At 36.9% G+C, this 214,037-nt stretch overlaps 1 protein-coding gene, 2 long non-coding RNA genes and 1 pseudogene across 29 annotated transcripts; 1 reads left to right on the forward strand and 3 right to left on the reverse strand.

Annotated features, from left to right (window-relative positions):
- Positions 1-3,928: 3,928 nt before the first annotated feature.
- LOC106967968 (uncharacterized) lies at positions 3,929-41,214 on the reverse strand. 3 transcript variants are annotated; one of them, XR_008300178.1, is made up of 7 exons: positions 38,361-41,214; positions 37,501-37,682; positions 27,551-32,916; positions 24,462-24,670; positions 23,190-23,762; positions 21,427-21,488; positions 3,929-4,553 (listed from the first exon to the last, which is right to left on the reverse strand). It is a non-coding gene; the product is annotated as an uncharacterized LOC106967968 (long non-coding RNA). The 3 variants fall into 3 exon arrangements; XR_008300177.1 differs by lacking the exon at positions 38,361-41,214 and having other exon boundaries at positions 37,501-38,354; XR_008300176.1 differs by lacking the exons at positions 37,501-37,682; positions 38,361-41,214 and having other exon boundaries at positions 27,551-33,691.
- A 4,299-nt stretch (positions 41,215-45,513) lies between these two features.
- Positions 45,514-146,466, reverse strand: C2CD5 (C2 calcium dependent domain containing 5). Of its 25 annotated transcripts, none has more exons than XM_027035716.2 (30): positions 146,265-146,466; positions 145,991-146,110; positions 131,233-131,319; positions 123,390-123,561; positions 120,706-120,801; positions 118,215-118,370; positions 116,975-117,173; positions 110,095-110,246; positions 106,772-106,963; positions 104,752-104,837; positions 104,107-104,139; positions 98,642-98,750; positions 95,820-95,885; positions 85,907-86,021; positions 82,737-82,832; positions 79,730-79,921; positions 74,444-74,630; positions 71,361-71,525; positions 68,176-68,316; positions 66,062-66,125; positions 65,221-65,282; positions 64,871-64,969; positions 64,267-64,356; positions 63,488-63,575; positions 62,440-62,526; positions 53,506-53,556; positions 52,532-52,603; positions 51,036-51,226; positions 47,599-47,745; positions 45,514-46,848 (listed from the first exon to the last, which is right to left on the reverse strand). In XM_027035716.2, the coding sequence occupies exons 2-30, from the start codon at positions 146,078-146,080 to the stop codon at positions 46,717-46,719; spliced, it is 3,417 nt and encodes a 1,138-aa protein (XP_026891517.1). In that variant the 5' UTR covers positions 146,081-146,110; positions 146,265-146,466; the 3' UTR covers positions 45,514-46,716. The 25 variants fall into 25 exon arrangements, with proteins under 25 accessions (XP_026891517.1, XP_026891516.2, XP_026891519.2 ...); XM_027035715.2 differs by having other exon boundaries at positions 52,532-52,633; XM_027035718.2 differs by lacking the exon at positions 53,506-53,556 and having other exon boundaries at positions 52,532-52,633.
- LOC113593094 (leucine-rich repeat-containing protein 34-like) lies at positions 118,377-120,453 on the reverse strand (annotated as a pseudogene).
- On the forward strand, positions 145,654-195,507 carry LOC106967969 (uncharacterized). Its single transcript, XR_003412998.2, has 3 exons — positions 145,654-146,373; positions 161,056-161,153; positions 191,777-195,507. It is a non-coding gene; the product is annotated as an uncharacterized LOC106967969 (long non-coding RNA).
- The last annotated feature ends 18,530 nt before the right edge of the window (positions 195,508-214,037 follow it).

Consider the following 214,037-nt stretch of genomic DNA (forward strand, 5'->3'; position numbering starts at 1 on the left):
TAAATGTGAGAGACTCTGCTGAGGCTCTCTTAAAGGAGTAGAGGAGGAGCAGAGGGGAAAGAAATACTTGAGATATATACCACAATTGGGAAAATAAAGATGTAAGTGTAAGAAATGCTACTCAGGTCCCGAAACAAAGGCTGAGGAAAACACGTCTTGAGGAGCACATGGCAGAAACATCCATCTACCTTACACTCCCAGAGGCAACCCCTTGAGATTCAACAAGGAGAACTTCAGTTAAGGAACCTGCTGCGGCTGGGGCACTGGGTGGCTCAGTCGGTTGAGCAACCGACTTCTGCTCAGGTCATGATCTCACGGTTTGTGAGTTTGAGCCCCGAGTTGGGCTCTGTGCTGACAGCTCAGAGCCTGGAGCCTGCTTCGGATTCTGTGTCTCCCTCTCTCTCTGCCCCTCCCCTGCTCATGCTCTGTCTCTCTCTGTGTCAAAGGTGAATAAACATTAAAAAAGGTTTTTTTAATAAAAAAATAAATTTAAAATAAAGGAATCTGCTGAGGCTGATTCCCTAGTTGGAAAATAAGTGGAGATTATGTGAAAATCTTCCAGTGGAAGCAGATTTCACATGCCCTTCCATATAGCAAGAGGAAGTTGAAGTGGCTTCTGTAACATGAACTGAACTTGTGGGCTCACAAAAGTATGGTAACTGTTGCCAGAGTGCCCATGCTCAAAGGGTAAATGGAACTGAAGAGGTTTTGAATATTCTTGTTGAGGCAAAAATAGAGATCCACAAAAAACCTGGTAACTTGTGGTAATCCATAGGTGGAATTTTTCCCCCATCATGTGCAAACACACGGTACCCATAATTACCTCCAGTGAACTGACATTCAAAGATCATGGATCCAAACAACTCACTTGGAGGGACAGACATTCTGATGAACCTGAAACCAAAGTTTCCTCTTTTCAGTCTATCTCCTTCACTCACAGTTCCCATCTTTGGAGTTTACCAAGCACTAGGTTCTGGGACCATCATTTTGTTTGGGATAGGTCTTCTCTCCGAGCTTGGGAATATTGTGTGTGTGTGTGTGTGTGTGTGTGTGTGTGTGTGTGGTGTGTGTGTGTGTGTGTGTGTGGTGTGGTGTGGTAGGTGTGGGGAGCTGAAACTGTGATCGTGTTGCATAGCCTGTTATTTAAAGATGAAGCATGTTTAAATTAAATTTCTGAGATTCTGAAAGAACCACACCCATATCCATTAAAGACAGTACCCACTGAAGCTTTTCTAGCAGTGATTAAAATCACCTCCAAGCCTTTAAAAATATCCAGTTCCATAGTCCAATGATTATCAGAGTGTGGTCCCCAGACCATGACCAGAACCATCAGCATCACCTGGGAACCTTTTAGAAATGCAAACTGGGGGTAGGGTCCAGCAATCTATGTTTTACTAAACCTTTGCAGGGATTCTAAGGCACAGTAAAGTTTGAGGACCACTGGTCTAGTTTATCCCAAGCAAATGAAATCAGAAACTCAGGAGGAGTCTGGACATCAGATTCAGAATCACTGTATTAAAGAATCCCTGGGGCGCCTGGGTGGCTCAATCGGTTAAGCAGCTGACTTCAGCTCAGGTCAAGATCTCACGTTTTATGTGTTCAAGCCCCGCATCGGGCTCTGTGCTGATAGCTCAGAGCCTGGAGCCTGCTTTGGATTCTGTGTCTCCCTTCCCTCTGCCTCTCTCCACTCATGCTCTCTCAAAAATAAATAAATGTTAAAAAAAATTCATGAATCCCTGAATCTGGGACACCTGGGTGGTTCAGTTGGTTGAGTGTCCCACTCTTGATTGCAGTTCAGGTCATGATCCCAAGTTTGTGAGATTGAGCCCCATGTCCGACTCTGCATTGAGCACTAAGCCTGCTTGAGATTCTCTCTCTCCATTTGCCTCTCCTTACTCATGTTCTCTCTCTTTAAAAAAAAAAAAAAGTAAAAAAACACATTTTTGTAAATTTCAAATTAAAAAAAAAAAAAAAAGAATCCCTGAATCTGTCTAGGCAGTGAACTGAGAGTCATCTGCCTGAGACTGAGCAGAAAAGATATTGGGAAATTAGAATTGGGGTTGGGGGAGAAGTAATTTAAGACATTTGTATTATAATTTCTTTGGAGTTTTGAAGATCAAGTAAATTTTATTATGACTTTTTTTATTATTTAAAACTCACAAGAACAAAATCTGATTTCAGATTTTAAATCCTGTGGACTTCAGCTAATTTGTAATAATTAGAAGAACTTGAGATTAAAGTTGTGAGACACACACGGAAGTAGAGAGAACAGTGTAACTCACCTGTGTATTTCTCAGATTAAACAATTATCAACATTTTCCCATATTTGTTTCAACTACTCTTTTTCTTCCTTCTTTTTTTGCTTTTTTGTTTTTGGTTGTTTTCTTTTTTTTCTTTTTTGTTTTTGCTTTGTTTTGTTCTGGGGGGAATGGGGCTACAGCATTTTTGAGAAAATCCCTGGTATTGTTTTATTTAGAATCATAGGTACTTTCCATAAATTTTACTAAAAAATAGGGCCATTTTCTTACATAACCACAATTCTATTTTCTTTTGTAACAAAATTAATAATTTTTCAGTATCATCTAACATCTTGTTTGTAATAATATTTCTTCAAACATCTTAAAAATATCTTTTGCAGGGGCGCCTAGGTAGCTCAGTCGGTTAAGCGTCCAGCTTCAGCTCAGGTCATGATCTCACAGTTCATGGATCTGAGCCTCGTGTCAGGCTCTGTGCTGACAGCTCAGAACCTGGAGCCTGCTTGGGATTTTGTGTCTCCCTCTCTCTCTCTGTCCATCCCCGCTTGTGCTCTGTCTCTGTCTCTCTCTCAAAAATAAATATTAATATATATGTATAATATATATGTATATATTATATATATATAATATATATGTATATATTATATATATATATATATATATATATATATATATATATATATATATATATCAAATTCATTTGAAACAGGAACCACACAAGGACCACACGTGGTATTTGAATTACATTTTTTAACATTTTTGACTGTTAATTTTTAACCTTTTTGACTCTCCCTTTTATATTCATGTCATTGACTTGTGGCTGAAATAAGATGGTTCTTCTGTAGAATGTCTTCATTCCGGGTTTGTCTAATTGTTTCCTCTTTGTGCTATTTAACTGTTTCCCTTCCTCTCTCCTCCCACTAAACTAGAAATTAAACGTTAGAAACTTAGATTCAGGTTCAAGTTTTTTGTGCGACTAGTTCACATGTTCTCTGTACTTCATAAAGTCTGGTTGTTTGGCTGTGTTGATTTTAAGACTAACAAGTGCATTCAAACAATGGCTATCTGATCCTTCTGTTATAATCATCAACTTTTCTCTTCAAGATTTTGACATCCATTAATGGTTACTGTTTTAATCGATTACTGCTTTGAACGTCACAAAATGGTGCATTTATAATGCTACTGCCCTACCTATAGTTGCATTTGAAATTCTATAAAACCAACTTACTTTCATCAACTATGCCCCCTTAGTTAACTTGAAATAGTATACAAAACAAGACGAATAAATGTTTAGCTCTTTCTCTCTTTGATAACATTTATCCAAAATTTGAGAAAACAAATTTAAGGCACACATCCTTCACTCAGCAGTTATGCTTCTAGAAATGTTTCCTGTATATAAACTTAGACAAGTGTGGAAAGAAATATGTACAAAGATTTTTACTGTAGGATTTTTTTGTAATATAAAAAATAAATTTATGAAAATAGCCAACATATTTCTCAATAAGATATTGCTTAAATAAATTACAATATATTTGTACATAAGAATACAATGCAGCTATTAAAAAGTGTGCTTCTCTTAAGAAACTAAGAAAAGGAACTTCCTGAATTTAATTTACTATCTATTGCAAAGCCACAGCAGTCATCTGATTTCATAAAGGCACTTCACATAGACATCATCTACTATCCCATTTATTCTTTAAAATAGTATTAAAAGCCCTGGACAACATAAGAAAAAGAAATAAGAGATGTAAGAATTGGAAAGGAAAAGACAAAATAACCAATATTGGTGCAGAGAATGAGGGAGTTCAGCAAGTTTGCTCAGTACAAGATCAACATGTAAAAATCAACAACCTCTAAAGCAGCAGCAACCAACTAGAAAATATGCCAGGAAATAGAATACCTTGAACAATAGCGATAAAACTACAAAATGTCTAGCAAATAATCTAACATATAATATATAGAATTTCACGAAATACTGAGTAAAGGAAAGGGCTGTGAATGAAAAACAAGAAAACAAAGGTACTGGTAAATATCAGTGAAATCTGAAGTCAACATTTGGATGATGACATAGGTTTGGACTAGGCTCACCATACTGCTCACTGAAACTTCAGTTTCAGCCACAGATTCTAGCTGCTGCCCTATGTTCTGGAACAATGAATAGGGAAGGACAATAAATTTCAGGTGACAAGGGCTCTTCATATATCTGCTCCCAGCTGGCTGAAGAAGGCTTTGTGTTCAAAATCTTGGCTCATCTCATGGAATGCCCATCTGCATATCTGCCATGTGATGGATTTTGTGCTACAAGAGGCAAGTTTCACGAGTCATTAATTATACCAGATGGTGATGAAAGACTTAATAGACAACATAAATCTTCTGGAGAAACAAACATCAACAAATCACTTCAGGAAATAGCATCCATCCATATATTATTATGGACAACACTAGTTTTGCCACAGTGGGTATCAGACATCGAAGTTGGCTGGATAGTCATAAATTAAGTTATCCAGAAATCCAGATAGGAAATTCTTATTTTTACAAAATATAAAATCTCAGAAGATTACTTCTAGCAGGAGAAACATATATTATGCCTCGATATTCAAACAGAAATATAACTCAGTGTGATACAGTCATTGTGCAGCTTGCTTGAAACCCTGTGAAAACAGAAAATTGATTAGGAACATACTTGTTACAGGAGCAGGGACCTATTATCTGTGACAGGCTTGTTCTTTTGAATAGGAAATGGTGCTAATGTACAGTAATGAGGTCAAAGTTCTATGGTCAATCCCCTGTGGGACAATTTTTTCTTTTTTGTTTTCAGGTTACATTGTATAATTTGCCCTTAAATAGGACAGAAAGGGTGTGGGAGGAGTAGGAATGGATAAATCTATCTCTATTACTGAAAAGACACTCAAATGACTTATTCTGCAGGTGGCAGATCAGAACCATCTTTAAAATGGAAGACAGCTGGAGCTCTGTTGGTTAACGGTCTGACTTAGGCCCAGGTCATGATCTTAAGGTTTGTGGGTTCAAGCCCCACATTGGGCTCCATGCTGACAGCTCAGAGCCTGGAGCCTGCTTTGGATTCTGTGTCTCCCTCTCTTCCTGCCCCTTCCCCACTTGCACTCTCAAACTCTCTCTCTCTCTCTGTCTCTCAAAAATAAATAAACGTTAAAAACTTACTTAAGATTGATTTTAAAAAGAAGTAAATAAAACAAAATGAAAGACAGACATTCATTATGAACACAAATGATACTTGTCACTCCTATCAGTGGTGGAAAATGTTAAATATTATTTCAAGCAATGTAACCTGTTGTTTTACACTTGATATGAGATATAGTACTTTAATACCATATGGGATCTAGTAACAACTCAATTCACACTATTTTCCACAGAAAATTGTGTCTTCTTTTGAATTTTCCTAGTTCAGCATTAAACATTAAAAGAACTCACAATAGTAGCTCATGGAGAAGAAATATATTCTGATGATCTTGCTAGCTTTCCCTGGATATTACAAAACATCATACTGCTAGCTCTTTTCCATAACAGACATTAGTACAATATTTTTAACACTTGACTTTCCCATTATGAGTAAAAGAAATAGCTATTAAAAACTTAATAATAGTAATGGTATACTTACTATTACTATTAGTATATAAACACTAGTATATTAAAAGTAATAGTATTTATTATGTTTAGCAATGGTTCATTAATTGAGACTGCTTGAAAATCTTTGTCAGTTTGTCAGAATTGCCACTAATCAAATTTGTCATATGGATATGTTTAAATAAGAAAATTAACACTGAACCTTATAAAACTGAAACTTTGATACTTGAATTTTAATCATAAATTTTGAGAAAAATAAAGTTACTTTAGAAAAAAATGAATACTTTCTTTAGTCTAAACATCTAGCCCCTGGATATTTATTAGCTGTAGATAGAGAAAATGAAGCATAAGACAGAAGAAAATAAGGAATTACTGCTAACTTCTGGGATAAGCAAGGAAGGTTCTTCCCAGGGGACTCTATGTATCAGGCAGGATAGGCTAATTGCTACAGAAACCCAAGATCTCAGTGGCTTCAGCCACTAAAGGTTGGTTTCCTGCACAGTTCTGCAGGGGCTCTGGATATCACTGCAAATCTTATTAGTCATGTCAAGACTCCCAACCATTCCTTACCAGGGCCATTCTCAGAGTCACACTTGCTGTGGGAAACCTTGAAAAATGAGATAATGTCTTCTCCATGACAAAGCACAGTCTTGCTTCTGCTTCCTATCAACATGGTGAATTCCCCAAACTCAGTGTTACTTTTCCGTAATGTAGCCCACCACACGTGAAGACATCTCTCACGTGTCCTGTGTTGCATGAACGGAACTTGGGAAGCAAGAATAGATACAAGCCAATATGAAAAAATGGCTACTAGTTTTGCAGGGAATAGAAAGTACTTTGTCTCTGACTCAGAAGTTTTGGGTCTTCTGCCAGGATCCAAGGAACGGTAATAAGTTTACTTGCTATCTTGCAAGTAGAGTAAAATCCTAACACTTCACAATTCTTGACAGGTGGAGATTGGGGCTCTGTCTCATGCAGTCATTCAAGGGACCCAGGCATATTCCATCCAGTGGCTGTTCCAGCCAGAGTCCTTACCTAGATCTAGCTGACGGGTGAGGGAAAGACCAACATGGACTGCAGGAAGTTTAGGGTACTGGCTTAAAAGTGGCCTATGTAATTTCCATCCACATTCCATTGACTAAAACGCAGTCATATGACCTCACCTTACTACTGGGAAGGCTGAGATATAATTTAAATGTAATTTAACTGTGTGCCCATGAGGAAAAAAAGAAACAGGGCTTGGGAAGGATATAGCAATGTCTCTGCCACAGACCATAACACTGGTGTGATAATGGAAAATATGAAATTATTTTCTCAATGGCAGCTAGTGCCTGCACAAAATAAAATTAACAAACACATCTAGAGTAATGTTTTGTTGTGGAGGAATCAGCATTTCTGCAATACCATGAGATGAGGGCAAGAGTAAGAAGGAAGGTGTAGCATTCTCTATTTTTCTAGAAAATAAAGGAGGCCTACTTATCTTGATCTGAGGCCCTTATCCTATAAAGACTTGAAGCAAAAGTGGAATTAAACTTGCCAATTAAAGGTAACATAGGCTCTCTTATTTTTTAAAAGCCTATTTTAGTTTACCTTCATTTATTTCAGGTAATTGCTCAGTCATTTATTGTCTCCCCTATCAGAGAGTATCTGAGTATAGAGGTGAAGAGAAAAGGATTCTCAGGTCTAGAGCTCTAGGCGAGGTCCAGCATTGTGCTCCTGGCCCTCCCTGAACTCTGTGAGGCCATTTCTCATCCTGCTTGGACACTGGGCATCTTCCTGGTATCTGCTGCTGAAACTCACAGAAGGGAACTTGTAGTCTTTTCTCTATCCTGATCAGATCCTTGTGCTGGTCCCTCAGTGATTTGAACTTGGCCTTGGTAGAATAGAAGAGGAACTGACTCCCTCTACTCTGGTGAGAGCATCCCTCAACCATTCCAATCTGTCACCTGGATGCACCTTGTTGGTTGTTCTTTTTCTTTGACAGGACCTGAAATCCCAGCCTGTGCCCAGGGAAATGAGGAGAAAGTCCACGTGCTCCCATTTACCTGAACCTTATCTGATTTTGTTTTAATGTTCCACCCTAGAACTTGACCTGGAATGGGGAAGAAGTCACAGATCTGAACACGTCCCCTTCCTTCTTCCTTTCCACTTACTTCTTTTCCTGGAGATCTCCCATTCTTCCCCATGTCAACTGCAGCCTTCCCACATCACAGCTTGTATTCTCCCTCTTCCTGTGCTCCCTAGTACAATTTTAAGTTTAGACTTCAAGGAGTTTGGAAATAAAGGAATCCTCTTCTCTCTCAACAAATGTTTCCTCCCAAGAGCCTGCTTTTACAAGAGCTCTAAATGCATCCATGCAATAAATAGTGTGTTCTCTGAAGCCCTGAAACCCACTGGTTCACTAGGTGGAAAGTCCCAGAACATTATAATTTAGAGGAAAGGAAAATATATCACTTCACTGTTGCAAATGTATACCTGATACATTCTCACTCTTTAAGGAAAACTGCTAAAAATATTGATAATGTTTCCTTCCCACACATACCTCCAGCATAACTTGTAATGAATATTACATTGTGGTATTTGGGGATGTCATAGCTTTCCATTCTAGGACAATGCTAATATCTTGGATGACTTTCAAATCCAATATTACACAATCAAGTTCCAGTAATTACTTCTCTGGTCCTTTTTCTCATATGAGTGTTGAGTAGTATCCATTGTCTTAGAGCCACACTGGGACCTTCAATGTGGTTATTTTATGTTTAAAAAAAAAAAGAAGAAAGCCTTTGTCTTATTAGAGTTTTAGTTTGTTTGGGGCCCCTGGGTGGCTCAGTCAGTTGAGCATCTGACACTTTTTTCAACTCAGGTCATGGTCTCACAGTTAATGGGTTCAAGCCCTTTGTCAGGCTCTGTGCTGACAGCATGGAGCCTACTTAATATTCTCTCTCCCTCTCTCTCTGTGCCTCCCCTGCTCTCTATCTCACTCTCTCAAAATAAATAAACAAAACTTAAAAAAATTAAATAAAAAAGAATTTTAAATTGTTTATGTCAGTATTACAATTAAAAGGGCAAGTTTTCTTGATTACCATTACAATTTTTCAATGAGATTTCTGAAACAAGCCTGCTCTTTGTGTTAAAAGTCTGTCTTTTAAGGTCAGAAAAACTAAGAACTGTCTTAAGTAGACAATTAGGAAATGTAATCATAGAGGTTTGCTATTCTAAACATTCTTCGTGAAGAAATTGTTCTTTGTCAGAGTCGGTAGGGTGGTGACACTGGGTACATCACTGCATTGAAGTGTTTCCCTAGATTCAGGTCCCTGTCTTAGGGGAACATGGAATAGGGCACTGGCATTTGGGCAACCTTGGGTCCAAACCCAGGTGTGGAGAGAAAGGAAGAGATGAGGAGTCTTTTAAACTAGTAGTTATACTCAAGTCATGATCCTTGGGTCATGGGATCGAGCCCTGTGTTGGGTTCTGAGCTGAGTGTGGAGCCTGCTTGGGATTCTCTCTCCCTTTTCCACCTTTTCTCACACTCTCCCTCTTAGAAAAACAACAACAACAAACCACCACCACCACCACCACCACCACCACCACCACACACACACAAACAGAAAAAAACACTAGTAGTTACAGATTCAAAAGCACATCCTGGCTACACCTCTGTCAGATGGACATTAGTTTAGCCACAAACTATGAGGAATATTTTGTACTTACATATCATGAAAACATTTTCTGACAATTACCTAATATCAATGTTCTGATACTTCAGTTTGTCTTTTTAAAAATAGAATAAGCTGCCTTGTGTGTAGTAAGTTTCTTTTCACAGGAACTATTCAAACACAGGCGGTTGAGGTTTATAATTGAAATATGAAAATAGATTCCTTGATAATTTACATTTGACAAGATCTGTGGTCCTGTGGAAACTCAGTCCAAAAGACCAAAGAGACAAAATCAGTCCTTTGAATTTGAGGATGAAAAATTATGTCATTCAAAAAACAGCTTTGCTCTTAAGAATGGAAATATATTTGAGGGGAGGAGCCAAGATGGTGGAACAGCATGGAAGTTTTTTGTGTGTCTCACGTCCATGAAATACATCCAGATCAACACTAAACCATCCTGCACACCTAGAAAACTGACTGGAGGATTAACACAATAATCTGCACAACCTGAACCACATATTTCAACAGGTACATGGCACAGAGAGGTAAACTTGGGGAGCAAGAAGCCACAGTGGTCAGGGAGGTGCTTTTGCAGGCAAAGAGAGGACAGAGACGGGGGCGGGGGGAGAGAATACGGGAAAAGCACCCCTCCCCAAAAGCAGCTGGAGAGAAAGTGGAAAATTGGAAACAGCTGCAGGGGCTAAACTAAAAAGGGAGAAAGGAGAAAGGAGAAAGGAGAGGGTTTAAATTGCATTAAGACTGTAAACAAGGGGAGTGCAAAGTCTGCAACTCCACAGCTCGATACCTGGCAGTGCTCTGGTGGGACGGGTGAATCCCCAGGAACAGAGTGGGGTCCGGGAGGTTCTCGGGCCACACTGGGAAAAGCGGTTCCACTGCTGGAAGGACATTTGGTAGAGACTGTTGAAGCCACCTGGTCCCAGCAGACCCCAGAAAATGGCCACATTCACTGGTGCTGGAACAAGGTCATTAAGGGTGAAGCCTGGTGCCAGATGTGTGTTGTGATTTTCTGTAATCCCTGAAATGCTGCTGCTACACTATCTCAGGAACTTTTTCTGGGGTGCGCTGGCACCTGGCTGCAGTCTCGGGGCACTGGCAGCAGCAGGGTCCAGCAAGCATTCCTGGGTGCAGCCGACATTCGGCCATTGCTCATTCGGCCATTGCTCATTCGGCCATTGTTCGGTAAGACCCTCCCACAGAGGGGAAGAACAGGTCAAAGCCGCAGTCCTTCAGAAGTAAGGGGATGGGGAAAACAGCCACATCTGAGACAAAACTTGGGAGAGAGCTACTGCCTGGGGCCTGGTCACGGAGAGTGAAAAAGTGGGGAGTGGATGAAAGCTGAACACAGAGGATGGGTGCATGATTGCTGATCGGGGAGAACAGACTGGGTAGCTGGCTGGCGTCATTTTCACTGCTCCTGCACATGCGTGCACACACCTATGACCACTGCAACACTCCACCCCAGTAGGCTAGCAGCTCCATCTAGTGGAGAATGGAGCCGCTACACTGAGCCCCGCCCAATTGGGGCAACCTTGCTCTTCAAGAACACAAGTCTCACTGTCTGCTTAGTTTATGGACTAGAAAGCGCTTCATAGTCTGACTTCTAGGGGAAAAAAAAGTAATTTCAGTCCTATTTCAATCTGTTAGCGGGTCCATCTATTCAATTTTCTTTCTTTTCTTTTTTTCTTTTTCACTTATTTTCTTTTTCTTGAATACAGAGAGAACATTTCATTTTTATTTTCAGTGTTTATTAAAAATATTTTCCTTTAATTTTTTACTATATTTTTTACTTTTGTGTGAATATTTTCAAAATCTACTTTACTTCCATCATTTTATTTTAGTCTACTTCAGTGTATTCACTTTTTCAAATTTTCAAACTATTTCCTTTTTTTTTCTTTTTTCTTTTTCATTTCTTTTCTTTGTCTTGAATGCAGAAAGAGAAAAACTTCATTTGTACTTTCAACTTCTACTAAAAATATTTCTCTTTAATTTTTTACTATATTCTTTACTTTTGTGTAAAATTTTCAAGTTCTATTTTACTCCCATCATCTCATTTTAGTCTACTTCAGTGTATTCATTTTTTCAAATTCTCAAACGACTTCCTTTCCTCTCCCCCCTGTTTTTCTCTAATCTCTCGAACTACTTTCAACACCCAGTCCAAAACACACCTAGGATCTAGCATCATTTATTCGATTTGTGTGTGTGTGTATGTGTTTAATTTTTAAATTTTAATATATTTTTAATTTTAATTTTTTTTAATTTTAATTTTTCTACCTTCATAATTCCTTTTCTCCCTTCAGAATGACAAAATGAAGGAATTCACCCCAAAAGAAAGAGCAGGTAGAAACGACAGCCAGGGATGTAATCAACACAGATACAAGCAAGATGTCTGAACCAGAATTTAGAATCACGATAATAAGAATACTAGCTGGAGTCGAAAATAGATTAGAATCCCTTTCTGCAGAGATAAAAGAAGTAAGAAACAGTCAGAATGACATAAAAAATGTTATAAATGAGCTGCAATCATGGACGGATGCCACGGCAGCAAGGATGGATGAGGCAGAATAGAGAATCAGCGATATAGAGGACAGACTTATAGAGAATATGAAGCAGAAAAAAAGAGAGACATTAAGACAAAAGAGCACGATTTAAGAATTAAAGAAATCAGTGACTCATTAAAAAGGAACAACATCAGAATCATAGGGGTCCCAGAAGAGGAAGAGAGAGAAATAGGGGTAGAAGTGTTATGTGAGCCAATCATAGCGGAAAACTTTCCTAACCTGGGGAAAGACACAGACATCAAAATCTAGGAAGCACAGAGGACCCCCATTAGATTCAACAAAAACCATCAATAAGGCATATCATAGTCAAACTCACAAAATACTCAGGCAAGGAGAGAATCATGAAAGCAGCAAGGGAAAAAAGTCCCTAACCTACAAGGGAAGACAGATCAGGTTTGCAGCAGACCTATCCACAGAAACTTGGCAGGCCAGAAAGGAGTGGCGGGATATATTCAATGTGCTGAATCAGAAAAATATGCAGCCGAGAATTCTTTATCCAGCAAGGCTGTCATTCAAAATAGAAGAAGAGATAAAAAGTTTCCCAAACAAAATTAAAAGAGTTTGTGACCACTAAACCATCCCTGAAAAATTTTAAGGGGATTCTCTGAGGGGACAAAAGATGAAAAAAAAAAAAAAAGACCAAAAGCAACAAAGACTGGAAAGAACCAGAGAACACCACCAGAAACTCCAACTCTACAAACAACATAATGGCAATAAATTCATATCTTTCAGTACTCACTCTAAACGTCAATGGACTCAATGCTCCAATCAAAAGACATAGGGTGACAGAATGGATAAGAAAACAAGATCCATCTAAATGCTGTTTACAAGAGACCCATTTTAGACCTAAAGATACCTTCAGATTGAAAATAAGGGGATGGAGAACCATCTATCATGCTAATGGTCAACAAAAGAAAGCCAGAGTAGCCATACTTATATCAGAAAATCTAGACTTTAAAATAAAGACTATCCAATGGAGTACTATGTGGCAATGAGAAAGAATGAAATATGGCCCTTTGTAGCAACATGGATGGAACTGGAGAGTGTTATGCTAAGTGAAATAAGCCATACAGAGAAAGACAGATACCATATGTTTTCACTCTTATGTGGATCCTGAGAAACTTAACAGAAACGCATGGGAGAGGGGAAGGAAAAAAAAAAAGAGGTTAGAGTGGAAGAGAGCCAAAGCATAAGAGACTGTTAAAAACCGAGAACAAACTGAGGGTTGATGGGGGGTGGGAGGGAGGGGGGCGGGTGATGGGTATTGAGGAGGGCACCTTTTGGGATGAGCACTGGGTGTTGTATGGCAACCAATTTGACAATAAACTTCATATATTGAAAAAATAAATAAATAAATAAACCAAAAAATAAATAAATAAAATAAAATAAAATAAAGACTGTATCAAGAGATGAAGAAGGACATTATGTCATAATCAAGGGGTCTATCCACCAAGAAGACTTAACAATTGTAAACATTTATGCGCCAAATGTGGTAACACCCAAATATATGTCAATTAATCACAAACATAAAGAAACTCATCGATAGTAATACCATAGTAGTAGGAGACTTCAACACCCCACTCACAACAATGGACAGATCATCTAATCAAAAAATCAACAAGGAAACAATGGCTTTGAATGACACACTGGACCAGATGGACTTAACATATATTCAGAACATTTCATCCTAAAGCAGCAGAATATACATTCTTCTCCAGTGCACATGGAACGTTCTCCAGAATAGACCATATACTAGGACACAAATCAGCCCTAAGTAAGTATAAAAAGATTGAGATCATACTGTGCATATTTTCAGACCACAACACTATGAAACTCGAAACCAACCACAAGAAAAAATTTGGAAAGGGAACAAATACTTGGAGAGTGAAGAACATCCTACTAAAAATGAATGGGCTAACCAAGAAATTAAAGAGGAAATTAAAAAGTATATGGAAGCCATTGAAAATGATAACACCACAACCCAAAACCTCTGGGACGCAGCAAAGGCGGTCATAAGAGGAAAGTATATAGCAATCCAGAACTTCCTAAAGAAGGAAGAAAGATCTGATACACAACCTAATCTTACGCCTCAAGGAGCTGGAAAAAGAACAGCAAATAACCCCAAACCAGCAGAAGATAGGAAATAATAAAGATTAAAGCAGAAATTAATGCTATCAAAACCAAAAAAACAGTAGAACAGATCAATGAAACCAGAAGCTGGTTCTTTGAAAGAATTAACAAAATTGGTAAACCACTGGCTATTTTGATCAAAAAGAAAAAGGAAAGGATCCAAATAAATAAAATCAAGAATGAAAGAGAAGAGATCACAACCAACACAGCAGAAATAAAAACAATAATAAGAGAATATTATGAGCAATTATATGCCAATAAAATGGGAAATCTGGAAGAAATGGACAAATTCCCAGAAACATATACACTACCAAAACTAAAACAGGAAGAAATAGAAAATTTGAACAGACCTATAACCAGTAAGGAAATCAAATTAGTAATACAAAATCTGCCAAAAACCAAGAGTCCAGGGCCAGATGGCTTTCCAGGGGAATTCTACCAAACATTTAAGGAAGAGTTAACACCTATTATCTTGAAGCTGTTCCAAAAAATAGAAATGGAAGGAAAACTTCCAAACTCTTTCTATGAAGTCAACATTACCTCGATTCCAAAACCAGACAGAGACCCCACTAAAAAGGAGAACGATAGACTAATTTCCCTGATGAACATGGATGCAAAAATCCTCAACAAGATATTAGCCAACCAGCTCCAACAATACATTAAAAAAAATATTCACCACAACCAAGTGGGATTCATACCTGAGATGCAGGGCTGGTTCGATATCTGCAAAACAATCAATGTGATTCATCACATCAAGAAAAGAAAGGACAAGAACCATATGATCCTCTCAATAGATGCAGAGAAAGCATTTGACAAAATACAGCATCCTTTCTTGATAAAAACCCTCAAGAAAGTAGGGATAGAAGGAGCATACCTCGAGATCATAAAAGCCATATATGAATGACCCAACGCTAATATCATCCTTAATGGGGAAAAACTGAGAGTTTTCCCCCTAAGGTCAGGAACAAGACAGGGATGTCCACTCTCACCACTGTTATTCAACATAGTATTAGAAGTCTTAGCTTCTGCAATCAGACAACACAAAGATATAAAAGGCATCAAAATCAGCCAGGAGGTAAAATTTTCACTCTTCACAGATGACATGATACTCTATATGGAAAACCCAAAAGATTCCACAAAAAAACTGCTGCTAGATCTGATTCATGAATTCAGCAAAGTTGCAGGATATAAAATCAATGCACAGAAATCAGTTGCATTCCTATACACCAACAACGAAGTGACAGAAAGAGAAATCAAGGAATCAATCCCATTTACAGTTGCACCAAAAACCGAATAAATCTAACCAAAGAGGTAAAAAATCTGTATACTGAAAACTATAGAAAGCTGACGAAAGCCCTTGAAGAAGACACAAAAAAAATGGAAAAAGATTCTGTGCTCCTGGATAGGAAGAACAAATATTGTTATAATGTCAATACTATCCAAAGCAATCTACATATTCCATGCAATCCCTATCAAAAAACACCAGCATTCTTCACAGAGCTATAACAAATAATCTTAAAATTTGTATGGAACCAGAAAAGACCCTGAATAGCCAAAGCAATCTTGAAAAAGAAAGCCAAAGCAGGAGGCATTACAATCCCAGACTTCAAGCTATATTACAAAGCTGTAATCATCAAGACAGTATGGTACTGGCACAAGAACAGACACTCAGATCAATGGAGCAGAATAGAGAACCCAGAAATGGACCCACAAACGTATGGGCAACTAATCTTTGACAAAGCAGTAAAGAATATCCAATGGAATAAAGACAGTCTCTTCAGCAAGTGGTGCTGGGAAAACTGGCAGCGACATGCCAAAAAATGAACCTGGACCACCATTCACAAAATAAAATGGTGAATGAACACCATTCACAAAAACAAACTCAAAATGGATGAAAGACCTGAATGTAACACAGGAAGCCATCAAAATCCTAGAGGAGGAAGCAGGCAAAAAACCTCTTTGATCTTGGCCGCAGCAACTTCTTACTCAACACGTCTCCAGAGGCAAGGGAAACAAAAGCAAAAATGAATTACTGAGACCTCATCAAAATAAAAAGCTTCTTCACAGAGAAGGAAACAATCAGCAAAACTCAAAGGCAACTGACAGAATGGGAGAAAATATTTGCAAACAACATATCAGATAAAGGGTTAGTATCCAAAATCTATAAAGAACTTATCAAACCCAACACCCAAAAATCAAATAATCCAGTGAAGAAATGGGCAAAGGACATGAATAGACACTTCTCCAAAGAAGACATCCAGATGGCCAAACGACACACGAGATAATGCTCAACATCATCAGGGAAATACAAATCAAAACCACAATGAGATACCACCTGACACCTGTCAGAATGGCTAACATTAACAACTCAGGCAACAACAGATGTTGGCGAGGATGCAGAGAAAGAGGATCTCTTTTGCATTCTTTGTGGGAATGCAAGCTGGTGCAGCCACTCTGGAAAATGGCATGGAGGTTCCTCAAAAAACTAAAAATAGAACTACCCCATAACCCAGCAATTGTACTACTAGGCATTTATCTAAGGGATACAGGTGTGCTGTTTCGAAGGGACACATGCACCCCCATGTTTATAGTAGCACTATCAACAATAGCCAAAGTATGGAAAGAACCCAAATGTCCATCGATGCATGAATGGATAAAGAAGAGGTGGCATATATATATGGATGTATATATGGACTAATGGAGTATTAGCTGGCAAACAAAAAGAATGAAATCTTGCCATTTGCAACTATGTGGATGGAACTGGAGTGTAATAAGCTAAGTGAAATTAGTCAGAGAAAGAAAAAAATCATGTGACTTCACTCATATGAAGACTTTAAGAGACAAAACAGATGAACTTAAAGGAGGGAAACAAAAATAACATAAAAACAGGGAGGGGGACAAAACAGAAGAGACTCATAAATATGGAGAATAAACTGAGGGTTATTGGAGGGGTTGTGAGAGCGGGGATGGGCTAAATGGGTAAGGGGTACTAAGGAATCTACTTCTGAAATCATTGTTGCACTATATACTAATTTGGATGTAAATTTAAAAAAATAGAAAATAAAATTAAAAAAAAATGGGAATACATTCAATAATTGGGAAGTGCTTTTATTGATTCACTTACACATTTTTCTACTTTATAACTTCCACAACACAATTATCAAACACCTCGGCTTTCACAAGGAGTATCAGCAAGACGTTACTTTACATGTAGTCAGTAAAAGACCATCAGATTTTTTTCCACATCTGCTGAGCATTCACAGTAATTTCTATTTTAGCAGCTTCCAATGATCTAACATGGAATAGAAGTCACTGCACATTTTTCTTCTGAAAAAATTATAAATATCCAAAATGTTGCTGATTCAGGAGAACTGCAGGTGCCCTCAAACCTTCCTACATTTTTGCATATCCCTCGCCCAACTCCTAGTCCAGACACTGCCCCCCACCCCACTCACTACCTTGATGCCCTGCAGTGAGTAACACCAGTCATTTCTTGTTCTTGTTGCCTTGTGGTCTATAGCAGGCACCCCAGGGGAGAAGCACTTATTTGTTCTATACTTGCCTTTTCTGTCCTTTTCTTGTGACAAAAGAGGAAGAAATATAAAAGAATATTAAAATAAAAAATAGGGGTGCCTGGGTGGCTCAGTTGGTTAAGCATCTGACTTTGGCTCAGGTCATGATCTTGCAGTTCATGGGTTAGGTTCTAGCCCCACATCGGGTTCTGTGCTGACAGCCCAGAGTCTGGAGCCTGCTTTGGATTCTGTGTCTTCCTTGCCCTCTGCCCCTACCCTGCTCATGCTTTGTCTCTGTCTCTCAAAAATAAATAAACATTAAAAAATATATTAAAAAAAACTTTTTAACGTTTATTCATTTCTTGAGAGACAGAGAGAGACAGCACGAGCAGGAGAGGGGCAGAGAGGAAGACACAGAATCGGAAGAAGGCTCCAGCCTCTGAGCTGTCAGCACAGAGCCTGATGCAGGGCTCAAACTCACAAACTGCAAGATCATGACCCAAGCCGAAGTCAGACGCTTAACAAACTGAGCCATCCAGGGACCCAACATTTAAAATTTTTTTTAATAAAAAACAGGAGCAGCTGTGGTTATTCATGTTGGTAAAATGGAGCCATAGAGCTTTGTTGCAATGGCATTATTGCAATGAACTCAGAGAGTTTAAGTTGAAATGATAGTTTTTCTAAAACTAGCTATGTGACTTTGGGGAAAATAATTCATTTTTCTGTGTTTCATGGAGAACATGACACAAAAATTGAGGAGAGTAAAATCCTTCTCTCACAGTATTGTTGTGAAAATTAAGAAGTTAACAGATAGATGTAGGGGCACCTGGGTGGTTCAGTTGGTTTAGTGACCAACTCTTGATCTTGGTTCAGGACATGGTCTCATGGTTTGTGGGATCAAGCCCTGTGTCAGGCTCCACACTGAACATAGAGCCTGCGTGAGATTCTCTCTCCATCTCTTTCTCCCCTCCCCTGCATCAAAGTAAATAAATAAAATTTATCTAAAAAGTTAATAGATACAAAGCATTCAGAGTAGTGTCTATATATAACAAGCATAATATAAATGTCAGCTATTTTTGCTGTCGTTTTTTTCAGGCAGGAAAAAAAGGACAACCAGCATGAAGCTGATGTCCTACCTTCTATTATGATTTCAGTGTATTTCTTGTGATTTGATCTTCAGGAAAACTAGTGACTCACTCAATTCACCTTGAGGTACTCACGTTCCCTTTTCAATGATTGCATTTTCTTAGAGCTACCCATCAGCCAATTGAGGCAATTATTATATGACCCCTTAGCTTTCTTTACATTTACAGTTTGACATCCCTAAAACCCACCTCTTATATTTTCGTAGTAAATGGAGGATTATAAAATTTATACCCTAAGGTTACAGCCCACAAATTTAACTCTAATAACACTGTATAAGCCAGGAACTGTCCAAATTACAGTCAACAAATAATAACCAAGAATGTTAATACTAATAGAATTAGTTTGACAACCCCAAGAAAATATTTAAAAAATATAATTTATATGTCTAAACTCCATGAAGAAATATTCTAAGAAATACTTAAATTTTCATACACTGGGAAGCTAATCCATGTGAAATACGATAATGCCCAATTAGGCAGGATTTTTTAAAACTGGCCATTTAAAGTTCCAAAATTCTTTTCTCTTTAGATAAACCCAGGTGTTCAATTTGGTCAGCATTTCCATTGTTCTAGGAAGAGACCTGAAGGCTCCATATCTCCCAGGTTTTCCACAGGAATGCTAACTGGCAGTGACAAGTAATAGCAGCTGAAAAACAAGTCTCCCAATGGACTGTGAGAGTCTTCAGTTCCTTCTTCCCCTGGCACCTGCACAGAAGAATGGCCCCTTTGCACTAAGTGAGTCTCTAGGTTCTTACATATTTGACTGATGACCTGAGAACAATCCATGATGTCCTACCAATCTGAGCAAACGGGGTACTAAGCAATTACAATGATTGAAGGAGATAAATGTTATGAGAAAGCCATAGAAGCCAAGAGAAGACAAGGGTCCGAGCAAAGCAGAGTGGTAAACAGTGTCCAGAGCTGCTGAGACTAAACATTGCTCAAGATGCTTTTTAATCATCTCTTGGATCTATGGTTTAGGTCATCCACCTTGTAAGCACAGTTTCCGTGGAAAGGTAAAGGTGGAATCAGATTTCCACGGATGGAAGAATGAATAGCAAGTGAGGATGTAAAGAGAGCAAAATAGGGCACCTGGATGGCTCAGTCGGTTAAGCATCCAACTCTTGATTTCGGCTCTGGTCATGATCTCACAGTTTGTGAGATCGATCCCTGCATTGGGCTGTGTGTTGAAAGTGTGGAGCCTGTTTGGGATTCTCTCTCCCTCTCTCCCCCTCACGTTCTCTGTCTCTCTCTCAAAATAAATATTTTTTTAAATAAAATTAAAATTTACATTTTTTAAAAAGAGAGCAAAGTATATTACTTTCTCAAGAAGCTTGTTTGACGAAGGGAGGCCCAGTAGCTAAAGACCGACCTAGGGAAGAGGGGGAACAAGTTTATATGTTAAGAAGAAAAACAAATAGAGAGAAAGCTTGAAAATAAAAGGGATGGGCTAGAATTAGGGAGAGTTTTAGGAAGAAACTAATGGATGAGATTTACAATTCAGCAAAGGGACTGGCCAGAGAAAGAGGAGGGCTCCCCCCATCCTCTGGCAGAGTGGGGAGCAGTAGATAAAGTTTTAAAAAGCTGTTGAGAGGAAGGGGACAGGGAGCCAGTCAGAGACAGGATGAGGTCTACTATGTAATGCTCGTTGTCCAGCTCACATTGTTCCAACACCAGTTTGCAAGAAAATGGGAGATGGCTAGCCTGGTCCAGAGTTGGGATCTTGTCAGGTGGAGTGGCAAGAAAACAGATTTCAAATTTTCCTAGCCAGTCACACAATTGTGTAATTCCTAGAAATCAACGCCTTTTCTGTATGTGTGTAAATGTATACATAGTTAGGAATAGATCTCCTGGCAGTTCTCTTTCTCTGGTAGGTCCCTGACTGATACAGACATTAGTAGCTTATCCAAGGGCACACTGCTGGTAGGTGGTAGAGCCACTCTCCTGACGTGGGCAGTCTGGGCCTTGAACCAATGTTCTTACCCACCTCCCCACTCTGCCTCTCCTGTAATTTCCAGCCATTAGCGGTCTAATTAAATATCCAGGACTTGGCCCTGAGGGGAAAAAACAAAGAGAAAGAAAGACAAATCACACCTGAATGAAGAGGAACACAGTATAAATGAGTTCATTGAGTGTAGGGATATGCAGAATAGGAAGAATAGCATTAGACCCTAGAGGAGAGATTTTGGGTTATGCCAGCAAATGAAAATGAAGAATGTGTATTTGCTTAGAAGAGGAGAAGAGCATTCCGTGTGGAGTGTATGACACATGCAGAAACCCAAAGCAAGTCACGTAGAACATGGCTATGGCAAGCCTCCAAAATGAAAGTTAATGAGCAAAGAACATGAAATCTGTATTACATATCAATTGCTGCATAACAAAGTGAGAGCTGGAATCAAGTGAAAACTCAGTCTCACACACGCCTGGCAATTATGCGGTGTCTTCACATTAGCTTTTTGAGCTTCTCCAAAACATGGTGGCCAGATCCCAAGGCCGAGTATTGAGAGGGAGAAAGAGAGACAGCCAGACAGACGGACAGAACTGACCTTCTTATGATCAAGCCTCAGAAGTCGGGTAATATCTCCTGTACTTCTTTACTCCTTTAATTCTATTTCCAATTTCAAGTGGAAAGCAACGGGGAAAGGCGAGGTGGGGAGAGCATGTGGAACATGAAATATTGCAATGTTGATTTTGGAAAATACAATATCCCACACAATAACTCATGGCAGATTAGTCCCAGTGTGAGCTGATCCATTATCTCTTTTAAATGCTTCCTGATAAAAACTTGGTGGGGGAGGGGGAAGGCTGTATCACTCTCCTGATTGTTTACAGAACCTTCATTCAACATTCTTCAAAAAGCGGCCTAGCTTTTTTTTTTTTTTTAATGCTTTTATTTATTTTTGAGACAGAGAGAGAGCATGAGCAGGGGAGGGGCAGAGAGAGGGGGAGACACAGAATCCAAAGCAGGGTCCAGGCTCTGAACTGGCAGCACAGAGCCCGACGTGGGGCCCGAACTCACGGACCACGAGATCATGACCTGAGCTGAAGTCTGACACTTAACTGACTGAGCCACCCAGGCACCCCATTGGCCTAGCTTTTAAATCAAACCATTTAACTTCACACCTCGACCTCAGAGACCTGTAACACATAAGCACTTTCTGTTGATGTTCTGTGATATCACTAGTGAAGGGGAGAAAGCTCCGAGCTGAGAAAGTGAGCACAGCAGTATGGCCAACACCCAGCTCCTCTGTAGACAGGACTTGGAGCCAGGAGGAAGCAGGTAAGGTAGTTCCCATTTGACCTAGAAAATGACTTCCATTTATTGCAGAAGCATAAACAGAATCTGAACACATATGTTAATTATTTTTCCTATGGAGGGCACATGAGCCTGGGTTTTCCACTCTCATCACCTGGTACCATGATGGCATCATCACCTTCATACAAATGAGGCTTAAAGACACAACAGGCTTTTCAATCCAAGGATGCATGACTTTTTGCTCTGGTCTGAGGCTGTTGTCTTATGATTCACAAGGTTTCCTTAAATGCAGTTTCTTCACCTTACATGAATTGAATCCTGGCTAGCTGCGTCCCTCCATCCTGCATTTGTGTACTTGGTCTTAACCTGGTTTCCGGGACTTTCTGTCTGACTCTCCTAATTGAAGTCACTGACTTTTTCATGTATTTCCTGACAGCAATAAATGAACTTTTCCCATCGATTTTTGGATTAAATTATTTTTTCAATACCCCCAACAAGCTGCATTGATTGAGTCAGGTTTTTTTTTTATTAATTATTTCTACCAACTACTTATGTCCTAATAATCTAGTATCGAGAATATGGGAGTTTTTAGAGAACTGACAGAAAGAAACTGTTAGGAAGTTTCTGGAAACAAGATAGAAATCAAAGGAAATAAGTAAACGTACTGTGAAAACTATAAAACACCACTATTCAAATAATCACATACATATGTGCATGCAAACATATACACACACACACACACACACAAATGTATATATGAAACTTCTCTGTTTTTTGTAAACTTGTAAAAACATTTATTAAATACAATAAAACCTTGGATTGTGAGTAACTTGTTCTGCGAGTGTTCTGCAAGACGAGCAAACATTTCTAATAAATTTTAACTTGATAAATGAGCGATGTCTTAACAATACGAGTAGTAAGTGATGCCGAATGTCACATGATCACCACTGAACCAAAGGTTCTTGAAATTTGCTTTTGATATACAAGTGCTTTGGATTACAAGCATGTTTCTGGAACAATTATGCCCATAAACCAAGGTTTTACTGTACTTACTATGTAAGGGATGCAGTGATTGCAGGCACCTTCTGATAGTTGAAGTAGAGGAAGCCAGGAACACTAGGAGAGAGTAGTAGGAGCTAATTAGATAGGGTGGCAGGGGACAATTCATATAGAATTTTGCAGGATTTTAACTGCATTCTAAATTTAATGAGATGTCAGTGCAGGGTGGTAGAACAAATGGAGAGAGCTTGACTGGAGGAGATCTGTATTCTAGATATTTCTAATACAATTGTACCTGATTTGTTATTATTTAAGTTTTCTCTGTATTTGTTCAGGACTCCCCAGGGTTTTTGAACACTTGTACTTGAGACTAGTTTTGAATATCTTTCCCTAAAAACTACACCAAAGGATGAACTTACTGACAGAAGACTGGTCTGGGGTGACCTGAAAACCCCATCCAGGCATATAATTGGATATATTATGCTTTGGGAACCTTCATATGTGGGGAGCAGGGCATGTAGCAAAAGTTCCCATCTAATCCCCTCGTAGGTATTGCCCACAACTGGTGAGTGGTGTCTTTCATGTCCTCAACCGGGAAACACATCTCTTACCACCTCCATTTCAGGGCTGGCATCCGTACAGAATCAAAAGCAAGAAAGACTTACATTTTAACAGTTGATTCAGCATGTAGATCTCTTACTCATCCTCCATTTTACTTACTTATCATTCTCTAATAATGAATTGTGTCAAATTCTTTGTTAGTCAAATTTTCCTAATTTGTTATTTTTCTATTTTTTAAACTTTGCCTTCATGGTTAAACACACACACACACACACACACACACACACCAAAAAACAGTTGACTAGGAATGAAAGATTGTTCAAAATGCTCATAATATGTATTAGTATACATGTGTTTAAAAATGTGACAGGTAATTAGTTTTCCATAATGTAGGATTCTGGAAAGCTAGTTTACAATGAATAATGTATCTGGAAGAGCACAGCCATTAGTCTGAACCTCTAGGGCTTTTCAGTTTCAAAAGAGAAAATATATTCTGTATATAATTGCATGGCATTTTCAGTGGCTGCAGAAATACCAGTAACTAAGTACCTTTGATTATAATATTAACAAAAATTTGGCAAGGTACTTAGCAATTTTTAGTAAATGCAATACATTCATAACTAGCAGGATGTTATAAGTATTCCTAAACTGGTCTTTAAATATTAAAATGAACATCTTTCTAATCCTTCTTTGACTCTAATCTAGAAGTAGAAATTCAAGTTTTGCTGAGAAGAGAAGATTCCCACACCAGCCTGAAGGATTAACATCATGCTAAATATACGAAGGAGTCTGTAGGGGAAGTTTAAGAGAGCTTCTCTCTGTGTCATATAACCAAAATGGAATGTTTCCTGAGGCATCAAACTGTGATAAATTATCTGTTCCAGAATGCTTAAAAAAAATAAAATTATGCACTGATTTTAGTTAATACTGTACTCCATTGTTCTTCCTCAGTTCTCTGGGGCGTATCTCATAACCTAGGGAAAGAAACAGGCAGGAAGCAATTAATTACAATAGAGTCAGATACTTTCAGTAGTAGAAGAAACAAAGTAGAAACCAATCCTGATTTTCCTATTCTAGTTTCAGTCCTTTGACTGATGTGCAGGAGGTCACTGTATCCAAGATAGGGCTTCCTGAAACATAGTGAGATGTATAGTATGTGTAAGGCCATGGAGATGAATTGGTGTAAGTAGCCATGCTGGGTAGAGCCTATAGATATTTTTAGCTGGGTGGTATGCATATATACAGGTTATCTGGGGTTCATGAAGTTACCTCCCCAGTTTGTAGGCATTGGCTTCTGGTTTATAAAAGAGCAATTCTGTATTTACAAAGTGGCAATTCAGTCACATCTGGAGTTAGGATTCTGAGGACTATGTACAAACAGATCTTATTTAACAACCAAGATTTTTTAACTTCTGCCCATTGGATCACCTGCAGCTAGGCCAGGTACCCCCATGTTGGATAGAGAGTTTCCCATGGCTGCAACAAGAGGCCTGGTCACTGGCCCCTCCAAGTACTTTGTAACCTTGGCAATGAATTCAGAGGCCATCCCTTCTCTACATCCTGGGAACTGAGCTATATAGAGGTTAGGCATACATTTCTTCCTGTGTGTAAATCCTCTCACTTCTTAGCTCCTTTCTCTCTGATGACGGTGCTCTGTGTACTATATACTAACCACCTACAACCAGGGAGAGAGAAAGGGGCCAGCCTAACGTGGCAAAAATCCTCAGGCTTCACATAACACATCTTCTGATCTGTGGTCTGGCACCTCTTATTAATTATCTGAAAGAACAGCTGAGTGGAGGAAGTCTTACTGTTTGCCCTAGAACCTTGAACCCTTGAAGAGTAGGTTGATCAGAGTTTTGGTTTTTGTTTATTTTTTAAATTGTTCAAAATAAGGCTCAAGGAAAAACTGGCTTGCTCAAGAACACGGAGAGTTGACAACAGTCATTTATTCAAGTATTCAAAAATTATTTATTGAGGGGCGCCTGGGTGTCTCAGTTGGTTAAGCGTCCAACTTTGGCTCAGGTCATGATCTGGTGGTTCGTGAGTTCAAGCCCTGCGTCGGGTTCTGGGCTGACAGCTCAGAGCCTGGAGCCTGCTTCAGATTCTGTGTCTCCCTTTCATTCTGCCCCTCTCCAGCTTGTGCTCTGTATCTCTCTCTCTCAAAAATAAATAAACATTAAAGAAAAAGAAATATTCAAAAACTATTCATTGAGTACCCACAACCCTATTTTTGAAACTTTAAGATGTATATTTCTTACACATTTTGAAATTTCTGAAATCAGGGTCGGTCTTAGAGTTGTTGTCTACTAGGCTTTGACTACCATAAGCACCAAAACTTGCACACTGAATGTCACCTTCTGGGAAGAAAATCTCAAAGACAATAATGAAGCGATCTTTCAAGAAATACTGCTTCACTGACACTCTTGATGGCACAGACAATGGTAAGGTGTGGGAAATACGGTATACTGGCAACGTGTCATTGAATATTAATACTGAAAACTTGCACTTCAAGTTGTTTCAAGAATAGCTTAACCAGGGCGCATGGGTGGCTCAGTTGGTTGAGTGACTGACTTCAGCTCAGGTCATGATCTCACAGTTTGTGGGTTCGAGCCCCACGTCGGGCTCTGTGCTGACAGCTCAGAGCCTAGAGCCTGCTTCGGATTCTGTGTCTCCCTCTCTCTCTGCCCCTCCCCACTCATGCTCTGTCTCTCTCTGTCTCAGAAATAAACATTAAAAAAAAAATAATAGCTTAACCGATTTATTTTGCTTATATTCTCATTTTTAGAGTGTGTACACTAATATATATGATAAGTCTATGGTCTTTCTAAGTAAATCTAAAAGAGCTTCTCAGTAAATTAAAACAAAAAGTCTAACATGACAAGACAGCATGTCCCATAGTTTAAATGGCAGCATTTTAAAATTCTGACATACAGGAAGTGATGGTGTATCTTACAATTGATGTCATCTTAGATTCAATGACATATGGTATATTCCTGACTCTCTTCTAGATATGCTGACTGTTCAGCCATAGAGAAAGAAGACAGATAACACCTCCGAAGCTTAAATTCTAAGAGGATAATCAAAAGAAATAAGGAAAATCTCTAGTGAGTGGTAAGTGCTAGGTAGAAAATTAGGATTAGGTAATGTAAAAAGAGGGCCTGGGTGGCTTCTTTAGATGACCAAGTTTCTCACCTTGTGGTGGTGACTTTAGGCTAAAGAAGTAATAATACTAGCTGGGCAGAAGAGTCAGGACCAGAAGAGTTTCCTAAATACCAGCATTCTTGCCAACATACCTGGGCTGGATGATGGCTTAATGATTGTGCCAAAGCCTATTTTAAAATTTCACTCTGGTGGCATTATTCTTATTTCAAAGTAAATGTGGACTTTAGAGCAAACCACTGCATCTGGTCATTTTAAATGGAAATATAACTATCTTAGATAGGTGGTATTTTAATGCAATTAAACACATCCAAGTTTTAATGCAATAAGTGATATTGGGAGAATGAACCTTGAACATCTTTGTGAAATGCAGAGAAAGGATGGAGGGGAGGGAAGAAGAGAGGAAGAGAGGAAAGGAGGAAAGGAAAGGAAGAAAGGGAAAGATGGAAAGGAAAGGAAAGGAAAGGAAAGGAAAGGAAAGGAAAGGAAAGGAAAGGAAAGGAAAGGAAAGGAAAGGAAAGGAAAGGAAAGGAAAGGAAAGGGGAAAGGGAAAGGGAAAGAAAAAAGAAAGAAAGAAAAGAAAGATGAAAGAAAGAGAGGCAGGCAGGCTTCATGTCAACTTTCTTACCCAACAATACTTTTGCCAAAGCTTTAAATAATTAGAGAAAACTAATGTCATAATTGAAGATTACCAGTTTGGAGTTTGGGCAAAGGGATTATTGACTCCATTGGCTTTTTATTCTTTCCAAAATTGATTGTTGTTTAGATAGCAGATATTTAAAACCAGGATGTTTATAAAAGACTCAAATAAAACGTTCTTGGTCAGAGATCTTTTTAAAATATCACATTGAAATTCCAAAAACAAGCCTACAAAAGAAGTGATAAAATTTTCAGACTTTGAAACATTGAGATCAAAGAATAAAATGTTAATAAAAAAGACACACAAGGTAATTCCTAGATAGATTAAAACTCAGATAGCATGACACTAATATGGTAACAAGGTAGTAAAGATACATAAGCACTACAAGAATTAATTGGTTTTTTTAGCTTAAACATCCTTTAGAGAGAGAGAGAGAGAGAGAGAGAGAGAGAGAATGCACATTCATGCAAGCAGGGGAGAGGAACACAGGGGGAGAGAGAGAGAGAGAGACAGAGAGAGAGAGAGAGAGAGAGACAGAGACAGAGAGAAAATCCCAAACAGGCTCCACGCTCAGTGCGGAGTCCCATGCAGGGCTCAATCCCATGACACTTGGATCACGACCTGAGCCAAAATCAAGAGTGAGACACTTTATCTTGGCCTCTAAAAAAATAGTACTTCAATTTTTTTAAAAGAAGAAATTAAAAGTTTTCATTCATTTTACATGTAATGTTTACTTTCCTCTCTTCTGTACCAATCACTGTGCTCATGGCAATAGAACCCTTAACATGCCAAGATTAGCTGAAAAAATATAAAAGCAATTGTAAACAGGTTATTAGTAGTTTGAGACCTAAAATCTGAGGGGTGAAGTTGTACCTGTGTCCATCCCAATGAATATCAAAGAAAATTGGTCTCTAGTTGGGACATTAAGTGGCAGTCCCTTAGGTTCATGCCTCTGCAACATGATGGGAATAAATCTTAAAGGTTTCTCCGGAAAATGCCCAAGGGGACAAATAGCAATCAACCTGCTGAACCCAGCTGCTACCCACCTCCTTCTACCCATTATGAACTGATGCTTTAGCTTCTATTTCCACCATTATAACCACTTTGGTAAATGAGGTGTTTGTGCCAAAGTGTGGAAGAAAGCCTTACAGACCAATAAGCATTTCTAATATCTATGTTGGGAACCAATAACAGCTGAGTATTTTATTTCAAAGTGGAGGATTAGGAAACTGATCAATTTAAATTCTGAGGAGGCCCATCAAACATAACTGAGTGTGGCCAGGCAAAAACAGAAATAATTTCTCCTCAATTTCAGGGGGTGACAAAGAGATAGGGATGATAATCTGCAGATAACCAGTTTCTCTAAGTAGCTGACCAAGCACCACCAAGGCAGACAAGAATAATTTAACTAGATGACTCTTCTATTAAAACATATGTGTGTGTGTGTGTGTGTGTGTGTGTGTGTCTTTGTAGGATATGGAAGAGTTAACTCCATCCTTATGCCAAAACAAATCCATCTTGTTCCCTCAACCTCATCTCTAATAGCTTCTTTGAAAATCTTATCTGTGAGGATAAAATGCGTGGTGTGACTGATAGCAATGCAAAGGGGAAAAAAAATGTTTCTAACCATTATGGGTTCTGGGTCATTATTCATTCTAAACTACAGATGTAATCAATTTGCTAAAATAATCTCATATAAATAATTTCCTGTCAAGAAAACATCACTGCAAAGGATACCAAGTTTTCCAATTAAGCATTTATACTTAAAGTTATTTCAAAAACCATCATAATGAAAGCACTATATTGATATACTAGAGGATAATCTTTAATTATACAATGTCTATTTTTGCTGGGGCAGTATGCTTTTTATGAATTGATCTACTTAAATTCCACAGTTGAGAATTACGTCTGTGAAACATATATAATTCTATTCTATAGCAATGAAAAATAAACCAACCTTATCAACAATTCTAAATCATAATAATAAATAATCAATTACTAAGAAGCTGTACAATTTCACCATACATAATTTGCAAATTCATTATTTTTTTTTTAAGACTGACAAGGATGTTGTGAATTAGGGTGAAGACTATTATTCCAATTTTCAAGTGAGATTATTATGTTAAATGGCTTTCCAAAGCCTAATTGTAATAAGTAGATCTGGCATTTAAGGCCAGTTTTTCTGACCCCTAATCCAGGATTATTTTCACTATTCTATTTTCCTAATGTCTGCAAAATTCATTCATTCATCCAGAGGTTCTAGTTCTCTGCTAGGAACTGTGGTACAATTCTGAGGAAAAAAACAATATCATGAACCTAAAATTCTATAATCAGCTAAATTAAATTGAAAGTGAAGGTGGATTAAAAACAATTTTAGATACAAATTTTTATCGAAAGATAAAAATTGGAATAAAATAACTTCTAAAAAACATATTTGAGATGCAAGGAAAATGAACCTAGAAGAAAGGAATGATATGCAAAAAGTAGTAAGTAGACATCATAAAAGCACATTGGTAATCTCAGTAAATATTTATAATAGTCAAACAACCATAATGTGTACATTTTAAAATGTTAGAATTAAAAATCATAGACAACAACATTAAGTCCCGGCTTATTTGGGAGAAGGACAGAAAGGAGGCTCTAAGTTTAGACTTGTTGGAGAAATAAAAATGTTAACTATATATGGGCGCTAGGCTGAGTAATGGCCCCCAGAGACAGCCATGTCCGAATCTCCAGAGCCTGTGAATATTATTTTATATGACAAAGGGACGTTGCAGCTGGGATTAAGGATCCTGAGACGGGACAACACTGGAATGTTCAGGTGGGTCTTAAACGTAATCATAAGTGTCCACATAAGAAATGTGATGAGAGCAGAGACAGAGTCAGTGTAATGACCAAAGCAAGACGCTAAACATCTGCCTTTGAAGATGGAAGTCTCGGAGGTGGAAAAGAAAAGGAAGAGATCCATGCCCGAGAGCACCTGGAAGAAGCATGACCCTACTGTCACCCAGGATACTGCTATCAGACTTCTGGCCTCTAGAACGGCACAAGAATAAATGTGTGTTGTTTTAAACCCCCTAATTTGTGGTAATTGTTACAACAGCCATAGGAAAGATATACTAAAAATGTGGGCATAATAACTAAGAGAACAGATGTGGAATATACTATTTATTTTCTAAGAATACCTATGCCTCCACTTGTGTTTCTAGGGGTGATTTTTATTAAAATAGTATTCCTGGGCACTCGGGCCACTCCTTCTCACTCTTGTCTGGGAGAGTCAAAATTACTTCTCTGAATGATAGTTTAGGAAAGGCAACTTGTTGGTTTGCAAACCAGCCCCTGTACACTGAGGGCAAGGAGAGACTGAAGAAAGAGCCAGCCTACTCCAGACCGGCAGGTAACAGTCTTAATAAGCAAGGAAACCTGCATAGGAGGCTTGCCATAAGACAAGAAAGTTTCCATACCTGCCCGCCGGACTCTTAGAAGTTCAAATGGAAGATTTAACTGGTTTCAGTCATGTATACTGCCCAGATGGTCTCAACAACCCCTTACTCTCATAAGGCTATGTCCTTGGAACAGCTCCCACTTGGGAATGGTGGGCAGAACATACATTCCAAGGACAGGGAGAGAGTGAGGAGCCTCTAACTGCCCAGATCCAGCTCGTGAGTCAACAGTGGTCATATCCTCTCGATGACCTCCTCCAACATAACTGAATGCTTAGCTCAGCCCCTTCTAATCTTCTTCCTCCCTTGGGATCTGCTTATCAGGAGAGAACATACATTCTGTTCTGCTCAACTTTGTTTGTCCCTGAGGAAGGAGTTCTGTGGTTACTCAGCACTACTAGGGACCAGGTAATTCTGCCTAATTCAGAGACAACAGACTTAGAGTCACATTCTCCAAAACCTTTGTTAGTAATACAGGTGGTATTTGACCTCTGTCTGCCTTACTGTCTTGTCTATCTCTCAGTTGCTTCAGAACACACAAGAGGAAAAAGCAAGATATTACTTATTAGCTTTTTGAAATCTGAATTTTCAAACAGATAACAAAAGAACAAAGTGGGAGGACTTGATAATTCAACAGAAAACACAGAAAGAGACAACAAAAAGAAGCAAAGGAATGGTGGACCACACATAAGAAGACACAATCAGAACAAAAATCCACAGAGCATTTAAATATATATGAGTTGGGGCAAAAAGCATACCAGCCAAAAAGCAACCCAAAGAAAAGTGCTACATCAATGTTCATATTGCTCAAAATATAAATGTGATGTTTACAGGGAATACATTTCGCATGAATACAAGATACACTTACATCGGTAAAAGATGTAAAACACAAAGATGATAAGAAATCATAAAATTACATACACCTGAATTCATAGCCTCAAAAATATAAAAAGTAAAAGTACCAAAAGTATAAAGACAAATTGACAACTGCATAATTACAGGGGAAATGTTAATGCTATGTGTCAGTTGGTTATTGCTCCATAAAAATTACCCCCAAACTCTCTGGCTTAAGATAATTGTCAGTTATTGTTATTCATGAATGTGCTCATCAGCTAATTAATTCAAGTGCAAGATGAGCAGTTAAGATGACTTATCTTTGCTCCATGAAGTTTCTCATCTTCTAGCAGACTGGCCAGGGCTTGTTTGCATGGCATGGTAGAGGTTCCAGAGAGAAAGCAGACACACACAGTACTGGAATCTAGGCTCAGAATAGGTGCATCAATACTTCTACTGTGTTCTGTTGGTCAATGAACGCAGAAGGCCTACCCAAAGTCACCACATGGGGAAATAGATTAGACCTCTTGATGGGAGGAGCTGCAAAGTCACAGTTTCACAGAGGTCATTATGCAGGGCGTTCAATGTAATCAATATACCATGCTCACCTCTTTCAGATATTGATAAATCAAGGGGACAAAAATATTGGTAAGGATGTAGAAGAGTTAGTAATTAATAAGCTTGATTTTATAGATACTTGATGATAGATGATAATAGATGATACAGAGATATACGATCTTGTATGCAACAAATAAACAAATTTTCTTTCCAAGTACATACGAAACAGTTACGCAAATTGAACTGAAAAGCAACAGGGAATTTTCAAGAATTTCCAAAGAATTTGTCACTTAGATCACAATATTTTATTGTAGTGCAACTTAATTAGATAACAACAAAGTGAAAGAAACTCATACATTTGGAGATTAGAAATACACTTTTAAATAATTTATGGACTAATGAAGAAATCACAATGGTAACTATAATATTCAGATTTAAAATAAATAAAAATGCTGTGAAAAAACTTGTGGAATGATAAAAGAACAACTTCAGAGGAGTTTATAACTTTAGATACAGTTATTAGGAACTAAGAAAGACTGACAGTAAACAAGCTTAAGCACTCACCGCAGGAAGTTGATAAAGCCTAAAGAAAGAAGAATGAAAAAAATAAAAATAACTTGATTGCAATCATTTAGAGAATATTCTCCAACCACAAAGTAGTTATGCTAGTTTTCTTGAAGTAAGAAATACTATAACTTATTCCTAAGTATTTCATATATTTTCAAGATACAAATCTTGCACTTTTGGGATGGGGCGCCGTTATACCTAAGCACTTCATAACAACGTACTTAGGTTATTTGAAGATAGACTGTGGTAAATTAAAAGTATATATTGAAAAATTGAGGGGCGCCTCGGTGGCTCAGTTGGCTGAGTGTCTAACTTCGGTTCAGGTCATGATCTCACAGTTTGTGAATTCGAGCCCTGCAATGGGCTCGTTGCTGTTAGCACAGAGCCTGCTTTGAATCATCTGTCTCCATCTCCCTCTGCCCCTCCATTGCTTGCACTCACTCTCTCAAAAATAAATAAACATTAAAAAAGAAAGAAAGTCTAGCACAACTAAAACTTTTTAAAGAAGAGATATCACTTGTATGTCAATAGTGAAAATAAAATGAAATCAGAAAGAACTTGAGGGCATTATGCTAAATGAAATTAAGTCAGACAGAGAAAGACAAATACTGTATGACATTACTTACATGTGGAATTTTAAAAAATCAAACATGCTTCTTAATTTCCATATATGAGTGAAATCATGATATTTGTCTTTCTCTAACTTACTTCACTTAGTATTATACTCTCTAACTCCATCCGTGTTGTTGCAAATAGTATGATTTCATTCTTTTTTTATGGCTGAATAATATTCCATTGTGTGTGTGTGTGTGTGTGTGTGTATGTATATATATATATATATATATATATATATATATATATATATCACATCTTTTATTCATTCATCTATCAATGGACACTTGGGCTGCTTCCATAGTTTCACTATTGTAAATAATGCTGCAATAAACTTAGAGATGTATATATCCTTTCAAATTAGTGTTTTTTTATTCTTTGGGTAAAAATACTTAGTACTGTGATTACTGGATCATAGAGTAGTTCTATTTTTAATTTTTTGAGGAACCTCCATATTGTTTTCCACAGTAATTGCACCAGTTTGCATTCTTGCCAAAAGTGCACAAGGGTCCCTTTTTCTCCACATCCTCTCCAACACTTGTTTCTTGTGTTTTTAAGAAATGAAACAAATGAACAAAGGTGGGGCGGGGGGGAAGGAGAGATAAACCAAAAAACAGACCCTCAACTATAGAGAACTAACAAGTGGTTACGAATGAGAAGATGGGTGGGAAGATGAGTGAAATAGGTGAAGGGGATTAGGAGTACACTTATCTTGATGAGCACTGAGTAATGTATAGAATTGTTGAATCACTGTATTGTACACCTGAAACGAATACAACACTATAATGTTAACTATACTGGAATTTAAGAAATTTTTTTAATTTTAAAAATTTGAACTCCTATAGTAGTGACTATAGGAATCAATACTGTATTATGAACATCAAATTTGCTAATCAAACTATATCTTAATTATTCCCAAAACAAAAAAAAAGAAATTATATTTATGTGAGCTGATGGGGTATTAGCTAACACTACAGTGGTAATCAAATTGTAATATATAAATATATCAAATCACCATGTTGAACACCTTAAACTTATATAATGTTACATGCCAATTATATCAATAAATTAATTAATAAAAATTTTAAAATAAAAAAGCTGAACTCATAAAAACAGAGTAGAATGGTGATTACCAGGGGCTGGGCATTGGGGAAATGTTGCTTAAGAGCACAAACTTGCAAATAGTAAATAAATAAATCCTGGAGATCTTAGTACAGCACACTGATAATAGTCAACAATACTGTACTATAAACTTCAAAGTTACCAGAAGACTGTATCTTAATTGTTCTCATCACAAATAACCTATCTGGAAAATCCAAAATACTTGGAAATTAAACAACATTCTTTTAAATAAACCATTAGTCAAAGAGAAAGCTAAAAGTATTACAAAATATTTTTAATTTAAGGTAAATAAAAAGAAAAACAATGCATCAAAATTTTTGGATCCTATTAGAGAACTGTATAGGGGAAATGTATCAGATTAAATGCTTGTATTAGAAAAGAAGCAAAGCCTCAATGATGTTTTCACCTTAAGAAAGTAGAAAAATAAGGGCAAATTAAACCAAAAGCAAGTATAAAGAAGGAAACATAAGGAGTAGAACCAAATGAAATTGAAAAAAGAGAAAAACCAAGAGAGAAAAATCAATGAAGTTGAAAGCTGGTTCTTTGAAAAGATCAATAAATGAGATGAACTTCTACCTAAACTGATCAAGAAAAAAAGTGAGAAGCCACAAATTCCCAATATCGGGAATGAAAGAGGATACATCACTACAGAACCCACAGGTATTACAATGATAGTAAGGGTGCCTGGGTAACTCAGTCAGTTAAGCATCCAACTCCTGATTTCTGCTCAGGCCATGTCACGGTTCGTGAGATTGAGCCCCCCATCAGGCTCCGCACTGACAGCATGGAGCTTGCTTGGGATTCTCTCTCTCTCCCTCTGTCTCTGCCCCTCCCCAGTGTGTTCTTTCTCTCTCAAAATAAATAAACATTTTAAAAAATGATTTAAGAACGTGAACAAAGTTTTAAGACTCAGCAAGGAGTATGGAGCCTGCTTGGGATTATCTCACTCCCCCTCTCTCTCTGCCCCTCCCCAATTTGTGCCTGCTCTCTCACACACACACACACACACACACTCTCTCTCTCTCTCTCTCTCTCTCTCTCTCTCTCTCTTTCTCTCTTTCTCTAATAAACAAACAAACAGACTTAAAAAGAATTTTTTAAAAGATAGTTAAGAAAATAGTATTAACTTTTTGCCAATAAATTTGACAGTCTAGAAGAAATGGACAAATTCCTTAGACACGAACTACCAAAGGTTGCACAAGAAGAAAAAGAACCTGGATAGCCCCATATCTATTAATAAAACCAATTTATACTTACAGATATTTCAACAAAGAATACTCAAATTTGCCAGTTTTGTGGCAAATTCTATCACGCATTTATGGAAAAACTAGCATCAATTATAGACAAACTCTTCTAGAAAATAGAAAAGGAGGGAACATTTGGTTTAACATTCGAAAATCAGTAAGTGTAATTCACCATATCAACAAACTAAATTCATATGATCATCTCAGTAAATAAAGAATAAGCACTTGACAAAATTCAAAGAAGGTCTTGGAAAAACCCACAAATAACATCATATTTAATAGTGAAAGACTGAATGTCTTCCCCCCTGAGATGTGGAAGAAGGTTAGGATGCCCATTTTTACCAATGTGGGGAACAAACGCAGAAAGAAATGCAGATAAAATTAAGTTTCCTTATAACCTGCAGCCCATAGACAAACATTTAAGACAGGCAGAATAAGACATTCCTCCAGGAGCTCCCAACTGTTTTAATGCTAATGCTTTGCTAGAGGGAAAAACAACCTTAGTCTGACAATGGGTAGGCTTCCAGGATCCTGTGATTCTTCCTTGACCTAAGAAGGTCCTATTGGAAACATCCCCTTAACTTTACTTCCCCCAACTCCCAAGGGCATAATCAATTGCTCTTCACAATCTTCAGGTACCTACATCCTGTACCTGTCCCTGCGCTATAATAAAACCATCTTTTTTGTACCCAAGAGGTCTCAAGAATTCTTTCTTGGCTGGAGGCTCTGAACCCTAACATTTCCACATCACTTACCATTCCACATTATACTTAATATTTAAACCACTCTACATAATACTTAATATTTTAATAAGGTAATTGTTAATAAGGCCAATTAAGTATAGAAAAAAAATGAGTAAAAGTCATTCAGAGTCTCAATGAACAATCATGACAATGAATGTCTACATAAAAACCCCATATAATAACAACAACAAAAAGCTACTAGAATCAATGCACAACATAAAAAATCAATTCTATTTGTATACACTAAAAATAGCCACTGAAAATTAAAATTAAGGCAGTGCACCCTGGTCCCAAAAATCTGTCTCTTGCTTCAACAGTATTTAGATGAAACAAACCCAGGGCTGCCCCTTATACTAGCCTCCTGCCACCTGCCCCCAACCTTCCAGAGGCATCTTCTCTGCCACCCTCTGCCCCTGGGATCAGCCAACACCCTATTCTGAGCTTAGCTCCTTATTACCCATCAAGCATGAGCTCCCAGGTTCTTCAGATATTCCACTGGTGGGGGCCACTGTCAACCACCTGGTCCACATGTACCTAAGGGCCTCCTACAGCTGCTACCATGTGGCTTGAGAGGGTGGGTGCCAGTTGGCTGAGGAGAAGCGGGAGGGCGCTGAACGTCTCTAGAAGATGAAAAACCAGCACAGAAGTGTGGAAGCCTCTTTTCCAGGACGTGCAGAAGCTGTCCCCAGATGAGTAGCATAAAACCATGGAAGCCACGGAAGCAGCCAGGGTTCTGGAGAAGAACCTGAACCTGGCCCTTCTGCATCTGGGAGCCCCAGCTTCTGTCTGCACAGATGCCCATCTCTGTGACTTCCTGCAGAACCACTTCCTACATAAGGAAGTGAAACGCATCAAGAAGATGGCCACCACCTGACTCACCTCCACAGGCTGGACACCTCCAGGCTGGGCTGGGAAGGTATCTCTTCCTCTTGGAAAGCCTCCAGAGCTCTGTAGCCTCAGAGTGCCCCTCTAGCATCCCCCTGGTGCCAGGACTTGTGCCCGAGACTCTCTCCCTTCAGCCACTAGGCAGCATTTTAAGCATCCCAGAGCCTTCTCCCAAGCTGTGAACCAAATGTAAACAAAAAAGCTCTTTACAGCAGAAAAGAAAAGATCATTGCAGCTTCTGGGTGGCTCAGTTGGTTAAGCACCCCACTCTTGGTTTCCGCTCAGGTCATAATCTCACAGTTCATGGGTTTGAGCTCTGCATGGGGCTTTGTGCTGACAGCGGGGAGCCAGCTTGGGATTTCTCTCTCCATCTCTCTGCCCCTTCCTGGCTTTCTCTCTCTCTCTCAGTAAATAAATAAACATTTTTTAAAAAAGAAAATTAAAATTAAAATAGTACCACTTATAATAGAATCAAAAAAACATAAAGTACAGTGTGGAAAATCAAATAACTATGTTCTGGGTAAGGAGATTATAGGGAATGCATCATACTGCTTTCTGGACATGATGAAAACAGCTGACCAGTATCTAGTTAATGTGTATTTGGGGGTTGGGTCATGCCTGTGCTCATGAATTCCTTAGACTATGTGATCTATGGAATATCTTATAGTGTTCTCCACCCAGCTCTCAGCATCGGCTCTTTTGTAGTCTCAGGAACACCTTGGTTTTTTTGCATGTTTTCTATGCTTTCTATACATTCTTACTGGCATGTTGCATAATGTTTTCCCTACATTGTATACCTAATATACAGGAGCTTGAGAGCAGCTTAGGGAGACTTCCCTTAGCTTCCCTCTCACCTCTCTTGACTTGTGGAGTCTTGAGTAATCCTTTCTGCCATCCTCGGTTTTGATGGACAAAGTCAAAAGCCGAACCCACAACTGGTGACCCTGACATGACAGTGATAGGTTCCAGAGGAAGCTCATCAGGTGGCAGAATCGACACGTTCAGGAGAAGAAAGTTCCAGACTTCAGACAGACCTCATCCCAGTAAGAGACAGCAATACCCGCTTGGGATAGCTGCCAACGTGTCTAGTTGAGAGTATTTCTTTTCTCTTCTTTTATCATGGGCCAAAAAAGACAAAGGAACAGCTATTATATTTAAAAACTTTACAGCAGCTTTTAAAGGCAGCTCATTGTACTGTCAAAAAAAGATCAATTAAGTAAATTGTTATGAACAATATGAGACACCTGCCCCTGGTTCCCAGACCATGGTACAGTTGATTTAGATCTATGGGAACAAGTAATAAAAAAAAAAAAAAAAAACCATGAAAAAAGAGAGAAGGTTCCTGCTTCCATCTTAGTGACCTGGAGTTTAGTCTGAACGGCATTATGTCCCTTATGTGTATCTCCAGAGAAGGAAAAAATTAAGAAAGATAGCCTAACACCCACCTCTCCTATGGCACCTCCTACAATTGAGGACAACTTCCCTCCACTGCCTCTTCCTGTCCCTATTCTTCCCAATATAAAGCCAATGCCTATATTGGAGGGACATAAACCATTAGCTATGCAGCAATGTTTACAAGAGGGATATGCTGCTGGGGAGTCTCATAGTTTCCCTGTCATTACCACTGCTGGACATCACCTTAGGCATGAGTCCCTCCTTTTTACTATCTTTAAGGAATTGAAACGAAGTGTTGCTGAGAATGGTATCCAAAGCTCTTTTACGAAGGGGATCATTGAAACAATAAGAAATGGTTGTGAAATGACCCCTTGGGATTGGAAGGCATTAACAAAAACCATACTTCCTCGCACCCTTCACCACCCTGCCCCAGCTGTGTGGACTTTAGAATATCAAGAGGGTTGTTGGGGTGCCTGGGTGGCTTAGTTGGTAAAGCGTCTGACTTTGGCTCAGGTCATGATCTCACAGTTCATGCATTCGAGCCCCGTGTCGGGCTCTGTGCTGACAGCTCAGAGCCTGGAACCTGCTTCAGATTCTGTGTCTCCCTCTCTCTCTGCCCCTCCTCTGCTCATGCTCTGTCTTTCTCTCTCCCAAAAATAAATAAACATTAACAAAAAATTAAAAAAAAAAAAGAAGTTGGGCCACACAGGCAATTCATAATCAACATTTGCAATTTGAGTATTCCGACAGGAGTAGAAATGCTACAAGGCATTCCCAGACCGCAAAAGAGCAGATGCCTGCCAAAAGCAGGGTGGGGAACAGATAAGATATCCCAAAGATAATACTGTCTAAGGAATACATGAGCACAGGCAGGACCCAACCCCTAAATACACATTAATAGATACTGGTCAGCTGTTTTCATCATGTCCAGAAAGCAGTGTAATACGTTCCCTATAATCTCCTTAACCAGGACATAGCTATTTGACTTCCCACAGTACAGTACTTAGATATAAAGCCCCCTCACATGCACAATGTGCAAGATTTGTGTATTGAAAACTACAAAATATTGATGAAATACATTAAACAAAACCTAAATGAAGAGAAATAGTATGTTCATGGATTGAAAGACTCAAGATTAAGTTGTCAATTCTCCCTAAACTATAGGGATCTATAGATTCAGCACGATCCCAATTTTAAAAAGCAGGTTTTTTTCATATAAATATTAACAAGCTATTGAAAATCTACATGGAAAAAACAAAGGAACTAAAATTGTCAAAAATATTTTTTAAGAATGTGAACAGGGGCACCTGGGTGGCTCAGTCGGTTAAGCGTCTGACTTTGGCTCAGGTCATGATCTCACATCTCATGGGACTGAGCGCCTTGTTGGGCTCTGCACTGACAGCGTGGAGCCTGCCTGGGATTCTCTTTCTCTCTCTCTCTCTCTCTCCCCCTCTCCGTCTCTTTGCAGTGCACTCTCTCTCTCTCAAAATAAGCAAACATTTTAAAAAATGATTTAAGAATGTGAACAAAGTTTTAAGACTCACATTCCTTGATTTCCAGACCTACTATGAAATTAGAAGAATCAAGATAGTTTAATATTAGAAAAAGGATAGATATATAGAACACAGGACAGTCCAGAAATAGACCTGTACGTCTATATGTGGTCAACCAATTAATCAATTTTCAACAAAGATGCCAAGTCAATCAAATGTAGAGAAGTTAGTCTTTTCAAAAAATTGTGCTCAAGCAGTTGGATATCCATATGCAAAAAAGGAAAAAAAAGAAAATAAAAGCCTTGACCCATACTCATACCACATACAGAATGTAACTTGAAATGATCATGTACCTAAAGGTAAAGCCAAAACCTGAAATTTCTAGGAAAGCTTTGCAATTTGGGGTTAGGCAAAATTTCTTAGAACACAAGAAAGCACAGCCCCTGCTCTGGCCCCAGTGCCGACCGAGTCGGCCTGGCTCAGCCATGATCAAGGCGATCCTCATCTTCAACAACCATGGGAAGCAGCAGCTCTCCAAGTTCTACCAGCCCTACACTGAAGATACACACAGCAAATCATCAGGGAGACATTCCATTTGGTATCTAAGAGAGATGAAAATGTTTGTAATTTCTTAGAAGTAGGATTGTTAATTGGAAGATCTGAGAACACAGAAAGTACAAACCACAAAAGAAAAAAAAGTGAAGAGTTCATCAAAGTTAAAAAATTTTTCCCCAAAAGACAATGTTTGAAGAATGCAAAATAAGACACAAACTGAAATAAAATGTCTGCAAAATACATATCTTATTTAAAAAACAAACAAACAAACAAACAAACAAACCTCATGGCATGCCTGGGTGGCTCAGTCGGTTAAGCAGCTGACTTTAGCTCAGGTCATGATCTCCCGGTTCCTGAGTTGGAGCCTCACGTCGGGCTCTGTGCTGACAGCTCAGAGCCTGGAGCCTGCTTCAGATTCTGTGTCTCTGTCTCTCTGTCCCTCTTCTGCCCATGCTCTGTCTCTCTCCCTCTCTCAAAACTAAATTTAAAAAAACATTTTTAAAAAATTAAAAAAACAAAAATCCCTCATACGTAGAGTTCACAGGAAACTTCACAACTCCATTGACAGTTGGGTTGAGCACTAGAAAGTGAAACGTGGCAGGTTTCCTTAGATGGAATAGGCGTGGAGGAAATAGAACTACCTGCTAAGGAATCATGCAAACCTTTGCTGTTGTCTCGGCCACTTAGGCGTCATCACTGCAGGAGACCAGCATCTTCTGCTACTCTGGGGAACCCATTCCAACAGCGACATCATGCGGCAGTGAGAAGCAAATGCAACAGTGTAACGAAGTGGTTCCTGTACTCTACCAGCGTTGGTGGGGAAGCTGAACTTAAAAGTTCTGGGGACTGCGCTGAGCCCCTAGAGTTCTTGGACAATTCTAGAAGTGGAGACGACCTCAAAGGTGGGAGATCCTGAATTTATCCTAATTAGTTGCGTGGGTATTCAAAATAATTAATTACAAAAAAGAGATATGACTGTACTTATATCCTGAGTTTGTGAAGCATTTCATATTACCATAAATAGCACTATATTGTAACTTTATGCTTTATATATAGCCATAGTTTAAATTTAGAAGAATTTGTGTTAGTCTTCTATTGCTTGCATAACTATTGCCAACTTAGTGCTTAAATAAGTTTATTATGTTACATTTCCATAGGTCAGAAATCTGATATGGGTCTCACAAGGCTAAAATCAAGCTTTGTTCCTTTCTGGAGGCTCTAAGGGAGAATCCATTTCCTTACCCATTTCAGTTTTTGGCAAAATTCAGTTCCTTGTGGTTATAGAACAGAGAACCCTATGTACTTGCTGTCAGCTGAGGGCCATTCCTGGAGTCTAGAAACCACCCACATTTCTCGGCTTGTAGCTCCCTTCCTTCTTCAAAGTGAGCAATGGCATGTTGAGTCCACCTCTCATAGACTCTCTCTAACCTACTCTTCTACCATCTTCCACTTTTGAGGATTCATGTGATTAGATCCTAGGACCCCTTCAGATAAACCTAGGTAATTTCCCGATCTCAAGGTCTTTAACTTTGATCACATTTGCAAAGTGCCTTTTGTTCTGTAAGGTAATATATTCACAGGTTCTGAAAATTAGGCTGTGGATATCTTGGAGGGAGTGAGAGTATTCTGCCTACCATAGATATATCGTGGTTTTTTTTTTTTTCAAGGATTTTTTATTTTCAAGTAACCACACACAACAAGGGACCCGAACCCACAACCCCGAGGTCAAGACTCACGTGTTCCACCAACTGAACCAGCCAGACACCCCTGGGTTTTTTAATATTTAAAAATCTAATCTTAAAAATGTCTTGACTTTCCTCCGGGGAAAAGGCTAGGTTTTTAGGATAGCATTTATGTAACTATTCCTAACTTTTACTTCAGCCTGGCTCCTCATTCCCCTCCATTCATTCTATATTAGGTTTAAGTTGGGGTCAGTTGGGTTTCAGTATTTCAATAAATCTCCTGAAGCAGTATGCAAAATTTCATGTGTATGCTTATTTTTCTGGGGAAAAGTTCCAAAGTTTAGGTCAGATTCTCAAAGTACTCTGTGAAAGACCTTCCCCTGGGGGCGGGAAGGGGGGACTGCAAAACTGCTTGTAAATAAATGTGTTACTTTCACACAACATACATTTTCATGCTTCCACACTTTTACGCATCCTGTTTCATGAAATTGGGTTGTGTAGTGGAACAGGCATAGGCTTTGGATCTCCCTCAGGTCTCTGACTCAAGCTAAGACTGACTAAGTGTGATGACATTTATCTAGGAAGAAATAATGAAGGGTATCAAGTTTGATGGGGAGCCACAAGATGAGAGCAATTCAGGACTTGTTGTTTGATGAACCTTCAAGATAGCCAAGAACTCAAGGCGAGATCATCTTAACTAAGGGAATCTAAGAAAGAAAAGAGTCATATTGTCCACAATAAAATTAAATGTTTGGATATGACAAAAGGTACCTTGAACTGTGTTGATGCACAACAAAATAAGGGGAAATTTTGTCACATATGTGGCAGATTATCAACAAGAAAAAGCAAACTCTAAAGAAGAGAAATTCAATTTTCATAGAACAGTGCCAACAAAAAATCGTTTTATTCATGAGAGCCAAAAATGTTGTCCATATATAGATGCACCTAGAAATCATTGCACAAAATAAAAGCCATCAAGCATAAGATCTCATTTACACAGAAGGGGTAGTGGACTGACTGCAAAAGAACAGTAGGGAAACCTCCTGGGGTGATGGAAATGTTTGTGTGTGCATGTGTGTGGGGAAAATGTTCTTTTGTGTGACAGGTATGTCCTTTACCTTGGTTACACAACTGAACCCATTTGTCATAGCCCCTTAAACTGTACATTTAGATTTTAATGAATGTAAATTATAACTCATCAGCAGATTAATAGAAATGTGATGGGAAAGTGGGAGAAAGCCAGGCAAAAAGGTAGAAAGTAAAGCCACTCTATTTAAAAATTGTGTTTATGGGGGCGCCTGGGTGGCTTATTCAGTTGAGTGTCTGACTTCGGCTCAGGTCACGATCTCACAGTTGGTGAGTTCGAGCCCAGCATTGGGGTCTATGCTGACAGCTTAGGGCCTGGGGACTGCTTCAGATTCTATGTCTCCCTCTCTCTCTGCCCCTTCCCTGCTCACGCTCTCTCTCTCAAAAATAAATAAACATTAAAAAAATTTTTTTAACAAAAATAAAAAAAATTGTGTTTATGATCCCATTTATACACTAATGAAAAAGTGTATGTGCTTGTGTGAAAAAGCTTGTCAGCAATCCAATGCTTGTATCATTGGCATACAAAGGACAGATCAGGGGATGGAAGCCAGACGGTAATGGATTATGGAAGAGCGGGAGGTGGAGGAAGTGCTCACTGCATGTAGCAAATTGGTTAAGTTGTGTAGTTTACCTCTGGAGCAGCACTTAAGAATGAAAGGGATACATATGAGGCATGCTGTAAACACTGTAGTAAGTCCCAGCACATCTGTTCAAAATGACCATTTTTGAGGGAATCCACACAAAGAAAAGAGCAGCAACTCTTGAGGTACAGTGTAACATTAGTTTTTCTGGAAGGAGACAGCATGGACTGATTATGCTTCAGAGGTGGAGCACAGGAGCAAATGGCCCATGTGAGCAGACAGAGGGTTAAGCCTGAGTAGTTAAGGAAACTCCAGGTTTTCTAGAAATCAGTCAGGCCTGATAATGCCACCCAGTCAGTTTTATGTTTATAATGGAGATAATGCCACACAGTCAGTTTTATTTTAAGAATTAGTAATAATGTATCTCTATGCATAGGACATGGCACAAAATAGATACTCAATTAGTGATATTATTATTCCTCTGCCTAGAAAGGACTCTAAAACATATTAAGCAATCACATAACAGCTGTTGGATGAATGGATGGATGGATAAAACTATGAACAAATAGTCAATTCCAGTGAACTGCACATTTTTGCAGACTGAGTTTAAGTATCATTTCCTTTGGGAAGCTGCCTCCATCTCAAGCTACACACATTTTTCTCACTTAATGGTGTAAGTTTCAGAGCCAGATTGCCTGTGCTTGAATCTTGGCTCTACTATTTATTGTATCTTTGGGCAAATCAAACTCTCTACTCGGCTTCCTCAACCACAAAATGGGGCTTCACTACAGTATCTACGTCTACCTCATAGGGTTTCTGTAAATATTACGAGGGTTAATACAAAAATCTATTTGTGACGCTGCCTGGCACATAGAAAGCATTCAGTAAACATTAGCAATTGCTATAGTACCATATAGCACAGTTTACAAATTATTCACTTGTGTAGCCATGGAAGATAAGCTCCATGATCATAAGAACTTAGGTGTGCTTTGGTGACTGCCTAAAACTGTGCTCTGGGATCTAACAAGCATTCAACAAACAGATGCTGAATGTGAATACCTACCAACCAAAGACCATGAAAATGCCACAGTCCCAGCAGATGCACAACAGATGTTTGCTGACTGAAGGGAAGAATGGAGACCATCGGGTGGGAAGGGGTTTCAGACTACTGGCGGTACTGCACAAGGGAGGCAAGCAGAGACATAGGGGATATTCCAGTTTATAAACTTTTTATTTAAAAAATAAAATTATAAACAAAATACAGAAAAATATTGACACCTGTGATAACAAGGAATTGATTCCTAATTTTTAGGGTAGTTTGTTATCCTGAAAGAGTGAAATCATGAGTTTTATACAGAAATTTTATTGTGCAAAGGAGGAATGTACTTTTTAAGGTTCATTTGCACTAGGTATTTGGCATTGACAGAAAAGGTGTTTCTACGTATACATTCAACACTCTGCAGCATATTTACATTCAAGTTACATCTCCAAATTCTATGCCAAATACAATCTAACTTACCATCAAAAATGCCTAAGATATAATTCTGTTTATTTGGTAGGAGTGCAGTATGATTCTATTAAAAATAATTTTATACTCCTACTAGGTCAATTATATTTTAACTATTTCAACAAAACTCACTGACCTTTTTCTTCCCAGTGGAAGCCAAGCCTCTTCTAGACAAATTGAACACTAACAAAAACACTAACAAAATTTGGCCAGTTATAAATTTATGTAGTTAATTTCTTCCTCCCTCCTTACAAACATTATTAAAACTTTCAGTGGAAGGACACTCGTTCTAATAAATTACATTTTCTTTTACAGCAGTTAGGACACAATATGGATCCAAGTTACAGTAATTTTAACTTTTTAAAAGATGGCTGAAGCACTCTTCCCCTTCAGTTGTTACCAAATTCCAAACTCAGTTATCAAAATAAAATGCATTAAGAAACACACATAGATTTCTCAAAACTTTTCTCCATTTTCCCCCACATTCCTCAAATCAGATTATTTATTCATTAACAATTTATAAATTTCTTGCTTAGTTTCTCTCAATTACACCAGGGTAGTTATTATAATTTCTTGATAATCTCACCATTTTGTGTTTCAAAGTATGATTTTATTAAAGTCAACATAAATTACAGACAGCTTCCATCTCTGCTACAGTTCTCTGAGAAATCTATCTGAACTTAGTGAAGGGTCAAGATTTCATGGGGCGTGGCTTGGCAAACAAAACACCATGGTTTAAAAATTCTCATGCCTCCAAGAGATTAGAGACAAATCAAATCTACTCAAATGTACCAATTCTCTCTTAATGATCTGAAATTAAGTTCACTTTTAAAAGTCCAGTAAGATAATTAAAGACAAAACAATGGAGACAGATGAATTTCATTTAGTTGAACTCTTTCTAATTTACTTCAGGTGGTAACTTCTCCTCCAGTACATGATGGCTGGCAGTTGGCGGTAGGCTGCTGGGTTGATACCACTTCTAACTCGGATTCACGAACAAAAACCACTGCATCACCACTTACATTTATAAGACACTGTGCCTAGACAAACAACAGGACATGTTTAATCACCAACTCAATAATATGCTTCTAATTTTCTGTTATATTAGGGGCAGTGTTGCATAGCTGAAAAGCACAGGCTTTGAAGTCACTAGAGAAAAGACAGACAACCCAATAGAGAAATGAGCAAATGAAAAGAAGGCAACTCACAAGAAAACTGAAAAAAAACAAAAACAAAACAAAACATTAATAAGTTTTTTAAAGGAGCAATACTGATAAATTTATTCTAAAACTGATCCTAAGTAACAGTCTTTTGCTCCCACTAACAGAATTATTTATTAGAGATACATCAACAGGAGCGCCTGGCTAGCTCAGTGGGTAGAGCATGTGACTCTTGATCTAGGGTCAATAGAGCCTACTTTAAAAACAAATAAACAAACAAACTCTGATGTTATTACAGAAATAGATAAAGAGTGTGGCCCCATCGGGATGTACTCTTCACTAGTATGGCAGTTAGAACTGGACAGTTCATAGTCCAAACTAGAGGTGGCTTTCACAGTAACTTAGGAGCAAAACTTCCAGAGATATTTAAGAAGATCTGGGATGTGAAAACAGTATGTGATTTATGTATGACCATGGTTACTAATATAGTTATTAAAACATGTTTTAAACATCTAGAATCCAAAAGCTCTGAAGAGCAATTCCCTTTGGTTGGGAGATGAATGGGAGGATGGGAAGGCCACAGGGGAAATCCTCAGGTTCCCTCACTGGATGTTTCCAGCTACATCTCACCTGGTTTTTATTTGGGTTCTCCATGAAGACACACTGCTTCATTATGTAGGAGACAACAGCATTGCCTCCTAATGCAGCGACATGAGCTCTCACCATTGCAAACACTTCAGCAATGAAAGCATGGAGAAAACCACTGACTCCTCCTTCCTAAATAATAATATGCAAAAAATCAAACTATATATGTGGACATGAATGTATATAAAATGCCAAATAATATATATTAAAACATCTTAAATGATCTTAATATAATAGATGATCATTTTAATTTTCCTCATAACAGGGATCTGTTGCATGAATGAACAAACCTTTACTGCACACATGTCTGTGATGGGGATTAGTACCCTTACGTTACAGATGATGAAACCAAAGCTGTGGCCCTGACTAGCTATGACCACATAGCTAATAAAAAAAAAAATGGCAGAGCAAGAATTCAAATTGTTTCTCCATCTTCAACATCTCCATTAAATTGTTCCTATCATTCACACAAATTGATGGCAAATATACATAATAAAACTTCTCTGCTATCCATATCCCCCATCCTGAAGCATGTTCCAGGCACACTTGCCTTTTTATCAGTTTTTCATAGGTGTCAAGCACTTTTCCTTCCTCGGGGTCATTGTACATGCTGTTCCTGAAGGCTCCTCCCCAGTTTTCCACCAGAATAACTCTTAATTCCTCAGGTCCCTGTTTATACATAACTCTCAGAGAAACCTTCCCTGACTCAGATCTAAATTAAGTTTCCCTGTTATTTCCTCTGATAGCCTTTGTTGTATTTCTTTATATTACTTAACATCACTAGTAATTATACATAAGTTACATGATTATTTGTTTAATGTCCACCATGCTCAGTTCTACCAGACTGTAAATTCCATCAGGTCAGAAACTGTCATCTGTTCTGCTCACAACTATATGCATCTGTTCTGCTCACAACTCAGTATGTGCGCATACTGAGTTTTCCATACATATTTGTCAGGGAATGAAATCCAGTAGTTTGGAGAATGTTTTCAGTGTTCGAAAACAAAACAGAAACCAAAGTCTAGCTGAGAGCTTAAAATGCTGTTCAACCTCAGCTTTCTATGAATTCTACTGGAGGTTATTTACAGTCTAGGAAGAAATTTCAAACTTTAAACTGGAAGTGAATGGCAAAATTTAATGCACTGTTAGAAAAAACATTTGACCAGATCACACCTTTCTAAAAAGCAGTAGTTTTGTAAAGGCAGCTCTCTTTGTAACTGAGAAACTGAGGCATTTCAGCCTACTTCCAATTCATCATAGCTCAGGACATTTTTTCTTTCACTTATATCTGTTTCCTTCCTGCCTTTTAAATCTAAAAATTCTGATGGCACAGTAACAGAGACTACAGGGGGTAATTCTTAAAAGATTATATAATTGTAAGCAAATAACTTATCAAGTAACAAATAAATTTGGGATATTATGCCATACAGTTAATATTACAAATCTCTGTTGAAGAGAAATCCACTGTGAGGCAACATTTTGGGGCGTGGCTCTCAAGCAATAGAGAAAGCACTTAGGAAACAAAATTTTATGGATTAACATAGTGCAATAAGTACGTGCTATTAAAAACAACTGGAAAGTTAATTTACCCATCCATACCAGCTTCTCACACCCAACTTTCTTTGTCAAATTTAAATGGAGCTAAAAGCGTCACCTATTTTAATTCTATATTAAAAGGTTTTTGAGAATATATTAAGATAGCATCTTTTCTATCTCAACACAATGGAATATGATTTCCTAATTTATCATAAAGAAAACATCTACCTAATTAATCTGTCAGAAGTCATGCCCTCATTTACAGAAAAATATCTATGTCTATTCTCTGCCAGACACTGTGCCAGGTGCAGAATGGTGATCATGATAGGGGCGCCTGAGTGGCTCAGTCAGTTAAGCATCCAACTTCGGCTCAGGTCATGATCTCACAGTCTGTGGGTTCGAGTCCCGCATCAGGCTCTGTGCTGACAGCTCAGAGCCTGGAACCTGCTTAGGATTCTGTGTGTCCCTCTCTCTCTGCCCCTCCCCTGCTCTCTTTCTGTCTCTCAAAAATAAACAAACGTTAAAAAAAAAAAATTTTTTTTTTAAATTTATTTTTTTGGGGACAGAGAGAGACAGAGCATGAACGGGGGAGGGGCAGAGAGAGAGGGAGACACAGAATCGGAAACATTCTGTTTCCAGGCTCCAGGCTCCGAGCCATCAGCCCAGAGCCTGACGCGGGGCCCAAACTCACAGACCGCGAGATTGTGACCTGGCTGAAGTCGGACACTTAACCGACTGCGCCACCCAGGCGCCCCAAAAATTTTTGTTTTTAAATAGCAGCCTCCCCATTAAAAAACAAACAAACAAACAAAAAACCCAGCATGAGGGCACGGTGCCTGGGTGGCTCAGTCAATTGAGGGTCCAGCTTAGATCATGATACCAGGGTCATGGGATTGAGCAGAGCACTGGGCTCTGTGCTGAGAGTTCATTGAGCCTGCTTAAGATTCTCTTTCTCCCTCTCTTTCTGCCCCTCTCACTGGCTCAGGCTCTCTCTCTCTCTCTTTCTCTCTCTCTCAAATTAAAAAAAAAAATAGTATAAGGGTTATTATTTCTAAGGAAGTACAGAAACACTGATGATGACACAATGGGAAAAAAAGCATAGTTAAGGCATCTTTATAATCCATAGACTTTAAAAAAAACAAAGTGCTGAAGAGTTTATTAAGTTTCATACCTCAATAATTTAAAATTGTCCCTATTCACAATATTACTTTGCTCTAGTAAGACACAATGTAAATACAATTTTTCCTTGAGTTTAAATTCCTATGTAATGAAAGATATAATAGACTGATTCTTAAATGTGACCACATCAAAACATTATAATTACTGTTACCCACTGTGGGGTAAGAATTTGAATAAATGGCATCCTCATATACTTCTGGAGGGGGCAATAAAATGAGCAGCCACATTCTTTTTCAGGGGGAGAAAAAAAACAGACATAAACTATCCACAGACATCTATCTATAATATAGTCCCCTACAGTTTCTAAATGTAAAACCATGAAAACTGCTATTTACATAATAGCAGGGAAATAACTACTTGAAAAAACTAAACTGTTCTTTCAGGCTATTTTAAATCTCTAATCCAACATGGATCAATTTACTTGTTTTACTTATGATAAGGATCTGGAATCTCTAATAATAAATGAAATTAAACCCAACACAATTCTTGTGCTAATACTCGGTGCTATATGAAATTTGGTAACTCTAATCTAGAATCAATCCAGACAAATTACTGAAAAAAAGAAAAGAAAAAAGAAAAGAAAAGGTACGTGTGTGTGTGCATGTGTCTATACTTTAGCAAAAAATAACAACCTGAAATTCATTTGGTTTTGATACTAATGTCTTCAATCAGAAAATGTACAAAAACAATGTTATAAAATTACCTACCTCACGAAGAGAAGTGGTTTCCCGGATAAAAAACATGTTAATTATCCCAAGATATTTGGTTATTTTTGCTCCAGGAATGAAAGAAAGAGGTGTCATCTTAACAACCCCAACTGTAGAATTTGCACAAGGTGGAGCAGAACGGTTCCGGAAATTTCCTTCACCCATCGGACTTGCTTTTTCAACGGTGACAGCTAAATTTGGAGAAAGAAAAGAAAACCTCAAGATCAGATGTTGGTAACTCAATTATTCCCTAAGGTTTCCAAAAAAAGTGGTGACAACATTCAGCTGTCTGTGAGGGTAAGCCATGTCATGAGAGTAAAGAAATTATCATGCACTGCATGCAATTAAAGAGAGAAAGAAAAACGTGAGAGGAAATGCTGAAATGGAATTCTTTTGGAAGAAAAATGGCATTCCTGCAAAAGAAAATGCTGATGCGGTATAGCTATGACAACACACAATGATCGTTATAAAGTGAAGAAAAAGAAAAAGCAGGAGAGCATTAAAAATTATCTGCTGTAGGAACAAATTATTACAAAGAGAGTGTGAAAGTTGTTATATTTCCCAGTGCAGTTTTTCCATCTGTTTCAGACAACTTCATCACTGTCAACTTGTAGATAAACCTTATGTTAACAAGTTGTAATGAGTTTCTTCTCCAAACCTTTTTGATCAAACTCATAATTTTAAAAACAAATGACCTTGGCTATCTAATAGTTAACTGTTTATAAAATAACAAATAATAATAGCTAGCACTTATCAAGTAACTACTATAAGCCACACATGCATATGTATTATCTAATCCTTACAACCCAGCAACATAGATATTATCCCCATTTTACACATGAGCAAACTGAGGCTCAGAGAAATTACATAACTTGCCCAAGGTCACACAGCTATTAAAATGACACTTCTAGGATCCCAAACCAGATCTGTCTGGTTCCATATCCTGTGATTTTTCCTCTAAAACATCATTCGTTCTCTCTTAATGTACTATAAATTCTTTCACTCAAATATGTTTACCTCAAAGTCTATCAAAACACATGGAGTATAAAGAACACATAAGTAACGATCCTGATTCTAGCAGTGAGATAAGAGTTTACTACTTTCTATCCAGAAATACCTCATTCTTTTAGCCCTCTTTATCACTCTTAGGAAACTAACAGATGCCATATACTACATAGTAGCTAGGGTCCTCAAAGAGTATCTCTTCTATAAGAGAGCTCATAATTTCCTTCCATTAGGAGGATATAATATCTATACACTTCTAAGAATACCTTCACAAAAAGTAAAATTTTTAAAACATAATTCTACAGTTAAAATGAACAAATCTAAAGGCCCTTCAATAACTTTTGCTAAGTGACCATTAGAGTCTGCAGCTTTCACACTCCAATACATGATTGATCGGCAATGTTATTACAGGGTAGAAAGGTCTAGCCTTCACCACTGGGAAATCAGGGATATGCTTCTCAGATCATAATGTGGTAGAAACATCCGCCTACTTGTCTTAATTGATCCGCGCCTTATGGTCTGAGCTTTCAGTTTAATGAGCTCTATCCAGCTGCTGCATCTGTCTGCAAAGGAACTGTAATCAACTGACGTTGCTGAAAACACAGACAGAAAACAAAAGAAAAAACAAAGAAAAAATATGGATGACGTCTCTTACTCGTCATAACACTCCTTCCGATGATGTACTTTAACTGTAACTTAGAAAAAGAATGGTCCTTTTCAAGTCAGATACGAGAGATAGTAAAGAGTCAAGCTTTAGACACTGATTTGTCCAAAACCAAGTTCTTAATTAGCTGGCTGAGCATTTTTGGTGATGTCATAGTTGTGTGGTGGTCTCTTAGGGGCAATGGAAGCAAGGTCTTACCAAAATATCACTGCAAGGACCATATACCGCTTTGACTAATGTTATTTCCCATTCTTTTTCTTTACAAGGTTTTAACTGTCTATATTTTAGGACTTTAATTCCTTATTTTTACCCTAAAACAAAAATAATGAAAATCAAATGCTGAAGAACACATGAAAAAAAAAAAAATCACTGGTTGACTTATCTTTTATTAAAACACATTCTTTCTACCATAAGTAACAGAAAGGCCAAAGGATTATTGTGGTCAATATTCTGTTTTCACGTCTGATTTTGGTAACAAGCTTCTGACAACATTGAGCGGGGAGGCAGATGCGAGTCTAACAAGTTCTCCTTTTTAAATAAAATAGCTTTTACTACTACTAAGCTAAAAAGAATGTCAAAGAGCTAAAATTTTATTTTGAGAAACAGGGAAACTATTAAGATGCTAAAAACTTAAATATTAGGTTAATTAATATTTTTAACGACACATTCTAACTACAATAATGCCACATTTTGGTGTTTATTCCACTGTCCAGTGCATTTCTCCAATGTCTGTATGTTTATGCACCACCACACTAGAATTTCACACCTTTGGTGACTATTTGCTTAATTAGACAAACTCACCTCTCTGTGCAGCTGGTATACCTGAGTTAGAACTTGCACTCTCCAGGTGTTCTAATAAGACAATATGAACAACATTAGCTTGGATGCTAAGTACAAGCCAGTATCTCTTCTTTGCTGTTTGTCAATACCATCTATAAGCCAGATGAATAGGAGGAAATCTTTATGGCTTCATTATAAAAGCAAACCAAATAGAAGAATTCAGGGTTTAAGTGCAGTTTCTACTGATATATGAAAACTAGCTCAGTTAATAAATAGCATGTCAAGGAAGACTGTTACTGTAACACAAGAAGAGTTTCAGAAACATTATAGACATGAGAAAATATAAACATAGTAACAAATGTTAGTAGGATGAAAGCAGGATGAGAAAACTGAGCAGAGAAATTAAAGAAAACCTGAAATGAAACTTGGAAGGGAAATGTTTGGGGAGTGGGAAGAGTCAATAAGATTACAAATTACAGACAAGGCAATGACCTATGTCTCACAGATAAACACAAGCTGCTTACTAGCCATAACTTTCCCCCTCACTACCACAATCCGCTTCATTCAAGGACTTCACTGTCAACAGTTCCCTCTGGTGGCATTAAGACATTGTGGAACCAAAAAGTACTCTCCACAGACATGACTAGGGTCCCAAACTAGAATCACTCCCTTTCCAGGAACCTCACAAAAGGAGCATCCAGAATTTTTCCTAATATTTCATATTTTCCTAATATTTCATTTTCCCTAATATTTCATATTTTTATTATAGCTATTTAAAGTATTGTACAAATTTAAACAGCACTACAAAAACCTCTGAGAATAATTCGAGTCATCCAGTTTTTTTTTAATTATAAATTAAGTAAATACATATTTTTATCTCTGCTTAATGTATTAATCTTTTGGTAATATTCTTAAATTAACGAAGTTAAACCTTATACCAAATAAGGTTTGGACAGGTTCTTGCTAACTGGGTGCATGGAAGTATGCATACTCCCTCTCCCCATTTTTATAAGGCAAGTGACCACCAGTTAATACTGCAAAGTGTAGAGTGGCTGACATTCCTCTTACAATACAGAGCTGTTGAATAAATGGGCTAAGTAGGGTTGACAAAATGACTGTGAGGTACCATGCTGTGGGTGTGCCCCTAACCATCATGCCCTCAAAACCGTAGATCTAGACAGGAAGAGTCCTCCCTGATTCAGGATCCTGAGGAGCTTTGGAAGTCCAGGAGGAGATGGAACCCACAGGAAGGAGACTACAACAGAACAGACACTCAGAGGCCTATCACATCTCCAGGGGCAGCTAGTTCAGCACTGAAACAGACACGGTGCAGAAGGTGGGACAGCAAATGCCCACCCTAAGCCTCCATATCCCAGGTGGCTCCCGGGGCTCTCCTATGTCCTGCGTGGTACAGACTTGTGGGGCAGAGACTTACAGAAAATGTACTTGGCCTTAGGAATTCTGTGAAAGCTTTTAAAATGAGGGAACAGGGGTCAAAGCTTTAAAAAAATGTGAAAATTATTAACATGAAATTATCTTCTATAACTCAGTATTATCTGGGTAATAGGAAACTCCCCAGTGAGTAGCAACTACATGTAATTTAATAACAAATGTCCACCAAAAGAGCATGTAGAAAGTATCTGTTACCAGCTCTAAATATCAATTTAAAAAAAAAAGAACCAAAGGTACACATTGATCTGTAAAATATTTGTTTTTTTAAAGAATAAATAGTATATCTTTGCAAAGACAGATAATAAATCTGATTAAGAGTAGTTGCCTCGTGAAAAGGTAAATGAATGGAGAAGGGGGAGCTAGATTTTGGACTATTTGATTTTTTCATAAGATTTGAATGTTTCACCATGTACATTTATTACTTTTCCCAAAAAATTTTTACAAAGGGTGGAGAAGGGGGGGGGGGAAGAGCAAGGGAAAATGTCTATTCCCTGCCTTCATATATGTATGTATTGAATTAAAATTTAAGAAAAAAAAAGTTTTTAAATTGAAGATATTCTTAAGGGAAAGGTTAAGGGAGATGATTTTTGATCTCACTTCAGGACAGCAGGTTCACCCGACATGCTTGCCAAGATCTTAATTTTTCTCACAGAAAAAAGGCCCAAGATGAGGTGGTCCAGGGAACAGGTGATCAGCACCTCAGACGTTTGCACACCTCAGTTATCTAAGGACCTCAGATTCTCAGTCACTTTGCTCCTCTAATTACAGTTTGGCTTTCAAGGTAATAGGCTTTTCAAAAGAGAAGGTACTACAGATATTAGTTATCTGGCTCACTGGCAAACTAGCAATTCTGGTGAAAAAGAAATAAACACATACGCAATCTCTAAGCCAATACTTAAAAAAAAAAGAGAGAGAGAAAGAGAACATATTTCACATTCAGGAGTAGAAATCTTATTAAAATCTTTTGAGATTTGTTGAGTAGCTAATACCCATTGCCAGCCATTTGTATATTTGTCTACATGTGAAAGTCTCTATTCCACATGTGAAAGAGTTTGAGACAAACACTTCTTATGTTAGGTATCCCCATTCTAGCTGCAGAAAGTCTCAAGGAAGCCACACAGTAGCCCACTTCTCTTACGATTTCCTTTCCCACTGGATACAAAAAAATGATTATTTTGCTTCATTAAAAAGTCACCAGTAAGTGATAACCCTGTTATCCCCCCCAATGAACAATCCTAGAAAGTCAGCAAGACAAATAGAAAATAAAGTTTTATTATTCTCTTAGTACACTACAATTGTATTTAACAAGCCCTATCAGTTTGGGGCGGGAGACTAACCTAGGTTAAAAGCAGTTGAGTGAAAATGAGCATATTGATGACAAACAGAAAATAATGTGGCAAGGACTCTTCCTCCCTCAATTATACATGCTCCAATGCTTCTGAAGTTTGAGACTTCTTCCATTCTCCTAAATAACTTGTCATAACCAAGGACAAAGGTATCAGCTGGCGATGATAAAGCTCTACAATGATCAATAACTCTTCTGACAACTTATTCACATTAGAATCTACAAATCATCTTTGTTTTGAATAATTAAAAAATACTTGAGATAATCTTATCTGGTCATCTTAAGGAAATTACCGAAACTAAAAAAAAGGCCCTGAAACTTATGAAGATTCTCTGGCAGATTAAAAAATATGCAATCTGGAATGCCTGGCTGGCTCAGTCAGTAGAGCAAGCAAGTCTTAATCTCAGGGTTTGTAAATTCAAGCCCCATGATGGGCATGGAGCCCACTTAAAAAAATTCATATGCAGTCTGAAGTCTTTAAAAGTGTCTGCTTTATTTAGCTATTTAAACATTCTTAGTTTTAAGTTATTATGATCAAAATTTCACTTTATGTCTCTTTCAGCATTTCTGTCACTCTATAATACACTGATTAGCTATATCCTATAACTATAAAATCTGGCTTAATGACAAATTATGTGTATAAACATTCAGTAGAAACCTTGTCCATAATGATATTCAAATACTGGTGGATTGATAATGAAATTGCCATATTATAGCTAAAAGATATTTAAAGCACAGAGAAAAATATAAATAGCATCAATTTGGAGAGTCCACTATGGGAAAAACTCGACTACTATCACAATATGTACATTAGATGACAAAGAAAATTAGCTTCTCTATTTGGATCATTAAAGCTTCCACCTTGTACAATTAAAGGAGTGCAACAGCCTAAACAACCTGTCTTCTTTAATGCCCATTTTCTGTTTTCCTGCCTGTTTCCAGGCATTCACTTCTCCCCTCCGCCCCACCCTTTATATCTTCTCTTCTAAATAACCCAGTAACCCAGTTCCATTTTCTTTGCTGTTTACTCCCTCTTCCGCAAACTCTGCATTTCATTGAACTCAAGCTGCCTTGAAGAAGCAAAGGTTCCTTATCCCTACTTCTCCATCAATTCTCTTTCCTTCCTTCTTTCCCATATCTGGGATGAGTTTCTCATATATTTTCCACTCTGCAGTTTCTCTTTTCCTCTCAATCTCCTTCCCCTCAGCATCTCTCTCCTTTCAGGACCTCCCACTGATGGCTGGGCCATCAACAACATGGAGAACTTCAGTGTTTGGTACTGCTGCTACCATTTGGTTGTAGTGACAAAATAGATTTTAAAAAGAAAGAAAAAACAGACATGCAATGAATTGTTAATAAAGATATTTTTAGTTAGTGTAAAGAACTATGTAATAGTTGTAAGAATCTAGAACCATTAGTTGGCAGGATAAAATAAAAGCTAACCTTGTATTTTTTATAGGGTTATATTTCAAATGGCTAGTTTAAAGTAATGTGAGGCAAGTCATTTAATTTAAAAAATTAAACTAGCTTCTAAAATCAAATTTGTCTTAACAAAGAATAACCCTTATAGCCTCAATAAAAATAAACATTAAAAAACTTCAAATGTGAATATCTAATTATGGAGTACAATGTATTGAGGGTATAAACCAACTTGTTTTTTTTTTTATACCGAAATCCAGAATTTGACCTCTGCTCGTCACATTAATCAGCCGCTGCTTAATGCAAAGAGTACTCTCCTGCCAGCCTACAGCTTATGCCACTGAACATGAGGCTATCCTCCCAGCACAAAGCAAAATGAAAGCAGGATCAAGTTAGGTACAAAAGACTTTTCTTCTATACAGTTTCATCTGACAGTACATAAAAAACTAAATTTACCTAACCTTTTAAAAGCCTTAAACTCTCATAATTTTAATGAAAACTATTATCTTATTATAAACCTATAAAGTATTTGAAATATATTTATAGTGGCATATGATTCACATACATTTGTCTGAGATCTTAAGAACCACAGTATGGTACCTAATATATTGAGATTTAGGGCTTTAGACATATATCAAAAATAATTTGCTAACCTTTTATAAAAAGTATATGCATAAAATTTTTGAGATTTTCTACAGTCTGTAAGAAAAATCCTACTGATTTTTTAATTTTTACCCAGATTACTTTCACTCAGATTCCCCATTGTTACTGTATTTGTTCTATCCCTTTATATATAAATTCATTTATATATAAATATATAGACTATATATATATATATACACATATATATGTGTATATATGTGTGTGTGTGTGTGTGTGTATATATATATATAAAATGGTCTCTTAAAGCCATTTCATAGTGTAAAAGTAAATATTTAGAAAACTAAAGTATAGATACTAATGATGAAGAAAAAACATTATGAGAGTGGTATAAAAAATTTGCCATCCTTTTTCTCATAATACAGCCTCATGTGAATATAAGTAATTTATGTTGATGGCACATCATCTATGTTCCTCATAATATTCATCAAAGAATTTTGATGACCTCCACATGATAATTTCCTGGAATAAATTACTCAGGCTCAGTACCTTTTAAAATTTCAAATCAGAAAATCAAGACAACTAGCAAGGTAATCAAACCGGCCATAAATTTGAGACCTACATCAAACTATTTTGTTACCCTGAGAAATAAAACCAAATATAACAAAATATGAAAAGACAAAAATGAACATGGATGGACAATTCAGGCCCAGGCTTACTCTACACAGTGAATTAGATTAGGATACACATAATTGAAGCATATTTTCTTCACATAATATTCACTCATTTTTCAGTAACACAAAAAGGAAAGGTTTATCTACAAGTTAAAAGATGGAAGCATAAATAAATATGCTGTGCATAGTTCTTGAAACTACTCTGTCAACATACAAGAAGTAACGATTTTTAATAAATTGCCCTGTCTGTAATAACATGAAAAATTACATTAAGTAAAACTTAATATTAAACTTAAAATAAAATGAAGCTTAATAAAGTTTTCAGAATTTAAAAAAGGGAAAAAGCTCCATCAGCTTAGCTAACTGACCTTAACAAAAGTATAAAAACCATAAAACTATATATTTACTTATTTATCAATATTAGTAGTCGACTTTTAAGCCTCTTGTGGTTGCATATAAGAAAGTCAAGAAGTTTTTGGGCTTTTCCTAGCACTCTTTATTTATTTATTTATTCCTAGAACTCTTTACCTTTCTCTCTCCTGCCTGTTACTTCTAAATTGCTAAGCTTAACTTTTGCCAGATATTTCTATTCTCTATTTAAAACTTCCCTTCATGTTACAATGCTCAATTACTACATTCATGTATTACACTCTATTATTCCACTCTTCAGACCTTTTCAAAACCCATCCTATCCTCAAATCTTCCAAAATACTTTGTGATAACTTCTTCAAGTATATTTAGTATAACCGATGTCCTCCTGAAAAGACTTGAGGAAGCAAAGACAATAAATAAGCATGCAACAGAAATGACACTTACAAAAGTATTCACAAAAAGGCACTACTAAACTTTTTAGTAGTTAACTGATGATTCTAAAATGTAATATTCAAGGAAAAACACATAGTTTTTGCAGTTAAGTACTTAGTATAAAAGTTTCATATATGTTAGTATTAGATGTGATGCTACTAAACATTATGAAGATGGTGATGATGGCAGCATGATCTGATTCGGTGGTTTTCAAACGTTTTGAAACTCTTTCTTACAACAAAATCAGATACAGAAAATCGGTAAGTAAAAGCATTACTGAATCGAAGCTGCTCTAGTTCAGAGGTAGCGGGTCCAGAGACCTCCCCTCCCCTCACTCCCTGCCCACCTTGCCTCCTAGAAGGCCATGAAGCACCTATGAAGAAACTCCATGGTTTGGAGAAGTTGAATTTAAAGATTATTAATTTAATAGATTTGAAGCTATTCGGAAATTTTTAATTTAACTTAATTCGGAAATTTTTTTTTTTTTTAACGTTTATTTATTTTTGAGACAGAGAGAGACAGAGCATGAATGGGGGAGGGTCAGAGAGAGGGAGACACAGAATCTGAAACAGGCTCCAGGCTCTGAGCTGTCAGCACAGAGCCTGACGCGGGGCTCGAACTCACAGACCGCGAGATCATGGCCTGAGCCGAAGTCGGCCGCTTAACCGACTGAGCCACCCAGGCGCCCCCGGAAATTTTTAATTTAACTTAATTAAACATTAGTCTCTGATTTTGATTAATTAGCTTTTGATTTATGTTTTTAATAACAGGAACATGTTACTTATTGAAGAACCATTTGCTATAGAAACCCAAGGAATGAGAGTTAAAGGCTAGAGAGAATATTAATCCTTTCACATCTTGCAGATGAGGAACTGAGGCTTAGTTCGCTTATTAGAGGTTAACCGGCCTAAGTTCTCACACTTGATCAGTCGCAGAACTGAGAAGAGAACCCAGGTCTGCTACTTTATTACTCCACTTTAGGGCCGCTCTCCACACTCCCTGAAATGAACTGCAATGTTTTAAGTACTGTTCAGATATGACTTATTCTACTCAAATTCTTCTTTCCTCATTCTACAAAGTATCATTTGTACAAAATAGACTCATGACGCCAACAAGCACTAGTTTTAATTACCTTTGAAAACACTTTGAAAGCTACTGCAGAAACTGCAAGTTATCAATATAGATACGAAAAATTTAAAGAATTTAAATCCAATTTTCTTCAGAAATCAGTAACTACTAACAAGGTAAAATTGAGCTAAAGGAACCCCATATCCACAAGTATATATTCCTATAGATTGCCAATTGATCAAATCTTTTTGTTGTGATTACATTTTTGGTTTTGGTTCCCCCTCCACACCCCACCCCACCCATTGCAGGGTAAGGATAAACAAAATGACACCTAAAAGTGATCTGAACTAACCCTGTGGCTAAATACAAGTTTCCTGTACAAATAGGTGTTTTAAAAAAAAATTGTATCTAGTCAGTACAAGGAAGATTCTTCACAGTTCTTTTTGTTCTGGAAGCTATATTTAATTGATAAATCTGAACTCAGATTATCTTTGGATTTGATTTTTCCTCTCTCTTCTTTCAAGGAGTTGAACTATGCTAAAATTCTCTATGGAGTTCTAAAGTAGAATTTTAACTTAAACAAGAAAGAGGACCACAGTTACCATGTTAGAAAGTTCAGAATCTGAAAGGAGCTTATCTTTTCATCTTCAAAATATGAGACAAGATCTATTTATCTACATAGATAAGCAGGCCTAGTGATTTAGTAAAGACTCTATATGCAATGTGAATATAATACTATTCTGCATTATAACTAATTGGTATCAGATGAAATAACTGATAAGTACAAATCATTTAAAAATTTCTCTTGCATTATAAAATGTAAAAATTAGAAAAGCCAATTTTGTTTGAAATAACAAATGCATCACTTCTCAGAATAAAAACCTATGAAAAAACAGAAACTACACTTATTGTATATGTAATGCTATAAAATAAGGTATAGTAATTCTGAAAATTCTTATAATAAAAATTGCCCTGAAATCAGAAGAGAAATAGAAAATACTACCTCCCATTTTTCTCCAAAGATTGTACAGATCTATGTAGATGTATTGCTATTAAGAAAGCATCATTTTGCATTTGAAAATATGGCAGTATCTTTTAAGCACATAGCAACGTTCCTCAATAATAACCAAGACACTCAAAAGACAGCTCATCCCTTTTTTACTTATACTACCCCCACCTAAACCTCTCCACACACCTTCTGAAGAAAATAAGTATTTTATTTTCCATAAAATGTAAACATTTTTGAAAAGATTCAATTGTTGCTGGAAAAAAACATTACCAGATAGTATCAATATATCATGTGTGAGTAGTTACTTAGGGAAATACAGATTTCTGAAGATAAAACTTTAATACATTTGAAGTATAAGAATGGAGTATCACATGAAAAGTTACCTTAATAATTTATGATAAGATTACTTGAGAAATTAAAATATGAGGAATATTACTCTCTCCCCTGTACAAACATGAAGAAACAGACCATGAGGGAATGAAGAATAAATCTTCATCTCAAGAGTAAGTAAGACTGCCTACAATGAAGAAGTAAAAGGAACGAGAAACTAGGATTTGTGTTCGCATTTCCCTCGTTTAACCAACCTTTAGCTGGTGGAAAAGGATGAGAAGGAAGCGAATCTGAACAGAGCTCCAGTGGAAACTGCAGAAGTTCTTCATTATCTGTAGAGGCTTGAGAGGCAAGAAAAACACTAGTTATTTAGTAATGATCTAGTATTAATTTTTTTTAATTAAGAATCTGGGATAATATATATTTCTCCCCAATCCAATTTATTCTTGTTATTTTCTTTTTGGTTTCTCCCACAGAAACTCTTCACCTGCATACTGTTGAGAGATGCTCTCCTCCCTGCTAGGACTGTTGTGAGATTTAGAAAAACTCCTAAGTATAAATCTCTTAGCATATAATAATAAGAACTCAATAACAAATAATAGCTCCACAATTATTATTCTACTTTTTGTACCATACTAGTTCTATGATACTTAAAACAGTTATTTTCTATCTTCTTTGATAAATATCTGAATGCAATCATTTAATACATCTGTTTGACATTAATTCATGCTTTGCATGTAGAATGTAATCACCTTTAAAAATTTTAGACTAACCATGTATATTTCATTTAGCCAGGTAAGCCCTTAAAGTTTAGAAAGCATACTATTTCCCTGTCCTTTTTTTCAGAACACATAGCAGTTTTTAATAATGAGTTTCTTTGGAATATATTAAGGATGGTACTTCCTAAATTTTACTGGATAAAGGACAACTCTGAGAATCTGCTGGATACCAGGGAAGCTTTCTTGAGAATACATGATGTTTACTACATCAGTAAGTTCTCAGATGCCTTGAGGACCTCCCCAAAGACTCCAGGACAGAAATCACAAAATTTCTGCAGAATTAATATACTATAACCTAAGCCTAAAAAACAGCAGCATTCTTTATGGAAATAAATACCAGTGAACCACCTATTCATGTGTGAAAAATACCAAGTCATCACATTCTTCTTATCCACCACGTTATAAAGATAGAAAAAGTGACATATCTCTTCTTCAAGAAAAAAGTCATTTATTTAATCTACCTTTTTCACTGAACTATAATGTACACAAACATGAACTATGCTCCCATCCATCACAGGTTTACCTCTTTGCAATGACTTTTCAACATGTGTTTTTGTGGTCTGTAAAGCCTGATTTTTGTCAAAAGTTATTGCAACTGCTGTGACTGTAACCTAGAATTACAGAAACAACGTGATTAGCAAACTAATCATTGCCACAATAAGTTTCTCACAAACCTTCTTCAGTAGCATGGAACAATTTATACTAACTGGCTAATTTGCTTTTCCTGGTTAAGACTCTCAACCAGAATTGCCAATAACTATTCAGATATTCAGACTACAACTGAGTCTGACATGTGTACCTAAACCTAGATATTCCTGCAAGAGCTCAAGTACCTTCTCTAAAATATGGGGACAGGAGAAATCCCACATAAGTACACATTCTATGCTAGCCATATGATTCTACCTTTGGATTACTAGAGTTCAGAAAAATAAAACATACATGGACTGATTCATTCTAATATGTTTAAAAATATTATAAAGCAAAATCCTTTATACTTATTCACTTATGGCAGGTTTATAATATTAAAACAGATCAGATAAAAGCTAGAATTCTTCTTCAATAATAATTGAAACTTGGGGTGCATGGGTGGTTTAGCCGCTTAAGCGTCCGACTCTTGGTTTCAGCTCAGGTCACAATCTCATGGTTTTGAGTTCGAGCCCTGCATCAGACTCTGTGCTGACTGCACAGAGCCTGCTTGGGATTCTGTCTCCTTCTCTCTGCCCCTCCCCTGCTTGTACTCTCTTTCTTAAACTAAATAATTCAACATTAAAAAAAAATAATAATAATTTGAATCTTAATTACCTGTATTAATTCATCTTCAGGCAGAGATACTGTAAAATTTACATGGCAAAGGCAGCAGGGGATCATAGACCGTAGTTTAAAATACAGGCTCTACACAATAGGAAATATTAGTAATATCATTTCTTTTGATTAAAACATTTTTAAAAACTGATTTTTCACCACACACTGCATTATGGCAAAAGGGACATTTAAAAGAGTAAAACAAAGCTGGTCCACTTGTTTTGTGTATTCTTACATTAAGAATATTATTTTAAATATTTAAGCAGACAATAAGATTTAATCATAATAACCAATAAGTCATAAAAAGTAGTATAGGAAAAAAGGCTTTTTTAAAATTTATGTAGTATATACAATAGATTCATATGAAGCTTAAAACTATGAAACAACTTAAAATATATGTCATCAATAGTGTGGCATATTAAGATGGAGAGGACAACTTTAGCATTTTATCAGATGACAGAGTTAAGATTAAACTACTATGTAAATGAAAATAATTTGGCCCACAACTGTGTAAGATATTCCAGACAACACATACACTTTCCTTTTTTAATTTCATAATTCTTTGGAGTTTTAACTAAAATATAGTTAGTCAAAAGATTCATACCTTGAGCAAATTTTCACAGAGATCATTAAAGTTCTTATTAAGGGCTTGATTAGTCAGGTTAAGGCTGCTTAATCGGATTACTCTTACTGATGTGAACATCTAAATATGGGGAGATATAATAGCATGTCATTTAATATTTTTAACTAAATAGTGTAACAGTTGATAAAACTGCCAAATAATGAGTAATAAATAATGTAGTATGAAAAGGGCTAATCCAAAAAAAAAAAAAAAAAGAAAGGCTAACATTTTAATTGCAATAAGGAGGTCAAAGAAAAAGCATATATTAAGAAGGAACTCGCTAAAATCACATACATTGTATTTGTTTAAAATTGTGAAACGGAAAGGTTTACCTGTATTTCTGATGTCCAATTGTTTATACCAGGCATAATTTCTGTATTACAACTATAAAAGCCTGTTGAAATAAATCATAGTTAAACTATATGATAATGCTTCATCTATTTTTATGTTAAAGAGTAACATTTTTCAATTATCACATGGAATTCTAACTATAAGATCCATTTATTCTTTTTTCTAAAATACTATACCTTCAGTAGACTTTAGACCATCTCAATAAATTATCAGTTTGGTTTCTTTTTTTTTTTAATGTATGACCATAAAAGGATTAAAAATCAGTTCACCTAAATTTTTGTGGTTCTTTCTTTTTAAGATTTTATTTTTAAGTAATTTCTACACCCAGTAGGGGGCTCGAACTTAAAACCAGTATCAAGAGTCATATGCTCCACGTGCCTGGGTGGCTCAGTCGGCTGAGTGTCAGATTCTTGATTTCAGATCAGGTCATGATCCGAGAGTCATAATATCGAGCCTCACGTCAAGCTCTGGGGCTCCACACTGAGCATGTAACCTCCTTAGGAATTTCTCCCTCTCCTTCTCTCTCTCTCTCTGTCTCTCTCCCACTCTTGCTCTCTTTCTCCAAAATGAAAAAAACAATTTTTTTAATAAAAAAAGAGTCACATGCTCTACTGACTGAGCTAGCCAGGTGCCCCCTTAGTTCACCTAAGTTCTAACATAAATATTTTTAAAGTATGTTTTTAGCCTTGGAGAAGCAAAGCACATGATAGGATGTGACACTGATAAAACCTTTAAAATAACGTTGCTACTGTAATAATTATGAACTAAAATACTGATACATAAAACTAGTCTCATCTCAAAAGTAAAGTTTCTTCCACTCACCTGAAGGGGGAGGAACATCAGTAAGCAGAGAATGTACATCTTCCATAGCATCTGTGTCATCAATCTGAAAATAAAGATTAGAACTATTATGTAAGTATACATACATAGTAATTTCAAACTTTAAAAAAAGAAAAAAATCATTGTTTTTATTACTTACTAAATAGAAAATATAAGAATCAAGGAAAAGTGGAGCTATTTTTTCCTAAGTTAAAATACAAAACTTGAAAAAGAAAGTTCTGATATCTGTAAATTTCTCCACAGTAATTATTATAAATACTTCTAAAAAAATATTTCACATTATAAAGTATATTCAATTAAGAAAAAGACAGCCTTCTAATTAAGCCTTTATGAGGCATGTTTCAAAAAGCTTACAAAGATACATAAGCAATTATTATTTCTATTTTTATTAGCTAATAAAGAACAATTTCAAAAAAACAGGATCTTTCGCCTTAAATACAAAACTGCTTTAAAATTGAACTATATAGGGCTAAAAAAAATAAAACTGAATTATATAGGGATAAAATTTAATAAATAAATAAATAAATACATAACATTGACTTACATAGGGATAAATTTAAAGGCACATCTAAAAAAATAACTCCAAACCTCATTTCTCTTATATCACAATATTTCATTGTGAATAATTAATAGTGAAAATATCCAGCTAAACAAAGACTGACATTCATCTGCACGTTGGGAGTCTGACTCTCACACACTTCAACTGTCCCCTCACATTATCCTTGAAACTTCAAGAACCATTTTTAAACTTTACTTTAGAGACCCACTGTCATGGCCATACCTCAACTCACTATTCCCCAAAACATTCCACCCCAGATCCAACTACAGTGTCCTGTCTGTTCCTTCTCTTACTTCATGAATCTGCACCTTGTTCTCAGTTCTGCGCAGATCTAAAGCACTTTTGTTCTCTACTTAGCCAGGATCCAAGACCAGAAAGATCAATAAATGCTCCAGATCAAACTTCAGGTAATGCTAAGAATCACCTGAAGAGTAAGATTCTTGGGCCGTACCTTGAAATTTTCATTTACCAGGTCTGAAGTGGGCCCCCAGAACTTGCATTTCTTCTGAGATCCCAGATGGTGCTGATGCTATAGGTAGTCACAGCACACCTGGAGTGACACTACTCCAAACAGTACCCTGGAACCTTTTACCTCCTTAGCCTGACATATTCTTTCACCAACCTCCATTTTTTTTTTTCATTCTCAGACTGTAGAAAAATATGAGAAACAGGCACACATCCATACAGTTTGAGTTTTCTACAAATTAACACCCTCGCCTTAGTTCAGGCTTGTGCATCTTCCATGGCTGACATCCTGATCACATTCATGGGCATTGTTCTAGATTCTTCAAACTTCCAAACTCATCCCAACACAATCTACCATCAGCTTCCTGCTTTACTAAAATAAAGGCATCTGATTTTTTCTCTCAACTGGCACCTTTCTAGAACATTTCTGTGTATCCTCATTTATTTTCCTTTCCTTCAATATCAAAGGAAGACCATCCTTCAAAGCTAACCATTTACAGAGGAGGGCAGAGAGAACAGATTTGCGAGGGAGGAAGCCCCATATATCTTCTGTGTCACATTTATCCTCCAGGAAAGTTCTGAGTGTATTTTCATAACCAAAGTTCAATTATACCTTCTGAATTCAGTAAGAAAACACTACACTCAGAATTCACAGTACTTATCATATTACATGTAAAAAGGATACAATTATAATAACATGTTATAACACATGAAGCAAGTAGATAATAATTATAGTAAGTGAAAGAACAGCATTTTAATTTCTTATTTAAATTCATTCAAGTTTACAAAAATAGCTCCAATATCTATCATTACTATTTTAAATTTTAGCATCATTTTATTTTAACCCATCCATTAATTTTTCCAGAATCACCTGCATTATTGTATCTGGTGTTGAACAAAAAATACATTACCAAGTTCTGTTACTTTCAAGTCAATGGTCATTTCTGTAATAACATTTTTAAATGGATTTATAGCAGTTGTAATAATACAAAATCACATCAATTTAGGATCTGATTGTAAAAAATGTACACCTCATCTTCCAAAAACCTTAATTAATTTAATGCAGTAATACCTCCAAAACAAAAGCATCTTTTTTCCCATGTGAAAGGTCCAATTCTGTAACTTCATCAGAGCTTTCTGACTGAGATCTTAAAAGTCTTGAGCGCTGTCTAGGTTCCGGGATGGGTGACCCTATAATCTCTTCGGATATCTCCTGAAAGAAATATAATTGCTTTATATCACATAAGACTGTCTTTTTCAGCTCTGGGGTTATTTTGTAAACTGTAGTCTTTTACTTCTTTCTTTTTACTTAAGTATAATAGAAATATAACATTATATTGACTTCAGGTATACAGCATAATGATTTGGTATTTGTACACTTCAGTTTGGTTTTAAATTTTTATATTAATAGATAAATATCTGTGGAGAAAAAAAATCTGTAAAATATATTCACACTCTATATTTAATTATAACTTTTATGACTAATTAACCTTTTAGAGAGTACATGGATATTTCCTTTTATCACTAGTAGCCTTGATACACTAATCCATAACCATACACGACTGTCATGGACATAGCAGGGCAACACTGACATCTAGTGTATAGAGAGGACACCACAACGAGTAGGGAATCGGCAGCCCATCCAGTTCATGTGGTATTTTCTACCCAATATTTAAAAGACTGAACAGTCCAGAAATCATTAAAAATGTAGTTCTCCAGATGAATTCTAACCTTTTATATCTTTTCTTATCCAGTGGTAATTTTTCAAAGTGTCACATAATAAAATGAGGAATATGATAAATGTGTGTATGTGTGTGCAGACATAATACATAATATTATGCAGGGATTTGCTGTACAACTTGTTAAGCTAAACAAACTGGTAGCTACAACAACAATCTTTTTTGAGGTCAGTGTATGGTGCAGTCCTATATGGGTTTGCAAGCTCTCACCTACTGTATAGCCAAAGATCAGAGGTAACCAGAGGTTCTAAATATCTGTTGGCTATAAGCACTATCAAGAGAGTGTGAATATGTGAGCACAAATAGAAAAGGCTTAGCCTATTGCTGGCATAACAGAGCTATGTTTTTTAAAAAACAAGGAATATAAGAAAATTTTTTTCAAAATTACACCTTTAAATGCTCATTGTTAGCACACACCTTACATGACTACCACCACACTTTCATAATAGCTACCTATAGAGTAATTTCACATTCATATCTCTTATTTGTACCCCAAATTAACTTGCCCTGTATAAATTTGACAGGGTTCCTATTATAATGACCACACAATGAGAAAGAGTTGCAGTTCAGAGGTAAAGCAGTTTGCCCAGGTTTGAAAACTAGTTTAAGCGATGAACCTATCTAGATCAGTTCTTTTGCTCTGAGTACAATGTTCTTCTCTTTGTAATGTTTTTAGTAGTTTAAAATTTGGTTATGCCTCTGCTCACTATGTCCTGGACCTAATAAAAGCAACTATCTGGTATTTAATGTATCTTAAATTTGTAATGAGGTTCCACCACGGGTAACTATGGTATTTTGACACCTTTAGTTGACTGAATTTTCTCCATTTTAAGTGGTACTACACCCCTGCAATAGAAAGATTTTTCAATATTGAGGGAAAAAAAAGCGTATTCACTGCAGCAGGAGCTACCTTCGTAAGAGAAGAAACACACTGATTCACATTTTCAGTGTGGGCATACATTGTCTTAGAAACTGAAAAGACAAAATTGTAATATAAGTGAGTAGTGGCCTACTACACCGACTTCGTCAAATTCCGAGAGGTTATGCTGAAAGACTGTAAGGTATTCATTCACTATCTGAAATAGGAGAGACATATTAGAAAATCCATTAAGTAGTCTTTTGTGAAATATGGTCCTTTTCAACACATGAAATCTGTATAAGCTGAAATTTTAAGAATCATAACAGATATATTCCCTCTAAAATGTACTTCTAAAACAGAAGTTCAATAAATATTTATTGAATAGATGAAGTGAGTTAATTCACATTTTCTAAATATGTCTCTGACTTTAAAAGGCTCACATTGTTAAAGAAAGACATGTAAAAAGTAAGTGCAGTAATATGTAACAGGCCCTATCACAGAAGCACATACACAGAAGCACATACAAGTACATACATATAAAGCAAGTCACAGGTAATAAAAAGGAAATAAAATAAATTTTAGTAAAATATTGTACTTAATTCACTATATCCAAAAGATTACATTTTCAACATACTACCAATATACAAAACACTCATGAGATAATTTACATTCTTTTTCATAGTAAGTCTTCAAAATCCAATGTGTATTTTATACTCACAGCACATCTCAATTCAGAATACACACACTAAGTGCTCAACAGCCACATGCGACCAGTGTCTACCACACTTAGCAGTGTAGCTAGTTCTAGGTCATACCTTTAAAATTCTTCCCAGTTTAACAACTTTGCTAGAAAGCTGTAAGTCGGAAGCTAGAATACAGATCACTGTCCCAGACAACCAACCAAAATTTGATAGTGTGTATAAAATCAAATAATAAAAACCATAATAATAATGTTGTTATCTAAATACTTTCCTTTTGCAGAAGTATTTCATTACCAGAGACTCGTAAAGACAAACAGATTCATTCTAACTCAAACACTTCTTTCTTTCAATTCAGACCCTGACTGTAAGGCGTCCTCAGAGAAGGAGGCCCTGTGAAACCTACTGCAAACCTGGTATAAAAGACTGATTACAGAAGTGACTGGTAGGAAAATTCTCAAAAAGAAGCAAAAAGTGAAAAATGGTGTATCTTTCACATTTAAACATTTAAATGAACATTTAAACCATTTATTTAACTGTTCAGCAATATTTATCAAGAGGCTACTAGGAGGAACTGTCTGGACCTCAGGAATACAGCCCCGAGGGGGCCTCATTTTACTAGGAGTAACAAGCAATTAATAGAATCAAAAACCTACTTCTTTGTGTTTATACATACACACACAGAGATAAAAGAAATAAAAAACAGTAAAACACAGAAGGGGGTTAGGGAGTATCAAAAATTGATGGGAGAGTATAATTTTCAAATCAGGCAGTCAGAGTCATCTCCCTAAAAGGAGACATTTGAGCATGAATGCAAAAGGAGGTGAAAAGGACGAGTATTGAGGAGAGCGAAATTCAACAGTGAAAAAAAAAAAAAAAATATGTCCAAAATAAGACAACTCAAAAAATATATTAACTCCTAAACAAGAACTTATTCACAATGTAAATTTATTTTACTTACCGGAGGATTAATTTCATATAATTCTTTATTCTTAGCAATTGTGTCATTTATCTTCTTTTGCATATGAGATATGTGCTGTTCGTAGGAGCCATCATTAGGAGTCTTCCCAGCAATCTGAATACCACCGGGCGTTGGTAAAGCAGCTAAATACACACCTGTGGCCGACTTGTAAAAATAATGGAGAAATAATAAGAAAAAATGTCTAAAGAATAACAGTCCTTAAATTAGGAAAGTTGCCTTTGCCTTACTGGCAAAAAGATCATTAGCATCAATGCATGCATTTGGACATGTTGAAAGAGCACAGAAACATAACTGGCAACAGGAATTGGTTGCTTTTGGTGTGAAACCTGGGTAGGTGGGGACAGCAGTGAAAGAAGGATTTACTTTTCACTGCACTTTAAAATTTTTACTTTATGATTGTACAAAATAAGTTGCATTGAAAAACCAGTTTAGAAAAAAAGATTAAAAATTGTTAAAAATAAATTTTTTTCATAAGTGAGTAAATAATTTACCTTTAAAGTGGCAAAAATAAAAGGGAAACTTTTGTAAAGCAAGTGAAGAAACTGAACTTCAGAAAGGATAGGAAACATACTCAAGATCACACTATCAATAAATTTGGAGAAGAGATATGAATATATTTCTCACTCTAAACCCCAAGAACTTTTCATGATACCACCCTACCTCCATAATTACCAAGAAAGAAAATTTTACTTAATACAGATTTCTTTTAAATATTTAATTGAATGACTATTAATTCCTGACCCTGTAACAATACTACATGCCATCAGTACTAGAAAACTACTAGGGGAAATACAAAACATGATATGTACACACACACACACACACACACACACACACACACCTATGTGCATTTACAGTTAAATATGCTTATATAAGCAAAGCAAAAATATGTAAGTATAAACGTCAAATTGTTAACACTGAAGGAGTGGAATGCAGACAAGAGAAGACATTTCTCTTAAGTCTGGATATTTGTGCATTTTAAACTGTGTGCGTTATCATTATTCTTTTTAATCAATTGCCAATTTTGTGAAAGTCCATCCTAAAAACGGTATGATACTCTATGATGATGTCTGTGCAGTAGATGAGACTGATCCTCAGAAGCTCTCTCTCCTATTTTGCTCATTAGTGTCCATGACTATGTCTATGACCCAGTCTCTGATGTTCATCCTGCCACATGAATGAGACAACAGTTCAGAGTGGTTGCGAACAGACTCTGGAATAAGACAGGCCTGCATTTGAAATCCGGTTCCAGTACATGCAACCATATCACTTTGGACAAGTCTCAATCTATCATAGCATCCATTTTCTCCTCTTATAAAGATAATATTGCATTCCTTCTGGGGTACCACAGTGCCAGAAACCCAGCAGGCATCAGACATCATCAGAGAGTCCATCAGAGATCAACTATCAAGGAAGCTACTCTTGGGACCTTGAGATTTAAATGCACAGGCTAAACCACAACACAAAGATCAAAATCTCAAACAGTTATAATGAGTGTCACCAGTGGTCAAGAAGGAAAAGATTAGCAAGAAAGAAAGATTTCAGGCAAGCACTGAAAAATTACACCAGCACCACAAGCTAGTTTCCTGGGGCACAACTATCAGAAGTTTTTGATACGGTTGGCACAGTGTTTTTAAATCTTTGAATCTAAATCAAGCTTAGTTCCCACAGATACCCACCAATAACTAGTATTGTGTTCAGGCCAAATTATACATTTGTAATTGCTAAGCATGTGAGTTTTTAGACAAATGAATTATAATGAACACTTTTTTCCCAAGTTGATCTAGATCTCAAATATTTTAATATAAATCAGATTACTTTCATTAATCATTATAAATTTCTCTTGTCAAAAATCATGATTACCTGATTAGTTTATCATCATTGCACAATTATCCCCTACATGCAAAAATTTACATATTTGTAAATGTATGAACAGGAAATAAGTTAGCATTTTATCTGCAAGTGCATACTGAGAAAAAAACACAAGTTCTATAAATTTCTTAAAATGTTTATGCATGTCAGAAAGATGGCAGGGTATTCCAATTTGAAAAGTGCCAGTATCACAAACATTCTAGCTAGCAAAGTGTCTAAAGTATAACAGGACTTCTATAAATACTGTTAATCAGTTTCTATCTGGTCAATATATATTTTGCAGGCATCCAGTTCTCTGGGTCTCAGACTACTTATAAAGACAACTCTTACTTTCCCCACAGACAACTTTCTAGTCAGAACACACTTTGTAAGAAGCCTAGGTGAACATAAAGCTGAGATAAAGAGCTTTCCACCACCTCACAATTTATTAGCACTTAAGAAACACATTCTTTATTGCATATTCTACTGCTGACCGCAGGTACACGTTCAGTATGAAACTTTATTCTCTGTCCAGCAGTAAGCAAGCAGTAAGCAGTGTTTCATATGTATTGCTTTATTTTCTCCATACAACTAAAGATTGTGGTCCTCCCCCTCAGAAGTGATTTTGTCCCCTAAAGGACATCTGGTAATGTCTGGAAACATTTCTGGTTGTCACACTGAAGGGAAACTATTAGCAACTAGTGAGTAGAGGCCAGAAAGGCTGCTGAGCACCCTAAAATGAACAAGACAGCCCCCTACAACCAAGAGTCTTCCAGTCCCAAATGTTAACAGTGCAGAGAAGAAGAAACCCTGTTAGCAATGCTAATATTTAGCATAAAAAAATAACATATTTTGCACAAAAAATAATAAAGTCCAGAACAGTGACAACCAACTTAACTAAACAAGCCACACATGATAATTTTTAGAAACTTGACTACTGACATTATGGTCAGAATAGAAAAATACAATAATATAAATAAATTTTACCTCATAATTTTATTAATTTTAAATAATAATTCATAAATAAAGGTGAAAATAATATATTTTAAAACTTATCACAAGATTTTTCACTTCTTATAATGTCCCCAACCCTTAAAGGTCTTAATGCCCATTTCTCTAGATAAGTCTTTTTAAAAGACTTAGAATTGCACAAAACAGATTCTACTACAACTATAGAAATTATGAAACAAAATCAAAACTTTTAAACTTACCGCTAAGCCCATCAACATATTTTCACCCACTGTGATCTGAATTCTCAGTCCAAATAAAGCATTCATTCCTTTCAGTTTTAGTTTATTCATTAGCTGAGTATGTACTTCATATTCCATAAATGGCAACAGATTACTGATAGCTGTGGCATTTGCTTCTGCCTGTGCTTTCTTTTTTAAACGACATAACCTGTTAAGGAAAATAATTTAGTCACTGGAGAGTATTCTTGGTATCATCTTATAAAATGTCCAATTTTTAAAACTTTCTATAAGTGTGCTTAATAAAACATTGACTTGTGTCAAATGGGGTTTATTAAGTTATATCAATAATCTTTTCTGCCACTTTTTTCAATGTGTATGTATGCTTTTGCTTAAAGTCCTATTTTATTTTATTTTATTTAAAAAAAAATTTTTTTTCAACGTTTATTTATTTTTGGGACAGAGAGAGACAGAGCATGAACGGGGGAGGGACAGAGAGAGAGGAAGACACAGAATCGGAAACAGGCTCCAGGCTCTGAGCCATCAGCCCAGAGCCCGACGCGGGGTTTCGAACTCCCGGACCGCGAGATCGTGACCTGGCTGAAGTCAGACGCTTAACCGACTGCGCCACCCAGGCGCCCCTAAAAGTCCTATTTTAATAAAAGATAAATAAAAATCTCAAAATCTCTAGAAATGGAAAAAGTATTGATCAAAATCACTAGAGAATATAATTTAAAATCTTAGGTTTTATAACTCCATGTGATCATACAATGAATGGATAGCAAAGGAAAGAAGTTAATTTACTCATTAAAAGAACACAAAACTTGGGGCCTAGGTGGCTCAGTTGGTTAAGCATCTGACTTGATTTCAGCTCAGGTCATATCTCATGGTTCGTGGGATTGTGCCCCATGTTGTGCTCTTCACTGACAGTGCAGAATCTGCCTGGGATTTTTTCTCTGCTCTTCCCTCACTCATGTTCTCGCTCTCAAAATAAATAAATTAAAAAAAAAAAGAACACAAAACTTACCTGAGTATCTACAATGTGCCAGGCACTATTCTAAGTGGTGAGTACTCATCAACAAACAAAAGAGTCCCTTTTCTCATGGTTATACTCCAGGGGAGGGGGGTGGAAATAAAGAAACAAGATAACCTAGGATTATGTTTAAGAATCAGATGTCTGGGGCACCTGGGTGGTTCAGTCGGTTGAGCGTCCGACTTTGGCTCAGGTCACGATCTCACGGTCCGTGAGTTCGAGCCCCACGTCGGGCTCTGTGCTGACTGCTCAGAGCCTGGAGCCTGTTTCAGATTCTGTGTCTCCCTCTCTCTCTGACCCTCCCCCGTTCATTGTCTGTCTCTCTCTGTCTCAAAAATAAATAAACGTTAAAAAAAAAATTTTTTTTTAAAAGAATCAGTGTCTGGGGTAGCTCCTGGGTAGCTCAGTCCATTAAGCATCCCTCTTGATTTCAGCTCAGATCATGATCTAAAGGGCATGGGATCAAGTCCTGCATAGGGTTCTGTGCTGATAGCACAGAGCCTGCTTGGGATTCTATCTCTGCCCGTCACCCGCTAGCATGCACTCTCTATCTCTGAAAAATAATAAACTTAAAACAAAAAAAATCAGGTTTCTGAAGAAAATGGAGTAGGTGAAGCGAGTGGCAATAACTAGAGAGAAGGCCTCACAAGAGAGATGATACCTGAGCTGGGATCTTAAAGACAAGATGGAACCAAGAGCGTTGGAAAAAGGCAAATATGGAATGGAGCTGGCATATCAGAAGAGCCAAAAAGAGACTACTACACTGAAGTGAAATGAGCAAGGGTGAGAATCATATGGATGAAGGTGCAGGTAAGCAGGGGCATGATCATGTTAGGGGCTTGTGGGTCATGGTAAGGAGTTTGATTTTATTCTACCAGCAATGACAAACTCCAGGTAGGTTTTAAGTAGTAACATGATCCAATTTATGTTTTAGGATATCATTTACATTGCTACACAGAAAATGGAATAAGGATAACAGAATTGATGAGGGGATAGCAGACAAAAAGCAATTTAGGTGACAATGAGAGCTGAGACTAAAAAGGTAGCAGTAAAGATGAAGGAAAAGATCCCCAAACTGGCAAACCAGGCTATTTACACCAGTAGTTATCAAACTTCATCTTGAGAGCTCATTAAAAAACAATTACTAGTCCCCATGCCCAGAGTTTCTGATTCAATAGGTCTGGAGTGAGGCCGAGAATCTGCATTTCTATAAGGTCTCTCAAGCATCATGATGCTATTGGTTGGTCTGGGGACCACATTCTGAAAACTGCTGATGGGCACTATTCCTTCCTACCTAAAACAAACACAAAAAGCTGGATAAATTATATATTTTTACAAATTGTCTTAAAAGCTGGGGTGCCTAGGTAGTTCAGTCAGTTAAGCATCTGACTCTTAGTTTGGGCTCAGGTCATGATCTCATGGTTCATGGGTTCCAGCCCCATGTTGGGCTCCACACTGACAGTGCGGGGCCTGCTTGGGATTCTCTCTCCCTCTCTCTCTGCCCCTCACATTCTTGTGCTCTCTCTCACTCTCTCTCAGAATAAATAAACTTTGAAAAAAAATCTTCTTAAAAGCATCACAGGACCAGGGCAAGGGGTAGTGGGGTGTATAAACATAGGGAAATGGCATGAAGAAGTTCTTTTGTGATGATGGAACACAGTTTGTGTCTTCACTATGGTGGTGGTTACACAAATCTGTTTGTGGGATAAAGTTGCACAGAACTATACATGTACACACAAATACATAAATGAATGCAAATTTAAAAAAGTATAAAAACTGAGTAAGGTCTGTAGTATAGTTAGCAGTATTATACCGATGTTAATTTCCTACTGATACTCTACTATGGCTGTATAAGATGTCACCAATGCGGGAATCTGTCACCAATACAAATGGTATTGTTTGTACCATTTTTGCAACTTCCAGTGAGCCTATCATAGTCTAAGGAAATGAAACACAATAAATAATAAAGAACAGAAATAAGAGAATACAAAAATATTTCAGATATTAAAATTATCAGTTAAAGAATCAGTCATAGGCTGTAACATAATAAATTTGAAAAAGAACAAAATAAAACTTCTAGAAATAAAAATAGATATCAAATATTTAAAGCCCCAATTATTGGACTTACTACAATATTAGAGACAGTTGAAGAGAGAATCAAAGAACTGAAAGATAAGAAAGTATTCAAGATATGGCATAAACAAAAATAGAAAATTTAAGAAAGTAAGTAACATACATAAAAGAAGCAGTGAGAAAGTCTAACATTTTTAATTATAGTATCAAGAAGAGAGATGAAACATGGGACAATATCTAAAAATTTTCTAAAACACATGAAAGAATCTACAGATTCAAGAAGCCCAATATATAGCAATTTGAATAAAAACTTCCATACTTAACATTTCATAGGGAAATTGCAAAAAACCAAAAATACATAGAATAGCTCACACACAGCCTGGGGTTGAATGGCAGCTACCTTCAAAGGAATAAAAGTTAATCTAATAGGTTATTTCTCAATAGTAGTAATGAAAATCTGGAAGGCAATGGAAGGGTATCTTCAATGTGCTGCAAGAAAATAAATGGCAGCCCAAAATATCTTTTAAAGATAAGTAAATATTTTCAGACAAGCAAAACTAGTTCACCAAAATAAATGGCCTAAAGTCTATACCTCAAGCAAAAGAAAAACAATCCCAAATGGAAGGTCTAAGATGTAAGAGGAAATTGAGTAAAAAAAGCAAAAGTAAACGTATTAGAAATACAGGCATGCCTGGGTGGCTCAGTCAGTTAAGTCTCTGGCTCTTGATTTTGGCTCAGGTCATGGTCTTGCCTTACGTGAGACTGAGCCCCACGTCAGGCTCTGTGCTGACAGTGCAGAGCCTGCTTGGGATTCTCTCTCTCTCTCCCTCTCTCACTCAAGATAAATAAATAAACTTAAAAATAAAAACTAAAGGGGCGCCAGGGTGGCTCAGTCAGTTGAGCGACCGACTTCGGCTCAGGTCTTGATCTCTCACAACAAGGTTGAGCGACCGACTTTGGCTCAGGTCTTGATGTCACAGTTCATGGGTTCGAGTCCCATGTCAGGCTCCATGCTTACAGCTCAGAGCCTGGAGCCTGCTTCAGATTCTGTGTTTCCCTCTCTCTCTGCCCCTCCCCCACTCATGCTCTGTCTCTCTGTGTCTCTCAAAAATAAATAAAACGTTAAAAAATTTTAAAAATAAACAAAAAATATACATACATTCAAAAATAAAATTCAACATGACTGTAAAATAGCTTTGATGCAGGGAGGTTAGGAAAGAGGACAGTGTCAAAGAATACCATATTTGGCATAAAAAGTGGACAGAGCAAGGTATCATTCATTAAAATAAAGAAGGCTAACATGAAAGAAGTGGAGAAAGCCAGCAGTTCAATATGGAACAAGTATGAGTTGCCTACAAGACATCAAAATAGGGTGTGAAAGTATATAGGTCTGAGGCTCAGAAGAAAGTTCTGGACTAGAGTTATAAATCTGGGAGTCACAGACATATAGAAAGCACATCTGTAGGAGCTGATGAATTCAACCTGGAAGAGAGCTTTGAGAAGAGAGTCCAGACCCGTGGCCCTTCAAGGATTAAGAAAAGGAGGAAGAATCAACAAGGACACTGAGGATTATACATAAGGTAGGAAAAAGCAGGGGTGGGGGCGGGGCACTGTGAAGTCAAAGGAGTATCAAGGAGAAGATGATCAACTGTGTGACTACTACTATTGCTGAGATGTCAAGTAAGAGGAAGAGAGAAAAGCATTTCAATGGATTTGGTAGCCTGGCAGTTGTCAGTGACCTAGACAGTTATCACTGCTTCCTATATGCCAACCACAATTTAGCATTTCCTACTCCAGTACATTTTAAAAGGAACTGTTAAGAGCTAAATTAAGTAGTAAAAGAAACCATACATAGCATTGTTCTTTAAAAGAAAAAAGATAAATTTCTAAAATGTATTACATATTCAATGTCCTTAAAGCAGAGTCACGTTCCTAGCCTGAAACAAGTTAATTAATAATCTTCATAATAACAGATATTTGTATAGAATTGAAATGTTTAAAATTGCTTTTGCATTTAAATTTATTTCAGTTTTATAAAACGGGTACTCTTCCTCCCAATATTCCATGTGACTAAATACAAGGTCCAGATAGTACTGCCCAGCCTGCCAGGTAGGAAACAGTACAGCAGACATGTGAAATAGATCTATTTGACTCCATACCTCATACTTTCTCAGGGACCCCAAATATTGTTTACACAAATATACCTTGCTTGAATAAGACAACCTTTTCCAATAACTGTTGCATCTGTTGGGAGGTCAACAGTTGTAAAGAGAACATCAGGAACTTTCTGTTTCCTGCAGTTATAGCAGTATGTGAGATGAGCTGGAAATGGCATATTCAGTTCATCATATGGTATGTGGCAAAATCCACAACCTACAGGCAAATTTTCTTCTAGCCTATATGAATACATCAAGATAAAAAATGAAGCATTCTTAAAAATTCTATGCATTTTTTCAAAAGCATATGTTATACATATAGTACTAATGTATAAACTATATAACTTCTACCACTATGAGAGTTATGACAGTCCCACTATGACTATTAAGAATTAAAAATGACCATGAAATCAAAACCATACACTTTCATATGAGAGAAAAGACTTATACAAATAGCCATTGAATTGCATCAATTCATACGTTTGAGAATATCCCACCTGACAAAAACCACTATTATTCCGAAGCTAGTTCATAAAAACAAATGGTTAGATAATAAGGGTGACATTTTCCTACTGTCTGACAAATATAACACAAATATAATCACCAAATATAATCACAAATATAATCGTGGGTTTGAGCCCCTCGTCAGGCTCTGTGTGGACAGCTCAGAGCCTGGAGCCTCCCTCAGATTCAGTGTCTCCCTCTCTCTCTGCCTCTCCCCCACTCGTCTCGGTCTCTCAAAAATAAAATAAACATTAAAATTTTTTTAATTTAAAAAGTCAAAAATAGGCATAATCTAACATTTCTAATTTCCAATGACTTAAGAATTTGTCAGAATTAAACATTTCTGAGAAACCGAAACACCTGTGTTTCACAAACAACATAAGCCACAAGTAAACACACAACCTTCTCAATCAGTAAAATGTTTGCTGTAGTAATGCTTATGAATTCACTTCAGAATGGTATTTTTTTCACTCATCAAATCTGAGGAAATTAGGGAAACAGAAATGGAAGAAGAAAGCTCCATGGAGAACTCCAGACATTCACACAGCCACACCTCTAGAGCTGTGGAAAGATATGGGTTCTCAATTCATTCCAATCTAAAGTGACCTGTTAGAAGCTGAAACTTGGCAAGCGGACACATTAAAAAAGAGAAAGGAAACTTATACTGTATCTACTAGGAGTCAGGCTTCCTGCAGATTCCTTGTATACATTACTGCACTGAATTTCCAAAATAACCTCCTAAATCAAATTACTCCCATACATTAATTATTCTTTTGTTGGGATGGCATTCTGGTATAAGCAACAGGGAAATCAGATGCTAAGTAGAGCTGTGTGATCTTATACAAGTTGTTCAATTGCTCAGAGCCTCCTCTATATAACCAGAATGACAGTATCTACCCAGAAAGGCTTTTTTTTTTTTTGAAGATTAAGCAGGAAAACATAAACACACCCCCCCCTCCCCCCAACACACACAATATAATAAAAAGCAAAGAGCAACAAAAACTAGTTCTTCTTGGCCTGAAACCAACCTGAGATATTAAGTGACTTGTTCGGTCACACAAAATACAAGGCAGAAGACCTCAGATTTTAATGTTGGTTGGTTTGAACCAAAGCCCATGTGTCACAAAGGGGCACAAAAGATTGAACACTGGGGTAATTTTTAACTAAACACCTCACAGAAATTCAAACATAAATGATGCAATATCATAGGCATAAAAACAAAACTATTTAAATTCATGGAAGCATTTAAAATATGAAATATACAGAAGGGATTATCTCAATACTGAGTTTATAGGGAATGTTTTCTTCCTTCTACTCTCCCATACTTTCCAAATTTTCTCTAGTAAGCATAAATAATTTTATAGCAAGAAAAAAGACATTTTCCTCTTTTATAGACAGGGATGGTATCTGTTCCACTAGATTGGCATATAAGAGAATTCACTGTATCCATCCAAGCCACAATACCAAAATAATCAAGCTGCATGGGAAAGGCCATTTTTAAATCAGGCTTCTATCTACTCAATAATGAAATCCACTGACGTGAGAGAACTATATTGCAGCACTGGAACAACTCAAAATAGAACACTCTGACTTTTAATATACCTTAAAATGTTCCACCTTCTTTTTCCTATTTATGCTGACTTTTAATGCTCTGTAATATATTACAGTCAAAATACCTTTTTAATACAAACTAAAGAAGAAACCGACTAAGATCTTCTATGTGCCTACCTGAGCTAGAATAACTTTGTTATACAGAGACTTGCAAATTTATACTAAATTTGATCACATATAGATTTTTTTTGCTGTCTTCCTTAATATACAAATACTGGGGGGAGGTGGGATAGGGGGAGGGAAGCAAATATGCATACAGTGAAGGGATAATTAAAATTTATATTATTCAGGTACTCTGGTACCAAACTAATAGTTTTCTGTATATATATATATATATATATATTTGATAATTTCATCTGTTTATGGAAAGTATTTTTGACATTTATGGAAGCTAACAGATTAAGAGATTAATAACCAAATAAACTAAAAAGTAATCTATTTTACCTAATAATTTCACTTTTACTTTCTCTTTCATACACATTAAAGTTATATTTCACTTTTTAGGAAGCTTTTATATATAATTTTGTTACAATACAGTGTTTCAATTGTTCTGTAAATTATGAATTTTCTTTATGCAAATTGTTTCATGACCTTTTTCTGTTTCAGAGGTAGACAAGGGGGAAAGGAAAGGAAGAGAAAAATCAAAGGAAATTACTTCTATACTATAACAAACAAAAAATATACACTTGAAATTCTTTCACTGATAGTTATACATGTAACTTACCAAGATACTAGAAAAATTATAACAATGTGTGTCATATAGTGCAGAACTCAATACTTCTCTGTTGCTATAGGTTACACAAAAAGCAGTGAAGTGCCTGGTCCTCATTTCTATATTAAGCCACTCTCATACAGAAGAACTATCCCAGCTCTAAAGTTACAAAAGTTAACCTCTCCCTTCTTTGCCATCATAGAAAATAAGCCAGGCTGCCATGACAACCTCTGTTCCAAACAGCCCTCCACGGTGCCATCCTGCAGAAATCTAGGGTTCAGTACAGCTGCCGTGCCGGATGCAGATAAAATACAGACCTCTTCACTATAAAAGAAAAAAACATAAAACAGTTAACATCTTCAGGCAATCTAACTTTGAAAAATGTTAAATATCAAAGTGATTACAGGGTGACAATTTAAATTCAAGTTAGACTCCACAAATATTAATGATATCATAAGATTATCTCCTATCCTAGGATAAAAAATAAAAATAATGTTATTAAAATGAAGAAGGTGGGGTGCCTGGGTGGCTCAGTCAGTTAAGCGTCCGACTTCAGCTCAGGTCATGATCTCACCATTTGTGAGTTCAAGCCCCATATCGGGCTCTGTGCTGACAACTCAGAGCCTGGAGCCTGCTTCGGATTCTGCGTCTCCCTCTCTCTCTGTCTCTCCCCTGCTTGTGCTCTCTCTCTCTCTCTCTCTCTCTCAAAAATGAATAACCATTAAAAAAAATTTTTTTTAATAAAGTAAATAAAATGAAAAGGGTAAGAATTCTTTATACTTAAAAAATTGTAAAAGATAAAGCACAATATTAATGACAATAAATTCCTTTAAAATATGGTAAACCTGATAAAGACTGAATATCTCAAAGTAGTAACAAATTATTTTGCGGAATTCAGCAATAAACCATTAAACTGTATTAAAATACTCTTTAAATGCATACTAAACTTCATTAAAATCATTTTAAAAGTGTAACTATGTAATTATTGATATCCCTATAGCTTAAAGTTTATAATCAAAAGGTATCTGAAACAAATAATACCCAAAATATACTAAATGGAGCTTAAACTACATCATTATATGTATGATAAAAACCTCACTTTCAAAAGAATTATTTGGAATTCTTTATTACATATCAACCAATTTTAAATAATCCACAAAATTATTGAATGAGATCATACAAAGCAAAAGAGAAAAGTTGCAGCCTAGGGACAAAATGTTGGAAACAGTATAAGTAGACCAGAAGTCTGAAAGGACATGAAAGAAATGGTCACTTGATCTGTAACTGAGTAGAGAGAGACCAGGCTCAAAATGTTTAAGTGGGCACTGAGAATGTCAAGGAAGAAGGTGGAGCCCCTGATGTGCTGAATTAAGGAGCTCTAAGAGCAGAAGTACATTTCTAAGAGTTTATCCAGTAATAGTACATAGGATGGATCAGAACCAAAAAAATTAGTAAAGATGGGATTTAAACACAAGATTTTTTGAGGTCTGGAGGGAAAAAAGAAGCTTGTATCAGGTGAATTCAAACTTCTACGTAAATCAATTTGACTCATTTCTGTACACTCCCGCATCTACCTGTGACCTATTTCCTGCCGCACTGAATGTACACCTCTGGCCTTCTCTGCATGCTACTCTACTAGCCTTAAACACTCCCTTCATGCCTCCTTTCTTCATTTATATAATTCATACTCATCCCCTGAGATTTAGTTTAAGCTTCAGTTACTTCATTAACCCTTTCTTCCAATCTTACTTCTAAACTCCAACCCTCTGGGCCCCACAGCACCCTGGGATATCTCTGCCATAAAATGTGTTCTACTTGTCATAATTCTCCAGTAAAATGTGAAACCAATAACAAAAACTTTGTCTTTTAAAACCATAACCCTATGACCTGGAAGCATATGACACTAAATCTATGAATGAGCTAAGATTATCTACTAGGGAGTAAGGCAGGATAAGCATAACAAAGTTATTACTTTAACAAGTGTAGAATAGCTACAATGGAGACAGAAAGGTGCAAGAATACCACACATGATCCACAGAGGAAAAGAAAGGGCCCTCAGAAGATGAAACAGCATGGCTCTCCACATATACCAGAGTCTAATCATTTTTCTGTAAAAATAATGACCACCACAAGCACAAGAGAATTACCCATGTAATAGTTGACAGTAAGGATTAACCAAGAATAGGAGGTGGAGGTGCCTGGATGGCTCAGTTGGTTAAGTGTTTGACTCGGTTTTGGCTCAGGTCAAGATCTTGTGGTTGGTGAGATCGAGCCCCACATGGGGCTCTGCACTGACAGTGTGGAGCCTGCTTAGGAATGTCTCTCCTTTTCTCTTTGCCGCTCCCTCTCCTCTCTCTCTTGAAAAATAAACAAATAAACATTAAGAGAAAGAAAAAAAAAGAATAGAAGGTGGGCAGCAAAAGGTCAAACAGTTTCTAGATGATATCTATTATAAACTTTTCAAGGGGTTGAAAGTAGGGTTCATTGATGGCAGTCAGCAAGTCAAATCAGAGCCCAACTAAGAAACTGGGGAAAATCTTGGTTAAGATAAAAGCCAAAACAAACCAGGTATAAATGTGCAAATGAGATAAGTGAAAAATATCAAGTTGTGATCCAAGAGTGAAATTTTATAGTTTCAAATTTTTAAAGGGGAACCATTTTGAGCAATAATGAAGCCTAAAATACAGTTGAAAGCTGAGGGATAGAGGAGGACATGAGAATGAGAAGGTACAAAGTCAGGCTGTTAGAAGGGTGGTAATCATATTCAACTGGAGGAGACAGCAGAGAATTAAGAAAGGCAGAAGAATGTTTTGGAGGTAGGAAAGTCTGAACTGTGGAATGGCATGGACTTTAAAGTAAGAGAGATTGTTCAAATGAAAGGTAGGAGAAAAAGAAATGGAGAACTAGGAGTATGGAAGTCTCTTCCTAACTCGGCAGAGTTAGGAAGGATGATGTGTTGGCAGAAGAAAATTAGGTTGCAGTTAGGTAAAAAGAGTTTACAGACAAACCTTAAAGACACATTAGATCAAGGTTTGCAAATATCCCAGAAGAAAGAGTTAGTGGGGTCACAAACTGGAGTAAAGTAGGCCTAGAATTAAGACTTGCTATGTGCCAGTATCAATTCTCATTTAATTCGTCAGTAACCTTAATTGATAGATGGTTATAATTTCCATTTCAATGTATAAACTGAGGCTCAGAGGAAGAGTTATTTTCTCAAAGTTTCACAGCAATTAAGTGGCAAAAATGGCATATGGACCTCAGTCTGATGTACTCCCAAGTCCATGCTCCTGGATCACTCCATAATTCTTCTTTTCTCTATATTTGCATAAAGCTTTTTAACCTTTTAGATGACAATCCGTAAATTACAGCATCTAGAAAATCAAGTTATTATCATTTACCAGATGCTAGTTGATTCACTGTAGCCCACTACAGCATGACAGCCTAATGCTTTAGCATGTGATTTTATTTCTTGTCTGATTTCTGCCCACCACGCATCTCGAGTTTCTGGTTCATCTGAAAGATAAATTTTATATCAGTTCACTACTCAATAGCACATTGTATATATGAGAAAGAAATGTTGAAAATAAACATATTCTGGAAGGCAAAGACACACTAGTCTATAACAGATTTTAAAACTAACTTCACATGTTTAAAATATTATTTCTCAAAATGCTTATTAACATTTTAATTTAATGCTACTTCTCACAAAATTTAACATTTTTAAACTTGATTGCTAGAAAATAAACCAACTAGTTTTATTTGCTTTATTACTTTAGGGGACATCTATAGGAATATATTTTATTAGATACAACTTCAAATGTAGACCCAGAGTTTCCAGACTCTAATCCTAAAACTGAGGATATTCTATGTCTCACTCACCTTGCTCAGTGAACATTGTGAGTCATATCCATACATTTAATTTAAATTCTGATTTCATTTCCTGGTACCTATTTTTTATAACCCACTATATTCTAGGTTCTTTCCAAGGCAAAGATTTGTCAATGTTAAAAAAGAGAAAGCCATCTGTAGCCATCCTTGGGGGTCCTAAAGCAAAGTAACAAGAAATGAAGGGACCAGCCAATTTAAAATAAAGAGAGCAAATATGTTGAATTTAATACAAGTAATTGGGTTAATGTAAATAAGGACAAATTTCAGGCAGTACACTGTAACTACATGTATGGTTCTGTAAGTAAGAAAATGCCTTAGAATCACAGCATTGCATTTGTTTGTTTTTTTGGTTTTTTTTTTTTTTTTAACACAGAGGAATCCGATATTGTTTGTAATGGAGCATTATAAATGGAGCATCTGGCACACATTCTTCCTAATCACTTGCATTTAGCTGCAAACTACTGGTGAACAGCAGCTGCAAATAATAGTAACATTTTATGTGCAAAGATGTTAAAAATAGAAACAGTCTATAATGGGCATATCCTAATTTGTTTCTTTGTGTGGCCAATTCCATTTGGGAACAATTTGGTATAGAAAAAACTTTAACTCTAAATAGCATGCTAAACTCTCTTTGTAAATTTTCCACATAAAAGGCACTTATTAAAACTGAAAGTCAACCAATCCAAAAACTTCCTTTTTTGAATTTCAGTATATATCCAGTTTTCAAAATATGTTTTTTTTAAATAAGTAGAATAAGTAGAATTATACTCACTAGTAAAATACTGAAGACAGCAAAGTAAAGAAAGGTTAAAAGGCTTGTTATAGCAGACATTTCTATGATGTAATTTTGTTTCCTCCACAGGGAGGAGATCAACAAAAGGGAGAAATGAGATAAATGTCATAACTACAAATGATGCCAGCCAGTTCTTGTATTAAAGTTTTGGATCCAAGACAGAGCTACCCTAAAACTTTCCTTCAGGAAAAAAAAAAAAAAAAAAAAAAGAAAAAAGAAAGAAAAGAGAGAAAGAAAGAAAGAAAGGAAGGAAGAAGGAAGGAAGGAAGGAAGGAAGGAAGGAAGGAAGGAAGGAAGGAGAGAGAAATGAAGACTTTTTAACTGAGGAAAAAGATCCAAGTATGAGATAAAATAAAGAAGAGAAATAGAAAAGACTACAACAATATGGTGTTAGCAATCAATATTGTGAATTAAGAAATGTGTAAGACAATTAGGTGGCCCTATTTTGCACATACACTATTATGTTGAAGAATTTCTTCATATTCCCCCTGTAATGTAGACATTAATAGCACAAATACATTTGCAAATCCTTTTTTTTTTTTTTTTAAGACATACATGTTTCCAGGCCAATTTGGGCATCTATTTAACATCGTTTCCTAATAAGGGCATTTTTATCGTAAGACAAACTTCTGTTCATGTAGTTGCTCAGACTATCAAATTATTTATGATTCTTTGAAAACAGGTATCACAAAAAATAGCAAATATAACTCAGTTTAGAAAATAACTATTTTCCCTGAAAAACATTGTAAAATAAAGATTAATTTTTCTTTAAAAACCCTAGTAGAACCCGCTATTTACTTTTTATATCTTTCTGGAAGTTTAAATATTATTTGCTAAGGCAAATAATTGTATACTATGTTTTTATAAAAACAGATTTTTCTCACATTAGATTTGCCTACATCTGTGCCACAAGTAATACATGGTAGCTTTTCTGTTTTAAAATGAATTTTATAGAAAGTAATCCATAACACTGTTTTTTAAATTAGTAAAAAAAAAAAAAAAAAAAAAAAAAAAAAAAAAAGGAGGAAACTACTTATTTTCAGTTCAGGATATATTTATTTAGAAATGGCCAGCATGTCTAAATGGAAAAGTGTGTAATAATAATCACTATGAAATACATGTAACCACATAGATTACAAAGTTTATTTACATCAAACTTACCTTGGTGTAACACATAAAATAATCAGATAATTAAACCAAACGCTATGAAAGAATAAGTGGCTGATTTAAAAAAAAATCAACACAACAAAGGGCTGACTGCAGCGCAAGTGGAGCATTCATTCATGTTCCTCTGACGAGGTCACAAGCAGCCTTTATTCTGACACATGAGCCACACAACTGCACATGGGGATGCCATTGGTGTATTTAATAAAGTATTTACAAGTTTAATAGAAGCTAAAGAGTTACACAACATGGGAGCTAAGGAAGCAAATGGCATATGTCCACACTCCAAAGAATTTGTTAAATTTTGTTTTTGGCTTAAGCAAAAGCTCAGAGAACAAAGGGTTTTGCAAAGCAGATTCAGCAGACAGGAGCCAGAAACAGTGGATATTTTGGCGCATGCTTGGATCAGGTGACAGTACAGACTGAAAACTATGGCAGCTCACTGAAATGGTTACAGAAAGTAATGGCCCTAGAGTCTAGGTGGAAGCAAGGCAAGCATACAGTAGGGAGCACTTAATCACAAACTAGGAACTGAATCAACAATAATTATCTACAACCATAAGCAAGAAGCCAAAGGATGAATTTTTTGGCTATTAAATTTAGGGGTTATTTAATTAAAATTAAGAATCAATTTATTTAATATTGAAAAAATTAAATTTATCTTCAAAGCCTACATTATATTTATATCAGAGATGAGCCAAAGAATATTCACTTAGTAATTATGACTCAGCCTTACTTATTATATCTGTAAATTCAGAAATATACTATTTAATCCCATAATGGGATTTTTTCAAGCTTAAGTAACTGCTAACTGCATTCTTATAGGAAATAAATTGGTTGAATTTGAATTGTGTTACTCACTCTCCAAAAGTCAAAACTGAGGATCTATCATACTCATATAAAAGGCAAAATAAAGAGTCTGGCTTAAAAATGTATGGCAACTCTACATACCACTCGTGAAACTAGATACAATTTAGTCATTTGAAGCATATACAGCTGAGATGTGAAGGTCACAATTAAAAAACATTTCAGAGATGTCAAGAAAAAAAATCTTCACTTTAAATACCATGCTCCTCCAAATAATCTATAGAACTATTTATAATTATAAAAAGATCTCACTTTAGAGGATATTAAAATTTATGTACTATATAAATTATATTTCATACGATGTTGTATTTGTATTCTATGGGTCAAAACTCTTCATAGATAATATCACAAATCTTTTAATATATCCTTTTATTTATAGGCATGCCCTGTGCTCTAGATCAATACCTCACTGATGCTTCTTTTAGAGGTACTGTCTGCACATTTGGGTTGACATCACAATTAATTTTTCTTTACTGTTACTTTTCTAGAGCATGGACATAGCTTGATATCTTGCCATCTTTTTAACATTTTGTCTTATTTCTGAAGTACAGGTAAAACTGGTAAAGATTCGTAAAATGATAATAATAGCTTATATCTCAGAAAGTAAAGAAGTGAACGACTCAATATAATATGCCTTTATAAAACTCAGTCCCTTTGAGATTTTAGGCAATCACACACTTGCAACTAAGAAAAACTGACTACCTAAAGTGTTCAATTTAATTCTATTTTTACACAGCTCTGGAAGAGAATAATTCTGCCCTTGAGAATCTTTTAATCTGATTGAGAGAAAAGAAAATGGACAATTATTCAATCTAATTTTTAAATAAACGAGAGGAGATAAAGTGTTAGGTGGGCTCAAATAAACATTTTTAATACAACAATAATCTATCTTGTTAATGGAAGCATTAAAAAGCCACATTCTTAAACACCTTAAAGTACTATTCCAACACAAAACAACTCATTGAAGAACACAAATTTCCCTAATGAAATAGAGAGTTCAGGTTCAAGTGTGTATACCACCTCAAACTAGGTGGGGATTCAGTACCAACCGAGGAAGAACAGTCCCATCATACAGTAAGTGATGTGCAAATTCAGAGCAGACATCAAGCTGCAGTAATTTGGGATCTTAGGATGGTAGCTGGGATATAATACATGTTAGATCAAACTGGAGTCTTCACTATTCATAAAATAAGTCAGACACATAACTACTCCTTATCTGTGAGATTTCCCTCTTTATACATGGAGAGAAGATTACATATAACATTTACATACTATATTATAATATTGTAATTAACATCCAGTTATATTAGACATATAAAGAGTAAAATTTCAAAATTAAGGAAATTACATGTCTGACTTTTTCTTACAGATAATAAAGAATGGAGAGTAATTGGTATCCAGTTATATGTAGACAGAAAAATTTGTATTACATTTACATGTTGCATTACATATAAAGAGAAGTTCACACATTATACATGCTATATTTACAAAGCCTTCTTGAACTCTATATATCTACTTCCTAAAACCCTCATTAAAATACTTAAAACCAAAGTCGGCTTAACTACTTTAGGCTTAGTTTTGCACATCTGCTTGTGAGTACCTCTCAGATAGAGTAAAAAATAACTACTGAGATCATCAGTAGAATTCAAGGTTCAAGAAAGCCTATCTCCATTTAACTCCTCCTCCTCCTCCTACACACACACACACACACACACACACACACACACACACGCATGCACGCACAGCAAAACAGTGCAAGAAATAGCCTAGATTGGCTGTGCAAACAGGGTGTCTGCCCGGCTGAACAATCGTGTTCCCAATATCCAACATCATGTTCAAGACATGGTAGGCACACCACGAACATCCATGAATAAAAGATTTTTACTTACAACTGAAAAAAAAATTAGATTATCAGATTGATATATTCTATAAATATTTCCCTACACATTGGTTGACTCACATTTTGAATATGTTTAAAGCATATAAAATGTTTAAAGTAATAATTACACTTCTTTTTCTTGGTTTTGATTATTATCGCCCCCGAAGTAAAGTAAATATTCTAAACAATTACAATTCAGATGAGTAACAAAAAAAGAGTAACATTTTCTAAATTCAGACCACTAATCTAAAGCTTTCCTTAGCACTAGCAAAAGTTCATTTATTATAAGATTGAGAAAATCTTAAGTATAATACGTTCAAAAATCTACAATCTAAAATAATAAAATAGTGGTGCCCGTGTGGCTCAGTCGATTGAGCATCGGACTCTTGATTTCGGCTCAGGTCATGATCTCACGGTTCATGAGTTTGAGTCCGTCATGGGGCTCCACACTGCCAGCGCGGAGCCTGCTTTGGATTCTCTCTCCTTCTCTCTCTGTCCCTCCCCTGCTCGCTCTGTCTCTCTCTCAAAATAAATAAATAAACTTAAAAATCTTTTTTAAATAATAAAACTTCTAAAATATTCTCAAAAACAAAAGTTATCTAGTTTTAAACAAACTGTTTTACTAACTCAGTACTTGAAACATTCACTCTTAAAAATATTGTCTAAGTTTGGAAGCTCTTTCAAACCAGTACTTTTCAAACCACATTATATATCTATTTTGTATTTCCTCTTGTTGCTTCCCGATAAAATATCTAAGCTCACATGCATCCTATATAAAAAAAGAATAACAAATTTTCATCAACTACACTGAGGCTATTGCTAATTAAAAATTATATCTGTACGCTATCCAGAAATACTTTCAGTGGTAAACTCAGAAGAGAGAAAAAAGAGATCATAGGCATTGAGAGACAATGAGCTAAGACTTTTAAAATCTACTCTGAAAATATTTTTTATAACTCAACTTTCAAACAGACTTGGGTTTCCAAAAGATAGGATGCAAACGCTCACTGGGGCTTTAGACTTGTAGCTGTGTAGGATAATCCTAATCTCTCTCTCAGCTCAAAGTTGCCAAGAGACAATTTCACTTGCCACATTTTACTAATGACCAAGTCCTGCTGATTTTACATTTAAAATATTTACAAATTTATGGTTAAGAGTGTAAGCCCTGAAGCCAGAGTAGTTAGGTTCATGCTGTAGCCCAACAACTACCTATTTTACTTTAGGAAAATTATTGTTTCATTTTGCTCATCCACAAAATAGGAAAAATGTCTAGCTCAGAGCTGTGTTTTGAGAACTGAATGACCTACTACCATAAAGCACTTAGAAGAGTGCCGGGCACACAGTAAGTGCTCTATAAACTTTAGCTCTCCTATCACCACCAAATCCTAGGTCACTCATCTGGCCAGAAATACTACAGTCAACTAACTAGCCTCCCTATCTCTAGTCCTGCTGCCTTTAAATCCATTCTCCAGGGGTGCCTGGGTGGCTCAGTCGGTTAAGCGGCCGACTTCAGTTCAGGTCATGATCTCGCGGTCTGTGAGTTCGAGCCCCGCGTCGGGCTCTGTGCTGCCAGCTCAGAGCCTGAAGCCTGTTTCAGATTCTGTGTCTCCCTCTCTCTGACCCTCCCCCGTTCATGCTCTGTCTCTCTCTGTCTCAAAAATAAATAAACGTTAAAAAAAATTTTTTAATAAATCCATTCTCCATGCTATAATCAATGATCTAATACAAACGTAACCATTGGATACCCTGTCTTATTCCTATGCCGGCCCTGTTCCTGGCATGTCACAATACAAGAGTTGCACATGGTGTCTCCTCCTTCCTAGCAGCAAGATTCATCTTGTCTTTCTCAAAGTCTGTTACCAAGCCAGAAAGATAAGAAGGAAGATAAGAAAAGGTAATACTGTAATTTTAAAATAAATTCTCAGATAACTGAAGTTTTTTTTTTCCTTCTTCCTGCTCCATAAAAATATTTTCTATCACTGTAGTTAACACAACCTAGGACAGCAAAGCAGTAGAAAAAAGGACACACACAAAAAAGCTGAACTAACCAAGACATTCTGTATTCAATGTCAAACAATAGTATGAAGTAACTATGTAAATATCAAACAAGTAATGGCTAGGATATTGTTTTGTAACACAGTGCTAAAGTTTCAGAACTACATTAAAAGGATGTAACAACATACCTCCAAATACACTGTATGAAGTATAAATGTTAATCTCTTATACATCCTTCAAACTGAGCTCAAGAATTATATCTCCAAGCTTCCCTGCCACATAGTTAATTTATGCTGTCCTCTTTAGTTCTGTACCTTGTATCACACCACACCACACCACACCATACCACACACCCACACCACACCACACCACACCACACCACACCACACCACACCACACCACACTACACCACACCACACAGTAAACCATTAACATGTTTTTCTAAATCTCCCAGAATATGACCTTTTTGTGAAAACAGGGTTACTGGCATCTTTGCACACCTATCATCTAGCAAACTGGCACAAAATAAACTCTAATAAATGCTTGCATATCATATTTCATGAGATACTATTGTGTGATTAAAAATGTTTTCCTATATCTTTCCACATTTTAATGTTTCTGAAATAAGAATGTCTAATAGTTAATATATTTAACATGGTAGTATTTCCTTCTCTTTCCTCTTGGGAAGCTATCATTAATTGATGATACCTTACATAATAAATGGTGTCAGAGAATCCAGGAAATACAATATTGATGAATAATTTGTCACATTAATAAAAATTATATCAACAATTATTTTTTTTTACTGATGTGGCCAATTATTGATTTTCTACAGTAATATAGGATAATAATGGCTAAATATTCCCTAATTACAGAGAAGAATACATAAATGATTTGAATACATTTATCATATTTTTGTTCAGAATTATATTATTTTTCCTAAACTAATATGAAAATCAGTCTGACTTCTGAATATGTTCCACTACCATAAAGATTCTAATATCTTAGTCAAAAGCACAGAACTATGAGAACATTAAACTGAAAGTGTCATCTTTTATCTTTTTTTCTTTAAGATTTTAAAATAATCTCTGCACCGAACAGGGGCTCAAACTCACAACCCCAAGATCAAGAGTCACATGCTCTACTGACTGAGCCAGGTGTCCCTTATGTTCTTTTAGTATTTCTGTAATTCATATCCATCTTTTTTTCATACACTTACTACCTGACTTTATTTTAAATGATGGCAAGATATACTCTTTCCTCAACCGTGTTTCTCCTTGCCAAATTCCGTAATTCTGCTTACAGGCAACAAAGTATTAGACCTATAAGATTTAACTGCTTTTCTACTTTCCAAGACTGTTCTATCATCTAACACACATCTCACTCTAAACATGTTTGCCCTGACAAATTTTAAGCTCCTTAAATTATTAATGATCACTCTGTTCCCAATGTCCTTTCCCTACATAATTAGGCTTTTTCTCTTCCTATTCACGAATCTGCTTAATTTTTAAAAATATATTATGTTTATTAAATGAATCCAGCAGGGTATTTTTCCCACTAAAAACCAAGTACAACATATTCCATTCAAAATTATTATTTTAATTTTAATCAGTGTGATAATATACTGGCAAAAACTTGGACAGGAAATAGAGGTAATTTCCCTGACGATTTACCAATTGATAATCCACAAAGATTGGACCTTATCAGATTGTTTACTAGACTGAACTTAGGTAAATCTGCATGATTAACATGAGTTACTTCAGAGTCGAACATGTGTTACTTACATCAGAACTTACATCCTGGACTCCTAAGAACAAAAAAGTTTACAATATTGAAAAGATTATGGGATATTATCTAAAATGTGAGCCTCTTAGTGTTTTTGTTTCTCTGTAAATAGATATACTTTCTGACACAAAGAACTGGTAAAATTCTTTAGGCAAAATACCAGCTTCTGATACTGAATCAAAATGGTTCCATTATTTAATTCCACAAGTAACATAAAAATTTAGCTATTTATATTAAGAGAATACGCTTTTATCAAAAAGAAAAATTGGCTTTGACTCTAAACCACATCATCAGCTGTAAGGTTATCTTAGTTTCTCTAAAAGCTACAAACTATATCCACAAGAAAAATTACTTAAAAAGAAAATTATATTCTCACATGGAAGGGGAAGGAAGGGAGCTCATGAAAGCTGTTCATCCCCCCAAAATCTCTTACTTGCCAAATTTTGAAACACTTCTAGAATTATAAAAAAAATGGTAATAGTTGTACTTTCATAGTATTTATGGAATACTAAATATATTCAAACCTAAATAAAGTTTAAACATACTTTAAGTTTATCAAGTCTAGCCATTTAATACTAATATTTAACAATTAATATTTCTTTAATCATAAAGCTAATGTCTATCTCATTTACCTTATATGAAGAAACTATCCAAAATGTAATAAATATAATTTAAATTTAGCATTCTGAAAGCTAATTACCTAACATAAGCCATTTATAATTTATGGTATTTCTATGGTTTTGGTTAATTCATTTTAGTTAACACATTTTTATATTTGCATTTCCATGGGAACTGTAAGAGTTATAACATATGTACTGCAGAATGTGTCTGTATAACTGAATTGATATTAAATCTATTTAATCTAGAACATTTCTAAAAACTTCACTGAGCTGCCATAATTTTTGTCAGCATATGTAGTACTGAATGACCATCAAAATACCTGAATTGAAACTATTCCAGTCTAGCAGTTTGTAAGATCTTGTGTTACCCATAATTCCGACAAAGGCTGAGTTCAAAACAGCAAATTAGTAGATCAGTTTTAGGTGCAGAATAGTAGGAAAAAAACAAAACAAAACAAAAAAACACTACAAACAAGAACACAATTGACAATACCACTCGACAGGAACTGGAAAGACACAGACAGCAGAGTTAATAAGAAGTAGAAATAGAAAGAGAAGAAGGAGCATGCTATCATAATCTAACATTAACTAAAGTCTAATTGTTTGAGATAATGACCTTGATTTTTAAAACCACCCCATTCTTTTCCTTGTTGTATATATCATGTTTGCTTAATATTTAACAAAGGAGAAAATTCTAAAAGAACTCCAAGATAATAATCCATAGTTAGCAGGTGGTAGTGGTTTTAAAATAAGATTTTTTTTCCTTCTACACTCAGTGTAAAATGAAAATTTCCCGTATTCACTAGTCAAAAAATAACTGCAAGATTCATTTGAGAGTGCAAATACAGCACTTTTAACATTAGCACATGCATTTCAATCCATTGTAAGTTTCTCTCAGCAGAGTAACTCCGTGTCATAAAATTAATACATCATCATCATGGTAGATGCTAATCTAGAGTTCTTTTTGTTTCAACATTCAGCGTTTTTCAACAAATTAAATCCTTTTCATAAATAATTATTTATGAAACATTAAGAACATTAAAAAAAGTTCTTAAGAAAATGTCCTTTTTTAATGCATAATACCTACATAAAACAACCCCAAAAATGTGATATTTATATCAAAACAATGTAATATTGAAACCATTAGAATATATAGCTGATTTGTATTTAACTGAAAATAAAACAAAATTAAAATATAGCTTATATATCATGAAAGAGCATTTATATATCTATGCCCATAACCTTTTGGGAAACAGCATATTAGTAACTGAAAATTTTTGAATTTTCATGTGAATTGAAAAAATTTCTGAAAGGGAAGGAAAGGAAGAGAATGCGTAAGCTGATAATTACAATACACAAATTGTATTCTGTAATAAGGAATACTGTTTTCTTCCCTGGGCCTGGATTCTTACATTTCTCACACCACTAGAATAAACTAGCAAGTATGATAAGCCGTAAAAAAGAGTTTGTTGTAAGAAGCAATGTGATTTTAAATATAGCTCTCTACTTAACTTATTTAAATAACCCTTGTTTGTTCTCCCAGACTCTATAGCTTACTCAGAGTACATGGAAGCAACAATAAAATAAAAATGTTTTCAGTAAACAGAAGATACCACCAACAGTTAAATATACTCCTGAAACCATGTTTGGAGCTTATCAGTGGGTGCCAGCTATCAAAATATTTGAGTCAATGGTGCATAGAAACACAGGTAACAAGCCTTGGGTCACACAGTTAATGTCAGGTATATTAACTCAGTATTTCCTTGCACTTTCCAAATAATTCAAGTTCCCAAACACAAAGATACGGAACTTGCAGTGTCTTCAATGTCTCAGTACATTAAACTGGCATCATTCATATATAGAATGCCTTTAATTACTGCAGAATATACAATACTACGTTAAGAAAAGACCTCAAACTGGCCAGAAAAAATAAGGAACATCGGAAAAAAATAAACCAGAGAAGAAAAAGAGAAGACTAATGCTTAAAGTATGTATTTGTTCAGCTTCAGAGTTAAATAATCCTAGCTACTATTGCTCTCCTAAAATCTCATTCAGGGTCTGGAAAAAATTCCATTCTGTTTCTCTATAACTATTAACTCAAATGACATCAAACCACTTTTACTTTTTTTTTTAATTAAAAAAAAAAAAACTGCATTAACTTTTTCTTTTTTAATTTAAAAGGATGGTAATGCTCTGTATCCTCAAAATCACTATCAGCAATGTTTTACATAAAATAGTTTCAAAGCATTTTATTCCTTTTGTAGCTGTCAGTACAAGCCTCAGGAAGAGGTTATCGGAAGTGACAATTCAAAATTTTCAAAAGCATGTATGCATATGTGCCAAATAAGAATACTAACATAACTTAGGTCTAAGGTATATCATCAAAATAATAAGTGGCTTGAATGAGTTACTGGGAATCCAGTCAATGAGAGATGCAAGAAAACGCTCCAAACAGATAATTTCTACCACACTTTTCATGCTTGTTTTATATTCAGAAAAACCACCAAAGCATTCCTAATCCAAGGGCCTGAAACTGAGACTGGTTTGAGGCCTTTCTTTTATAATCATGGCCCCATGTTTTAAAAGAAGTGGCCTACTCTTCTTATCTGTTTGCTTATATAGAACAAATAGCTACAGAAAAGAGGTCTTTTCTCTACGAGAAAGCAGACAGCACTTTTTTTTTTAAATTCTTAGACAATACACAATGTTTACAATTAAATTTCAAAAGAACACTTGCTTTTAGGAATAAGGAAATTACTAAAATAATCCACAAAGAGTTACTGCTAATGAAAACAATTAACATCTTAAGATAAGGGCTGCAATGGTCAAACTGTAAAAATTTATTATCTGTCTGGGTCAAACAGCAGACTCAGAAGTTAATTTAAGGATTCCCTCAAAGTGTTAACTAGGCCACAAATGAATCAAAATCTGTTTTATATAAAAAAGCAACTAAAATATACTTCTTATTTGATTATTTTTAATTAAGATTACTAGAAATACTTAAAGCAACATGTGCCAGTTTATACTTGCATTTTCATTTCTCTTTTCAGATAGATTTGATTCTTTAAAACTATAAAAATCAATTTTAATAACCACAGTTAAAGCAAATGAAACACTGAAAACAAACTCTTAAAGAACATACCAGGATTGTGGATGCGGTCCAAAAGCTTCACAGAACGTGCACTAACAACACCCCCAACATGCACGAGAAATCCAGGAGGGAATGCCGTCAAGGTAAAAAATGGAAATTCCTAGTAGAAAGAATGGGGGAAAAATATAACTGACCATGTGCAAAGTACAAAAAATGTGCTTGTTAAAAAGCCTGACTCCTTTAGATTATATTCATATTGTGAGATATGAATTCTATCCGTTAACAAAAGGCTACCAGTTATACCTCACTCATGCTTTGTAATTAAAAGTTTCCTTGGATGTTTGGAGTTCCTAATCCATTTTCCCATATATATCATGTTACACAGAATCCAAACACTCTTCTTATCAATTCTCAATGAAGAAAAAAAAAAAAAAAAGGTTCTCAGAGTCCCAGTTTGAGATATGTGAACACACCCTTCCTTTCTCTCAATCTCTTACACTGATGCAAAATCACAGTGAGATGAGGGGATTCCCCTGCCCTTCTACTTCGGGTCTGCTTTGCAGTGGGGCAGACACCTCCTCACATACACACACCCACTTCCAGGCTACTGGTAAAGACTCTGAAGGACTGGTCCAAGAGATCTACAAGAATGTGGGACTGAAGGAGGAGTGAGAGAATGTGCAGTGTGGGTTAAGAGATTCACAGAAAAGTGAAGGACAAATACCAAGTTGAAGTGGGCAGAGAATCACTGTGTGAGATTATTTACTCTATCAACAACGAGCAGCAGGAGAAAACTTAAGTACACAAATGTATATTAAGGAAAAGGGAGAAGTATGCAGATGACAGCAAGGGAGGCAATAAAATTCCACAAGTTCTTCCAAGTTTTATTCTCCCCTTCTCTCTCAGGGATATCTTTCAATCTCATCAATACAGAGGCAAGAGAGAAATGGTAGAGAAAGGAAATTCATTGAAATAGCACCAGGAAGAAAGGGGAGCTCCAGTGGCTCTCCAAATATGGAGGCATCTCATATTACACAAACTGGATGCAAGAAAACGAAAATTAGTATCCAACTCAAATGGCTACAAGATTAACATAGATCACTTAAACAGAAATCACTTACCAGTAGCCTCAGCTATTCAGAACAGAACTTAGAACTGGAAAATAAGCCAACCAGAACTCTCAACAGTCAAAAAACAACTGTTATAGTTCCAAGTACTAAAGGTTATGTATTTGATTCATAAGAGATCCCTATAGATCATATCCATACTATGACATACAGTTATTATAAATAGACAATTATAGGAACGTATTTTAAAACCTATCAGTATCTTCTTTTTCTGGACAACAGCAGATTAAATGCAGCAAATGAAAGCTGGGAGATAAAGAGATACAGAGTACTACTAGAAGCAAGCACATTAAAAGCAGCAAGTACCGACTGAGTGCTTAAAGCATGGAGAATACAAACTCACCAAAGCATAATTCACAAAGCACAGCAACTTGGAGTCATTTAGCACAAAGGCGAACAGTCCTGCACACTTCAGTAACCCATTAAGATATAGTATAAAATACATATATACATATGTGTCTGTATCTATAGACACACATGAATTTAGAAATAAATTCAGACAGAATTTGTAAGGAATCTTTAAATTAACAAGGGTAAGAAAATCCTAGGCTACATTAAAATAAATTAAAAATCAATCTATGGAAATGGATAGGTTTGGCCCACCTGACAGGCAAAAGGAAAACCATGAAAAGACAGGAGAACTTCAATTACATTACTAGAAAATGTTTAGTCAAAATACCTCCTTACTTCCAACTGAACTTTTTAAATGTAAGTTTTAAATGGGAAATATATAAGTAAACTTATGCTAGGAGAAATTTAAGTACTTTAAGTATTTAGGCCTCTAGGATTTTTGTTTTTCAACTTTAAGTACACAGTTTTTAAATTTTCTCAAAATACTGAGGTCAAAGTATAAAAAAAACACTTTGCATTTAATCTTTATACTTAAACATTTTGAATATTCTGGACAAGAGACACTGGAAATAAAATTTTTATAAGCTACATGAAAAGCTGTACTTCCTTCTAAAACTAAGAAATAAGTTTGGTAAATTGACATATTAGAAAACATGTGCATATAAGAATTTAGGTAAGGGGTGCCTGAGGCTGAGTCGGGTAAGCATCCGACTCTTGATTTTGGCTCAGGTCATGATCTCACAGTTCGTGAGTTCAAGCCCCATATTGGGTACAGCCTGCTTGGGATTCTCTCTCTTCCCCTCTCTTTCTGCCTGTCCCTTGCTCATGCCCTCTCTCTCAAAATAAAAATAAAAATAAAAATAATTTTTTAAAAATAACTTCAAAAAAACCATAAAGAATTTAGAGAAGTATAAAAATGAACCTAAATGATTTTTCTACTTGAGATTCTGACTCTTCTCCCAAATTCCAGAAGACAGATAAAGGGGTAAGAGGGAAAGCATCATACTAGAGCTGGTGGTCATAGCAGAAAAAGTAGGGGAACGGCTGCCCAAAGACATGGACACCCACTCTGCCAATTTAAACTCTGTCCTACACGTCCCCAGTTGATCCAATCAGCACACCTACTCGAACACCCAATATTTAACCTGGCGTAAAAAAAATGGCATTGTTATGGAACCAAAATGACATTTTTAGATAACTCTCTCATAAGAACTACAGATGAACCTACAGAGGACTGTTAAATACCTATCATCTCCACCCCCATCACCAGTGACTACTATGGCATACTTACAAAGTGCCAGCCCTCTGCAAAGTATCTTAAAATTATGCTTTATAATCTTTCCCACACCCTAAAGTAAGAGTTAAGAGGGCCTAGACTCTACACGAGCAACAAATCTTATCATATGGCTTCTTGTCATTTTTTATTAAAACAGTGAGGCAAGGAGCTGGTTTTAATCTCTAGTCTATCATAACACCTGATGAATTTATAGGTTTTGTTCCATTGAAAAGAACAGCTTCTGGGGCGCCTGGAAGTGCCTGACTTAACAGTTAAGCATCTGACTTCGGCTCAGGTAATGATCTCATGGTTGGTGAGTTTGAGCCCTACATCAGGCTCTGTGCTGACAGCTCAGAGCCTGGAGCCTGCTTTGGATTCTGTGTCTCCCTCTCTCTCTGCCCCTCCCCTGCTCAGAGACCACAGAAGACATTTTCTCTGAAGAGTCCTAATATTTAAAGTGCCTTCCCTTGTGCTACCTAGGTAAGAATTCATATGTTGATATTTTGACATAAGCCAAGTGCATACAGTATAAATCTATTTAATACTATGTGTCCAAAGACAGTTGGAAAATCTGGAAACACAATAGGAATATTTAATACTATGTGTCCAAAGATAGTTGGAAAATCTGGAAACACAATAGGAATAATTTTTTAACATTTAAATAGGATTTTTCTTAAAATATATTTAAATCATTTATTTTTTATCAAATATATTTTTTATTATCCTGAGATACCTTGGTCAACTTTCTAGATATAAAACCCCATGCCAGGTTCCTACTATGATTTATTGCATAATTTTACTCAACTTTTGCAAAGATCATAATTTATGAAAAGAGTTTGCTTTATACCAATGTTTCCCAAAGTATGTTCCTCACTAGCAGGTATTTTAAGTGGAATATTCTATTGTAAACTATATTTGGAAATACTAGGTTAAACCAAGTCAACTAGGTTTCTTTACTGAAGAAAAATATACATCTCAGCATCTGAAAAGTAACTTCATTTTTCCTAGAGGTGAAAGAAGAGTCATACTGAAAATTAATCTATTTGCTTTACATCAAATAGTTCATAGGTGGAACCTAAATTTAAATAAAACTTTTATCTCTATATCTTATCTCCTAGTAATCTGACACCTATCACCAAGATCTTGTCAAGTTATTTTTTACTGATTTTGTGAAAGAAAAAAGATAACATTTTTATTTTTGATAACTGCTACTTGAATAACTCATTAAATAAAAGATGCTGGACAAAGTTTCTCAAGAAAAAAAAAAAAAGCCATACAATTTATTACGGGTGGCAAAGGGTATTTTAAAAATGAATATAAAAAATGGTATATCATATGTGCAATTTGATCTAGTATTCAAGTTGGCAGAGTTAAGGCATATCTGAACTCATATGGGGAGAATTCTTCATACTTCTGTACAAATCTTTCCCAAAACAAAGACATACATACTAGTGGTAGCCACAGCTTTTCAGGAAAGCTAAAGATCATAATGCTTGTTCTATTTTTTATATACCCAGGATAGAGAGGTAGTTTCCTAAACTCAAGTGACTACTGCAGGGTTAGGTAACATAAATATATTGCCAACTCAGGTTTTACAAAGTTGTAAATGAAAACTAGAGTTTTCCCACATCTTTACCGTTAATTCCATGAAGAGTATCTAATAACGTATGCCTCATGTAGTAATGTGTCCAAAACTTTAAGAATGTTTAAAACCATATTTGAAAACATAAATTTTATCCAAACTAAATCTAAAATAGTTTTAACTGATTAGTATTTTCTTTTCTTTTAAAGCTAGGTGTTTTCAAAAGTTCCTAATATAGATAATGAAGTCACAGGCACAACATACAGGCAAAATCTCACATCAAACATCAAGGCAACCCATATTTTTCTGTTCTTGTGAATTCTAGAACGATAATTACAGGAAATGCTCCTTGTGTAAGGAACTCTGTAGAGAGTGTAATACTGGGAGTGGGGGAGGAGGAAGAGCATTCTAGCCTAAAAAATGAGAAGGGAACACGCACACCTTCACTCTGACCCTCTTCTCCGTGTTTCTAGTCTTTTTCTATATTTGTTTTTAACAAATGGTTTGAATGGTTAAGTGGGCTTTTGCAGGAGAGTAGCTGGTATGCCTGCAAGGTGTGAAAGTAGCTCAAAGGCAATTGCTGCCTGATAGGTACAAAGCAAACAACTGTGTGCAGCTAAAGTCTCATCCTTCTGCTTATTAGCTCAGCTCTCCTCTTCCCTAGCCTTGTCTAAAGGGCAAACAGTGCATACAGGTACTTCCAGCACAGGAAAGAAAGTCTAAAAAAAGTCTAAAAAAGAAGTTGTTATATTGTTTGTAATAATAGGATCTGAAAAAAACTATTCTCAAAAGCTAAACTCTAGAGAAGAAATACCTGTGTTTTATAGAATGCATTCTTTTGTAGGTATCTACTATGTTTTATCTTTTTTTTGTAATGCTAGTATAAAATGGAACATGTAAAAGAAAATTCTATAAATGCTTATAACTTCCAAATCAGACACAATGAAAGCTATGAACTGTGCCTTAAAATAACTGACATAACATATAAGTAATCATGCACTGCATTAAAGAGAAAAAAAATGAGCCTCATAGTGCTGATAAATTTTTAAAAATTGCATTACAGAAAGAAAAAAAGCTGGCAACATTTGTTAAAGCTTAAATAAAACTTAAATGATCAAGATTAAAACTAGAAAAGCTACCAATACAAGAAACAGGCTCTCACACATGTTCAGAAACATACCCGCCTTCTACAGAACCTATGAGGCGATCCTCCCTTAGCAATGAAGTTTATACAAAAAACAAAAAATAAAAAGAGAAAAATCATCCAAAAATTTTAACTATTCATTTTCCCATTTAACATTGTTAACTAAACATTAAACTTATAATAATTAAAGAGATGTATTCACATACCAAATAACCACAATGTTTATGTTAATCTGTAGAAATACGAATCTGTGCATTTTTTACCCCTAAGAGATTGGCCGGCCATAAGAATAATTTTAGCATATAAACATATTAATATATTAAAGAATTATTTTAATATAATACAACTAAAATATTTTTTCTGAGAAAACTCTATTTCCTTTTATATACTATAATTTTAATGCAAAATTAGAAATGACTTCATCATTCAATGGATATTTCCAAATAGACTATTTCTAATAAAAGACTGGAGGACAAAACAAAAAAGTTACAGAACTATTCCAAATTAAAAGTAATTATTCATAAACAAATTACTTTGATACCTTAAATAAATTATGGACTGCAAAATTACATTATAGGTACATGATCAAAACTAGCTTATGGAAATAAGTTAAAAATGCATGGAAGCATACTAAAAAACACATTAACAGTTTAAGAATAAAGAATGTTGAGCAACTCTTACCCTTTGTTCCAGTGCTGACTGAGTCTGTTGTCTTAAAAGAGCTTTAAACGGCCCCCCTTCTTTTCCAGCACTACCACTTCCCATTCCTACAGAACATCGGTACATAAATAACAACCAAAAAACAGCTATAGAAACAAAGTTTCAATTGCATTCATCTTCATAAATATCATGAGTCGAAATCTATTAAAATGATCCAAACTTTAAAGTACTTCATATAGCACGTATTTTACTCGATTTTATTTACAAAGTTTTCTTTAGAAGCAAGATGTCAAAGCCATACTGATCACCATTGGTTCTAGACTCAATTTGTTCTAAACCTTATTTTTTTAATTATGGTAATGTGATGAATTTTTGTATAATAGTCAACTTTGAAAAGTTGAGTCTTCTAATATAAAATAACCAAGATACTACCAATTACAGTGAGCCTTGAACAACATGGATTTGAACTGCATGGGTTCACTTACACGTGGATTTTTTTCCAGTAAATACAGTAGAGTACTGTAAGTGTACTTCCTCTTCCTTATGATTTTCTTAATGACATTCTCTTTCCTCTAGCCTATTTCACTGCAAGAATACAGTATATAATACATATGTACAAAATAAGTGTTAATCGATTATTTATGTTATCAATAAGGCTTCCAGTCAAAAATAAGCTATTAATAGTTACACTTTGGGGAATCAGAAGTTATAAGTTTATGTCAGCTTGTCCAGGGGTGTGTTGTTCAAGGATCAACCGTCCCTCGCTATGCTAACAATTTAAGAATACTAAAAGAATGTTTAAAAGTAAATACAGAGAGGATAAGCACTAATTGTGCTCACTTAAAATATTCCAAAATTCTCTAAAGAGCATGAGTTTTAGGCAATTTTGAAATATAGTTGTATCTATTTTCTGATAACTTCCCATTCCTAAATATATCGTTCATGACAAAACACTATTAACATTCATAATTTTTAATAATCATTTGTAAAAACCAACATAAAAGTATTTTTAAAAAGTAAAAATCACAGACATATAATAGACACATCACAAATGTACATAGTTATGGATGAAAGAATATTTCCCAAGCTCTTAGATGTATTTTTTTAAAGACTTAATTTTTCATTTCTTTCCCTACTTTAATTTTATTCTTTTGATAATACCAATAGACCAATTATGGTCAAAGAATTATAGAAAGTAGGGGACAGGTGAGAAACTAACACTCTACAGACTGGAATTAACAGTTCAATCCCACCTTTTCAAAACTGAAGATACATACAGTCAGATTTACTGCAATGACTTCAAAAAGGAACTAATTTACCTTCACATTTTTAGCTGTTCTTGGATAAGGAAACAAATGTTAGCATGTGTATAGTCCCATTCTGTTCTTTAAAAATAAAAAAGAAACGTATTTTTCTTTTAGTAACCCAAACATGATTTTTAGAGACTATACAATACTAAACATAGAAATGAAACTAAGATCTTTATATGAAGCATACTGAAAGCCATAAAATAAAATGTAATCTTGTAGAGATAAACAAAACATAAGAAAATACAGCAGAATAATTTGAAAATTAATGCAATGGACAGAAAAAAAATGGATAATGAAAGAATACCACCAAAATGAGATTTAAACTGATTCAAACAATAATTTACTAATGTAACCATATGGCTTAGCAACATGATGGTGCAGGTCCAAAGTGAATGGAGTTGGTGTGAAGGGAAAGAAAGTAAAGCATCTAAAACAGAAACTCTAGTAATGAGAACCTAATAATCATTGGAAATATACAGATCTATGTCCTCAGACATATAATTTTTTAGTATATAAAATAATTTCAGCAGAATATTCATAATTATCCATCAAGTAATCCTCAATCACATCCTCACGATCATTCTAATCATTTAACTCTGTCCACCAATAAGAAAAATAAGAAGTATGCCCTGTATAAAACACCCAATACTTCTTTACAATATGAAATAATTAACCATTTTAAAGGTGATTTAAAATAAAGGGATTAAAAAGCTGACATAATGTGATCCTACCAGAAGCAGCCAGGAACAGCTCTTCACTGAAAGAAACACTTTTCCTCAGAACTGGGCTGACAAGGCTAGAGTGATGAGGGGGAAGGCTAGACTCCGAGAGGAGGAGACAGGACTTTTTAAGATGAAGGGAACCACAAGAGAGAGAGGGGGAGCTGGGACACAGGTAAATCCTAGGCCCCTGTGGGTAAGGTGCTGTAGAGGAAAGTAGCAGAGAAAAGATGCAGATTCAGAAGATGATCAGAAAATGCAGGATAAGGAAAGCAATGATGAAGCAAAACATAACAGTAAAAATGAATTTTAAAATGCTTACATAAATTACACTAAGCATAGGAAGTCATTAGCAAGACCATCTACCCAACATAATATAAATAAAAGGCATAGTCTAAAACTTAGCAAAACTTTTACAAACTCCACATTCATTAAAATTTTTTAAATCAGGATTTAAATTAGAATTTTATGCCATTCTAGTCACTTTGAGATGATTTCTCAAAAACACTTAAATTACCTGCCCTTTTTTTTTTTTTGCTTAAGAATGCATAAAGTTAAAATGTGCACTTCATAAATTTTTAAAGCCAGAAACTTGTTGCCTCAAATACAAACATCATTTAAAATGGCAAAGTTCAGTTCTTCAAATGTTACTAAAATATATCACTTATGAGTATTTTAATTGAATACCCATAAAAAAAGCAAATGACCACATTAAACAGTTGCCATCATTAATTAAAAAAATATAGACATTAGCTTCTTTCTATCCAGATTTGAGATATATGTTACTACTTTTCTTTTTCCTCTAAATTTTAAATGCTAAAGTCTGATCATAACACTGCATTTACAAAGACTTTCATACCTAAGGTGCAAATACTCTCTAGATTACAAAAACTACAAATGGTTAAAAGCCTGATTTTTTTTTTAAAGTAAAAAATTAGCTTGAGTCAGCTGTCAAATCAATATCTTAACACTAGTATTCTAAAATTCCATTCCTACTGGTTGAGTACTTGGGGAAAAATATGAAAATAAAACCTGGTAAAATGTCAAAAATTAGAAACTATAGAAATAAATCAATATGAATTTTTTTAAATGATACCTACATGAAAAATAGATGATAGCTTTAACTACAAATAGAAAAACCACTTTCTCAGTCTAAAGCTTTATTAACTTATTCTATTTCTGGCTCCCCAGTTTACATAAATCAATCCTAGTCACCTTATCTCCACTATTTCTCAAGAGACTGATTTTGTATATAGGTAAATTTGAAGGCAGAGAAACATGAAATACATGCTCAATTATAGTTTTAGAAGTTTTAAAACAATCATAATTTTGCCATTTCAGATCTCCTCTGGAATGGCCCTCAGGAATATTCAAGATATTTAGGGACTCATGATAAAGCCAAAAGACTAAAAATTGCTAATGTTCTATAAGTATGCTACTAAAAATAGTGAATAGCATATGATAGCAGCAAAACAAAATAATTTATTTGGAGGCAGCTGATGAATATAGACATATATGAGAATAATAACTATTATACATAAATCTTTAAAAACTAAAGCTTTGGAGCTAGAAAATAAAATGCAATAAAGTTTTCATTGATAATACAATTGCCTAAGAGAAAGCTAGGAGAATCTGATTCAGTTAATTTCTTCATAATCTTTTCGTACTTGGACTTTTTGGTGAATTAAAGAAAAGGAAACAGAAAGACCAAGAAAATATTTTCAAAAATTTATCTGTGGGGGGCACCTGGGTGGCTCAGCCCATTGAGAGTCCGACTCAAACTCAAGTCTTTATCTCATGGTTCCTGAGTTTGAGGCCCACATCTGGCTGGCTGCTGTTGGCGGCAGCAGAGAGCCTGCTTGTTTCAGATCCTCTGTCCCTTCTCTCTCTGCCCCTCCCCCACTAGCACTCTCTCTCAAAAATAAACATTAAAAAAAATTCATTTGTGGTATGGCAAAGAAAAATGAAAACAAGAATACTGAAAAAGTAACAAGGAATACGCAAATAGCCAGCAGTCAAAGCCTGAAAAACGTTTTTAGGAAAACTTATTCTTCAAATACTATCTAAATCTCCTTGTTTTGATAGGCATGAATTTGAAGGCCTGAATCTCATCCTTTATTTAAAAATAAAAAATTTTCACTGAAGTTTGAATGGTTCAGTTTTTACGGCATAAATACGGTTAAGATGCCACAATCCACAGCATCAATTACTATAAAGTATCTCATGATTTTTAGATGTTATTCATATTACGTATATATATAAAAACAAAGCTATTCTTTTCAAATAATTAGGTATTCATATTTATCTTCCTCACATTTTGTGACTACATTTATAAAAGTAGATACTAAATCTACAGGCTTTCTTTTTAATGCCCTTTCTTTATAAGTAGCATTGGTTTTGGAATTGGATTGCTTTTCACTGTTTTCATAAAATCTGGGATCATTTCATAAATCTCTTGCCTAACACACAAAAGGTTATTAACACTGATAAAAACAACACAAGAACTATACAAAATATCTTCATCAATCTGGAGAGAAAACTGTAAGACAAAGGTAGTATTTACAAAAATTGCTAACCACTAACCTTTTAATTTTTGTATTTTACTTTTCTTAACAATACTGTTTTCAAGATTTGAATAACTCTACTTTAAGAAGTAATGTGATAATTTGACTTTTTAAACAATCTTTTATCAGAAAACATTCATAAAAACTCACAGAAATTATTTATCAAAATACAAATAGTAGGGGGAAAAATTATAAACTTCATACATTGAGAAATATGTAAGAGTAAGTAAAGCAAAAATGCTATTTTCTAACCTAGAGAGTAAGAGTAGCAAAACCAAACATTTTAAATAACAAGAAGTTAATAGATATATGTACTCCAATATAACCATTTCAATTGTTCCAAAAATGTTTTCATAATAAAATCTTAGAATTAAGTTCAGTAAAACAGAAAAATGAATTCAAAAATGCTTCTACTGCATGAGGAACTGGATTGCAAGCTACTAGTGTTACTTTCTACGCAAAAGCTTTAGAATGTTATTCCTCACAATATGAGCATGAAATGAAAAACGTCTACATGCAAAAATAAATTCTGAACTTCGTATCTACACTATGATTAAATCAATAAATGCAGATCTTTGAACAAGCTAATTTCTGAACTATATGAAATTTTCATATTTTAATGGTGGTAACTGAAAATGATCAGTAGTCACATTGTCCTTTAACTTAAATGCCAAAAACAGGAGGAAAGCCTTGGATGGAAAGCTAATAAAGAACAGAAACAAATTTGAAAAAAATAAAAGAAAAAGAAAAAGGTGGGTGGAAGCGCCTTACCAGTTTTGGGTGTCAAACTCAAATCTGTGTCAGAAGAAGAGGACTGTCGACTGTAGGACTTGGAAGGTGAAAAGGAATAAGTTTGGTTTTTCAGAGGGGTTGAGGGTCCTGATGAGTGAGTATTGGGATTGGGATCTTCATTGAAGGGAATCCTGCCAGAAGAAGGTGGAGAAATATTAAGCAATCATGTGCCAAAGGACGTGACGGAAGGCAGCATGATCCAAACACCAGGAAAGTATTGGGCAGGGCCAGCAGTCATTTCTTAAGTGTGGAGCTGGGTATGAGGTCAAAGACAACCAATTGCTATTTAACCATTCATCATTCTCCAGAGAAATAATCATCTGCACTGGAACAGTTAATAAGCCAAGTAAAAAAGCAAAGAAGCATGAGATGACAGACTACAGGGGTAAAAAATATTAAAAGGAGAAATAAACAAAAAGAATAAATACATGACTGAAAATACTTTCAAATAAACAATGCTTTTTTTAAGTTACAAAAGAAAAAATGATGCTGCAAATGGTATGTGCAAATATTCACAATTGTTTTTATATTTGCACACACTGATATCTTCAAAAGAAAAATGTTTCCTTATCCTATAGCATCAAGAGTGCCACAGCTAAAAACACAACAGAGAGAAAAATGAATACAGCTACACAGAACCATTGTATTTTACACAGAATAGTTGCTTACCTGTTTTCCAAAGCTCTCTTCCACAGAATAAAACAGACCCTACTATGTAACAGGTTTTATACATAATAAAATAAGCAAATCAGAAGCCTTGCCAGCTATTTCATATAGAATCCAGTAATCAATTTTATTTCTAACCAAATGCAGAAATAATGGCAAATCCTAGAGGACTGCCCTAAAAACTTACAGGATACATACATACAATAGGGTTCTTAGAGGATCTATGGAAGAGACTTTGGAAGCTAGAAGAACACTTTCACTTCCAAGTAGTTAGAACCTCTGCGGTGGCTAAATACTGGATTTCTTCACTGCAGCTGGACTTCAAGTGAGAAAAGGAGGAGAAGGAAAAGACTGATGGTACCTGCCTAACCTAAGCTACCTGCCTACCTGCCTACCTGCCTGCCTGCCTGCCGTTGGCAGCCATGCTGCCTGTGGCCTGCCTTCCCCAGCTCTGGAGTCTGAGCAGTCTCGTACCAGTATAGATGAGAGTGGGAACAGACACAGAGAAGTTCTGAGTAAGTCGTGAGCCAGTAGCAGTGTGAATTGGGCTGTTGTGAGTCGAGCGGCATCCATGGCTTGGAGGATGAACCAGCGGAGACCTGAGGGAATTTGTAGTCAAAGCGGAAGAAAAGAAAACAATACATACAACAGATAGCAAAGTTATGTTAAAATAATTTCAAAGGAGCTTTAGTTAGGGGAGAGGAATTTTTAATCTCCAACATGCAAAAAACAAGTCAAAATTTAAAAAGAATAGCTAAATACTAACTTGACAGGATACAGTTATAGTTTTAAATGATCAGATTGATAATAATAATTAGGACTGTGAATAAGAAAAATAGCAAGCAGAAATAGTGGCATTAAATAAGAAAAAGACTAAGATTTGTATTTTAAGATGTTTAAAATGTTTTCATCACCATAAAGCTTACTTACTACACAGTATTTTAGGGACAAAACACCCATAAAAGTGAAAAGTCAAATATAAAGTTCTTATGTTACTTCTGAAATTGAATGGATGTAATTAATTATATTTTTCCATAAAGAAAATTTAACAGAACTGTTTCTGTAATAGTGGTACTTAAGAATATGAGAAATGACAGCACAAAGAAAAATGAATGAAATGGATATAAGCAAATGTAAACATTCCAGTATTTTAGCACACCAAGTATATTGCTTAAAAAACAGGTTACACTGGGAAAAAAAACAAAGCAAGGGGACATTGCTTTCAAAACACATTAATAAAACAATATAGATAATTTTTATCTAGCTGTCAAACAATATATTATTTAAATTTAAACAGAATTTATTAAACTACATTCTGAATTGAAATTTTGTAAGATATCAACTGACATCCTGCAAGATCATATCTATATGTATGTATAGATATATTTAGCTCACATACACAGATACATATTCACATATAATATTTACATTTTCATGAGGAAATTTTGCTAAAAGGGCACAGTTACGTTGAATGGTAGGAATGGCATATTAAACTAAGAATCCTATACTTCATATTAGCAATTATTTCACTACGTACTGCCTTCACTCATGCATGAGGGAAAAAGAATCAAATGTGAATATACTCTAAAAATATATCCTCATTTTTTAGAATTCAAATTAAAAGCAGATCAAGAGCTCAACTCTTCCTGGCCTTTTCTTTTTTACTGGCCAGTGAACATTCCCAACAATCACAGTCTGTCAAGGTTCAAACATGAGCTATCATTAATGGGCAACAATAGGTCTTTCACATAGTCTATGGACTACTTTCTGAAAACATCACTGATTTTACAATAGAACAATGTTTCTGTTTTTGTTACTAGTTTAAATTAAAAATGTGTTTAATACAACTGATAAAAATCAAACATCTCATTGGTGACCTATGTATATACAAACAACTGAGTGAGGTTTTATTTGCTTTTTCTTTCTCTGTTGAAGTGACTAATGAAGTTAAAAATTCTAAGAATCAGGGATGTACAGAGGAGAAATTACAATTAATATCTCTTAGAAAGTACTTTTTTTGTAAGTAGAGAAGCAGTAAATTGTATTTAAATGCACTTTCTATCATCAAAATACTTCAGCAAGGACATATCAAAGAGATTTACATTATGCATTACACTAACCATCTGAAAGGAAAAAAATAAACCAATGAAGTAGAACACACCATTAATAAAGGTAAAATAAAATGAATAAAATAAAATGAACATTGTAAAAGTTTCAATGTATGACATCTAATTAAAATCCCAAATACCATCTGTATTCTTGGAGTTCTAATTCTTATCAGTCTCCTTGTATGAAAGATTATCTTGCAATAATACCTCAGTGACATTTCTAATAATAAATCCATTCAGACAGGAATATAATCCAAACTACCTTTTATCAAATTCTTATCTAGAATCAGTTATAATTAAACATCTATAATTATTACAATCAGTTGAATCATAAAACAATTTAAACTAGCACCCAAATTGATTCATTATCAAAAATACAAAGAAGGTGGCTAAAATAAAGAAGCCTGAGTAGTAGTTAGTTTTGTTTTTTTTTTAAACAGCATGACTGTGGTAGTAAGATGCCTTTCAGAAAATCTTAATGAAGCAACTTAAATTCTTCATGGTGTGAATATTTGACAATTTAAGGCAGATGGCTACAACAAAATTAGAAAATAAGAACACTTACACAATCCCAGAAGACTTACATTAATGAAACTATTCCTGAATGTAGGCAAAAAGTACTCCATTACTATCAATATATCATCCTAAGACACCAACAGATAATACAGCATTCTTTCCACTAAGTAATTTAGTGGAAAGAGGAAAACTTCAGACATCACAGCTACAAAGCCAGGCCCCTTCAGGCAACTTAGATAAAGCTGGAGGGTGGCAAGAGAAGGAGGGGCCCAGGTCTTTAATTTGGTGTGGAAAATGAAAATAAAACCTGAATCCCTCAAAAAGTTACACCTGCAATTTGACTTTACCTGTGGTAGCAGGCAGTTCATATCTTTCTAAGACATATCTTAAATGGAATATAAAGCAAATTCACTCTTCAGTTTATTTAAAACAATTATTTCACAGGGGCGCCTGGGTGGCTCAGTAGGTTAAACATCCGACTTCGGCTCAGGTCATGATCTCACGGTTCATGAGTCTGAGCCCCACATCAGGCTCTGTGCTGACAGCATGGAGCCTGGACCTTGCTTCAGATTCTGTATCTCCCACTCTCTCTGCCTATCCCCTGCTCACTCGCTTGCTCTGTCTCTTTCTCTGTCAAAAATAAACTTTAAAAATATAAGTGGCTTTCTTTAAACAATTATTTCACTTGTCAAGGGATTTCCCAAAAAAATTAGGCAATAGATAGAATACTATGCTCCCTCTTGTGACTAAAATTTAATCTAAATAACTGAAGGCTACCAGAAGGGAAATAATTAAACAAAAAGAATAAGCCTAAAAGGAAAATCTCATTTTTAAAAATATTGCTTAAAAAACAAGTTGAATCAGGGTGGCTCAGTCAGTTGAGCGTCCGCCTTTGGCTCAGGTCATGATCTCACAGTTCCTGGGTTTGGGCCCCATGTGGGGCTCTGTGCTGACAGCTCAGAGCCTGGAGCCTGCTTCCGATCCTGTGTCTCCCTCTCTCTTTGCCCCTCCCCAGCTCACGTTCTGTCTCTCTCTGTGTCTCAAAAATAAATAAATATTAAAAAAAAATTAAAAATAAATGAAAAGTTGAATCACCATATTGTACACCTGAAACTAATATAACACTGTATGTTAATGATACTGGAACTAAAATTAAATTGAAAAAAAAAAGATTGTAATTGTTTTCTAGTCAACCTCTCTTGACTACTGCTAAACTGGGAAGCATTTAGATTTTTCTGACTACAGAATCCATCCTGACTCCCTGATAATATAGGGCAAGGGTCAGCAAATCATACCTTACAGGTCTGTTCTGTAAATAATCTGCAATCTGTTCTGTAAATAATCAAGTTTTATTGGAACACAACCACACTCACTCATTTGCATACTGTCAATGGCTGTTTTCATGCTACAATAGCAAAGTTGAGTAGTTATTTTAGCAAAGACTAAATTATTTACCTGTACCTTCTGGTCATTTACCAAGAAAAATTTGTGATCCTTAATCTACAAGAATCTCTAAATCAGTGATTCTCAATGGAAGTACTGTTGGCATTTAGGATAGAACAAGTCCAGGTGCGCCAACACTTCAGTTGGTTAGGCATCCGATTCGTGACTTCAGCTCAGGTAATGATCTCACGAGTTCAAGCCCTGCACAGGGCTCTGTGCTGACAGTACAGAGCCTGCTTGGGATTCTGTCTCCCTCCCTCTCTTCCTTCCCCCACGACGCCCCTGCTTGCTCTCTCTCTCTCTAAATAAACTTAAAAAAAAAAAAAAAAAAAAAAAAAAAGAACAAGTCTTCATTGTACAGAGTTGTCCCTTGGTGTGTAGGACAGTCACCATTTCTAGTCCTCAACCATGATCGTCCTCCTCATCCCAATCATTATGACAGAAAAATTTCAATTAAAAAAAATTTCTTTAATGTTTATTTATCTTTGAATGAGAAAGAAACAGAGCATGAGCCTGTAAGGGGCTGAGAGAGAAGGAGACACAGAATCCAAAGCAGGCTCCAGGCTCTGAACTTCAGCACAGAGCATGATGCAGGGCTCAAACTCACCAACTATGAGATCATGACCTGAGCTGAAGTTGGATGCTTAACTGAGCCACCCAGGCGGCCAGAAAACTTTCATTTTAAAAATTCCCAGGGTCACCTGGTGGCTCAGCCGGTTAAGCATCTATCTGACTCTTGGTTTTGGCTCAGGTCATGATCTCAAGTGCAGTGCAGAGCCTGCTTGAGGTTCTCTCTCTCCCTCCCTCTTTGCCCCTCCCCCACTCATGCTGTCTCTGTCTCTCTCAAAATAAATAAATAAATTTAAAAAAGAAACTTTTAGGGGCGTTTGGGCGGCTCAGTCGGTTGAGCGTCTGACTTCGGCTCAGGTCATGGTCTTGCAGTTGAGTTCGAGCCCCACGTCAGGCTCTGTGCTGACAGCTTGGAGCCTGGGGCCTGCTTCTGATTCTGTGTCTCCCTCTCTCTCTGCCCCTTCCCTGCTCATGCTCTGTCTCTGTCTCAAAAATAAACAAACACTAAGAAAAAAATTTTTTTAAAGAAACTTTTAGGGCACCTGGGTGGCTCAGTCAGTTAAGCATCTGACTTTGGTTCAGGTCATGATCTCGTGGTTTACAAGTTCGAGCCCCACATCAGGCTCTATGCTGAGAGCTCAGAGCCTGGAGCCTGGTTCAGATTCTGTGCCTCCCTCTCTCCCTGCCCCTCCTATGCTTGCACGCTGTCTCTTTCTCTCTCAAAAATAAATTTAAAAAACATTTTTAAAAAACTTAAAAAATAATGAATAAAAAATAAAAATTCCTTGTAGATCACCACCATATTGAAAATCTTCTGCCTTAGACACAAATGACAACACATAAGCCAAATCCAGCCAACCAAAGTATTTTGTTGAATCACGCTTAGTTTTTTAAAAATGTATGAGTCTAAATTCCTTTAGATCAAAATCAACAAACTCCTTTTTTTTCTGATAAACAAAGACAGAAACTGTATGGCTAGTGCATGAAATATTTCCTATCCAGCCTTTTACCGAAAAAAAGTGTCACCATGGGCTTTACACAGTCCTCTGTACTCCCTATTTAATTACACTCAATTATTTATATATATATATAAACTATCTGGTCTCTGTAGACATTTACATCTGAGACCCCTACACAAGGCCAGCCTTTCCTGCTATACTTCTTCTTTCTATACTATGTTGCTAATAAGCATAGTAAGATTATCAAGTATAGCACTGGGTTTTAAGCATTTCCCAGAGAGTAAGTAAAAATTCCATAAATACCCATTTTAAGCTTTAAATATACGGTGTCTAAAGATCTGAAATACTCAGTTTAGTTTTACATTACTTAACTTGAATTTCATATTAAGACAGTATAAATAAAATATCAGGAACACCTAAATACTTTTAACCTTCAGATTTTCATGTCACCTTTAATAAAAATCACCAAAGGAAAAAACAATCACCACAGGGAAAAATGTATGTTAAACAAGTCTACTAGAATATTTCAAATCAAATGAAAGCATATAGGTAAAAGATAAAAAGCTCCATAAGAACAATTCATTGATTCATACTTACTCCTTCATTTCTTTGGATGGGGAATTACATGCAGGAAGGAATGCTGCCGGGCTACTTAGTTTATCCAGTGTACATGCTGTTCCTATGGCGCGTACCACTAACCCAGATTCGCCTTCCAGATCAAAACATTGTAAGTACCCAACAACTGCATTTCCTCTCATTTCAAGTACTTTCAAGCCAATCTTCCTCTGCAGTTCACCTACAAAAAAAGGAAGAAAACTCATTCTGCTTCAGATCTTGACATTACATGATACAAGACTGGATATGGTAGCAATAAAAAAAGACTTGGAAAAAAATCACAGATTTTTAGAACTTGAAAATAACCTAAAAGATTATCTGCTCCAGCCTCCTACATTTCAGGGAGGTAAGATATTACTAGTTGCACTTTACAGATGCGGCAAGTTAAGATTCACTCATTCATGCATTCATTTACCAAATAATTTTTGGTTGTGTACTATGTGCCTGGCATTCTTCCTTTCTTCTAAGTGCTAGAAACACAGAGGTGAACAAAAAAGATATATTATTTAATATAGTAACTATAACATTATATATTAGGTATAAATATATTTATACTGATTCATAAATATTGTTTGGTATATTCATTAATATGTAATATTAATGTAATATAAAGGTGTTTATAATTTCTATTTAAAACAAATTTATTATGTGTAAGTATAAAATATTTATATTTATTAAACATAATATTTATACATATTGTCAGATATATATGTAAATTTATATACATGTAAATTTACATATACATACAAATTTTAAATGGTAAACAAGTTCTTCAAAGAAAAATAAAGAAACATAATGGGGTAAGAGTGTCAGGGAAAAATACAGGGAGCTACACCAAGTTGTCAGAGAAGGACTATGAAAAGGCAACAAAAAACTCTAGACAGATTACCTAAACTCTGACTACAAAGAAATACTAGAGGAAGGAAAACTAGAACCCAGTTCCCTACTTCCTTGCTCAGGGTTCTTTCTACCAGGCCACTTTATGAGCACAAATTCCTTTGTCTACCTAGTTAAGAAGGAAATACAAGCTTCTGGTTCAGACTTCCTCTTATAAAATGGCAATGCAGGTATGTTCAGGAAGATGGGGCCAAGGGTAGGGAATCAGTCATTCATAATTCATAGCCCTCACTGTTAACTTTCAGGTAGCATGTCAAAAGGAAGTAAAAATTGTAACAGTGTTAAGTAAATCAGTAAGAAAGTTTGTTTTTGTTTTTTTAAATACCTGACATTAAAGAAATGAGTCTCTGTCTGGCCTCATTTGATGCCCTTGGTGTACGAATTCGATCAATCCATTGATATTCTGGGTCTTCATTGACTACAAGCTCTTCTACAAACCCATGAATTATTACAGCTCTATAGCACTTTGGAATAGATGTTGCTGTTAAAAGAAATTACCTGTTATGGTTCTATTTATCACAAGATTAAATTCAATTTAAAAAAATTTACAACTAAGTTCTTACCTTTTGAATATATAATACAAGAATGCCTTTTACTGTGCTAATTTCAATGTAATTATAATAGTTATACTTCCAATCAGTCTTCTAAGTTCCATATTATTCTTAGAAATAATCATTTTCTTTAATGAGACCTCTCATCTTTCTTACAGCAAACACAGTAGAAACAAATCGTATTTTTATAATTTAGAAAACAGTTATAGACAACCTTAAACAGCATTCAATACAAAGTTTAAAAAACCAAAATTAAAGTCATCTGGTTAATCATTAAAAAAATAGGCAGAAAGTGGATAATGAATACAAAACACTTTATTCAAAGTACTTTGAAAAAGTTCTGTACAACACATATTGCAGCCTCAAAAATCAAACTATTACCTTTCTGACAATCTGAGGAGTCATAAAGCCCTGCAGTTTCCAATAATCCATGGCCATGTGGCCAACTGGTTCGGCAGTCTATACTACATAAACTCATTTAATATATAGAATTTCAAATGTCATTAGATTTAAAATAAGATCTAGTCAGATTCAAAAAGGAGAGAACCCTAAAACCAACAAACAAAAACAACAACAAAAAGGGGGGGGGCGGGGGGAAAACCTGAGAACATCTACACCGAACTAGTCTCTTAAAATGGATATCATCCATGCCTTAAAGCTAACTCAACTACTTAGGAGTTTTCAATCCTATGAATTGAGGCTGGTTGTGACTGCCCACATCTGCCAATGCCAGCCCATACTACGTGGCACTTGAGGGACTGTAACTGTAGATGCCTATTGAATTTTGGATAGCACCACAAGGTTTGGCTAGAGTGCTTTGCTCCTATCTTACATTGTCTTATACTACAGTGAAATAACAATGGATTTTTCTTTTTCTTTTGACAGTTATATATAGTTCATTATAGTCAGTCATATCTTTTTCACATTTGACAAGAGCAACTTGTTCTAATTCATAAAAGAAAAATTTAATAAGCAGTAAAATATTCATCTCTGTGAAAATAATGAAGATATGTGAAAATTATTTTTCAGAGGTTGCCCTACTGGACAAGAGTAAAATTTGCATTAGATGAGTGGCTGCAAGCTTCTCCATAAGTCTGTGTCCAATAATAATGCTTGGCAAGGCCACTGGAGTCTTCAAAATACACATGTCCACCCACCACAAATGGCTCCATATCTCTATTATCTAATTTTAGCCCATTCCACATAAATCTAATTATGTCACACATGTAGCCTCATCAAATTTGTTTCCCCAAATGTAGATATGAGAGTGTGGGATTTTTTTTCATTGATTGTGAAAGTACAAGTCCATCTCCCCTTATGTTGCTGCTGACTACTGACAATCAGCTGACATCAAGGTAGCATATGCTACTATTCAGATACAGAATCACCTGTTTTATAATATCATGCTTACACATAAGCAGTTCAGCAAGGCAGTGATTTTCTTTCAATAGGTGGCCTACATGAACTGTGGACTCTTCCTGTTCACCATACAGTATAGGCAGGTGTAGGCTTATTCCCTTAGTTGTTTGGTTTTCAGGTAGGACTGTAGCAAATGCTAGCACATTTTGCATTTCCAGACCACAGTCACTAGGATATCACTTCTCTAAGGATGAATTAATTTGTAGCATTCCTGAAAAAAAACATTCTACCTGTATTTTCAAACTTGTTTCTAGTCATTCTTAGATATTTCAGAGTTGTATTATTATGTGGTGCTTTAGCAATCAATTCTCCACCTTTGGACCCAATATTTATTAACATAAGATTTAAGTAAACAAGATTAAGTTGTTTCATTAATATATGGATTGTTATTTAAAATTCTGGAAAGAATCCAAAATCTTCACCAGTCACTCTTTCTACTGGCATTAAGCAACTGTTACCAGCAATGTTTAATGTGATTCCTTCCAGAGTCTGGAGTAGAGGCTGGAGTACAAGCTAGAGTAGGGTCAGGAAGAGTGATCTCCTTCCTGCTGCCTCACAAACTCCTCTGACCTCGTAGGCATGATAACCAAGCATACCTCATGCCCCACTGGACTATTCTAACAAAAATTTCTATGAACTCAAAAAAAAAAAAAAAGATTGCATTTACTTTAAAATCAGATAAATAGTCCCCAGAGCTACAATAATTGTTTCTAAGAGATTAACAATTTTTTCTTTGGCATTAAAACCAAAGTATTATAGGTTTTCCATTAGCTTTATGAAATATTTGTTTCCTATATTTAAAAATTAAGTTTCCTGTTAAATGAGAAATAAAATGTGTTTACTTACTGCAAAAGAATTTGACTCCACATGATGACTGCCTAAATCGATTTAAATCATTGAAGAGGTCTACTTTTACAACTACATTGATTTCCCCACGGATACCTAGAATTTCAAAAGGAAATCAAGTTTCTACATTAACAAAATAAAACACAATTAAATAATCCAGCAAATGAATGCCAACTGATGATTTAAAGATAATGTATTAATCAGGGTGCCTGGGTGGCTTAGTCAGTTGGGGTCTGACTTCAGCTCAGTTCACAATCTCCTAGTTCCTGTGTTTGAGTCCCACATTGGGCTCTCTACTGTCAGTACAGAGCCTACTTCAGATCCTCTGTCTCCTTCTCTCTCTGTCTGTCCCCACTTGTTCTCTCTCTTTCAAAATAAATAAATAAACTTAAAAAAAATTTTAAAAATAACATATCAATCATAATAGCAATGCTTTGTTTCCTAATTATGTTCATTGTAAGTAATTTATTACATTTTCTGAAGAACATGTATACACTAAAGAATGAATAGAATTTTCATTTCTATTACAAGTCTCTACTTATTTGAATCAAGTGTAACTGGAAAGGAGCCCCATTTAAAGTGATGACAGCGATGATGATGATGATGACGGTAACAAGTGAGCATGGATAACATTCTAAATGCTTTATAAGTAGTATCTCAAAGTGCTCACACCAACCCAGTAAGGCAATTTCCGTAGTACTATCATCTTCATGTTACAGAGGAAGACATTAAAGTTTAATAAAAGTTAAATAATTTGCATAGTGTCAATAACTAGTTAAGTAGTACAGCCAGGATTAGAAGTCAGATCTTTATGATCCCAGAGTAAGTGGTCTTAACAACTAATGGAAGAATCTGATTTAACACAAAAGAAGTTTAATTCTTTTCAATGAATGTAGTAAGTTAAAATGAGCTAAGAAATTCCAAAAATAAGGGTTTTCAACATGACCTAATAAATAAAAATGACCCAGTCTCTATCTCTTAACATTCACTAAATATTTTTACTGGACTGTCCTGACTTCATGTCAAATTCATACTTATTGAGGAAGGCCTTCTAAGAGTGACTTGCTCATTTACCCACTGAAATAATAATAAGAGATTATGTTCCTAACAAAGGGTCCATAAACATACTAAACCAATTATAAACAGTATTTAATATAAAATATTTAGAAAATTCATTCATTCATACTGCCATGCCTTTAATGCAAGCCCAGATTAATTCCAATTGTTAATACCAATTAATAACCAGATTAATTCCAATTAATACCAATTGTTTTATTGGTAATTTACTATGGGATTGGATTTTATTTCCTAACTACAAAGATAATACCTTTACATAGAAAAAAGCAAAAGAGGAAAAGAAGAAAAATAGGATTACAGTCCAGAAATAAAACTATCCAAGAATAAACATTTTATTATGTATTCTGCCAATTTATCCAATGATATCACATATATGCAATTCTTTTGTTTTTAAACAAATATGGAATCATCCTATAATAATGTTTTATAATCTGAATTCTATAAAATTTTACAATTTCACAAATCCTTTTATTTCCTTATGCCATTGTATTCTTAAAACACGCAGTTCGTTTTGGCTGTATAATTCATGGTCTATATATGCTCTAATTTATTTAAGTAAATCCTCTTTTCCAATACATTTTACCATTGTAAACGTTAATAAATAATAATAGGATCTAAGTATCACAATAAACATACTCTTACATAAATCTCAGCAAACATCTTAATTTTCTTATAAGAAACTACTATCAATGGAATTGCCAGGTCAAAAATGTAAAACAGGCAGAAAGATGCTAGACTGTAGACAGAAACATCTGCCAGCTCTTTACGGGTCCATCTGTCATTCTAAAAGAACGGTATATTTGCAGGCTGGCAGTTCTCAAATGTTTTAATGACAGGACCACTTTTACAATCTTAGAAATTATCGAAGACCTCAAAGAGATTTTGTTTACATGGGTCATGTATCAACATTTACCATGTTATAATTAAAATTAAAATTTAGAATGAAAATTAAAATTAAAGCTGAGAATTTTTTAAAATATTACTATAAACATTTTTATAAAAATAACTATTTTGAAAACCAAAAAAAATTAGTAAAATAGCACTGTTACATTTTTGTAATTTTCTATAATGTCTAGCTTAATAGAATACAGTTAGATTCTCATTTCTGCTCTGCATTCAATGTGTGGTAACACCATACATCATAAAACCTCTAGAAAACTCCACTGTACACTTGTAAGAAAGTGAGAATAAAAATGGCAAATGACATGTAAGTATCATATTAAAACTTCTCATCTCCCTCATAGAACCTGTGCAGGGACCCCTAGGTGTCCCCAGACCACACTTTGAGAACCTGCTTTAGGCAACAAAAAACTTGAAGAATTTTTAAGCAGAAAAGTATCAACATTATCCACTTGAAAATGTTTCAGAAACACAGTACCAATGTTAGATGATTTTTAAATAATGCATTAACTTACTACACTGTATATATTTAGAAGGAATTACTTCAAATTATGTTCAGAAAAATAACAATTCTACCAATAATACTTTATGACTATTAAAAAGAAAACATCTTTTAAAGATATTTTAAAACTACCACGTGTAGCACAAAAGTGTTTAAGGATAAATTTTAAAAACTATGATTTATTTTCTTAAAATATACTCCTTACCATGTATGGTATCATAAATTGGAAACCACCCTGAGATGACTGTTGCAGCTTCACTGTAGAGTAAAGGGTCAATATCAATGTACACTTTACCAATGGCATCATTTGCACTGTATGTGTCATGGTCAAGAACTGTGATCTGTAGAGGTTCATCTTGTAAATCTTCATCGTCCACCTAAAAGTATACCTTAAAATTAAACCTTTTAATTTAAAAATCTTCATTACCATAAATATATACATATGACAAATGTAAAAGATTACTTATTTCTGAAAAAAAAAAAAAGTACACATTGATCTCTAAGCACAAAGGTAAAGGGATTAATCTGCACAAAAGTTGTAACCCCTTCTCCTATAAAAGATGCCAAATTTCTAAAGAAAAAAAAGTACAATTTGCCTCCAGGCACAAACATAAGATGATTAACACCCAAAAGGTTTTAATTTCCTTTTCTACATAGTTATTCAGTGTTTCACTACTCTGCTTATAACGTCAAGCAAAAATGCTTAAGGAATGTCAAAACAGCTTCCATAGATTACCTACAGGAGAGCAAGGATGATAATGAGAACAATGATACCATAAATTCTAAAGACAATTTCGCAGAGTAAAACTGTAGGCAAAACTGGGGCACCTGGCTGGCTCAGTCTGGGGAGCATGCAACTCTCGATCTCAGGGTTGAGTTTGAGTCCCATGCTGGGTGTGAAGATTGCTTAAAAAAAATTAAGAAGGAATTATTGTTGATAGCACTGATGTAATAATGTAACTGGATGATTAGCTTTCAAAAAAGAGGGTCCTTCTCTAAAAATTAAATTTATGAATTTATGAATTATTAAATTTATGAATGATATTGCATAATATTTTGAATATTATTTGTAAGAAAAAACAATTTAAGTTCATGAGTTAAGTAAATGAAATGTTTATTCTCTCTCCTTTTACTTATTATCAATTTCTTACCACATGCCAAGCAAGCACTAGCTATAAAGAGGGACTACAATGGAAAATGCAATGGACTAAATGTTTCTATCCCCTGAAAATCCATATGTTGAAGCCCTAATCCCCAACATGATGTTATTTGGAGATGGGGAGGTAATTAGGTCATAAGGGCAAAGACCTCATGAATGGGATTAGTATCCTTATAAGTAAAGACAGGGAGAGATGATCTCTCCCGGCCATGTGAGGACATAGCAAGAAGACAACGGTCTACAAAGCAGAAAGAGGGACCTCACTAGAACAAAACCATGATGGTCCCTGATCTCAGACTTCCCAGGATCCAGAAATGTGAGAAATAAAATGCTATTGTTTAAGCCAGCCAGTCTATGGTATTCTGTTACCAGCAGCCCAAACTGACTAAGGCAAAGAATGAGGCAAAAAAAGATTTCTCCCTTATGGAAGACATGTTCACTATTTTGGCTGCCCTTCTCTGTATACCATTCCATCCTCTAACTTGCTGGTTCTCCTCATCAAAGGTAGTGGTTAGATTGAACACAATATTATAGATATTAGTAAGACAAGGACAAAATATAAAAGGATTATTATTTCCTATAATTAGAATATTATACTTTTTAAATGCAGCCTATGGATGTTTGTCATTACAGCAGACACACCATACTGTTAAGACAGAGTTTGTGAGCCAAAAAAAAAAAAAAAAAAAAAAAAAGTCTGTGGTTAACTAAAATCCCTGTATCTTCCTTACATATGGTCAAGTGATAGCTCTGCAGTCGTACACTTTGGTTAGTTTTTTAACTTAATTATGAAATATCATGCCTTTCCCCACCCCCATTCAATTTCTTGTTGATTTTAGGCTAACAATCCAACTTCTGAAGATTATTTTAAGTATTAAAGTATAAGAAGGAATTATTGTTGCTATCACTAATGTAATAATGTGGATGATTCACTTTCAAAAAAGAGGGTCCTTCCCTATAAGTCAGACATAATTAAAAATTTATGGATGATATTGCATAATATTTTGAATTTGCCTTGAAATATTCCTCCCACTCCACTGATCACCACCTCTCCTGTATTCCATTTTACTCCAGCTCTTTCTTCCAGCCTAGAATACTGATGTGATCACTGGAACTCCAGCTGCTAAACTGGAGGCTAACGTGACCATGAATATGGAAGCCACAGGCTGTGAATGATGGAAAAGAAAGACAAAAGGGTCCTGGGTTCCAAATGATTGCATGGAGCTTCCAAATACCATTACGCTGCCTGGAGTAATATTTCTTTTACATTAAAGAAAACTAAACATCCATTTGTTCATGATATTTATTTAAGAGTTCAGAACATATAAACTAAGGCCAATTACAACTGACAAAAAAGGTTTAAAAAGCATATAACAAACGTTAACTATAAACACAAAGTTTAAGAACATTTTTCAGGAGCACCTGGGTGGCTGAATCAGTGAGGCGTCTCTTAGCTTCAGCTCAGGTCATGATCTCATAGTTTGTGAGTTTGAGCCCATGCTGAGCTCTGCATTGGCAGTACAGTCTGCTTGAAATTTTCTCTCCCCTCTCTCTCTGTCCCTCCCCCAACTCAGGCTAGCTCTCTCTGTCTCTCTCACACACACAAATAAACATTTTTTAAAAAGGACATTTTTGGGGCACCTGGGTGGCTTAGTGGGTTAAGCTTCCGACTCTTGGTTTCAACTCAGGTCATGATCTTGCAGTTTGTGATTTTGAGCCCCACGTCAGGCTCCGTGCTGAGAGTGCAGAGCCTGCTTGGGAATCTCTCTCTCCCTCTCTCTCTGCCCCTCCCCTGCTCTCTCTCTCTCTCTCTCAGAAGTAAACAAACTTAAAAAAAAAATTTACGAAGGAACATTTTTCACACAATATACACTATTACTAGAAGTACTAGCCAAAATAGTAAACTTGGTAAATTTTAAGGGAAATGGCTAGTAACTTCAGTTACTAAATCTCATTAATATTATAAAAATCCCTTATTTCATAAAAATACAAATATATTATTTTTCAAAGTTATCTCAGCTACTTGAGTATTTTGCAGCTTTAAAAATTACTAGTACTGCATCATCAATAAAATGAAATATTCTTATGTATTAATGCCCCATATCATGAAAATTACTAATACATAATGCCCACCTCTTCCTACCATTCCAATAAAAAATGTAATTCACCAAAAATATTTTTTTTAAGTTTATTTATTTTTGAGAGAAAGAGAAAGAGTGAGCACACAAACAAAAAAGGGGCAGAAAGAGAGGGAGAAAGAGAATCCCAAGAAGACTTCACATCATCAGCACTGAGCCCCACATGGGGCCTGATCCCACAAATCACAAAACCATGACCTGAGCCAAAGTCAAGAGTTGGATGTTCAACAACCTGAGGAACCCAGGTGTCCCAACAAGACTATTTTTTTTTTTAACCATTTCTAAGGTTATGGAAGAAAGAAAAAAAGAAAAAGCCATCAAAATGAAGCTATATGAGCATTTGAATGTTTTGCTAGGATGATGAAAAACACTGTTATTCTAATTCCATCTGAAATCATGTAATCAAGTTTGTCTAACTACTTTCTCTGATTCTTATATTCCACATTTTTACCTTAATACTTAGTTTACAATGACAAAAAAGATTTTATGCATGTGCAAAGTGATGCATTTTCAAAATACATAATGTCAATTTTATTTATTTATTTTTTTTTTACTTTTTTTATTTTTTTTAAATTTTTTTTTAACGTTTATTTATTTTTGAGACAGAGAGAGACAGAGCATGAACGGGGGAGGGTCAGAGAGAGGGAGACACAGAATCCGAAACAGGCTCCAGGCTCCGAGCTGTCAGCACAGAGCCCGACGCGGGGCTTGAACTCACAGACCGTGAGATCATGACCTGAGCCGAAGTCAGCCGCTTAACCGACTGAGCCACCCAGGCGCCCCCATAATGTCAATTTTAAAACAGCAAGGGGAAAAAATGTGTATATATATGTATATGTATGTATATATATGTATATGCATATATACATGTGTATATATATGTATATGTATATGTGTATGTATATGTATATATACATGTACATGTATATACGTATATATATGAAAGAAAACAGAAAGGGAATCAAAATGCTCCATGACAAAAAAATCAGTACAAAAGAACAAAGTTGGATTCACACGTTCTGATTTGAAAATTCACTACAAAGATACAATAATCATAAAAGTATGGTAATAGCACAAGGATATATAAAACAATGGAACAGAATTGAGAGTCCAGAAATTAACTCATATGTCTGTGTCCAACTGACTTTTGACAAAGGTACCAAAACCATTCTATGGGAAAAGAACAGTCTCTTCAACAAATGGTACTGAAACAACTAGATTTCCACATGCAAAAGAATGAAGTTGAACTCTCACTTCACACTATTATAAAATTTAACTCAAAATGAATCAATGACCTAACAGATAAAATAACAGATAACAGATAAAAAAAATAACAGATAAAATAACAGATAAAACAGATAAATAATAACAGATTATTATAATAGATAAAATAATAAAATCTTAGAAAAACACATGGCAGTAAATCTTCAGAACCCCAAATTTGGCAACAGACTCTGATTTGAGACCGAAAGTGTGAGCAACAAAAGAAAAAGATAAATTGTACTGCAAAATTAAAAACATTTGTGCATCAAAGGAAACTACCAAAAAAAATGAAAAGACAACCTACTGAATGCAGGAAAATAATTGCAAATCATAGATCTGATAAGAGTTTAATATTCAGAATATAAAAAACTTTTATGGGGCGCCTGGGTGGCTCAGTTGGTTGAGCGACCAACTTCAGCTCAGGTCATGATCTCACAGTTTGTGGGTTCAAGCCCCGCGTTGGGCTCTGTCCTGACAGCTCACAGCCTTGAGCCTGCTTCAGATTCTGTGTCTCCCTTTCTCTCTACCCCTCCCCCACTCAAGCTCTGTCTCAGAAATAAACATTAAAAAAAATTTTTTTTTTAATTAAAAAAATAAAAAGAACTTCTGCAAGTTAACGACAAAAAGATAAACCATCCAACTTAAAAATGAGTAAAGGAGTAGGGCACCTTCGTGGCCCAGTGGGTTAAGCATCCAACTTTTGTTCAAGTCATGATCTCACAGTTCGTGAGTTCAAGCCTCGCATCGGGGGCTTAAAAATTTTTTTAATATTTATTTATTTTTGAGAGAGAGTGTAAATAGGGCAGGGGCAGAGAGATAGGGAGACTCAGAATCTGAAGCAGGCTGCAGGCCCTGAGCTGTCAGCACAGAGCCCATTACGGGGCTCAAATTCATGAGCGGAAAGATCATGACCTGCGCCAAAGTTGGATGCTTTAGCCAAATGAGCCACTCAGGCAGCCCCCCAAAAATTTTTTTTTAGTTGAGCAAGGAACTTGAACAGTTTTCCAGAGAAGACACACAAATAGCCAATAAACACATGAAGAGAGACTCACCATTACTAGTCATTTCAAAATGCAAGTCAAAACCAATGACCTACAACATCACATCTACATTTTTCATATTAAGCTAGTCACCAACTCCTGTGAAGTCTACCTCCTTAATGTCATCTCTAAATATCTTCTCTGGGGAGTTAAAACATGAGGTGGTAGTTCCAAGTACAAGAAACTCAAATGGTCCTTAATCCTAAGAAATCATGTCACCTCATTCATGAGGAAAATGGATATGAATATTACACTGCAAATGTCACTTCACACCTACTAGGATGGCTATGATTAAAAAAAAAGGGCGGGGGGGCGCCTGGGTGGCTCAGTCAGTTAAGCCTCCGACTTCGGCTCAGGTCATGATCTCACAGTTTGTGAGTTCGAGCCCTGCATCAGGCTCTGTGCCGACAGCTCGGAGCCTGGAGCCTGCTTCGGATTCTATGTGTCCCTCTCGCTGCCCCTCCCCGACTTGCGCTCTATCTCTGTCTCTCAAAAATAAATAAATGTTAAGAAAAAAATAATAACAGAAAAAAACAGGGGCACCTTTTAAGTCAATTAAATATCCAATTCTTAATTTCAGCTCAGGTCATGATCTCACAATTCACGGGATTAAGCCTGCATCAAGCTCTGTGCTAACAGCACAGAACCTGCTTGGGATTCTCTCTCTCCCTCTCTCTGCCCTTTTCCTTCTCATACTCACTCTCTCTCTCTCTCTCTCTCTTTGAAAATACATAAACATTTAAATAAATAAATAAATAAATAAATAGTTGGTCTTTTAAATTAAAAAAAAAAATAACAAAGCTTGACAAAGTTGTGGAAAACCTGGAACTCTCATTCATGCTGTTGGGAATGTAAAATGGTGCAGCCACTAGGGAAAAGTCTGGCAATTCCTCAAAAAGCTAAATATATAATTTATCATATGACCCAGCAATTCCACTTCTGGGCATATAACCAGAAGAACTGAAAACAGGGACTCAAACAGACACTTGTACACTAATGTTTATTGCAGTATTATCCACAGTAGCCAAAAAATGAAAACAATCTGAGTATCCATCAACAGATAAATGGATAAACAGTGACATACACATGCACAGAGGAATATTATTCAGCCATAAAACATAAAGAAATTCTAACACATGACACAACACGGATAGACCTTGAAAACATTATGCTAAGTGAAAGCCAGACACAGACAAATATTGTATGATTCCACTTGTATCTAATATAGGCAAATTCGAAGAGACAGAAAGTAGGTTAGATGTTATCAGAGTCTAGGAGAAGAGGGAATGGGGGTTATTGCTGAATGAATTTTTTTTTTTTTAATTTTTAACGTTTATTTATTTTTGAGATAGAGAGAGACAGACGAGCCAGGGAGGAACAGAGAGAGAGGGAGACACAGAATCGGAAGCTGGCTCCAGGCTCTGAGCTGTCAGCACTGAGCCAATCCGTGAGATCATGACCTAAGGCCAAGTCAGATGCTTAACTGACTGAGCCACCCAGGTGCCCCTGAATGAGTAATTTCTGTTTGGAGTGATGAAAAGTTTTATAATAGTGATGTTTAGACAACACTGTGAAGGTAATTAATGCTATTAAATGATACTTAATAATGGTTAAAATGGCAACATTTTTTATATATACTTTTTATTACAACTTTTAAAAAATTTAATCTGTATACTGTTCTTTTTTTTTAATTTTTTTTTAATATTCATTCTTTTTTTTTTTTTAATTTTTTAATGTTTATTTATTTTTGAGAGAGAGAGAGACAGAGCATGAGCGGGGTAGGAGCAGAGAGAGAGAGGGAGACACAGAATCAGAAGCAGGCTCCAGGCTCTATGCTGTCAGCACAGAGCCTGACGCGGGGCTTGAACTCACAAACTGTGAGATCATGACCTGAGCCAAGGCCGGACGCTCAGCGACTGAGCCACCCAGGTGCCCCTGTATACTGTTCTTAAGTGATTTTTGGTAACTGTTAAAATTACAGTAACAATAATATAATACTTCTGAGGGATTCTATTTTTTAAATGTTTTTATATTCATACACTATATTTTCTTAACATTATTTTTTAAAAACGTAATATTCTTAGCAAAAAAAAAAAAAAAATTTTATGGTGTATGAAAACTACTATACCTGAAATAAAAAGTACTCCTATATTCCTAATATAGGTGACCCTCTCACCTCCAAAAAAATATACTCAAAAATGCTGACATTTAAAAACTTACCTCAAGGAGCTTCAGTCAGGTAAGCGTCAAACTGTATTTCAGCTCAGGTCACGATTTCCCAGTTAGTGGAATCAAGCCCCACATTGGGCTCTGCACTGTCAGCAAAGCCCACTTGGGATTCTCTTTCTCCTTCCCCCATCTCTGCCACTTCTCCGCACACACATAAGCGCACTCTCTCTCAAAATAAATAAACTTAAAAAAAATAAAAATAAAATAATTAAAACTTACCTCAAATTTAAACCATTCTGAGTTCCACTGAGGGTTGAGGGACTTGAGATACACATCTGTTTTAAAGGTGGTATTACCAAATTTTACCTAAAAACAAATAAATGATCAAATATAAATATCAAAAAATGTGAATAAAAGTAAATTTTAACATCAGGCAAGCAATGGGGGGGGGGGGGGGAATGAACCATGAAGGAGGAAAAAAGGCAACTATCCCCTGAAATAAAAGAGAAGAAAGCACAGATAGGTCCAGTAAGTTCATAGGCTATACCTGAAATAAGAAATTACTCACTCTTCGACTAGCTCTACACAGAAATTAAAACCAGACCATTTTGTCAATATGAAGGAAGGAGTCAATATAGCCTTCAGGAATAAAAGTTCAGACAAAAGAGGAGTCTTAATGGCAGAGGACCAGCAAGAATAAAATCAGAAGGTAAAAAAGCCAACTGACCATCCTCTCACCATCTCAGCATGAGAATCCAGAACTATAGCACATTATTGTGAGAACTTAGAAATAGCCTTGTGAGGGTCTGGGTGGCTCAGTCAGTTGAGCGTCCAACTCTTGATTTAAGCTCAGCTCATAATTTCACAATTTGTGGGTTTGAGCCCTGCATCAGCCTCCATGTTTAAAGTGCAGAGCCTGCTTGGGATTCTCTTTCTCCTCTCTCTGCTCCTCCCCTGCTCACTCGCACACACCCTCTCTCAAAATAAACAAACTTAAAACATATATATGTATATGCCTTGTATTTTCCAACTTCCCCGTTTTATTTTTTTAAGCCCTTATAAGTGTGCACACATAATGATCAGCAGCAAACCATGATCATTAAGGGTTTTATCTTCAGGAACAATGTAAGGGATTGGATGGGGAGACTATCTTATTTCACAGCCAGTCTTGGCATACACTACATCACAAAGATCCAAGGGGCACCTCGGTGGCTCAGTCAGTTAAACATCTGACTCGATTTCAGCTCAGGTCATGATCTCACAGTTCATGATGAGATTGAGCCCTGCATCATAAAGCCCACTTGGGATTCTCTCTCCCCTTCTCTATCTAACCTTCCCACACTCGAGCATGCTCTCTCTCTCTCAAAATAAATAAACTTTAAATCACAAAGATCCAAAATAAGAAAGGAATGAAGAATGCAAAAAGCAAACTAAATCCCTGGGGCTTGCTTCAGACAAAGAATGGACATTATGAAATCTGACTGAACCCGAGAAGTCGTCCAGAAGCTTAAAAGCAAAACAGCTAGGGAACTACTATTTCCTAGATGGTCTTGCCTTTCCTAAATTTGATCTCTGCTCTAATTCTATTAGTTTTTACCATTATCTTTCCTAACCTCTAAGTTCACTAAAGCTTATCCCCTTTAAGACAATACCCAGGACATAGTTTTGCATACTGTAGATTCTTAGTAAATGCTAGTTCAAGCAAATAATCTATGAAACCTCCTTTCTTTTTTGCAAGAAATCTCCACTGGTTTTATAATATTTGCTTTTGTTGTTCTATCAGTTCAGGAAATTTTCTAAAAGCAAAAAAAAAAAAAAATTATCTTCTGTATATTTTTTTCTAGGTGTTTTATCATTTAATTTGAATTATTAGGCACAATACCAAGTACTAAATATGTACTTAGGCAGCATAGTTAGAGGGTAGAAAAGGTTTAAGAAATTCAGTAAAAATAAGAACTTTTTGCATGGCAAAGTATATAAAAGGGGCGCCTGGGTAGCTCTGTCAGTTAAGCATCCAACTTCAGCTTGGGTCATGACCTCAAGGCTCCTGAGTTCAAGATCCGAGTTGGGCTCTGTGCTGACAGCTCAGAGCCTGGAGCTGGCTTCAGTTTCTGTGTCTCCCTCTCTCTCTCTGTCCCTCCCCCACTTGCACTCTGTGTGTGTGTCTCTCTCTCTAAAATAAATAAACATTAGAAAAAACTTTTTTAAAAAATATAAGAAAGTCAAAAATAGGGGTGCCTGGCTGGGTCAGTCAGTGGAGCATAGGACTCTTACTATACTTTTGATCTTAACCAAAAGGCCGAGAAGCGATGGGGAGCAAGCAACTCTTGATCGCAGGGCTGTGAGTTCAACCCCTCATTGGGTGTAGAGATTACTTAAAAACAAAATCTTTTTTACATAAAGAAAGTCAAAGATAAACAAAACACTGAGACAAAGTATTTGCTAAATATGTACCAAACAGCTACTTTCCTCAATTTTTAATGAGCTCTTATAAAGCAGTATGAAAAAGATCAACAACCCAACAAAAAAATGGGCAAAGGACATGAACAGACAATTCAAAGAAACAGAAATACAGATGGTTTTTATTTATCTATTTAATATAGATGTTTTTAAAGTACAGTTAACCCTTGAACAACATGGGTTTGAACAGCACGCATCCACTTTATAGGCAGATTTTTTCAGTAAATATACTTGAGAACTTTTTGGAGATTTGTGACAAATTGAAAAAACTCATAAACAAAATGAATAGCAAAAAAACCCCTAGAAATAGCAAATAAACTAAGAAACAGTTATGTCAGGAATGCATAAGATATATGTAAATACTAGTCTATTTTATCACTTACTACCATAAAATACACACTAACTATAAAAAGTTAAAACTGATCAAAACATGCAAAAAAAAAAAAAGACATAAGAGCATACACAATGCCATTTGCAGTTGAGAGAAATGTAAAGATGCAGTGTTAAATCATAACTGCATAAAATGAATTGTAGCACACACTGTGGTACTAGAATAATTTCATATCACTTCCTATTGCCACTGCCATGAGCCCGTGTTTTGAGTATCCACTTAAAACACTGTACCATGCTACCTATCTCCATGTGAGCAGTTCGTCTCTCCAGTAAATTGCATACTGCAGCACAAGTAACCTCTTGCAGTTCTTGAGTATTTTTCATTGTGTTTAGTGTAATACTGTAATCCTTGAATAACATTATGGGACCCATACAAAGTGCCACTAGGTTGCTTGAAGTGCTTCCAGGAATCAAAGAAAAGTCATGACATTAACAAGAAAAAGCTGAATTGCTTGATATGTACTACAGATCGAGTTTTACAGCTACAGTTGCCTGCTGCTTCAAGATAAACGAATCCAGCATAAGGACCACTGTAAATAGAGAAAATTCGTGAAGACACCGCTGCAGCTATGTCAACAGGTGCAAAAACCTTGCACTTTTTGAAAAATACCTTTTTATTTCATATTGAAAATGCAGCTTTTACATGGGTGCAGGATACACTACACTCTAATATGATTCAAGAAAAAAGTGAAGTCATTATATGACAACCTAAAGCAAAAGGAAGATGAAAGATCTAAAGCAGGATAATTTAATGCCAGCAAAGGATAGTATCATGATTTTAGAAAGAGGACTGGCTTACAACACGTCAAGATAACAGGAGAAATAGCTGCCACCGACCAAAACACAGCAGACAAGTTCCCAGATGCCACTGAAAAAAGCACTGAAAAGAAACCTGCCTGAACAGGTTTTTGATGCAGACACAAGCGCCTTATTCTCGTGGGGGGAAAAAATCCCAAAAAGGGTATTTATTAGTAAGGAAGAGAAGCAAGCTCTGGGGTTTGAGGCAGGAAGGGATAGGCTAACTCTACTCTTTTGTGCAAATGCAGTCAAGTTTATGATCAGGACTGCCCTTATCTATAAAGCTGCTAATCCCCAAGCCTTGAAAGGAAAAGACAGACACGAGCTGCCAGTCTTTTGGTTATATAACAAGGTCTGGACAACAAGAATCCTTTTTCTGGATTGATTCCATTGATGCCTGAAGTCAGGAAATACCTTGCTACTAAGGGACTGTCTTTTAAAGTTCTTTTGATATTGGACAATGTCTCTGGTCACCCAGAACCCCATGAGTTCAACACCAAGGGCATCAAAGTGATTTACTTGCCCCCAAATACAACATTTCTATAATCAGCCTCTAGATCAGGGGGTCATAAGGACCTTTAAAGCTCATTACACATGGTGTTCTTTGGAAAGGATTGTCAACACTATGGAAGAGAATTCCACGAGAACATCATGAAAAGTCCGGAAGGATTATACCACTGAAATGTCATCATTATTATAGAAAGAGCCATGAAAGCCATCAAGCCTGAAACAATAAACTCCTGCTGTAAAAAAATGTGTCCAGATGTTGTACGTGACTTCACAGGACTTACAACAGAGCCAATCAAGGGAATCATGGAGGGGAGCCTGGCTAGCTTAGTCGGTAGAACATGTGACTCTTCATCTTAAGGTTTTGAGTTCAAGCCCCACAATGGACATGGAGACTACTTGAAAAAAACGACTTTTTTTAAAAGGGGGGAATCATGGAAAAGACTGTGGATATAGTGGGGTGCCTGGGTGGCTCAGTCAATTGAGTGTTCGGTTCGGCTCAGGTCATGATCACGCAGTCTGTGAGTTCGAGCCCAGTGTCGGGCTCTGTGCTGACAGCTCAGAGCCTGGAGCCTGCTTCAGATTCTGTGTCTCCCTCTCTCTGCTCCTCCCCCACTCATGTTCTAGCGCATGCGCGCTCTGTCAAAAATAAATAAACATTAAAAATTTTTTAAAGTAATAATAAAAAGATTGTGGATATAGCAAAAAGGGTGAAGGGTGAAGAGTTTCAAGGTATGGATCTTAGAGAAATTTAAAAGCTAATGAACACCACACCAGAAGAATTAACAGAAGACAACTTGATGGAGATGAGGGCTTCCAAACCAGTGCCAGATGAGAAAAAAGATGTAAAAGAAGCAGTGCCAGAAAATAAATTGATATTAAACAACCTGGCAGAAGGGATCTGATTATTCAAGACTGCTATTGACTTCTCTTACAACATAGACCTTTCTAGGATACTAGCACCGAAACTAACACAAACAGTGGTACTGTACGGAAATACTTTTCGAAAAATGAAAAACCAAAAATGTTAGAAACTGCAAATTACCATGTGCCTCCCTTTCCTGTCTCCCCTTCCAGCTCTTCCACCTGTTCCATTTCTGCCACCTGAGAGCAAGACCATCCCCTCCTCTTCCTCTACCTCTACATATTCAACATGAAAGCAATGAGGATGAAGACCTGACAACCCACTTCCACTTAATAATCATGCTGTACAATTAATAAGCGTATCTGTTGTGTGAGTGTCTTCATGTGAAATCTAATAACTATACAGTAAGAACCGTATAAGGCATTTCTGTGCCATCATCAGATGCCTAAGTAGTCATTGTGTACTAGACTTGTATAGAAGCGGTTAGCCTATACTTATATTAATACAAAATTAATCACATTATTTTTCTTACTGTTTTATAACTTTGCTTTCAAAGAATTATATACCACGCTGTGCCTCTCTCATTATTGGAAAAACTGTGTATCAGCCTATCATCACGGGGTTTTTTTTTTTTAGCTACATTGCTAATACAGCATTATTACATTTCTAAAACTGCAATACTGTGTATCATAAAAATTTTTCAATAAAAATTTTTTTATAACAATTCATTTGCTAATGTATAAGCAAGGCTCCTGTGAAGCAATCCTATCAATTACACTAGGCTACCATAAAGCAATCATACTGCTGCTTCTTTGTTACCAATGTATAAATCATTATACTTCTAAATGAAGAATTTCTTTTTCACAGTATCTTTCCATTTTTGATGTCTAGTGTTAGTAATATGTGGAACATCTACTATGTTTTGTATCATTTAAGACAATATTGATGTAGTTATAGATGATTCACCTTGTAAACATACAGTGTAAACTTACAGTATCTATAACACAGAACAGTACTATAAATATATTTTCTCTGCCTTATGATTTTTTTATTTATTCTGAGAGACAGAAAGAGAGGGAAAGAGAGCACACACATGGGAGAGGGGCAGAGAGGGAGAGAGAGAATCCCCAAGCAGGCTCTACACTGTCGGCAAGGAACCTGATGTGAGGCTTGGTCTCACGGTTTGTGAGATTTCTTCAGCCAAAATCAAGAGCCGACACAAGTCCACTGCTTAACCCACTGATCCATCCAGGTGCCCCAATGATTTTCTCAGTAACGCTTTCTTTTCTCTAGCTTATCTTAGTGTAAGAATATTGTGTATAATAAATTTCACATACAAAATCTGTGAACCAACTTTATGTTATCAGTAAGCCTTCCAGTCAACAGCAGGCCATTTGTAGTTCATTTTGGGGGGAGTCAAAAGTTACATGTGGATTTTCAACTGTGCTGGGTTGGGAGAGGGATGTCAACTGCCCCTAAGAGGCCCCACCCAGTTCAAGGGTCAACCATACATCAAAAGATGATCAACCACATTCATACTGTAAGAAATGCAAACTAGGCGCGCCCAGGTGGCTCAGTCGGTTAAGAGTCTGACTTTGGCTCAGGTCATGACCTCACAGTTCATGAGTTCGAGCCCCGCATCAGGCTCTGTGCTGACAGCTCAGAGCCTGGAGCCTGCTTCAGATTCTGTGTCTCCCTCTCTCTCTGTCCCATCCCCACTCATGCTCTGTCTCTGTCTGTCTTAAAAATAAATAAAACATTAAAAAAAATTTTTTTAAGAAATGCAAACTAAACCAACATTTTTACTTATCACATTGGCAAAAAATTTGAAAACAGTGTTGATGAGGTGTTCTAATACTTTGTTGGTGGGAATATAAATTAAAACAATCTCTAAGGACTGTAGTTTGACAATGTATCAAAATGTTAAATGCCTTATACCCTTTAACTTTATATAGAAGTGCACAATGACATATACAGGCAGCATCATGGTAGCCTAAGACTGGAAATAACCTAGATATCTACCAATTTGGAACTGGTTAAATGAAGTATGGTAAAGACACACAGTCCAAATGCTAATTAGAAGAATGAAGCAGTTCTCTGCACTGGTACAGAACAATCACCAAAATAGATCTTTCTTCAATGGAACAGCATGTATAGCATTCTTTGGGGGAAAAAATGCCAAAATGTTATAAGTCATGTAATATATGCCTACATACTGCACAGGTTATTTGAGAATGTACAACAAATGGTAACAACGGACCCTAGAAAAAACAGAACAGGTTGGTTAAAAGAAACACAGTATGAGAGGTTGACTCATTTTGTACCTTCTGATTCTGAACCATGCACATAGACTTCCTATTTGTAAAATGTATTATTTTAAAATTCAAAAACATAAAAATTCAAATCATATTATATTTTCAAATATATTCAAATCATATTATATTCAAATCATATTTATTTTGATTAAAATTATAAAATTCTGGATCCACTTCCAGGAATTTATCCTAAAGAAACATTTTCACATGAGTCTCCTTCCTAAAAAAAAAAACAAAAAAAAAACTAAAAAATCTAGTCATTCAATAGGAAAATTGAGTAAATCACATGTATCCCCATTAAAGAATGGAATTGATTTTATGCACTGTCATGTGGAAATGTCAATGACACAATAACTGAAAAACAAGTTATAAAATATATAAAGCATTATTACAGTCGTTTTTTAAAATATGATAAAACTTTTTTTTTTGAAAGGAAGGAGGGGGAGTAAACAAACACATGCCAAAGAATTGACAGCAATCATCTCTGAAGAGAGGACTGACATGGTAGGAAATACAGTACAGCGTACAGCATAGTAAGTACAAAGGAAGGGGTGTTCAAGTTTTACTTCTGAATTATTTCAATCTTTTGTAATGGGAGCTATTCATGTATTACTTCAATAACTTATTTTAAATCACAAACAGTAAAGAATGAAACTTAATGGGGATGGGGAACCCTGAGAAGAACAGAAATTACTGTTCAGTTACAAATTTCATTACATTTTAATATTCAAAATATCAAGGAAATACTTATTGCTTAAATTACCCAGTAACTGCTTAATTTGAAGTAAAATGTGGTTAGGATTATAAAACTATTCAAAACCTTTCAAAAGCCAAATGTACTTAACGGTTTGGATTCAACTGCCAAAACTACCATATCATTCTTTACGTTATGAATTCAGAGCCCCCTTCAGGTTTGTCCCACTATACTGTACTGTTGTGCCTTTCATTGTTTTTTTTGGTCAACTGCCCATTCTAGATACAGTAAAGATCTGATAGCTCCAAACTGCATTAAACAAACATTTTATAAAGAGGAAAAGGCTAAAGTGTGTATTTTTGCCAAATTGTGATGATTCCCCTTCTACTAAAGAATCATAGTTCATTTGGTCTTATTTAATTCAAAGGAGATTTTATTACCTAGCAATTAAATGAATGCCTTACAACTTTATTAAAGAACCTCAGGGATTTTAATGAGATTCCCTAGTAAAGTAAAAGCATTCTCTTTCCCCACTCATTAGCTAAATTACCTTGAGAAAGTTATTTAACCTGTTATTTAAGGCTGTTTCCTCTTCTGAAAGGGGGGTTGTTGTAGTACATGAAAAAAATGCATGTAGAGACCTAGCAAAATGTCTGGTATGTCATTAAACATTAATTTCTTTTCCTCTCTCTGTTCACTCACAGGCTCCTGGGTAAAAACAAAATGACAATATACCTTGCTGAACAGTTTGTAACATGCACAATAATACCAGCATAAACTTCCATTAATACTTCTTTTATACAGAACTTCTACCTCATTTATCCTGGAAATTCCTGCAAGAACAAACACCTTTAAATACTACTTGGTCTTCACTGGCTTCCTAAATTTCTCACATCATATGTAGTAGAAATTCCCTCAACCAATGCAATCCAGACCTGTATTTGATCAGTTAATCAAATAATATGGTTAAATCAAGGAATCATTAAAAATGATACAAACTGTAAACATTTTAAGATAAAACATACAAATAAATATTCATTCCTCTATCTTTGAATGTAAGGCTAAGGCCTCTTATTTGAGTAAGGGTCCACTGTTAAGAGTTCTGCATCATCTTTTTTGCATAAGCCACACCCATAGTGTACCATCTGTGATTTCCAGTTTAGGTTTTTTTTATGATGGTAGAACTTAAAATTGCTTGTAAAAATATATGAACACAGAATCCTAGATTTTTTACAATCTTTTCTTCATCTAATTCAAGAGTAATGTTTAGTGACTGTATCCGTATGTCTTTACATAACATTATCAACTTCATTTTCACACTTATTTCACCAATTTACATAAGGTTTAAATACATTACAATAACAAATAGAGTTGGCATAAAACAGGTTTGGGGAAAAAAAACAAAACTGCCTTTTGGTAAAGTATTATTAGCCAACTGATGGGAGAAGTAGGCACACAGGCACACTGGAGAATAATCTAGCAATGTGGGTATTCAAAAATATGCTTATGGATGGGGCACCTGGGTGGCTCAGTTGGTTAAGCATCTGAATCTTGATTTCAGCCTCAGGTCATAATCCCAGGGTCCTGAGATTGAGCCCCCTCAGGCGGAGCCTGAGCATGGAGCCTGCTTAGGATCTCAGGATTTTCTCCCTCCCTTTCTCTCTCCCTCCCTCTGTGCCTTTCCCCTGCTCATGCTCTGTCCCTAAAATAAAAAAAAGAAAAAAGAATACGCTTATGGAAGGAATGCAGAACACTGGGGACTGTGATGAGTGAATTAATACAAATTTGTTAACAGAGCTTCTACTGTACAAACTTCCACCCCGTAGTTTTCAGACCATTCAATAATCTGCATCTCCCTACCTAGCAAATTTTATTCCCCACAAGAATCCTCCCTTCAATTACATATGCTCTATCCCTCTCCTTTTGCTTTTACCAAGTTTATCCTATTCATCTGAAAAATGTCCTTTTTTCCTCTCTGCCTATAGAAATTTGACCATCCTTCAAGTCCAGCACAAAGACTTCTCATGACCAGCTCAGGCACCATTATCTCCCTCTCTTATGAGCTTATACAGCACTTACAGTCTACATCACACAATTTATCCCTTTATTATACAGTAATCCTTCATTATCCCCTTTTTCCTGCATTAATCTTTCCCTTTCTGCTGGATTTTTCCTGTTACCACACAAATATGTTCTAATATCTTCTAACTTAAGTACTGAAAGCCACATACTCCCCAAATAACACACCATTTCTCCTCTCTTCACAGCTGTATTTCTTTAAATAATTGTCCATTCTTGCCACACCTCTTCCTCACCTCCCTTGTACCCCTTGTTAACCCTCTTTAACTCATTACAATATGGGCTTCCTTCACATTCCTCTTGTTGGCATCAGTAACAACCTCCATATTGTCCAATACAGTGATTTCTCTGTCCTCTTTACTTGACCCCCTCAAGTGCCATTTAAATGGTTGAGGGCTTCCTCTTTCCAGAAACTTCCCCTCTTGCCTTTTCAGACATTACTTTCCTGATTTTTCTCTCCCCCAACTGGCTGATAATTTCCGTTTTCTTCCCCTGGTCCCCCTCCTCTAATAGACATTCAAGTTTTTTCAAGGATCCATTCTTCTCTCTCCCCTCATTCAGAGGTTTAAAAAAAGGGACAGAACCAACTCCTAAGGGAATTTTAGAAATTTCTATGGGTGTTTTTGTGGGGAACAATAGTAATATTTAGGAGGAAGGACCAGAGAAGGTAGGTGTCCTGCAATGTAAGAAATAGTCCCCTACAATGAAGACTTGTCTCATGATTTTCAAATGTCCTACCAGACAGTCACAAAGGATTAAAAACCCATCTCATTCTACAGATAAAAGTACTGTAATGGAGTTTTCATATACATAATTGTCAAGAAATAGAACCAATGTGTAAATTAAGAGAAAATTCTGCTTTTTCCCATGAGTTGACTACTTTGAAAAATCAGATAGCAATGAAGGCCATCTGAGATGTCAAAACTGCACAACTGTCTCACTCTCTATGGAGTCAGATTCATATGATTTTTATACAAAGTGAGGCACTGCCTCTCTTGTATCCTTGCTTTATTTTCTGCATATTCTCGCTATTTAACAGAGTTTATCTTTTCTTTAATGATCTTCTTTATGAATCCCCTCCTCTCACTAAAATGTGAGTTCCATGATTAAAGAATTTTGTCTAATCCACTGCTATATCCCCAGCACATTGTATTATACTCAGTACAGTGATAAGTATATACAAAGGCTTAATAAACATTCATGTTCTCAATCTGATTACTTTGCATCTTCTACTATGTTCATGAACAAGTACTTCCATATTGAAATACAAATTTTAAAAAGTCTCTTATCATACTATACTTAGAGCAATATATTGATTTTTAATTGTAAGGATTGTTTACATCAGCTATAAATATCATGCCAGCGTAGTAAAGAGTGGATTTCAGGGGCGCCTGGGTGGCGCAGACGGTTAAGCGTCCGACTTCAGCCAGGTCACGATCTCGCGGTCTGGGAGTTCGAGCCCCGCGTCGGGCTCTGGGCTGATGGCTCAGAGCCTGGAGCCTGTTTCCGATTCTGTGTCTCCCTCTCTCTCTGCCCCTCCCCCGTTCATGTTCTGTCTCTCTCTGTCCCAAAAATCAATAAACGTTGAAAAAAAATTAAAAAAAAAAAAAGAGTGGATTTCAAAACCCCTGCTATATAAAGTGGGTACTGGGTCTCACGGAATTGAAAAGCACTGGCCTGTATGAGCTCATTTCTAACTCACACCTCTCTTCTAAACACCACACTCACAAATCTAACTTCCTCACTGACAACTCCAATTAAAGTTCTTAAAGACATCTCAAACTTAACACACCTCGATGGAAACTGACTCTTCACCTACTCAACCAATCTCTATCAATCCCATGGAGTCTCAGAAAATTACCCCCAAAATTCCAGAAAACTAAGAGTCATCTTTTAGTTTCCCTTTCCCTGGTCCCCTACTCCAGTTGACCAATAAATCCTCTAGAATCCCTCTTCACGGTGTATCTGGAATCCATCCACTTCTCTCTATTACCAAACCAACATTTTGGCCCCCATCTTCTCTTTTTTGAACTATTATAGAGTCTCATAATTAGCTATTTGCTTCCGAATAGCTTTCTCTTTTCAGTTCATACTCCAGGTAGCAAAAAAGAGTACTCATCTCAACAACCGCTTACTACAGAATTTGGAATAAAATCCATACTCCCAATCACGGCCTCTAAGATCCTGAACGATTGGCTCCTTGACTAACTTTACAACTATATCTTACACCATTTTCTCCTTTACTCACTATATGCCAGTCATACACATCTCCCGTCACTTCCTAATACACTCCCTAAGCAGCTGGCTCCTTCTCATCCAGCAGGTCTTCTGATGGACACTTCCTCAGAGGTCTCCCCCAATTACCCAATCTAAAACAGATGTTCCCTGTTACTCTCTATTGCTTTCATATCACTCATCACAGTTACATATTTAATCATTTCTTTGCTTTTTAATGTCTGTCTCTTCCACCAAAATATAAACTCCATAAAAGCAGGAATGAAGTCTATTTTGTTCACTATTACGTACGCATCAGCTACACCAGTGACTAGCACTGGACCTGGCAAATAGCACTTAATCAGTATTTGCTGGAAGAAGGAATTAATAAGTCACCCTTAAATCCAACCCCTCCCTTACCAGCAAAACCATTGATTCCCAAGGCATTATTTTACCTAGGAAATGTCCCTTAAGTCTTTCTCCTCTAGTTGGTTCCCATAGCCATTCTCAACATGCACGTACTGCCTGGATAATTTTACCACCTTCTTAACTGATCTCCCTGCCTCAACTCTCACCTGTCTAGTTCATCAATAACATTATCATACAAGTCATCCTATAAACAACGTAATACAAACATCACCTTATTTCATTTCTGCTTAAAAAGTTCTCTTTGCGGGGTACCTGGTGGCTCAGTCAGTTAAGCCACCAACTTCAGCTCAGGTCATGATCTCACAGTTCATGAGTTCGAGCCCTGCATCGGGCTCTGTGCCGACAGCTCAGAGCCTGGAGCCTGCTTCGGGTTCTGTGTCTCCCTCTCTCTCCGCCTCTCCCCTACTCACACTCTGTCTCTCTCTCTCTCTCTCTCTAAAATAAATAAACATTTAAAAAAAAGTTCTCTTTGCTTACCCCTGCTTATAAAGGAAAATTATTCAGTACAGAAAACAAGATTTGGCACCAACCTACCTTTCCAGGCTCATCCCCCACAACCTCCACTACTCACATATTCCCTTTTACTCCCAGACACATCCTAAACTAAGATAGTTCCCTGAACATACCATGTATCCCATCCTGTGCCTTTGACGTTCCTTCTGTCTGGTAAAATCCTGAGTATCCTTCAAGGTTCAGCTCAATGTCATTTTCTTAGTAAGACTTCCTAAACCTTCAGAGACAGAATGAAGTTTCCATATTCGACAACACTTATCACCTTGTCCAGAGAGGCAATGTTAGCACAGTGGTTAAGAGAACAGACCACAAGGCTATTTACATGGTTAAGAAATCTTAGGCAAATTATTTACTGTTCCTAGGCGTTACCTTAACTGTAATATGGGATAATAATATAATAGCAGGACTGTTGTAATAAGAATTAAAAAGTGCTTAACAAAAACCTGGCAATAATGAGACTCAACAAATGTTAGCTATTAGTTATTAACCTCAACTATATGGGTCAGTCTCTGAGCTACCTAAAAGCAAAGACTATGCTTTGGTAATCTGTGAATCTCCATTACCTAACAGCTGACCCAAGAACACACACAACATGTTTTCTCAAATGAAAATGAAGTTGGGATTAAGAATAACTATAGCAATGTTTGGGAGGAAAAACTGCAATTATTAAGTCAGAAAACCTTTAGGGAACATCAAGAATATTTTATACTGAGGGGTGCCTGGGTGGCTCTCAGCCGGGTTAAGCATCGACTTTGGCTTAGGTCATGATCCCACGCTGGTTGGTATGAGCCTTGGGTGGGGCTCTGTGCTGACAGCTTGGAGCCTGGAGCCTGCTTCAGATTGTGTCTCCCTCTCTCTCTGCCCCTCCCCCATTCACGCTGGCGCTCTCTCTCTCTCTCAAAAATAAAAAAGTAAACATTAAAAAAAATTTTTTTAAAGAAGAGAATATTTTATATTGATATGAAATCAGGTTGTATATTATCCTGTAGCTATCAACTCTAAGCATTAATAGCCCAAATAATTATTATTCTAATGCTCTGGCTTATCATGTCAACTTTCACTACAATTTTTACTTGGCTTCTTTCAGACTTTGGGTTATTACCTTCCGGGCCCTAGGCCTGTGCTAATTTGCATGAGCTTTAAACTAATCATCTGACTTAAAAAGCAATTTTGCAATTTAAATCCATGGCACTTAATTGTCTTCCTACCTCAAGGCACTAAATTACCCTAAAACAGCTCATCAGACCTACCAGTCTATACAAGAGCAGAAAGCTTTCCAGCTGTGTTTTAACTTAACACTGATGATTCAGAGAATGTTATGCTAAGGTGTGGATCGCCACGCCTTGTAGGTCTCCAAGTGCCCATAACGGACTGTATCTACATTCTTAACGTGATCTCCATCACTTCGGCGTCAGAAGCCACCCTCCTAAACAGAAAAATGTACGTGTGTTTTCGGTGGCTGAGCGGCCACGCCTCGGGATCGCTTCCTGACTGGCAGGTGGCCTGTTATGAGTCCTGACATCAGGGTCACCCCAGCATGCAGAGCAGTAACTGCCTCCCCGCGCGGCGCGCCACAGACGCCTGTGAGCGCTGCACCCATCACATGGGCTGCAATCTCGTCAGTCAGCCCTCAAGGGACGGCTGGACAAGCACCGCACAAAGGACGACAGTCGAAATGAGAATGGGCTGAAGAGCTGGGGGTGAGGTGGATAGGATCCTTCACAGGGCTTGGCACTCCCTGTGCTTTGAGGGGCAGGACCTTGCACCAACCTCCACGAAGGCATCAGTCAGGTCACTAGCTCGGTCCATCACTGGCAAATGGCGCCCAGCCACGATTTTCACCTTCAGCTTCCCAGGCATCTTTCTCGGCTTCGGCCTCTCCTTGGGCTCCTGCAGAAACAAACAAGCGAGTCTGCGCCGAGCTCCAAGCCCGGCGGGGGAGGGGCGGGAGCGCGCGGGGAGCGGCGCGCGCTGCCGGGAGCGCGCGGGGTAACTGACAGTGGAGGGCGCGCTATGGCGCGCCGCGCCGATGGTTGCCACTCACTCTCGGATGAGTAAGGGGGCTGTCCCGCGCGGGCGCTGAAGCCTCATTCCGGAGAGGCAGCCGGAGGAGTGGTCCCGGTGGATTCTTCTACCCCAGTCCCACAGTGCTGGTAAGAGAAGCAAAAGCCAGTCAGCATCCCGTGGAGCCTCTGCCACCCCTACTTGTATTTTCCTCCCCCCAAAATGGCGGCTTTCGGGGCGTGGAGGAAACATCGATCATTCGGCGCTCGGCGCACTTTGTAGGGGAGAATTTAAATTCACGGAGAGCAGATGGAGGGGGCGGGACGGACTTCGAGGAAGCCAGAGGGCAGGGAAATAGGTCGAGCCCTGCATCATCCACCGAGCCGAGGCTGCTTCCCTGAAGGCGACCTGACTGCGTCCTTCAGGGACGAAGCGCTGGTTCGGCTCCGTGACTTTACTGGTCGCCGCCTTCCCAGCTGCAACGACTTATTCTCGAAGGGTATAACGGAAGGGGTAGCGGCGGAGAGTGCTAGAGGAGCGATTGCCATCGGCCTTTACCCGTTAGTGGTTCATAAAGTCTGGCTAGCTGGTTTCTACCTGGACGGCGTGTAGTTTTTGTTTTATACGAAGGAGAGTAAGACATTTCAGGGATATCTCGGGTAGTCAAATAAGTCTTCTTTAGCAACATTTTTTTATTCAGTCATATACACGTGTACTGGGTTGTAGATGTTACTGGTTAGGTCTTGGGGGAAAAAAACAAAACTTTGAAATCCAAAGCCACTGCTTGAAGAAGTCTGCCCTGCATTCTTAGATCAGGTCAGTGTGCTTAATAAGCGCAGACAAGCCTAAAGATAAGACCTACTTTACTGGCAGGAGTTCAGGACCTCCTACCCTGTGAAATTTCTAGTCAACTGCGAGAAACCAACTAGATGAGATTAATTAAACATCTTGAACAATCAACCCAATTACATATATACATAAACATGCAAAAAAGAGGTATAATCTATAGGCTCAGACCATCAGAAAAAAATTAGGGAAATTAAGGCACACTGCACAGGATGTAACCCAAATCACTCCACACCAAATATCAAAAACAGCATTAACGGTACATGCCATATCAAATACCAAAATCACCATTAACAATTCCAGTAGAAAGATTTTACCCCTGGATTCATCAGGAATGGAAAATTCCCAAATGAAGATTTTTTGTTTGTTTGTTTAAGCCAATATAACTTTAGCTTTGAAAACACTGAACAGGTCCGGGGTGCCAGGCTGGCCCTGAGGGTGCAGCGTGTGACTATTGATCTCCAGTTGTGAGCTGGAGCCCCACATTGAATGTGGAGATTACTTAAAAATAAAATCTTAAAGGGGCGCCTGGGTGGCTCAGTAGGTTAACAGACTTCAGGTCACGATCTCGCGGTTTGGGAGTTCAAGCCCCTTGTCGGACTCTGTGCTGACAGCTCAAAGCCTGGAGCCTGCTTTGGATTCTATGTGTCCCTCTCTCTTTCTGCCCCTTCCCCTCTCATGCTTTGTCTCTCTCTCTGTCAAAAATAAATAAACATTAAAAAAATTTTCTAAGGCAGCAAATCCTTCTATAGAGGGAATGTTGTTCACATTAAGTGAGAAGTTGAACTTCCAAAGGGAAAAGAAAAGGCTTCCTCAGAATAAAAATTTTAAATATTAATCACTGACTTTTTGGAGTACAGAAAACTATCCATTCAAACTGTGACTAAAGGCTAGAAAGCCACAGCTTCCAGGTAGATTTCCTTAGATCCTACTGCAGCTTTCTGTGCAATCTAACTACTTTTAAAATGCCCTTACCAAACTCTCATGGTGAGCGACAGACACTATGTGACCAGTTCATTTCGGTATGTTTTGTTTTGGTGGTAGATTTGAAATAGATTTTTTACTGAAATCAAAGTATTACCACGCTACCAATTCATTAAAAAAAAAAACTAAAACCTAAAAAGAAAAAAATTAGAAAACTGAAGTTTTGCAACAATCTTAATGGAAAATAATGTTTTGTATTACAAGATGTTGTAATGTAAAAATATATTTGCAAATTACACAATTAGAGGTTAACAATCTCAGCTTCCTAATTAGTATCCTGTAAGGTACTTGTTCATACCTGTTGCCTCAGGCTTCATTAACAGGAGATTATAATTAAGCTGCTTCCTGAAGACTTTTTTTTAGTAGAATTAAGCCTGACTTCAGTTTGTTTTCTAATAATTGTACTGGTTTGGTTTAATTCATGCTGGGCACAGTGTGGACTTTTCCTGACAAATCTATCATGATCTGGTTCCTGATTAACTTTTGTAGCTTCATACTTTACCGCTCTTTTTGCATCTCAGATCCTACAATAAATAAAGTTAATATGTATTGAGTATTTGCTATGTACCTGCTACTGAATTCAGTGCTAGGGAGCTTTTAAAGCTCCCTAAAATCCTATGCAATAGGAATTATCAGCCTTCATTTTATAGGTAATGAATTTGAAGCTTTGCAATGCTTACTTGGTGACCCAAAGTCATAGAGCTGGTAATGTTGGAGGCAGGATTTATATCCAGGCAATTTGATTCCAAGAACCCCTCTTTAAAGGCTGTGTGTAATTTCGGGGGCACCTGGGTGGCTCAATTGGTTAAGCAACTGACCCTTGATTTTGGCTCAGATCATGATCTCAAGGTTCATGAAACTGAGCCCCAAGTCTGGCTCTGCTCAGGCAAGATAAAAATTGCTTGGGATTCTCTTATCTCCCTTTCTCTGCCCCTCCCACACTCGTGCTCTCTCTCAAAGAAACACTTAATAAAATTTTAAAAAATAGAGGCTTATGTAGTTTCCTATAAACTATGCATTTTTCTCTGTCTAAAATGTCTTGCTCATAGTCATCCTTGCAAACACTTAAGAACTCGTAACTCAATTTAAGTATTACTTCTTTTTTTAAATTTATTTATTTTGAGAAAGAGAGGTGGTGAAACCAGGGTAGGGACAGAGAGAGAGGGAGAGAGAATCCCAAGCAGGCTTCATGACATCAGTGCAGAGCCAAACTGAGGGGCTCCATCTCAGGAACCACGAGATCATGACCTGAGCCAAAATCAAGACAGAGATGCTTAACTGACTGAGCCACCCAGGCACCCCTAAGTGTTACTTCTAACGTCTTCCCTTATCTCCTTCTTGATAAACCTACACTCCCACTTCCACTGCTATGCTGCTACTAAGTCCAATATATCTATTATTACACTGTCTGTATACAGAATTGTTTTTCTGTGTCTCTCCCCTATTAAACTTTTGAGTACCTAGAGGAGAAGGACTGTTTCCTGTACATCTCTCAATTCTCAGTTCCCTCCCTGTGCCTTTCATGTGATCCATAAATGCTTACAGAAGTAAATACTTGTGGAATTAAATGTTCATAATGTATACATTTATTGCTTTGCTCTCTTTTCTGGCTTCCTAAAATGTTCCTTTTAATCCTTCTCCATCCTCTCAAGGTTAAATTTCTCAAGGGTTATCTATATTTGGTGCCTTCTCCTCACTTCACAGACACTCTTAAAACAATTTCTGACTTTAGCTACCACCACTCTACCAAAACAACTTTCACCAAGGCCATCAATAACTTTTGGCTGTAAAATCCAGTGGACAGTTTTCATTTTACAGGACTCAGTAGCATTTGACACTGTTAATCATGTTCTCCTTGAAATGGTCTTCCTCTTCATATTCAGACACCATGCTTCTCTTAACTGTTCTGCCATATATATATTTATAAACGTATATTTCTGCCTTCTCAGCTTCCTTCCTGTCCTTAAGAAATACGAGTTTTCTTTAGGGTTTCAGTTCTTGTCCCTCTTCTAACTATAGTCTCTCCCTAGGTGGTCTCATTCATGCCCATAATTTTGATTTCTTTCTATTGAGCTGAGGATTCTAACACTTTTATCTTTAGCTCACAACTTTCTTCGAGTATCTGGACCCATATATTCAATTGCCTAGTTCCTGTTTCCATGTGGAGTATCCAAGTGACCTTAAAATCCATATCCAAAACCAAACTTATTTTCTTTACCTCTCCTACAACTGTAACAACAGCAATTACAGTAACAACAACAAAACAAAAAGCCTGGTCCTCCTCTACTGTGTTACCCATCTCAGATTGCAAAACACCAGCTACCTAGTCAAGTGCTCAAGCTGAAAGTTTGAGGGTGGGTACAGATGACAACTTGAACTCTCAGGTACTTTTACTTCTCAAGCAGCAAATCAGCTGAGTAAAGGGTAAAACTGAGTTAAATTGTTAGGTAGACTCATCTTCCCATTGGTTCCCTTGTAGCTCATAAAGGAGTGTTTCATGTATGGTGGGCACAGTGGCCACAATAAGTTAAAGTTTCTCTAGATTGGAAGATTACTGAAGTGGGAACACGTTGCTTTGTATCAGTATCGGTGCATTTGGGTATGCCATGTCAACCTGGTGTAATGAAAAGGTTATAGGCCTTGACTTTCTTATTGTGCCAGCATCAGGACAAACCCTCCTACTTGTGCCTGTACTGCAAAGCCTAAAGTTTTCCACTTACGTCTACGTAAGGCCTTTGTGGAAAACTCTAGTCACAATTGATAATAATCTTTGACTCTTCCTCTTCTTTACCCTTGATGCCCAATTAATTTCTCAAATCCATCTACTTTCCACCATTATTTCTCACCTGGAAGACTGGAATCCCCACTTCTACTCTTGCTTTCATCTAATGCATTCACCATAAAGTAGCCCAAGTGATCTTTTAAAATCGTAATCTTTGCATTACTCTGTTTTAGAGGAATTTCTTGCCAAAGATTAGGGGATACTCCCTTATTCTTGTCAGACCCTTTTCTTTATAAGAAAGTAAAAATGTTCAGGGGTGCCTGGGTTGCTCAGTTGGTTGAGCATCAGACTCTTGATTTTGGCTCAGGTCATGATCTCACGGTTCATGGAATCGAGCCCCACCTCAGGCTGTGGATTGACAGTGCCAGAGCCTGCTTGGGATTTGGTCTCTTCCTCTCTCTCTGCCCCTCCCACACGTGTGCTGTCTTTCTCTCTCTCTCAAAATAAGTAAATATTTAAAAAATAAAAGATTAAAAAAAAATTAAAATGTTCAGGGGCACCTGCATGGCTCAGTCGGTTGAGCGTCCATTTCTTGATCTCGGCTCAGGTCACGATCTCATGATTCATGAGGTTGTGAGCATCGGGCTCTGTGCTGACAGCGCAGAGCCTACTTGGTATTCTTGTTCCCTCTCCTTTCTCTGTCCCTCCCTCATTCACTTGCTCTAGGCCACTCCCAAAATAAATAAATAAACATTTTAAAAAATAAATAAAATAAAATGTAAAAAGTAAAAATGTTCTGAAATTCAAGAGAGAGACATCGAAGTGGGTTTTTATTTTTGTCTTGTTGGGTTTTTTAAAGTCAGATTATACCTTCTTCCCCTGGTGTTAATCTATCACCTAGCACTGAATTATTCCATTTCAAATGAATTGTTCAAATAAATTGTTTCATTTCAGTATCTACAAACTGAAGTAGGTCCCAATTCACCTCACTTCCCAGGAACCAAGTTATATGTCTGACCCTTAAAAGTTAACACTATACTTCCTCCTATACATACCATTTTTCCTTTCCCAATTAGATGGCACTAACAGAGTTTTTATGATCCTATAAGCCATTATCTTCACAGAGACACTAACACTTACATTAATTAAATTAATTACATTGATATATAATTCCCTAACCCCTTGAGGTTAACTTCAAATCTTTTCCTATTCTTAGGGGAGGAGCCCAGTAATCTATACAATGTACACTGGAAAGCAAAGCTAGAGATACATATTTACTGAATTTGTCATTCAGCAAGATTCAGCTCCCAGTGTGGAGAAGCATTATTCGGTAGAAGAGTGCTGACAAGTGGAATGGTTGCTAATTACTGCAATTGATGGAAAGAACAAAAGTAAGCTGAGTTTATGGCTTGTGCCCTGCACAGCCTACTGTGATATGATACCTACTCGGTCTGTTCCAGATAGCTACATAAGAAATTTTTAAACCTGCTATAGGTTGTGTTGCTTCCCACAGGAGGGAGTAGTTTTACATGTTACAGGTGCTATACATGCAGACAGCAACTGCAGTTCAGATGAAGTTGAAATTTTAACAATACTTGGCAGAAACCCTATTGGAACAAGATAAGTTATATATCTTTTAATACTAAAGATGTCAAAACTTAAAAAAATAAATCAATAAAGATGTTGGGACTTGAATAATATTCCAAGTTTAAATTCAGCTACATACCCTGGGACCTTACCCACTGTTACTCCCCTTGTGTCTTGGCTACCAAGTAGATAATCTCTATAGTGCCTCCCATTTGGATAAAGAAACTGAACCATCACTTCCCCCAGCTGAGGGAGGTTTGTTTAAACATCCCCTGGTTCATATTACTCTTCATGCTTATTTACTGCTATTCAGATAAAAACCAAAATTTAAAATCTAGACTGTAAGAGTGTAAGATCATGTAATCTTACATGACTTTATTTTTCATGACTCTTCCACTGACCTATGCTGTCTGCATTGATCTCTTTTCAACTGCAAAAAACCCCACCATGTTCCAATTCTTAATTATTGATGCTGTGTGGAAAAAAGAAAAATTGAATGTATTCCTCACATCATAATGGTTGGAACTTCTATCACAAAGAATGAATATCCCTGATACATAAAGAGCTTCTAAAAAAGCTAAAATCCTTTTGGAAAATGGAGGAGAAATATAAACAGATGGTTTATAGATAGTTAAAGGGCCCTACAACATATTAAAGAATTCTCATAATAAGGATGCAAATTTATAACATAAGGAGTTGTTATTTCTTGCATACCAGAAAGGGCATAATCCAAAAGTTTGACAATATACTTTGTTAGAAAGGCTGTGGGGAAATAGATTCTATCATATACTGCTAGTGGGAATGCAAAATTACATAACCTATATGGAAGAGAATTTGGCAAATTTCAGTACAGTTATGTATGGATTTGTGTTTAACCCAATAATGCTACTTTTAGGAATCTACTCCAGGGGCACCTGGGTAACTCAGCTGGTTAAGCATCCAACTCTTGATTTTGGCCCAGGTCCTGATCTGGCAGTACATGAGACTGAGCCTCGTGTCAGGCTCTGGGCTAACGGGGCAGAGCCTGCTTGGGATTTTCTCTCTCCCTCTGTCTTTGTCCCTCCCTCCCCCACTTACTTTCACTCTCTCTCTCAAAATAAATAAATAAACTTAAAAAAAAAGGGGGGGACTCTATCCCAGAGAAACACTAACAAAGCTCAAAAAGTTGAGTGTACAGGCTATTAATGGCAGCATTCTTTGAGATGGCAAAAGACAAAGAACAACACATATGCCCATCATAAAAAGACTGGTTGAATAAAGTATGTTATTTTGCATACTTAAATAATATACAACTGTAAAATAAAAATAATATCTATATACTATTATAGAGTAATCATCAGAATATACCAGCTAAGCTTTAAAAAGAAGAGGGGAGGGGCGCCTGGGTGGCTCAGTCGGTTAAGCGACCGACTTGGGCTCAGGTCATGATCTCGCGGTCCGTGAGTTCGAGCCCCACGTCGGGCTCTGTGCTGCCAGCTCAGAGCCTGGAGCCTGTTTCAGATTCTGTGTCTCCCTCTCTCTCTGCCCCTCCCCTGTTCATGCTCTCTCTCTCTCTCTGTCTCAAAAATAAATAAACGTTAAACAAATGTTAAAAAGAAGAGGGGAGAAAAACAAGTGTCTTTTATCTAAGAAAGGGGAGGAATAATAATACAAAGTAATTGTACTTACATATATTATTTTTATTTCTATTTATTTTTTTAAATGTTTATTTCTTTTTGAGAGAGAGTGTGAGTAGGGAAGGGGCAGAGAGAAAGGGACAGAGGCTCCGAAGCCAGCTCCATGGTCACATCAGAGAGTCTGATGTGGGCTCGAAGCCACAAACCATGAGATCATGACCTGAGCCTAAGTCAGACACTTAACCAACTGAGTCACCCACGTACCCCAGGCTTATATGTCTTCTGCTTTGATACAGTAAGACGTACCCAGCACCAATGAAGTAGTCCTGCCAAAAAAGAAAGAAAAAAGAAAGAAAGAAAGAAAAAAATTGAGCCTGAATCTGATCAAGTCTCTAATTACCAGTTTTACAGAAAATACAGACAAACATGTTAAACAACACCATGGGGATGCAACCCAGAAAATCCAAAACATGGGCAATTCTATAGAACAAAAGACCAAGTTTCTTATACAAATATATTGCAAGGCAAAAAAAGGTGGTGAAAGTTATATATTTTAAAGAATTTAAGACATAATTCAACCAAGTGTTGTCTATGACTCCTGGGTAGATCCTTATGTAAATAAATCAACTGCAGGAACATTTTGGAAACAATTGGAAACATTTCAATTTTCATTAGATGCTTTAATTTTGACTAAATTTTGACTAAATTTTAAATTTTAGTGCTTTAATTTTTACTAAATTTTAATAAATAAATATTTATTGTTTAGTAAATATATAAATAAATATTTATAAATATACATTTCTCAGGCATAATAACAGTCTTATAGAAATTTTAACTCTTTATATTTCAGAGATCCATATAATAATAAAAGCTTTATTTTAAAAGTTCTTCTACCATGGGGCATTGTACTCACTTTACTATCTGGAATACTCATGACATTTGGGTTGAAATCTGAAAGATGAGTAGAAACCCAAATGTTGCTTCCTCATATAAACTTTTCCTGAATTCCCAGACTAGGTCAGCTTCTCCTGTTATGTACCTTAAGTTATCCTTTCTGATACTAAAATAATGGTAACTAGATAATTAATTATGCAAGTAGCTAATGTCTTCTGCCATAATATATAAGCTCCATGAAGTCAGGTACCTTCCATTTCAGCCTCACCATTGCATCTCTGACACATTATGCCCAATAAGCATTTCAGTATATTTTAATTGAAATAACACAATTACATACCCCTGGGGTACCGTTCTGGGTCATTCAATAGAGCCCGCAACTCTCTATCTCAGGATCATGAGTTCAAGCCCCATGTTGGGCATAGAGCCTACTTGAAATATATATGCGTTAAGACATGGGATACCTGGATGGCTCAGTTGGTTAAGCAACCAACTCTTGATTTTGGCTCAGGTCATGATCCCGTGGTCGTGGGATAGAGCCCTGCATCAGGCAGCTCTGAGTATGGAGCCTGCTTGGGATTCTGTTCTCTCTCTCTGTCTCTCCTAGCTCAAACTCTCCCAGTCTCTCTCAAAATAAATAAGTATACATTAACAAAAAAGAAGGTATTTAAAAAATGTATACATAGATGCATATATGTATATACAAATGTAAGAAGAGGCTCTGGTGGATTCCCAAGTCCAATGAAATGCCAAGGACTCATGAGGAGATAACATCCCTGATTCAAATCTTGACTCTGTCATTTACTAACTGTGAGATTTACTCACCGTTCCGGTAAAATAAAGGATTCTAGGGAGAACTAAGATAATGCATTCAACATTCCTAGTACACAGAAGTATCCAACAATTGTTAATTATTGTTTAGTTATTCATTTATTCAGCAACATTTTTCTGTGGCAGGAACTGTTCAGGGAACCAGATATCATGATGAATTAGAAAGGTTATATCCCTGCCCTCAAAGAACACATTTTAGTAGAGGAAAAACTGATAAACAAGTAAATGAATACTATAACTTTGGGCAAGTACATAGACTGTAAAGGATGATAGAAAACAATGATAGGGAGACAGTTTTAAATTGAATGACTTGACAATAACTCTCTGGACAATGATGTCCTGAAAATAGGAAGAGAAGAACAATACCAAGATGTAGGAAGAAAAGGGACAATAAAGAAATTAGCTTCTCCATGATAAACTATTATGTTTATAGACTGATTTATTTTCATTATAGGTTTGCCAGGCTTTTTTTCTTTTTGGTTTATGTAATTGAAGCTGTTGTTCAGAGCACACAAAATAAAATTATATATTTTTTTATATTATAAAGATGGTAAAAATTGTTTTCAACTCTTCTGTATATAATTTTTGTTTATTGTTTGTTATAAAGCGTGTATTCCCCCAGAACAATGCCTCTTATAGTGGACATTCAGAGAATATTTGTTGGATAAATGAACTTGTTGAATGAAGAAAGCACTACCTGTCAGTTGTTGGAGAAATTTAAGATCTCAGGTAAATGGTAGTTCCTCAGTGTTTTAGTTGACCAGCTGTGTGGCCCTTTTAAATATATGCAAACAGCACCCCTTTCAAAGAGCTCTTAGGAACTTTTGACTACAGGGCTCTCCCTTCCCCCACCCTGCTGGATGTTTTGAGGCATTTCCTCTCCTGCTAACCACTAGGCAACTGGGGGATGGGGAGGAGAATTTAGGTGTAAAATTGACCCTGGAACTGGCGAATGGTGATAATTTGCCTCTGGTCAGTAAACATTCCCCCCTCTTTCCTTCCTGTAACACAGTTTTTTTCTTTTCTTTTCTTTTTCCTGTAACACAGTTTTTGCAAACAACAAAGTATTTTTAAAATTCTATTTCTGTGATCATATTTTCCACAGCAGTGTAAAAGCCCTGAGGCATAAATGAACATCACTGTGCCTTGGAGAAAAGCAAGCGAGATGAAGAATGGATAGCTGAGTGCTGTTGTTGTTGTTGTTGTTGTTGTTGTTGTTGTTGTTAAGTAATTGAAGTGACCCTTTATTTGATATTATTTTTCCCATTTCCGGAATAAACCATACATATTCTCACTTGTTACTGCTTTTCCTCTAGAATGCACCTTCTCTCCCTACCTACTCAAATCTCACTGCCTCTTTCAATATCAATATTTACTGTGGGACCCAAGGAATTTAACAAAAATCCCCTAACCCTGGACAAGCAGAGCAAGACTAACTCCATTTTATGCTACACCCACCATCTGATGTATAACCCCCACGTGACCTAAGACACTCCCCCACCCTGGTCAAGCCGCTGAGCACACCCTTACTGGAAACCGGCTCAAATAGGAATGCGGAACCCCTAACTGCCAAAGAATGTAAACCCCACCTTTTGCCTGCCAAACTTGCGCGCCAATTCTGACCAGAGTGATAGGCTAGTTCAAACAGTTACTATAGGGTAAATTGTAATTCAATTGGCCACCTGCGTGTGGACTGACATGACTATGCAACTTTCTGTGTGTGTTACAATCTCATTGGCCACTGGCCCCTATAAAACTGCTATGCCTTTTAACCTAGGGGTCCAAGTCCCTGCTCCGCTGAGTCGGGTATACTTGGGCCCAAGCTGGAGTTTGTAAATAAACCCTCGTGCATTTGCATCGGTATCGGTTCCTTGGTGGTCTCTCGGATTCGAAATTGGGGGCATTACATTGCTAATAACACTTTATATAAGGCATAAAATGTAGACCTTGATCTCCAGAAGGCTGCAATTCAGGTGTGTAGATAAAACATTCATACAAAATAAATGTAACTGTAATAAATGACCATAGTGGGTATTAACTGAATGGTTTGGACAATAAATTATTAAAGGAGTTCGAAAAAATAATTCGGGAATAATTAGAGAAGAAGCCTCATATAGAAGGTAAAATTTGAATGGGACATTTCTAGATAAGTGGAAAGTCGTTTGAGAAAAAAATCAACAGCAAAAATGTTAAAGAATGCTTATGGCATAGTCTAGAAAGTATGATCAGGCTAGTTTGGCTGGAGTTGGGATTTTTTGGAGAAAGATGATAACTTGGGAGAAAGATAGGATATACCTGGAAATATATGTAGCAATCAGAATTGGGAAGGAGGTGATTCAATAGATAAGGCTGAAGATAAAGAACATTCTTGTGTAGTCAAAAGAAGCCATTTAAGGATTTTTTTCTGGTGGAAAGAAGCCTAATTGGAACAATATTTTGCTACAATAAATTACATGAGGATTCAGGACCTCATAAATTGAACTGCTGAAGACTGAAAGCAAGAAAAAAATCCCTGCTGGGAGCACCTGGGTGGCACAGTCAGTTAAGCATCTGATTCAGGTCATGCTCTTGCAGTTTGTGAGTCCAAGCCCCGCATGGCCTCTGCACTGAGGTTGCAGAGCCTGCTTGAGATTCTGTCTTTACTTCTCTCTGACCCTCCCCCACTTGTGCTCTTTCTCTCTCTCTCTCTCAAAATAAATAAACTTAAAAAAAAAAAAAAATCAGTGCTGTACTTCAGTCATTAAATTGGCATGAGGGACGCCTGGGTGGTTCAGTCAGTTGAGCACCCAACTCTTGGTTTTGGCTCAGGTCATGATCTCATGGTTTGAGAGGTGGAGACCCTGTGTCAGGCTCTGGGCTGACAGTGTGGAGCCTGCTTAGGATTCTTTCTGCCTCTCTCTCTGCCCCTGCCCCACTCACATGCACACACACTCTCTTTCTCTCAAAATAAATAAATAAACATATTTGGAAATAAACATATTTCCTCTCCAAATCTCCCATATAGTTGTCTGCTAAATATAATAGAAAAGAGGTGAGAAGGAAATTCTTAAGGAAGAATTGATGAGAATTAGACACTATATATCAGGGAAAGAAAGAAATGAAAAAAAACATACCTCTGTTTCAAAACAGAGTAAAAGAAATGATGGCATGGTGGCATCATTACTAGAAAAAGTGAAGTCTGGAAGTCAAGAAAAATAAGTGTAGTTTTGTCCATGTCGGGTTCTGTGAAGTCTTCCTGAACCATTTTAATCTGCTTTGACCACCCCAAAACTTGGTGATATGACAAGATTCATTATGCTCACAGTTTTGTGAGTTGATTGGATGGTTCTGAGAAGGAAAACTAAAATGTCTTCATTTTTATTTATTTTTTCACTTTTTTTTTTTTTTTTTTTTTTATGTTAGAGAGAGAGCACGTGAGTGGGGGAAAAGGGTAGAGGGAGAGATCCCTCGACCCCCCTGGCCTTAGCTGAAATCAAGCGTCAGATGCTAGACCCACTAAGCCACCCAAGTGCCCCACAACTTCATGTTTAGAAAGGCTCCATCTTTGCTGGTTTTCTGCTGGGCCTCATTTCTTCATGTTCTATATTTCACCTTGCATCTGAATCAACCAAAGAAGCTATGTTCCCAATTTGAGGGGAAGAAAGTTAATGATTCTCCGAATTTCATCTTAGGCCCCCAAACACCTGATAACATCTAAGAAGAACCGGATTCCAAATGTGTTCCAGGACATTAGCTTTGTGGTTTTTTTTTTTTTTTTTTTAACGTTTATTTATTTTTGAGACAGAGAGAGACAGAACATGAACGGGGGAGGGGCAGAGAGAGAGAGAGGGAGACACAGAATCGGAAGCAGGCTCCAGGCTCTGAGCCGTCAGCCCAAAGGCTGACGCGGGGCTCGTACTCACAAACCGCGAGATCGTGACCTGAGATGAAGTCGGATGCTTAACCGACTGAGCCACCCAGGCACCCCCAGGACATTAGCTTTGAACAAACTTCCACCGATGCTGATATCAATATCCCCTACCTGCAATAATTTATGAAGTAACACCGATTGTTCACCTGTCATTTGCTTTGATCAGACCCGACTGTGAATTCCTGAAGGAATACATAACCTGGACCTCTTTCTGATACAAACCCCTAACATCACACAACGAAGAGACTCACTCTCCCTTCCTTTCCAAATCTCCCATAAACTTGTCTGCTATACTCAAACACTTAAGCTATTCAGTAAACTCTTTCACTTGCTCCTGGCTCAAGTTTGATTTCTATTCTTGGCTGGTTCTGCAGGACCCTTTCTGGGTCCTCTGACCCAGGCTGTCTACCTTACTTCTATAGGTTTTGCTGGGCCCACTCATGTGACTGCATATAGGATGGTTACACTGGAATGTGCTCTTATAAATCTGTCAGTTCGGCACTGGCTGTCTGGTCTCAGGCTCTTCTGCATTGCCTGCCATCCTATGGCAGGATAGATTGACTCTAACATGGTAGACTCAAGAAGCATTCCAATTGGGCAAAAACTATCTTCTGCTGAAATGTATTGCCTTTATTGTTTCCAAAGTTTGAAAAGTACACCCATGGTCAGGACCCATCGTCATGAACTAGTCACTTCTTTCCATGTAAAGTGACCTTGATGGCTCAAATGACATCAAACTAAAATGTTTTGTTTTTTATATTTAGGGCCACGAAAGGTGGGCATCCTTTAACTGATGTGTTGCATAAATACAAATATTCTCGTGACACAGAGTAAGCTACAAAGACAAAAACACCCTTTATACTTTTTTCTGTCAACCTTGTCTTAGTTTTTAAAAGTTGTATATTGAGAATCAAATAATCCTACCTTTGGGGCACCCTGAACTTTTAATGACAGTGTATCAAATCCATCTCTTTCCAGATAAAAGATTGTCTAATGTTCCAAGAGCACTTGTTATCCACAACTTTCTCCACTTTTTGGTTTTCTGACTCAGAAATAAAAATAATGGTTTGAGATGTTCCCTGAAGATTAGTAATTTTGTGAAAAACAAGCAGGGATTAGCAGAATGAGGACACCTTAGTCCACTTCCTCAATTATTACAGACTTAGAGTAGCAAACCATGAAGTTTTAATAACTAAGATGTAAGGAAAAAATAGCTGGTAGACAGCATTGGAAAGTTGCCTGGAAAATTTTTGCTTGGGGTCAAATAGAAAAAATAAATTAGAGAACAAAGTTGATCACAGAATATAGTACTTTTATGTGATGTTTCATTATGTAACAATCTAAAATTTAAGTTTAATAGTTATTTTAAAATACTTTTTGTCGTCGAAATCATAATTGACTGAATCAAAGGCTCATTTCAGCTCTCTTCCTACCTTGCCAGGGTACAACCTATCCACACAGAGGAAAATACTGATGGGCCTTCCTTGTCACATGGTGATGGTGACTGGAATCACAGAAATGGTGTCTAGAAGAAAATAGGTAACTCGCTCCTTGAGACTTCTTTTTTAAATTTCTTCCTCTGTTAAGTGGTCACAACACAGTGTTGTTGCTTAAAATATCTGCTTCTCTGAATAATAGAACAAAAACTTAGCAAAAGCTTTGGATTTCTAATCTTCTGAACAATGCACAAACTCCAGAATATGAATAGCTGATTTACCCACTTGGTAAAATCTAGAAATTGCTACTTCAGCTGGGAAAAAGCCTGTCTGGAGCTTTTTGCTCATCATTCATTGAGCTCTTATCAGATTCCTCACTTAGGGAATTCCAAACCCAACTTCCTACTTTTCAACCTTCCAGTCCTATCTCTGGTCATACTTTTTTATTCTGGAAAGAGCAAAACCAGATAGTCTGATATGTGGCATCTATAATTTGACACCACACTAAAAACCGGATTGTTTTACTTTGAAATTTCAGTTTGAGATGAAACTTGTAGATTCACATACAGTTATAAGAAGTAAAAGAAGAGTCTCATGTACCATTTACCTAGTTTCCCCTAATAGTAGCACCCTGTAAAACTCTAGCATAATAACATAACCACCAGCTGATATTGTTAGCTCTCCAAAAGAATGTTTTGTTGTCTTATGGATTAGCTAGCTCATGTGAATTCATTGGCCAGCAGGGTAGCCTGTGCAAGCTAATTGTGTAATCAATTGAAGTTAAGAGTCATGCAGGAAGAATTGGATTAGTTATATTAATCACACTGAATGAAATTAATTATGTAATTGTGAGTTGTTCAAATTCAGTGCCATTAAAGGAGTGGTTCTCTGTGGGAATATAAGGAAAAGTACTGAGAAAAATCTTAGGTGTTTTTGTTTATTTATTTGTTTTCAAAATACACTCCCATTCTGATCAACTTTGATGTGTAGTGCTGGGGCGGGCAGAATTCTAAAATGGCACCAAATTTTTCACCCGTATGTTGTGTATGCTATTCGTAGGACTGTGTATATGATGACTTTTCCTCTTGTGATTATGTTCTTATGTGGCAGAGGTGACCTTGAGATGTGGAGATTATCTAGGTAGGCCTGACCCAAATACATGAACTCTTTAAAAGTAGGGAGTTTTTTCTGGCTGGTTGCAGAAGGCAAAGTCTGGCTGGCCTGGAAGAAAGCAAACATACCATATTGTGAAGTAACAATGGTGGCCATGGGAAAAGACCTAACAGCAGCCTTTAGTTGCTTAGAGCAGGTCCTAGTGACAGCCAGCAAGTAAATGGGACTTTACTCCTACAACTACAAGGAACTGAATTCTGCCAACTGCTCTGGAGAACTTGGAAGTTAATTTTTCCTTAGAGTCTCCAGACAAAAACTTGTCCAGCTAACTCTTTGACTTCAGCCTTGCAATACCAGACTTCTGAACAGTTGGGGAGGTAGAAGATGAGAAACTCAGGTGACCCTGTAAGGACCCCCCACAATTCTGAGAGACCTCTGTTTTTCATAATCAGCATATTAAAATTACATTGTGCGGGGCGCCTGGCTGGCTCAGTCAGTAGAGCATGTGACTCTTAATCTCAAGGTTGTGAGTTCAAGCCCCACATTGGGTCTAGAGCCTACTTAAAATAAAATTAAAAATTTGGGGCGCTTGGGTGGCTCAGGTGGTTGAGTGTCCGACTTCAGCTCAGGTCATGATCTCACAGCTTGTGAGTTCGAGCCTCGCATCAGGCTCTGTGCTGACAGCTCAGAGCCTGGAGCCTGCTTTAGATTCTGTGTCTCCCTCTCTCTCTGCCCATCTTCTGCTTGCACTCTATCTCTCTCTCTCTCTCTCTCTTAAAAATAAACATTAAAAAAATAAAAATTAAAAAAAATTAAATTAAAATTTAAAAAATAAAGAAATAAAATAAAATTACATTGTGAAACTAGAGCACACCAAAGATTTACAACAGAAGGAAAATAATAAATAAAATTTCATGTGGCCCTGACTCATGTTGGAATCATATCCAATAGTAGCAAGCCCAGTACAGTCACATTTAATTCACTATTGTCATGAACAAAAACTTACGGTAGCTGGCACACATGTCATGTCGAAGCATATGTCTCATTATGTAAAAAACTTAGACGTCCCTGTTAAACCTCAAAATTTCTTAATTATTTCACTCTCTCTTGCTTTGCTACTTCATTTCTCTAAGGAAAGCAGATTTCTCCTTGTTGTCAAGGTAACCACTTTACTTTGATGTTCATGGGGCACTTAGGAAAAAGTCCGCTCTGTGCATTGATTTTTTTTATTGTTCTTGCTAGGAAGACCAATTCAGTTGCATTTAAAACATACTAGTCACTCCACGTGATTTATTATAAATACATAATCTTAACCCTTTTTGAGGGTTCATTCATCCAACAAATACCTACTGAGCTGCAGCTCAGCAGTATCTTTAAGTTAGGCTCTGGGGAAGAAGAGGAATAATGTGATCCCTGTTGGAGCAACACACAGCTTTGCAGTAGAGATGGGCTTCAAACAGGGAAATGCAGTGCAGCAAGGCAAGTGCTGTGGGAAAGGTAAGGACAGGGAATTGAGCAAACATTAAGGAGGAGTGGTTAATCCAGTTTGGGGAGATCAAAAAAAAAGGCTTCCCTGAGGAAGTGTTTCCTATCGCTGTGGTAACAAATTGCCATGAACTTAGTGGCTTAAGACAACACACATTTGTACAGCATGGTGACTATACTTAATAATACCATGTTGTAGGGAAGCCTGGGTGGCTCAGTCTGTTGAGTGTCTTACTTCAGTTCAGGTCATGATCTCATGGTTTGTTGTGAGTTTGAGCCCCACGTCAAGCTCTGTGCTGACAGCTCAGAGCCTGGAGCCTGCTTCAGATTCTGTGTCTCCCTCTCTCTCTGCACCTCCCCCTACTCGCACTCTGTCTCTCTCTGAAAATAAAATAAAGATGTTAAAAAAAAAAATACCGTATTGTATATTTGAAAGTTGTTAAGAGAGTTCTCATCACAAGAAAAAAGAAACGTAACAATGTATGGTGATGGATGTTAATTAAACTTATTGTGGAGCCCTGGGTGGCTCTGTCCGTTAAGACTTCTGACTCTTGATTTTGACTCAGGTCATGATTTCGAGATTTGTGAGATCAAGCCTAGCATGGGGTTCTGTGCTGACAGCATGGAGCCTGCTTGGGATTCTCTCTCTCTCTCTCTCTCTCTCTCTCTCTCTCTCTCTCTCTCTCTGCCTTTCCCCACTTACTCTCTCTCTCTCTCAAAATAAATAAACATTAAAAAAAAACTTAAGGTGATCATTTTACAAGACATACAAATATCAAATAATTATGTTGTACACCTGAAACTAACATGTTATATGTCAATTATATATCAATTTAAAAAAAAAACAGCACAAATTTACTTTCTTGCAGTTCTGGACATTAGAAGTCCAAAGTCAAGGAGTCACAGGATTGTATTCTTTCTGGATGCTCTGGGGAAGAATCTGTTCCTTGACCTTTCCTACTTCTGTTTAGCACATATATTCCTTGGCATATATGGATGTCCTTGTGGCAGAATGGGGCATTATTCAGCCTACCACAGGAAGTAACCAGAGAAGAAAACCGAAGAGTCTTCCAGGCAGTGGAAACATGTGGAAAAGCCTAAAAGAGACCTAGATGAAGGGAATTATAGAAACTCATAGTTAAGTGTCTTTGCCTATGAAATGATATATAAATAGAGTAATAGTAGTTACCCCACCTTATCATATAAGATGAGATAATATATGTAAAGTTCTAAAAACAATGTGTTCATTCTGTGCTCACGCATAATGGTAGTCATGGTAATGATAAATAAAGGAAGAAGAAATCTACAAAAGAGGCTAAAATAGTAAGCAGAGACCATTAAGTCTTGTTGAATTAAACTGAGAGGGATCCATTGAAGAATTTTAAACAGAAATGTGGCATGACTACATATGTATTTTAGTTGACTGTCTGCTGAATGGAAAGCAGATTGCAAGAGACAAGACAGAAGTAGTAAGGCTGGGACAAGGGTGAAATGAATGAAGCACTTGCTTTGTAGGCACAATTTAAGAAGGCACTAAAAGACTCAGTACACAAGATAAATGATATTTTATTGCAATATATTTTTTAAGATTTTATTTTTTTAAGTAAAATGTACATCCAAAGTGGGGCTCACACTCACGACCCCAAGATCAAGAGTTGCATGCATGCTTTACTGACTGAACCAGCCAGGTGCCCCAAAGCAATATTTTTTAAAAGTCAAAATTGGGGCGCCTGGGTGGCTCAGTCCGTTAAGTGTCCGACTTCGGCTCAGGTCATGATCTCGCGGTTTGTGAGTTCAAGCCCCGTGTCAGGCTCTGTGCTGATGGCTCAGAGCCTGGAGCCTGTTTCAGATTCTGTGTCTCCCTTTCTCTCTGACCCTCCCTCGTTCATGCTCTGTCTCTCTCTGTCTCAAAAATAAATAAATGTTAAAAAAATTTTTTTTAAATAAAAGTCAAAATTAATGCAAAACAACATGAAATAGCTTATGAAAATTGTAAATAATCCTAGGGTTATTACGGAGATTATTGAAAGGATGTTATAATAATCCAAGTGAGAGATGATGAAAGCCTGAAGCCAAGGAGTAACAGTGGCTGTAAAGACGGATGGATTAAGGATAGCTATGAAGGGAATTGTGGCAGGAAGGGTTGGTCCTTGTATGAGAGTGTACTCAAGGGGAAGCAAAACATTTAGATGGGGGAAATGGTAGAGTGTGTCAGGGAGGAAATTAAGTTCTATTTTGGACATAGTGAGCTTAAGAAGACTCTAATACATTTAACTGGAGATTTCAGTAGGCAATTGGAAAGTGTGAATATAATGAAGCAAAAATTTTCTGCTCCTTCATCTGTTAGCCTCTAAGGTTCTTCATGATTGTCTTCCTGCCAGATCAGTTCTATGGCAAGAAAGAAAAGGTTCTTGAAGGACCTAATTCTTTGGGGTATAGGAGCAACAGGTTAGAAGCTACTTTTTGAAAGGGAGATAACCAGGGAGTGTCAGCCATGTGATAGAGCAATTGATGGATCTTCCCTTTGTCCCCGAACCATTTTCAGGTCATTGCATTTTCACTCTCACTGTTCCTTTATGATTCATGACCTCAACCTCTAACCTTTGTTGATACTATCACTTATTGACAACTTGGTCAATTTCCTCTTTCTCATCAAAGACTTTGACCCCTGGGTGAGCTGTCCATACCCTGTTATCAACATGGAGCTCTTTCATTCTTAAAATCTTACATGCCAACATACCACTCCAAGACTTTGATCTTCCTTCCGATTCTTCCCTTAGTCACTTCTGTTATCAATCAGTTCCTTGAGCTCATTAAGACTTAACTGTCCTTGGGGCGCCTGGGTTGCTCAGTCGACTTTGGCTCAGGTCATGATCTCGCTGTCCGTGAGTTCAAGCCCCGTGTCAGGCTCTGTGCTGACAGTTCAGAGCCTGGAGCCTGTTTCGGATTCTGTGCCTCCCTCTCTCTCACCCTCCCCTGTTCATGCTCTGTCTCTCCCTGTCTCAAAAATAAATAAAATGTTAAAAAAAAAATTAAAAAAAAAAAAGACTTAACTGTCCTTGACCCCCTGGATTAGGTGTCTATCAGCTCCTTTCCACCTTCATTTCTATTTCTATCCAGTTTATACTGCAGTGGTGCATTTTGTACCAGTATCCTCAATGCCCATATTTTGTTTCCTTTTGTTATATCACCCAACAGACTAACTGCAAGGACCATCACATAAAGAGATCCATATTGTATATTACACAAGAGCACCCTACAAAAGGAACAAATAGAAACCAACCCAAGCTCTATTCAAGGTCTTGGGGTAGTCCTTCCCTGAGGGTGCAACTTTTTCTAACCTGCTATGGTCTAGAGCAGAGGTTCACAAACTATGGACACTGCAGACCAAATCTACCTGCTGCTTGTTTTTGTGTGACTCACAAGCTGATAATTACTTTTACATTTTTAACTAGTTAAAAAATTCAAAGTAAGAATATTTTATGACACACAAGAAATTGCATTAAATTCAAATTTTAGTGTCCATAAATAAAGTTTTATTGGAATACAGTCAGGCACATTCATTTACATATTGTCTGTGGCTGATTTCACACTACAAAGGCTGAGTTGAATAGTTATGATAGAGACCATATGGCCCACAAATCCTAAAATATGTACTGTCTCTGTCCAGCAGGTCTGTTGTCTCTGTTATCTGTGTACTAACATGTACTAATACCTGAACTATTAAATATTTGCTAGAGAAGAGCCAACAACCATTGTACAGATTGGTGCATTGGACAATATATTCATGATCCTAAACCCCACCTGGAAAATCAACATTACGTAGATTTCCTTCAAATTTCCCTAGTCAGCTCTCTTTTCTTCAGCCTTTCATTTTTTCACTCCTCTAAGCCTCCAAACATTTCACCCCCTCATCCCAACAGATGCCTCACCTCCTACTTTTAAGTGAAAATAGAAGCCATCAGATTGGTACTCCCTCAGTTTCCTGCTTCTGCACCTACAAATTTGGCTGCAGTTGTCCTCATCCTTTATTTACTACCTCGTGTTTCAGTAGAAGTGGAACTATTTATTTATTTACTTATTAAGTTTATTTATTTTGAGAGAGAGAGAGAACAAGCGAGGGAGAGGGGCAGAGAGAGAGGATCCCAAGCAGGCTCCACACCATCAGCGCAGAACCCAACATGAGGCCCGAACTCACGAACTAGAGACCATGACTGGAACAAAAATCAAGAGTCAGACGCTTAACCGACTGAGCCACCCAGGCACCCCCTTTCCACTCATTTACAGCAAAATCTTCAACCAGTGCTCTGGATACTGTCACCTTCCTCTTCTCCAGTGTCCTATGGCAAATGATTAGTTCTCCTCTCCCTTGAAGCCTAACATTTCCCTGTCTATTGGTTTCTCATCATTAACATTTGACAAGATAATTATCAACGGACATAGCTAACCTCACACTCTCTTCCCTGAAAGAATTTCTTGACTTGGCTTCCGGGGGGTCACATTTCTAATTTGCCTACTTTCTCATGAGCTGGTCCCCTTGTCTCATTTGCTGGTTCCTTCTCATGCCCCCAACTTTTAAACCAGTAGTTCTCAAACTTTTTAGTCCCAGGACCACCTTTACACTACCTTAAAAATTATTGAGAACCTCAAAGAGCTTTTGTTATGTGGCCTGTATCTATCAATATTTACTCTTCTGGAAATGAAAATTGAGACTTTTACAAGAATTATCTATGCCAAAGCATAAGAGACTCTTAAAAACTGAGAACAAACTGAGGGTTGATGGGGGATGGGAGGGTGGGGAGGGTGGGTGATGGGTATTGAGGAGGGCACCTTTTGGGATGAGCACTGGGTGTTGTATGGAAACCAATTTGACAATAAACTTCGTATATTGAAAAAAAAGAATTATCTATTGATTCATTTGAAAATAATAATTATACACCAATTACATGTTAATAGAAATACCATTTTTATGAGAAAGAAAACTGTATTTTCCAAAACAAATTAGTGAGAAGACTGACATTGTTTTTACATTTTTAAAAATCTCTTTAATGTCCAGTTCAGAGGCCTAAGGATGCACAAAGTACAGCCTATTGGCCAAATTCAGCCCACTGCCTATTACTAGAACACAGCCATACATATTCACTTCTTTTTTTTTTTTTTTAATGTTTATTTTATTTTTGAGAGAGACAGCATGAACGGGAGAGGGGCAGAGAGAGAGAGAGAGAGAGAGGGAGACACAGAATCTAAAGCAGGCTCCAGTCTCTGAGCTGTCAACACAGAGCCCGATGCAGGGCTCAAATTCATGAACTGTGAGATCGTGACCTGAGCAGACGTTGGACGCTTAAGCCACCCAGGCTCCCCTTTATTCGTTTACTTCTGTATTGTTTATGAAAGCTTTCTCACTACAGTGGAAGAGTTGCACATTTGTGGCAGAGATTGTGTGGCCTGCAAATCCTAAAATATTAGGTATCAGGACTTTTATAGAAAAAAAAATTGTCCACTCCCGGTCTGGTGAAATAGAGAACAGCTGGATCCTCATTTCTGCTTTTCATTCAACCTAATGTAATAGGTTATTTTCATTGAAGCATATGAAGAAAATCTGACCTCACCAGATATGTGTTTGGAAAAGGAAGGAATATTTTAATAGCCTTTTCAGATAATTCGGGACATTTTCCTTTGATCCCACATCTCAATTCCAAGAAGTGGTTTCTTGAAGATTAGTTGTAAAGTGTAATCTGAAATCTTACCAATGAACTTTTTAAACTTACATTAAAATCTATTCATCTATCTTGCACTTGGAATGGCTCTTTTAGATGCATGATTTGCTAATGTTATAAATTGGTCATTTGGAAAATAATATTTCCCTAGAGTGCCTGGCTGGCTCAGTCAGAAGAGCATGTGATTCCTGGGGCGCCTGGATGGCTCAACCAGTTAAGCCTCTGACTTTGGCTCAGGTCATGATCTTGCAGTTTGTGACTTGGAGCCCCAAGTCGGCTCTGTGCTGACAGCTCAGAGCCTGGAGGCTGCTTTGGATTCTGTGTCTCCCTCTCTCTCTGCCCCTCCCCTGCTCGCACTCTTTCTCTAACGCTCAAAAATAAATAAACATTAAAAAAAAAAATAAGAAGAGCATGTGACTCTTGATCACAGGGTCATGAGTTCAAGAACCATGGTGGGTATTGAGAGTACTTAAAAAAATAAAATCTTAAAAAAAAGAGAAAATATTGTTTCCCTTAATTATGCAGATCTTCCAAATGTTTACACATCTCATTATATGATATCAAAAAATCATATTTGTTATTATTACAACCCACCTCATCGAACAAGTATTGGGAACCTATCAAGCTTGGTAGATATATGTCTTCCAAAAGTCTAAGTTTTGCTCGAATGCTTAAATTTTATCACTGGCAACAAATGCCATCCGTTTATTTTCCTTGAAGTGGCAAGGTCACTTGGTTCATTTTCAAGAAAATGTCTGCTAAAAATCCAAGTCTATATAAAACCATAATCTTTTCTGTTAGTTTTTTTTTTATTTTTTTTTATTTTTTATTATTTTTTTATTTTTTATTTTTTTTATTTTTTCAACGTTCTTATTTATTTTTGGGACAGAGAGAGACAGAGCATGAACAGGGGAGGGGCAGAGAGAGAGGGAGACACAGAATCGGAAACAGGCTCCAGGCTCCGAGCCATCAGCCCAGAGTCCGACGCGGGGCTCGAACTCCCAGACCGCGAGATCGTGACCTGGCTGAAGTCGGAAGCTTAACCGACTGCGCCACCCAGGTGCCCCAGTCAGTTTTTTTTTTAGAAGATTTTATTTTTTAAAGTAATCTCTACACCCAATGTGGGGCTTGAACTCATGACCCTGAGATCAAGAATCACATACTGTACTGACTCAGCCAGCCAGGCGCCTCTGTTAGTCATTTTTTTTTTTCAAGTAAAAATTGTGTTCCATGAAAAATATCAGTTAGTTTGACTTGCAATTCAAACAATGGCACAAGTGTCTTTTCTTAAGACAAGCACAGTTCTTTGGCTTGTACTGAAAGTTCTTTAAAAGGACTTTCCATGTTGATGGACAGAATGTTAAATAAATAGGTACCGAAGCATTGAGAACCAGTGAATAATGTTTACCCTGTCCTCAAGAACATGTTTCAATGAAACTGCACCTTTATTTTAAATACAAGAACAAAGATGAAAAGTACAATGTTTTCTAATAGAGTTTGATGACAGTGTCTTGATTTGTGCTAAAGTGGCTGCAGGTTCACCCGCCATTGTTTTTGTATTTTCAATGCAATTGTTAATATAGTATATAAAAAAAGAAAGACAAATAATGTTTGTGTACTACTACAAAAACAGTTCTGACCTCCAGGCCTCCATGAAAAGATTTCAAAGAACCCCATGGAGCCACAAACCATAATTTAAGAGTAGTTGCTCTGAACACTCAAGTATCACAGGACTTAATCTTTGTATCTCCCATTTTCAGTTTACTGTCAGTTCCTAGAAGATTCTTCACCTCATGGCTCTAAATTATATATTCTTACAACTCCCAAATTTATGTCTCTTGGCTGAATATTTCTCCTATAGACTGGGTATACATAGGTGTGATATTTTGATTTATAAGAAATATATATTGGGTCTTCATCTCATTTCTGGCATAGAGCTCTCAAAACCATTGGAATTTCCTGAGTAGTAAGAGTAACATCTCACAACCACACCTACGTTTATGTTAATGAGGGTACTTTTGAAAACACCTAAGAATGGGGGCTTCGTGTAAGGGGAACCCACCTGGTGATTGGATGGTTGGAATTTTCAGCCCCACCCTCCTGACCTCTGAGGAAGAGAGGCTAGAAGTTGAATTGATAGCCAGTGATTTAATCAATCGTGCCTACAGAATTGAAGCCTTCATAAAAACCCAGAAGGTCAGGGTCAGAGAGACCCCAGGTTTGTGAACTCATGGATATTCGAGGACACTCCTGAAGAGGACACAGAAACTCCATGTCCTCTCCCATATACCTTGTCCTATGCATCTCTTCCATCTGGCTGCTCCTGAGCTATATATCCTTTCATAATAAGCTGGTGATCTAGTAAGTAGATGGTTCTCTAAGTCATGTGAGTCACTCCAGCACGTTAATAGACCCAAGGAGTGGGGCTGTTGGAGTCTCCAACCTATAGTCATTTGGTTAGAAACACAAGTGACAACCTGGACTGGCACTGCCATCTGAAGTAGGGGAAGGGCAGTCTTGTAGGACTGAGTCCTGTGGGATCTGACACAATTATCAGGTAGATAGTGTCAGAAATGAGTTAAATCATAGGTACCCAGCTGGTGTAGAGAATTGTTTGGAAAGAGTCCACACGTCAATATTGGGTGCAGAATCATAATAGGTACTTCAAATCTAATATTCTTAGGGTCCCTGGGTGGCTTAGTCAGTTAAGCAAATCTAATATTCTCAAACAGAATTCTGATCTTACTAGTAAGTCCTCCCCAAATTGCTATTTGCATTCTTCCCCATCTCATTAAATGATCTCATCCGTCTGCTTGCTCAGGCAAGAAATCTTTGAGTTGTCCTTGACTCTCTCTTTCTTTTGTACCTCACGTTTGTCAGCAACTTTGTAGATTCAGAAATCAGATTCTTATCATTTCTCATCATCGGCATAGCTACTACCCAAGTGGTCCAAGCTACTATTATATCTTATCTAGATCATTCCACCACATTTCCTTTTTATTTTTTTATTTTTTTAAATTCTTTATTTTTCAGAGGGAGATAGCAAGACAGAGTGTGAGCAAGGGAGGAACAGAGAGAGACACACAGAATCTGAAGCAGGCTCCAGGCTCTGAGCTGTCAGCACAGAGCCCAACGAGAGGCTCAAACTCACAAACTGCAAGATCATGACCTGAGCCGAAGTTAGACATTTAACCAACTGAGCCCCTTTTCTGCCACCTTTCTTGTTTCTTCCTTTGGCTACCTATGGGTTTTCTGTTTGTTTTTTTCAATGTAGCAGCCACAATAATTTTTTTTGAAAGGTCAGATCATGTTGCTCCTTGGCTCAAAAATTACCATGTTCTGGGGTGCCTGGGTGGCTCAGTTGGTTAAGCATCCAACTTCAGCCTAGGTCATGATCTCGCAGTTCCTGAGTTCCTGCCCCACCTCAGGCTCTGTGCTGGCAGCTCAGAGCCTGGAGCCTGCTTCAGATTCTGTGTTTCCCTCTCTCTCTCTGCCTCTTCCCCACTCATGCTCTGTCTCTCATTCTGTCTCTGTCTCTCAAAAATAAATAGACATAAAAAAATTAAAAACAAAAACAAAAACAACTAAAACTACCATCTTCCTATCTGTATTAGTCATCCTGGGCCACCATAGCAAAATGCCATAAACTGGGTGGTTTAACCAGTAGAACTTTGTTTTCTTGCAGTTCTTATAGTCCAAGATCAGGGTTCCAACCTGGGTGGGGTTCTGGTGAAAGGTCTCTTCTGTGAAGACTGTCTTCTCACTGTATCTTCACCTGTCAGAGAAAAGTTCTCTCTGCCTTTTTTTTTTCTTTTCTTTTTTTAAAGATTTCATTTTTAAGTAATTTCCATCTCCAATATGAGACTCAAACTCACAACCCTTAGATCAAGAGTCACATGCTCCAATGACTGAGCCAGCCAGGCACCCCTCTGGTGTCTTTTCTTATAAGGACGTTAATCCTATTGGATCAGAGCCCTATCCTTGTGAACTCGTTTAACCTCACTTATCTGTATAAAGTCTCTGTCTTCAATACAGTCACATGAGGTGTGAGGTCTTCAAAATATGAATGAGGGGTGGGCAGGGAAGAGAAACAATTCAGTTCATAGAACCATTTCATTCAGAGTAAAAGCCCAAATCTTTACAATGATGCTTTAGTTATGCACTGCTGCATAAAAATCAGCCCCCAAATGTAGTGGCTCAAAACAATATCCATTTATTTGCTCATAATTCCATGCATCACACAAATCTGGGCTGGGCTTAAGTGGGAGATTCTTTTGTAGCTCTTGCTTGGGGTTACTCATGTGTTTGCAGTCATCTGGTAGCCTGACTGGGGCTAGACTATAAGAAGACTTCACTCACTAGCGAGCCTGGGTGGCTCAGTCGGTTGAGCATCCAACTCTTGATTTGGGCTCAGGTTACAATCCCAGAGTTGTGGGATCAAGCCCCACATCAAGCACCACACTGAGCGTGGAGCCTACTTAAGATTCTCTCTTTCTCCTTCTGCCCCTCTCCCCCGCTTGTGCACTCTCTCTTTCTAAAATAAGAGCTCTAAAAAAAAAAAGACCTTGTTACCAATACTATTGAGTTTTAATAATTCATATACAAGTTGTGCCAGGCTATCTCAGTGGGAAGAACATGCAATTCTTGATCTCGGGTCATGGTTCGAGCCCCACATTGGGTGTAGAGATTACTTAAATAAGTAAAACTTAACAAAAAAAAATAATGTGTATATAAGCTTCAAGTATCACAGTTTTATTCCTTTTTAAATTAGCATTTTCTTTTATGTGATAGTAAATTAAGAGAGTTTTGCATTATATGGTTACCTCTAGCGCATGGATTCAGCTATTAGTTTTCTAGGGCTGCCGTATAACAAAGTATCACAAACTGGGTCACTTGAACAACAGGAATTTTTTGTCTCACAGTTCTGGAGGCTAGAAGTCTGAAATCGAAGTATTGGGACGGTGAGATTTTTCTGAGGGCTGTGAGGGAGAATCTATGCCCGTCCCCTAGCTTTTTGATTGCTAGCAATCTTTGGCATTTAGAAACATCACCCAATCTCTTTCCTTATCTTCACATGATATTCTCCTTGTGTGCATGCCTGTGTCCAGATTGACCCTTTTTATAAGGACACTAGTCGTATTAGATTAGGGGTCCACCCCACTTCAATATGACCTCATCTTAACTAATTTTTTTTTAATTTTATCTATTTATTTTGAGAGAGAGAGAAAGACAGAGGGAGAGTGAGAGAGAATTCCAAGCAGGCTCCACACTCAGTGCAGAGTTCCACTGGGGGCTCAGTCTTAACTGTGAGAACATGACCTGAGCCAAAACATAGAGTCAGATGCTCGATTGACCGACTCACCCAGGTGCCTCTCATCTTAGCTAATTAAATCTGCAAAACTCTAATCCCAAATAAGAATACATTCTGAGGTACTGGAGGCTAAGACTTCAATATATATGAATTTTGGAGAGGAATATAACATAATTCAACCTGTAACATGCATATTTAATGAAAAATTTTAAGTACTATATTACCATTGATGATGGAAGTGTAACTTACATGATGTGTTTGCCACTATTTACATTCACCATGGGAGCCATAGTGATAGTAATGACTATCGAAAATCCAGAAGACACTAATCAGTTTAAGAAGCATTGGCATCTATTTCAAAAGTAAGTACTTTTTTTTTAAAGCCTATGCTGACAGACAAAAATTTAACATGAGCAAATGTAGAAAGCCCATTTACTTATCACTATGTGATCCATTAGATCAAATGACTGTTTCAATTAATTTCACTTATTTTTTATTGGATCCTTTTCTGTGCACTTATGAAAAGTGGAACAATAGTTATTAATGTGCTGTATCAAATAGCAGAACAAGAACTTTACAAACAGTTAAATGATGCCTGTTTCGTAAAAAAAGTTTTTATATATTTATTTGAGAGAGAGAGAGTACAATCAGGGGAGAGCCAGAGAGAGAGAGAGAGAGAGAGAGAGAGAGAGAATCCCAAGCAGGGTCCACACTGACAGCATGAAGCCTGATGTGGGGCTTGAACTCATGAACTGTGAGATCATGACCTGAGCGAAACCAAGAATTGGACACTTAACCGACTGAGTCACCCAGATGCCCCAAATGATGCTTGTTTTTATGCCAGTGTTATCAGATGCTTCAAACAGAAAATCCATTCATCTCAATAATGGTTTTTTTTTTCATCTAATTCATGGAATCAAAGTTAAGCTTTTGGAAGGTCATTCTGTCTAAGGTGTAACATCTGAGCATATGACATTGTGAAGACTATTGTAAATTTCATTTACAAATTTCAACATTGAAACCTAATTTTTCAAAAATTATGCAAATACAAATGCTGATGAGTCACAACATCATGGTAAAAACAATGATCCAAGCCCCTCCCCCAGTCATGCTCTGTCTCTCTGTCTCTCTCTCTCTCTTTTTCTCTCTCTGTCAATGTGGGGCTCTCTCTCAAAAGTAAATAAAAATTTAAAAAAATTTTAATAAATAACTAAATAAAGTTTATTTATTTTTAAGTAATTTCTGTACTCAATGTGGGACTCGAGCTCACAACCCCAAGATCAAGAGTTATATGCTCTACCGACTAAGCCAGCCAGGTGCCCCTGTACAGCCATTTTAGATTGTTTGGCAGTTTCTTATAAAGTGAAATACACCTTTAACATATAATTTAACAATCTCACTCCTAGATGTTTACCCAAATGAAATGAAAACTTGTGGCCATACACAGACTTCTATATGAATATTTATAGCTTTATTTTAATCACCCCAAATTGGAAACAACTCAGTGTCTATCAGCTAGTAAATAGAAAATAATTATGGTACATTTAATGGTACATCCATATGATGAAATACGACTTAGCAACAAAAGGAAACATATTTGTGCAATCCCTATCAAAATGACACTAGCATTCTTAACAGAGCTAGAACAATCAATCCTAAAATGTGTATGGAACCAAAAAACACTCTGAATAGCCAAAGCAATTCTGAAAAAGAAAACTGAAGCTGGAGGCATCACCATTCTGGACTTCAAGCTGTATTACAAAGCTGTAATCTTCAAGACAGTATGGTACTGGCACAAAAACAGACATTCAGATCAATGAAAAGAATAGACAACCCAGAAATAGACCCACAAAGCTATGGCCAACTAATCTTTGACAAAACAGGAAAGAATATCCAATGGAAAAAAAGACAGTCTTTTCAGTAAATGGTGTTGGGAAAACTGGACAGCGACATGCAGAACGAACCTGGACCATCTTCTTACACCATACACAAAAATAAACTCAAAATGGATGAAAGACCTAAAGGTAAGACAGGAAGCTATCAAAATCCTAGAGGAGAAAACAGGCAACAACCTATTTGACCTCTGCTACAGCAACTTCTTACCTGACATATCTCCAGAGACAAGGGAAACAAAAGCAAAAATGAACTATTGGGACCTCATAAAAATAAAAAGCTTCTGCACAGCAAAGGAAACAATCAGCAAAACTACAAGGCAACCGATGGAATGGGAGAGGATATTTGCAAACGACATATCAAATAAAGGGTTAGTATCCAAAATCTATAAAGAATTTATCAAGCTCAACACCCAAAACAAATTATCTAGGGAAGAAATGGGCAAAAGACATGAATAGACACTTTTCCGAAGAAGACATCCAGATAGGTAACAGACACATGAAAAAATGTTCAGCATCACTCATCATCAGGGAAATACAAGTCAAAACCACAATGAGATACCACCTCACACCTGTCAGAATAGCAAACTTGAACATTCATGCAGCAACAGATGTTGGCAAGGATGTGGAGAAAGAGGAACCCTTTTACATTTCTGGTGAGCATGCAAACGGGTGCAGCCACTCTGGAAAACAGTATGGAGTTTCCTAAAAAAATTAAAAATAGATCTACCCTATGACCCAGCAATTGCACTACCAGGTATTTACCCAAAGGACAAAAATGCTTATTTGAAGGAGCACATGCACCCCAATATTTATAGCAGCACTATCAACAATAGCCGAAGTATGAAAGGAGCCCAAATGTCCACTGACTGATGAATGGATAAAGAAGATGTGGTATATATATATATACAATGGAATATTACTCAGCAATCAGAAAGAATGAAATCTTGCCATTTGCAACAACACGGATGGAATGAGAACGTATTATGCTAAGTGAAACAAGTCAGTCAGAGAAAGAAAAATATCATATGATTCCATTAGTATGTGGAATTTAAGATCCAAAACAGATGAACACAAGGGTTGGTAAGCAACAATAGTGTACAGAGAGGAAGACGAATGATAAGAGATTCTTAAATACAGAGAACAAACTGAGGGTTGCTGGAGGGTTTTGGGTGGGGGGGATGGGCTAAATGGGTGAGGGGCATTAAGGAGGGCACTTGTTGGGATGAGCACTGGGTATTATATGGAAGTGATGAATCACTAAATTCTATTCCTGAAATCATTATTACATACTATGTTAGTTAACTTGGATTTAAATTAAAAACAATACACATTTTTTAAAAAAGAAAACATATTTGTTTATCCATTCACCCTTTGATGGACATTTGGGCTGGATCCAGCTGAGAACAATTAAAAATAAACTTGCTATAAATATTCAGGATCAAGTCCTTATGTAGGTGTATGTTTTCATTTCCTTGGATAAATACCAAAGAGTGGAATTCTTGGTTTGTGCTATAAGGGTATTTTTAATTTCATTTTTTTTTTAAATGCTGAACTGTTTTCCAAAAGGGTCACTCCAGAAATCTTTGAATCAAGTTCCTTCATATTCTCTCCAACACATGACGTTGTCAGTTTTTTTGTTTTTTTGTTTTTTTCATTTTAACTACTGCAATGGATGGGCAGTAGTATCTTATTTTGGTTTTAATTTACATTTCCCTGATGACTTATGATGTTGAACTTTTTTTTTCATGTTCACTTTTAAAAAACAGACCCTTTCTTTCTTTCTTTCTTTCTTTCTTTCTTTCTTTCTTTCTTTCCTTCTTTCTTTCTTTCTTTCTTTCTAGAAAACTTTTATGTTCACAGCCTTCCCTGGATTCTCTGCATCCTCCCCTGATCTCTTACATACTGATTTTCTAAGGCTTTGTCCTGGGCCTTCTTTTCTCTACAGTCTCTTTTCTCTTCAGTCTTGTCAGATCAAGTCCCTTTACTCTTTGGGCTTCAGATACCATCCAGATGCTAATGATTTTATAGTATTTAATAGTAGTAACAGTGAATAGTTAATAAACAAAATGTCATATTTCTGCTACTACATTATGATACTTTTGAAACAGGAAGAGTGTCTCAGAGTCCTCACATTGCCTAGCAAAGGATAGGTAGACATCCAATTAATGCATAAACTTAAATGCTGTATGCTTCCTTCCTTCAATACATGACTTTGTGTTATATTTAAAAAGAGATACAATTGATCCAAGGAAATAAACAATAGGTATAGACATATATATGTCTCTATATATACATAAAAAGACTTCAGATAGAATGTTCAGTGAAAGATCTAGGAGGTGATAGCTCTTGAACATGGGCTTAAGGGGAAGTGCAATTTGAATAGGCAAAACAGGGGGTGCCTGGGTGGCTCAGTAGGTTGAGCATCCGACTTTGGCTCAGGTCATGATCTTGTGGTTCATGAGTTCGAGCCCCGCATGGGGCTCTGTGCTAACAGCTCGGAGCTCAGAGCTTAGAGCCTGCTTCAGATTCTGTATCTCCCCCTCTCTCTGCCCCTCCCCCACTCATGCTCTGTCTGCCTGTCTCTCTCTCTGTCAAAAATAAATAAACATTAAAAAAATTTTTTTTAAATGAATAGGCAAAACAGATAGAACAGCATATTCCTGGTGTAAGGGGTGCTGTGAGTGTGTTAGGTATTAGGGAACAGTGTCTATGTGATAAATACAATAATACCTCACCTCTGAATTATAGAGATCTTTCACATCCACTTGGTTCAGCTAAATTACAACATGACTTGGTCTGGTTAGCACAGTAAGCTGTACTATCTCCACTTTACAGATGAGTGAGAGTGAAGTAACATGGCAGGTAAAAGGCAGAGCCAGGACTAGAAACCTCTCTTTAGCCGCCTTTCTAAAACTACTTGTCACTCTGGGGCATTTGTAGAAACTGAAGTCCATATACTTCGATTTTTTTTCCAGCTCAAGATAGGTTTACTCTTGAAAACCTTGCATTAAAAATAAAGGCAAGTTGTTGGGGGAATGGGTTAAGTGGGTGACGGTGTGGTAGGGATCCCTCCCTAAAGAAAAAACAACAACAACAACCCAAAGACAACCTGACTATACGCTTATGTGACAACATCCCTCAAGACCTTGTAACATGAGACCACTTAATCAGACTACATGTTTGTGTGGTACCATGTATGGGAGACAAAGTAGTAGAAAATATATAAAAAACTATGCCACGTGGCATTTGGGGCTCAATTCTTTGGGTACGAACCCAACTGAGCAGTGCTGGCATGAATAAAGTGGCTTCCTGGAAAGAAAAGCCTAGGTGTCATGACTCTGTGTGAGAATCCTGCTACAATGGGCATTAAGGAGGGCGCTTTTGGGAATGAGCACTGGGTGCTATATGTAAGTGATGAATCACTAAAATCTACTCCTGAAACCAATACTACATTGTATGTTAACTACCTAGAATTTAAATTAAAAAAAAAGAAAAGAAAAGAAATATTGAGATAGGACCGTGTGTTTCAACAGCAAAAATAAATAAGATAAAAATAAAAATAAAGATTCAAAATTAAAAAAAGGCAAGTTAATCACATAAATGAAATGGGATTATACAGTGCAAAAACACATAATTTGCAGCAATAGCCACTTTTATTCCAAAGATATTTTTCAGATCTTTCATAATTTGTTGATAGGAATGACAATTTCTAACTTAATTATTTTAGGTATCTTTCTAAGCTTCTTATATTCCATTTATACCCAATTGTGACTGCAGGGCTATTTCTTACACTTCCATTGTATTTGACCAGGATAAAGTTTCAAATTAATTTTCTCTATAGCTGCGTGTGAAAGAGATGTAGAGTAATAGCACTGACTCAGCACATAAATAGTAGAACTTAAAGAGGGTAAAAGTGAATTCCACAGTGGTCATCTGTCATGGTTAAGGAATAAGATTTATTTGGGAAATAAAAATGAAGGGTCAGCAAAAGGAGATGTGTAAACTTCAGGCCCCACAAAAACCTACATCCAGCCCTTCCTAGAGATCTTGGAATCTACCTCATTTGCTGAGGGGTGCCTTGGGCTCAGTTGGGTGAGCAGCTGACTCTTGATTTTGGCTCAGGTCATGATCCCAGGGTCATGGGAGCCTGCTTGAGATTCTCTCTCTCTCTCTCTCTCTCTCTCTCTCTCTCTCTCTCTCCCCCTCCCCCTCCCCCCCGCCTCTCTCCCCAACTCATGCTCTCTCTCTCTTAAATAAAAAATAGAGTCATGAAGACAATCTGTAAAATATTAAATATTTCAAACTCCTTAAAACATTAAAATATAAAACATTCAAATATACCAAAGACAAACAGCTTATTCCCAAACATACCATAAAAATATTAATACTATGATTCTGGTTTGCTTCATCATCTTAATATGTATTTCTTAATAGAATTCTGCATTCTTGTCAAGGAAAGACAATTCCTATATGTTATACATTTGTCACAATTTGGTCTACAACTTACTTTTACTGTAAGATATCATTGATATCAAGTCTGTTAGGAAGGGAGGAGAGGGGAAAGTAGAAAAATAGCCCTGCCTACCTTAAATTGGTAGATGCTACCAATATTTACAGAAATATTCTGAAAATTACTGACAGGCTAAGATAATTTAAGTCGTCTTGAAACACATTGTCATTCAACCCCTGCATACAGCCCGGCACATAATAGATTATCAGTGAATAATTATTGTATAAATTAGTGTTTAAGTTATTGTATAAATGCATAATCTTGTTTTACTCTTCTTAAAGGTGTTAGAAATTTGGCAGCAGAATATTTATTTATATAGCCCACCCTGATCTCAAATTCAGCATGTTTGAAGCCGCAATTTTAAATCATTGTTTCCCTAAATGTGTTCCACCATCCCCAAAATGTTCTCCTGTATCCTGTTTTCATTAATTATTGTTGCATAATAAACCACTCCAATAATTAGTGTTTTTTAAAAGCAGTCATTTATTTGTTCATGATTCCGCAGTTTTTTGGAGGGCTCAGTGGCAATGGGTTCTCTGTTCATATAGTGTCAGGTGAAGTCGTTGGTGTATCTGGGAGCTAAGCCAGGCTAAAATATTCCAGACTGCCGTCCTCATACATCTGGGGCCTTGGCATGGAGTGTGGAAGCCAGAATTTCTCACTTGAAGCCCCTGGTCTCTTACTACTCAGTAGTCTAGTCCAAGCTTATTTACGTGGTAGCTGGATCCCTTCAAAGCAGAAGCTTCTGAAGGTTTGTGTTTGGGTGTTCTAGAATGTCCCTTCTAACACATTCTGTAAATCAAAACAAGCCACAATCTAGTTCAAGTTCAGGGAGGGAGCAGGGAGGAGAATTGGATTCTACTTTTGATTGGTGGAGTGACATGCACATGCAAAGTTAGGAGGGATTGTTGGCAGCTGTCTTTAGCTGTCTTCCCACAGTCTATCATCTAGAATTTATCTTCCACTCATATGCAAAATACATTAATCTACCCCGCTCCCCCCAGATTTCATCCCGTTACTTTGCTAGCCCAAAATCCAAGATCTTGTCATCTGTACTAAATCCAGATGAGGATGAGACTGCTCAGGTTCAGTTAACCTTGATCTGGAGATCTGCAAGTTAAAAACACCTGTCTCCCCACCGCCCATCCTGACATGGGTGAGAAAAGGATAGAGCAACTGCAAGAGAAACTCATGTCCTGAAAGCAGGAAACATAAGACCACATAGTAGTCATGGTCCATTTCTGAAACCTGGCCAGCATACGTGGCCATGCTCCAAACTCCAGACATGGGTCCTAGTTCCGTTCTCCGGGAATTTTCTGAATTCACTGTTCTATTGATTCTTGGTTTTGGACTCTTTGGGATCTTTGCTCTGCCTAAGTTATCATTTTTTTGTTTACATAAGTAATTCTCACAGCCTGCTTTCTTCCATTAGAAGTTTAGGGTCTAGAGGCTTCTTTCAAAGTGAACTGTCTTTGTTCCTTGGTGCAAGAAGATGATGCTTTTGCTGGGGCAGTTCTTTTAATGACTTTGGAAGTTTTATATACATCATTCTGGGGTTCACTCTGTGCTTCAAAAGCCATATTGATAGTTGTTTCCAAGACAGCCCTCTCTCTTCTTGGGGCACATTAGGCTACCGTGGGACGATGTCCTTAGGATTCTTAGAAACCTTCCCGTGGAACTCTATGGGTTTGTACGACACTTCCTTAAGTCACTCTGAAGTCTTAACAGAAGTTCTTACAGCTGCACCATTGACTTGATCATGACTGCATTTTACTGGCAGAGCTCTGAATTTTAACTTTGTCCTGAGAATATCTCTTGCCTTGAGACATTTTTGCCTGCTGGGAAGACTGTCATAGACTGTATATGTTCTCTAAATTCCACTTGAAAATTGAACAATCCCTTTTTACCCTCGCCTTTCTCTTGAATACTTTATCATGTGTTTTTGCTAAAAGAGATCGATAGACAATTTTAATGTTCTGTCTGGAAATCTGCATAAACAGATCTATAGGTTCACTGAATACTTTTTCTCTTCCAAGCTACTACAGTTAGCAGACTTGCTAATTGTTCTGCTACTACACCCATACATACATGGTTCCCCTTCCAATCTCCAATAAATTTTATTTTTGCTATTTCCCTTATCTTTATTGATGAGATAAAGGCTGCTTTTCCGGCCTCCCCCAATAGTCTCCTTGTATCTGTCCATTCTCTGTCCACCACCCAGTCCAAAAGCTAATGCTGCATATCTTATGCTTTTTGTTGTAACTGAATTCCATACTCAGTACCAATTTCTCTATGAGTTCTCTATTACTGGCTCCCAAACTATCCCCAAACTTAATGGCTTAACACAATTATTTATAATTTCTCATGATTCTTTGAGTTGGCTAGGCTCAACTGAATAGCAAATCTGTTAACATGGTATTTGTTGACTAGGATTACTCTTATGGCTACATTCAGCTGGGAGCTCAGATGAAGCTGAAACATTCAAGATGACCCCTTGAAGGAAAGGTCCATAACTGTACAGCATAACTGCACAATATAACTTTTGCTATAGTCCATTGGTCAAAACAAGTCACAAGGCAATATGGATGAGAGGAGCAGCGTGTGTTGTAAGAAGAATTGTTGACAGTCATTTTTGGAGTTTAAGGTTCTGCACTCAATTTCAATTATGTGGGCGTTTTTTCTCCACACCAAGCAAATCTCTGACACCAGCTGGGTGTCCTACAGTTTAACTCAACTCAGTTCAATTCTGACCGTATCCACCTGCAGTTAGCATCCAATCCCACAGTATAAGGGCTTTGTCCCACAAAACTACTCCCACCCAGTTCAGATATCAATCACAAGTGCAGGTTGTCACCTGTGCTTCTGACCAGCAATAAATCTGAGGTTCCCATGACCCCCTTTCTCATCTCAGGTTCAATTAATTTGATAAAGTAGCTCACAAAACCCAGGGAAACATGTTTACCAGTTAATTAAGTGGTGTGATGAAAGATACAGATGAAAAGCCAGATGAAGAGATATTATAGTGCAAGGTATGGAAGCATCCTGAACACAGGAGCTTCTGCCTCTGGGGAACTGGGGTATGTGGATGTGAACACCGACCCTGGAAGCACTCTGAACCCCATACTATAGGGATTTTCTGGAGGCTTCCTCATGTACTAACGATCATTTATTAACTCCATTTCCAGCCTCTCTCTGCTGAGGTATGGGGTGTGGGGCTACAAATTCCAAACTTCTAATCATAGCTTGGTCTTTCTGGTTATCAGCCTACCTCTAGGGCCATCCAGGAGTCCACCTAGAGTTGCCCCATTAGAACAAAAGAGTCTCCCAGTGCTCTCATCTCTTAGGAATTTACAAGGGTTTCAGGAGCTCTGTGCCAGGAATGTGACAAAGACCAGATATATACTTTTTATTTTAAATCACAATATCATAAATTATTTCTCAGACCCCCACAGCTCTTTGGCTTTTGTTGATTGTACTGTTCAAGAAGTCACATTAGGCTTGCATACAAAAATACCTTGGATTTATCCATCTCTTAAATTGAATCCAATTATTTATCCAATTATTTTGTTAATCGTTTCTGCAAAATAGCTATTAAATATGTTCTTTTATTTCTATTCTCCTAGGTTCCACTCTAGTTTAGATCATAGATCCCTCTAGTTATGAGCAAAAAATCAAATTGCATGACAAAAATCTATAAACGCTCAGTATATAAAACCTTCTTCTATAACTAAAATAACACAATTTGACATATTTAATGATATTTGTGGTAATTACTGTGCCTAGAGATTGGGAATCATAAAAGGAAAGCAGCCCACACAAATAGCTGTAATTTATCATATACAATAAAAAATAAAATTTTAATATTTTCCTCTTTTGTTGATTCTTCATCTTTCTCAGCAGTAACAATGTTTGTGATTTTTTTGTGTGTGTGATATCTTGTAGCATTTCATCACTATTCATCATACCCACTGCAATGGGTCCTCCATATTACTTCCTGATAGTTGATCTTTTGGGGGTACTATCCCATCTTCAGTCATGGCCAGAGTTTAGCTGTTCTTTGTCCTACCCTTGGGAATCTCTTCTTTCTATCCTTTTCCGTGCCTTTTTTCCTAGGAATCTTGATGTGATACGTTAATGCTCCACAAAAAATTCACTTCATTTCCCTTCTAACTTGGCTTAGACTCTATTTTCCTGTGCTACTGACTTGGGGCTTGGCCATGTGACTTGCTTTAAACCAACAGAATATGATGTAATAGGAAATTACGTGAGCACAGGCTTTTCATGTGCCTGCAAAGTTTATCTTGTTTTCTTGTGCTGTGGTGATTTGACCTGAGTGGCTGCTGTAGAAACGTGGAGCACACCTGAACCCTAACCTGCAACATAGAACTTGGAACCCAGAGTCTAGAAATAAGAATCTTGCCTAGAATAGTAAAGAAGCAAGCAACCTACAGATCCTTAAAAGAAAAATGAATGCTTGTAGTTGTAAATTTCTTTTCTTTCTTTCTTCCTTCCTTTCTTTCTTTCTTTCCTTCCTTCCTTCCTTCCTTCCTTCCTTCTTTCTTTCTTTCTTTCTTTCTTTCTTTCTTTCTTTCTTTCTTTCTTTCTTTCTTTCTTTCTTTCTTTCTTTCTTTCTTTCCTTCTTTCTTAAAGGTAATCTCTACACCTAACATGGTGCTCAAACTCACAACCCCAACATCAGAGTCGCATACTCTTGCAACTGAGCCAGCCAGTCATCCCTATTTATTTATTTTTGAATGCTTGTAGTTTTAAACCACTGAGTTTGGAGTGGTGTATTCTGAAGCATTATTGCAGAAATAGCTGATTAAAACATTTGAGCAGTTACTCTCTTTTCCCTGGTCATAATCCATGAGTCTTGGGACCAAAGAGTTTGAGACTCCAGAACCTTTGTGCCTAGAAGTTGTATATCAGTGGTTTGAGGTGAATACATAACACCAATGCTGCAGGATTGGAGAACTGGAGCACCAGGATAAAGCACCGGAAGGGGGAGATGGCATTTAGTAATGACACTCAGATCTCTGACATGTGGACATCTCAGGGGTAGGGAATATGAAAGGATTGTGGGCTGGGATTAAAGAGAATACCAGTTCTGAGCCTGTTGTATAGTACACTTCCAATATTTCCAATTGAAAATATTCATTAACTGATCTCTCTCCCTTGAGGGCAGACACCATGTCCATCTTAATTATATGTCCCCAGCACATATTGACTACTCAATAAATATTGGTAGAATCTTGAAAATCTTGAAAAATTGAACAGAAAGCCAAGATGTCAAATGTGGCCTAAAATGGGCATACATAGTCCCAGAATACCTTGTAATCCACCCCTTTGTATTTAAAGTCGCTAAGACCTATATCTGTTCAGCAATAGTATTAGGTTTAATTTAATATTAGGTTCGAGCAAAAGATCCACTTAATAAAATGGGAAAAAAACCAAGTCTTCTCCCTTCCTGTCTTTGTATTAATTAGATATAAAAACCTTTAAGTAGAAATAAAAAGTCTAGATAAACACAGACATTACTTAGATGCAAAGGAGGTTTGTTCAAAGTTGAAAAGGTCTGTCACCAAACTAAGAGATGCATATTACAGAAAAACTAGCTATACAAAACTTTTTATTATTATTATTATTTTTTTTATTTTAAGTAGGCTCCACACCCAATGTGGGGCTTGAACCCATGACCCTGAGATCAAGAGTCACATGCTCTATCAAAGCTGAGCCAGCCTGGCACACCTATGAAAATGTTTTTTCAATGATTAGGAAAATTTAAATGTGGAAAGGATATTAGATATTACAGAATTATTGTTAATTTTCTTAAGAGTGATAATGTAGTTATACTGTGGAATGTCCTTATTTCTTCGGAGATACATGCTGAAGTATCTATGGGTGAAGTTTCATGATATCTGTAACTTACATTCAAATTGTTTAAAAATATTGTAGAGGGCAAGATGGAGTCACTTACATCAAGCAGTGACTCATGTCAGGCAACCAAGAGCGTTGCAGCTAAGACCAGATGATGCTGAAACCGGCACAGACTGATGATGCCCAGAACTGATGACCAGCAGAACCTGAAGAGGCCTCGAAAGGCCCAAGGCTGATTAAACTCCTTTAAAAAGGGGTGACTTTTGCAGCAAACTGTCAGACTCTCCAGACACTAACCCTTTCCCATCTGACCACACTGAAAAGGCAACAGGTGCCAAAGCTCTGGCTGACTGGTCTCTGAGCATAGCAGAGATCCTCCACTGCTAGAATATAATAAGCAGTATGCACGGAGAGCTGACCAGACCAGACTGAGGCCTCATCTCTACTATGCATTCATAGATGGACTTTGAGTTGGGTTTCTCAACTTCTCACCTCTTGCTGTATCTTGTTTGTAGTGTGCTTTACTTTGTGTGATATGTATGAAACCAAGTTAAATGTGTAACAAAATGGCATTGAGTTTGGAATCTTGGACCTGCTTTACAATTATGTTAGCCTTGTTTTGTGATTGAATAAAGCTAACACTGTGGAAAGACACAACTCATGTCTGTGCACTCATAATGTGCTTGTGACAAACATATATATAAATAAAATAGAGATTAAGCAAATGTTAATAATTAAAAATTTTTTAATCTACATGGAGGGTGTATAGGTATTGTAGTATTTTTTCACCTTTCCTGTATGTTTGAAAATTTTCAAAATAAAAATGGAAATAAAGGCTGAAAGATGCAGGTTCATCAAATGGGAGAGAAGAGGAGAGGATGTTTTAAAAATGGATAGAAATGAGAGTGTCCTAGGGGTATCTGGGTGGCTCAGTCAGTTAAGCGTCCAACTCTTGATTTCGGCTCAGGTCATGATCTCACAGTTGTGAGACTGAGCCCTGTGTGGGGCTCTGCACTGGGCATGTAGCCTGCTTAAGGTTCTCTCTCTCCCTCTTCCTCTGCCCCTCCCCCCCCCACATGCATGCTCTCTCTCTTAAAAGAAAAAGAAATGAGAATGTTGTAAAGACAGAAATAAATTTTACCTAATTCACAGCTTTGTGGTGAGCTAATTCCCTGTTTGCAATTTATTTATTTGTTGTTGTTTTTGTTTTTTGTATTCCCTGTTTGCAATTTAAAAATACATTTCATCTAACTAAAACATATAAAAATGCTGAAAATACTTATCAAGTTTATACATTAGGAAATGCTCATGGAAACCCACTGTCTGATATATCTGTTCATAAGTTAAAACTTGTAAAAATTGCGGTGCCTGGGTGGTTCAGTCAGTCGAGCATCTGACTTCCGCTCTGGTCATGATCTCATAGTTGGTGAGTTCCAGCAGCTCATGGGGCTCTGTGCTGACAGCTCAAGCCTACTTCAGATTCTGTCTCCCTCTCTCTCTGCCCCTCCCCCACTCACTCTCTGTCTGTCTCAAAAAATAAACGTTAAAAAAATTGTAGAAATTATTTTTTCTTATAAGAGCATGAAGGAGATTGCCAGTTGCTAATTTATTATGTAATACAGTTATATTTGGAAATGTGGCTGCCAGTTAAAGACTGCTTCCCAGCTTATGTTGTAGCTGGATGCCTCCATTGACTAAGTCCTATTGAGCAGAAGTATTATATGCCACATTCAGAACAGAACTTTAAAACGTGGAGTGTGCATTTTTTCAAGTTCTTCCCCTTTTTGTAAGTGAGAACACTGCCTAGGACTCAGCTTCAAGCCAAAGAGACACCTAAGTGCAGGGGTTCTTAATCTCAGGTTCATGAACTTGAATGGGAAAATATTATATCCTTGTCTTCACTAGCTTCTAGCTGAAATTAATATTTTCTTTAATTATGAATGTAAACAGCAAACCACACTGTAGTATTAGCAATACCTATGAATTTTCCACCCCAAAAATATTTTCATATCACATTACAATTTTTTCAGATCTCTCTAAATATCATTTATGCTCAACCGTACTTCAAGGTTATGGTGGTTATTAGATCATTGTTAGATTATGATGCTTAATGAATTAAGTATATTTATTATTATATCAGTATTTAGAAAACTATTTTGATAACTGTAATCTGGTGTAATTTATTCCCTTTATTTTTTTACATGTTTTTATTTATTTATTTTTGAGAGAGTGAGTGTGCAAGTCGGGGAGGGGCAGAGAGAGAGGCAGACAGAGGACCTGAAGCAGGCTCTACGTGGACAGCAGAGAGCCTGATGTGGGGCTCCAACTAACAAACCGTGAGATCATGACCTGAGCCAAAGTTAGACGCTTAACCGACTGAGCCACCCCGGCGCCCTTGTTTCCTTTATTTTTTTTAACTTCTTTTTAAACTTTTTTAAAAAAATTTATTTATTTAGTTTGAGAGACACAGAGACAGCACGGGTGGGAGGGGGCAGACAGAGGGAGAGAGAGAGAGAGAGAGAGAGAGAAAGAGAGAGAGAGAGTACCACGCAGGCTCTGCACTATCAGCGCAGAGGGGCTCCAACCCATGAACCCTGAGATCATGACCTGAGCCAAAACCAAGAGTCAGATGCTTAACCGCCTGAGCCACCCAGACGCTCGAATTTCTTTCCTTTATATCTAAATGTATTTCATTTTATGCATTAAAAAAATGTATTTTATTTATGTATCATTTTGAGAGTTGGTCTGTATGCTTGAATAGAGTGCCAGAGGAGTTTATAGCGCAAAAATGGTTAAGAACTATTGCCCTAACCTGAAACTAATACAATATTGTATACAATTATTTTTCAGTCAAAAAACAAAACAAAAAAAAAAAAGAACTCTTGCCCCAGGCAATGGTGGAGACACAGGATGGAAAGTATAAGATTCGTTTAATGACTGTTTACCCCAGAACCTGCAGGAAACTCGGTTCAGTCACCTCAGGATTGTTACCTAAGAGCACACTAAATAACAACATTTTAAGTCATTGTATGTTGGGGTGTCTTTTAAATAAAAGTTTGCCCTAAATACACAGGCATAGATGTGGCTAGAAAATATAAAATAATACACCTGAAATTTTGATGTTTATGCGGTTAAATGGCATAATAAGGAATTGGAGGAGTTTCAGAAAGACAGTATACTGGGACTAGTGTTTGAAGAGATAATAAGCAGGATAGCCTAGAAATGAAAAAAGTCATGAATCTTGAAAATCAGGATATATACCAAAGTTCAAAATAAAATACTGTAAAATAAAAATAAAATAATCTACACCAAGGCCCATCATAGTGAAAGCAAAACTAGATCATCTTAAAAGAAAAAAAATGCAGTACCCCTGTAACAAAAATATTCTACTGATATTAGAATAATATTCAAGATATATCATTAATTTAAAAAGCAAGGTCAAAATAGCACATAAAACATGCTACCCATTTGTGGAGTGTGTGTGTGTATTATTGTAGTTAACAATCAGCCCACAAATTTCATGGAGGTTAATAAACGACTCTTCTGAACCAGTATAATTTGGCTCCAGGATACCACTGATTGTAACTAAAATAGAATGCAAACCCACAGTGATGGCAAGAGATTTTTTTCCTCCTGACACCAATACATGGTATCTTTCCCAATACAATTTCTCCAACTCTGCATCAACTAAGTGTATTACAATTCAATTCAAGGTAGACACTAATTACCCGGTCCTAATGTCAAACTCCACAGATTTAAGTGATCAGTCTCACAGGAGTGATCACACTTCTTCTTCTTTTTTTTTTTAAGTATTTATTTTTGAAGGAGAGACAGAGCATGAGCGGAATTGGGGCAGAGAGAGAGGGAGACCCAGAATTCGAAATGGGCTCCAGGCTCTGAGGTGTCAGCACAAAGCCCAATGCAGGACTTGAACTCACAAACTGCGAGATCATGACCTGAGCTGAAATCAAACGCTTAACCGACTGAGCCGCCCAGGTGCCCCTAAGGGGGATCTCACTTCAGATGCCAGTCACAAGTATCAGGTCCCAGGTTAGCCACACTTCTAACTTGGCTACAAATACCGGGGTTCCCTCAAGCCCACCCGACTCAGGTTCAACAATTTGCTAGAACAACTTGCAGAACCCAAGAAAATGCTTTACTTGCTATTACAGTTTATTATAAGAGATACAAATGAATAGCCTGATGAAGAAGTACAAGGGTGAGGTCCAGAAGAGTACTGAACCCACGAGCCTGTGGAGCTGGGTGTACCACCCTCGTAACATGTGGATGTATTCACCAACTTGGGAGTTCCCCAAACCTCATCATTTGCAGGGTTTTGTGGAAGTTCCATCTTATGGTTCCTACGTTCAAGCCCTGCTTTGGGCTCTGTGCTGACAGTGAGGAGCCTGCTTAGGATTCTCTCTCTCCCTCTCTCTCTTTTTCTCTCTGTCTCAAAATAAATAAAATAAATAAAAAAGTAAATAAAATGGGGGTGCCTGGGTGGCTCAGTCAGTTGAATGTTCAACTTTGGCTCAGGTCGTGATCTCCCACTTCGTGAATTTTAGCCTCACATCAGGATCTGTGCTGTCAGCACAGAGCCCACTTTGGACCTCTGTGCCCCTTTCTCAGCCCCTCGCCTGCTTGTGCTCTCTCTCTTTCTCAAAAATAAATAAATATTAAAAATAATTTTTAAAAAGTAAAGCATTTGAAAAATCTAAAATATCAACAAAGAATACCTCAGTTTTTTATTTTTTATGTTTTATTTTATTTTATTTTATTTTATTTTATTTTATTTTTTAATGTTTATTTATTTTTCAGAGACAGAGTGTGAGCTGGGGGCAGGGGGGCAGAGAGAGACTGGAACCGAGGATCTGAAGTGGGCTCTGTGCTGACAGCAGACAGCCTGATACAGGGCTTGAACCCATGAACCCTGAGATCATGACCTGAGCTGAATGAAGCTGGCTGCTTAACTGACTGAGTCCCTCAGGCACCCCTTCCGTGTTTTTTGAATGTGAGAAAAATTCTGTTGTAATCAAGCTGTTTTAGAAATAGCAAGAGTATTCAAAGTATTCAAAGTATTTTAGAAGGCTCTATAACCTTGGTAACAAAAGTAAGGAACACTATAAGAAAATAACATCATAGACAAATCTCACTTATGAATGTAGACCCAGAGTCATAAATAAAACTTGAAAAAAATCATGACCAGATAAGGTTTATTCCATGACTATAAGCATGGTCTATCTAACATCAGAAAATCTGTAACAATTTATCATGTTAACATTATTTCATGTTCAAATATTTACACTAAAAGGATTCTCCCACATGTCAAGTCATGTACAAAGGTCTTCACTGCTGCCCTTTTAGTTTAATTTTTTAAAAAATGCAAGTAATCTTTTTTTTTTTTAAAGTAAGCTCTATGCCCACCATGAGCCTCAAACTCATCACCCTGTGATCAAAAGTCCTAAGCTCTATGGACTGAGCCAGCCACCAGGTGCCCTCCCCAAAACTAGAAATAATCTAAATGCTTTTCAATAAGAGAGTAGATAAGCAAACTATATTATTCACTGTATGGATTCCTTTGCAGCAATTGGATTGAATCCATTGCATATATATGCATGTTTAAATCTCAGATAATTTTTAATGAAAAAGCAGTGTGCAGAATACTATGTATAACATTTGTGTAATATTTGTAAGCGTACAAAATAATATTATACAGTATTAATGGATACATACAAGTATGGTAAAATATATAAAAACATGGATAGGAAGAATATACATATATACATATACATATCAATTTCGGGATAGCTGTTCTTCTGGGGAAAGATAAAGGCAAACAAGGCAAGAGGATTTCATCTCTATAATGTTTTATTCCTTAGGAAATATGACTGAATTTGCTAAATCTGGATTATGTGAACATGATTGGTTGTAATGTTGTTCTTGGTACTCTTCTAGTAAGTTCTCATTATTTCATTTTTAAAAAGTTAGAGATGTTTGCTTGATGCGACTAAAATAAAATGTTTGATTATAAAGAGGGCAATAATAGCTCCTACTGAGACCATAAAGCCACAGTTAATTATACAGTAGTTCTAATATTGACGTATGATTTCAGTTTATATGGAAATGTACTGTTTTAGGACTACCCCCTTAGTTTCATTCATTACCATATCAAAAGCGTATGTCTTCAGAGTTTGTATCCTTGGGAACCTTCCTGGTTGCTAGGTAGACCAATAAAAGCCCTAAGATTCACATTCAGTGGTCCATGACGGTTACTAAGCTAAAAAGAACCAAGGAGAGATAGGGGAGGAACTCGTGTGTTCTGACCAAATTAGAGTTTTAGTCTAATGTTCAGCCGAGATCTAAAATACCACATTAAAAAAATTAAAAAATAAAATACCACATTAAGTCCCTTGAAGAGTACAGAGAGATCTAGAACAGTCACTGCTCTCAAATAAGTTCCATTTTAGTTTATTCACTTAAAATGTAACAATAGAGTATGACAACGAATGGTAAATATAATAGGAATTCAGAGGCAGAAAAACATCTCTGTGAAGTAAGATGCTTGGTGAGATTTCAAGGGGAAAATGAGGCCCTGGGTGGGAAATAAAGGGTGAGAACTGTTCAGAGAAGGGAGCAAGGTGGAACCAAGTCAGGGTTTAGGAAGAGGAAGTCAGGGGCCATAGAGCAGAGTGTATGAGATTTGAATACCTCTTGCTTTGTCCACTACAATATATTTCAAATTATTTTCCTTTATTTTTAAAATATAAGCAACACTATTTTATTTTATTTTATACATAGGTAATTTTCCCAGTTAAGTAGAGATATGGTGTAAAAAAATAATTTAGAACTGAATTGCCAGATAATTTCAATGCAGTAGAAGATGAAGGATGGGAAAATCCAAAGTGAGGTAAAAGTTTTGTCTTGCTTGAGGGGAGGATGTTAATGATCAATTAATTCTTTATGTGAAAACAGTATAAATATGTTTCTTACTCTACTTCTTTAAGTTTTTAAAAAATTTTTACTTATTTATTTTTGAGAAGGGGAGGGTAGAGGGGCAGAGAGCAAGGGGATCCCAGGCAGGCTTAGTCAGCATGGAGCTGGACGTGGGGCTCAAACTCATAAACTGTGAGATAACCACCCGAGTCAAAATCAAGAGTCAGCCGCTTAATGGACTGAACCACCCAGGCACCCCAAGACTTTTTAAGTAAGCTCTGCATGCAATGTGGGTTGGATGCCAAGTGCCCCTTACTCTACTTACTTCTGTATTATTTATGTGTCATGAGTTAGAGCTACCAGTCCAGATCAACTTCTTTCTCTACATTAATTTTTTTAATGTTTATGTATTTTTGAGAGAGAGAGAGAGAGAGAGAGAGGGAGAGAGAGCACACATGCATGCACACAAGTTGGGGAGGGGCAGAGGGGGTTGGGCAGAGGATCTGAAGTGAGCTCTGCACTGACAGCAGTGAGCCAGATGTGGGGCCCGAACTCATGAACTGGGAGATCATGACCTGAGCCTAAGTTGATGCTCAACCGACTGAGCCACCCAGGCTCCCCTCTACATTAATTTTACTTTAGGAGACGTGCTGCCTATCCCTACCACTGGCCCTTGAATGAATGAAGCCCGCCTTCTCCACTCCAGAACCATTCTCTAATTCTGCATCTCAGAGAGGAGGATGTAGGATATCCTCAGAGAGGATATTTAGGATGTATTCTCTCACAGAAGTCCCCGAGCGCCTTATACAAATTCATCTACTTCCACCCTGTGGGTAACCAGCTTTACATTTCAGGAGTCACAGTGAGTGACAGATCTGATGGAGCAATGAAAGATATTTGCTCTGCTCTTTAAAGATTTCTGCCTGCCTGACATTTGTATAAAGAATAGGGCCATTCAATGTGGCACCTGCATGGCTCAGTCTGTTAAGTGTCCAACTTGGGCTCGGGTCATGATCTTGAGGTTCTTGGGTTTGAGCCCTGCCTAGGGCTCTGTGCTGACAGCCCAGAGCCTGGAGCCTGCTTCAGATTCTGTGTCTCCCTCTCCTTCTGGCTCTCCCCTGCTCTCGCTCTCTGTGTCTCTCAAAAATAAATAAAACATTAAAAAATATATTAAAAATAAATTAATTAAAAATTAAAAAAAAAGAGAAATATATTCAAAAATAAAACTCAACATGACTTTGTAAGATAACTTTGATGCAGGGAGTTTAGGAAAGAGGACAGTGTCAAAGAATACCATTTTGGCATGAAAAACTGGACAAAACCAGCCTGCTTCCGATTCCCCCTCCATCACTCTCTGCCTGTCCCCTACTCACACACTGTCACTCTCTCAAATATAAATAAACATTAAAAAAAAAAGAGGGGCGCCAGCGTGGCTCAGTCGGTTAAGCGTCCGACTTCGGCTCAGGTCATGATCTCACGGTTCCTGGGTTCTAGCCCCACATCTGGCTCTGTGCTGACCGCTTGCCGTCTTGAGCCTGCTGTGGATTCTGTGTCCCCCCGTCTCTCTGCCCCTCCCCACTCGTGCTCTGTCTCACTGTGTCTCAAAAATAAATAAATGTTAAAAAAAAAAAGCAGAATAGGGCCATTCTAGTGACTTTTCTTGCAAACAATATCAAAACGTATCTCACTCTGCTATATGTAAAATATCCGTAATATCTCCTTGGTCCATAGAAGAGGTCTCAAAACATTTTAGTTCCTTTGTCTTCTCTCTTTAGTTACCACCACTCTTATTATTTGTCCTAGTTCTTTTAAAATTCTTTTTTGATCCAAGAGTCTTTTTCTCGTGGATATTATGTAGCTTATTTTCCATCCAAGTAGATCAATGAGAACAATGAAGTAAAGGAACAGGGTGTTTAAGGGTAAATCCGAGACTAAAGCACACAAGCAAGAAGAGGAGGAGTGTGGTGGGAGGTGGGAAAGAGCTAGTATCTGGGTATCAAGGAGTATTTGGACTTTGTAGTTGTGACAAGTACCAATCGGTGTTACTGTTTAGTATATCGAATGTCAGAATGTCTTGAATCTGATATTTATCATTGTCATTGCATATGGGTTTTTTTTTTTTTTGGTTTTTGTTTTTTTTGTCTTTGATTACTTAGAAAGTTTTCAGGTATCAGAAATTTTTAATACTATTCTGGATAAATCAAGATGCAACCAAAAACCTCTTCATTGGCAAAATATGAAACTTGATTCTTTATTTTTTTTAATATATGAAATTTATTGTCAAATTGGTTTCCATACAACACCCAGTGCTCATCCCAACAGGTGCCCTCCTCAATACCCATCACCCTCCCTCCCCTCCCTCCCTCCCACCCTCCCTCCCCCCCTCCCCTCCCTCCCCCCTCCCCCCCTCCCCCTCCCCCCTCCCCCCCTCCCCCCTCCCCCCTCCCCCCCTCCCCCTCCCCCCTCCCCCCCCTCCCCCCTCCCCCCTCCCCCCCTCCCCCCCTCCCCCCTCCCCCCCTCCCCCCCCCCCTCCCCCCCCTCCCCCCCCCCTCCCCCCTCCCCCCCCCTCCCCCCTCCCTCCCTCCCCCCCCCTCCCCCTCCCCTCCCCCCTCCCCCTCCCCCCCCTCCCCCCTCCCCCCTCCCCCCTCCCTCCCCTCCCCCCCCCCCCATCAGCCCTCAGTTTGTTCTCAGTTTTTTTTTTAATTTTTTTTCAATGTTTATTTATTTTTGGGACAGAGAGAGACAGAGCATGAACGGGGGAGGGGCAGAGAGAGAGGGAGACACAGAATCGGAAACAGGCTCCAGGCTCTGAGCCATCAGCCAAGAGCCTGACGCAGGGCTCGAACACCCGGACCGCGAGATCGTGACCTGGCTGAAGTCGGACGCTTAACCGACTGCGCCACCCAGGCGCCCCTGTTCTCAGTTTTTAAGAGTCTCTTATGCTTTGGCTCTCTCCCATTCTAACCTCATTTTTTTTTCTTCCCCTCCCCCATGGGTTCCTGTTATGAAACTTTATTTTTTAAAGTGAAGAGCTTGGGGAGCCTGGGTGGCTCAGTTGGTTAAGCATCTTGATTTCGGCTCAGGTCATGATCTCACAATTTGTGAAATCGAGCCCCACGTTGGGCCCTGCACTAACAACAAGGAGCCTGGTTGGGATTCTCTCTCTCCTTCTCTCTCTGCCCCTACCCCACTTGCTCTCACTTGCTGTCTCTCAAAATAAATAAGTAAACTTTTTTTTTTAAATGTTTATTTATTTTTGAGAGAGACAGAGACAGACTGTGAGCAGGTTAGGGGCAGAGAGAGAGGGAGACACAGGATCCGAACAGGCTCCAGGCTCCCAGCCGTCAGCACAGAGCCCAATGCGGGGCTTGAACTCACCAGCTGTGAGATCATGACCTGAGCTGAAGTCGGAGGCTCAATCGACTGAGCCACCCAGGCTCCCCTAAATAGGTAAACTTAAAAAAAAAAAAAAAAAAGCTAAAATCTTGCTTGATTGCCTTCAATGTAACTATTGATTTTAATCTTATTATGAAAAATTCCTAATACTCACAAAAGTGAAGACACTGATACACTGAACCCTAATTAATACATGCAGCACCCAAATGTAAAAATGATAATTGTTTTGCCACACTGGTTTCATCTACCCTCTTTTTCTTTCTTTTTGTTGCTAAAGTATTTTGAAGTAAATCCAAGACCTCATGAGACTTCATCTCACCTACTTATAATTCTTCTGATTTTTAATTGAATTATCAAGTAGTTAACAGAAAACAGGATATTACAGGAAGTATCTAGTGAGGTACAAAGTGCAGTAATTAATCTTTTCTCATTTAATCAAAGCGAGCAGCAGGGCTCTAGTAATATCATTATACTTAGAAATGGAAATTAAAAAAAAAAAACAAAAACAAGGAAGCAGTTTTAAGTACTTTTAAGCCCTACTTCTGTTTTCCTTCCTCTTGACCTATTCCTTATTAACAACTGGCCACTGGGTACTCTGGCCTCTCAGTGTAACTAGGATATATGTGAATCATACTTATGTAATCCATCAAGTGATTGGCAGGATCCTAGGACACAGTTCAAATAGAAGTTTTTATTTTTACAGCAAAATCCTGGCCCTTCCCTCTGGGACATCTTTGAAGTCCTTTTTATTTTAACACTTCCATTTATGTTACTATTTATAAGTTTGTATCAGTATCTTAGAATAATTGTTCTTAGTTTCACACGAAAAAAAGATGTGAAGAAATAAAATACCCAATGTTGATGAAGATATAGATGATGAATTTCCAGTGGGAGTATGGGTAAGTTGATGCATGGAAATAAAAACCTGGTTTGGTAATAATAATTGAATACCAAGTTGCAATATTTGGTATTTAAAATTCTGTTAGCCTGTTCATAATTGAACAGGAGAAAAAAAATTCTTAATGTAGGAATGACCTTCCCTCTGCCAAAACTTGGAGTGAAAATGCTGACTGCTTTTTTTTTTTTTTTAATTAAGCTTATTTACTTGGGTTTGGGGGAAAGGCAGAGAGAAAGGGAGAGAGAGAGAAGCCCAAGCAGGCTGTGTGCTGTCACCTCAGAGCCTGATGTGGGACAGGATCCCATGAACCGTGAGATCATGACCTGAGCCAAAATCAAGAGTCAGACACTCAACCAACCTGGCCACCCAGGTGCCCCTGCTTTTTTTTTTTTTTTTTTAAACCATTCCAGCTTCCCATGTTTTTCCTCCAGAAAGATCACTCTGCCAGACTGAAATGAAGGACTTGTGAGATGCAAAATTCAAGATTGGAAAGGGGTGAGGAAAAAAAAAGCAAATTGACTTAGAGTCATTTAAAAAACAAGTGACAAATTGGGGATGGAAAAAGGGAAAGCAGTTGAGAAAAGGGAAAGAGAATATTGATTGTGGTTTGTCAGTAAGGGGCTCCAGAATAATGTGGGTTTACGGAAAATTGAAAGAAGAGAAAAAGAGATGTGGGAAGTGTTGGTGGGTATATGAATAGAAGTTTATTAACAATTTTAGATGAGAGACAAGTTAATTGTTAGAATCCCCTCAAAAATATTTTGGCTGTTGGGGTACCTGAGTGGTTCAGTTGGTTAGGTCTCCGACTTTGGCTCAGGTCATGATCTCATAGATCATGGGTTTAAGCTCCACATCAGGCTCTGTGCTGACAGCTCAGAGCCTGGATCCTGCTTCAGGTTCTGTCTCTGTCTCTCTCAGCCCGTCCCCTGCTCACGCACTCTCTCTCTCAAATATAAATAAACATTAAACAATTTTTTTTAATATTTTGGCTATTTGAACTATACTTCTTTGAGAATGTCTCCATTCATCAACAAATATATTTCTACACTGGCACATCTTATTTGAAAATTCCTTTTTGATGAAAGCATAAGTTTCTACCAAGTGCATATATTCGAGTTAATATACCATTCTTCTATAACTGTGTTCATATTATTTCCATTTTTCTACTACTTAAAAACCACTGTGATGAATATATTTGTACTCATGGCTTCTTTCCTGTTTAAGATATTTCACTAGCATAGATGCACAGAAATAGAATTACAGAATGAAAATTATAAATGTTTTATACTGTCAAATTGGGTTTTTTTGTTTAAATGTATCAACTTATACACACTCCCACTAGATGTTTTTTAAGAACAGTCATCATATATGCCTTCATCAACACTGCATGCTTACTTTCTTCCTTCCTTCCTCCCTTTTTTTTTTTTTATAGTCTTGAGGTCTTTTATTTTTTCTACACTTATGCCATGAATTCATTATGCCATGAATTCATAGGGAATGGGTCTGGCAGCTTAGACTCCTTTCAATCGGCTCTCATGAAGTGTGTTTCTCTGGGTAGAGCAGGCTGGTGCTTCAGTTGAACCCAAGTATCTTTCTCTTCATTTTCCTTCTTTTTCTGATCATTCCCTTCAGGAAGCTATCTCTGCTCTTTGTGTGCTTAACACACTTAATACATACATTAATTCTATTGGCAAGAATCTTGCCCTTAACTTGTGTGTTACAACAGTGCCAGCCAACAGCATGCTGGCTAACACTGTAGGTTCTTCCAGTTTTGCCACCATAACATTTGTGGGGCATTCCTTTTTGAACAGTGCCCATTCCCTTGATGTCTACAATATTATCTTTCTTGCAGATTCTCATATATGTGGCCAAAGGAAGCACTCCGGGTTTTCTAAAAGGCCTAAAGAAGGTATCAGGTACTCTTTCTCTTTCCTTTTGTGTTAGTCATTTTGGCAAATTGCTGGAAGATGGTGGTCCCTGGGTGTTTTATTTGTTAGTGTCTTTTTTCATGTAATTGTTTCAATGACTTTTATTATGCTTGCCAAATCATAAGATTGGACAAACTTTCCTATTCTCATCAGAAAATAATAGCTATCAGGGCATCTGGGTGGCTAAGTTGGTTAAGCATCCGATTATTGATCTCAGTTCAGGTCTTGATCTCAGGGTTGTAAGTTCTAGCCCCATGTCCAGTAAAGAGCCTACTCAAAATAAATAAATAAATAAATAAATAAATAAATAAATAAATAAATAATAAAAATAATAATGACTATCATCTTTGAAAGAAGACTACCTCCTTCCATTTTGACCTCAAACTTTCTAACTGATTAAGTTCTTCTTTTCAGCTTATCTCTTAAGTCAGGCAAAAGACCCTGTGGGCAAGTATCCCCTTGAGGACTACCCTGGGCCAGCAAGACGCTACCCATGAAAATGATGACCTGACCTTTACTGCCTCCCAGAATATACCCACCGACCTGTGTCCCACATTTTAAAAATATAAACCTGGAAGTATTTTCAGCACTTTGGACATTAGTCCACCGTCTTGTTGGCCTTACTGAAATAAATTCCTTTCTTATTTCACCACCACTTCTCTCTGTACCTTTGGGTTCTGTGGGCAGCAAGTGGCTGAACCTGGTCTGTCTAGGACTACTGGATCCAGGAGTTGTATTGCACCCCTGTGTCCTGGAGGCTACATCTTAGATTACTTTGCATTTTCTTCTTAAAGTAATTTTTAAAAAATTTTTTTTGACGTTCATTTATTTTTGAGAGACAGAGAGAGAGACAGAATGTGGAGGGGAGGAACAGAGAGAGAAGGAGACACAGAAACTGAAGCAGGCTCCAGACTCTGAGCTGTCAGCACAGAGCCTGATGTGGGGCTCGAACCCGTGAACCACCAGATCATGGCCTGAGGTGAAGTCAGTTGCTTAACAGACTGAGCCACCCAGGCGCCCCCTCTTAAAGTAATTTTGATAGATTATCCCTTATGTTTTTTTCTATTCTCTCTCTCCTTCTTTCCCCCCTTCTGTTCTCCTCCCTCCCTTCTTCCGTTCCTCCCTATCTTTCCCTAGTTTCCCCTAATTTTTTGGTAAAGCTGTTTTATATATTTTTTGAAATATATTTTATTTTTATTTTTTTAAGTTTTTTTTTATAAGTTTATTTATTTGAGAGAGAGAGGGTGTGAGAAGGAGCGGGGGAGGGCAGAGAGAAAGGGAGAGAGAGAACCTCAAGAAGACTCTGTGCTGTCAGTGCAGAGTTCAACGCCGGGCTCAAACCGTGAGAATCATGAGATCATGACCTGAGTTGAAATCAGGAGTAGAATACTTAACTATTGAGTCACCAAGGCACCACTGAAATATATTTTAAAAGAACAAAAACAAACTCTCTACCCTGGTAATGTTCACCTTGAGTGCTTTTAGCAATGCGAAGGGACCTCATTCATTCACACACTCTCTTTCCATTTCCTATTTACTTTATCTTGTTTGTGCCTTGAAGCAGCACGAAAAGATCTAAATCTTCACTAACCTGTTCAACCTCCTCCAAATATACTCTTCATTCTCTTCTAGAACTGACAGCAGAATATCAGGTGCGGTGTTCAACTGTGATGTGTAATGTGAATTACACATCATTTGTACAACTGCCAGGCGCTCTCTTTGGATGGGGGCCTGAGGCACTGGCGGGGAAAGGATTCACCCAAGTTAGACCAAAGGAGGTAGAAGTTTATTGAACACATCACAGGGGAGCTGCAGGCAGGACAGCAGAGGAGACACCATCGCTATGAGGTGGTGTTGGGGGGCCAAAGTTAAGAGGGCGGAGTGAGAGAATATGGGGATTACTGACTTAATGTAAATAGCCTATTGGTTAGTCGCTTATTGTGTTTATTTGTATTCAGTTCGGTGGGGTGGGTGCCATAGGCCCTTTTGCCTTACTCAAGTTTCCATTACTCAAGCCTGTTGCCTAAAAGCAGCCTTTACAAAAACCACAACAGAAAATAATGGGAATTATCTCTTAATAGATTTCAATTGTCTTATACTGTTAAGTTTTAATAAAAAGTTTATCTCTCCTTGAAGAGAGCTACATACCTCATCATGGTGTTCTCTCAAAGTGTTTATGAAGATTAGTGATACAGTGTGTAGAACACTGGCTGACATAAAGAAGTGTTCAAAAAACGTTAGTTGTATAAGTTCCCGGAAGGCGCGTGTACAATCGATCAAGATATTCTGGTTATATTTACCCACACCCTCATTAAAAGAGTACTATTCTTTTGCATTTATTTTTGTGACATTACAAATTAATAGCAATTCTATAAGGGTCTGATTTGAACTCAGTTCAGCAGAAATATTACTTTCTTTCATTGAGAAACTCATCCATGTTTGGTAAACATAGTTATATATCAAAAACAAAGAGGATTCTTTAATTGCAGGTCAGCTCAAATATTCTTAAATTGTTTTTTTTAAGATTTTGTTTTATTTATTAAAATTTTTTTAAATGTTTATTTTTGAGAGAGAGAGAGAGAGAGAGAATACAAGCCAGGGGAGGGGGGGCACAGAGATAGAGGGAGACACAAAATCCAAAGCAAGCTAGAGGTTCCAAGCAGTCAGCACAGAGCCCAAAATGGGGCTTAAACCTACGGACTGTGAGTTCATGACCTGAGCTGAAGTCTGGACGCTTAAGTGACTGAGCCACCCAGGTGCCCCTTAACATTTTATTTTTAAGTAATCTCTACACCCAGTGTGGGGCTTAAACTCACAACTCCGAGACCAAGAGTTGTCCACTCTTATGACTGGGCCAGCCAGGCAGCCCAAATACTCTTAAATTGTAAAGTAATTAGTTCAGGTTCTTTTTTTGCCAGGAAACAAAAGATGAACAAGACAGACATAAATGTCTAAATTGTTGCTAAGCTGGATTTTTACTTAATACTACATCTGAAAATATTTCACCTGTATTTGAGGAAATTTTATGTTCACATTAAACAATTTACCCAAGTTAACAGATAGGAGGAGACATGTAGCCAGACTCATAAAGCTGAGAAAATAACCATATCAATGCCAATGTTATTTTACTTAAAATCTTAAAGGTATGCCATCACATATAAGAATCTAAACTAGGGGTGCCTCGGTGGGTGGCTCAGTCGCTTAAGCATCCCACTCTTGATTTTGGCTCAGGTCACAATCTCACGATTCATGATATTGAGCCCTGTGTTGGGCTTTGAGCTGACAGCTTGGAGACTGCTAGGGATTCTCTCTCTCCCTCTCCTCTGCCCCTCCCCTAATGGTGTTCTCTCACTCTCTTTCTCATAAACAAACAAAAACAAACAAACATACAAACAAAGATTTTAAAAAATCTAAATTGGAGTGCCTGGGTGGCTCAATCGATTAAGCATCTGACTTCAGCTCAGGCCATGATCTCTCACAGTCCGTGAGTTCAAGCCTTGCGTCAGGCTCTGCTGTGCTGACAGCTCAGAGCCTGGAGCCTGCCTCAGATTCTGTGTCTCCCTCTGTCTCTGCCCCTCCCCCACTCACGCTCTGTCTCCCTCTGTCTCTGAAAAATGAATAAACCTTAAAAAATTTTTTTTTCATCTAAACAAAATTAAATTTGCTTTTTAGCAATGTTTTTTAATCACTGTATCACTATTTATTACTTTGAAGAATATTTCCAAGCACATATTTGAGTATGTGCCAAGTTGAAAGTCCCACTCTTATGAGAAGTGAATCACGAAACAAAGTTCAAATGAAAGTTTTGCAACCCTAGCCACAGCACATTTAAGGTTGGAATAGTTAAACACAAAGGAAAATTTCGAGGGAATGTCTCAGTGAATGAAAGACAACTCACAAGAAGTAGAGCCCCGTTAGAGCATAAAAGTATGAAGAATTTCCTATTTCCAAAAACATTTCTTAGTCTAGTTATATCAAAATTGTCATGCACTTTATATTCGTAGTACAAATAGTTAATGAGTTACTTGAAGAAGTTAAACAATCGTGTAGAATTGCAAGCCTCAGGTCATATTCCACCATCTAGCTCACTATCACCTTACTGGGAAATTAAGATCTCTTAGAACCGTTCATTGACTTCACAGTAATAAATTTGTCAGAGCCTGAAGTAAACAAAGTGATCCTTAGAAAGCCAACACAATTTAGATGTTTTTCATAATTTTAACAGGTATATTAGTGTCAGCAATTTGGTGAAAAATAAAATCAATTATCAGCTCTGTTAGGTAAATCTCCTGTAATCTTATGAAAAAGGTCTAAATAACCTGGCACATTCAGCACTTTATGCTCAGGAACATCAATAACTTTTCCAAAATGTGCTAGTCATCCAAAACTTAACTTCAACTTTCATGATGAGAAATACATGTAACTTTTTAAATTCTTTAATTAATTGAATCATTTTCTAAGTGACTACTATGTGGCAGGCATTGTGCTGGGTAGGTGATACAAAAATGTTTAAATATAGCTCCTATCTTTACAGAGCATATACCTAGTTAGGGGAAAAGAACCATAAACAGATAAGTATAATAATATGATATGGAAGTATATTATTTGCAACTTTATTAAAGGCAACATTTGTACTGGTCTTTACTTTGTTTTCATTAAAATTAAATTGACATAGCAAAATTAACCATTTATTTTTTTTAAATTTTTTTTTTAATGTTTATTTTTGAGACAGAGAGAGACAGAGCAGGAACAGGGGAGGGGCAGAGAGAGAGGGAAACACAGAATCTGAAACAGGCTCCGGGCTCTGAGCTGTCAGCACAAAGCCCGACGCGGGGCTCGAACTCACGGACTGTGAGATCATGACCTGAGCCGAAGTCTGACGCTCAACTGACTGAGCCACCCAGGCACCCCGAAATTAACCATTTAAAACTGAACAAGTGAGGGGTGCCTGGGTAGCTCAGTAAGTTAAGCATCGGACTCTTGATTTTGGCTCAGGTCATCTCATGGTTCATGAGTTAGAGTCTCGTGTCAGGCTCTTCCCTGAGCATGGAGCCTGCTTAGGGATTCTCTTTCTCCGTTCTCTCTGCCCTCTCCTGCTCGTGTGTGTGTGTGTGTGTGTGTGTGTGTGTGTGTGTAAATAAATAAACATTTAAAAAAATGAACAGAGGCACCTGGGTGCATCAGTCTGTTAAGCATCTTACTTTGGCTCAGGTCATGATCTCACAGGTCATGGGTTCAAGTCCCACGTTGGGCTCTGTGCTGACAGCTCAGAGCCTGGAGCCTGCTTCAGATTCTGTGTCTCCTTCACTCTCTGCCCCTCCCCACTCTCACTCTCTCTCTCTCAAAAATAAATAAACATTAAAAAAAAAACCTGAACAGTTCGGTGGCATTTAGTACATTCACAATGTTAGGCAATTACTATCTCTATCTAGTTCCAAACGTTTCCTTTTCTTTTTTTTTCTAGCTTTACTGAGATATAATTGACATATAATACTGTGTAAGTTTAAGGTGTAAAATATGATGATTTGATATACATATATATTGTGAAATGAGGTTAGTTAACACACATAAGGTAGTGAACAGAGCATCATTGCATATAGTTACTTTTTTGTATGTAATAAGAACTTTTAAGATTTACTCTTAGCAATTTTCAAGTATATGATACAGTTTTGTTAACTAAAGTCACCATGCTGTACGTTAGACCCCCAGAACTTGTTCATCTTACAACGAGAAGTTTACGCTCTTTTACTACCTTCACTTACTCTAACTCTCATCCCCCCACCACCCAAGCAATGACCAGTCTGCTCTCTGGATGTTAATCCTTTATCAGATATATTGTTTGCAAATATTTTGTTCCATTCCATAGATTGCCTTTTCATTTTTATTTTTTTAAAGATTTTATTTACATAAAAATTTTTTTAAATGTTTTTTATTTTTGAAAGAGACATAGAACACAAACAGGGGAGGGGCAGAAAGAGAGGGAGACACAGAATCTGGAGCAGGCTCCAGGCTCTGAGCTGTCAGTACAGAGCCCAATGCAAGGCTCAAACTCACAAACTATGAGATCATGACCTGAGCTGAAGTCAGATGCTTAACTGACTGAGCCACCCATGTGCCCCTTTAAGATTTTATTTTTAAGTAATCTCTACACCCAACGTAGGGCTCAAACTCATAACCCCAACACCAAGAGTTATGTGCTCTACCAACTGAGCCAGCCAAGCACCTGTGCCTTTTCATTTTATGTTTTAATGATAAATCATTAATCACAATTCACAAGTGCTAATTCTAGCATGATAAAAATAAGTAAAATAAATAAAGTAACACCCTTGGTATACTATTTATTTGCTACTAATGCTAAAGTCAGGTGATTCATATATATTATAAATTATTCTGAAGTATCCTATAGGCTTCTAAAACCTTTAAGGGCTCTAAAGGTTTTTCAAAGTCTTTTTTGCCAGAAAAATATACATAACTCGTTTAATAAGCAGTCTCCTCTCAGTACAGCATAAATATAAAACTTCTATTGTTTTAAATGACTTCAACGCTCCTCAAAGTCCCAATTCATCTCTTAATGACATCTCAGTCAGAATCCAAGCTTCCCAGTCATATTTGGTTATTTAAAATTCAGCTTAGGGGTTCCTGGGTGGCTCAGTTGGTTGAGCATCTGACTTCAGCTCAGGTCATCATCTCACGGTTCATGGGTTTGAGCCCTACATCGGACTTTGCACTGACAACACGGAGCCTACTTTGGATCCTGTGTCTCCTCTCTCTCTGCCCCTCCCTCGCTCACACTCTCTCTTTCTGTCTCAAAAATAAATAAACATTAAAATAAAATAAAATAAATTTCAGCCTAGTTTGACCCACTAGGTCTGGGTTCTGCTCATCTGAGAGTCTCCCTTTCCCGATGTTAGCCAGTTTGTGGCCTGAGAGACTTAGAATGGGAAGGAAAGCTCTGTGCTTTTTTCTCTTTATTGGACATCTCACCAGCTAAGTATGGTAAGATGTTCTTCAGCACAACTCTAATAAAATATATACTGTGGACTCTACTATTTGTTTATAGTAAGTCAATGAACTCATTAACATTTTAGTATCTACCATTATCAACCAAGGCTTTCAATGATATCTGTCTTGTATGGACTCAGAATCAACATTTCATAATTTGAAGCATGAGGTTGCCTCTTTATAACTTTATAACACTGTTCATTCAAGAAATGTTTGTGGATTATCTACTCTGTGTCAGACACTGTGTTTACAAACCATAGCACAAGGAACAAATGGGTTTCTTTTGAATATATTATTTTTTTAAGTTATACACATAGTCCTAGACTACATAGTGTAAGCAGATATTTTCTTTCCTTTTTTTTTTAATGTTTATTTATTTTTGACAAAGAGAGCACGAACAAGAGAGGGGTGGAGAGACAGGGGGGCAGAGGATCTGAAGTGGGCTTTGCACTGACAGCAGAGAGCCCAATGTGGGGATCAGATTGATGAACTGTGAGATTATGACCTGAGCTGAAGTCAAAAGTTCAACTGGCCAAACCACCCAGGTGCCTCTTTCTTTTTTTTTTAAGTTTATTTTTTATTTTGAGAGAAAGAGCACATACAAGTGCGCACACACACACACACACACACACACACACACACACACACACAGTGGGAGAAGGGCAGAGAGAGAGAATTTCAGGCAGGCTCCACACTGTCAATGCTCCTGACAAACCATTAGATCATGACCTGAGCCAAAATCAAGAGTCCGAGGCTTAACTGACTAAGCCACCCAGGTGCCCATCCCTAAGCAAATATTTTTTTTTTACTGATGCAAAATCTAAGTTGTTTCTAACTATTTCAAGGTTCCCCCTGGGATTGATAGTTCAGGTTGACTTAAACTGATCAATACTATTAACAATAGCAAACATACTTAGTAGGCACTATGTGCCATTATCATAAGTGATTTACGTGTTTTATTTAATCAAAGTAATAATCTGATGAGCTAGTTAGTAATATTCTCATTTTACAATGAGAAAACTGAGTGTGAATAGTCATTAAACTAGCTTTTTTTACTTATCTGCTAAGTAAGCCTTGACCTCTGATTCAAAAGTCAGCTGAGCTAGTCCAGCTGTCCAACTGGAGCCATGTTTTGAATCTAGGCTTTGCCCCTTACTAGCTTTGCAAGTTGTTCACCTTTCTGTGTGTCAGTTTCCCCATCTATAAAATGGAAATAACCACTGTACATTTCTTATAAGTATTGTGAGATGAATTAAGTTAAAATAAAACATTAGAGTCAGAGTATACTTGATAAAAAAAAAAAAAAACACCTTACATATTACAAGCCCAATACCCCTTATCAGAAATCTATGAGGCTTGATGAGTTTTAGAATTCATAATTTTTCAGATTTAGAAAGGTAAATGAGAGTAGATAGCAAATTTTATACAATATTTTCAGCAGAGTCTGGGAACCTCCCTAAGGCAAATAAATGAATATACCTGATTTAAACTTATGAATTCATACGAAGTGGAACAAATGACTATAAGTAATTTAATTTTGCTTCAATTCTGAATCTGTCACTCAATTAGTCTATGGCAAACATCAAAAAGAACTTTTGGTTTTTACAGCTTATGAGATTTGAGAATTTTGGTAAAGAACCTGTTATTAACAAGTGATATAACCTAACCCATAATGGTCAGAATCATTTTTACTTCAGGGTTTATAATTTCAAATAGGACTTAAAGGAACATTTCCCATGTAAATTCCCTTTACTGGTTACTTGGCAGAATTTAACATTCAGTGATATCATTTGACACCCAATTTCATTTCATCTGCTTCACAAAAGGTGTCTTAATTGTGTTTCCATTTCAGAAGTTCTAAAAGACATTTTAAAATCATTGTAAAATTTCGACTAGCTACCCAATACAAAGCTTTTGATTCACATTTAGGTTTCATTTTTTGCCTTGAATTTTAAAAAGCCATTTAAATGCTTCCTAAACCTTAATCATTTTGGTGCAATAATCTGAAAAGACTTTAAGTCACAACAATCATTCAGAATAGACTGGATCTTATTGCAGTTAACATACAGCTTCCCAAATCTTTATGATTTAAACAATAAATAAAAATAATATAAATAAATATTGAGAAATTGCTCAGTGGGGCATCATATTTGAAAATTAAAGTTACTGGAAATATGTTTTGGCCAATTGACATATTGATTAAATTATTTAAACCAAATCATCTGAAGCTAATGTTATTGATAGTCAGTGCTGAATAGGAAAAAATAGAGGATTTTTCTTCATACATATTAATATTTTATAGTTTTAAGAAATTAGTATATACTATAGGAAAAAGAATTCTTACACATCTTTATTTCTGGGTAATTTATTCTTTTTGCTGCAGTTGCCAATATAATCTTTAAAAACTTTTTTTTATTCCAAACTAGTTATTGGTTGTGTGTAGAATCCCATTTACATTTCTATATCCCATTATAACTAAGGTAGACTTGGCTGATCTCAAATAGAGATTGATTTTATGGACCTCATTGTGTCCCCCACCTTCCCTTCCCTAGGGTGTTTTTATTTTTTATTCATTTTATATTTTTATTTATTTAATTTTTATATGTTTGTTTTTGAGAGAGAGAGAGAGAGTACATGCACAAGTGATGAAGGGGCAAAGAGAGGGAGACAGAGAATCTACAGTAGGCTCTGAGCTGTTAGCTCAGAGTCCAATGCGGGGCTCAAATCCAAGAACAATGACATCATGACCTGAGCTCAAGTTGGACGCTCAACCATCTGGCCACCCAGGTGCTCCCTTTAGGGTGTTTTTAAAAATGAGGAATGCCTGGGTGGCTGTCAGTTGAGCATCCAACTCTTGATATCTACTCAGGTCCTGATCTTGTGGTTGTGAGACTGAGGCTAAGCCTCCAGGGGGGCTCTGTGCTGAGTTTAAGCCTGCTTGGGATTTTCTCTCTCCCTCTCTCTCTGCACCTCCCTCAGTCTTTCTCTCTCTCTCTCTCTCTCTCTCTCTCTCTCTCTCGAAATAAATTGTTTTTAAAAAATATATAAAATGATAAACAGTGCTTATTATCTCTTTTCCTATTTTTATTAAAAATTTTTTAAGGTTTTTATTTATTTTTGACAGAGAGAGAGAGAGAGAGAGAGAGCGAGCAAGCGCACGAGCGGGGGAGGGGCGGAGAGAGAGGAAGACACAGAATCTGAAGCAGGCTCCAGGCTCTGAGCTGTCAGCACAGAGCCCAACGTGGGGCTGGAACTCACGGACTGCGAGATCATGACCTGAGCCGAAGTTGGATGCTCAACCGACTGAACCACCCAGGCGCCCCACTTTTCCTATTTTTATGATAAAATTGTTATAAATTGACCTACAAGTTTGCAGTCCACCTTGTGTATATTGTTTTCATATCAATAATTTCCCAAATATTGTTCATGTATTTTAAATTTCCTTTTTGACTCAGTTTTTATTTAGAAGAATGTTTCTTTGTTTCTTAATTTTGGACCTTTTTTTTCAACCACAGGCTAATAATTTTGATTTTGTATGACTTGGCATGTGTCCTGTCTTAAGGTTTATTATTTTATGACCAAGACAAAATACAATTAACATTAAAAGAATCAACTTGTATCTATATAATACATAAGTTTTATATTTCTTTTGTGGGTAACTAGGACACTTTAATCAGATTTTTGTTTACCATTCTGTCTCTTCTCCTTTTTCCCACCTACCTTTTAAATTTTTTCTGTCTGAAGATCTGTGCATTGGTCACCTCTCATATATTTTTTTCAGACATACGGCTTTGGGCCAAGATGGTGTAACTTAGGTGGTGCCTGGTGACTCAGGCAGTTAAGCGTCCAACTCTTGATTTCAGCTCAGGTCACGATCTCAGGGTTGTGGGATCAAGCCCCATGTTGGGCTCCACACCCAGTGTGGAGTCTGCTTAAAATTCTATTTCTTTCTCCTTCTACCCCTCCCCTGTGCTCTCTCTCTCTCTCTCTCTCTCTCTCTCTCTCTGTCTCTGTCAATTTAAAAAAAAAAAAAAGAAGTGTAATTTGATTTGGCTATTACTATTTTTGAGCAATGACTCAAAGTTGTAGGAGTGGGTAGAAACTACTACTGTTTTTTGTAAAATATGTCATACATGTCATAGATTAAAAATCTTTGGGGACTGATCCTTAAATAGCCCGATTTGGCACATTTCAACAGCAGTGGTAGTGTAAACCATTTGGATAAGATATTCAGTCAATTTCTGTCTAATGTATAATACTTGGTTCTAGACCATATGGTCCTAACACGTTGACAGGAAGAAAGAATCACATTTTACCAAAGTCTAAATACATGAAATCCAGTGTTTCCTCATCACTAATGGTCTGACACCATCATAAAAGTTAATTAATTAGTACAGTAGGCTTTGTCCTTTTTTACCATCAGGATTTAGTCTCACTATACTTTAAGCTCTTCTGGATTGTTATATTACTCGATTGCCTGATAAGCTCTTATCTAGTGGTTACTTAGGTATCCTGGTTTATCTTGCCAGTTGACAATTAATAGGACTCATTCCACCTATCTTCATTTAAAAAACAAAACTAAACTAAAACAACTGGTATTTCATTTAATTCTTCAGCATCAATCTTCAGAATTTTCCTATCCATAAATCCTCCAAAATAATGGCCAATCTCTGCATGTGCTCTGGGTTTAGGTGGCTTGAGACATTATCACTATGTCACTCCTCATTCCTCGCTATTGTGCTCTCTTTCCAGGTCATGTTACTCAGGGAAGCTTTAAAATATACAATGAGAAGAAAAGGAGAGAAACATGAGCAGACCTAGTGGATTACAAAGGACCGGAGAAAGTAGGTCCTTGATCTTCTCCTTACCCAGAATACTCTCCTTTAAGTCCTGATAAATCTATCCCAAGGAAAGAATAGAGGAACATCCTTGGGGTAGGCAGACCCTGAAGCCATAAGTCAGTTTGGGGGTTTGAAACCCACTTACTGAACTAATGTCAAAACATTCGAGCAATTCCCCTGGATTAAGTTAAGAAAGTCTTTTACCTTCTACCATCTAATAATAATGGCACCATCTCGTTTAGTAATAACTAAAAAAATTTTTTTAAGTTTGCTTATTTATTTTTATTTATTTACTTTATTTTTATTTTATTTACTTTTTATTTTACTTTATTTATTTCAGTGTATATTTATTTACTTATTTATTTTGAGAGAGACAGAGAGAGTGTGATCAGGGGAGGGGTAGAGAAAGAGAGAGAATGTAAAGCAGGTTCTGCATAGTCAGCACAGAGCCCATGTGGGGCTCAAACTCACAAAACCATGAGATCATGAACTGAGCCAAAATCAAGAGTGATAATAACCTACTGAGCCACCCAGAAGCCCCAAATAGTAACTAGTTATAATGTACCATTTCATTTAATTCAGGTAAACATTTAATAATAACTCAAAACATATTTGAGATTTGAGTCCTCATAAGGGCCACTCATTATTTTGAAGATTTGACAATCATTTATTTAAATCATCTTGGCATCACTGTTATTATCACTGTTTTGCAGATGAGGAAACTGAGGTTCAAAAAGATTAAGTAAATTGCTCAAATTCTATAGCAGGATGTCTAACTACTAAACTCAAAACCTTTTAATATCATTTATTACCTCTCTAATCTCTGTGTAATATGCCTTAAAGGGCTAGAAATCAAAACTACACCCTTTGGAGCAAGATACAGTAAAATATGAAGCTGAGTAAGTGGCCCTTATTTGATGTGTGTTTTTCATATGTTGTAGTTACACAGGGAGTAGATATTAGTCTTTTGTAGTTTGGATGCACACACAATTACTCTGAAATCCTTGCCTACCATTATCAAGATATTGCTTCAAACACTCTTTATGGGGTATGGAATAGGCATAAGAAGGGAGATATTAGGGGTGTCTGGGTGATTCAGTCAGTTGAGCATCAATTCTTGATCTCAGCTCAGGTCATGATCTCATGGTTCGTGGGTTCAAACCCCGCACCGGGCTCTGTGCTGACAGTGTGGTGCCTGCTAGGGATTTTCTGTCTCCCTCTCTCTGCCCCTCCCCTTCGCACTCTCTCTGTCTCTCTCAAAAAGAAATAAATAAACTTAAAAAAAAAAAAGAATCGAGGGGTGCTTGGGTGGCTCCGTCAGTTAAGTGTCCCACTTTGGCTCAGGTCATGATCTCATGGTTCATGGGTTTGAGCCCCGCATTGGGCTCTGTGCTGACAGCTCAGAGCCTGGAACGTCCTTCGGATTCTGTGTCTCCCTCTCTCTCTGCCCCTCCCCTGCTGGCACTCTGTCTCTCTTTGTCTCTCAAAGATGAATAATAAAAAAAAAGGAAAAAAAAAGAATTGAGATATTAAATGTTTAACTTAGGAATTGGTGTTAAAGTAATTGGGTTTGTCTGGTAAAGTTGGAATGATACTAAATGATACTAAAACAATATAGAGTGATTATTCAATTCAGTATACCTTAGGAGTCTGAAAAAGTTGTTTTTAGGTGCCTGGGTAGCTCAGTTGGTTAAGCATCTAACTCTTGATTTTGGCTGAGATCATGATCTCATAGTTCGTGAGATCTAGTCCCACATCAGGCTTGGTACTGACAATGAGGAGCCCGCTTAGGACTCTTTTGCTCTCCCTCTCTCTCTGCATTCCGGCATGTGTACATGCATGTTCTCTCTCTCAGAATAAATAAATAAACTTAAAAAAAAAGTGAATGGCCTCACACATCTTGTAAAAAATTGTTTTAAACTATAATGCAGAACACATTTACCCTATCACCGATTTTATTATCCAACAAAAAATTGTTGTCTATTGAATGCCAATCATCTAAATCCTGGGAAAAATGGATTTAAAAAATAAACAGGGTTTAAGTAGGCTAATTTTTTTTTTTACCTATAAGGTGATATTTT

This window comes from Acinonyx jubatus, chromosome B4 (assembly GCF_027475565.1).
Source record: "Acinonyx jubatus isolate Ajub_Pintada_27869175 chromosome B4, VMU_Ajub_asm_v1.0, whole genome shotgun sequence".
NCBI lineage: Eukaryota > Metazoa > Chordata > Mammalia > Carnivora > Felidae > Acinonyx > Acinonyx jubatus.

Coding starts and splice junctions, on each gene's coding strand:
- C2CD5 (XM_027035715.2), bottom strand. CDS start 146,080: ATGCCTGGGAAGCTGAAGGTGAAAATCGTGGCTGGGCGCCATTTGCCA. Junction 106,964..110,094: donor GAGTTTGACACCCAAAACTG/GTAAGGCGCTTC, acceptor TTTCCTCTACAG/CACCTTACCCACAGGGGCCT. Junction 46,849..47,598: donor AGAACCCAAATAAAAACCAG/GTGAGATGTAGC, acceptor TTGTTTGTCTAG/GCACAGTGTCTTATAAATGT.